Raw genomic sequence first — 268,938 nt, 5'->3', positions numbered from 1 at the left:
TAAAGAGGATGTGAAAGGGGATGGTAGCATATTTTTAAGTATCTTTTTGTGTGAAAATTCTTGCTGCAGGGAAAAATCACAGTTGTTCCTGAAAAAAGGTATTCACATACAAGGTTATTTAAGAATAGGCTGCTGCTGTGTAAATCCCTATGAAGACTTGCCATTTAGTCAATACTTGAACCATTGTTGTGCACATCAAACCTAAGCCAGTTGCTGCATTATCAGCATCTTGAGCAATTAAGTAATCACTTTGTCACTGCTTGAGCTCAAGAAACTCTCCATAAAAATGATTGTCATTATATTATAGGTAAGCCACCTTTTAATTCTTATTCATGAAAAGGAAAACTACATAAGTATAAAATTGCACTAGAACAAGTGCATGTTATTCCAGCATGGTGCATCTCTTTGGGTTGCACCGATATAACAAAATTAACACAATTAAATCAATTCATGGGAATTTGACTTGTTGGGTTTTTTGACATGGTATAAGGAGGCCCAAATCCTGCCTGGGTTTCTATGTGATGCTGCACTGCAAAAACCAACCAAACAAAAAAAACCCAAACCAAAACCAACCAACCAAAATAAAACAAAACAAAACACACACATAAAAAACCAAAAAAAACCACAAAAAACCCCACACCAACACCAAAAAACATAAACCAAAACAAACAACAACAAAAAACAAAACAAAACAAAACAAAACAAAACCACAAAAAAAACCCCCACAAAAAACCAAAAAAAGCCCCCCTGAGCTAGTGAAAAGTGAAAGCTGCTTTCAGACCCTATAATAAAGACAGTAAGATTGGTGATAGTGAGAACTGCCTCTCCAGCCGGTGTTTGCTCAGCCTCAGGGGCAGCCCAAGCTATCAAAAAACTATCAGTGGCTCCTGACAATCCATGCTTCTCTTACTAGTGTGTGGAGGTAGGAGAGTGAAATTCTGATTTAGAAAGGGCTGGGACAGAGAGGGACCACATCTAGAGATTTGTATTATTTTCTAATATCAGACAGCCTAAAAACCATTTTAAAGAGTTTGCATTTCCTTGCATGTACAAGCCTGACCTAAACATATTGTATACCTTTTAGGAAACTATGGCACTTATGAGAGTTGGTTTATCACAATATCCTTCAGGTTTCACACAGCTAGAATGGCCCTGACATCAGTAGGGATATACTGTCATGAATCTCGAGTAACATGGTGGTGACTAAGCCCAGGAGTCTTTCTGGGGCTATAATTTGCCGATTTGTGCAAATTTGGCTCCAAACACATAAGACAGAGGATTGTGCACAGAACTCTTGCAGGTTATAGCACAGCAGCAGTAGCTGTGTGTGTAAGATCAAGAAAAATTTGACCATAGTGGGTTATTTTTTATATTTGTCCCCTATGAACTGAAATGAAATTATCAAACCGCTTACTTTCAGATGCTTGGCAATTATCAAATAATTATTTCAATAACTTCTTACTTATCATTCACTCTCATGGTTTGGGCACAGCCTTTATCCTTTCAGATTTTGTAGTAAATTTAAAAGTTGTTCTATAGTTTCTTTAACTCCTCTGCTTTATCAAAGAAAACTCTCAAAGTATAAGTTTCCCTTCTTTTTCTATTCAGACTCTCTCTGAGGTAATCCGAGGTGTGAAGGATCATTGGCAGGACTAAAAGAACATTTTCGACACTCATTAAATATTTCTGTTCCTTTTACTGAGATTTCCAGGCATGGTGGCACATGGTGGCAATTATTCTCTTCTTTAAGACTGAAGAGAATAATTAATTTCAGATGGATCAGATTGTTAGGAAACAATACCAATACTTAATTCTATTATACGTCTCACAGGAGTGGTGTGCTTAAAACTGCTTTTGAATGCTAAATTGAGGGTATACCAGCTGATTGCTTCAGACACTGGAAAGGTGTTCACACCCTGCATCTGGACTTGAGGAACCTGTGGAAGTTTCCAGCCTAACAAATGGTGAAAGATTGTCTCCTACAGGCCAAATGGTTCAAAATGGTAAAGCCAGAGTTTTTCTTTGAACCATCTATAAAGGAAGCAGAGGGAGACAAGGCTCACTAGCATCTGTGAATTTGGATCTCCAGGGTCAAAGGAACTGGAGAGAAGCTGCCCTTGGCAACTACATAAATCTGAGGCTAAATCTTTCCCTGTCTGCTCCCATCAAGGTGAATTGAGGTAGATGTCCAGCACATCCTCTGCCAAGGAGGGACTTGTTTGGGCAAAGCCAGAGCCCCCTGAGGGGGAAAAGGTATGTATTGCTGAGGCTCCTTTAAACAGAAACAATCTCTGTCTTCAGCTGCCAGTTCTTGCTGACATCAGCATAAGATCTGGCTGGTTACAGGGTTGAACACATACATACCTCATTTAGCAAGCCAAGCTCCCTTGGGGCTATAGGAGAGAAAACAAGTATCTCACTTTCAATGCTATTTGTTCATGTCTGCTCCCTGATTTCATTTTGTGCCTTTATCCCATCTAATTTACTCCCTCATTTCTTCTCTGCTCTTTGTCATCTTCCTGGTTGTTTCTTTTCCTTCACCTCTCTATGTGTTCCTTCTTTCTCCCTCCTGTTTTCTTTTCCTCCTTGTCTTTATGTCTGAGATTTGTCTTTCTACCTGGTCTTCCATACTGCTAATTCTGCCTGCTCCATCCCCCAACTTCCTTTTCTGTCATGCCTCACTCTTTTCTTGCTTGATTTTCACTTTCACTGATGCTCTCTCTTGTAGTTGTTTTCAAGTGTTAAAATCTGACAAGAGGTTGAGTTTCCTGTTTTTGTGTCATGCACGTGGCAGGCTTCCAGTGGAATTAGTGCCAGAGGAAGAACAGCAGAGATTTCACACTTTACAACAAGATTTAAAGCATTTGGAATCTGATTAGGGAATATGGCTGAAAGTCACATAGCTTCCTGCTCCTGCATAGCATTTTTTTAAGGCTGTCAGAGTGAAAAATGAAATACTGGAATTAAAGCCCCTAAGCAAGTTCCATGCTTAGTTCAGTGCTCCAACATCATGTCAAGTCAGCACACCTACTGCAGTGGCTGGATTCCATAAACTGCCTTCGGATCAAAACTGCTGTTCAATTTTTCTCACTGTAAATCTCTTTTATGAATTCCTTCAGATTTACTCTGAGATCAGAATTTGACTTACAGGCATTATCTTTGACTAACGATGGGGAAAGGGTGAATGTGTCTTCATTGTGGGATCAGTAGGAAAAATGATATTGAAGATGTACTGATTTTTTCAGATGTAATAGAAGTAGTGAAGGAGAAAACCAACCTTCTATCAGAAAAGAACACACAGAGATGATAAGTCCATGAGAAGAATGCCTTTTCTGTCTGTAGTAAAAAACATATTTCACTGCTTATAGTTATATATACAAAGACATGGGTACTTAAATATTCAAAACAATTTCAAATTTTTCTTAAAAGGCATTCCATATCAGCTCACTATGTTTTCATTATGAAATATTCTGAGGTAAGAGATCTCTAAGAGAAACCTCAGGAGTCCCTTTTTTTCCCAGTTTCCACATTATTCTAGGTAAGGAAGAGAATGATAAATTTAATGAAGGTGCAGCATGCAGGAGTGCTGGTAAGAGATCTCACCTTTTTTTTGGCTTAGAATTATTGGCATCGTTTCGGTTTGGCAAAAGATTATACCCTTCATGACATAAGCCATGTCAGTATCCTCTGCCTCCAGCTCCAGTGTTACATTTTCCATTTTTCCTTTGTTTTTTTTTTCCCCTGCTCATTTTCATTAAATTGAATACAAAATATAAAATCCAAACAACAAAAATGAAAAAATAAATCACAGGGATCAGATTCAGCTACTAGAACACATTTCTGTGTGGGCTCAGAATCAAGGCCAGCTGAGGAAGCTTTTTCCTTGAGGAGAAGACAATTTCCTTGCCACCGTGTTAAGGTTATTGCAACACCAGCACCCTAAATAACCATGCACTGCCCCTTACCACCCATTTGTCTCTCTTCCCACCCTTCTGCTTGGTCTTATATTGCTGCCAAGTACAGGGCTGGTCTGTGTAGACTCAATATTGGGTAAATGTGTTTTACTAAGCTTATTTTTCAAAATAAATTTTAAATATTAATTTCAAAATTAATACATAAATGAGAGAGAGAAAGAATAATGAAGTTCTTTAATTAATGTGGAGTGTACCCTCAGGCTTTGCCTGTAGGTTCAGAGCACTGTCTGTAGCGAGCCCATGCACTGACAGGTGGTCTAGGTCTAGGAGAAGTAGAAATCTCCCAGAGGAACCTGTCAGTCAACATGGATTGTCATTGATTCCTCCTGTTAGGTAATTGCTGAAGTAGAAGACAGGATTCAAGAAAAACTGTTCAAATAAAAGACTATCGAACCTTACAGTGCTGCTATTTTTAAGATGATTTAAATGCAAAAAACAGTGCTGTGGAAAAAAACCACTGCAATGATCATCCCAGATCACCATCACTGGAAGCTGAACACTGAGGTCAGATGACATCTCTACAAACCAGCTTCTCCTCAGAGCTTGTCTGGGACTGTCTAGCCTGCAAATGACCATAAGGCTGCAGGGCTAATGGTGCAAAGGCTTTTGCATCACACCAGTAATGCAAAAGCTCCACTCCCAAGCTAAACTGCTGCTTTCTGGCTGCTGAAAACAAAACAAAAAACAAAAACAAAAAAACCCCACAAAAACCAAACCAAAACAAAAAGGCAATGTAGTTATGCAAAAGAGAATTTGAAAAATCTCAAATTTTTCACAGCCAGGAGAACCAACCATGTCCTGGGGGGCATCAGGCAAAGCATCACCAGCCAGTCGAGGGAGGGGATTGTCCTGCTCTGCTCTGCACTGGTGCAGCCTCACTTTGAATATGGTGTGCAGTTTCGGGCACTGCAATATAAGAAAGAGATTAAGCTCTTAGAGAGCATCCATAGCAGGGCAACAAAGATGGTGAAGGGCCTTGAGGGGAAGCCATATGAGGAGGGGCTGAGATCACTCAGTGTGTTCAGCCTAAAGAAGAGGAAACTGAGGGGAGACCTCATTGCAGTCTTCCTTGTGAGGGGAAGTGGAGGGGCAAGTTCCAATCTCTTCACTCTTGTGACCAGTGACAGGACCTGAGTAAATGGCATGAAGCTGAGTCACAGGAGGTTTAGGTTAGATATCAGGAAAAGGTTTTTAACCCAATGGGTGGTTGAGCACTGGAACAAGCTCCCCAGGGAAGTGGTCACAGCACCAAACCTCTCTGAATTCAAGAAGTATTTGGACAACAGTCTCAGGTACAGGGTGTGATTCTTGCAGTGTCCTGTGCAGGGCCAGGAGTTGGACTCAATGATCCTGATGGGTCCATTCCAACTCAACATATTCTATGGTTCGATGATTCTATGATTAATTCTGCATTGGAGATATCGTCATCTGTAGCTGTTACATACATTTGACTAACCCTCAGAATGCTCTTTTACAGTTCTGTAAAGAAATCTTCAAAGAAACCCCAGGATCAAGGCAGTGTAAGCACAAGCTTTAAGTCAGCTTTGCGTGACAGCTTCTGATTTATGCTTTCAAACATACCAACCAGATCTCTGTCTCAGTTTGTTCGTTACCACTTGCAAAACACATAAGGACATGCAGTGCCTTAATGTACCTCTCCCAGAATAAAATCTTTATACATATTCTATTAAATTAGATAGTTCAGGAAAGAATTGCCCTTTCCTGAAGACTGGGGTTATGAAAAGACTATTTAGAAGCTTCTATATTTAATTAATTGAAAATTATGTAACATTCCAGAGAATTTTAATGTCCAAATTTTTTCTCGCTAAGTCCATTTAACTTCTACCATTTTCATATAAATATTCATAAATATTGCTAAGAATGAAGAGTTGAATGTATTTTTTATTATATCAGTCGAATATACAATAAAGGCATTTCCCTTATCCTTGAGAAAGCACTTAAGTAGATAAAGAAAATAATAATGTGAGTTGCTAGCTTATATGTTAACAACAGAATATTTGTTAGCTGCACATGTAAGAAAACTTTAAACAAATTTGGTAGTTCTAGCTGTAGTTCAATTCTTTGAAAGAAAAAAAATGATTGGATTTTTTTGTTGGAGAAAAGCTATTTCACAGTTAAGAAGAGAGAGATATCTGAAACTCTTTAGTCATGTCTCTCATTAATGTGCAGTAAAACATACTAGATACTCTGCTTCGGTTATTATAGCTTTATGCAAGTTGTCTGAACCGTACACTTAACTCTGGATAAGACTCTGTCCCTGTGTAACTAGAAGATAACAAACTACTGCAGACACAGGAAAGAAGCAGCTCAACAAGAAAGTGTCAGGAAAAGACGGATTGACTTTGTCTGCATTTGGTAACCTCAGGACATCAAATACAAGAGAAAGTCGTGGAGCTTCAAAGTCTAAAAGGTGCACACAACCTAAGAGCTGTGTTCTGTCTTCTTAGGAGTCTGCCTGGGACACTAGCCAGAACAACACTGCAACAGCACCTGACAGGTAAAATCAAAGCATGAGTCATAATGTCTCTGGTCTGCCAAACTGAGCTTTATTCAAGTTGCACCTTTAAGATAAATTACAATTTATAATTTGATGGCATGTTCTGAAGCTAACTATCCTTAATTTCAAAGTGTTGTAGGCAGGTTGTGTACTGGCACTGAGGTACAAACATGGGTTTGTGTGATGAAAATTGAATGAAGGGAGTTCAAAATCCTAATGGTTTGTGTAAATTTAAATGAAGTACCAGCTGGACATTTGCCAGGATAAGATATCATTCTGATAGACCAGAACACTCAAGCATATTGAGTGAACTCTTTGTATTAGTCTAAAAGAATAAAGGGCACTGTAACACTCAAGGCAGAGAAAATGTGGAATGTTTCAAAAGCAAGCATTCAAAATTGCATTGATAATAAATTATTTAAATGGAGTTTGGAATATGGAATTCTTGATATTTGGAAGCATTTCTTGGATATGAGGAAGGAGGCAGGCCGACTAGACATGGAAGAAAGCCCTTTATAGGGCAGAAAGATATTATTTTCATTAATGCTAGCATTATTGATAGGCTAATCTTCTAGAACAAATCACCCTAAGATATAATCTTCGAAGCTATAGAACTGGTTGAGTACCACAGTATCATCCTTACGATTTTCATTTTAGACACTGTAGCAATCAAAGGGTAATATAGCTTCAAGGAGTAATATGACAGTTTAAAGTTCAATTTAGCATGCTTGTAACAGGCCAAGCACTGGGATTTTTCAGTTGGTTTGACTGGGTTGAGGAATGGACATACAGAAATCTTCAATCATCAGATTGTCTTGATATGCATGACTGAATATAGGTTTAACTAAACTAAACACTTCATAATTGCCAACAAATTGCCTGCTTTATTAAGACTAGTAAAAAAGACTAATGCAATCCAAGAGTTTTTTGTCTCTGTACCTAGATTTGTATTTCTTAATGAGTTTTGTAATCCACAGATCAAGGGATAGTATAGAAACAAAACAGACCTCAGTTTATAATTCAAAACATTCTTGCATTTGAAATATCTACTCAGAAAAATAAAACATCTAACAGACTTCAGTGCAAGAATACATATTTACTTTTAGTCTCTTTGGTAGAGCCCATTAAGGACCTGACTTTCAGTTCATCAGTTGCAGATATGACCAAATCTGTGAAAAAGGGAAGCCTGATTTTGATGAGAGTAGCCATCACTAGATGCAGCTGACATCTTTTCTGGGATTATTTTCAGTTAAATTAGTGATAAACATTCTTGATATCGACTCCAATTCAACACTGATTTTTGTGTGAGAATTTCTTCAAAAAGTTTTTACATGTGCATATTTAACCAGAAAGCCTGTGAAGAAACCCAATGAGAAGACATAAGAAAGGTAGCATAAAGCTCTCCAAAACATAAAGATATCTATATGAGAAATCTTGGCTCAGCTGAAAACCATCTGAAATTTTGAGCCAGATTCATTAGTAGGCACTGGTTGCTTTGTGCTGCTACACATCAATGTAAAGCAAGTGAAATACAGCCATAAGTTAGGTCAGATCTACTGATTAGCCACTTTGCATTGCTGAGTGAACACCAGCCAAAGAGACTGATCATTAACTGACTAGCAGTCAGGCACTGACATACTTTACAAGAGTGGTATTGAGGACCAGGGGATAATTCTGTGCACTGTCAGGGAGAGCTATTAACAAATGAGGCCATCCCCGACTGCTTTTGCCCAACTGAGCTGAATCATGAAAATCAGTGAGTGAGGAAGGATGACGCTTGGCTTTGTTATCTCCAGATATAGATACATCTCTCTATACATGTATCTATATATCAAGATAAAGATCTCCCCCTGCTTATCACCTACAGCAGTTTCTATAGCAGTTGTTAAAAACATACTATCAATTTACCTCTTCATGTGAAGCTTTAGGAGACTTAGCACTAAGGAAAGTTTGAATGCTCCTGTGTTCTCACATTATTGAGCAAAACAACGTCCAAAAGTTGCATCCTCTGTGCACACCAGAAAGGATGTAGCGACCCAGACAGAGCTCCCACAAAAATATGCAGCCATGCAGGTCTCAGGCTGCAGATGTCTTCTACCTAAACTTGTAGTAAAGTCTTTGACACTGTTTCCCACAGCATTCTCCTGGAGAAACTGGCTTCCCATGGTGTGGACAGGTGATAAATAAACAGCTGGATGGCCACATCTAGGGAGTGGTGGTAAATGGAGTTACATCCAGTTGGCAGCTGGATCCAGTCACTAGTGGTGTTCCCAAGGCTTAGTATTAGGGCCTGTCCTGTTTAATATCTTCATTGATGATCTGTATGAGGGCATCAAGTGCGCTCTCAGTTTGCAGGCGACACCAAGCTGGGTGTGGGAGTGTTGATCCGCTGGAGGGTAGGAAGGCTCTGCAGGGGGACCTGCATTGATGGGCTGAGGACAAATGTATGAGGTTCAACAAGGGAAAGTGCAGGGTCCTGCACTTGGGTCACACCAACTCCAGCCAGTGCTACAGGCTGGGGAAAGAGTAGCTGGAAAGATTCTCAGTGGAAAAGGACCTGGGGGTGCTGGTCAACAGCCAGCTGAACACAAGCCAGCAGTATGCCCAGGTGGCCAAGTATCCCAAATAGTGTGGCCAGCAGGCCCAGGGCAGTGACTGTCCCCCTGTACTTGGCCCTGTTGAGGCCACACCTCCAATCCTGTGTTCAGTTTTGGGCCCCTCACTACAAGAAGGACTTTGGAGTGTGTCCAAAGAAGGGCAGCAAAGTTGGTGAAGGGTCTGGATCTCAGGTCTTCTGAGGAACAGCTGAGAGGGCTATGGTTATTCAGCCTGAAGAAAAGGGGAGACCTTATCACTCTCTACGACTACTTGAAAGGAGGTTATAGGAGGTGGAGGTCAGTCTCTTCTTCCAGGTAAGAGGCAATAGGACAAGAGGAAATTACCTCAAGTTGCAGCAGGGAAGGTCTAGATTACATATTAGGAAAAATTTCTTCATGGAGATGGTTGCCAAGCATTGGAAGAGGTTGCCCAGGGAAGTAGTAGAACCACCATCCCTGGAAGAGTTCAAAAAACACATGTGGATGCGGCTTTTGAAGACACGGTTTAGTGGTGAACTTGTTGTGGTGCTCGGGTGACAGTTGGACTTGATGATCTTGGTGGTCTTTCCCAACCTTATTGATTCTCTGATTCTATGATTCAGAGATGTCAGATAAAGACTGTCAAATGGCAAATTTCTAAAGTGACTGGTTTAGGTTTTTATGTTTTAAGTTAAAAATTAGTTAAAACATTTTATCTGTAAATTGTCACAAAAACTGCTGTATCTAAAGCACAGGTGATGCATCCTACAATCCATAGAAAAGGATCTTCAACTTTGATATGTACAAAGCAAAAAGCTGAGTATTGAATCCTTCTCTTAGATCTCTATATGAAGACACCAGAAACACACCAGTTCTCTATGTTCCTTACAGTACATTGAAGGTCTGGAACTGGGAGAAAAAAAAATTCACCTGTGGTGATGATTTTAGAGATTATATAAGCTTTCTCTTATGTTCAGAAGGTGTAAAAAAGATTGTCAAAGTAGGCACAGTCAGGATGATGTCTAGCAGCATGCTGCCACTTCAGTGTGAGGTCCTCAGTAAAGTGCTCGGAAGAATTATTTCTAGCCAGTTGAATCATAGTGTCTTAGATGTGCTGATCAATGGTGTTGCTACACGAAAACTCTGAGTTCAGAAGCAACCTTAAAATGTCTGTTTCCAGTGCTAACAACGATAGGAAGTATTGTAAAACTAATGTTACCCACAGAAAGATAACAGCAGGAACATCAGTGATCATTGAGCATGTCACAGCTGTACCTGGACAGTGGGAAAGTCAGGGAACTAAAAGCAAGAGACAGTAAATCCAGAAGGTGGTCTAGGTGAAACTTTTTCTTTACTGTGTGCTGTTATGTTTCATTTTTAGTTCTCAAGGAAGAGGTTTCAGAGAACCATAAAGCCTACAGCTCCAGGGACATTGGGCCTGGAAAAGACATGCTAAGGACAGCACAACCTTACACCAATATTCCTTCCTCCACATCACTCTTATCTGGGGTGCCATGGAACTTGGAACCTTGAGCCAAAGCTCCAAGGCGACAATTAGGTTGAGGGTTGGGGTTCAGAGAACCACCAAGCATACATCTCGACAGACACTGGGACTTGAAAAGGGATACCACAGTGAGTGCAAAACTGCACCTATGCTGCTCCTTCCACATTTTTTCAATCTGGGCACTCATAGTACCTCGTACATCAGCCTCAACCCCAGGCTGCCACTAGGGTCAAGGGGTAGGGTTTGAGTTCAGGGAACCACAATGTGTACAGCTCTATGGACACTGGGGCTGGAAAAGGCATGGCAAGGGGAGCACAGCAATGCACCAACACTGTCTCTCCACAACTTTCTTATCTGGGCCACATATGGTGCTGGGCACCTTAGTCTCAACCCCAAGTCTCCATTAGGTTTAGGGTTATGGTTAGGGTTCAGAGAACCACAAACCTCCAGGGACAGTGGGAATGGGAAAGGCATGCCAAAGAGAGCACAGGACTGCACCAACATTGCTTATTTCACATCTTTGTAATCTTGGCCACTTGTAGTGCTGGAGACCTCAGTTTCAGACTTCCTATGCCAATTATGGATTACATGAATCTTCCCTAATTCAAGGTATTTTAGGTACAAAGGACATCAGTTTAGTTTTTTATTTGCTTGGAAAAACTATGAGCTTCTAAATTCCTTTAGTAGATACATTTAAAACAAACAAACAAACAAACAAACAAAAGAATGTTATTCAAAAGGTAACAACTGTATCTTTTTTCCTGTTGCATATGAAATACGTTGTACAGGCAAATGTGACTTCACAGTCATTCTTTGTATTTGAAATCCAATAGAGGTGGAAAGAGTCAGAGCAGTTGTAAAAACTAGTAGTACACTAGGTTGTTTGGGGTTTTTTGTAGGCTGTTCTCGCAATACATAAATTTCCAGAATCATGGCAATATTCTCCTTTACTCGAGTCAGGCTTGCCGCTCAACTAGAGCTGATCACTGGAGCTTAGTCTGCTATACTCCTTCAGTGAGATAGATGAGAACTCTTCTTTTGGTAGTTGAGAAATTTACTGCCTGAATTGATTGACAGACTTTATTTCAAGATAGCATTTGTGTGTTTACACTGAAATAAACAGTGGACACAAGTTCACTCTTGTTTAAACTCTCTTAGAGGTAGTTTACATGTGTTCCCTGGACTAAGATTTTGAGTTCTTGTCTGCCTGCCTCTGTAAATCTTCTGTGACTCTGCTTAAATCCAAGCATTCCCTCTAGATTTTGAAGTTTAAATGGATGTAGACTTGTCAGTTTTATCTTGGGGTTTATTTGTTTTTGTTTTCCCCTTTCTTTTCCACCTGAAATAAAGTAAGCAGATGGAATCTCAAGTCTTTTGAGAATAAGCATGGGAAAGAAGTTTTCCAGTGGTGTGCAAAACTAAGCTAGAGGACAGTCTGTAATTTATTGGTGCACTGCTGAGTCTGAAGTAATGGTGTGACTTCTGAGCAGCCTGAGGAGGCTGGGGGAAAGCACACATTAACATGGAAATGTTACTGGAAAACAGGGCAATGTCAAACTGGTCAGTTCCCACAAAAATTGCTGATGTGGAAATTTTAGAAAAATTGTTATTTTTCTGGGTTATGTTAAACTAAATATGGATAAAGTTGTATCAAAAATAAATAAATTTACAGCTTTTCTGTTTAGAAACCTGCGTTAATGGATATAAAAACATGTATTAAGAATGATTTGTTTATTGGCAGTCAAAGTATTCTGACATAATTATAACACTCCATGGTCTTTCTTAATGGATTGTGTTAATTTTGGAGTCTATCTAGGTTTGCAGAAATTACTTACTGTGTTACTAGTGCCAGCTGTGAGATAAGGCCCTAACAACTTCTTAAAAATACTGTTATTCATTTACACTGACCTCATGTATAGCTAATCATTGCACGGTTTTGCATTTGTTTCTGAAAGCTAAAAAACCCCCAGCACTTCACTTTACTATTGTAAATATTTAGTGAAGCGAAGTACAAAATATTCTCTGTCTTTGGGCTTGTTCCGTGTCAGATAAAATAATATCTTTTAAATAATCATTCTTTCCTGTTACATTTGTTTGAGGAAGAAGTTATGGTAGGGTGTCTTTTACTGGCTCTGCAGCTTTACGGGGTATTTCCCACAGAATCTTTTTTACGCGTAAAATAACCTGGGAAAAAATTTTAATGCAAGCACTTCTGAAGAGCAAAAGGTGACTGATCTTGCAGCTTCACAATCACTTTATACAAGCTAATTGCAGGCTGTCCCCCAAGGAAGTTTTCCTCTTCCCTGACTATTGGTGTGTTCCTGTCTCCCCCCTGCATTGGCTGCCTTAAGGAAAGGGTAGGGCATGTGAGCGGGATCAGCTTGCCAGGCTGACTGTAACCGCTCTACTGTGTTTTCCAGAGTTCATTTTCTCTGCTCTAATCTGTGAGCTAGTCCGGCTCAGCCCACAGCTGTTTGACTGGAAGCAGTGGGAGCTTGCAAGGACAGTCAAGGAGGAGAGAGCCTGGACCATTCTTTCTAGGTTGCAGAGAATCAGGCTTCATTGCACACATCACAAGTCAGCAACAAAAATAGGTAACCTCAGCAATAGGACAGCATTGGAGATTGCACTGAAAAATCTATCAAAAATCCCAAATTGTTCTAACATCAAAAAGGATATGAATCTGACCTATGATCAAAAGACAGAAAAGCCTCCATACAGGCAACTTACTGGGAAGCAAAAAGCTCTTTGTAGCTTATCACTTATTTAATAGCAGTGGCACTTCACAGAGATGGGACTTGATTCTTGGCACTCACAGTGTAAGCCCTCACTCTGTACATTGCAAGACAGAGGCACCGAGACCAGCCTACATTGTGGGGTTGCAGACCTGAGGGATCAGATACTGTATTAAATAATTAAACATGATAGTGGGAGAACTGACCCAAGCACTGACTAGACACATCTACATTAACTTACAAGAATAAAACTGTACTATCTCACAGTCTGCTGATGCTAGAAGCTAAGGCCCTACTTTCCCACAGTTTATCCTGGCCATGTGCCCCCACTTTTTCCAATTTTTTTGCATTTACTACTGTAGATGGGTGAGCCAGGTCAGCTCACTAAGTAGTTTTCTGCCAGCTCAGCCAGCAGATCCCAAAAACGGTGGGGCCATATGAGAGGTTTGAAGAAACCAAAAAGTCTGGCAGAGTGGAAATTATCCTTCTGTGGGCAGCCAAGCATCCAATTGTCTCAGCTGTAACGGGAATCGTCCCAAAAGCTCTCTAAAGTGCTAATGATTTGCATTCAGTTTATAGCACCAGTGACAGCTATAATCAGCTACAGCTGGTTATTTTTTATTTAAAAAAAATCACAGAATAATTCAGGTTGGAAGGATCTCAGGAGGTCTCTGGTCCAGTCCCCTGCTCAAAGCAAGGTCAACTTTGAAGTCAGACTGGTTTGCTCAGGTTTTTGTCCATTCTTGCCTTCAAAAATCATTCTCTTTATTTGAGAAGTTGCACAATTTATATAAAGTTTGTTATATTTTCCAGCTAAATGCCTTTCCTCTGTCACAAGAACATCTAACATAACTGTAGCAGAGAACAAAATGACCACTGTCCTCTTAGGGCTGCTCAGGAGTAGGCAGAAAAGCACTCTGCAAATGTCCCTGTGCAAACAGCGCACTAGCACACTTGTACCCTTCCCTGTCAGGAGGCATCAGTTCTTGGGTATCATTTCTTAGAGTCTGCTGAGAGACTTATGAACTCTCATCCTGGGAACCTTTACTTTCCCCTAATCAGTCCAAATGAGGCAGGTGAGTGAAGCCTCCTGCTCACCCTGTCTAACCAGGAGTAGTTTCAGTCTGACCTTGGAGGTGGACAGGCTCAGCTAGTGGGTACCAGGGAACAGGGGAAGGGATAGGTAACTACGAACGGCAGGGAGAACATCTCTTCATCCCAGCACAGCTGGATCTGGAAAAGGGCATCTGTCCATAACCTGGGATGCACATACACAATTGTATCTTCTTCTTTAAAATTATTTTTTCTGTAAAAAGAGCCAAGGAAGCTACTTGCAAAGAAAGTTATTTGGGTAACAAAGTCAGCTACCCAAAAGTTATAAGATGCCAGGTGACTGCACAACCTTGATGCAGTACCTTGTGCAAAGTGTATTATGCAGTATCAGCACGTATTGTTCCTCCATGGGATCTGTATCTGGTTCACTGCAGAATACATATGAAGAAGGACTAATAAGGGGATTTTAAACTTGCTACTTTCTAACATTCAAAAGCTTCACCTATATTCTAATTAATATTCCTGTAATGCAGAGGGTTACATGCAGTATGCATGATGCGTGGACACACCTGTATATGCTTTGGAGAAAGTTCTTACCTGAAAGAAAAGTAAAAATATCTTGAAAAAGATAGAAAACATTATTAATGATGAGATTTGATTTTATTTCCCTCTATAATTCATGTTAACTTTGGATTTACAAGGTCACGTTAAACAATTTATATAGGAAATAGCAAATCAATTTATCATAGCAAATATAAAATGAACATGATCAAGCTTGGATGTGACTGCATGAACCGTCACATGAGGAGAAAATCTTGGCAGCTGCCTCAAAATAACCATTATTTGTCTCAAAGGCAAACAGACGAGAATGGCCTAAGGCCACTAAGAGCCAGACTCTCTGCATTTCAGAAGGCGCAACACTGAGAAAGCTGAGACGAGGCAGAAAGCTGAGAGTAGAGCTCACATACAGGGGCACCTTTTGGTACTAATCCTGCCTTTTTTCCAACTCTTCATTCCTTCAGCTTTTTTTTTTTTTTTTTTTTTAATTTTAGTTTGTATATTTTTCCTTCTTCCAGAGTCTGAAGTAAATTCCGTAAGGCAACATATGCATAATATCAGCTGCATTAAAAATTTTAGTTTTTAGGAATCAGAGCTATTTTTAGGTAAAATTTCTTATCCTCCTGTGATTCTTGTGAAAATACAATAAATATGTAGAAAGGACTTAAAGGTGGGAAATCTCTGCCACATACTGAGTTCAGCAACCCTGTTGTCTAGCCTTCTGTCCCTTTACTGCTTTATGTTGCCTTTGTGTATGAGACACAGGGACATGATATATTGGCTTTTATTTGGTCCCCTAATTCCTGCTAAAGAGATGAGGAAATTATAACCACTTGGTAGCAACAGATATTGGATGAAGAAGTACAGCAGGAAGGTAAACAGGAGGTTTCCCATTGATTCAGTGTGATCAAGATAACACTACTGTTTTTTAAAAATACATAATTCATTTCTAAATGTCTATACAATTAAAGGGCCAAAAGATGTCTGCATTTAATCAGAAAAACACACACAAAAAAAGAAACTGTAAAATATGAGAAACCTTCTGTCTTTAAAGACACTATTTTAATTCAGATCAAGTGTTTGTCAATTAAGGGCATTAACTGGGGACACACTCATCCTTACTGGCATATGCATTCATCCATGGACATAGCCTGCAGGGGTGGTGATCAATTATTCAGTAAGACATTTTATGCTGCCTCCACCTTTCATAGCACATCATCCACTGGATTGTGATCAGTGGCAAATATTTGAACAGGAGCAAATGAGAAAACAATTAATATTTCTTGGTTGAAGCTAAGTGAGATTTTAATTTCCTCAGTAAAAACTCTCCTCAGTCACCAGGTAATGGAAGACACATGAGTCTAGTTCCTTCTGTTCTTTGAAAAGAGCTGAGATGGTAGTTTCCCATTTTCCAAATATCCCATATGCTTTAGCATTCAAACCTCTCAGAATTCTGCCTCTTCCATCGCATTTATTGTCACCTCCTTCTCCCCCACATCTTTGCTGGTGGTCCAGCAGCATACTGATAGAGAACAGTGTGCTTTTCCAGTTTTGAAGCTGCCTAAGACTGCAGTCAGAAATGCTGCTCTGGCTAAAACTGATGTAAGTAATAAGATCACTGCCCCATACACTCTCCAGTTTCTTCCCCATCCTCCCCATCTACCTAGAGCTCAGTTTTCTTGGGTCACCCCAAAGCAAACTACCGCACGAAAAACCCCTGTCTATTTTCTGTTGGAACAGGGGATCTCATTCGTCCTGAAGTCACAAAATTCTTTGACGTGATGCAAATAAGAGAACAGGGACACACGTGGGAGTGGGGACCTGAAGACAGAAAGGCTGCCATCTTTGGTGGCAGCCCACAGTTATACCAGATTAAGTGTAGTGTGAACCACTCTTGCAGAGGAATGTGTTGACCACAATTTCTCTACTGAGGGAAAATATAATATTATAAAGTAACATTAACTGCTTCCCACTCTTTTTGAGTTCTTTAGTTTTCCTTTAATCACTCAGTTGGAGACAGTTTATGCAGTTCGGAAATGAGATACATGTGAAAACTCCTTCAAATTAAATGGTTTGTTTTCTGTTTTTTTTTTTTTTTCTTAAACTATTACAAACACATTTTTGATGAAAACATGGAGGACTCTTTCTGCACTCATTCTCTCAGTAAGTTATTTATACTTCACACCCTTGCCTTTTAGCACTAGGTAGGCTCTACAATATATTTTTCGTGTAGCAAATAGTCTTTTCCCCCCCTCTTAACAGGAAAAACATACCAGAGATCATTATAAAACAATCAAGATTATTAATCCTACTCTTCTCCTGAGGGAGCTGTCTTGTGTTTCTATTGTTCCAGGGCATTCATCTCTCAGAAGTGCATATTTAGTATTTCTCCCCCCCCCGTATTTCTTGTTGTCATGGGTAATATCAAATATGGAGTAGAATACATGGATGAAACTGCAGAATCTTTTAATCTCTCTCACTGTCTCCTAGGGGGTTAGGGATAAAAGCAACATTACTTGGGAGGCAGCATTTCAGTGGATCTTTTGGGGGCAATTATTGTATCTGCATTGTTAGGTGCATTTGCTTAGCATCTGGAAAAGGCCTGACGGATTTAAAACTGAGTTCAACATTTGGAAAAGAGAATGTATTCTACTGTGAAAGTAAAAGGAACTATTACTCTGTAAGAAATAAACTGTGCAGTTCTTACTTTTAAGTTAATAATAAGGTCTAGACCTAAATAAATAAACTGTGTTCTCAGTGGAATTAAACACATAACTAAAGAAGTCACCAAATTTCTGGTATCACTTAAGTCAAATATAAATGACCATTGAAAACTGGAAAAGAACAGGCAGATAGGCTGGTTCTGTGTCCATCCATTGTCAAAACACTTTCTGACCATAAAAACCAGCTCTGGGTTTGTGTGAAATGTGTGAATATGTCTGCCATTACTTTAAAAATTGTATCTATGCCTGTTCAGTGGGAAAGGTCTTGAGAGAGGGAGCAAGCAAAAACTACATGGGATGGGACATGGTCTTGATAAAAACTTCTGAGGTGGGATGGGTCAGAGAAGGGAGTACCTCTAGTGTAGAAAGGTCAGCGTGAGGGATAATTGAGAAGACTTGACAACCTTGCTGGAAAACCTTGCTGCTTGGCAGTGTGCCCAGAAAAGAAGAGTTACCATGAAAAAGAGGCAACACACCTGCAAAGGGGATTGTCCCTCTCATTTTGTGCCTGTTAGCATGGAGCCTTCTCAAGAGTACCTACCCATTTACTGTCCCCTCCAAAACTGCACTCACAATACTCTGATCAGTGTAGATGAATGCCCACCCCCAAAGGAGGGGAAGTGGCTCCTACAGAAGGGAGGCTCGGAGCTGAGCTACCAGATCCCTGCTGTACTTGGGAACTATATCCCTACTCCCACACTAACCACAGCCAAATTCATTCTGGTACAAACAAGACATCCTCTGGCACTGGACTATACATTAGTATTCTTAGACTCTTTATAGGCCCTCTTCAGAGCCTTGATTAGGGTGCTCCACTACTCCAAGTCCTTTTGATGCCTCTCCGTAAACCATGCACAAGGCACTGGCATGATACTTCTTATCCCTGGCCATTTGGCAGTGAAGGACTGCTGCACAGCATCTCCTCTCCAGAGCCTCAGCAGGTCTCTTCCCAGATCCAGTTCAAATGACAGCTGTGAAGACTGAAAACAAATGGCACTTCTGTGTCACCCACTTCGGTGTGGTGACACCACATATCACCCGGGGACACACAGCTGATAGTGTCATTGCCAGCTACTATGGCAACAGAAACTCATGGTACAAGGTAAAGGCTGTAGAGATCCACATGCAGTACCTGCAGGAAGAGCAGGGTTGAGAATGGGTGCTTTGAGAAATCAGCTTTGCTCTTGGCCAGAACAGTTATAAGTGGGCAAAGAACTGACCAAGAAAAGGTGAGGAGAGATATGGCAGGTTCAGTAAAATCCTGGAGAGAAAATATTTGATATGTCATGACACCAACCAACAACCCCTTTTCGGAGCACTTCACCTTTTGAAGTAACTTTATAGCCTATCAGTATTATGTAGTATGTAGCTGCAATATTTTGGTGGGGTGCAAGGCATTCAAAAGCCAGGCCCAGTGCTTTGCCAGGCCATGACCCACAGCCCTTCAGCCCCCAGCACCATCACATCTGCCAGTGCAGTGCAGGAGCCAGGGATGGTAGACAGACCCACATCTTTGCCCCACTGCTCCATAACCCACTGTTTGATTTTCTTTGATTTTCTTTCCTGTATCTCCTACAATAAGTTGTAAAGCACTGTGGTGAAAGGGGACTATTAATTAAATAAAAGGCTGATGAACAGCCTGCTTTTAAGCAAGAAACTGTGTGTCATTGAGCTTCTTGTTTGTGTCAGGGAAGAGAGGAATGAAGGAGAGGTGGTAATGACAGGGCCTGCCTCCAGGGAGGGAGCTGGAGACAGCATTGAGTGGGGTGGAGAGCTCAGACTGAGGCAAAGGGAGAAAAGGAATATAGTACAGTAAAATGAACACGATGGAATAAATAAAGGACAAGCAAAAGAAGAATTTATTAGAACTGAAACAAAGCAGAACCACTGAAACTTTCAAAGCTATAAAAATGAGGAAACAAGAAAAAGTATGGAAACATTCTCATCAAAATTTATAAAATAGGCACAAGCTGGCACACTCGGAGAGAGAAAAAAAATGACAGGGAGGCTTCGATCTTGTCTGTCTCTTTAATCTAGCCAGCAGTGTGCCCACCTTCCCATGCATCATGACTATAATTATAAGCTGTAATCTATCAAAGCAGGACCTGGAAATTTTCATCGTATTGCTCTGTAAACATACGTGGAAGGCTGCAAAACTCTTAAGCGTTGACTCTTCTCATCTAACCACATTGTTCTTTAGGACCATGATTCTGTACATAATGAGAATGATAGGGTTTCCAGTGAGTAAGGCTTGATAGTATCACACGATTAGATAAGAAATGTAATGAACATGTCCAACACCTCAACCAAGTTTACTGTCTCTTGGTGTCTAATGGAAATTGCTTGTAGTTGCCTCCACTTTAAATGATGATATCACACAAGGCTCTCTTTCCAATTAATAAAAAGTCTTGAAATGTAAGAACATACTTAAAGAGCCCTTTTTTTCAGTTTTGTCACTTATTTGTGCTCAAGAGTCTGTTTCTCATTCTTTCTTTCTCCCACATGTTGATAAACTCCATGCTGACAAAATGAAGGGGTTGAACACAAACAAGGCCTGAAAGCGTGGATTTCAGCTTTGACATTTACTACATTGCAATGGATGTCTCCTCCAACCACTCCAGCAGAGCACATGTGTTCTGCTGTAAAGGTGTATAAACCCAGGTAAAGATAGGATTGCCCTCAATCTAAAATACTGAAGTATTTTATAAACGTGGTATTTGACCTTGTTAGTGATGGTAGGTTATTGATACTTAGCGGGGCATCACAGCTAGAGGCATAATGGAACTTGTTGGGTGTTGTGGGAAATACAGCCTATGGCCTCAGGCTTCCACATAGCCTTGAAAGACAGAGAACAGTTATTAGCTTTGAAGATTTTGTAACTTGCCTCCAAGGAAAACAGTCTTGTTTTGCTAGACAGGAGCTTTGAAGATTTGAAAAAAACCCCAAACAATCCCCCAAAAAACACAACACTCAAAGCAAACAGACCCCTCCCCAAATCAAAGCAACACACCCCACCCACTTTTAAAGGCTCCCTTTCTGAAACATTAATGTGCTCATGAACCAAACATTAGCAGACCTACCATTCTCTGGAAGAGAGATACAGAATCTACTGAAAATTTAGATCAGACAGGAAAAAAATGGTCAGGTATGTGAAACCAGATTTAGGGGTTTCAGTCTCATTTTTGTCCAGAAAACCTTTAATAAAATATTCTGCCTAAGTTAGCAATCATCTTGCCATTGTCTCCATAGGAAAAAGACACAAAGACAAGCCTTGAGCACAGATCAGTTCAGCTGGTGCAATAAGCAGAGGGCAGCAGCCCATGCCAGCATGGAAAAACCATGGGGAGAAGCAAGGGCTGAGCAGAAGGTGCTTGCAGAGGTCATCAGAGGTAACCGATTAGCTCAGAAGCAACCAGGAAAGGAAGAGCTATTCTTATGTCCATTCAATATTCAGTAGTATCAGATGAAAAGCCAAGACAGCTGGTGTCCTATGTGATGCTCATTATTCACAAGTTTTCACAAGCATATTTTCCATTCCACATCCAAGGTTTAAAGAGAGTAAAAAACAGTATCTTCGTCACAGATCTCTGCAGAACCCCTCTCAGTTCTCATCTCATCACTTTGTCTGTGAAATGCTGAGAGCAGTGTTCCCACAAAATTTTCACTCAGGTTACAGTAGTAGCATTTTTACCATGTTGTTACTATGTCACAATAGCACAAATCTTAATGAAGTCAAGATAAATGACATCTACCACCTCTCTCATACGTGTAATATCTACACCCTTGTACAGAAAGACATCAGAATGATTAGAGTCTATACCGATTTTTTTACATCTCATTTCTTTGCTTGATAATTTTGTTCCAGGACTTTTTTTTATTTTAACCATGGCTCCAAAAATTCCTCAGCTCCCACTTTTTAAAACCAGAATCCAAGTGTACACTTATAAATGCAAATTGCCAAAGGTAACTCCTAATATTGCCTAGGGTCTTTACATATTCTGGAAGGCCCAACCTCTTTAACAACCTCTAATCAACTGAAGCATTCCCTGCTCCTTTCTGTCCCAACTGTAGCTTGCACTCTGATAGATTGTTGCTAGCATTACAGTTGACTTCCCTAGTGAGGGCTGATCCCACCAAGGATGAAACACTCCTGCCTTTCCAGCTGCTACACTGAAGATTCCTCCTGGTGAAGGGTGGATCAATTTGCGCCCCTGTTTTATCCTTCCTTTGAACATATTCCTTGTTTTTTGATATTTGTATGGCACACACCACTGTTTCTCATTTGATTGGCTGATCTTTTGATTTGACTCTGTATCCTTGTGCTAGTTACACTTAGCAAACTCCTCTAGAGTTGTTTGTTTTTTTTTAAACCACTGTTGAAGATTTCATGGTTTACTTAAGTTGGGCTCTTATCTCACTTGTATTTTATTTCACTTCAAAGTATTTTGCAGTAGTGCCTTTACTACAGCTTTTTTAAGGAATTGCCTTTTTGCTTTTGCCTACTTCCCATGAGCTCCAAGTTCTCACCTCTCATTGCTTCAGTTCTGTTGTAACTCTATTTGAAAATTAATGGAATTAATGATGATTTTATGAAGTGAAACTTGACCCACTTTCTCTGGATGAGTTGGGAAACCAGTGAGTGAATGACCAGTTGTGTGGCATTTCTTCTTAGCAAGGTGGCTTCTTTACTTCATTGACTTTCCTGTTTCTTAACAAACTATTCATGCCACGTGAATGATAGGCATCTGCTAAGGCTCCTTCCACTCTCTCAGTTCCCTCTTGTGATTGAAATTTCAGTTGAAATGCAGTTTCCCTAAGCCAGTATTCAGCTGTAGTGGTGCTAGTATGAAACATGAACATTGGGAAACAGCCTGACTACGGATCTATAGAAATATAAATCAAAATATGGTTGGCTTGTTCTTATTAAAAGCGACAATCAGCTTATTTTTGTTTCTAAGTCAATAGCAGTACAAAAAAGGAAGTGCATAACCTTAAGACAGTATCTTTGAAATCATGTACAAATATCACAGAGATTCTCCACCATGGTATTTTCTATTTTAGAAAGAAAGATATGATTCTAAAGCAGGTATTTTCTGCCAGATATCAGCAAATTTCCACAGTGAACTCTGAAATCCTTAAAAAGGAGGGGAAAAAAAGAAAGAAAAAATATAATGGAACAGCTAATAAGATAGCAACATAAAAAATGCTGCCTATCACAATACTATGGCACAAAATACATATTTTTAAACCAGTTATCAATGAATAATGCTCTCATCACTCAGACTGGAGGCATGTATGAAACTCATACTTGAATATTCTCCAAAGGGATATCTCTAGACATTTGAAATATAGTTTGTTGGCCTCTCTCATCAGCTGAAGCCTAAGCATGATACATCTGTCAATGAACATGGCAGCAAACATTAGCCTGTGTACTTCATTGCTGTTTTTGCTATAATTCATTTAATGACGATCATATATATTTTAATAATCTCAGTGAACTAAATTTAACTTATTCATATTATGTGAAGGAACTGCAACAAATACGAGAAAAAATAGAGATGGCAGAGGAAAGTTTCCAGTCAGCAAATTTTGAAATTAATTTCTTGTGCCTTATTTATAATTAATACAAGTAATTTTAGAACAAAACATAAGACAAACTTATTATTAGTTGTTCACTTCGGCTCGCTACGGTTGTTTTTAAAGATTTTACATTTTTTTGGTTAATTAAAAATAGATGGGCTAAGAAAGAAGATAACTGAACCACTCACATCATTAGCAATTTACTGAAGAAAAAAGAACCTGAATGAGTAAAGTCTCCCTCAGCTGGAAACCTAGGCCTTTATTTAAATATTACATTTAGTCAATGATAATAAAATTGGAAAAGTAATTGGACAAAATAACTCAATGAATGGCATAGCTGGAAAGCAATGTTGTTTTTTTTTAAAAAATCTTGTAGGTAAAGTACAGTTACAATGAGACATCCTGAAGCTGTTCTGTAGATTGGATATCAACACATAAGAAACCCAGAACAGAAATCTCTCCATCTGAGAGTCAAGAATCTAGGGAGGAAAACATCATAAGCAGAAGAACAAACAGCATGTTATGAATAAGGAAAAAACCCTCAGCATAAATCGTATCAAAGGAGAAATGAATAGAGACAAGATGACTTTGTCATCCAGACAGTCGGAAGAATTGGAGAAAGTTCTGAACAATGACAATCCCATGGGGGAAGGAGGGACAGGAGAGAAGGGAAGTGAGTTTAAGACACACTAGCTTTCAGAAGCATCATTAGCTCTTACAAGTTAGTTATTGGCTCTTGAACAATAACTGCTGATGCAAAGGTGGACTGGGAAGTAATTAGTGGCTTTAGTTTTCAAAAAAAGCTGAGCCGCATCCACCTTTGCCATATTGCTGTGAAGTCTAGCACCTGAGAAAATCAGATAACTAAGTTCAGTGTGAAAAACAAGCCTTCACTGCAACATGCAATATCACTCAATTCCTAAAAGAGCCTTCTTTAAATAGAAGGGAATTAATGCTACAGGTGATAGTGTGTGTTGATTTTTAGTCAACCTATTTTGCTCCCTTTTGTCCTTTATTCTGATGCTGAACTGTGCATTACCAATATTCTCAGTCTCACCTGCTATTTGCCTTATTTGTTTTTTCTCACTTCTGAAACTCTTCTTCCTCTCCTACCAAGAATACATCCTGTTAATTTCCACAAAGCTACTGTGCTGTCTGCATTCAAGCCTCTCATATCAGAATCTATTTCAATATAACACCTACATAAAAATAGTTTACAATAAATAGTTCTTCTATCAGAGAGGTGTCATTGTGCCCCAGGAGAAGCCAGTTAAAGGATGAAGATAACTTAACATGAAAAAGTAGCAACTCTCATTTGAATTAATATAATCCAAGTTATACTTCTATGTGACTGAAATAAAGTCTTTGCAGTTAGACCTATTATACCTATGTAATCCAGACAGCCCCATGAATTTTATCTACATAAACTCTGATCTAAAGTACAGTTAAAAGGAGAATCTGTAGAAAGAAACCTGAAAATGTTTAGTGTAAGTCATGTACACTTATTCTGGATGCACATTTGGCTTATTCATTCTTTGCCCTGCCTGCCTCCTTCCCTCCTTCTCTGGCTCCCAGCCACTGGAAGCAGTGAAATTGCATCCAGAGGATGCTGTTACAATAATTACTCCTTGCCCTTTCTTTAAAGCAGCAGAGTAATGTGTGTATGCTGCTCCTACCACATTCAAATCAAGGGAGTTAAGTAACTTCCTGTCAACCAGTTTGCCATTTCAAAGGTGTGCAATACAGCAAAAAATCTACCATCCTAGAACAAATAACATAAGAGTGAAAAAAGGTGAAACTTTTGCAAGGGCTACTTTGTCCTGAACTCAAGTACTTTGTTATGGGCTTGACCTAAATTGTGCAGCAAATGAAGAGAGGATTCTGGACATTCTCCAGCAGCTTCAGCTAAATTAAATATGAACATGAATAAGGCCCTGGGGCCCTGCATTCTCTAGGATGCCACAAGCATGGGACTCACAGAGAATCCACCCTTGCTGCAGAACTGTGTTACAGATTTTAATTAATTGAGTTTCCTCCGTTAAGCTTTTCCTATGAAAGCCTCCCACAGTAAAAACACTCCTTAAATTGTTATGCTGCAGTAATGAAAATAAATCTAGCTGATGAATTTTCAAAAACTTTCTTTGAAAGAACATAATATCAAAAACTACAATCACTCATTCCAGATACATGGTTCATGAACTCAAAACCATCACATCCAAGTACTGCATGTTCTCATCTTTCCTAACTGCCATATGCTGCTCAGCCATTTAATTTTATATGCACTCTCACGGCTCCAGGCTTCATGGGCAGATGGTTGTTTGCCACCTAATCAAATTCATACATCAAAGACATCCCAAGTAAGGTTCTTTGTAGAACTGTATCCTCCTTTAATTTGTCTCATTTTCTTGAGCATTTGAACATCAGTACAAATTTGTACTATCAAAAGGTTCATAATTTTCTGATATAAGACACTCATTCTTCAATTAAGCAAACATAGTACAATCAGTTCCTGTCCCACTCTAAAAATACAGTTCAGTGCCTTAGAACTTCACAGCATAGCCACAGAGTCCTTAATATCCCTTTTGGTTCTATTTTAGGTCTCTCCTTCTTCCGTAGCCACATCTGTTCTTTGAGCAGAACATACCTACATGCTCTGCCTCCATATACACAGTTAAAATAATGCATCTTTACTCTTGCAACCAAGCGACATGTTTTGCTGTACTGCACTGAGCTTGCTGCAGCATCTAAATTTGGATGCCTTCTAATCTCTTTGACTGCACATTGGTAAAACTGAATTTTCATGGATTAGCTCATCTCGATGTAGGCTTGTGGCTGTTGCATTTGATGAACTTAAAACCTCAGAGTTGCTTTTGATTCTCTGGAGTATCCTGTTCATCAGACAGAAAACTTCTCATATTAGTAACTGTGGTATTTCTTCAAGCCACTGTGACCTACATTGCCTCAGTGGGTTGGTTAAATGTTTCACACTCTTTTATCACATTCTGCTGCCACAAGTTCTGTAACTCTCTGCCTGCTGTATTACTTATCACATCCATTAAATACATGCACAAACACACTCCTTGTCTGTCTGAATGCACAGCAGGGTCATGGTTAGCCTGACAGTGATGGAGGGTTGCTTCTCAAACCTGTACAGTTCTTCGACTGAAAAAATATTGCTTTCTTTTACATGGAGAGTCTCAGCTTATTCCTTCTAGGATATGTTTTACAGATACCAGGATAGATATGAAAAACAAGGTCATGTATGTTAAAAGTGACTAAACCCTCCATTTTACACCTTTTTCTCTAAAGAAGGAACAGTGTAGTAATTTTTAATGTTACCTTCAACAGCTACAGAAAAAAAACCTCAGCCTCTTAAGACTCGTAAGATAAACAAAGCTGCTGAGTAAAGGACATCTAAAAATGGGTTTGTAATTTATACTAAAAAGAAGCACTATCCAATATTGCTATTTTAAGATAGCACATTTGGAAGAATATTATTTGAAATATTTTCATAGAAGAGCAATGATGGAATAGTGACAGAATATATAATTGTATTGACACTGCAGATGCAAAATAGAATAGAAACGCTTATAGTAGCACTTCATAAATGCCATTTTAAAATATCACATTTTACATCTAGCTTTTCTAAGCAATTTAATATTTTTTGCCTCAGAAGACTACAGCTAGACAGCCTGCACAGCTCACCTTCCCATGCTACAGTAAGTCATCTCTGCAGATTAAAGGGCTATCCCAGAGAACACAGTGACCCAGAAGCCAAAGTGTTTACAATTTGTTCCAGACATCATATATTTAGCTACACACAGTTCTTTGTATTTACAGTCCCTTCTATTGCTCTGTTGAGAGTAGTAACCTGAATATGCCGAGAACATAGTGGGAGCCTGTTAAACATGGACTAAAATTACTCCTGTGTCTCATAGCTGCAATGGTTTTACCAAGTGCTGCACAGGCACAGTGTGAGTAATACCATTTATATTCAGTTAAGTGAATCGTCCTTATCTCACTTCCATAGCCCCCTCTTCCACAAGGACAGATAAAAGGCATCTCCTAGTAGCTTTTGAGACACTACTCTGTTAGCCATTTCAACAGACAAGAGGTCCTATGACCCCTAACACATTCTGACAATTTTCAAGCTGTCTGGAAACTACGAAAGATAAAATCTAATAAGTGGATGTTTGCAGAAAGATCCAAGTTTTTGACATTATTAAAAAAAAAAATCTGCTACTTATCAGAGTCATATTATCTATACTCTAAAACTAGCAGTTAGCTTGCTAACCTAAGTTCTCAAAGTACTAAAAATAACCCCAAACCAACACACCTCCTGCACACGGCCCCCTCAGAAGACAATCCTGTGGTTTTTCTAACAGCAACAATAAAGTGTTCTACAAGGTGATTTTTATTCTTCTCTCTTTTGATAACAAGACTAGAGTCTCACCTTGTCTGGCCCAGAGCCATACAACCACCAAAGCTGTTTTCTCTTTCTGGAGTTGGTGCTTTATGATACCATGCTGACAAAAGCACCACTCTGTTGCTGAAGCTTTGCAAAATAATTGCACCCTATTGGCCTGACCTAAATCAGGAGCCTAGTTAACACTCTCCCTTGCTCCTCAGCACTGATGGGACTCTGATGGCAACCTGAAGCCGGGCTGCTTAGAGTATGTGATGGTGGACATAAATAGGAGCAAACCTCTCCAGGTTCAAAGATCAGAAAGAGACTTCATTGACAAGTTCTGGCCTTTTTTTTCAGGATGAGGCAGCTGCATCAGGGGCTGCTGCCAGAAACAATTTTGGATTTAAGTAAGCAGAACAGGTACTCACATTATCTAACTACTCTAACTGTCTAACTAATGCTAGTGCTCTGAATTTCTCACCTAGAAATGCTTTGTTATCGTGCCAACAAAGAATAGAAATTTAAAATTATTCAGAAGATCAAGTGCAAAAATCTGACTCCTCCCAAGTCCCTCTAGGTCATGATTTAGGCATTAGGTGTATTCTTCTTTACCCTGACTCTAAGGCAAAAACTATAAGCGCTGCTAAACAATAGAAGTTCAGAGTTAAGAAAACTGTTACAGCAAGATGACTTAAGGGAAGGAATTCCAGATGCCAATTATGCACAGAAGCAGGCTCATTTTTACTTTTTCTCTTCCAATGTCACCTACCTCAACTGTTTATGCTTGGTACAAAAGAGCATAGAGGAACAACACTGGGTCAGTTGTAAAAGTCTGGACTGAGCTACTGCTTCATGCTGACAAGAGCAAATCCTACTGGGAAAGCAGTGAGGCAGAAGCAGCAGACTAGAAAAATATATCAACATGCTTCAGCTACTGCAACTCTTGAAAAAGTACTTTATTAGGTCAGAACAAGGGTCAGTTTTGAGTTTTATGCTTTCTGACAAGACACCAGTAGCAAATATGAAACAATAAAGTGTGTAAGAACAATACATTCCGAGACTGTTAATATCTCTGTATATTTTAACTGTTAGAGGTAGCCAGCAACTGAGGATATTTCTGAGTGAAGACTTTATTTAAACTAACATTTGAAAATCTGTTTCACATATAAGCCTAATCCTTTTGACTGCATGACCCTGAAGTCTCCTAGCAGTGAGTTCCACTACTACATTACATAGTGTAATGAAATACAAGTTTGAAACTTGCTGCCTAATCACTTCATTGAAATCTTAACTCTTACAGGCTGTCAAATATTCCCAAACCAAAGTCATGGACAATGTCAAACTGGTCCTCTGTCACATTTTAGTTTTCTATCTTTTTCAAAAAACAGCATTGAATATGGTACTTGAAAAGAAGACAAACCTCAATTTTAAGTAGTGGTCTAATATTTTTGTTTGTTTTGCTTTCTTTTTTTTGACTGTCACTGCATCCTAACCTAGCATTTGCAGAGAAGCATGCTGGCAGCAAGACTTTCTTCCTTAGCAGAGTTTAGAACTCCTCAGGCTTTATTATTACATACACAATGTAGACTGATTTGCATTTACTATCACTAAGTTACGCCTGGCACTTTAGCACTCTGCTATTCAGTATCAAGAGATCTTCCCAAAATTCAGTAAAGGAAGCTTCAGATTTAATATATAGTACTTTCAGCAAAAAGTCAGTCTTAAAAACATTCCTTTGATTACTGAGTCCAAGACCTTCCTATGTTTAGAACTCAATATTCTTCCTTATTCTGATGGCTTGAGTAGCTTGCAGAGAAAAAACTTTTATTACCTTATTCTTGTTTCTGAATTCTTGTGTTTATGGAGCAACACAAGCACAAGAATGACCTTCGGAATGAGACTATACACTAGCTTTGATGGGGGGGTAGTGTGTGTTTCTTTGTTTGCATCTTATGTATTTGAATGTAAATTGGTATTAAAAATAGAGAATGGAATATTTGGAAGAAAATTAAGTCCTGATGGTTAAACAGTAAGAACTGTAAGAACAGTAAGAAATCAAGTGTCTGTGGTTTTGGGAATGATCACTGATACAGGAGAACATGACTAGAACCCTAAAGATGTAACGATGGAGACTCTATTTAAAAGGACTTGACAGCTTTATTTGCAAAATAGGTGCCGACACACTTTGCTTAGAGACCATGATGGTTCCAAGTATACATGAAAGCTCATTTTTAAGCATGTAGGAAACTTTGTGCCTTTTAGATTTTGCCAACAGGTTCAGATGGCTGTGAACATAGAACTGTGACCCAGGTTAGATACAAGTATATTCAAAACGCCATGGATAATCATAATTACCATGTTAGGCACCCAAACTGCAGTCAGGAAAAACAGTGCTGGTGCGACAGTAATTTCTCATCTACTGTATGAGAAGTTAAAAGACTAGTACAATGCTTAAAGCTGAAATTCAACCCTATGAAGAGGAACTAGTGCAAGATTCACATTCCACTAAAGTACTGCTAAAGCCTCCTGCTTCCAAGCAGGCAATAAACAGATCAATACATAAAGAATCAGTGGTGCTAACAGTCGTCCTAAGAGGAATCCCCTTGGGAAAAAAGCTGTGGGAAATTCTCTTAGGAAAGATTTCACTCCCAGGGTTTGGGTCTAGATACTAACTGTAAGTAGTATTCTCATAGATACTTTTTCTGGATTTAAGTGTAGGAACACACCATTTCCTTAAGAAGCTGCCTTGAAAGGTGAAGTTTTGAGAACAGGTATAAAAAGACAGGAGGGTGAGAGGACAGAATAAAAATACAACGTGATTTTCAGTGTCTCCAACACCAAAACAAATCTATATTACAGATCACTTTGTAGCAATTTACAAAAGGTACATTACATATATTATATATACATATAGAATAGTATTATTTCAATCGCTAAGTTCTTCCTCATCACTGAAATAAGCACTTTTCTTAATCCGTGGACGTTTTGAATCATCTGAAATTGAAGATTCCCCTGCAGTCTGTGTCCATCGCTGTTGTTCTTCCTCAATTTTGGCTTGCTACAATGAAAGAAGGAAAAGTATTAGCTAGGACTAAGAACAACTAAGATGCATTACAAATAATAATGCTAATTATTCATATGCATTGAATCATTAAATAAGTTAGAGAATTGCAAGGGTTTATCTCCATTTCCAGTAAACTGTGCGATAAATGCACTAGGAAACATTCCTGAAAGTATTTCTCACACACAAGCAGTCTTCTACACCATTGCAGGTCACATGGACTATCCTGTATTTTCAAAAAGTGGAATTTTGCCCATGGCAAAAAAACTATAGAGCAGCTAAGACCTGAAGCAAAGAATGCCTCACATTTTAAACTGACATTATTGAATCAACTTTATTCCACTAACAAGTCTTCTAACAGTTGTCTTTTGCAATCATTCATTCACATAATGAATGCCTTTGGGGATTATTATTGAAGGTTATTCAGCTAAAGATTTAAATAGAAGCTTCCTATTTTTACCAGATAAAATTTTTGGATGGTGAGAGATATGGGAATGTTTCTTGGCTTCATAGGTTTTATTTTCAATTGTGGAGTTTTTGGGGAAAGGGGGAATAATTGTGCATATTTGAATTATTTTTTTGGACTATATAATGTAAAAATTCTGCGCTCATTACAGTGAGATTCAGAACAAAGTTGTGCTAATAACTCTTGAGGGTCTTTTTGGGGACAGGCACACAGCGGACAGGGAGCAAAGAAATTTGAATAACAGGTCAGGCTTGCTCTGTGTAGTAAAGCAGAAGTGTGTAAACAAGTAATAAAGGCAGTAATACAGATGTCAGACAATCTATCTACATAACAAAATATGCACTCAGTATGTTTTGAGAGCTGAGTCTACTAGAGATTGCGATGGACTGTACCAGGCAAAGGAAGTACCCCAGAAATACATGTTTGTTCAAGGATAGTCCAGTGAGGGTAGAGGATGTGTCCAGTCATTCGTACATAACTGTGTTTCCCCATCTGCTCAGTTAACAAAGTAAAGAGGGATTTGTAAACAAAAATCTAGCAGGGCACTGCAGCAGAGATGACAAAAAACTAAGCAGCAAAGGAGCTTGAAGGAAATAAAAAGCTGCAACACATAATACAAAATAAATACACATAAACCAGCAATAATGAAAGTGCAAAAACCCCAAACAAAATCCCACTGAACATGACTGCAATGTGAAGATGTAACTACAGTTACCAACTGCTGCTGCCAAACAAGAGCCCCCAAGTGCTACAGAGCGGACAGACCTATGCATGTATCTCAGAGCTTTTGAAGAGCATCTGAAGAAGGAAGTAGACTTGCATTTAAAAAATAATGATAAATACGCAATGCTTCAATTTTGTACCTGAAAAGCTATGGCTTGGCTGAGGCTATCCAGAGCAGGGTCTTCTCCTTCCTCTTCGCTTTCTCCTTCCTCCTCACTTTATTGTGCAGAGAGAAAAACAATAAAAGTTCTTTAATTTAAGTGTTTAGTATGAAAAAACTTCCTAAAAGAAGTAGGAACATGTAAGTAAATATACATACATTTCTTCTGGCTCAACTATTTTCTTTTTCTTCTTCTTTTCTTTTTTCTTCGGTGGCTCCCGCTCTCCTAGCATATTCTTAGGACAAGCATAACTTAAGTGTCCTGCTTCCTTGGAGAAAAAGAAATATTGCTTAACACAAACCATTACAAACAACTATATGTTAAAACATATCATGAGGGAAGTTAATGTAAGACAGTTCATGGAGAAAAAAATGGAAGCAATTAGTAAGATAAATGGAATGCTGAATTAGCACACAGAAGACAAACTCCCCTCTATAAACTTGCCATGGAAATTAAGAGATTGGTGGTGATATGCACGTTTAACTGCATACTAAGAGAACAAGCCATGAACACAAAAGATTTCTTTGGCTGCTGCAATAGCTGAATATACTACATACGGTTTATATTCAAGATAGAAATCTCAGAATTAACAAGTTAAGACACAGAAGTGAGACAACATTTTTGCTGTTATGAATATAAATCAAGTTTGTATTGGACATTAAATACCATCTGAATCTCAATGTCCTACATCATTACATTCAGGAAAAGTCAGAAATTGCATGTTAAGCATCTGTAACACGCACGTATTTTTCCCCCACCCCCAGAATCTCGAATAAAAGACAGAAGGGGTACTATCATTCCTGAAAATGATACAACGTGCTATGCAAGTTGATAATATCAACCAAAAAAAAATTTAACAGCAAAGGCAGGATTAGCAAACTGAAGACACCAGTTAAGATTCTGTGCTCGTTTTGGCTGGGATAGTTGATGTTCTTCACAGTAGCTGGTATGGGGCTAGCTATAGTTTTGGATTTGTCCTGGAAACAGTGTTGATTACACGGGAATGTTTTAGCTATTGCTGAGCAGAGTTTACACAGAGTCAAGGCCCCTTCTGCCACTCATCCCCCTCACCATTGGGTGGGCTGGGGGTGCACAGAACCAGGACGACTGACCTAAAATGACCCAAGGCATACTTCTAGACCAGATGATGTCATGCTCAGCCATAACACTAGTGGGAAGTTTGGCAGGGGTGCTGTTGCTCAAGGATTGCCTAGGCATTGATTGGTTGGTGGTGATCAACTGTTTTCATTTGCATCACTTGCCTTTCTTGGGTTTTATTTCTCTTTGTTATTTTCATTTTCATTACCATTTACTACTATTACCACTATTTTATATTATTTCAATTATTAAGCTGTTCTTATCCCACAACTTTTCTCCATTTCTCTACATTTTTGGTTTTACTCACCCCACATTCGTAACACTTAGACTTATCAAAGTAGTTACGCCTGCGAATGAATTCTGCTGCTCTTCCATTATCAATGGCAATACTTGCTTTTATTACTCTTCCAAACAACTGAAGAAAATTGGAAAGAAAAGGTAAATGTTTTGGGACTGCAAACCCAACCCTCCTGCCATAATGACTTTCCACAATTTACCTGTTTGTTATTAAGTGCCCGAGAACAGTTTTGTGCAGATTCTTTATCCAAAAACAAAATAAAGGCAACTCCTTTGCTCTTTCTGGTGTCTTTGTCTTTCATAATAGTAACTCTGGAAACATATAAGTGCATTATTGATACACTAAAATGACTTCAGAGACATTTTTTCCTTAAAGATCTCAGCAGGATCTTAGCTTTGTTATACAGCAAAAAGGTTAAAGTATATCTAACAATAAAAATGCTCAATAAAGAGAAATTCAAAGGAACAGCTAACCTGGCCATGTGATTACAGGTAGAGTGGAGATGATTTTAAAAAAGAATGTGGGGTATTTCTGGGGACAGTGTCACTCTTAATTCCCTTGGATGACCTGAACAGAGAACACGCTCTTTAGATCTGCAGGCAACCTAACTGGAGGGAACTACACATGCTGGAGGTGAAAGAAAAATTCAGGAGTAATCTAATCACTGCTATTATTGCTGAAAAACACAGTGCATTGAACTGCATCCAAACTGAGAAATCTATGTTTGTGTAGAACTAATCAGCTAAACAGGTTCACAGTAGGAAATGCTAAGTATGTGTAGTATTGTTCTACAAATATCTCCAGCTGAAATCCAAGGATTATGGATACATGTGTTATTTCACATGACATATGAAGTTAAATCTTCAGTCTAACATTGATATCAACAGCTTCAATAGCACATTGAGAAATTCAAGAAGGATCTAGACGCAGTAAAAAAGAAAAAGAACAAATTACAAGATAGGGCAGGGGGGTGGGAACCTACACAACTTCAACTCTTATTGATTTCAAATGCATCCTTATATCTAATTTTAGGTAAAATACTAAGCAGTCACAATAACAAGTCCGTCTAGAATCACAAGTAGAGAACTGTACATTGCAATTGTGAGAACTGTGATATCTGATTGACATAAGTAAAAGCTCTCACTTCTACACTTATCCATTGTGCCCCACACATGTTCAAGGGAAGGAGAACAATACTTACTAGAAGAATACTACTTCAACTATTTCAGAGAAAAGACTGATGGTATGTAATGACATTCTACTTGCTCTTAGGAAATAGTTAGCAAAACCTGTCCCTAGCACAAATATTCTTGTATTATGTATGTAACTGCAAGAACTTCCAGTTGTTAAATTAAATTTATACTTTATTAAAATGAACAGAACTTCAATACAGTTCCACATTCATGCTTTAATTATAAAAAGCTCAAGACTTTCAGGTGAAGGAAAGACATCAAATATTTAAAATGAGAGGTACAAAAATAGAAGGCCATATCAGGTCACTTACTTGACAACTTTCCCATACTTTGAAAATATCTGAAATATAAAACAAAATAAAAAGATTTAGCAAGAGACAACTGCATTTCATTAGTAATAAATTTATCACAACAAACTGATATATATCAGTATTGATTTTACAGTCAAAATCGTTATCAGCAAATTAAATCAAAACAATGCAGCTCTTAAAACTTACCCTGTACAGATCATTGTTTGTCAAAGCAAAGGGTAAATTGGACACATACACTGTGCTTTTGCTTGGTGCCAACCCACCACTCATTTTTCTGGTAACAGGAGAAAGAGAGAAGAGTTAAACTGTATTCAACAGAGAAATCAATTAAAAAAACAGTTGCAAGACTTTCAGTTGTATTTCAAACCCAGCCCAGACAGCCATGATGAAGTTGCAGAAAAACATAGCTCTTATTTCCCTTTATCTCCCTTACATCATTTTACATGGAAATTAGTGTTTGCCTTCATGGGCTACAGAAGACATACATTCCTTCCTCTTCTCCTGGATCCAAACATATTTTTCTTGTATGTGAGCCATATGTGTGTGAAATTATTGACCTTTGTTGAAGTACATGCATGATCTGATTCTTTATACAAGTATCAGTTCAGCTGCATTCAACATAAAACACAATCAGTTAAGTGAAAAAAAGCTTCCCTAAAGCAGAGCCCTAATTATTGGAGAGAGAAAGAGAGATAAATTTTAAAGTCAATGTAGTAAGATGCTAGAGCAGCATGCATTTCCTCTTGTAGCTATTGCTCAGGTTTCTACACTGCTCTAGAACTCCAAGTGTATTCCAGAGCTGACCATAAGACAGCATTCTCCCCTAGAAGCACTTCCCTTCCTCCTCCTAATTAAGCAGATCTATCCCGGTAAGAAACAGGGCAATTTCAAAGCCATTTTCACTTCCAATCTTTTCTATGGTCTTGAAACTAAGTACGTCTGGAAACAATGAATCAACTAAAAAATACTGTTATAACCACATACATATCTTATAACACTAGGTGAAGAGTAACTGAACTAACTAGAGAAAGAACAGCCAATGTTTTTCTTCCCATTTGGACATTTCCCAAAATTTTAAGTGATGTAAAGTCTGTGTAAAACATTCTCTTTGATCCATTCTGTAGCCATGGCTCAGACCAAGAGCTAAGTGAGTAAAATTTAAGATCAAAACACAGCCCTTTTGAAAGATCACATCAAATAGTACAGCAAATCCACTACCTACACAGTCCAATTGCTACCTCCTTGTCCACTTTCCTACAGCCTTATTACTGCTTCTTGGCACTTCTAGCCAATTTCTAACTGAGGATTAAGCCATTTCTTCAGCAAGACCAACTCATTTTTAAAATGCAGACAAAAGCTGATCAAGGGATAAAAAAACCTGAAGTATTAAAAGCAACATCTGCCATAGCACATAGTTTCTTATGGGACTTTTTGGGTAGCTAGTCTGAAGAGATTGCTTGGCCAAGTGCCAACAAAGTTAACTAACATCATATTATAATCTGGCTGATGTTTTCAGGCATTTCATGATTCAGCCATCTGAAGATGTGATATTCCCAACAGGCACTGATTATCCAAGTGTTTTGCTTCTTTTTCCTGACATGCTTATTGTATCACAATTCATTTGAGTGGCAGTTTCCAAGTGATTGAATTTTGAGGTTCTCTGTGTTCAGAGGTAGTTTTTTTGGCATGAGCAAAAACAGAAGCATAAAGGTTAAGCAAATGAAAACAGAATAAATTGTCAATAAAGGCCATACATTGCATCTGGTGTTATGCAGGCTGGATTCATTATCCCAAATTCCTTTCTGCTTGGCATTAGTATCCTTGACAAGCCTAACCAAACTGACTTGGCAACATTCCACATGAATAGATGGCCTGAAGTGGAGTTATCCAGATGTACAGTGGATAGAAGGACTTGGTAAGATTGACCTTAATGATGCACTATAGTACATCGCCAGTGCTAATATATTGCAACAGTGGAGGAGAAAACAGCAGAGGTGAACCTCAAGTGTCTGAAGACAGCAATTTCACTCTGCCTAAATGACAAGAGAAGCTGGAGCACCCTGTAACAGGAGATCAAGCGGCCCTCATTGTAACGGGCAGGCGCTGAGGAGAACGGCATCGCTGGAGAGCTGTCAGCTTGCACATTCCACAGCACCACAGTGCAAAGCTCCAAAGAGGAGGTGATACATCATGCAGAGATTACTACGGGCCTAATACCTCAGTTGTTAGGAAATTATTAATGAAGGCAGCCTACAGAACCACCATTTTCAGCTGCACACTACTTTTTCCAGAAGCAAGCTGGAAGAGTTGCACCTTGGAGTGCTGGCTGCCAGACAGCTGAGGTTGAACTTTGTTTCTAGTCCCCTGAACAAATTTAAGTGTAACAGTTTTGCTGCTCCAACTGCCCAAATATTTTTAGCAATTTGTATTGTTTGGGACTGTTGTGCAAGGATTTCTTATTTTTAATGTCTGACTCACTGGACAGGCACAACTTTAATACAAGACAGAGTACTATAACTGTAGGGCTATCATCATTTACTATCTGATGATTTTTAGTGGGAGTAGTAAAAAAATGCCAGTTCCAGCTTTAAGGCAGATCTCTAGATGAGACATGTCCTCTGGAGGCTCACCATTACAAGGCTGAGAGGCCTTCTATTTCAGGAAGTTTCTGACTTCATAGAACTGTCCAATAAAAATTTAACACTTTCATCACATTCTTTCTCCTTGATCACTAGTCACTCTGCTCAGCTGGCAAAAAAAAAAGTAAATATCCCCTTTCCTCAAGAAAAAAAAACCCAAACAAAGCAACCAAAAAACAACATTTGAGCTTTCTATTTCCTGCAGGAGACTCACCTTAGAGTCATGTACAGCCTGACTTCTATATCCTGCTAGAGCTCTCCGACAAATCAAAACATTTCTGTTTTATCCTGGCTGCTTTTATGGGGTTTCCCTGATCTTCAAGGTATTACCTGATTACTTAACTTTAGAGCATCAGCTGAAAGCGAGTACATTATCCCCATGGGACTGAGCAAAATTCCCCTTAATGTAACAGCCTCTGTGTAATATTAATGTCACCTTCATAATTTTTACATATTAACTTTGAGGATAGAGTTGTCTCTCATTACAATGACTTCTTGAATTCAATCTTTTTTGACTTTTCTAACAACTTGAACTAAAAGAAGCCATTCTTTGACAAGAACCATCTGTCAGTAATGATAAAGTCTCCTGAAAAAATAGATCAGGTACATGAATATGTTTTGTTTGAATCCAATATGCTTAATGCAGCATCTGTCACTAGTGCTGGGGACATCACAAGAAAAGACAAAGATTAATTTCAGTAATTGGCTTTTCTACTCTGTCCCAGAACACATAAGGACACCAGTAAAACTGTTCAGATGCCTCTGAAGCACCAAGTGGAGTCTAAATTTACTCATACTTCCATGACTTAACATCAGTGTTTCCACTTAAGCACAAATTTGTGTGTTTAAGTGCAGAGCAGTAAGGTCAGATTTATAATTTAATCAATTAAAGTAGCATAAATGATTTGTGAACAAGTTTCTCAAGGCTTGCTCACTCAGGCCAACTAATTTGAGCTCTTCTATCTTGATCCTTAAAACACAGTATTTTATTCCTGATTTAATAGTATCAACAGAGTTTAGACCCAAATCAACAAACCATTAGTTTCAGAGGAACTTGGCTCAGGCTTATAATCAAATGTCTGCGGTAAAGGAGGAAACCAAACTCATGTTCTCCTTGGTTCCTGTCAAGGGTACAACCACTTGCTGCAATTCTGTCCTACAGAAGGGGCATGGAATAAGCTGTCAAAGCATAATCTGTTTTATCTCACAGTCACCGAAATAGTACAAAGCAAATATTAAACAGGATCAGAGTTTGGTAAACAACGTTAATGCTATCAGCAAAGAAAGAAAGTCTGCCCAAGCCAAAGAGGAACATAAAAAGGATCCGTTTGAATTGAACCACTCTTACGCACTAATCTAGCTACAAAAACTTAGGGACATTAAGTAAGTGAGCACCAGACCACCAGCAGGGACTACCTTAAGTGCTTTCTTAACAGTCTTTTTAAAGCGATTTCCGGCATAGCCAAGATGGGAGAAGAGCTGTTTGGTTCTGGTCTCGCCCAGAACCTCACCCAGGAGGGGCAGATCTGGGTAGCTTAGTTGGTGACGGCCCTTCCTCCTCAAACCCCAGCCGAGAGACCTGAGTCCGTTTCAGAGCTCGGTACGGCAAACGTCCATTAAGGCAACAGAGCCACAGACTGCTCAGGAACCTCCACACGCTGTACTAAAGCTTTTGGCCGTAGCATCACCCCGCGGTTCCCTTACCACAGCACGGTCCCGACCAGCTGCTTATTTCGTCCCTTCCTACGCCGCAAAAGCCCGAAGAGAGGGAGCTGTAAACAAGCGCTCCCACACGCACAGTGTCCCCGTCCCGGAGGGCTCAGCCCGCGAGGGAGCCCATCCTGCGACGCGGCACCGGAGGACGCGCAGGTCCCTGCGGGATCGGTCCAGACTCTCGGCTCGCCGCCTGCTCGCTGCTTCCCGCTCCCACCGCTCCCACCGCCCCGATCCCGTCGCGCTTCCGCTGACGCCCGTGCCCGGCGCGGCTGCGGCCAATGGGCGGCGGCCCCGGGAGGGCGGGAGTTCCGCTGACGCGCCGGCAGCGCCGGAAGCGGCGGCGGAGGTGTGGTGCTGTCCGGGTGGTGCGGGGCCGTCCGGGAGGTGCGAAGCTGTCTCGGGGTTTCGGGGCCGTCCTGGACGTGCGGGGCCATCCCAGGGCCGCCGCGCCGCGGGAGCTGGACGCGGGTGAGTGGCGGGGGGCGGAGCGGGGCCGGCTGTCCGGCCGGGCGCCGCGGGGCGAGCAGGGTACTGCGCGCTGCCGCAGCCGATGGCGCGGCCCCGCCGGTGCGCGCTCTGTCCTTGCGGGGTGCCCCGGGGCCGCCTGCCCCTTTTCAAGGGTAGATTGTAAATTCTTTGACTGGGGTATCTGGGACTTCAGGGGAACCAAAACTGTCAGAAATACACAAAAAGACGTGGAAACTCACGCAATCAGTGCAAGCAGTGAGGACGGTTTGTTGCAGTGATTTGCCCTGGGTGAAATACGCAGGATTGGTTGGTACTTTCAGGAGTAATTGTTGAGAGCATTGCAGTTTTGACCTGTTATGACAGCAGTATGGAGAGCTGACATATTTTATTGTCCAAGTGTGCCGCAAGACAAAGCCGCGGAGGAGGCGGAGGTCCATGCGCTGATTTGCATTGACGGTGCCGGCGCAGCAGCCCCTCGCAGCCTGGTGGAATATTCTTTTTGTGGCATTGGCACTGGTGAAGGACAGGTTGGTATCTGCAGGTGGTCAGGCAAAGAGAAGCGCTAATACATCATTCATTGTATTAATATAACCCCCAACGCATTGCCTCCATTTGTCTTGCTCTCAGGGATGTATTGGAACGATGTGGTAAGAAAACCGAATTGATGGGATTGTAAATTCTCATTGGAATGCTGCTGCTCTGAATAATTTTATTCAGCTTATGCATGTCTGGCTATTTTTTCTTTTGAGATGCAAGTTAATTTGACTTTGGAAGAAAGCTGCTTTCCTCAGGTTATTTGGTATCTAGGTGAATATGTCTAGACTTGTTGCAATCATACTTCTTTTTGCTTTTGAAAATCTTACAGCCTAATATTTGTAATTAGGGAGAGATGGACTGTCTTTGAATCTCTGTTTTTTCTTAAAGCCCCCCTCACATTATTTTATTTCCTGATGTGTTGGATTTTTCCCTCTACTCTTACACTTCTGCTTTTTCATCCTACGAGTAGGACTGTGTCTATTCAGTGTTTTCTGCCTGTCCCAGATATGAGGGGAGGTTGAGAAAGTTGGGGGTTTTTTTCCCTCTCAAACTCAGTTTTATCCATCTTATCAATTGTCTAGGTAAGAGATGCTAGGATATCTTTGAAGCATTATCAAATATGGAGTCTAATTGTTGGAAGAAAAAGCAGTGTTTTCTCTCTGTCTTTATGTCCTCACTGCAGGAATCATTGCAAAGTTAATAGTGATATTTCTAATAAGTTACATCTGTCACAGATCTTACTTTCACAAAAGCATCTGAGCTTTTTTTGGAGAGCTTTCCAAAGCAGAGGAGAGACAGAACTGGCCCACATTTGTCAATCTGCTGTTTGTCAAAGTAATATTATGAACCCGGATATATCCCTTAGCATGGGAGACACTGCAGCTGCCTGTCTCTGCATTTACAGCACAGCATTGGTTTTATGCTTTGTTCACATATGGCAAGATATAGCCATCTGGACTGGAGAGCTGTATGTTTTGGAAACAAAAATGTAGATTCTACAGAAGTCTTCTCCTACTTGTTCACCTTACTAGCATTTTGAGCAATGTACTTGATGGTTGATTCTGTCTGATTAACTCCTTCATTTAATTCCTCTAAATGAGAATGAGATTTTCTTTTCCACTTCCATAGTTGCTTGTTTTCTGGTGTATATTTTTTTATGTCCATCTACTGACTTTTGTGATAGTGTATCTCTACCTTCTTTCCAGCTTGTGTTTTGCTTTGTCAAAATACTGATGATAATTCTTGTTAGTTTCAGTGAGGTCCAACAGTGATAAAAAAGGGAGTGTTTTTATCAGCCTGGCTGCTTGATAATATAATGGAGCTTGTACATGAGTGGTGGTGGTGGTGCCTGCTGCCAGTGATGTGTGTTGGGATGTTGGAGGTCGTTTGACTGACAGAGTAGCATGATGTGTAAGTTTGCACTCATCTTCAGTGGCACTTATCTGAAATGTGTTGCTTTTTGAATGGTGTGTTCAGTTAACAGTTCCATAACTTCTGCAGGCACCAGGGCAGGGACACTACTGTATTTATCAAAATGGAAAAAAAAAAAAGCCCACTTGAAAACCTTATTTGAATCCAGCTTCTGGTATTTGCTGTTGGTCTAAAAAACTGAGGCTTACTGTCAAGTACCTATATCTCTGCACATGTGAGAGGTGGGTGAGCTGTGGACAAGCAGGGGTGGGAGTGGGTGCTGTTGGGTGGCTCAGGTGCTCCCCAGCTGTGGGCAGGTCTGGCAGAAGGAATGATCCACCCTGGGGCAAGGGTTGGGCATGAGGGGCCAGCAGTGAAGTGTATTGAGGAAGACCACGTGATGCTTCATGTCTTGCTTCATCCAATTCTCTCCCTCCTGGTACTTAAAAACACAGGGGTATTCAGGTACTGGGCACAAAGAAAAGAGGACTGTGGGGACAGTGTGAGAGCAAATGAAACACCCTCTCTGTAATGTGGGAAGGAGGGCATGAAGTTGGTCAAAGAACTGTTCATGTACATGTAACCCCTGGTGGGAATTTTTAAGGCTTTAGCAAAAGTCCCTGGAGTAGAGAATAAAGAAAAGTTGAGACAGTTACTATGAAAGTGCCAGGACAGTACTTCTGATGATACACCTGACCATCCAATACAGCAATATGAAAAGTGGTTTCAGAATTAGTAACTCTTCTGTCCCTTAGAGGGCAGGGCCAGCGGATCCTCTAGCTTTTGCCCTTACTAAAACCAGGATCAGCTGGTTGGCTTAGTCAGCTTTTGATTTGTAATCTGTGGCTACATCAGACTAGTCCTGTGTCTTGGTTATCAAACAAACTTAAGGTCAAGTCTCTTATAAAATAGAACAATATTTTAAGAAGATACTCTGGTTCATTTGAACCAGTGGTAGGGTAAAAATCTCTGAACATGAATGCATCTTACAGTTGAGGAAAGAGCTACTTTGTCGGGATTTACAGTGTATTTTTAAAGGAAAGCCTTTGTTAAATCGTAACCTCTCATCACGTGCAACTGAGTTTTATTTTTCTTTACTTAATGATGTGGAAAGACAGTTAAATAAATATTCATTAAGTGAATATGTTAAATATTTTTCTGAGTGCTTTTAAGAAAACAGTTACAGTAGTTTCCAAAAGCTTTTGCTAATGAATGGAAGAAAAACTGGGAGTTGAGATAGTGAGTAAAAGATGACAAAAGGGAAAGAAAATTCTGGAATTTATTAGGAAGGTGTTTTTTCTGTAATAATTTGTCACAGGAAGTTTTTTGATACTGTTTATTTAGCTGAGTAATTCATATTCTTTCTTAATTGAGTGTGGTAAGTAACTGCTGATTCAGACAGATCACGGGGGACAGGTGGGTAAAACATTTAGATTTTAGCTGTCTGGTTTACTTAAAAGAAAAAATGTACTTATGATGAATATATATGCATTTTTTGCTAATTTCAGTTTCTTTTTTTGTAGGAAAGTGAATGGATCTTCAGGAGCAGAGTTGCTAAAACTGACGGAAAAGTGAGTATGTGAGTGTTCGTTGTTTGATGCAATGGTACATATCTTAGTACTACCTCTGTTTACAGTTATTAATCCCTTTGTCATGTTGATTCTTAACATCTGTATTAATCAATATTTCTGTATAGCCTCATAAGTCTATTTCCAATAAAATGTTTTTACTTTGTGCAAGTAGGTAATATTATGTATTTCTTCTTCTGAATATGACCTGCTGTTACTTTTCCTTAATGACTGTTTTCAATAGCAGAGCTACCATTGTGAGGGGAAGCTTTGAAAAATATAATTCTAGCAGTTGTTTGAAGTCCTCAAGTCTGTACTGCCCAACATAGCATGACTAGAATCTCTTAGGGTGATGGTTTATTGCTACCTGCCTTTAATTACTAATTTTGACTTTGAAAGTCACGCTTCTTTGGAAAGAGGAATTTTTGTGTTCTGCTGGCTTCCAATTTAAAACAGGAAGTATCTGCATATGAAGAATGTGTTTTATTCATGTAATCAAAGTGCAGAACTTTTTAGTAAATGAATGATGTGCTGTGTTTTAACTGCTTGATAGTTGAGTTAATGAAATAATTAAAAGTTATTATATTATATTAAAAATTAGAAATGATTTAATAAATAGTTTAAATATTTTTAGAGGTCCAGTATTTTTAGCAGAGCAGTATCAAAATTGCTATATGTGTATGCATTTATATGTACAGCTAGTATTTGCAATATGCATATATTTCAATAGAGCTGTTTATAGTATCTGTAAGTCCTGTAATTTTGCTGATTATGCTACACTAATTTCCAGGTGTTCAGTTGTTCTTGCACATACTGTGAGTTATTTTTGCTTAAAGTACATTAATTACTTTCTATAGTAGTTTCTAGTATAACTAGAAGTACTTATTTTAAAGGGCTGACAATAGGAAGTATATGTACAGAGGTTGTGCATAATGCATTATATTGAGAGAGGTCCGTGAACCTTTATTTCTATGCTCACTATCCTTTTGTCTATTCATAACTAATTGGTTTTCACTAACTGTATTTTTATTGTCTTTAGTGGCATATCGAAGAGATGAAATGTGGTCTGAAGGGCGATATGACTATGAAAGAGTTCCAAGAGAACGTCTCCCTCCAAGGATTCACCGTGATGTAAGTGTATAGTAAGTTTCTATAGCATTATAGTGTTACACTTTATACAATGGCTTGTACCATAAGGGCTGGATTTATGTTCCTAATATACTCCAAGTTCTTTTCTTTTCTCAGTCTTTGAAGCCAACAAGCTAGCAAATGCATTTGCATAGAAGTCATAGGATGCCTACAAAATTAAGTCTTGGGTACTTTTTTTCTTATTTTCAAGTCTATTGGAACTGTTTCAGAATATTTGTATTTTGATAAATTGAATTTTTTTGGTGTAATTCTTTGCGTTATTAAACATAGGGTTTTAATAACTTCTAAAGAACAAAAGGCCATACTGTGTTATATTTTTCCAGTCTTTTCTTTCCATGTTAATAGTATGGACGATAACTCTCAGGCACATAGTGTGACTCTTGGGGATGATCCTGTGCAGGGCTAAGAGTTGGACTTGATGATCCTTGTGGATCCCTTCCAACTCAGCCTATTCTGTGATCTGTGATTCTTTTAAGTAATTTGAGGTCATAACTACTTTCAAAATTGTTCTTGTCACCGATACAGTTTTTTATTATGATGCTTAAAGTATTGGAGGAAATGTTTATAACAAATGTTAAAAATACATCTTTACTAAAGAAATTGTGCTTTGAAGTCTTGTAAGGGAAATGCTTTTCAAGAAGTGTCAATGGAAATCTACTTTGTAGGCGTGGAGTCTTTCGTGGTATGTTACATATGTATGTTGTGCTTGTAAAAGCAAACACAGAAGCTGTGCTTGCTCTGCTGTAGAATAACTTCAGAATGCTTTCAGAACATTTCTGTGCCAAAGAGTTGGGTAATTTTTTTTCTTTGTCTGAAGTCTCTAACAAAGATATAAAACAGGCTGTAGCTTTGTCTTTTGAGGTATTACACCATAAATAGAACTTTAAGAATACTGTTTGATATTTATATTTTGCATCCTGTGCAATGTGCTTTAGGCAAAATAAAATTTCAGATACCAGTGCCTGTTATCTGACTTTCCTTTTAATTATCTTAAATGGTGAAATAACAGCATAGCTGAGTTAGCATACCTTCTGGGTCCCATTTGTTACATTTTCAGCTCATCATTTTGGAAGCATACCAATGTCAGTAACTTGGTAACCAGTTATAAAGGCTTCTCTATTGAGTAATGTATTAGACTTTGGCTGCTCTGTGACATTTTTAACTCTCTTTACAGGGAACAACAAAATTTCTGTGTTTTCAGCAACCTGGAAATCAGATTCATTTGGACAGGGTATTTAGCTACCTCCTCCTCCAAAATACTTATCAACAGTAGGACAGGAGGAAAGGCAGAATGTATTTTCACAGATTTTTTTTTTAATAGTTTGACTTGACTAACATGTTGCTGATTTAATTTTACCATTGCATCAATGACATTTCTAAATCCTTGTAGTTTTTCAGGCTGTTCAGAGAACAAATCAGGACATATACATTATGAAAATTTACTTTACAGTTTAAAAGATGTGATGCATTCAGTTTGATGCAAGAATTAACTAGATACTTCAAAGCTAGCTTTATATTACATGTGTTTGGAACTGGGGATGAAGGGATTAGCAGAATACACTCATCACAATTAATACTGTCCATCTCTACCAAAACAACACCCCAGTAGCTGGGCAAACCAAAATGCGGTGTCTCTCTGCCATACTGAAAGATGAAGTTCCTTCTCATAGAGCTCTGCAGATTCAAGACCATTAGAAGGCAGTTTCTGTCCTTGTAAGCCTGTGCCATTGTATCTGTGTCCATGTGTAGAAGTCTGACTTAATTTTGACTAGGCAAGTGAAATGGCATTCATTTATTCAAGCTATGAATGTGCTTAGTGCTTGCTGATAGGTTAGTACATTGGAACTGAGATGTGCCAGTGATACAGAATGAAGTATCTTTTGTTTGAGAGAGCAAGAGCTGTGTCCTAATCTAAACTGGGTGCTAATTATATATTAAGTATAGATTGTAGTAGAAACACATGCTTTCAGATCCTGGTAAAGAACATAAAGTTGCATGCACTTGGCACAGTAACTAGTATCCGTAACTAGATACACCTTGAGCTTTCATGTGACTGTCCTTATGTGTGTCAATATAGTTATGTGATGGGGTCTTCTGGGTGAGGTTAAAGCATACAGCTGTTTTATTTCAGCTGCAGAGCACATCTTTGTAAGACACTAAACTAAAAAAAAGAATTACATGTGGAGTATGTTCAATGAGGTAAGGGTAAATCAAGCATTGTGGCTGTGTATGACTGTGTGTGAAGTATCCACTTTGCATCAGTATGGCTATAGCCTGGCTTGGGATTGCCCTCTAATCCATTTGTTGGGTGGCCTGTGAAATCAGAACTAAGTTGTTTTGCATGACAATATTTAACAGTTTATGAGTGTAATTTTTCCGTATTTTTCTACAAAAACTATTGGTGCATTAAGTTGTGACTTCTGCTTACTATTAAAACAATAGTTTGAATATCTTTTTCCCCCTCCAAATTGCTCATGCTAACTAAACTCTCTGCATATGTAGCTTTTGGTTTAAGGCCCAAAGAAAAAATATTTTGCTAAAGGAAGAAGACTTAAAATACAAAATCTTTCATTCATGTTTTCATTTGCTTTTTATTTGCAGTTGACTTAGGTAAAACTTGGTTCCAGAAAATTGAATGTGTTTTTTTTACAGCTGGACAATTTTTGCTTAATAAACATAGGATTTCTTTCATTGGCAATGGCATATGACTTATTTATTTGAAGGAAATACAGTAAATTAATTTTGTGTTCTTGCAAAAAGCTGTCTGAAACTTGCATTAAAATTAAAAATGAGTGTTAAAACTCTCTGTCACTTGAATCCTCAGATCACCTACTGCATTGTATTGAGTGGGTGCTTATCTATTAACATTATGAAGCAAGGACTGTCTTAATTATAACCTCTGCTGTGTGGGGGATGTTGTGGACATTAAGTAAATTGTTTTCAAATGTGGTCTTTATTTTACAGGCATTACAGGTGTAACTTGCTCTGTTGGTTTCCAAAGTTAATATAAAAGTCTTTGAGAAATACATGTAGCTAATGCTTAAAAAAACCGTGTAGCTGATGGTTAGAAAGTAGCTAATGCTGTTGAAAATTTTCTCTCTATAATTAAACTTGTAATGCTTAAGGATTGAATCTGAGTGGTGTCCAATTAGATTTAATAAGTTATTCCACCATCAGACTGGCATGATTTTTAATATTTCTTGTTTTCCTGTACAATTTCTTCTTTTAAGATTATTTAAGTCCCATATTTAGAAATAATTTTAGTTTTGTTTATTCACTGCAGATTTTCGTCTTTTAAAAGCAATGTGATTTTGTTTGTTTTGTGGTTTAGGGGGATTACCATAGAATAGTAAACGTTGTGCCCAAGAAACCACCACTGCTTGAGAGACCTGGGGATGGAAATTACAGTCGGTATGATGATTACAGTCATGCTGAGTACAGAGACTATGAAGAGGGTCGTAGTTTTGCCCATGACCGAAGAAGTGGCCCTCCACACCGAGGTGTACGTAAGGTGATTCTTCTCGCATGTTTATGATATTTATTTTTTCATTAATGCTTGAATACTAAACAATTAACATACTATTTCAGACAGAGCACTGGTGTTACTGCTGTTATCACAAACTGAAATAGAATTAATAGAAAAGAAATCCAGGTTTTGGATGTGAAAGCCCAGAATCTGAACTGGGAAAACAAAAATGGCCAGAAACCCTCTCTGTAATGCAGTGCAAAGTTACCTGGATGAATGGAAGAATGATTGCAGAATCTTTCTATTTAACAAGTCTTTGCACATGCAAGTTGTTGAATGTTATCTACGTATCCTTCTAGTTCTCACAGTTGTTCACTAAGTTAAACACTGTTGTGATGATGAATGCATTTTTTTTTTCAAATAGCTGCATGTAAGCACAAAATTTATGGTCCCTTGTAAAGGTTATTACTGTTGCCTCCTGTGATCCAGCTGTTTGGAATTCTGTAACTTCAAGCTATTGATGGTAATTTGTATTTCAAAGAGGAATTTTTTTTTAAGTCAAAGCATCTGTATTTTTTTAGAAACTTTTGTAGTTTTTGTGTTTTGTACAGCATTGCAAAGTTGCTCTCTTCAGTACTGATAGAGAAAGAAAATGGCGTACAGTGAATAAATTAAGAGGATACTTGGTGTGAGAGATTAAAGCTTTTTTTTTTTAGCTCATTAAATGCTTTGATTTTGCAGTAAGTAACTAGTTGGCAACTAGCTGTACCTGACATCTGATGTTGAGATACATGTCACACAGTTGTTTTGCATGTCTGTTTTGCAGGATGAATCAGGATACAGATGGGCGAGGGATGATCATCCTACAAGTCGGCAACCTGAATACAGGTACTTTATAAGACTATAGTAGTGCCATGCATAAGCTGGAAATATTTAGGGTATTTTACTTTGTTATCCAAACAGTTGGTAGAGCAGAGCAGTGCAATGACAGGGAAAGAACATCTGCTGAAGTAAAAGACAATAGTGGACAGTGGTTTTTAGTTGTATTGTTTGAAATAGAAATAAAATGAATGGTATGGCGTGAAAGTCTCTACTTTAATATGTGTTTAATAAGGATAGGAGGCATAATGATAACATGTTTAGGATGGTAACCTAGGCCTGTAAATAACTTAGTGCGTCTCCCTGGTCAGTCACAGTTTTTAGATGACTTCAGAGAATTCTTTGGTCTGTTATTTGATTCTGTGATTGCAGTATCTTCAGGCCACAATACAGTGGAATGATGTTTGATATGGGATTATTTCAGTTAGCAAATAAAGTGCACAGGTAGCATTACACAAAACTTATGGAAAAGGATGAAACCCACCTTAAATATTCCGACAAGAATTGATTGTTAGTATATCTGAAATATTAACAATCTAATCTAAGAATGTTATCTCATGGCTGTGCTTTTATATGCCACATTCTGCATTTCCACTTCTCAAGATGTCTATTATACCAGGCCTGTATTTGTATATACTGCATCATGGTGTTAGTCATAAATATCATAGAATAACTCCTTTTTACTGCTGTGTATTAAAAACTGTGGTTGTACCATACAAAATTCAACTAAAGTAAACCAGGTTAGCTATAGACACCTGGTCAGTTAGAAAAATTGCTATTAAACCTGCAGCAAGTTAAAAAAACCACTTCAGGGAGGTCAGGAAAAGCTCAGACAGAGCAAACCTGACAAACTTGCTCAAGGCCTTAGTCTTGAATATGAATATGAATATGAAGCTGTTAGTAGCAATATCAATACAGGGCTACACAGTTGCAGTAGATACATCTGTTCCTTTGAATGTGATTATTATTTAGATGTAATATAACTGAGTTATTCTATAACCTCACCATGAAAGAAATCCATATACCATAAGGGTCTGTGTGTACTATACTTCTTTCAAAATTGCATTCCTGTGACTGAAAGAAATAGTAAAGGTTTTTGAAAAGTAGTGGTTAATAGAAACTTATGTAAAAATTCTTCCATTTTTTCCTCTCAATTTAGGAGAATCAGAGTTGTTTAAAGCTGAGGAAGTTAAAAGGCTGAGAAGAGTGACTTACTGTCAGGCAGTTTATTGTACACAGAACAAGAGTGGCACCCAGTGGTCAAAAAGATTGTCTTAAATGCATCCTGATTTCTTCCTTTTAAAATGTGAGGATAAAATGTCAGCTCATTTTGTTGGAGTCTTTAAAAGCATGTTGTGTGGTAGGTGATAGTCCCATGTGAGTCTTCATTTTATACTTTAGACTATGTAACTTACACAACTGCAGTAATGATATGGAAGAACTTCATAAAGATCCATGGTTCAATTGAGGGTATGAGAATATATTTGCAATTAAATGAAACCCTGCTGATTTATTGTATAAATATAGTAAATAACCGTGAAAGTAAAATCTTGTGATCAGTCTGCTGAAGACTTGTAATGTTACATATTTGTAATACACTTAATTATGATTTCTTGCATATGGCTCACTATTGAGCTATGTAGTGGATCTCAACAGAGGAAATCAAAATACAGTACTTGGTATATGTTGTCTCCTGTGGTGAAAACGCTAATTACTTTCCATTTGCTCTATAAAACATGATATTAAAAAGTTAGTATATGCAAAAATGCTTTCTCTTTGGGTATGCTGAAAGTTATTTTGGGTAAGTTCTTCTGAAGTACATATAAATATTTCTTTTTCTTTGAGGTAGTAGAAGGAGATTTAAGATTATTCTAAGAAGGATTTTTTTTCTTAAATTACGTGAAACATGGCCAAAACATAGTACAAAATTAGAAGCTAAAGACACTCAGGAGACTTCTATAGTTAATGGGTTTTCATAGGCAGTGCAGTGACTATAAATTCTAAAAATAATAGCACTTCTATTGACCCAAATAATCAGTTTTATTGAGTATTTTTAAAAACTCATTCTGTAGCTAAAAATGTGCCATAAGAAATTGTTGCAAATATCATGTTAGCATTTCCTTTTAAGCATTCATCATTCAGATTTTCCTGCTTTGGGTTTTGATATAACTGTCGAAAAGTACTTTCTATCTCCTACTATTTCCATTTTTGTTCCCCCTATCTTGATTCGGAGTGCTAAAAAACGTTCCATGAGATTCTCCTGAAGTAAAATACTGCTTATCTGCAATATCAAAAATCTTTAAATGATGCAGAATTTTGGGGAGTGAAAATATCACCCTGGGATGGGGCAACTCCAGGTGTACGTACAGACTGGGGAATAAGATGCTGGAAAGCAGTGCCATGGAAAGGGACCTGGGGGTCCTGGTCAATGGCAAGTTGAACATGAGTCAGCAGTGCCCTGGCAGCCAGGAGGGCCAACCGTGTCCTGGGGGACATCAGGCAAAGCGTTGCCAGCCAGTCGAGGGAGCGGATTGTCCCGCTCTGCTCTGCGCTGGTGTGGCCTCACCTTAAATATGGTGTGCAGTTTTGGGCACTGCAATATAAGAAAGATATAAAGTTGTTAGAGAGTGTCGCAAGTTGGGGAACGAAGATGGTGAAAGGCCTTGGGGGAAGTTGTAGGAGGAGCAGCTCAGGTCACTTGTGTTCAGCCTGGAGAAGAGGAGACTGAGGGGAGATCTCATTGCAGTCTACAACTTCCTTGTGAGGGAAGAGGAGGGGCAGGCACTGATCTCTTCTGTGTGGTGACCAGTGACAGGACCCGAGGGAAGAGCCTGAAATTGTTTCAGGATAGGTTTAGGTTAGGTATTAGGAAAAGGTTCTTCACCCAGAGTGTGGTTGGGTACTGGAACAGGCTCCCCAAAGAAGCAGTCACAGCACCAAGCCTGACAGAGTTCAAAAAGCGTTTGGACAATGTGTTCAGGCCCATGGTGTGATTCTTGGGACTGTCCTGTGCAGGGCCACAAATTGGACTTCAATGATCCTTGTGAGTCCCTTCCAACTCAGGATATTCTATGAGTCTGTCGTTTTCTGAAACTTTGCTATGTTGAAGAAACCAGCTGTCAGGTTTTTTGTAGTGTTATTTTTGGTTGCTGTTTTGGTTGCTGTTGTTTCTTTTGTGGTGGCTTTTTTTTGAGCTTCTTGCCTTTTTGCTAAAAATAGGAAGTGCTTGCTTACTTAGCAGTTGCAGAGCTGAGGCTTCAGCTGTGATGTGTCTACTGACCAGCAACATTTATCCGTGAGTGACAAGAGGATTGCTGAGGTTCTACCACTTGGCTTAGCGGTCTTTTTTTTCTTGCCTTCATCCTTCTTATGGAGTTATGCTCCACTTTCCAAGCAGCTTTCATTTACATAGTAGACATTATCATGTCTACCACGGAGTGGAGCATTACAAGTCCTTTTGCTATTCTCTGGATCTCACGGTTCTTGAGAGTTGTTAGCCCTGTTTTATACTATGCTTAGTGAACAGCTGTCATACTGACTATGACTTCTTTATGGCAATATCATATTTTATATGTAAAAAATAAAGTAATTCCGAGGATATGTGGGGCATAGATTTCAAAATGAGTTCCTAGCTCTTTTTCTCCTGTTGTCACCTAATGAATTCTTGCTGGATTTCTGAACTCTAGGAACTGATGTGAATTTTGTAACCTTACAGTTTTAGCTTGGTTTGAAGTGGTTCTTGGTTCAAGTGTAGTTGGCATATACAAAGAATCCTACATCAAAGCACAATCTCTTAGTTTAGAGAAAATTTTCTGCACATGTTATGACAGTTTTACTCTCTTGGTCACTGATGCTGGTGACCAAGATGCTGAGAATGGTGAAACTTAGCAATTGAGAGGGGTAGAGATCAATTAAGATATACTTGTTTGTATATTTATCTTCTACTGATGTTGATCACTTCTGGAGCTGTGTTACTGTCTTACTCATTTATTCAAAGCACTCATGCATGTCAAATTTTTTTAAAAGTTGCAGGGAATTATGCTGTTATATGTTGGAGGACTCTAGTTCTCTCTGGGCCTCATAGCAATGAATTTTGCATATACGTTCATTTCTGTGAGGTCAGATGAACTTTTCAGTGTGAAATGCTTTAGAAGATTGCTAGCTGCTGTTCACTTTAGTCATGCCAAAATATAATCCTTTTGAGTGCACAGAGCATTACTTCATTCTTTTTTTTTCCCAACCAAACTAAGTTCATAAGATGTGAAATATGCGAAACTTGGCAACTTAAGATGTGTAAGACTCATCTTCAAAGAGAAATTACAAAATGACGCACTTGTAAATCCCAGCTACACATGCATTAAATTTGATCCTTAGAATGATCCGAGGCCCAGATTTTTGTTAAATAAGGATTGCCGTATTTGCAGACTAAGTACTCTGTGTCAGTAGTAATACTGTTTATATGAAATAGACTCCTGAGAAGTGGCTTACTTAGGACATTTTTAATATCTCCTCTCCAGTTGTTATGAATAATTTTTTCATTGTTAATGAAGGAAACTTGCTGCTACTATGCGTGTTGTTTTGTTTATTGGTTGTTGGTTGGGTTTTTCTCCTATATTCACTGTGAAATTAGAAAGTAGTCTTAGTCTAGTCTTCAATACTAATCCATTTGTCTATATAAACCAAATCTGCTTATCTGTGGAGTGCACAGGAAATATTGTGTAAGAAATGGAAATACTAAAGTAATTTTGGTGCTAGAAATGAGAGAAAACTGTCTGGCAAAATATTGAAACTTAATTTTAAACAATTAATGATCTGTGAACAACTGAAATTCGTCAGTCAGTTCGATATTTTGTTTTAGAAATCTTATAAATCAATGGCACATTGCCTTTCTTCTGGCAATTTTACATGTTTTTCTGAACATTTAAACTTGCAATTACCTCTATAGGTTGGTACAGCATAATATATCTTGATTTTTATAGATGCATACACCTTCACAGTGAGGCTGCGTTTACTGAAGAGCATGTAAAAAATTGGTTACAAAGTGGGGGATAGAAGCCCAGCAATCCTGGCTTTCTGATCTCTGCCTGAACTACCCTTCCATTTAGTGATTAACTCTTTGCAGGATTATGTGATGACAGGATGTTATAGAGGAGTGGTCTGAAAATTGTACATTGAGAAGAAAATTCTTATTTGGCAAGAATAGTTATTTTAAATGAAAACCATTGATGAGAGAGTCTCCACGTGGAGGTTAAGGGTCACTGACTCTTCTCTTAATAAACCAGCATTGCATATTGAGGGTTCAGATGTGTCATAGGCCAAGGCAGTTATCTTTACATTAACACCATGCAATCACCTTTGAATTACAAGGGGTAGGTTGTTCTTGTTGTTTTTTGTTCTCCTCCCTTGTATGTATTCTTTAATTAATGAAATTGTGAACCTTTTTAAATATTATACTCATTTAAAACAGTGTATTATATTGTGGGAGGTCTTTAGGCTTTGGATTTAAACTTTCTCGTAATGTAAACTGATCTTTGTCTTGCTTATAAAAGATAAACTTAGCCAAAGGGATTTATGAGTTGATGCTATAAATGTACATAAGTCTGCTATTCTGTTGCAATATTTGACAGGTCTTAAGGGACACCATACAAGAACTTCATTCTTTATTAAAAACCATATGTGGAGGGAAATAAATATGGCAGTCACCCAAAGAAAATGGTCTTGCTTTTGACAAACTGATAAGCAGAGTTATAATCATATTCATTAGCACATGCCTTTTTCTTTCAATAAATAAGTAAAATCCCTGCCAGAACATTGAACCTCTCAGGTATTCACACGACCCACTGAGAGTAGCTTGTTTATTCATATACAAAATTACGGTTTCCTTATAATAGATCATTGTGGTAGATTCGTTATACCTGTCTACAACTCCAGGCAAGGACTTGTCTGTTGAAATCTTTAGTTCAGAAAACTCATTGTGTTAGGCTGCTAGCTAAATTAGTTTACCTTGGCTTATGATATTTTGGAGGGTGGAGGGGGGAAGTTAGCACTTTTTGGAACAAGATAATAGGTAATATGTAACTTAAAAGTTGATTCTGGTTTACACTAAATATTTAATGACTTCATATTACAGTTTGTGTCTTATGCAGTGGTCTTATTGATTCAGTAGTTGCTATGTTTTCTTTAAGAGCTGTTCTCTGCTACACTGCCTCTTTAATTGTCCCAAAGCACAACAGAGCTAATTTGTTTGCACATTGAGATTATGTTTTATAATTTGACTGGTAGAGAGGATTTCAACTGTGGAATTTTTTTACTCCCACCCTACAATGTAAAAATATGGAGAGGAGGTAAAAATTGCTCTTATTTTCAACCTTGGTTTTTTTTTTAATGTTTTAGCTGATTGTGTGCTTATTTTGTGAGGTGAATGTTGCTTTCACTGGCAGCTAGTTTTAGTTGCTGAGTGAATGCTTTTAATTTTTAAATATTTTGTCTAACAATTGATTGTGATGTTTATTGAAGGCCTGTTTTATTTCTGTGAAATTTATCCATCCAATTCTAAAAAAAAATGTCTGCTTTCAAAAATTGCTTACTGATAATTTTGTTCCTTTCAGAAGGCTTTGCAGAATTCTTTTAATTGGTTATGCAATTTCCATCTCAGGTTGAGAGAAAGGAGTTTAAAGTAATAATATAAGGTGTATTGATAATTTAATTTGTTTTTCTCATAGTCATTTCTTATCATGAGCTTGTAAGGGCAGTGCCAGTATTTTTAGCATTCAACCAGAACCCTAGAACTTCCCAAACAAATCTGAGCTGTGATTTTTTTTTTCCCCACTCCTAGCTGGTGGGAGACTCCTTTGGCTGTTGTTGGTTACAGAGAATTCTGACTGTTTATTTCATTTCTGAATGATGTCAGGGAAGCTTTATTTTTCTACTCAAAATATTTCTGTATTTCTCATGTATTGAAATTATCAAAGTAGCAGAACTTCCCACTACCTGATTTTTTTTTTCCCTGCTGAGCTTGTAAATATACAGCCTCATGTAGTAGAGCTTACCTGTTATATGAAATGTGGAACGGTTCAAAATCTTGGGTTTAACTCCTCTAGAAGCTGTAAGAGAAAACGGGGTAAGCTTCTTTTTGAAAAGTGTAATTATAATAGGTATTTTCAGTCTGATTCTGTGTGCATGGCATTTCTTATACTTTGGTCCTTTGAAATGTTTTAGTTATATGTAAATGTGATCTCTATATGTTGTGACTCCAAAGGATTGAGAAAAGATATAGACAGATAGTTATAAACTTCTCAAAAAAATTTTTATATTCTTAAAAGTTTTTGTTGAACAAGAAATGACTAGGTAGTAAATTGACTTGTATTTGACAACAATTACAGCAAGCATACCAAACTTGGTAAAAAAAATCCCAAAAACAGAAGTTCTCCTCCTGTCACTTCTAAGCTGCTATCTGGTTTGACTTGCTTTTGATCCAGGGCTGTGTTATGTTTTAAGGATCTGTTGCTTTTTGTGTGTACAACTGTTTCCCACTGCAGTTTTGTAAGGTTTTAAATTGTCATATGGAATTGCTACCATCATATTTTTAACAGTGGTTATTACATGAGAACTTTTACTACAGATTTTAATATGTTATGATATACCTGTAAGGAAAAATTCAGTAGTCTGTGCAAACTCGGTTTTGTTTTGTAACAACATTGATTTGTTGTTTAAAACTAAGTCACATTTTGGGAAAATTAGTATTTTCTTCTTATCAATGTTGTTTACATAATGCTAATAAACTGTAAGGAGATGCTCTCTTTACCATGTATGATAGGGTAACATGCCTAAAGATAAGATTATGTACATTTACACTGTAAGATCTTGGCTAACCCTTCACTTAAAGGAAACCTTTAAAAAGCAAGCTCGTCTGGTCCAGTCTTACAGCTAGCACTATAAATTGTATCAAACTAGCAAGTTAATGATGTATTGGGAAATAATGAGGCAAACTCCCATGGGTAGCACTTGATTATTCTGGAAAGTTTTCCTAACAACTTTGTGGAAAAACAGCTAGGTACTGAGAGACAGTGGGGAGGGAAAGAGAAGGGAGTCTCCCTTCGAGTCCAAACAGCTTCTATTCAGATGGCATCTAACTAAATCATCTCAGTGATAGCCAATGAATTGGATTGATTAATGTGGTTGTGGCTTTCTCAGGTTGAGGAGTATTGCCTCCAAGGACTGACATAATTTCCCTTAGGAGGCAAATTTTCCATTTATTGGGTTCCAAGGACTTGTTTGTTTTATAATGAGTATACTAAAAATTTCGGGGAATTTAATTCCTGTTGAGAAAGGGTGGGAATATTAGGATACAGGAGAGCAGAGGAAAAAGTTTAGTGTTACTGACAGTATAGACATCCTTTTGCTAAGCATTTTGCTGCAAAGAGAAGATTTTTGATTTTTTGACTTTTGACTACTGTGTTTTAGGATGTTATGAACTACACTGAGGAAAAGTTCATCAATAAGGGAATTCTATGATCTCATGCCATTGGTATTATTTTTGAAAGATGACGCTGTTTTTGCATGGTAACAAATTATTCTCAGTTTTAGTCTTGACATTAGTTCAACCTTAAAGGTTCTTTCTCTTGTATATGAAGGTTTGTAGTACTTGTTTATGAGTTGATAATAAATGCTTTTGTCTAAGTGAAACTGAATATTGATGCCATTACACGCAACAGGGTTTTGTCAGCCAGCTGTGGGAATGTCTTCCTGTTCTGAAATATGACGTTTAATAGTTGCATATGTTAAATTAAGTCCTACCTTACCTAGACTAGTATGTCTAATTATTTTTGGAAATTATGTTTGAGAGCATGATTATAAAATTCAGAATTAAATGGAAAAGGTGAATCGATGTGTTGACTTATGGAATCATAGAATGGTTTGATTTAGAAGGTACCTTTAAACGTCATCTAACCCAACCCCCCTGCAATAAGGAGAGGCATCTTTAATTAGATCAGGTTGCTCAGAGCCCCATCCAGCCTGGCCTTGAATGTTCAGTGAGTTGGTCCTGAGTGCTAAACGTCATAATGAATTAAATAATTGTCTACCAGTTCGGTCTTCTGAAAGAAAATATGGAGTGGGAATATGGGTCCAAGGAAGATGGCAAAGTTCAGGATCTTAGCAGCACCAGTTTCCATCAGTATGATTTGTCATGGAGCTACACTCTGAAGTTAACTGTTATTAAATCATTGAAATAACTGGAGGCATACAAGAGTTGCAAAAGGATTTTTAATAAGGAATTTACCCAAGCAGCATTAAATATGTTCAAGTAAGTGCTGTTTGTAATATATAGGAAATGGCCTACAAAAAGAGGCAAGTTAGTGTTTATTACAGAGACTGTAAACTGTAATCAAAGTGAAGGGAAAAAGCGAACTGGAAAACAAAAACGATAAAGCTACATGGCTGAATAATTTATAAGAGGAAATGTCTGTCGTAACTTGAGGCTTTCTGATTTTGAACAAGCTATATACTTGACAGGAAGGAATGAGATCACATAAAGAAAAACGCCATTATGTATAATGAACTTTTTTGTCAGGTATGTATAATGTCTTTTATATTGAGAAATCCAAAAGCAGAGGTAGTTTGCTAACTTTTTCTTAAATTTTCTATGCAGAAGTCCATACCACTCATACAACACTTTGGGGCATAAGCAGGTGAAACCTATTTGACCTAATTGCTTCAAATCTCACTTCAATTTAAGAATAAAAAGATAGAGTTTTGTGAAGCATTTTTGTGTTATAAAGAAAAATGGAGTGTTTTTCTGATTTATAGATCTCATTAAGGGATTTGAAGATAGAGAAGTAAATATAATAAGGGTATTGTGTATCAGTATTACTGACAAAAGGTATTACTGCTTACAAACCTGTTCCACAACTTGTTCTTTCCTTTTGCAACATTTTATTGATAGTCTTAGAAAGTCAACCCCAAGAGTTAATCACATCAGTATATACTACTGCAGTGCTTGTTGCTTTCTTTTACGCATCAATAAACTAATAGCATTCTGCGGCACACCGATGAAAAGCTTGAGAGCTCCTTCAGCAGATATTTCAAGGTTTCTGTGTTCTTTTATTTAAGGATTTTAAGGATAGCTTTTGGGGCAAAGAGTAATAGCTTGCTGAACATAACCTTCACTTATGTCCCTAAAACAAAGTGCAAAAATATCTCTTTCTTTCTAGCGCTTAGTTTGTATACAAGACAAATGCTTACCTACGTTGAATCACTTGCAAGTACTGATACTGACTGTGAAGTAAAAAACAAAGTTAAAAACCCCAAAGAAAACACCTTTTGAGCGGTACCAATGTCTTTGGTACCTCAGGGAAATATTTTAAAGTTCTTTTCCATGTGCTTGTGGCAGGATGACCGCAAATGTACAAAGACCTACTCAGAAAGATCTGTCCCATTAGAACTTTGTCTAGAAGCAGTAATGATGACCAGTTTTTCTGATATAAGGGGAAAAATGTATTTGAAGGTATACCATGTTGTGCTTCCTTCTTCTTTCCGATTTTAAGCTTATATTGAGATAGAAGATTTCAATTATTTCCATTTTGAATTGAGTCTGTTTAGGAATTGATTCAGTTGCTACTACATAAAATGAAAGAGGTTTATTCCTTGAGCTTGTTGTCTTAACTGCTTGACTCTTCTGGCATGATATGCTACTCAAAGTGCAGTTGTAAATGTTGTAGCTTGTTTATAGAAATTGTAAGTTGGTCCATCACTTAAAACTAATGCTGCCTCTGGAACTTCAGACCTATGATTTATTTTCTATTGTAGAGAAATTGCAGGGAACTTACTAAGCCCATGTTTTTGAAAAGAGAAACTAAGATCACGTGCATTTGAATGCAATTCTTTTGTCTAATTGGATCTTGATTTGTCTAATGAACGTATTTTGTCTTTATTCTGCAAACAGTTGTATAAGACTGTTTGCCCTTAATTCTTTGGTACTTAAATCTGTTGTTTTCTGGACTCTTTGTTACTTGTTTCTCTGTCCTTATCTGTACACTTGAGCATAATTTTTCTGTGTCAGATAATAGAAAGAGAGTTTTGGTTTAAAAATGCTTTTATTGTGTGGACTTATCTTCCAGCAAGTCTAATAGTACATTATAGATGACAGTAGAAACAAGGTACTCTTTACTAAGGATAAAGAGGAATGTAGTGGGATTTCCAGTGCAGTTGAAGTGCACAGCTTTACTATTTAATTAAAGGACAAAGAGGCATTTCTCTCTAATGTTGATATAATATTCAAGTTGTCTTAGTTTTTATTCTCTGATCTGTCATGACATCCTGAGGTGGTGGGAGATGAGTAGCTTTCATATTGAGTGAGGTGGACAAGTGGCATCAGTGTGGAGTTTTGGTGTTTGGATATGATAACTTCAGTAGTATTGCATGCATTATAAAAATTGTGAAACATTTAAATATTTTTGATTTTTTTTGGTACATTTTATACGTGTAGTTACCCTTCCCTGCATGAGACTTAGCAGTGTTTCAGAATGCCTATTTCCTCTTGCCTTCATGCAAAAAGCTGTTAATAAGATTACATTGACTAGTCCTAATTACCTTAGTTTCATTTAAAGCAAATGCAAATATCACAAGTGCTGCAGTTACTTGCTTAGTAATAAAACGTTGAAAAACAGTTGTCATAAGAAATCTTGTCATCATTTCACATGTTCAAATGAAAGCCATTGGAACCAAGTGCAATTACTTATGTCTATGATGGTGTAATTCTGTATTATTTTAGATTATGATAAATCTGCATAAAAATCTTTGGACAACAACATGACATTATAAAAAGTCTCCAAAACAGAACCTGAGTAGGTTGTTGGTTTGTTGCACAACCACGTACTTCAGAAAGAAATAGAATGACTTCTGGGAGAGAGGATGGTGGCTGGAATCTTCCACCACCTACATTTACGCTGAAGATGTTAAAAGTGGAAGTGTTCTCGACTCTTCTTTTAGAGATTAGGGGTGTAGTATATTTTATTAAATGTTTTCTATGTCATCTGAATCATGTTCTCATGAGCTCTGTTAGCCCTTGCAGTGTCCTGACAAGGCAAGAGGATTTTTTATTTTAGTTGCACTTTTCCTCCCTCCCCTTCCCCCTTGCCTGTGTATTATGAGACAGAAAGAATTCAGTTCAAATCTTGTCTGTTTTACCTCTTTGCACTGAACTCCGGTGTTGTAGAAGCTATCTATAATTTTCTCAATTTATTTAAAAAATTGTGTGGGTTATTTTTAGGCAAGGTTAGTAATTAAGCCCAAGCCTATAAATGGAATATTTATCCCCTTTGACAATTGCAATAATTATTCTCAGATGGAAGGATCACAAAAACTTCTCTGACTTTTTTATCTAGGTCATAAACAGCACTCACCTATAAATTATTGGAAGAACCTCAGTTTTTGTTCTACAGCAATGTGCTGTTTTATTGCCAGTCTCCTCATTTCAGTGTCAAACTTGAGAGTTATGTCCTTTATGGATGGACCACATCATAGATTAATGTTTTATCTGAAAAGATGAACGTCTGTATTGGGACATAGAAGCTCCAGAGACAAGGTATTGCCCACAATTGCCCAGGAGCACGAATTCAATGAGAGTGCACTAAGATTCTTCTTACAACAAAGCTTGTTCCTGTATTGCATATGATGTGCTATCATGTACCTAAGTACACCTCCATTCCTGGGCATTTCACCTCTAGCAAGTGATTTAATTTTACCTTTATGTACTCTTAAAATATAAAACTGACACACCAGTTGTTTTTTTTCATGTAGTTTAAGCTGTACCACTCCCTGTTGTAAACTACATGACTTCCTGTAGCCCTCAGTTTTCCACAACACTGCTGCTGAATGGTTTGCAGGGAGGAATGAGACCAGAAGTGCTCTTTGTGGTAGTGATAGCTTAGAGAAGCTGGTGTTTCTGATCCTTTGGCATCTGAAAACCTTCCCTGTGTTGTATTCTTTTGGTCTTCTGCTATGCAGAAAGCCATACCTTTGTCTATTATGTAATTGTGTTTTATCTTTGAGGAAGCTGGAGCTGATGGTTAACTGGAATAGCTCTCAGACTTGTGCTCTTCCCTCAGCAGCCCTTGGTGAATGGTATATCAGAGTATGGCTGTTTACTTGTAAAATTTTAGGAGCTCATCCAAGAATGTCAGCTTTAGTGAGAATTTATTGGTCAGGTTTCATCGAGGTTAATGATACTACTTTCTGTTGCAACGCTGCTGAGAACAAAATTGTGCTTTCAGGACTAAGTTTGAAATAAGAATGCAAAATAAAAAGATTTCAGGGGTGCTATATAAAAGGGATTAATCCTGTATTTGTTATTAAGGGTAGTAGCTCTATTTTAAATTTACAGCTGAGCACAAAATCTTGCATCTCTATTAAATATTGCCCCTGCTCAATAAACCTTTTGAGTATGTGTTGGAATCTGAAGCATGTGCTTAACTGCTTTGCTTGAATTGGGGCCTTCATTACCAAATTGCAGGTGTATGTTAGCTTAAGTATTTAAGGAAAAAAATAAAAGCAAAACAATACTTACTTTGTTCTATTCAGTGTTGTTTGTTACGTTAATGGAAAACATCAGAAATGCTGTGCTGTTGCTATGCTGTCCAAAACAGATTTAATATAGTTAATGATTTGAATGTTCTGTATGAGATATGGTCCACTTAAGAATTAACGTGGAGTGATGAAATGGAAATTCAAAAATTGAAAGTGAGATTCTATTTTAGGGTGCATAATATTATTGTAGAATGAGGCTTTCAAATGTGTGCCTGTTTAAAAGTATGCTTCAGTGATATTTTTAAAATTCTTATGTGGATATTAGAGCATTTCTTTTATGTGTGCAATAGCTGGGGCTCTGTAAACATTTCCATAATAACCTTCTCTGTATACATAAAGAGAGGTTCAGAAGGAAATGGAAGAAAAAGTGGGCTGTACCGAACTCATTCTTGATAAATATTTGATTAATATGTTCTTTAATAAATAAATAAATAACCCTCAGCTAGAAAAAATAGTTCAGTACTGAGCTAATCTCATTTTCTTCAAGTGTGAACTTCTGCTTCAAGTGTATTGCTACATAAAATGTTCATACATACAATGTAGATAAAGCATTAGTTCCCTATTTTTGGATACATCTCATAGCTGTAGCTACATTGTGCTAAATAACACCACCAGATTTTTGGTCATCTTTGTGAGACATTCACTTGTTTAAAATATTGGACTATGATGAGACATAGGGGAGAAGAATAGTGAAGTATGATGCATTCTGATTTACTAGAAATGCTATGAAGTCTTTCTTTTCACTTTTAGCAATGCTGTGAAGAAGCTGGGAAGTACTTCCTTCTCTCAGCAATACATCTTCCGACCAAGGCGAATGTGACAAGTTTTGTATTAGTTGGCTTGTGTGTTTGTTAGCTCTGAGATTCTTTAGGACAAGTTCAAAAGGATACTGAGTTTGTTGTTTTGTTTGGGTTTTTTTGCCTGTACACGTACATATATATTAATATAATTTACAGGTAACCAACACATTTATGGTATGGTCTGGAGTAACAATATCTAAATTGAATAGAAAGTTGTCATGGTTACTAGATTATGGTTTAATATCAGTTGAGTCTGGGACATTTTACAGTAAAGTTCAAAATTAATATTGTATTCTGTGAAAAACATTTTTAGGAGGTATAAGTCTTCATATTTTCATTCAAGATTTAATCTTGAGTGGATACATAGGCTGAGAATAGATATTCTGCAGATTTCTTTTTGTCTTTGCTTGATATAAGCTGAAATCCCTCAGTGATATTTCCCATAGCAATATGTGTGAAGTCAAATGAGGGATATAGTCCCTTGAAAATAAGAAAAAAACAAAGCTGAAAAATACCAAATAGTGTGAGCAATATTTGCATATGCATTTTTAGCAATTGTAAATGAAGGCTTAATTTCCAGGGGAAGTAGACTGAATCTGAAAAAAAAATTGCGAGAGCTCCCATTTCTTGAATGTCTTTTTCTTATATTTTAGCTGTATTATCAAGAAATAGAAAGGAATTAGCTTCTAGCAATGAAGTAGTTCAATGAAATCTGAAAAAATTACAACCTTTTATTTTTCCACTTGTTTTTCACTCATTGCCTAGTACTCTAAACAATGCTTAAGATTTTAGACAGCTAATCTATTTGTATTTACAAGGCATAAAATGTTACCACTGTATTGTTTAGTGCTGTTCCAGAAACACTGGAAGGATAACCAAGTAACTTTAATTTTTGTGTTGTCTTCCAAGGGACGTCAGAGATGGCTTCAGAAGAAAAAGCTTCTATCCTTCTCATTATGTGAGAGATCGATCCCCTCATAAGAGGGACTCTCCTTTCTTCAGGGAATCACCAGGGAGCCGAAGGGATTCTCCGCACAGCAGATCTGGCTCTAGTGTCAGCAGCAGGAGCTACTCTCCTGAAAGAAGCAAAGCTTATCCTTTCCACCAGCATAGCAGAAGTATGTCATCTTTACATAAAAGAAATATTTCTTCTCAGCAAGGTAATGCTGGATCATTGATGAGCACTGGTTAGTGAGGTGAAACTGCAACTCACTTCTTTACATACTGTCTTTTACAATGAGAAAATTAGACATTTTGTACCATCTATATGTTGTCTACTCTGGTTGTTTCATTGTACTTTCTGTTCCCTTATGTATTTCATGTGGGAGATTGTAGATGTTATTTTGGTAGTGGCTCTAGACTGACTGTAGGAGTTTCAGCTGCACAGCTTTTTCTAGTACTTTATGTTCCTTTTAGTATCAACTCCTTCTGTTACTTCTTTATGTGCTTCATTGGATTCCCTTACAAGAACCTTTGCTGTCATCTATAGCAGATCAGGACATTTCTTCCTGCAGCCAGGGGAAAAGAGGGATTAAAAAATTGGAGAAATTAAAGTACATACTTGTTGCATTTTCTCCAGATGTTCTTAGAACTGTATTATTAGGCTTTTGAAACTGATTGTTTTTTAGCAATTTCATCTTGTTGTCAGATCCTCTCAAATCTTGCTTTCCTCAAAGAAATCTGAAACATATCTCAGTTGAGTCTATACTCTGTGTGTTCTGCCTTTTAAAAACTTGACTGTTAATGTTTTCCAGAAGTCTAATGAATCATCTGTTCTGGAAATATTCGAGGTTTTCCTATTTAAATTATTTGGAAAAAAAAAGAAAAGATAAAATTGCTTTTTTTAGTATACTACGGTTGTAGCCACTGCTGTTTGTACTGCTTATGTAAATTAATCCGATTTGATTTCCCTTTCTGCAAATGCTTTCTAGTGAACTATACAAACCTACTGTTCATTTTGGCAGCTTTTATAATATAATTAGATTTTTTTTATTCACTGATAGACGTGTTGTGTTTCCAGAGTGACACATTGAACCATTATGTAGCATTTCTTGCCAAAAAAGATCTTCGTAGTTTAAATATTGAGGAATTATTTTACTCCTTGTAGAATACAGATGATCTTTCTATTTGGTCATTGCAATTCTTTTAACATTTTGTAGCAATACTCAGTGAACATGAATTTCTCTAAGTGTAGGAGAGGAAAAGGAAAATATATTTTTCTACATTATAGAAGTGTTGTAGGTGTGCAGCTCATACTTACTAGGAAAACAATGTTGTGAGAAAGCCACATAAAATTTTGGCATGTTTCAGGGTATTCCTAAAATTTTGAGCTGACTTCAATCATTTAAGTACAGATATATAGAATATTGTCAGAATTACTCAGACAGTAGTGGAAGTAGTGAAGTAGAAGCAGACATCTTCACAAACCAGAAAAGATGCTGGTGTAGGATCTTACATCTAGGTCTGTAGTTTTTGCTATTTTTTTCAAATTGCATGGTTAAACATCTCTCCCAATCACCTTTAAATCAGTTCTAAGGATCCAGATGGCTTGTACAGAGGACTATTTCTTTATAACTGCTCGTTCCTGGAAAACAGTACTACTAAATTGTTCCTCTAGATGACTGAACTAAAATGGCTTATTCACAAAATATAAATGGCTTAAATAATACTTTTAGAATAATTTTTGAATATGATTTGCCTTAGGTAAGCTCATGTATTACATATTTAAAAGGAACATAAAGTGGGGCATATATATATCAACACTACATTTTAGTTGGTACTTAAATGGATTTACAACATGCAAAGTATATACTATTTCACGTGGGACTTCCAATATGGCACCTTTTTAGAATATCATGACACTGTTTAAAATCATGCTATCTGAATTGGTTAGGCCTCATGACTTCCACTGAAGAAGGAATGTCCCATGCTCTACAGCTCTTCATACATTAGGTTAAAAACAGGACTTAAATGAAGAAAACTGGGGGGATGTGAATAAACTTGGTAAAGGGAGGGAAGGGGCTAATGGAAAGGACAGGCATTCATCTGTAATGGGAGAGCATGGAGAGAAGCAGGGTGGTATTCCTTCAGTGTGTGGAGGAGATGCAAGAAGGCAAATATGGTGCATGGAAAGTGTCATGTTTAGTCTTACAAGTAGGGCTTTTGGGTTCAAAATAACCACACATATTCAGAAAAAATGGCCTAATAATGTCTCCAAATTAAATGGTGGTTTTTCTCTCTGTTTGAATAATTTACTGCCACTTGTATCAGCTCATTTTCATCTGTTTAGGTGCAAACATATAATCCATTCAACTGAGATAATCTTTAAAGAATCAGGTCTGATAGAGGAAGTATGTGGGAGGTAGAGTTAGAATAGTCTGTAAATTTAAAAGGAGGTGGCCCAGCCATGGAGCTGAAAAGCAGGTATCACAGGAGCAAAACTTCAGGGTGGCAAGGGAGATGTTCTGTGCTTTGAAGAGTATGACAGATTAAAGACATGACTATTTCTATTTTCTTCGTTTTGGTTTTGACATATACTTTGTATTTATAGGAGCTTTTTATTTTTCATAATTTTTCTATTTATGATTTATTTTTAAAAAGCTTTTTTCTGTTAAAGATCAATTTCTTTTGTTTTATGTCTACTAGAAATTCTTAAGTAAAGTTGATTGCTGTGTTTTTAAAGTATGCTCTCCATTTAGCATCCTCTTCAAACTGAGGTTTAAAGTGCAATTTAGAACATTTGCTTTTGTCAAAGTAACTTTCCCACCTATTTTCATTAGCATTTTTGAAAGACCCATCAGTAGCTGCAAGATTTTTGCATGGATTAGTAGGCCTTCAACATTACAGCAGTAACTTGCTTGCCTCCAACAGTGATCTTTGCTTTGTATTAAGTCTACACTATACATATGGTATGAAAATGTGGCAAAAGACTTGAAGACCAGCTTTTCAAATACCTCTTAAGCATTTCCTATTGTTAAAGATATGCATTTTGTATAGACTTTTCCTTACATTTTTGTGTAGGTTTTTTAAAATACATATGCACTATTACGTTATGGCATTGAGTAAAAAAAAGGAAAATAGCTCAGCTCATAGGAGTGAGATATCACGTCTGCTCTTTATTGCTTTGACTCATTAAATTAAAGCCGTATTTAAAACCATAATGAACAATCATGTTTATAGCTCTACTAAAATAATTTTGTAAGTATTTGATAGGCATTTTAAGTCATCTCTTTATTAATTGTATTGATAAAAATTTAGTGGAAGCCAAGGTAAGTTTGTATTTTATTTGTGAACAGTCAACTGTTTCCCAGTGAGAGTGAATAGTCTAGTTAATTTAGGCCTACTGACAACATGTTTGCTTTTTGTATTTACCTTTTGCAGATCCCTTAGATGTAATCTGTGGACCACAGCTTGAAAACTAGTAGTTTACACTGCAACCATTTCTGCTGCTGTGGGCTGCCTGAAACTGGTCTGTGGCAAGACCATGCACAGACTGTGATTAGCACAGTGAATTTGATTTGACATTTTGCCAATTGTAACTCTTATAAGAAAAACACTGATCATAAAAAGAACATCTAGCCTGTGGCTGATACAATACAGGAGTGTTTCCCATGGCAGGGCTTTTCAACATACTGTGGCCTGCTAAACCAGTTCCTACACTGCCTGGTTTCCTGGAATGATTGACTGTGTTTAATATTTCACCTCTTTATATTATTACATGAATATTAAAAAGTGAAACTACATCATCTTGCTGAATCACATTGATATGCCCTTTCATTTAATGATGGAGAAAAGGATAGTGGTTTTTCCTAAATGTGTGAAATGACACAGCTCTATCTCTTCTCTCCTTGTGAAGAGAAGAAAGTCTTATCAATATTTATCAGATGATGAAGCATGTAGATTTCACAGAATCATTGAATCACTAAGGTTGGAAAAGACCTACAAGATCATTGAGCCCAACCTTTGACCAAACACCACCTTGTCAACTAAACCATAGCACTAAGTGCTATGTCCAGTTGTTTCTTGAACACTTCCAGAGATATTGAGTCCACCACCTGGGCATTCTGTTAAAATGCTTGACCACCCTTTCAGTAAAAATATTCTTCCTTATCTCCAACCTGAACCTCCCCCCGTGCAGCTTGAGGCCATTTCCTCTTATCCTGTTGGTTATTTGCCTGGGAGAAGAGGCCAATTCCTATCTTGCTACAACCTCCTGTCATCAGGTAGTTTTAGAGAGTGATAAGGTTCATGTCTGACTTGAGCAAATTTCACTGCAATTTTTGTAAGCCAGTAAGCATATTTGAAATGTATATCTTTAATTTCACAGTCATTAATTTTTTCCTTAATTGTAGGTAAAGAGAGGACACTGAGAACATCGAGAGATGCATCACCTTCAGGGTCCACAGCAGTACCCTCATCAAAGGTGAATTTTTGAGTGTTTCTCACCATGTTTTTAGATTGCTTATTGTTGGATTTTTTCCTCAGTTAGAAGGAGATGCTGTGTGCAATTGTTATGAAAGGGAGCATCTTGAATTGCTCTACAATCCACCAGAGGATAGACTTCCCTTATGTGGTAGGAAGGTGCTGATAATGCTGTGTATCTGATGATGGCACTGACAGACCTTTTTATTTGGTATTCACTGTTGCATTTTAGGAAAAAGGGAGTTTTGTATGAATTTAAAGTTGCCATTTTTCAAAGTTCAGGTTGTGCCAGAAAAGGAATGGCAAGGAATAAAAAAATGGTCAGGTGGTTTTTAGGAGCAACAGATCAGTTGGACAAGCCTGTATTTGCACTGAACTTCATCCTTTAGTGATTCCTAGGCTGTGACTGGATTTGGAAATAGTGTGTAAAGTGTCTGACTGACTGAGAAGTTAATGTAAATAGCAGAGAAACAGGGTGCTCGAGGATGTGGCAAGAATGATGGCATTTAATTGGGAAGGGAGCTGCATTGCAAGATAGTTTGGTAAGTGTCACCTTATGTTTTTACTAATGCCGTTTTATTTACCATCAGATCTTGTGGACTGAGCACCAACTACATAATCTTGCTAATTAGTTAAATGGACAGGCTAATAAATAGTGATGAACAATCAACATTCAATATTGTTCTGGCTTTCCTGTGGCAGCAAAATCATTTTCACATCACAGACTGTTTCCCTGCAAATTATATTTGAGGTTAAAATTAACACTTCCACAGGAGTATTTTCTGTAAATTGTTGAGGAATACTTTAATGAGAAGTAAAGAAACAATGCATGATATTGTTTGAAATTAATAAGGTCCTATTAAAAAGTAACACTTGCCCTAAGTAACATGGTGTACTAGCTCAGTTCTTGAGGTCTTTTTAATAAAAGCAGTGGAGTGCTTAAACAAAAAAAGTACTTTTTTTTGAGAGAAGGGGACACTGAAGAAAATAATTAGACTGGGAAAAAAACAGGCTTTGGTTGTGCTATGTTATTCTAAGTACTTATCCCTTATGCAGCTCTTTTAGAACTGCTGTGCTAGCTAAATGCCAATGTCCTTAAGGGCGGAGGCAAGTGATATATTTTCAGTGATGTAAATAAGGAAAGTAAGATAAAAGCTATTATGCATAAGTTACACTGATTTAGATCATAAAATAAACTTCATAATTAGTTCACCTACTTTGCTTACAGACTCAGCATACTGCAGCTTAATATCAAATCCTTGCTTAATACAAAACTTTGAGAACAAGGAGGAATTGCAAAATCTCTTGCTCCTGTTCTAATATGTAGTGTGAGCTTGAAACATGAAGTATTCTGTAAATGTTCTGCTTTCGTCTTCAGTCAGATCTGATCTATGCTGCATTGGTTTTTTTGCTAGCAGTTTGCAAGTATATGCTCATCTGGTATAGGTTACACAAAATGAAACTTTGATGAAAGTCAATTCCGCAGACAACAGAAATATTTATTGGGTATGCATCAGCTGCAGAAGTGGAAGTACTTCCATGGCTGTTTATTGCTTTTCTCTTGAAGTCTCCAAATCTGCTTGTAATGTACTGTCCTATGTTAGTGGAGTCTGTTTGGGATCAGCCTCTTGGCTGGATTACATAAGTGCTTCACTGACATAGAAGTAGTGACAGAAAAAGTGTTGGCAAAAACACAAACATCTCTAGAGCCAGAGTCTTACAATCTATTAAGGCTTGAGAAATTACTTATATACTTTATATTAGAGATTAAAGGAGATGATTTTCAATGCTCTAAATTATAATTTAGCTTTGAAATACTTACAAAGGTGTATGTTTCTCCAATAATACTTCTTTTCACTGTAGTATCTATTTGCAAATCTGAAAAGGTATTCTTATCTATCTTATAATTAATCTTTTACATAATCATGATTGTGAATTAATACGTGTTGATGTTATCAGATCTTAGCCACTTGTTTAATTGACTACGGCATGAAATCTTTTGTGTTTTTCTTTAATAGCTGCGTGGACCATAAGCTTCAGAGGCTGTGTCCAACGTAGTTAGAGCAAAAGACAGATATAGGAGACAGGGAAATCTTCTCAGCAGGTTTTTACTGTTGTGTGTTATCTATGAGGTAAAAAGAAAACCCAAACAAACCCACTCCAAAAAAAGAGACTTCTGTTTTGAGGCAGGGAATGTGGGGAGGGGGAGCAGTTTGGGTTTTTTACAAGATATACTAGGTTGTTCATTTCTTGCATGTTTGCAGCCTGCAATGCAGCAGACATTTTCAACTGAGAAGTATGTCCTGTTCTTTCCCTTCAGTTGTACCTGGGGCAATACCATTACTTTATTACATAAAATTCACTCGGGATTTAATACATATTTATCGACATTCAACCTATAGAATTAAATTTAGTGAGATTAAATCCAACAGGTTTTTGTCTGTATTCCACTAGATATTAGAGTGATTAGATTCTTTTTATGGCTTGTGGAAATATAGTAGGTCGTGTGAGATTTTATTTATCTTCATTTCATGCAAAGCTGATTGTTGGTTATGAAGATACTGGTCTTTTTGTTAGTAATGGACAGAGCTATATTTGAGAAAAGGGAGAGATTAATAATAGAACCACAGGGCAAGATTTTTTGGCAGCTAGGGAAAAGTTGGGGTAAAAATAATAGACATACTATGGGAAATAGGAACATTGGGGGGAAAAAAACTTGGCAGCAGATAGTTTTTGGTTAGACTAGTGTAAGAATAATTGTATAGTTTGAAAAGGTGAGCTGGCCAGCTGTTCTATGTTTGTGTCCTATTCCTTGCTTTTAAGAGCCCTGTTCATACCCCTGCATATTGAACTTCCTGACTTTGCTGGTTGTAATTCTGTAATTTGCAGTTATAGAAAGCAGAGATTCCTGGTGGAACATTGTGTTACACTTCTCTTCTGGATGCAGATAAAGGTGTCTTTATGACACTGAATTCTGGAAGAGTTCTGTGAATTGTGTGGTTATGCCATACTAAAGCACAAAGACATGTTTGGATAATAGTTTACTTGAGGTAAACACAAAACATCTGAAGACAAAGCAGTCTTGATACAGGTCACAGTATTTGCTTCCACTGGCCATTTATGTAACCTAGAATGAACTAATGATAAGAGGGGGCGTTGTTTTTTTCATTTGGATTTTTGTTTGTGTGGGGTTTTTTGTGTACCTGTTTGCTGAGATGAAACAGGTATTGAGTAGATATTGTTACAGCCTTTTCAGGAGTATCTTTTTTCTTTAGATATCCATCTTAGTGTTGCAATTTTTAAAGCTAGAGTGGTATAGATTCTTGGGTGGATGCTTCTATACATACACTTAATTCAAATTAAGTACCCACGATAGTGGTAACAAGATCTATAAAGCTAGCTATTCCTAAACTAGTATTTGTCATTGTCTGTTTGCTGCTCTGATAGTAAAATAGTATTCTTAGAGAGAAATCCATTTTTAAATATTATTTATACAAGAATTTCCGTATGAAAAGGTAGAATTAAAGGCCATAAAGCCATGACTGACTCTGTTATAAATGATCAGCTTTACCCTCAGTAAAAAATAATTGCTTTTAATGGAACCAGACTGATCACTTAAAGTATGTATAAAATACTTTTTGTCCCTACTTTGCTTAGGTTGTATACCCTACCTAGTATTTAATAGTTTAATTTAAATTTGTTACAACCTTTTATGCCTGAAAATCACATTGAATTATTACATCACTCCACACTTGTCTGACTTCCTTTAGCTTCCAGCTGGTCTCAGATAATTGTTCTGTTGTCTCTGACCTGTGAATTTACTAAAACTGATTCTGAAAGTGTGGTGGTTTCTTAGCAGTCTACTGAACTTCATTGATTTATTTTTTTTCTCCTCTTCCTTTATTGCTTTATTATCTGCTCTTTCCCCACCTGCTTTTCTTTAAAGAAATCTGTCAGCAAAATGAAATAATTTCAACTTTCTTATTTCCTATTTTAAAATGTTTTAGGGATCCGAATAACTCCTTAATTTAATTTTGAAGATGTTTTGCTGTAAATGTATTTCATGTTAAATCTTGACTATAATATGTTTGTACAGGTCTTGGAGAAGAGCAACAGACTATCAGAAAAGGAACTTGCAGAAGCTGCAAGCAAGTGGGCAGCTGAAAAGTCAGAGAAGGCTGAGGAAAGCAATTTACCTGAAATAACAGAGTATGATGTAAGATATGATTATTAATCCACTTGTTTTAAAATGTTACAATGATAGACTCTTGTTTTTCTGTACTCTTCTGAAAAGCACATTTTTTAACTTACTCCTGAATTTTTCTGCTTGTGCTGTGAAATATTTGTTGAAAGGGAGTGAGAGGGAGACTAAAGTCTTGGGATTTATTTATTTATTTTGAAAAAATAGACAAAGCCAGAGTACATTTTGTTAGTGTAATTTGAATTCATGTTGACCTACAACTGACACAATAAGGCTCCAGCTGTCCTGGGGATTCTCCAAGGAACTCTTGTAGCAGTGTAGCTCTGTATGCCTACTGAACTCCTTAAAATTACCAAGGGACTTCCGAGTCAAAACATGAGTGTACGTGTAAAATATAAGACTTAGAAGAGAAACTCTGGTTTATTGAGTTCAGTTTCATGCCATGTCAGCCTACCATGTCATGTATTCTTTTTCAGAAAGTAGTCCTCCTCTATATTAAAAACTAAGTTTTCACCTTGATACTGCAGTGGGTAGATGCGTTGTTTTCCCCTGGAACCCTTATTCATTAATAATCAATATTAATTATTTACTAGTTTATTCCCATCTGTTCTTGCCCCTCCTTGTCTTCTACCAGTGGCTATACTGAAGTGTGATTATAGCCCTTCTCAGTCATTGTTTTGTTATGCTGCTTTTGGGTAGGATGTACTTTTTTGATTCGGTTATGTTAGTAGAAGATGTATCATTTAAAACAACCCAAAAGTCATGTAATGTTAAATTATCTGTTTTAATTCTGTGGTAATTTGCTCTTTGACTTTCACTTGGCTTCAACTTTAGAGACACTCTTTAAAAAACAAAATAGGACCTACTTTACAAAGTCATGTGTCTTAAACTTTACAATTAATGGGTTTGATATATATTTTTTTATTTATTTGTAAATAATTTGAGGGAAAATGAAAGCATCTTGGGAAGCATCACATTTCCTCTTCTGTTTCACGCTTGTGGAATGTAAGGCTGTGTTAGAGAAATAAACTCACTGGATCCATATTTATCTGAACTTTTAAGTCTTTTCTGTTGATGTAATGGGTGAATGCATGAACAATTCCTCAGTACTGGCCAGGAAGATCTAGTTGGATAAACAAACTGAAAAAAGTAATTGGGAAAAAAAAAAAAAAGGGAGGAAGTGTTAGAGTAAGGAAAAAGCAAGAACTGATCCAGGGATGAATGCCATATGGAGGAGAACATACAGATAGACATTTCTGAGAGGTTCAGGAGAGTAACAGTGAAGTATCACTCCTGTTCTTGATGAGGGGAAGGTAATGCAAGGGAGGAAAGAAGAATGGGCCATATGGAGAAGAGTTGTTTAAAGCTTCCTCTGTGCCTCAGAGAAAATTGCAGTGGCAAAAAGATTAAAAATAAAGAATCAAATGAAGCAATTGCAGCTGATTATGGCACAGTCTAAGATGATTTATTGACTAAGAAAGTGGGCTATAGGAATGCTAATGAAGGAGGTGTGGCATCTCATTCTGAGTTCTAGAAGAAAGGATACCTCTCACCTTGATTAGTAGGCTGTCATGTATGAATTGCAAGAGTTTTTGACTTCATGCAGTTTATTTTACATAGTGCTTAACAGTTGAGCTTTGTGTTGCACTGAACTTTTTAGTAGCCTTTACTCACTCTTAGGCATTTCGATAGTTACTGTGGTGACAAGATTTGGATGCAGTCTTAATGGTTTTTGTTGCTACTAAGGTTTGAGCAGGTGCTCACAGGACCACTTAAGCTTTTGTCTTTTTTTTTTCTATCTAATGCTTTTCTCTTTCATGTTGGTTAAGTCTTAAGATTCTTCACCTTATTTTTGAATAAAAGAAAGTAGTTTTATTCATCTTCTTCAATTCTCAAATCCTATTTTTTAAAAAATATTTTACTACTCTACAAATCTGTTCCATAATATCAGATTTAAATAATGCTGTAAAAGCAAATTACTGCATCTTCTATACAAACTCCTTGGAGTTGGACTTCTGTTTTCTTTAGTATAGGGATACTGTCTTAATTTCTGTTTTAGAGGGAAGTTTATACAATTTCAGTACTTCAGTGTAATTTTTCATGTTGTTAGAAATCCTCTAATCACACGTTTGGTTTTACTATATGGTAGGTATCACTTTTCCTTTAATATTAGACCTTTGGTCCTGAATGCTACAAGAGTTCTTTCTGACAGCATTTTTATTTTGTTGATGCCTATTTACCTTTGATTTTGTTACTTTTATCCTTTCCCAGAAAATTAATCACACTTTCATTGTGGATTTTTCTTGCTAGCTGGTGTTACAAAAATTACATATAAAAATCTTTTCTCAGTGGATGGGCAGGTAAAGATTATCTGAAATCATTGCCTTTACACTGTTAAGACTGAGCCACAGAGGTTTTTATGATGTCATGTTTTCTACCTGTTTAAAATCCCTATTTCTGTATCTGTTAAGATTGTAGCAATAATACTTCACTAACAGTCTTGATGAGCAAACTCCATATCGGCTTGATGACTGCATTTGGGATTTTATTTTTTTTCCTCACACTGAGGTTTTTATTTTGCTCTCAAAACTGAATCTATTGTTTGTGGTTTTTTTAGGCTGGATCTTCAGCTCCATTATATGTCGAACAAACAGGGGAAACAGAGGCAAATATAACAGATAGTACGGAATTATATGAGGATGGCCAGTTTCTTGGTCGCTCAAAAGCAATTGCAACTAAGACAAAGGAGATTGAACAGGTGAGTCCTTTTGGCATTTTGTCACTAATACAGTAATGGCTTGCTCTGCTAGAATTATCCTGATTTATTTTTTCCTCCTTCTTGGAGTATAATATGAATGTAATCTGATTTCTGGAGATGATGTGATGATAACATCTCTGACTATTTCATTCTGAAGAACCATGACATTTATCTGCACGTGGAAATTAGTGGTAGTTTTCTGTAATTTACATACAGCAACTGCTGTTTTTCAAGCTAAGATAATGACTGCTTCTTTGAATAATTGTTTTAAAATCAAATATAATACAAATAATTTCAAATGTAATTAAAAAGTAAGGCTTTATGTGAGATCAAATAATCAAAAATCAATTTTGCAGTGTAATTTCCTTCACTGAAATGTATGCAGTTTGGGATTGAACACCAGAAGCTGCCTGTTATTGTTTTGTGTGTTTGTATTTGTTTAGCTGGGTTTATTTTTGTTGTTGTGATTGGGGAGTACTGTTGGGCTTTTGTGTTTGTTTTGGTTTTTTTTAAATCAGCTTTGAATCTCAGTGCCTTTGTCATTCTCTGAGTATTAAGAACCATCAAATTTTGACTACAGACAGATGAGAGAGGGTTACTGTATTCAAAATCTATTTTTTTTTCTCTTTTGTGTTGAGTACTGGGGATTGATTTAATACAAAACAAGATTTCTATTACTCTTGTAACAGAGTTTTGAGGTAGTTCAATGAAAGCTTATTCATGTATTATTCTTTATTATGTCACCTCAAAGTAAGAAAATTATCTACAATGACCTTCAATTTCATTTGTCATAAACAAATGAAAGTGGTTTGTCTCTGTTTTTTCTTATTTTAAATGCAGAGTTGGGAGATTTTTCTGAGTTGATCTTTCTAATGTATATGCAACTATGTCCAACTCTGTAAATTGCATTTAAAGTTTATCATTTGGGTGAGAGAAAGAGGTGACTTTCTTCAAACTTGCTGTAATTTACAATGTTTTCAGTGTATACGTGGGATGGGTAAAATAGAAATACAAATCAGTTTCCCCCCTCATGTTTGTCTCATAATAACATCTTCAAGAAAATAGGTTTCATGTCTTGTTTGAGATAAGCTTATTCTAGGTCTTCATTTTTCATCTTAATTCTAGTGGCCTTTGTTCTGTTGCCTGTGAGCCCACTTCCTGTGCTGTAACACTGTTCCTTTTTATTGACACTTGAAAACTAGCTTTCTACTCAATTGGTTTTGCATTTGGGTTTTTTTTCCCCTTTTAATAGTAATTTTTTATAGTCATGTTCCTGGTGATCATGGCTTTCCACATGTGCTGGGCCTGGCTGGGATGGAGTTAACCAGAGTATGCTGTCAATGCCGTTGGTTTATCCGTGTGCATCAGATCATAGGCTCGTACATGGCCGAAATCAACTACTACCAAATGCATAAACTTATGGCTATTTAAAAATGACAAACTGAAAAAAATACAAAGACTAGGAGCAGATTTTTTAAAAAATAGCAGTTGTGATTATTTAGGCTGATACTGGTGAATCTATGGATTGGTTTAATTCCCCTAGGTCCTAAAGACAGGGTTATAGATGAAAATCTGGACACGAAACTCTAAGGTTGTTTTCAGTATGATCTAATGCTATTGCGCTTGGTAGAGTTTGCACTTAATTCTAAGGAAATCTAGTTTATGATCCATGAAATGGAATATTTTTAGGAACTTGGCTCAGATAAGCCTGAGGAATAATTAAAGATTTGGATTTTGCAGAACCAGTTTCTCCTGTTGTTGATTTGAATATTGAAGCTGTCAGCTTCCGCAGAATTTAAATAAGATTTTAGAATGATGCTAGAAGTACCTTCAATACATCTTAACTGAAGGAGATGCTTATTTTCTTATAAAATGAGGTACTGTGAATTTGTTAAGAGTTAGACAGGATATTTATTTAATCATTGAAACTCAAGACTGGAGAATTACCTGTATATTTTTCAAATAAATATTTAAAAGTAGATTCTGCTTCAGCAATTAAATTTTCTGGATTTTTTTATTGTTGTAATAGACCTAATGATTTTCATAATCATCATTAATAGCATAATGAATCATAATGAAATACTGTGAAGCTTCCTACTGTATACTGAAGCACTTTCTGTACAAACTTATACGCTATTCTGTTGACTTTGAGTTCTTAGCATCCAAAAGTAAATTTAATTTAGTTCTGTGTGGCTTGAGTTCTCTTCCTTTGACAAGTAATGAGAGAGGGAGCAAAGACTGGAATGCAAGGTAAATTTGCAGTGCTGTTGTGAACTACTTACTAAAGGTTCTTTGGATGAATTTCTCAGTATAATTTATACTGATTTTACTACTTTTTAACTGAAAGTATGTTTCTGTTTTTCACACAGTAAAATTAGTCCTTATCATACAAATTTAATACTATTGCTAGTCATGCTGTATTGTTTATACAGATGTAACATTTAAATCTTTAAAGTGAACTGTAAGCTATAATACACTTTAGAAAGAGTGACCTGATAATAAAATATATAATATATTTATAAGAAAGCTTTTTCATTATTTGTTTCTGATTACTTGTCTTGAAGACTCAAGTAATAGCAGAAAAAAATTTTGCTCCATGGACTTCTTTTCAGTTAAATTTCATTCAGGTGTTTAAAAGTTTCTGAATAACTAGTTTTAGTTATTATTTCTGGAATGTAATTTTTTGGAAGGATTACTAAAATAAATTATTTATTGCAAAGACTTATGCTGCACAAGTGGTGAAGCTGTAATCCCTCTGCAAAGCAAGATTTCCAAACAGTTGTTTTTCAGTATACACTGGACAGCTATTAGGGTATTTAAAATAAGTAATGAGGTCAGACAGGGCTTGTACCACTGGGTATGTGTCAAAGAATTGGTGAGGGTCCAGCTAGTGTTTGAGGAAATGAGGCTTGATTAGAAGGCTTGACCCATTGGATCTCTTCTACTTCTGTCTCCCAAGTTGTTCTGCTTTCTCTTGGAGCACCAGATCTAGTGATGTTTGCTTTTCCATTCATATTTATTCTTAACCTGATTGCCAGGTATTTTTGCTGTTCCAAACTCCTGATAAAGCCCTCTTTGCTTTGTCCTCTCCACCTGTCTCCAAAGCTCCAACCAGGAAAAAGAGCAAAATTTTCCAAATATATACGTTTACTTCATAGTACTGTTGTTCATAGTACTTTTACTACATGGTACTGTTTCAGGCAAATGCAGAGGCAGAAAACTGTGCTGACAGAACATGCAGTGTCGCAATGAGCAAATTCATTGCTGTACAGCAGAGAAACAGGCAGCCTGATGCCCTGGGGCGTGGTGGTGGCAGCTTGTGATATAGTCTGTTATTTCTCTTAATAAAAGCAAACAAAAAAAAAATCCCTTGAGCAATTGAATGAAATATTCATACAGGTGTTCTGTTTAAATAAGTGCTTCTCCGTATCTTGTGTATCGCTCATATCACTCTTTTGCAAAGTTCCCTTTGTCTTTCCTCTAAGCTACAATAACAGAACCTCCAGATTCAGAATTTTAAAGGAAATGTGATTGTAAATGATCACTCGACTCATCAAGAAAATATTTGTATATTATTTATGTGACGGGGGACTTATTGCAAGCATTCATGTAAAATCATACCATTTAAAAAAAAATGAAGTTTTGTGTGCTGATGATAACAGGGGAAGAAGTGTCAGACCAAGTACTAGTTGCTGTTAGCTATATAGTGACTATCTTTTAAGAGTCTGCAGTTGCTTTGCAAATATTGACTGAAGCTGACATAAAGAGAGGAGACTAGAAGTTTCATGGATAAAGGCTTGGAAAAATCCAGACACTGTTTTAACAGAGCCAAGAATTATCTATGTCATTCTCAAACTAGAAAAACTCCGAAGTTTATATTTGATTTGAAATGTGCCACTATTACTTGAAAAGGAAGAGCATGGCTGAAGAGATGTACAGGTGCTTGAAAACGTTTCTGAACTGGGACTGCAGATCCTGGGCATTTCTGACCTCATCTTTGAAAGAACAGGCATAGTGACTATTGTGGAAACATCCAGCTTGGAAGGGTTCTCACCTGAGCCAGTCTCCTCTTGAAACAGGGCCTTAGATCAGATTGTTCAGGGCTTTGTCAAATTGAGTCCCACGTATTTCCAATGAAGAAGACTCTGCTGTTTCTCTGGACAGCCTGTTTCAGTGTTTCACTGCTCTGTCTCTTGAGCTCAGCTGCCATCACAGTCCAGAACATGCTTTCTTTCCAACAAGGACACAGTTTCTGCTCACTGCTTCTCTTGACAGCTTCCTGTCCCCATTCTTGAACTGCAGAATCCCAGCTCGTTGCTGTGTTCCCCTGTTTTTAGGACTTGCTGTACTGGGAGTGGGCTCAGCTGTTCTCAGGGAAGGGTTGATTTCCTAGAATCCTCTGGCTCTGCCACTTTGTGGTTGAAAGAACACAATTTTTCCTGTCATTTTTGCACAGCAGGTACTGGGAAAACTGTTCCCTTCCATCCAAGTGCATAGTCTTTTCAATCTTTGTGCCTCTTTGCACTGAATGAAAATTCTGCAGCATTAACATGTGTCTCATATTTTAATATATTCCATTAAGTAGAGTCTAGGTCTATGATGTGTTCTTTAATGTTTGGTTTGTAATAGGAGGCTTTGGAGAGTTTTTTAAAAATAAAATAGGGAAGTAATTAACTTTCTCAGTTGAGGTGTTTTTTGACTGTTTGGGTTTTTTTGAAGCTAGGTGTTTCCTTAGACCTTTGAACATGGCCTTCCCTCTTTGCTCTACGTTTATAATTTTGAAATAAGGTGTTACATGTTGTCTGAGTATTTGTCTGAGCATAGTGAGGTAGAACCCCTTAAAGAGATGCTTAAAAGATTGGTCTGAGTACTTGAAAACAGTGTAGCAGAAAAGCTTTCATTGTCATGTCAAGATCAATGAATGCCTATAGTTTGCTAATGTAACCATTTCATGCACTTTTAAAATACTTTTACATTTAATAACATGCAGTATGCATTAAAGTGTTGTTTTGGAGTTGTTTAGTTTCTGTTTTTATATAGTTAAGGATCAGCTTATGCTTTCAGTATGTAATGTGCTGAAGTGTGGTATTTTTTTGGAAGTGATGACAAATACCTCCCTGGTGTTAAACTCACAATTGGAGCTATTCAGCATCAGTGTTACACAAAAGGCTATCTCTTTGTTCTTCCTTTATGAGCAGGAGTAGCAGGGATTCTTAAAATGTCTTATCTTGTCTAGACATCAAGTCTGCAATACTGTGTTAATTAGTCCATTATTATGTGTCCAGTTTCTTACACATTGTGTATGCGAATGACATCGGTTACCTTTGGAAAAGTATTATTTTCTGAAGACAGATATTACCAAATGACAATTTTACCAAGTACCTTCCTTGATTTTGGCAAAAATCAAACCTCTTAGTCTCTGAATGAGATTTGACACTCAGAGCTTCAATTTGGCTGTTATCACAGAGTTCTGGCATCTAACAAGGAAGCACAGGAATTAATACATTCATGAATGCTTTTTTCTGTTAAGGGAATTACTGTCAGACTGTATGCTTCCAGTTCACCAATGTCTTTAAATATGCAGCAGAATAATATTTTAAAATGTTCAAAACATTTGGATTAATTGCTTCTTTACTTGAATTTCTAAATGAATATTGCTCGTTAACAGCCTTCTTGCTGGAAGATGGTGAAAATAAGAGGTTTTTCTAAAGCTTGCATTTGAAACTTCATAGCTACAATGCATAGAAAGAAGGAAAAGTAGGTGTGTGACTGGGTCCACAGGCTGCCCATATTCTGTTTCCAGATCTGCTAACTCCTTTTTTTTTAAATAAATTGCTTAAATCTCTGGCCTAGAAGTTACAGTTAAGTAAGAAAAACAGGTTTTAGCAATTATAGTGTGTGTAGTTTCAGAAGAACTGTTTCTTGTTCTCCTTCTCTGTCATATTTCTTGTTCTGGTAAATCCTATATAGCAATAGCTGAATTGTCTTTGTGTGTATTTAACACAATTAATGGGACTGTTCTCTTGGGGTGCTGCTCTGAGCGAAGACTGACCTGTCACAAAGCAATACTTCACGTTGCAAGGACTTAGTTAAAAAAGCTTTGGTTCTAATGTCAGAACATAAAAACATTATTACAGTAATTTCTTTTGTAATAAAATAGTTACAATTTCTGTAATGTATGGGAGTATACTGTATGCCTTCCTCTCTGCCCCCAACCCCCCCAGTGTCCATTGCTAGTTTTGTTTTGCTTCAAACAGTGTAAAGGTGAAAGAGGGTGTAAATATGAAGTAGCGCCTGCATCTTGGCTAGGAATAAGTTAATGGTAAATATATCAGAGAAGTTTTGTAAGGCTTGGATATGATAGATTAAGCACCTAAGTTTTAGCAGTTGTAGTAAAATAAATAAATTACTAATTGGAGTAATTGGAGTCCAGGAAAAAATTAAAGAGGCTTTTGAAGCTGGCCTTGGGTGCACCTTTTCTTTTGACTTTAGCTGAGCCAGGGAGACAGGTTACTGTTTCCTCAGATTAGCTTGTTGGTCTGCTTGTGCTGCTGCTCATTTCAGGCAAAATTATCTAGGTTAGAAAAAAATCCCCTAATTAAAATATAAGTTAAGAACTAGGTGAGTTAAGTGAAGCTGAAAGAACTGGAACAGTGGCTAAAAAACACATTAAAGGATTATTTCTGATTGTGGATGAGGTCAGGCATGCTTTGTTTCTGACAGGAATAAACCAGACAAGAGTAACAGGCGAAATGAGAGTAAAAGATGGGGAGGCTGTAGATTTTCATTCCCTCCTAGCTTTTCTGTTGTCCTTCAAACCTTGTGTACTTAATACACAGTGGCAAGGCCTTAATGATGGAATCATCATCATCAGTCTAATTTGGTTGGTAGCATAGTATGTATCATGCCTCCTCTGAGCTTATGTTTATTTTATTTAAATGTAAGTTGTAATTAAGAGAGTTAATTTATTTTTTCATAATCAAGAAAACATTTGTCTCAGGTTCTGGTATTTTGCCTTAGGCTTCTCAGAAAAATTGATGACAATCCCTTTACTTAATTATGTCATCTCCCTATGATCTTGTTTCATCCTTTTGTGGTTTATTAGTTTCCTTGTATCAGTATCCCTCTCTTTATATATAAAAGGCAAATAATTTATTTCTTTTTACACATTCTTAGACACTTTTTCTTCGGTAATAATTCTGACTTGCTGATTTTTCTACAACCTTTTACTATTTACTCTAGACTTCCTTTTTATCATTGCAAAATCAAATCGGTTACATTGCTGAGTTTATTTGATCTCTGTAGTTCACACTTGCCTTAATTCTTTTTTTTTTGTGTTGGGATCTTTCAGTGTTATAAATATGAGCTGTTTGTTAGCAATTTGTGTTTTCATGTTTATGAAACTGCAAGATGAAGCACATAAAAGGTTTTGGTCACTATCTTCATAGTATCTTTTATTCTTCTTACAAATATTTTTATTTAAAGCAGAATACTTGTAAAAGGATGTGAAAATTTTAGCTACTTTCCTTTTCTTGTGTTTGGGTCACAATAATTTAGAAGTTGTAGTCCTTCACTTTACGGTTTTTCAGCTGTGTTCTATTCCTTTTCCATGGACATTAATGGGTTATTTGGTATGCACTGCTGTGTTCTTAATTACAAACTGCTGCATATGCAAAATCAGTGCAACTCATTCATTTTACTTCAGCACCTGAAGGTATGGTTTAATAAGGAAATATATTACCACATTTCAGCTTTTTGCCAGCAGCTTTTTTCATTGGAAAACTGATAGAAAGTGTTATTTAATATGCAACACTCTCAGGGAAATACTTTTAAGAGAACTTAGTACCAGAAATGTATGCATTTATGCAGTAACAGTAGAGTATTTCTTAGAGAGGTTGGAATTAGATATAATTCACCTTTAGCTTTCTATCACTAACTATCTATTGAAGATCTTATGTTTTTTAGTGTAAACAGTTTTAGGCCTGTGCTGATCACATTATTTTGGAGTTGGTGAATGCTGAACCCATTGACAGATGTAGAGTTTTTGATGTAGAGGCACTTCATTATGTGATCATGCAGTACTGCAGATTGCAAGATCTCACAACTGTTTGCTTACACACAGTCGTAAGGGGGATTGTTTACAGGTGTTACAATGTGGTGGCAAATCTCTGTAAGACTTAAATGAGAGAGGGTTAGTAGTTAGGTACTTGATAAAATTGCTGAACTAGGTTGAAACCAAAGAAAATTTGAAAGAAGGTTGTTCAAATCTGAAAGACAAGATCCACTTCTTGGTCAGGTAAAGTGAAAGTTTAAGGAGATATGTATTAAATAGCATTTTTTCAATCAACAGCTAGCAGTGATTGCTTGATTTAAGATTTCTGGTTCTGTCGTGAGAAACCAGAAGAACATAAAGACAGGATGAAAGAAGACTTGGAAACTATAATACTGAGTAGGCTGGAAAGAAAAAAGATTAGTTTTAGGAGATGATGAGTGCAAAAAGGTGTTAGAAAGAGAAGAAACTCACTAAAAATGTGTGGGCCTTGTTATATAATTAGGAACTAATTATGAGAAATTGCTTACTGAGAAAACTGTCAGAAGTTGAGATGCTTGGAAGGATAAGCTGAACTGACATTGGCGAACCTCCTGAGAATGCTGAAGGATGAAACCAGAAATGATGAATAGTCTGAGCCTTGATAAAGGCAGTAATTTCTGTAGGAGTGAGTGTTGGTTTTGTGGTGTATTGCGTTTTTTGTTGGGAGGGGTTGGGTTTTTTTTGTTTGGGGTTTTGTTGGGTTTTTGGGGGTTTTGGTGGTGTCGGTGGAGTTTTGTTGTTGTTGCTTTTGATAACTTGGATTTAATTCAGAGGATAGAGAAAGCCTCCTCTTCAATTTTGTCTCCAGTTTATTCTTTCTTTAGCAGAAGGGCATTGGTGGACTTAAGAAGTAGGTTAGCAGTGGTGTTTGATTTTATTTTTGGACTGTTTTAAGGATTAAAGATCAAATTCTCTTTTAGTTGACTCAAGGCACTGATGATCAAAGTTTTAAGTATTTTTTGTTCTTATAACATAATGTCTCTTCAGCATTGTTACTAGGGAAACCTGCTGCTTCCTGGATTGAAACAGAATGAGAATAGGATCACTCCCATAAACCTAGTAATTAGATCCAGAGATCTAAATTCCCTTAGAAATAGCCTAAGCTCAAAGAACTACTGTCTAATGTCTGTACCTCCCCCCTCCCCACTCACATCATCTCTATCAGTATTCCCAATACAGTCTGAGCATTGATCTTCTGAAAGACTTAGAGAGGAAACAAGAGTCCAAGTGGTGCTTAAAATAAGATGTCTGTAGAGCAAACGGAGGACAGTGTCATAAAGGAAAGGTTTCGTAAAACCATGTGATGACAGGAATGCGGTAATTGAGCAAACATGCAAAAAGCACTGTAAGTGGTAAATGAAATGTGGTGACAGGAAGGACTTGATTTCTGGCATGGAAACTGGTTTCCATTTCTCCTGCACTGACAAGAGCTTTCAGGCCTCAGGAGGTTGAAGTAGACAGCAGCAGAGTAGTGTCACTCTACCTGTAAGGAGGGAAAATTTGCAGAAGTGTGAATCTACAGTTTTATGGATTTTTGTGTCTTTTACAGACTGTGGTGCTTATCTTTATATAACAGAAACTTGGTTTGTAGATGAGAGTTTTACTGGTGAATATAGTTTAATCCTGTGATCCATTTGTAATCTGATTTATATACAACACTAATGCATGTGTAAATATAGGATCATCTGTGACCAAAGACACTTGGGTGACAGGTTGTATTTGTCACCTGATTCTTAAATTTATATGTTATATCTCACTGCCTGATGTCTTCTTTCTTTTGGCAGTTGTTTCACTGAGCAGGTTAAACTCAGTATGTTCTAAAGATGGATAGACTACACCCTTTTGCAATAACTTGTTCTTTTCTGTGAATATTAGTGGATTATTTAAAAGTAGCTACAATTTACAGAAGACTGTTACATAGTTTTTTGTTCAAATTATTTTGAGTACATTTAATATTTATTTAGGTTTTTATCTTAAAACCTTGGCATACAAAGTATTAATTTTCTCTGACCTTGAAATAAATACAGGGTAATCTTATAGTTTCAAAAGGCATCAGAATTGGGAACTTTACTAAATAATATGGGGAAAAAAATCTATTGTAGCATAAGTTGTTTATGCATGGGCTTCTTCTGTAAGTTAAGATTGTGAAAACATTAGATTTTTATCTTGGGGTATAAATGACTAATGCACATCATCATTTATTGCTGACCCGCAAGGATCACTTTTCCTGTTTTGTTTGACTCTTGTTTGCATTGATGTTGCAACTTTTGAGTCCTCAATGATTGTCTGGACGTACATTAGTATGGATATCACAAGGGCACGCTTCACAAAACATGGCAGAAAAACAAGGGCCGAGACTCCACACAGGAGAAAGGTTACAGTGTGCCAGTTTTCCTTGCTACTTTGACTTGCAAAGGCTAAGAGAGTCAGCCTGACTTGAAATAAACCCAGAAGGTGAATACTGACCAATCGAGTGGGTCATGTTGTTCATGGTTCTTTAGCTTTTCATGCTTCTTTAGAAGGATTGTTCATACATGAATTTTTTAAACTACTGAACTTCAAGTATTGCTCTCAATGACACTAATGACCTTTGATACATGTTTTTGATACTGTTTCTCCAGTGTTTAATTCGCTTGGTAGCAGTCTTTCCCCTTCTCCTGACTGCAGATACTTAAATACTTATTTCATTACAACATGAAATGTTGTACTTATGTGGGTTCTGTGTCTGCTTACTTGGCCATAATTATACCTCACAAGCAGTTCACCACCTCAGTATAGTAGATAATTTATATATCAACTTTTTTGGTCACGTGCTACCTAAAAAAAAAATCTCCACATAAGCATCTTTAAACAGAAAATCATAAGTAGGTTAGGATATGCTAACACAAGCTTCAGCTGGAAATTTTCCCCTTTTATTATGTTTCTTTTTAAAACTTGGCTTTCTGGAGAAACTAGCTTATGCAGTTGCAGAGTATCTATGCTCTGTATCTTTCGACTCTATTGTCAGATTTCAACTAAATTCAATTTAGGCATAAACCAAAATGATTAATTGTTACAAGCTTTATGAAAATAGGCAGTGACAGAAACTGCATGCATTCCAGTGGAGACCATGTTATGATTGCATCTCATTAGACACCCGAAAGTCTCCTTAAGCAAGTGCTGCTGTTTAAAAACAAACAAACAAAAAAACAACCAAAACCCAACTTTTACCACTGCAGACTTCAGCTGCACATTACAAAGAGTTTGGTGCTACCATAGCTTAAGAAATTATGTCCCTCTACTGTTCCCTGTGCTGGCACAGTAGTCTTTGTGGGCCTGACCATGAATCAGGTCAAGAAAAAGAATGAGAAGTTTATAGATACTCCTTTACCCAGTTCTCTTATTCACAGTGTAGCTCCTTAAATGTGCCTGCTGCTACAAGGGAGTACCCTCGCTGTGTTGTATGTCGAGCCGCTACCATCTCTGAACATTCACTATCTTGAAGGTACTGTTCAGACACACTTAGACACTGCTTAGTTATTTAATCATCAGGCAGAAATCTATAGAAAGCTGTAGTCTTTGGTGGTATTTGCAGAGTAGCTGTTTATTTTTTCAGGGAAGATAAAACTTTGAAAAATATTTCTGTTCAATTTCTACCTAAAGCTGCCATAACGAGAACTCACTTCAAGACATCTCACTATCTTCTAACTTTGATAGCATTGGTTCTGCGGATTTTCGAGAATTAACTCACTTGGAAGTACTAGTGCATCACTAGACACCCTCATAACAGCCTCTTCCACGTGGCCTGTTGGAGCCAAACTTCAATTTAGTTGTGAACCAAACTGGTACCTGTTGGCTCCAGCCTTTAAGTTTTTGAGTAGATTTTGAGCAGAAAGAGCAGTCACAATAAACCAGTATTTTTGGTAGTCAGATAGCTTGGTTGTGTAAACTAAATGATCTTTTTTAATTCAAACTCTAATCGCTCGCAGTTCTTTAAAGTATTTTCACTTTAGGAAAATGAATACCAAGAGATTTTTGTTTTATTTATTGTCTCTCAGCTAATGCAATGAAGAACTGTAAGTGTGCAATTATAGAGAAGTGTTCCCACACCAAGGCACAGCTTGCTGTAAAGTAAAGCTGGAAGCTCTTTTGCATGTTTCTGTTACGTGCCCCTGAACAGGGTAGTTGTGACAAGGACTCTGTTACAGTTTAAGATAAGGATGTCTCTGTTCGTTTGGGGGGACCTGGGAGCTAGACGCAGCCTCCTTGAAACGTGTGATTAGATGACTTCTGTTGGGGGTGCAGTCTCGCCTGTAGCTCTCCCAGCAAAGGGGATGGAGACTGCACCTTCACCAGTTCTTGGCAGTGACACTGGTGGGCCCCTCCACACCCAACAAAAAAATTTTGTTTTTTCACACAACTGAAGGCAAGTGTCAAGTTAGGAATCTTCCTGTCCAAGTTCTTTTATATGCCAAGAGGTGGACCATAACATAAGGAAGAGAGGAGGACTGGATATGTCCTTGGGAAGGCAGGGACAAAAGGATACAAGAGTTTCTGTGGAAGAGGCAGTGTAGAACTATGTCTAACTGAGGAATGAAGTGACCTCTGAATTGGAAGGTGGAGGAAATCTGGAAGGGATGAAAGGATTTGTGGTGACAGGAGAGGTAGGGTTAGTAACAGTGTGGGAAGCAATGAACCAGGGTGGGACTGGACTTGCAGTTGAAAAAAAAAAAAATATTTGTGCCAAGATCAGGAACTGCAGCCAAGAGGGTGGGGAAAAGAATGAGATGGGGAACATGGGTGGAGATGGGAATTAATTCTTAAGATGGGAATTAGCTCTAAAGCTCATGGGCAAATGCAGTGGAGTTTACTCCCTGGCTGGAGGGTGGAGACGCCACATCATGCAAGAAAACTTGCTGCTATTTCTGGTGCCAGAAACAAGTGGGGAGCAGTCAGGTGCTTCCAGCATGGTGTCTTCCCTTCTGGATGCCCTTGAGGTGTCTGCAGGAAGCTACAATTGTAAGGCAGGAAATGCAACGTTCCTTCATCGAGTACCTGAAATTGCCTACTAAAAAATTTGATGAACATGTCAGTCAGTGCTTTTGGTTCAGTTTACTGTATTTGTCATCAACTAGAAAAAAAAATTTCTTAATGTAAAAATGAGTTTTTAATGAAGTTATTAATCTTTTTACCCTAGTGTAGGTCTAACCATAACTCAAAAATGCCCTTATTTTTTTTTTTAATGCTTTTCATAGTTTTTGTCAAATTTACTCATAAGCATAACTACAGCTCACTGTACAATTTTCCTTTTTCTTATGTTGATATGGAAGGAGGTTTTCTTGCAACTATGTTTTTGCTAAAATCAGAAGCAGAGATAAGCAAGTAATTATATGGTCTCTCATGACCCAGATAAGTCACCAAGAAAACTGTGGTTTAGGAGTGTTCCTATTTTAAGCAGGATGGGCTTTTTGCTACTGAGAAAAGCATGTATCATTATAATGAGTTGGCTCTGGAGCCTTTTAATGTGTGTAGGTGTTACTTGTGTCACAGTAAGCAACCAACAGTGATCCCAAAGAAAAGTATCCCATCTACTGTTAAGGTTGTATTAAGTATTCTTGAAAAAACATATGTGCATATTGCTGAAGAGTTATATTAAGATATGCAGAGGTCTCTTAGGGATAAAGTGCTGAGCTTGTTTTTGTCTGTTGTGGATCAACTAAGATTTTAAAAGAGGCAAGGTCACTTAGCATGTTACCTAAGTATGAATACTTCCTTAAAGCTGCTGTATTATATATTATATTTAAGCTCTGAAAAAACATGTGTGCATATGTATATAATATATACAGTGGACAGTGTTTTCATGGATGTTTCCATGTAACTAAGGAACATACCTTTTGTTTATGTTTTCCTGTTTGGCAGAAATGCATGAAATATAAATGCATATATCACAAAGTAATATAAAGATGCTCAGATAATTCAATTGACGTGAAATGCTTTTCAATGAATTTTTGATTTTTCAGAGTGTTAGGTTGTATGAGAGCTTCAGTGAAGACTTGCCAAGGGAATGGGAAGGACTCGGATAAAATTGTGGCAGAAGTGCAGGTTGTCAGAGATAGTAGAGGTTCCTTTGTCACATATGTATTTGCCAACTGCAGGGTCTTGGGCAGGAAGAGTGATTTGGCTTTGTCCACAGTGTAGTTTGCTGAGTGGTGGAGGACTAAGGAGAACAAAGAGAAGATGTGAACAAATGAAAAAGAGATTATTATTAAGTTGAGGTAATATGAAGTGAGTCAATGGATTATGTTACAACTAAGCAATAATTTTAGGATCGGATTTTGGTGCATTGCAGCCAACAAACGGGAAGTGTTAGTTGTGTTCTCTTCATTAAGAGTGTGTGCTACTGACTTACCCTAGAGAAGGCAACTTTTAATTTTTTTAAAACAGTTAGTGTTATTATTCTACACAGTCCATGGTACTCTTAAATAAATATATAAATAAATGAAAAAATCCTTTGTTTACTATATAAATGAATTCTTTGTGGATGCTGATCCTTGAAATAGAAAAATCCCTTACCTGCTGATTTGAAAGTAGGAAGTTTGCAATATTTATACCTTTATGAGATTTTAAAGAACAGAAAACCCATTTAAATTAAAATTAAATTTTCAATTTAAATAAGAAAATGTCATTCATTTTCATTGTGGTTTTTTATTTAATTTGGCTTGCTCTGTTCTAAATAATTAAATATTTTTTCCTGATTTAGTTTTGATTCTAGACAGTGTAGTTCAGCCAGATCTTTATAAGCACAAACTGGTTTTAGTGTTGAGGGTTTGTTTGGTTTTTTCCCCCAAAAAGTTCTGTAAGGCTGCATGAAGGGAGGAATGCCTTATTTTTCAGGACATGTTTGTGCAAATAACCCATCTACTCTGTATCTTTGAGAGCACATGGTAATCTTGTATGAAGTAAGGTTAAAAGGTAAATGGTATGGTATTGTTTCTTTTGGCTGTTGCATTAAAGTGCTTGACCTTTGGCAGCCTGTTTTTATCTTAGGCAGTAAACTGTTTAGTTCTGCTTATCAAAAGAGACTTCACTGCTCTCTTTCCATGCTGTTCTTATCCAAAACACACTGTATCAATCCAGCATCAGTAGACTTTATGAGCAGCAGCTATTATTCTGCCTAGAGATGCAGCATAAAAAGTTTATTTATGTTGTAACAGTACATTCTATTCAATAAATACTTTAATTTATATTTTTGTGGTTTCCAGCTTCATTATAGCTCAGATCTTCTTTTGTATTGCCTCCTTATTACCGTACTCTTTCCCTGGATTTTGGCTGTTTGATGTGAAATTACTTGGTTTGGTGTTTGCTGTAAAGTGAGTTATTTTAGACTATTCAAACTATATAATTTGTATCTCTAAAGGTAAGATTAAAACGGAAGAGTATGTTTGCAGGTATTAGCAGATTTTCTAGTTATTTGATGATGTCTTCAAATCATTGACAAGGTGGTGGTAATTTGAAATTTTATGAAGTGTTTAGTTAAAGGGTCAACTCCCCCATAGCTTCAGTTGTCTGTGTGATTTGCCAAAGTGAAGTTCTATATGTTGGAATTTTGGCCAGAGGCAGAATTTGCTGTATCTCTGAATTGAATCTCAGAATTGGTCAATTCTGCTGATGATATTCATCAAATCTTTAACCTGCAGGAAGTGGACAGTTTCAGGGCAGCCACTGATTTGTTCTAGCTATATTTTTTTTTTTCATTGACTTGTTAATTCACATGATGCTTTACTGTTGTTACTAGTAAACAAATACTGGCACCATAATGAGCCTCCCTGTTTTACAGTTAAATATTTCATATCCAAGAGGACTGAATCCAGACTGCTAGTATCCTTGTATAAGAAATAGTGTGGCCGGCAGGCCCAGGGCACTGGTGAGACCGCACCTCAAATCCTGTGTTCAGTTCTGGGTCTCTCACTGCAAGAAAGACATTGAGGTGCTATAGTGTGTCCAGTGAAAGGCAATGGAACTGGGGGAGGGTCTGGAGCACAAGTCCTATGAGGAGCGGCTGAGGGAGCTGGGGATGTTTAGCCTGGAGAAAAGGAGGCTCAGGGGGACTTCATCACTCTCTACAACTATCTGACAGGAAGTTGTAGCAAGGTGGGGGTGTCAACCTTTTCTTCCAGGTAACAAGTGACAGGACAAGAGGCAGTGGCCTCAAGTTGCACCAGGGGAGGTTTGGATTTGCTATTAGGAAAAGTTTCTTCACTGAAACAGTTGTCAAACATTGGAACAGACTGCCCAGCGTAGTGGTGGAGTCACTATCTATGATGGTATTCAAAAGATGTGTAGATGTGGCACTTAGGGACATGGTTTAGTGGTGGACTTGGCAGTGTTATGTTTACAGTTGGACTCAGTCTTAGAGGTATTAGAGATCAACCTTAATGATTCTGTGATTTTGAGTACTAGAAATATCTCTAGAAATATTGATTTAGTGGATTTGTTGCATCATGCTGTTACCACAATTTATAGGTGTCACAGATCACAGAAAGCTGCTGTAAGCTATCTGAAGAATACGGACCTAAAGCTCTGTAAAACTGTCTTAGGAAAAAACCCAACACAGAACAGTATTTGATGATCCTGGTTTTCTTCTTATGGTCATAAAACTTCTTATAAGGACTGACTGAAGCCAGGCTTGAAAAGAATCAAAGCTTTTCAGTGGATGCCAGAATCTGGAGACAAGCAAACACTTCAAAAAGTCCTGAGTGTGTTCACATATCTTGCCAAGTTTGTTCCCAATATATCCTCTGTCAGTTCACCCCATCAGACAACTTCTGGAAAATGTACAGTGACACTGGATTGAACAGGGCAGACATTCCTTTAATGAGTTTGATAGGTAACAGTTCTTGTGCTGAAATGCTGCAGTGTTGCTTAACTATCTCAATAAGAAGGCTTGTAAATAGAATGCAGAAAGCTAGTGTTCTGAGATGATGTTTTTAAATACAAATAGGCTTGTTTTTCACATGGAAAAATAATTCACAATGAAAAAAACCAGTGGTTCCCGAGCTCTTTTGAACCAACTAATCTCTGTGATTCTTCAGTGTTACTTATGAACTGTAACCCAAACTTATCAAATAATTAATTCTAAGTACTGTGGGATACAGTCAGTGGTATATCCACTCAGTAAATGCAGAACTCGTACTACGTTCCCTTGGAACCACAGTTGGTAATCGCTGCCCTAAGACATATGATTTACTAACCATAAAAGACAGTCTCTACTCATTGTGGCTTTCTCTTCGGGGAGAGACATGCTTTCTGTTTTTACCAATTTTTGGATTGAATTCCTGCTTCTAAATTGAAGTGGAAATAGCTAGAATTGTGGGAACAGATTCAAAAGGAGAGATGATTTGGGTGTTGAATACTAAAAACACAGAAGGAATGCATATATTTGCAATAAGAAATGAGGCTTCATCATAAAGCTTTTCTGACCTGCTCCCACCCCAGCCATTGTTCTAACTGTATGTTCTGTTTCTGTGTATGTTTTATATTTGACCGAAGATACTACTAAGATATGCAAACATTTAAACACAGATCCTGTATGCTTTGTCTTCCTGGGTTATGTGGAAGTTCTGTGAGTAGTTCCAGATGAGCTCAAGGAGACTGTAAACATTACTGTAAAGCTATAGATAAATGTCCTCTTTAGATGTCACTCACAGATGCTTGTCACCTTCTCACCCAGGATAGGTGATTCCTCTCCACACCCCAACCAATGTGCTATCATGTGACCTAATGAGGCTGGTTTTGCCTAAAAATTCATTTTAGTCCTGTATCCTACTGGCTCACACAAACAAGTGGGGTGATGGTTTCTGGCATAGGAATACTGATAACTGGGAAGGGGGAAGAATCTTTTCAGCTGCCATGGCTGCATGTGGAAAAAGATATCCGTCCACAAGCTAAGGAAAGATTACAGAAGTCTTCAAAAACATGGTCTTAATTGTCATTTTCCTTTATTTGATTTTAGATTTGAAATGAGTACTTAAAGTAAATGACGAGAGAGCCTGTTTCAAGGGTAGAGACAGCACAATGACTTGGACATGAAAAAAATTTGATCCATTATTGAGGCACTAATAAAATCGATTTGTGAGGCTAATATAATGTGTGAAGTAATTCTAAACTTTCAGAAGCAGTAAGGTTTAACATAAACTAAGCAATAAAATGTGGGTAATCGAAGTAATTGTTTTTCTTCTTGCAGCTGTTGCTTTTCCTTTCTGAAAAGCTGTCCATTACATACAGTAGTTTACTTATTTTGTGTAGTGTTTTCTTTATGCTGCATACATGATGAAAAAACCTACCCTTTGGCATGCAATTTCAAACCTGTTTTAGCATTTTTTTAACCATTAAAGAAGAAAAAAAAATAAGTTGCTCTTTTTATAGTGATGGTGAGGAAGTCTTCTAATATGAGGACTAGTTCTTAAACTCATGGATCCACCAGCTTTGAAGTTATATTAGCAATGCTGCTGTCAGTTAATTGTGCAACTAACTACTTGGAGTTGCTTTTAATTGGAAAAAGGGGTTTTTTGGTTGTTTTTTTTTCTATTGCTGCTTATTTTCATTTTGCAGTTGGAGAAAATACAGGTGATCCACACCTCAGGATAAAATTCTGTCTTGCTCATTAATGAAAATGAGCCCTCATAACACAGTATTGAGTCTGAGAATATTTGTAGCTGAGAATATTTGTTGAAATTGAAAGTGTGACAACTTTTGTTGAGGGAAAACTAAATCACCACAAGTCGCTTTTTGATAAAATCAAGTGCATCATTGTTGATCTTGACCGCAACACAACTGATCGGTGTGGATTTTGAACTACTGTACATTTCATACAAAATATTTGCGTGTTTTTATGACAAGAAAGACTGGTTTGTCATTTTATTGTTGCTGTTAATATGCAGCTCATTCTGATGAAGCTTAAATGAATACTGTGTTCCTTTATGGTCAGCGGACATAACTGAAAGCTATTAAAGCATTTTTAACAAGAGAATTAATGTAGAGTCTTCTGCAGATAAACTTCACCCTTCCTGTTTTGGATGGAGCAATAAGTTTACCATGGAGCAGATTTAGGAAATAGCTTTCCATCAATTCAGTATTTTATAAATAAAAAGTTGCAGGGCGAGGTCCTTCCTTTGGCATAAAGCTGATTATTTCCTGTTTAATCCAGAACTGGTGCATTTCAAGTAATGGGAGTTTTTTAGCATCAGTCAGAGGAGAGTATTAGGAATTTGTTTTCATTCATGTTCCTATGAAAACACAGTTTCTAGACTTGAAGATCATTATAGAACAAAGAGAAATAATTAGATACATAAATAGTTGCTCTTTCAGACAATTTTTGGACTTGGCTGCTCAGTTGTTTGTATCTAGGCATTCTTAAACATATAGCTGGGTATTCTTATACATAAGCTGAAAAGATGTCATTGATATATCTTCAAGAGATTATCAGTACTCCTAGTGAGGCTTAGAAACTGATGAAGTGTAATTGCTATGGATTATTTGAATTCAGATTTATGATCTGCTTACAGAAGGCACACACTTTGTATAGCAAGAATATGTAAGAGGCAGAATTTAAACTCGTACTGCTGCTTTACCTAAGGAACACACAAGTTAATATATGAAGTAACACTACCCTCATCCAGTACATCTGTTATAAAGAAGCCTATGAAATCTAGGCCACACACAAACTGGTCTCCAAGGGCCTTTAGTTGGTGTTAGAATGCTGTTATTATGTGGTCTGATTGGTTTAGCAAAGAATTATCTCCAGTAAAACCATGTAACATAATAGTCCTTGCTCTCCCACATGGGAGCTACTTCTGCTTGACTGAGCAAGACATTTCTTGAAGGAGTAATAATACAGTTGCTCTTGCCAAAATGTAACATTAAATGAAGTGTATCATCATGTACATTTCTTTTGTGTACCAGTTCTTGTTCATTTAAACATTTGTGTCAAGTCCTCCACCATAGCATTAAAAATATTAAAGTAAATCCATGGATTTCCTAGCAATATATTTAAAATAATTTTTTGCTTCTTATTGAAAACTTATGTGTATTAACTTTAAAGCAGTGGGGAATTAGTTGCAAAATATAAGTTTTCATAAATGAAAACTCTGTTGCTGAGTTGTCCAGATACAAATTTAATCACCAGGCAGTACAAGTCACAGCAGTTTAATATTAATCTTGCATTGTGCTAATTGCTTTGAATGTGATGCTTTCCCTGTTCCCTTTGACTTTAAAGATTGCTGAGACAGTTCAATAGTTTATATGAACAGCTTTCTAAGTAGTACCAACTTGGTTGTTTTTTGCTATGATTGTTCTGAACTATACAGCCTTGCTCTGCAGATCCGTCCTTGTGTAACTGGAGCTGTAAACATGTACTGCACTTGTTGAGGACTTACCTTTTTATTGCTTTTTATTTTTATTACTATTTTTTACTATTTTATCTTATTACTATTTATTACTATTCTCCTATTATTTAATAATAGGAGACCCTCTTATTCTTTGTGTCTCCTCAACAGTGTCATACAAAAGCTGCACGTTCCATCTTTAGGTTGTTTTATAAGCATTGAGCAAATGCAAAAAAAACAGGTCATTTTTTGTTTGGATGGTGAAAAGAAGAAGGGAGTTGAGGATAGGTGGTGCTTCTCTGCAGGGATGATTGGAGGTGTGATTGCTCTCGAGGGGCAGAGAAGAGCAGAAGCCATGGGCTTCTCCTGAGCAGCAATGGGCTCCATCCCATTCAAAGCCCATGGCTTCACCAGAATAGCAGAGGTGTCATTGGGGGCATGGTATGAAGCAAAGGAGTATCCAAATGATGTCTTGACCTTAAACTGGAGGTAATCGATTCATGCAGGTAAATAATTTGGCCTGCATGTTTTCTTCCCAGTGTAGTACAGAGCATGGAAAAGACCAAGATTGTGTCTCAGGACCCAAGCCAACTCTTCAGGGTGTTCAGCCTTAAAATGTATGTGTAAACTCAGCAGAGAGTTTGTTACTGTAGACATAGACACCCGCCCATCAGTTTTACAGAGCTCTTTTCATCTCCTTTCTAGAATTCTACTTTTAAATGAAGGGGAAGCCTTGTAGTGGCATTGTTTTACACTGCATTTCCTCTATCAAATTAATTTAGTCAAAGGAAAAAGGAAAATCGCAGACAGGAGATGCTGTGACCTAGAAGCAAGGTGCTGTAGACCAACTGAACAGAAACACTGTGGCCCCAGCTCCTGGCGAGTCCAGGGCCAGCCTCAACTGCCTCTCTCAAGGGCCTCCTCCCAGGCACTGTGGCTCCCAGCACCAGTCCCTGCTGTGCTGTGCTCCCCTGTTGCCCCCACAGATTGCCAGTCCTGGTCCTTGAGGGCGAAGCAGAGTCCAGATCCGAAATCATGCTGCTTTTAAAGTGAGGGCTGTGTCGACATCTATTCCACATGAGGGGCTTCCAGTCAAGTATTTAGATGCCAAAAATATTGGACTTACGTTCTGAAAGCTGATTAAACCTATTAAACCAGCCATTTTAAACGTTCAGTGGAAGGGCAGGCAGAATTGCATTTAAGTGCAAATAACTTAAATATTTTGCATAACTTCAGTAAGTAGCAGATTCACATGCAATTGTTCATTATTACATAGTAGATTAACTTATTTCTCCCAATTTGCATTTCAATGAATATCTAGTTGATCTATAAACACATTGATTAATGGGTGCAGAAAATATTACATGGATTCAGGAAAAAATTGTTAGTGTGTTTTTAAAAAAGGAATAGAATAGACTTGTTGATATTTTATAACTAAAAATTGTACACCTCTGTTGTAACCAAGCATTAAATTTTTTGTATGTTAATTTAGCTTTTTGTAACCATAAAAAATAGTTTATCTTGGTTGAAAATGAATTCTAAATGTCTTGATCATGAGAATTGTCTGCAAGTGGTTTAATGACAGTTCTGAGCATTCTTTGCACTGTGGAGCTATAAATTTATATATTGTACTCATAAATATAACAGTACAATTACACTGCCACTGCAGCAATGAAAATTTCTCTGTACTCTTTCAGTAGAGGATTAGCTTATTGTACTTTAGGAGACTAAATTTCGGGTAAGTTAATGAAGTCTAATTTGCAGAGTTGAAAAAAATCCAAGATAGCATGTAAATAAATTAAAAAGAAGATATTTGGGGAGAGGTAATAATTTCTTTTAAAATATGTCTTTGGCAAAGAAAAAACTGATACTAGTGGTTCAGAAGTCATTCAATGTATACTACTTTCCCAGTTTACTAGAGCTTACATGCACAATTAAAATGCAAATTTGACTGCACATGCAATCAGTTGAGAGTTAAGTCTACATTACATTTTCTGTACTGCTTTTAGTTAGGAGTAGAAGAAAAATTTCGTCTTACGGTCTCACCCATGGTGGGAAAACCTGGCATAGATGTGGCTGGGTTAACAGAAGAGTGCTTTGTCAGACTTATTTTAGGTCTGCTGATGAGGTGAAATAAGAAACTGATTTATACCACCAGAGGGCTATACCAACCCAGCTATCGTGGTTTAGGTGGGGGAACAAAAGCTGTTACCTCTCCCTGGTGTAGGGGGGCCCTGGGGCATCACTGAAGCAAGGAAAATTTCCGGTAGTTTGCTCTTTCGTTATTGAGGTGTCTGGAGGGGATGTGCTATGGCTTTCAAATTTGTGCTGTACTTGTGCTCTGCAAGTTCATGCCGTGCCTTTGTGAGAAATCAAACAATTACCAGCAAGCATGTTGCTTCTCTCCTCCTTGCATGGGGTATTTGATACTTGTGGGAAATGTGCCCTTGGTAACTGAAGAGCTTCTGTCTTCTGAAAGATAATGTATTAAATGAGTACTTGCATGAATCACAGATGTCAGATTGTGATCGCTGGGCATGTTGGGTCTTCTCAAAGGTGAGTTAGTATCTAAGGGTTGCAGGCTGTTTAACGTGGTTTCTGAGCCACAACCTTAGCTCCTTCCCCTCTGTGAACTGAGCCTTGAGGGTCTTCAGCCTTTTGGATGGGGAGCTAAGAACAGGCATCTCTGAAGAAGAGCACTGACTCAAAAGCACTGAGGCTGTATACATATGGTATAGAGCTGCTCAGAGGGCCTAGACGCATGTTGTGTTGCTTTGAAGAAGGAGCCCTGGTGGAGGCAAGAGAGTGTTGGATGAATCTGTAAATGTATTGAATGATAAAAATACTGAAAAAAATGCAGGAAAAGTTGCAATGAAAAAGAGCAAGGGGTTGAAAATTACAGATTAAATTGTGGGCACAGATTTCACTTGCTAAATCATCACACCCACCTAATGGATGTGGCCTTTGTCGTGTCTGGTGGTCCTGCTTGTGTTTGTGAGCAGAAGAGATTATCCTTTGGCACTGAAGTGAGTTTGACCATCTCCTGCATATAGCTGCTTAATCCTTGCATATGCAAGTCTCTTGATGATTCCTATTCAAGAGGCTTTTACATGTGCCTAAAGCCAAGAGCATACAAAAAAGGTGCCACAGTGCCATATTCATTCAAAGCCATAGCTGGAGAAGAAAGTTAATGTTTTAACGCTTGTATATAAAATAAAGCACATCCATTAGATCAGTTCTCCCACAAATGAGAAGTGAAGATTCAGTTGAGTCCTTTCTGAGGCAGTAGAAATTTGCATCTTTCGTTTTCTACTCAGTTCTGCTTTCTATGAGCTGTGGACAAGGGAGATACAGAGGCTAACTTTTGTGGTGGGACCAGTCTTCCTGGAGATCATTCCAGTGAACAGGGAACTTCTGCCTTGTTTCCCTATTCTTCAAATCTGTTTAGAACAGATGCTGTGGTTTTAGCTATTCTGAGTCACTTTGAGAAGTTAAGAAGTCTTTCTTTGCACAGACTGTAGAGCTAAGCTGGGGGAAACTTGGTGCATGGGTTGAAATATTGTTCTCATGCCCTTTGAATATCATGTCTACTCTTGCTGTTGAAATGAAGCTGATTTTTGGTCAGGTATGCAAGACCTTGAGATCAATATTACTCTTATGACTCTTCTGCAGCCTGTAATCATTTGCAGGGGAGAACATCTGAAGTTCTAGTTTTCATTCTCATTACTGTCCAACAGCTCTGTTGAACAAAATGCGTGTGCCACTCTGGAACAGTTTTGGAGGAAAACATGGGGCTGTGCTAGGCAGAGAAAAAAAATCATGTGGACTTTGTCAGTGAGTAGTAGGCATGTCGTCAAGGTATTCCCTAGCTAGGTATAATTTCACTCATCAGCAAAGCCATTCAATATGTTTTTCTTTGGTTTAAGCCAAGACCATTTTTAGATTATCACTGAAGATGGGATATAGCAGTCAAAGACATGAGCAGTCCCCATGTGCTTGCTTCTGCCCCTCTGTCTTCCTGTTCAGAGAAGAGCTGAGCTGAAAGAAGTCTGTGGTGTCCATCATTCCCTTCATGTCAGTGACACTGACACTGATGATGGCATTTTGAGGTTAACTGTGAAAACATAGCACAGACGTAGGTCAGGGAGTTTTCACGTTTCATTCTACCTGGGGAATTCTAGGGCTTGATCACCTCACACCTGGGGGACTAACATTTCCTTTTCTTGAACTGTATCTGGAAATAAATGTCTTTTAGCTATATTTAAACAGTTCTAAGTGCAAATTTTGATTTAGTTTTCTGAAATAAATGAGGAGTGTTCACTAACATGTTGCAGGTGCATCACACCTTTAGATTTGCATCAAGTGCTTATATGGAGACCAGCACAGCAAATGGTTGATCTCAGCCAGAGCTTCTAAGCTGTTATCATGTAACAATAAAAAGAGCTAAAATTCCATGAGAATAATATAAAAGTATGCATATTTGTGATCCTCTGACTTCACAGATGTCAGATGTGTTGATTTTGGAAAACTCTTCAAAAAGAACTTCAATTCAGCTTAAATACTTCTGGTTCATAGGAAAATCAAGACCATGTATGTATATATAAAATAAATATATTTATGTATTGTGGAACAGAACAGCTGTTTATACTTCTCTTTCATCTGCTTACTGAAGTTGTACATGCTCTTTCCATTATGCTGGTGCTGTAGCTTAGGTCAGAGAATAAATGTATGCTCAGTAAATGATCACCCTATGGCTCTAGCTGTTGTCCGGATTATCTGACATATGCTAGACAGAATAATCATGTCATTGGTATCATTCCCTTTCTTGGTTTTCATTTTAAAAACATTATTTCTTCTTTCCCCACACATGATATAATTTTCAGCTTTTAGTTCCAGATGTTTACAGATGAGCTTTCCATGGTCTGAGATCAAAATCAGTATCAGCTGGAATTTTAAAGATAGGGTTATTTTTGTACCTTGTTGGATCACAAGTTCTTTCAGTATTTTTCTCCAACAGAGAGCTTCTTTTGCTTGTTTAGAGTCTCTTCTGCAGTTTTCTTTCTTTCTTAAGCATCACATTCTCGGCTCGTTCACCAGAAATAGCCTCCTTGTATTCTGTGTAAAGATGGATTTTAATGTCATGCCACTGTCCTCTTTTTTTTTAAGAGCTTTGAGTGCTTTCACACATTTTTCAAATAGTTGATTGTACCATTAAGTTGTAATTAACATCTTCTGTATTGATATTTTTGTAATTGATAATCTCTGTTTCTTTCTGTAAGACATAGTAACTTCTCTCTGAAGGTTGGTAGTTGTGCACTGACTTCAGATATAAACTGGTTTGTGAAGTTATTTTCACTTTAAGACCATGGCTCACAGTTCTTTCAGTTGTGCTGATGCATCTGTTTTTAGAATTGAATCATTGAATCACACTAATTGAGGGAAAGTAATTTTAAAAGGGATAATCTCAGTGATGCAATTTATGTTGCAGCTATACAAATAAGTTTATCAGCACAATTGGGAAGGAGGCAGATTGCACCAGGAGGATCAGAATTAGTAGCTGGGGCAGAAAGCTTCTTGAGGGAAAATTGCTCAATTATTGTTAGAGGAGCCGAGCTGTTTCCTTTGTTTTCTGTTGTTAGAACTGCCTTCCGGCTCCACCGTCGCCCTCTTCCCCTAATTTAGGTCAATTCTATTTTTTTTAAGTCTTTTGTCATAAAGTATTGAAAATGTTCATCTCTTGTGTGAAGGTGTTTAGTTTCCAGATTGTTGTGACAGCAAAGTGACTTCTGACTCCAGATGCAGTGACAATGGTTCTCTTGATTCTTCTCCAAATCTTCTTTTGTGAAAATTTGAAAGAAAAATATGCTTAGATTGAGCTAATATTTATATGCTAAAGGTCAGAGAATTTCATCTGGGTTAGTTCTTTGTGGTGTGTGAGAGAAATAGCAGATAGTACTATTTGCCATTCATTTGAAGACCAATTAAAAGTAGAGCATTTCCTTCAGTTGTAGCTTTGGGTGCCTTCCTGTGCAGAAGATTGGGCAATGCATCTGTGTTGTCTGTTAGTGCCAGGGTCCTCTGAAGACTCAGAGTTACTAGGTTTGTTTACTTGTGGAAGATCGTTCACACATCCTTGGTCTGACCGCTTTGAAGGTGGTAAAATAGGACAAATAGACGTGCAATAAGAAAAAAAAATCTATTTCCCCCAAAGCATAATGTCTGTGGGGAGAAAAAACATTTCAGAAATCATCCTGTGAAGGTGTTAGCAAGCATGCTGCAAGTACTTGAAAGGCCTGAGTTACCCAAAGCGAAATCCCATCTGTCTGTCACATGACTAATCAGAGACAGCAATTCTTTCTGAGCTCTTTCTTTGGAAAGAGTCAGAGAAAAAAGTTACCCAAAAGTTACCACAAAGCCTTCTCTGAAAAAAATGCCATGTGCACAACATTTCCACACTGAAGATGTTCAGCTCCAGTTTGGTTTGGGCTGCACTCTTCTTTTTAATTTTTTAATCACCATTGAAAATCAGTTTCTTCTGAAAGGTTTTCTTTCATTTGTCAACAGTGTTTGAGTCCTGTTTTAGACTGTTTTTATAGAATATGCTTTCAAACATTTGAGAACTGTCTTTATGAAAGGTATCATGTTAATCATTGTTTTTCTGAGAATAGTTTAGTTTGTGTGAAGAATGTTGGGCTTTTTTACTGCTCCTCTGACACGAATATGCTTGAGGTGACCTCAAACTGGTTCTTATGAATATAATAGTGTGGTGAGTTTTGGTTGGGGGTGAGGTGGGTGTTTTCTTTGTTTTTTAAGTTTGTTTTTAGTAGTGGGGAATTGCTTATATACAGTTGTATCATTGGCGTCCACAATATAGGTAAATGTGGGAGGAAAGGGTCACACATCTCTGTGAAAAACAAGTTCTAAGACAAGTCTAGAATACTAAGAGATCATACTTTGAAGAGTATCAACATTTTAGCTTATTTTCCTCAAAAAAAATATATGGAGATAGAAAACTTACTATCTTCATTCAAAAAAACCAGTGCATTTTCTAAATGGAAATTGGCCAAAGAAGTGTGAAAATGTACTGCACCTGGCAGTTGGAAGACTTCGACAAATTTCTTTTTCTCTGGGTGTTTAGATTAATAAACGTAGCTGGAATCTGGAAAAAACAAATTTGAAATGCCACTGACTTGCTTTGAAAACCACCTAAGAGCATAGCCAGATGCTTGTTAGAAAAACAGTTGCAGTGATAATGAGAAGTTCCTTCACCTCAAATGTGGTGCATAACTGACTTGAAAACTCCTCATTCCCCGCAGGATGAGGTCAGATGGGTTCAGGTAAAGCACTGTCAGGATTTATCTATTCCCTAGTCATTGAATCACCAGTGCACCCAAAGTCATATTTATCACAGACTTTTACAATAAGCAGATATCCAACAAACAAACAGAATTTGGTGGAATTATTTAAACACACCTTGTATTTAAAGTATTAAGAAATATTACAAACTAAGTTATTGATGCTTCGTATAAAGATTAGATTGCTAGACATGCCACAGTTTAATTTTAAATATATCAAAATGAAAATCTGGTTTAGCATTTGCACTTTGCTCTACCATTTTTTATTAAATATTTCTACAAGAGGAACTTAATCTCTCCTTTGAAGGCATTTCATCTAGTAAAAGTTATTTCTGGTATCCAGATAGTTCTGAGCTAGTTACATTTGTATTAGTACAGGTCAGAAGAGAGGTAAATGCCAATAAGCTTTACAGTTGAAACTCACTCTAAATCCAATGTTCCTTGTTTGGTTTGGATCTAATTCAATGAAGGCTGTTGGTATGCTAAGGTGAAGAGTCTTACATTTAATGTAAAATGTGTTGTTTCTAGGTCTACAGACAAGACTGTGAAACCTTTGGCATGGTAGTGAAGATGCTGATTGATAAAGATCCATCATTAGAGAAGTCCATTCAGTTTGCCCTGAGGCAGAATTTGCATGAAATAGGTGAGCGATGCATTGAAGAACTCAAACATTTCATTGCTCAGTACGATGCTGCCAATCAAGATCTATCAGAATCCTTCAAAGAGGGCTCATACTAAGGTCAAAAATATGCTTTTAGATCCTCTTCATTGTGTATGCCATAGCATATAAATCTGCTTTTTGCAGGGAAAGATGAGATCTTTTTGGAGATATGAACCCAAGCCTGTGCTCCTTCGAGGTAGCTCAGGTTCCCTTGTTCACTGTGGTCTCTGCAATTGTATTGTTCCTACCTGTCCTTGTTGACATATATTCCTTTTAAAGAACGTTCTTTTGAAAAATGTTGTAAAGCAATAAACTATTTTTGAAACCTTTACACTGTTGGCTTGTAAAAAATGTTCAGTCTGATGTATGCACTCTTATGTTTTGATGCTTATAAGTGTAACTTCAAACATTGTATTTTTTATTAAAATAATAAGACAGCTCTCATTTGTCAACATATGCAGAAATATGTCTGGTTTTCATATGTACTATAGGAAAGGAAGACTTGCAAAATTGGTCTCAATTATGATTTAAATAATCTGTTTTGGTTTAATTTAAAAATTCAGATTAATTCTGTAAAATTACACAAGAGATTAACTCTAGTCTCTGACTGCTAGAGCAACTCTAACTGCTTGATATAAGAAGTGCTGTATTTTTTTATAATTGTGCATTCTGCAAATGCCTTTTAAATTTTGGTGTTTTCCCTATCAGGACTCATTACTAGTAAGCAGTATTATGTAGGATGGATTCTAATTTTTTTTACTGTTTGTATTTGCTGTGTTTTTGACTACATCATACAGAATGTAACTGCAGGCAGCCACTGAGCAGGGAAAGTTCCCTTTTCCTACTCTGTTCCTCTCCCCCCTTACACCTTCTCACCACTTTTCACCCATCAGTTTTAACAATAACGAGGCTGTGTGTAATCTTTATTTCCGACTTCAAGGAGGAGCAGAAGTTGGGGTGGCAAAGATGGGAAAGGAAAGCAAGCAGTACCATCTCTTTAGTAACCCCAGGTAGCTTTGGATTAGGTGTAAAACAAAGTTGTAGTAACCCCAGGTAGCTTTGGATTAGGTGTAAAACACAGTTGATCCCTCAAGCCCCAAATTGACTATCATTTCAAACCTAGGTGATTCTGGGACCACTTTTTATGTGATAGAGCAACTTGTATTTTGGGAACAGTGATTGAGGAAAGTCAAGAGACTGCCAGTGAAAAATATTCAGGACTTGTTTGTGGAATCCTGACTATTGAATACATTAAGATACTGTTTTTTATGAACATTTTAGAAAAGGGATAATTTGAGTCATAATCACAAAGAGGTAAGTATAAGCATGATTGTTTTCTCTACATTTGCATTTAGGAACATGTGAGACTCTAAAAGGACTAATGACCAAACTCACCATTTCCAGATTTCATCAGAATGGGGTGCAGAAACGTAAATGAAATAGCATTGATTTTGCACGTACAGGGTACTGAATGTGTCACAGCATCTTGCACATGCAAATCTCCCTATGGTGTATTAAGTATTCGTTGCATCAGATTCCTGAGGTGCCTGGTTAGTTCTCATGTCAGTAGGGTGCAGTTTTGCAGTTGGCTTTTGTTGGTTTCTAAGAGTTCACATTGCTCAGAGGAGATGACCTGCAAGTACTCTTGTTGGCACCTGGGACTGTGTGAGTTGCACAGTAGTGGGAATCAGCTCATGGGCCTTACAGGATGCTAATTTGGTGAGGGAGAGAGGGGAAGAGAGGCAACCTGTTGTGACACAGTAGTGAGACCTGACACACCCCTTCTGGCAATCTGTTTTAGCAAGATCAGTTGTGAACCACAGGCAAAGTTTTCTCTGATGCAGAAGCATAACTACAGCACTTCACTACTTGTCTACAAGACAGAGAACCTTTGGGGTGTTACATCAGAGTTTCTGCTTTGGGTTAGAAATGCTAATGGAAAAATACTGAAATTGTGTGTAATATATTTTTGATTAAAAATCTCCATTGTTACTGTACAGTTTGTTAGGAGTTTCCTTTGTTAGAAGCCTTATTAAATTTACCATGATAAAAGTATCTGAATTTTCAAGTGCTTTTCTATTAAGTAAGACCTAAGCTTACGGTGATAGAATATCTCAAGTTGGAAAGGAACAGTAAAGATCATTGAGTACAACTCTCTGCTACTCGCAGAACTACCTAAAACTGAACCACATGACTAGGAGCATCATCCAAGCTCTGGCAGCTTGAGGCCATGACCACTTCCCTGGGGAGTCTGTGGCAGTGACTGACCACCCTCTCACTGAAGAACCTTTTCCTCATTTACAACCTGAACTTCCCCTGATGCAGCTTCATTCCATTTCCTTGTGTCCTGTTACTGGTCACCAGAGAGAAGAGATCAGCACTTCCTCCTCTACTACCCATCTTGAAGTTGTAGACTGTAATGAAGTCTCCCCCTCAATCTTCTCCAGACTCCTCCTCTAATAGCCTAATCTCTTTCCTATATTGTGGTGCCTAAAACTGCACACAATATTCAAGGTGAGGCCACACAAGTGCAGAGCAGAGCGGGACAATCCCCTCCCTCAACCAGCTGGTGATGCTTTGCCTGATGCCCCCAGGACATGGTTGGCCCTCCTGGCTGCCAGGGCACTGCTGACTCAGATTCAACTTGCCTTTGACCAGGACCTCCATGGCCCTTTCTGCAGGGCTGCTCTCCAGCTTCTCATTCTCTAATTTGTATGTATAATCAGAACTACCCTTGTCCCAGGTGGAGAATCTGGCACTTGCTCTTGTTAAACGTCATGCAGCTGGTGATTGCCCAGTTTGCTAGTTTATCCAGATCTCTGTGCAGGGCCTCTCTACCCTTGAGGGAGTCCACAGCTTCTCTCAATTTAGTATTGTTAGCAAACTTACTTAATGTACATTTGACTCCTCTCTTTACCATTTACAAAAACATTAAAGAGCACTGGCCCTTTTACTATAATTCTTTGAGCCTGACCTGTTGGCCAGTATTCTTGAGTATTTTATATTAGCTAACAGGTCAGTAAGATCTTTCAAAAGTTTCTTATATTGTCCTTTGCTTAATCTGACTATTTTGAAAAAATTGATTAAATTTTACTCATGAACTAAGGAGTCTTTAATTTTTTTAAGTGCTATTTCTGTGAAAGGTTTCATTTGCATTCATAAGTGATAGGTTACTGATTTTCCATTTAATACTTGACATTGTGTTGAATGTTCACATTTAACCTTTTGGGATATATGCTTCCTGTTGATGTAAGTAAAATATACTATGCCAGTTCCTTAACTTAAGGAAGAAGGATGGCTTTTAGTCTTGCTTCCTTTAGAACAAGCATGTAGTTCGGATTTATTTCAGATCAATATAAAAAAAAATTGTCTCTGGTCTAGAGAACAGCCTCAGTGGGGCTCCTGGAAAGTGGTAGGAAGAGCACTGGTGAAAGGAAACATGTTGTGATGGAGGAGTTTGATTTCTTTGTTGCTGTAAGAGCTACTGAAAATGGAAGTTACTCCTTGCACTTGATAATGTGCAGATCTCATAAAAGACTAAGAAAGGAGGTGGAAATTGAAGGAGTATGGAAATTCAGTGCTATCTGCCGAGGCTGGAATGGTTCTAAATGGTTCTGTAACCTCACTTGAGTGAGTTGACAGCTCTGAATGACAATGTAAGCAGTAAGGGTGAAAATCAGCAACAAACCCACTATGGATATGAAAGTATTAGCTGGTGTAGTGGTGCCGTGCTTTGGGTTTCTGACGGAAGCTGTTGATAACAGAGGGATGTTTTAGCTACTGCTGCGCAGAGCTTACACAGAGTTAAGGCCTTTTCTGCCTCTCACCCCACCCCACCGGTGAGGAGGCTGGGGGTGCACAAGAAGTGGGAATGAACACAGCTGACCTCAAGTGACCACAAGGATATTCCAGACCATACGGCATCATGCTCAACGTATGAAGCTGGGGGTGGGGGTGAAGAGTTTGCCAGGGCTGCTGCTGTTCAGGGACAGACTGGGTATTATGTGGCTAGTGGTGAGCTACTGGGGTTTTTTGGTATCACTTCAGGGTGTTGGTTGGTTTTTTTGTGTTTGTTTTTTGCCTATTAAACTGTCTTTTAACTCAGCCCATGAGTTTTCTTTTATTCTTCTCTCCCCCATCCCACTAGGGATAGTGAGTGAGCAGCTGTGTGACATGGATGCCTATGAGGCACTTGGAATATAGGTCTAATAACACAACCCACATTTTAGAGCTTTGGTGACTGTATCTGAGTCTTGTGCTGGTTGCAGACACTACATCTCTATTTAAGGTGGAAGAATCAATATTTCTCATAGGAAGTAGTCAAAAATAATAAAGAAGAAATTCTTTATGTCAAGCTGAGAAAACTAAATAAAGTTGTATAGTCATCTTAAATTTTTTTCTTGAAGAAAGTATTAAGAAGCAACTAGCAATCTATGGAAAACTTTTATCATCTAATATTCCATTCCATTTGGGAGAGTACATATGCTCCATCTCAGGAGGTGATGTAAGATCAGAAGAAATACCGGTGGAGACATTTCTCCATGAGACAGTTACTTGGTCCAACAAAGGACACAGCAGTAGTGGTTATACCATTTTGGTTTTGAGGACCCTGGTTTCCCATTTTTGGAAATGCAGGCAAGAAGGGAAGGTCCTAATCATTGTTGGAGCATCTTGGGGAAGGTATTAAGAAGTCAACATCTCTCCTCATGGCCTGTAACTCCTGGCAGTCTGGTGGCTGTAAAGCATGTGGTGCCTGAGCCAGGGCAGAGCCTGCCAGCTGGAACCATCCCACAAGGTGCCCGTCGGCCCATGCGACGGAACAGCGTATTGCTTTGATCAGCTTTCACATCCACAAGACTTGTTTGTACTAGAAAAGTGACTTACACAGTGAGTACCACTTCTGGGAGTAAAGGATCTGTTACTCATTTTGCCCTGAAAAATACAAGCAAGTAACTGCTAGTCCGATTTAGCCTTCGCAATAGCTTCTTTTTCTTTGCTGCCCATGTATCCATTCCTTACTTTTAGCTGCTTTTATTTACAACTTCTGTATCCTCAAGAAGGGCAAAAATTTGTGGCAGTTTGAGCCACATTAGAAATCTAAAATCGAATTTTTAGGCTTCCCCCACCCCTTCTCAACAATTTATCCTAACACCAGAGGGAAACTTTCAGGCCAGAGGCTTCTGTAGGGGAAGGGGGAAGTTTGATTTGACAGGTTTTTCTGGTAAGAAGCATCTACTATTTCATTCATTTCCTTTCTTCATGTGGTCAGAAAGCCAATTAGCATTTACTATCTTAATTAGTGGATGTCACTGTTAACAAATTTCTGCCCTTTATATAAAACAGTGGAAGAATTTTATTATAACTTAAAGTAGCTCCTGCTCCACATCTCAGTTCAAGGGAACTTTTGAGATCACCTACAAGGTTATAGTTTTTGCCAGCTTGCCTTCTCTAACCACCCAGTATCTCTCTTCCTTTATGTAGGTGAACTTCAGAAATTATTTTTGGGAAAGGAGGGGGAACCATAATAATAAAATCCACATCCACAGGAGTTGCATACTGGTTGTACTGATATATTCCAGGCTTGTGTGGTTTTTACATTTATATAGTTTACATTTTGCTTGACCCATAAATAACACTTGCAAGATTAAGAGGGCCATAGAGAGTATTTACATAGCCCCACCATGCATACAGAGCTTTTAATACCTAGTAGACAAAATTAAGCTGTTTTACACTGAACATTTTTCAATATTTTTCAGCTTAAACCCCCTGACTAAAATACAAGCAATATTTCATCCATAATGCTGCTGTTAAACCCTTAACAAATCTAGTTTGATCTTGTAACAAACTTCTTCAAATTCAGGGATATAAAAATATTCAGATTTTAAAATTTTAACTGTACAATATGTACATTAGTATTTGCACTGTTAAATTATGAATACATTTAAGCCTATGAAATACTACATTATAAATATCAATGTTTTTGACTTAGAATTGCAGCTAATACATTTTAAAACCTGGATAATGCATGTGAAAAGACACAATTCTGGAGCCTAATCCTTTAAGCCCTTATGAAAATATTTGTTACGTAAGTAGATTCATTGACTTAAATGGGGTTACATGCCTGAGCAAAGGACTCCAGCAGTTTTACCTCTCTCACTGCTGAGGGGTGGGGGGCACGACAGAAGAAACATCACCACTCATTGGCAGCTAAGTCCAGTTCCAGCAGCTGAATTAATACCTTCCTTTAAGCAGGCACAAAAAAACCCCAAAATCCAAAACAACCACCTTACACTTTCTCAAAAAATTGTGGAGGAAAACCCATGACAGTTAAGTGTATAAACCATTTACTGTTGCTCTAGGATACATCAAGGCTTCAAGCATTTCAGCTCCCACATTCTGATTTTTACCTCTTTAAGGAGCATTTTCCCAAATTAAAAACAAAAATAAAATTCCAGTTTTTGTGCGGAAACTTGAAAGAGGAAGAGTGAGCTTTATCTGTGAAGAAAAGACACAGCATAGAGCCTTCTTTTTCTTGGCAGCAAGAGGAAAAAGTCAAAGATCACCTATGTGGATATAGCTACAGCACAGGACTGACATTTTTATTTACTTATCTTTGTTGAATCCTCTCTCAGGTAATTCAGTGTAGGTGAATAGCGAGCATAAAATAAAATGTCTACAAAAAGTCTCTATCAAGAACTGCAGTAACAGTATTTTGACAGCTGAAACACAGTATGTAAACCTAGCAGTATCTGAGCAGATCATTTGGTGTGGGGACATTTCTGAATGTTACTTGTACAATGTAAACTCTGGCAGGGTTATCATTTACAATGGCAAAGCATTAAGAACTTTAGCAACTTGCCTAAGTACAATTATTAATATAAAAAGATGTGGTTCATACTGTAGCTACAGAGTTGACTGGTCTTCCCAATTAAGAAATATTAAGAATTAATTAAGAAATAATGCAATTTTTTCCTTTGTGTCCCCTCTTCTTCTTTGATTTGGTTGTCCTTTGTCCAAACTGAGAAGTAGATAACGCAGTAGTTGGACCAGAAAGATCATCTGTATAGTATGGATATCTCAGTGACCGTGGTTGTGGAATTGGCTGTCCTAGAAAATATCCTTCCTCTTCAGAATCGGATGATGAGGATGAAGTTGAACACCAGGAGTCATCTTCATCACCATACAGTCCAAAAAACTTATCAACCACCTGATTCCTCAGTGCATAGTCAGACCTAGTATGGGCATATTGTCCATACAGCTCTGCATTTTGAATAAATGCCCGAAGCTCACGTGAGCTCCTGTTCTGAATAAATTTTTCATGATCCTGAGGGGAGTAATAACGAAATCTCTCTCTCGGAGAGCTTCTTCTTTCTGTGGCCAAGTTAAGTGCATTATCTGAACGAGACTTCCTACTTCTTCTGCGATGGTGAGAAGGCCGATTTCCACGTTCTTCAAAATGGTAAACACGCCTACGAGTCCTTTCACTCATCGGAGGCTGACGTATTTCAAGATTCTCATAACTTCCGTTATCAATGACATCATCTGAAAACTTCACTTGCTGTGGTCTAGACTGGGATTTAGATCTTCTCAGTACAGGCATATGGACTGGCTTTTCCTCTGGCAAGACTTTTTCCTGACACAACTCTGAGCTCAGACTCTTCAAGGACTCTGTGCTCCGGTGGAGCATTGAAGAATTTAGAGTTCCCATGTTGCTCATCTTCTCACAGTCCTCCACATCCAGCTCTTGGAAAGTTTGCAAAGAGTAGAGAGATGGCCGTGGTTTGCCTTCTCCGTCCATTGAAGCCCCTGTGGGGAAAAAGGAGGAAAAGGAAATGAGAGAAGCATGATGGAGACAAGTATTATAACAAAATATAAAATGTTTCTTGTCAGCAAAGCAGACCTTTTGGAACTATTCAGAACTAAAGGACTAGCTTCACAGAAGATTAAACTTTGTTTTGACTTAAAACATTTAAGTATTAGCTCTGATTACCAAAGAATTACTTCATGAGGACATCAAGAGCAGAAATTCTATTAGTTTAAAATTTTGAAACATGAATACAGCTAGGCCTTTAAGAAAAAAGGATTATTTAAAATTATTCTGCAGTCTATGCTTGCCATTTTTAGGGCTAAAATAATTCATGTTTCTGGTACTGCCAAATTCATGTTCCAGCTGTTGCTACAGGAAAGCCAAGCTTTACTGCCTTGCAAAAAAGGATCCTTACCCTCCAAAAAACATCAACAATAAGCTGGCCTGGTGTACTCCACATTTGTGTCTACTGACCCTTCATTCCCACAGCAGTGTCCTGTGCCCTGTGATGGTCCCAGGTGCAACACCTCTAGTTCATTCTCCTCCTGTGCTCCCTGAAACAACCTCCCCTCCTCAGTTCCTTCATTACTGCTTGGCAAATGCAGCCAGCCTGTGGTTGGGCCTGAGCTACACGAGTAGTTGCAGTAATTCAGGTTACAGGAGGAAAAGAATGGAGAAGATGATTGAACAACTTTTAAAATGGGCCTCTAACTCCCAGGTTTGGGGGTTTTGTAGGGAAATAGGAAAGGAAGGTTAACATGCACTTTATCCCTTTGGGTAACTTTTGACAATCACGTTTGACAAGGAGATTCACAAAAGCGGATTACCAGTTTCCTTTTAGTCAATGGAGAAAGATAATCTCATAAACCTAATTTCCTAAGGCTAAGAAATTTACCATCCTTTCAGACTTCCTACATATTTTTACAAGCAAATCAGGAAATTATCTAAAGTGTTTTGCAGATTATCTTTAATGTTATCCTAATATATAATGCAACTTCTTGTACTTAAGGTATGGCAAAAATAAATTGTCATTTGCTTAAAGTGGTGATTCATATATAACAAATGCACAATTTAAGACCATTCTTACTCTGACAAAGAAAAGAGAATTCAGAAGGAAAGGAGAAGAGTCTAATAGAATTTAAGTAGCAGAAACATATCTCACTAAAGATTATGTGCTTGATTAAAGCTGTTGCCTACTTTACATGCATCTCCTACTACTAAAGCTTTTTAGAAATCACAGAAATGAAAAATCTTTGTTGAAAATACTCCAACACTCATACTTTGGTTGACCTCTCCATCAAAACCATTCATTTATTTCCCCATTACCTGTTATGTTAGACAAAGCCAAGGAATCCATTGAGTCTCGAACACTTTGTTCTTGCTGTTTAAAGTCAGACAAACATTCGAGTGAACCTCCATACCACGGTGTTTGGTCGTGTTTGTATCCTGATGCCCCATGTTCCATGTCTAGCTCCTGGATTTTCCTGCTGCTGGCAGGGCCTGGGTGGCTGCCATACGCAGAGTCTCCCAAACCATCTTGTGACTGGGCCCAGTACATGTCTGATTGATACTTCTTACTTGCTAGGCTTGGATTATTTTTTTTCAAGTCCAACTTGCTCTTGACCATGCTATCAGAAATCCAGTGTTCACTTGATCTAATGTCTACTTCAGCGGGCTGCTGGAAAAGGCTTTTATCGCCAAACTTCAGAAGAAGTTGAGTCATGTAATCTTCATGTTCTGCCCATTCTTCAGGGTCTTCAGGCATTTCTTGCTCTACTCTTCCTTTCCAGAAATCTTCATTAACGAAGCTTGCCTCTTCCCTTGAAAGGCTTAAATCATCCAACTTACGAGAGAGAGTATCATCAGCATTGTCTGAAAGGCCAGGAAATTTGTAATTGACGGCTGGTGACAGGAGGAGAGACTGACGGCACTGGTCAGCTGACCGGCTGCTTTTTCCCATGCGGACACTCCTCCTGGAATCTCTGGATCGAGCTGACTGAAATGCAGAATCAGAAGAGTCGGAGGCATGGACATCCTCTCCCAAGCTGCAGGTTTTTGAACAATAAATCTGCCCTTGCTTTGGAAGGAAAGGGCAGCCAAGCAAAGAGGTCTTGCACTGAGCACAAGAAAAGCAAGCTTCTGTGGCGTGCCAGTGCTGTCCATCATAGGTCATCTGAGCATGGTCAACACCTAGAAAGGGAGAAAAAGCAGTGCTTTGGGTTTCTCTAAAAAATTACTTGCAGAATTCATGCTTCTGGAACGTGAAATCAGTTCATAAATTGGCTTTCCCTTAATTTGTAACTTTAATGCTTAAAAAGGACTTACCAATATGTTCCCCACAGGTCTCACAGTATTCTGCATAGAGAGATTCAAAACAGTTACAGCAGAACGGTCGCCCATCCTTCATGATGTATCTCTGTCCACCCAGGATTGTTTCACACTCAAGGCAACAGAAGTGCTTCATGTGCCAGTGGCGACCTTCAGCTTCTGTACACTCATCAGCAAAAATTATCTGTTCAGAAATAAAATGTATACTTTTAGTTAAGTGGCCAAAACCTGACCTTTGGAGTTAGAGCATGTAAAATATCCTAGCTCTGCAGTTCATACACTAAGTTTATTTTTATTTAGCTGCCTTTTGCATACAAAGATAGAAACAACGACCTCCCACAGCAAAGGAACCTAAGAATTCAACCATTAAAGAGGCCTCTATAAGGATGATATTTTTGAATATTTGTACAGATACTTTTTCTTATTCGATCTACAAGGTTCAACTCTAAACACAAACAGATTTGTGCCTTCTAAAGACCATCATATTGCTTGTAATATTGCCAATTTGACAAGAAATTCAATACCCCTCAGCCTCCAGACACATCTATGCAGCAGAGTCCTGACTTCTTAAGCGACTGCATTTGAAGTTAGGAATTTCCCAACTGCAGTTTCTTAACTGAACAACAGGAGTGTAGATTGGCTGTAAAATGTGAATTATTTACCTCATCACAGGCTGAACATCGAGGTTTGAGAAGTTCAGCATGGTGTCTGCCACAGTGAATTTTTCCATCTTGGTAGAAGTAGATAAGGTCAACAAGCAGCTCATTGCATGTGAAGCACACAAAACACGAGGGATGCCAGCACACACCAGGCCCGGCTCTCGAGGCAAAAACTGCAACTTCACCGCCATTTATTTTTGTACCACACTAGGAACAAACACAGAAAGTGAACACAGTTCCCATCCCAAACTACTAGCTTCTTGTGTTTAAACTAAGTTAAAACACCAAACCCAGTATGAGATTTTATTCCAAAATTCTGACAAGAGGAAAAAAATGTTATCAATTTTGGTCTAGACAAACTGTGTCTCAATGAACCTTTTGTGAATATAAGTTTATTTTATATAAAATAACATTTTAAAGCATATGTCTGTTTTTCATTTGTCATTACTTTAGTATGAGTCAGCATTAGGGTTTTTTTTTGAGTAGGAAATACATCAAAGACTCAGTTAATTCCCAGTGTGTTTTGCTTAAGCAAGCACTACCTTCTTTCTTCTTCCATGCAGCTTCCAAAAATCCTTTTTTTTTGGTTTTATTGTTGTCTTCAGACATAGACAGAGATAAGCTTAAATTTTAATACTGAGATACTGTAGTTTTAGATTATTCAGCCTGGTAGTCAGCTTGTGGCATTAGGAGTATTACCTGTTCACAAACTGCATGCATCACTGCTCTTGAGAGTAGTTTAATAGTGCCTCTGCCAAGTGCCTCCTTTTTGCGCTGAGAACTGAATATCTGCAGTTCCTTCTTTTCTTCTTCACTTAAAGACTGGCAGTATCTCACCTTCCAGTGAAAACACAAGAGAACTTATTTTATACACTGAGCCTTTAAAGTAACACATTAATAAGTAAGTGCATATATGCAAGGAATTCATCAGGCCTGCTGCCACTCATCATTAAACTTTTCTAACTTGCCTTCTCTGCCATCTTAATATTTAGGTAATATGGCATAACACAAAAGGAGTATGGAGAGAGATTTTACATTAGAGGAAAAAAACCCCACCATGCTAAACTAAGGAGTTGTTTAGGAAAGAAAAAAGATTTTTAAAAGCCAACCCAAAATCTGCTGCTATCCTAAAACAATGGAATGAAACCAAATCAGCCGTAACATTGTCTTTTAGATTTATGGTTAAGTGCCCACAACTAAGTATTGCAGTAGACACAAGATCTTAAGTATTGACATCCACGCCCCTTTCCTTACAAAGAGCTTGTTTGTTATTTCCACTTCTACTCCAAATTAGCTGCATAACTGAGATGCAAACCTTTTACTATCACAAAGCATCCTTTTTGTGCGCTACAATGCAATTTCAGGAATTTGTAGGTTCCTGGTAATTGGTGGGTGGCTGCAAACACTATAAAACCAACTTGTGTTAAGTTTATTGCAGTGACACCAACCTCCCTAACAAGCAGAAGCAGTGTCCTTCCAGACAGCTCTTATCTGCACACAGGCCAAGCGGACAGCTGAACAATGGACTCAGTGTACACACCATGCTGCTTTATAGCTCAGATGCCACTGCAGGCCACGGTTTAGGCTTGTAATAAATACACAGGCAGGTAATTCTCCATGTAAAAGCTGGCAAGGAGACCCCAAGCCCTGATGGTTCATCCTAAATTCTGTATTTACCTCATTATCATGGGGTGGCAGCTGATAGAGAAGTTGTTTAATCCGGTGTTTCTCTCCAGGACTGTTAACGTAAGGGACCTTCTCCTCTGGCAAGCAGGCGAAATACAGCTGGACCTGACCAGGAGAAAGACAGAGCTCAGTCCAAGGGAGATGCATCACCCAAGAACTGCCAGCATCTTTTAGCTACTGTTTTATCTCAGTTCTCATTTATGAAGGAAGGAGGTCACGCTACATTAGACCTAAGACACGGTTTTTGCTGAAAATACGAGACCCAAATAAACCAGCTCAGCAAACCTGAATTGTCTCTGATAAAACTAGCACCCAGCTGCTGAATTGCTTTTCTGGAATGCAATTTGCAGTGACAATTAGGGGGGTATCATAAATTATGCACATTTAATGTTCTCATTATTCCCACCCCCTTTAGGGCTGGTCAACAACTCTGTGGAAATTCCAAGTTTCCCTCTGTAATTTACCACACAAGGCATGAAGCTTTCCAGAAAACAGCCACTATATAAACAAATTTAATTTGCTCTCTGCATTTTACACATTGTTGAGACAAAAGCTGTTTTGTAGTCTCCTGCTGACCAGGTTCACCCAAAGCATCGGCTTTCATTGCTTCCATGTGGGCTTTGGTAAGAAGGTGGAAACATCCTTCCCTTGGGAGGAGGCTGGATCCAGCCACATTTCAATCAGGTGCAAGTTAACCATGGAATTTTCATGGGATGAATGTTTTTGTATCAATCTTCACTCTTTTTTTTTTTTTCAGAAGAATATTATGACAGGAAAGCTGTAATGAACACTATGACAAAGCCCAATGGCAAAAAATATTTTTGTGGAACAGCTACAGATTTATTGTTTTTCCTATGCAGCTTCCAGCTTGTCATGAGACCTGGAGCTGTAAGTTTTGCTATTGGGAAAAATATTACTTGCCATCCAGATTTAGATAATGCTCAGGTCAACAGCTTATTACTGTTCAAGATAGGTGAAAAAGAAGCAGTAATCTGTCACTTAAGCCAGGAAGCAATCAAAATTATTAGAGACAGGCTGTACAAAACATGACTTAGTCTTCATTTAACCAAAACTTAAAACAACTGAAGTTTACTGTAAGCCCACTTGCTACTAACTGCATTTCAAAAAGCTCTGGAAAAAGATAACATGCAGCAAGAAGTGAAGCTTTAAAGATACTTTCTGCCCTTTTCTCAAGTTTATTGCACTGTTCTCAAAGTAAGTAATTTGTCTTGGAAAAAAAAAATCTTTGGGGAGTTTGAGCTAGCTGAGATTATGAGGATATTTTAGGGCATTTAATTGTTCTGGCAGAATGTTAGCTTGCTGTTTGCCTTAAGGTCTGATTCATCAGGATTCTTATAGATGCTTAAATAAGTGATAAAAAGAGTTGCCCTAAAAATAGCCCATTATTTGCCATTCCTGCTGACTTGTTACTTTACTCAGTATTAAGAAAATCTCTGCATTGCAAAAAGGAGACATCTTCTGCACTTTTTTTAACTATGAACTGTATAAGCTTACCAGGATTGCTCTGCCTCCTTTAGCAGATGTTGCAAAGCCACCCTGGCCATTTAATACTAAAGTCTGAGTTCTGGATATTAGCAAGCACACAGCTTAAGCACAGTTACAATATCATCAAGTAAATGAAAACCACGAGAGGCTCATTTTGATCTCCCACAGAAACTTGCTCATAAATAATTTCACTTTTATTTCCATTACTGTGATGTTATACAAAAAAAAGGGTAATGAGGAGAGGGGAAGGAACAGCCCAGCCAACCCATGAATGTCGGCTCCAGACATCATGCAAGATTAATCCTAGCAGGGACAAATGACAGCCATACAACTATTTAAACAAGTGTAAAATATGTTATTATTTGTCACAGTGATAGAACACTTGCATTTACGTGCGCTGTAGTATCATCCATGTTCTAGATGTCAAATGCCTAATTTGCCAAGTGCAATGAAGTACTTGGCCAAAGAGCACAATGCCATGAGGTATGCCATAAGCTTTAATTTAACCTAATAACTACTTTCAAAGAAAAAGCACATTTCTGTGCTACTTTTAGACTTGACAATACATATCTCTGCAGCACATACTTAGTGAAAAACCTTGACTGGGAACTGTTCTTTGGAACATAAAACTCCTCAGGGTTGAGGATTTTAAGCTCCCTACACACAGCCTCATTGGAACAGGAAACAAACAAAAAAAAGAAGTGAAAAGTTCTATATGAATTAAAGTTTTATACATTATAAGAATTTCATTGCACTTGTAGAGGCAGCACATCACTCCCTCAGACAGTCCTTATGAGGCTTATTTTTAAAATGCAGAAGTATAGTTGGTACCTGCTCTGGTCTGAGGCCTGGGGGAACCCAAGCATATTCCTCCAAGGCACAGCCAGAGTCATCATCAGAGGTTGAGCTTCGCTGACACCCAAAAACGAGGTTATTGGCTTTGGGCTCCATCTCCAGTGGCATGAGTGTGAAGCGTTAAATATTTCAGCTGCAGCTCATCAAGAAATTGATCTAGAGAAAGAGATTAATAGACCTTTAATAAATTTGAACATGCAACAACTAATTATCAGTGTAAATGATCTTAAAACAGTTCAGTATTCCTTTTGTTGTCCAGAATGATAAATTATTGAAGCTTCATTACAACTTGCTATAAGCAATTCAAAAGTTCTTGAAAGTTATAAAAATAAAACTACTCAAGAAAAAAACAAAACAAACCCTAGACACACACTACCACAATTGGCAACCACAATGTATTTCAATATTAACACTTGTCACCTTTTACAGTTCTGCTTGTTTCACATCACAGGTTGTACATAGGTATATCTAGCAAAGACTCACTGAGCAGATATTAACAACATGAACGACACAAGCTCTTCCTGAAGCCATTACTACCACTAATCTAGTAAAACAAAAGACATGACAACCACATGTTAATAACTAAAGAAATTACTGGGAAAAGACAGTTGTGCAAGTAGCATCCTGTTGTTCACAAGGTAGGCACAGAGCAGCAAGCATCTGCTGGATTCCTCTGAGAACTTTGTTTTAGCTGTATGGGAGCGGAAGGGCGTTGGTCCTGCTAAATATCTGAAATTCAATTATGCCAGATTAGTCTCTGTAAAATACATCATGATTGTTCTGTCAATTTAAAACCCTACAGGGTGATGCTTCTGTTGATTCATGAAGCCTGCAAAGATTAATATCACTGGGATCATTTTGAGTAACAACTGGCAAAGAAGGCTCTCACCAAGATCCATAGCAGTCTGCAGTAAAAAGCTTAAGATAAATATCTTACATTAGAATGTCTAGCAGTTCTTAGGAAATTCAGATGAGGAATTTCAATGAATATATATATGTACATAAAAATACAGATAACCAAACCCACAGAGGATGTGTCCTAACATGGCAGACATCCTGACCACTCAGGGTAGGAACAAGCTTGCTGTAACAGTACCACATTACACATGACCTATGTCTTCCCCATTTTAGGACATTCTTTCACCTATTTATCTAAACAGAGATCCAATTTTGTGAGTGCTAGATCTGAGCAGCAGAAAATTCTAATCTCCTTGCCATATAACCTTGCTGGTGCGTCTAATGTGGAGAGCAATCTAAAAACTTCTGGTGAGTCCCACGTTATTACATATCCAGTATATCACCACCATATTAGAGAAAGTAAGTTGCTGATAGATCACAGATGGAAGATTTAAGGCTGTGTACCCAACTATTTTGCTGGTTACTCAACAGGAGTTTCTCCTTCAAGCATCAGGCACTGGTTAGTGCCAAGTTCTGATGATTCAGCACATAAACTAAACCTGTTCCATAAAAAGTGCCCACATGCATCCAGAGCAACAAACTCACAGAAATTACAATGCCCAGTAGTATACGGTCTTATCTACTCCTATTTTCTATACATCTATACATTCCCACACCCAATACTGGGCTAGTGCTCATAGAAATTAAGTTATTTAACTTTACTCCAAAACCTTCTGGTTCAAAAACATAGGCATTATTTTTGGTGTATGGCTGAGATGCCAACACACTTCATAGCTGCACTGTAATAAGAGATTAATTTAATATTTGATGGGGCAAGCAAACCTGCCAACTTCCCTTCTGAGAACAGGCTATTTCTGGAAAGCTGGTGAGCTGTCAGGCACATGCCTGAAATCTTACTCAAGTTGAACAACTGAAGGTTAGCAAAACAGCTTCTGAGTTTAACATTGCCATGTCACCATCTTTCTCAAGGAAGGTGAGTATAACCAAACTCAATCCCATGTATTTCAAATAGAAAACAGACTTCCTGGTACTTACTATATCCCTTGTCAGAAACAAATGACAAGACAAGAGACTGTTTCCCTTTTCAACTTACTAGTGGAAGTAAAGTTAAGCATCAGGTATGTTTTTGTTATTGCTTGCATAAAACTGGGGTTTGAGGGATGGGGATGCTCAGATTGGCAGCTTGTGTCCTGCATCATCTATATCCAAATAACTCTTAAGTAAAAAGTCACTATGAGGATCATTGAGAAGCCCAATTCCTTCCAATATTATCTCAGCAGCAGATGAACTGTTTTACCATTTCCCCTTAGAAAGAGGCAGATATCTAATTTACAATACTGTGTCACTCACTGACATCTAAGCTGGTATTTCCAATTCTTATGGCATCGCAACGCAAGAACTTGTGGTGGTCAAACAGTCAGTTTTCAAGAACTGACTCCTGCCCAATAACCCAGGAATAAAAGGAGTCAGTAGGTGAAATGTCTTTGCCAATATTTCATTAGGCAGCCTGACCTCAATCGCACACCACACAAAACAGATTTGAAACATAATTTAGGCAAAGAGACCGGTTAAGCTCTGGCAGTGCCTCGGCACTTGAGCAGAGTGTACCCCTGCCTCATTCACACAATGCCAAACGCTCACAAGCCCACCAGTAACTGAGTAATCGCTTCATATTAATTGTGCAAAACCCTTTCTCTGCAAGATCAGAGATTAACTTCTCTGACTTACTTCTCTTGAAAGGCAAGGAAACAATCCAAAATCTGAATGCATGGTGATGTGTTAACTTTACTGAGTATTTTGAATACTAAGGCTAAATACTACTTCCACACTGCAAAAAGCAGGGCTGGGAAACATCAGGATTTCAACTAGCAAAGGTATGTAAGTGTAGGAGTGCTGCCTAATTCCTAAGGAAGATAAGGCACTGGTAAGAGACCAGACTGCTTTTCTGCAGAAACTGGTCCTGCCTGGGCGTCCTCTGACCAATCCGTTTAAGAGAGCTTGCATACCAACAAGAGGAAACCACAGACCCACAGGTCCAGTTTCCAGTCATACAGGACAGTTGAAAGTTTGGCTGATAGAGAATAAAGGAAAAATACTCCTTAACTCCAACTCTAAAATGCAACTTTATTGTCAGGGTTCTCCTCCCCAGATAAGGCAACTGGAAATGGTCAAAGCAACGCTCACAAATCTTCAGTGAACTGAGATTACTCAAAACGACATCATTCACTTTCAAAGAAAAATGCTCCCATAGAGCAAACGCAAAGCTGGCTATAAAATGACTGACAGTACATCACGTATCAATATGGCCATGTCACAAATACCGTGGTGTTGCTGAGAGCAAGGTTTCTAATCCAGCCTAGTTAAAGCGCAGGCTATCTGCAGAACTATTTTAGCAATTGCTTGTTTAGGAGTTCTTCTTCCTCTCCTGCTCAAGTGTGATTTGGTTTGCATTTTAAAACTACAGGGTTTTTCCTCCCTGCCTTCCAACCACACTCATCCTTCAAAGTGATCTGTTTAAAATGATTACATCCTAAGGAGGATTCAAATGAATATAAACAACAGCTGAAAAAATAAGTGCTTTCCAAGGGATGAGTAGAAAGGTGTATTTTCTACTCCTGCCATGACACCTACAGAACACAACAAGGATGTTTTGTTTTGCTTTGCTTTCTTGAAGTCTGTGGAACATTTTGAGGTTTCAGCTCTGTTCAAATACTACCTCTTAAAAAAGGCTTTATAGTCTACAAGGAGGTATTCACTGGCACGTTGACAACTATGAATAACATAATTGAACTACACAGCTAAATTCGATTTAAAAAGAAAAGCAATTAATGTGTTTTTTCCACTGATGAATTAAAACAACCATAATATGAGAAATTCCTTAGAAGCAAAGACAAACTACACTCCTAATTACAAACCTATGGGTACAAAAATATTGGGATATCAAACTTAGAACAAAGTTGTTGCTGAAACCCATTTGAAGGTTATCCCTGTGCTAGGATTTCCAGCTCACTGATTATGTTCCCCACTGACCAGATAGAAAGGTCATGATTTGTGAGCACAGTTAGACAAACATCTCCTTGCCCATCCCCTGCTGTTTTACTCTGTCCTGCAGGGTAAATTGTTTTAACAACTTTTTTTGTTAGAAGGCTTGTTAACAAGGCTGTAGGGGATACAAGATGCATATCACATGCATCCATTCACAATGAAGGCTCAACGAGTTAAGATTAGCGTGGCCAGCTCATTCACCTGCTTATTTAATCCCTGGTGCAAGATAACTACATTAGAAGAGGAAGGGCGTAATACAGCAGCAATAAACAACCATAAAGTAACCTATTAATAATTCAAAGACTATTTCCAATATGTATTACGCACATCATCAGGAAGTCCCATTCCCTAACTACAGAACAAGTAACATATTTACAGTGACCTCTATAGCTCTGTGCTTGGAAAATCTGGATCCAATTGATGATCAGAATCTGTATCAGTACCAGCAACTTCTTCATCTGTTGACTCCTTTGAGTAAGGAACTACCCAGAGCAGTGGGGGAAAGAACGGAGCCTGTCTACTTATCCATTCAACGGACCTCTAGATGGACCCTAAAAGTAAGAACTTTTTTTCCCTTTCGTTAGCCAGCGAACAAGGACCGACAGATGAGTTAACTGCTTTCCTCCTCTAGCATTCCAGCGCAAAGATTACTTTTCCAACTGAAAATCAGACTATCCTTCTCAGGGTATTTTCTTTTGACGAGCCACACTGCAAAGACAGGCTACCTCCATTAACAAAAGGAGGAAGCCCCATGACAAAGCATCGCCCCACGCCAACACATCTGATTTGGCCGTGTTATCCTTGGCACTTTCCAGCGCTGATGGAAACTCAAGCGCACACTGCAGTAAGGCAAGACCCAAACTTCCAGCCGAGGAAGCCGTATTCTCACGGATGCTTCCCCCCTCTCTCCTTAGGAGGGTGTACAGATTTAGAAAGAAAGAAATCTTGCCTTTTACAGTCTCCCATTGATTTTTTTAAATTCTATTTTAAACAGCAGCCAGACTTTACTCCAATGTACACATATACTCAGGTTTCACCCCGTCACCTGTTGGCTCTCGAACAACACCCTTCTTTGTTAGGGCTCACAGCCCTCATTTGAGACAAGTTTCCAGTGAAAACACTTGAAGAAAGTGTTCAATAAGTCACAAGGCTGGAATTGTAAAGAATAGAAAAATAAAAAAATTCTGCGCCTAGCCTTGTGTATCGACAGCCCCGCCGCGAGCGCTTATCCCGGAGGAGCCGGGACGGTGCCGTTCTCAGTAGGCAGAGCTCCCTGAAGGACAGGTGGGGTTCTATCTATCCTGACCAAGTTCCAAAGACGTTACGGTGGGGCAGAGGCGCCTCCAGCCCCTCGGCTCCCCACGCTCTGCAGCCGGATGGGCGACGGCACCGGCATCCACTGGCACCCACCCACTCACCCTGCCCCTCCGGCCGAGCTGCCTCCAGGGAGAGCGGATACAAGTAACCGCAAATTACCTCTGTACGGCACCAAAACAGCGGCCAGGCTGCCGCGGAGCCGGGGCAGGCGGCGCAGGAGAGGCGATGCCGGCTGCAGACCCGACCCGCGCCCCGTCGCGGCAGTTTCACACCGGGACCCGGGGCTGCACAGACCCGCGCACCCGGCCAGGCGCCGGCAGCTCCTCCGGCTCCCTCCCGTGCCCGGCAGGTCCCGAGGAGGGGCCAGCGCCAGGCACGACTCTTCCGAGGGCAGGGGCGGCGGGGAGCTCCTCCAGCTTTGCCCCTGCCGGGAGGCGCCACCACTTCCCTTCCCCGTCCCGCCTGGTGGGAGCGCAGCGGGAGAGATACCTGCACCGCCCTCCGTCCCCCTCCCCCGGGGCGGCAAGCCAGGGAGGAAGCAGCCTCCCGAGCGCTCCTCCCCAGACTCGCCCCGGAGCGGCAGCACCTCCCGCCTCCCCCCGGGGGGCTCTCCCGACCCCGCCGTACCCCAGCGCCGGGCCCTCTCACCGCTCCTCGTCGGGAATCTCTCCCACCAACGATCTTCGTTCAAAGTGCTGCCCGAGGCGGGGGAGGGAGCGAGGGAAGGGGGAGCGGCTCCTGCCACCGGTCCCGAGGCAGGAAGGGTCGTCGGCCCCGCCGCCTGCCCACCCGAGGGACCGAGCGCCTGCAGAAGCAATAAATTCTGCGCTCAGGACACGATGGACAGCGCTTTTGTTCGTGTTTACGCCTGAAATAGATTTCCCACCCCACCCTGGCCACGCTCCGGCCGCCCCGGGCTGACCCTGCCCGGCCCAGCCACTGCCGCCCCGCGCACTGGGACGGGAAGGGCTCGGGTCAGGACGGGAAATCATTTGTTCTAGATCGCTGTGCACGAATAATAAAAATAATAAACCCAGTTTGAAGCCGACGACCACAGCGAGCAGCCGTTCATCGCTGTCTCTTCTGGCACATCTTAAGTAGGGAAAGAGGTGTCCGAGCCCCAGCACATGTACAGAGAAGTAGCACCGGGACTACCGGTGCATATCCTAAGCGGCTGCCAGCCGCCGCTTTTACCACTTCCCCCACCCCCGTAGGCATAAAAAGCACCGAGAGGTAGCTGTTTCGGCTTCAAAGGCAGGCGGCCACCTTCCCCCCGGCACCGCCAATGTAACCGTGAACACTGCGGTCAAATTTCCTCTTCCCTCCCGCTCTTTTGTCTCCCTGGGGAAGTCATTATCAAAGGGAATTTATTCGCGCTGCATCTCGGGGTCAAAGCGGCAACACACACCCCCCACACCCACCCCCGCTTCCGCTGCGAGGGGCAGCGGTGACCTAGCCCCGTGTCGTGTCGTGTCCCGTCTCGACCCGAGGTCCCGCGGCCGGGGGCGGCTTCATCTGCCAGGACCCGCCGCGCGGGACTGAGACGGGGCACTTCACAGACACTTATCGCTTCCCCCAGGAACCGAATTTGCATGGATTCAAATTCTCTCCTCTAAATTTGAATGGCTTTGTCCGCGGGGCGCTGAGGGAAGCCAGCCCTGATGGGTACAGGCACGGCGGCTGCCGCGGGCTGAGGCGCTCAGAGCAGCGTCCCTGTCCCCAGCCCTATCCCCGCCGCCCCACGGGCTCCCCTAACCCTCGGCCAGGCACACGCGAGTTCTCACGGAGAAGCCCACACCCCCTCCTCCCGTGGGCTGATTCCCCACGGCCAGAAGCAGGCAGACAGACCGGCCGGCCGATGGATCAGGACCAACGCCGGGCTATCTGATCTCACGTGGCACAGCCCATCCCGGGCTCACGACGCTACAAGCACCCGATCCCGACCCGATCCCCACCACCGACCGACTAGATGTGCCCAGAGACCATTACACCTGTAACCGTGGGTGAATTCAGGAGGCCCCGCGCGGATCCAACCTCAGGGAATCAAAGCCACACTCCTTGGCTTCTGCGACTGAAAAAAACCTGCTGAAACTCCAGCAAACTAACCAGCTCCCATCCTTCCACACCCCATTTTGCTTCCATAAGCAGTTTCGCTGGTTGTACTACCTCCATTCTGAAGCGGCTAAGTAATTTTGAGGTCAAAATTGGCATATCACCTGGACAAACTTTACGAGACCCAGACTGTTCCTGTTCTGTTTGTTGGACTGAGCAGACCCCATGTGGCGGCCAGTTGAAAATCTGCCAACTCCGTTCATCATTAATCAAAAATGGAAATGTCAGGAATAATGTTTATTCTTTCCCACTACGTGACTGAATAAATACCAACAATTTGCATATATCACCTACTCCTTTTCCAGAGGTGCTTGACCTTTTCTTAGCACCTCCCCACACCAGGGGCTCAACACCTCTGCACGGCACATTGCAAAAATGAGAATCACCTTTGGAAACTTCTGCACCACAACCAACACAATGGCTGCAGATAAGTTTGTGAAGTTTCCTGACCACGAGCCTACTGAAGCCAACAAAGAGATGTTCACTTACACTCCTGGTCAGTCAAACTGTCCCCCATTTTACTAAAGCTTTCCCTGACACTGAAGTGTCGGAGGATATACAGAGATAGTTGGCTGCATGGCTCTTTTTTCCCTGGATTTTTCTGGCTGGAGCACAGAAACTACTATATTGTTCTGGACAGTGCACTTATAGGGTATCAGACCAAAACCAACCATTGTGATCTTCTAGTCTGAACTAATGTGCTCATAAGATTTTCCTACCATTACTGGCTGCATGAACAAAACATCTGATCTTGATTCAAAAGTACCAGCAATGAATAACCCACTACAACTCCTGTTAAATCCACTACAGTCCTTGTTAAATTATTTCAAGTAGTCAATTATTTTACACTACTTTTTTCTTTTCTTTTTTTTTTTTAAATCTCAAATTGCTGTGTTTCAGTGTTCAAACACTTGATTTTATGGTACCCTTGAACGTTAGGCTAAAGAACCAGCTATCATAACTCCCCTTAGGCATTTGCAAATTGTGAAATTCATTCCTGAACCACCTCCTTTGATTCAGGCTGCTTCCACAAGAACAAATGTGTTGCTATGATTTTTTTCTCTATTTTTACACAACAAATACTACAGCATACATACTTGTTATGTGAAGCATAAACTATGCTACAAAAGTTGCCTAAAAAAAAAAAAAAGACACTGAAAAGACAGGCACAAAACAACTCACCCTTTACAGCACCTACCACATTCTTGACTCTGTTTGGGTAGAGTTGATCCTTCAAACAACCAAATGCTTCAAGGGACCTGTAATGGATATGGAACCTTTTGCCCTAAGGTATTAGCACAAATTTAGTCTGGGTAACAACTTTCTTTTACTACTGACCAGGCCAAGGGTGTTCTCTGGCCTGTAAGAAATTTGCTGAGTTGTCAGTGTAGTTTCCCAGTTCCAAGTTATCCACATCAGGGACCATCCCCTGACATAACCTGGTAATTGCTACCTTTGTTGGCAATCACAGAAGAGAGACCAAGGAGCAGAAAACTAATTAACCGCTTGTGCTTCAGAGGCAGCTTCTCCAGGTAGGACAGTGGCTTAACACCCACCTCTCAAGCCCGATTAGTTCTGTGGATAAACAGAAGAGTTCACCCTCTGCATCATCACCCTGTAATGATCACCACCTCCATCCCAAGAATTTTAATTACGCATCATCTCCCCCGTTCATTTAAAATAAAAAGTTGTGAGTCAGCTATGAAAGGTAAAAGCATGCAGTAAGGTGGATGGAAGCTAGAACAAAAAAAAATCTCAGTAATAATTCTTTCAGAGAAGTCAGTGAGAAAACTCTTCAAAATAAACCAGCGTTTGTGTTTTGAAATAGAACAAACCACGAAAGGTTTTCCATATACTTGACAGCACAGGAGGAGTCCATGGAGCCACAATTACAACCCAAGGGGTGGTTATGCACAAATGAAAGCCAATCTCTGATGCAGGCAGGCAGATATGCCTTTCAGGAACTTTAGAGACAATGACTTGACCATGTATGGTCCTGCCTGTAGGTTACAGCACAGGTTGCTCTAGGACGCATTTACAGCACCAAAGTCCTTTCCACCTTCAGTGGTCCCCGGTGTATGCTCCAACGGAGTGAAGAGACCAGAATAAGGGAAGCAGTTTCACCATGATCTGAGATGATCTACTGCAAAACCCAATCCAGTGAAAAATGTTGGTTTAATTTCCTTGACCTGCCAGTGTTAGCACAAGGAAAAAGCATGATGGACTCCTGTGAGGCTGGACTGCTGTGGAGCTGCAGGCTCAGTTCCCGGCCTTGCTTCCTCTGTCTTCTGGGAAAACTGGCTGTTTATACACACTTGCTTACGTGGTATATAAACAGCCTGACCTCCAAGACTACTTTACATTTACTATGTTTGTCTTGGTGTGTTCAGAAACCCCTGTGGACATCCACTTGCATTTTCTAGATACTTGGAATGTCTTGTCAAACCCAGCCTTAGGTTTCCTCTCACAGGTTAAGGATATGAGCGGGTGATAGTATGCCTTCATAGGTGGGAACAGTTTGCACTATTTTATCACTATATACAATCACTAGGAGACACCTGACACACTGGATGTCCTTGAAGCAAAGCTCAAGCCTTGAAGGACCCAAATGGGCCACCAGCCCCTGTCTGAGCTGCTTCACGCCTATAGCCATAGGTGAAACCTCTCCCTGTTCAACACTGCTTCCTCCTGCCCACCCAAATGGGAGAGTGCCAACAGTGGATCACCATGTGCTGCTGGGAGCAGAGGCAAACCAGTGCTGTTACCAACATATTGAGGCCTCTCGACTGTGCTGCTGACTGGTGTCTTTCTGTATTTTCTTTCTTGAGGCTGCAGAGAAAGGGCATGAAGGCAGCATCTTATGAGTTTGGATGGCTCCAAAGTCTGAACCTTTGCCAATTTTTAAATAATGTTTAAAAATAACATTTAAATAACACTTAAAATCCAGAGAAAACCAGCTCTGTAGTAGTAAAACACAAGAGATGATTTGCAATAGAGGAGAGATACAGGAATTAAAAGGAAGAATGCATGTTAAATGCAACAAGTTAAAAAAAAACAAGAGTAAGATTACTTTTGCCCAGCAAGGGTCTGTGATCCAATGAGGGTGCTTAGTTTCCACTCTCCTCTTTGCTGCATTCCCTGTGATCCAAAAGCTTGCCTTTTGCCTGCCTCAGTGTCGATGCAGAGGGGACACTGCCACAAACGACTTTAGAAAGTAAGGCAATACAGCCAGTGGAAATAATAACATCAGATAACAAAATGAGACAATCAAGTAGCACTAGGCAAATAAATAATAATAATACAAAAACTCGCTTTTATTTTCACCAACCAATAGTACATAGATCCGCTGAGGCATCAAGCAATCAAGCATCAAGGAGAGAACCAGTGCTTACACCAGCTACAGATGGACTGAGAACTGGCTGGCATCAGCTACTGTGTTGGGAATGCTTGACTAAGAGAGGTTTATTTTATTTCCTTTCCTTAATGCTCTCAGAGTTGAAGACCAACACACCTTCTAAAACCACAATCCTACTTCGCTTCAGCAGCAAAGAATTAAAATTTCATTAAAATGCCCTTCCTTGTCAGATCGGGCTAGGACTTGCTCCTGAACCAACAGGTCTCTTGCTGTATCTGGAAACTCTTAAACCCCACAGGCTCATCTGAAGACAGTAATCTTGATTTTATCGTAATTGGCTCTGCGCAGCCCACAGTCACACAGGGCAGAGGTAACTGCCCCACAACACCACCACAACCACCAGCTGGTGGGCATGAGTGGGGCTTCCCTGCCCATGCTGACACCCACGGTTCATCAGTGCCCTGTTCCCAGGCTGGACAAGGCACAACAAAGTGCGTTGCAACAACATGTGCCTGCAACATTTTGCCAGTAGCAGAGACTGAGGCAGGGTGGAATTGCTGCCTGGGGTTTTAATAACACCGCAGCACAAACACCATTATGCAACGGGGAAGGTGTTGCAGAGCCAGGGCTAATGCACTGTTTGCTTATTGAGGCAATTTCAGTCAAGTATTGTGCCAAAGCCTGTGTGGATGGTGCATGATGACACTCTTATTCACGTCAAGTTCTGCTCCCAGGCCTTCTTCTGAAGAACTCACAATTTATCTAAATTGGTTTGGAAATTGATTTAGATTAAAAAGGGAAATGGTGTGAACTCTGTGGATCTTCTACTGTGGTCAACATTCATACACAGACACAAAGGGACATTGACCCTAGGAGTGGGGCATCCATGTAAAGAAAATAATAACAACAACAAAGTAATATTATAAACTAATAACTCAAACAAATATTTGACTAGTATTTAAAACCAAATTTCAAACCCTTTGTGAGTATGGTTTTGTTGCACAAGTGATGCTCCAGTTACACTCAGTCTTCCCTGTCACTGGCAATACTTTTCAAAAACCTGAACTCAGGAAAAAACCCAAGTGACTGAGTTTAAGTGAAGGCAGTTTGACATGGAGGATTACAACTTCTCCTGCAGCATTATATCCAGGAAAAACAGAACTCAGTTTTAAGCCAAAGATGAGAAATGCAAAGGTTTGTGGTAACCTCCTCTTGCTTAAAATCTGCAGGAGGGAAATCCAGCAGCCAGTGAAACAGGTACCCTGCACAGTTCTGTGTGACCATTTTCCTCAAGCTACATGCACAGCACACTACAAATACAGGGGAGAGAACAATGCTTAGATTAACTATTAGTTTATTTTACCAAATTAATCTCACAGGTCAACCTCAGGGCAGAAAGTGATGCAAGAAGGATGCACAAATGTCAGGTGAATAACAAGATGCATTACACCTTTATTAGCTTTCCTTAGCACAGCGCTGCAAGAGACACCACCTGATATCAGCTGTCAAGGCTGAAGGCCATGAAGCTCTACCAAAAGGCATCACCAAAACATGGTAAGTATTTTAGTATTTTGCATAGAAAGATCAATGGCTAAATAATTATCTGAGCCAGGTGAGCCTAGGAACAGTGCTCTCACTTCTTGCTCAGCAAACAAAAAACCCTGTCTCAAAGCTGAGCGGGTTTCTACTTCACCAGAGGTTCACTGCTCATCTATCCAGCCAGCTCATGCTCTCTGCCACTACTGTTACTGTAGCTTTCTTGATTTGTATAAGGTTTCTTTTTCTTCATGCTTTAGAAAGCTTGTCATGGGTTAGTCAGCATCCGAATGACACACTGACTCCAAACACTCAACACACGGTTTTGCAATGTGTTCCCATACTTTGTTGCTGCCCTAAAACAAAAATGATACTCAAATCTCCTCCTCCCCCTTCTTATTCTTTCCAACTCTGAAACAAAATTCAAAAATAGAAAGAAAAAAAAAAGAAAGAGGAATAAGAAAAAGTCCTCCACCTAACTGAAGTTCCTTCAGTGAGAGCCATGAAAGTTTCCCCCTCACTCCCGTGTCTTTCTTAAATGCACTGTAAACTTCCATATGCTGGCATATGTGTCTTGTTTCCCAATGGAAGTACTGTTAATGTAACCCATTACTCCAAAATGGGCACCAAACCAGCCCACGTTTACATGCCTGGGCAAATAAAAATCAGTGTTAAGGGGGTTTTGCCCTTAGTACAAACTTCACCTCACCAACATTACTCTACATATGACCAATAAGATATGGGGTAAACATGCATGGCTGAAGTTTGCTGTTTCTTTTCCTAGGAGGGGGATGATTCAGCACATTTTCTGGAAAACCCAAAGAGGCTTTCTGCTTAACAGAGTGAGGAATGCTGATCTGGAGGTTACTTCCTCCCCCCTCCCCACCCCCACCTTTTGCTTCTTAATTTTTTTATTTTTGGGGGAGTTGGTTCGTTTGGTTGGTTTGGGGTTTGTTTATTTGTTTTTGTGGTTTTTTTTTCCTCTAAGCATGATTAGTTTTTCTCTGCTGGTTTAGCTCACAGAACTGGTTTATTGCAGGATGAGTTGAGCACAACTGTCAATATTAGGAATGGGATGGGAGGAAAGCTGAGAGGCATGGTCCCACTCCTAGTAAGAAGCTATCTATCATAACTACACTGACACATGAAAACCACATCAAAAGGCAGTCAGGAAGATGGCTTCAACAGCACTTCTCTGAGTTGCATGCCAAGTACTCTTGGGATTACAGACACTGAAGTACGAACTGAGGAGAAAGATTAGGCAAGAAGTGCTAGATCAATAAAACCCTCAGACCTAGTAGAGTCACCATCCACAGGCATTTGAAAGGATAAGGGATTGGCTGGATGGTGGCACTCAAAGACCTGCAGTCAATGTCCTGATATGCCCCTGGAAGTGTTCAAGGCCAGGTCGGATGGGGCTTTGAGCAACCAGTTCCAGTGGAAAGTGTCCCTGCCCATAGCAGGGGGGCTCGAACTAGATGATCTTTAAGGTTCCTTCCAACCCAAACCATTCTCTGATTCAGTGGTGATACTATGAAAGAGTATTCCCTTCACTACAGAACTAAGCATCTAGTGGTTGGACATATAAAAGTGCTCCTTTCCTTCTCTTCATCTCCACTGCACTTGAACTGAAAGGCCAAGTGGGCAGGCAGTGTCTGTTCAAGATGCGAGTTATGTCTGTTTGTTCAGGAGCATAATATTGAGGATCTTAGTTAAACAAATATTCAAATAGAAATCCAGTTAATTATGTTTCTTAGCTAGCAGTCATTATCCTTTCCACACCAATTGGTAAGATAATTAATTGTAACTACAATAGGGAAAATCAGTTTAAATCCCCTACATATCAAGCTTCATCTCAACATCAACATGACATTACTACAGAAAATTCTGGAGTCTCCAATACATATGTATATTCTTAACTGTATTTATAGAAATGTTTGCAGATTCTTAAGAATATATAAGGATAATTTAGGAGGAAAATATTTTTGATTATTGATAGTACTGCAAATCCATATGTATGAAGCAAACAGTACAAATGAGATTGTTTTAAGAACACTCAACTGGTACCCTTGACATGAGTGACCTTTGTAGAAGCATCCATTGATCCTGAAGTCCTCATGGTAGTGTCAGCTGCTGAAACAGCAGCTGCTTGACAATACTTGACACCTGATACTCAGCTGGCAGCCTCTGAGCTTTAAGCTACACCCACCTGGGCTTGCCAGCACATCCCAGCTTTTCTTAGCAGCTTGCTCAGGAGGCTGGATTCCTTGAAGTAGTAATGCCTAGCTTTGAAAGAGTACCAGAATTTAATGGAAGTGAACAAGTGCTAATGCAAGCTATGGCCATAGACAACATATGCTTCTAGAATAGACAACTTCCACCCCCATTTTCTTAGAATATATTTACATTCAGCCACCATGAAGTGAACCATTTTACCATTGCTACGACTTCCAACGTCAGAGGCTGAGCTAATCTACTCAAGTGTCAAGCCACTTGTACAAAGATAGGTCAAGACTAATTTCTAGAATTCTGCAGTTTCTAAGGAAAAAAGTTCAATCACTTTCAGCATAAGACAGCAGAAAAACATTCAAAGCTTTCCAATACATGATGTTTCATTATCTTTTAAACAGTTTTGAAAGCATATACTTGAGATAGCAACGTGAACTCAAGGCAAAACCTAAATTTTGACAAACCAGGTTTTGTTAAGTAAAACCTGTGAATATCAGAGCTGCTCAATGTGACTTTAGATATGTCTTGACAGGTGATTTGTCAAGACAGCATTTTTAGAGGCCTGAAAAATGGCAAGTCACATACAGAGTCTATAAAAAAGTCCTGAGAATACTCATGTATGCTTAGTATTAGTTCCAATTTTCAATTATTTAGTCCCTTTAAACTTGCGTATTTTCCTGACTTGCTTTCTTGTCTACAACAAATATTGCTAGGACAAGATTAACTCTCAGATAATCAGTAAGCAGGGGAAAGAGTAAATGTTTCATAACAGCCATATACACCTGACTCTCCAGTTTAATGTAATATTTGAATTTTTCTGTTACACACGCATCCCTCCCTCCTCAGTCATCATCTACTTTCTCTTCACTGGTACTCTTTCACAATACTCCTTTTCTGATAGGCAGAAATAATGAGTCAGTGATAATTATGTTGTTTTTGTAAATGCAATTGATTAACAGCTGGTCTGGACTTTCCTTCCACATGATAACAAGAACTCAAGTCTTTTGAAGGTACTCTGAACCTTCCACTGTCCAAGTTTTAAAGCAAGAACCACTTTTTCCAACAAGAGCAAGGTGGGGATTTGGGCAAGAACCACTTTTTAGGTTTAGATGATTTGCTTTCATCAGCAAATATCCCACACACATCTCCAGACCGCTGTGTAAGCTCCATGCAGAAAGAGGACCTTAAGAGATTACTAATGGGCACATCAAAGAAGAGAAAAAAAGATAAAAGGTTCGAAAACATCATCTAGTTAAATTAGCTACAATTTCATTAGGAAATGGATGAATTAAGAATGGAGAATCCTGACCTTGTTTTGAGCACTGCTACTGCTTTCTCAACCAACTTGATGCCATTATGGCAAGTTAGATTAGAACGTTCTTTCTCAATCAATTCTTGGTGTACATGTCAGATAATACCTAAAATTTTGCAAGACTTAGTTACCATGCAAAGATCCAGAAAGGGGCCCGCTCAGCTTCAGTAAAACCCGCTCTCACAGAATTTTATGTAGCTAGTTTGCACAACATTAAACTACAGAAAATAAGGAATGCTTGTATAAACCCAGACTGGCTCTGTGTTGGGACAACAGAGCTTCAAGTGTTACTCAGCTTCCAATTCTAAGTTAGATAAAGGCTGGATATACTTCTTCCCTACTCATCACAGTAGTGGGAAGACCACTTTTGGAGAAATCTGCATAGTCAAAACTAGCATGTAGAGTAGGGTGAGAAGCATGCACTTGGCACTGCATAGCAAACCCAAGTAGATGATGACTTGTTAAAATTTCAGGTTGATCAACTTCTGCTTGATACCATTGTACTATGTCACTGTGGCTGATTGATTCTTCAAGACATGAATGATCAAATGGCATCAGCTGTGCCATTGGGACAACACACCTGCGAGGGGAACAACAGACTTCAGGAAGGAGGAAGAGGAAGAAAGCCAGGGGAAATGGAAGAGGGCAGTTTGTACTCTACAGCTTAGATGCTAGAGTAAGACCTTTGTACCTAATTATGACTTTATTACTCAGCTGCCATAACTGCAATGGACAGGTTGCCTCTCGATTTCTCTAATCTACAGAAGACAGTGGAGCTAATGGAAAAAGGTCAAAAAATTGAAGCAATAAACTGATCCTCTCAGCAGTGGATTTACAATAGAGATCCGTTACCACACAGTGAAAATGACTGAGGTAAGTTTAAGAGATGCAATTATCCGTAGCTTTTCCCCATTAAGCCTTGTAACTCTCTCAATGAGAATTTAAGAGCATACATATTTCAACTTCTGTGTGAAGTTAATAACTTCGCAAGAGACGAACAGTGGAACAAGCCATTCACATTTTGTGCTATCAACAAAGAAATGCTGGAGAGCAAGTTTTTGGATCCAGCTATTACCTCTAATTACACCTATCTGTATGAATAAATGAGAACTAGTTTGCATTTTTTCCCTGATCATTAGCCTCATTTACAGAAGTGTTACGAGGCCAGTTCTTTATCCATTAACGTGAATTAAGTGATACCCTGCTGGGTGCAGGACTGTTCAGACATGCTGACTGCGGAGCAGCTGCTCTCCTCCTTTGGTATTGAATGTTGATTAGCATCATAGCACATGACACACTGCAGGGCATATTGTGTGTCACACTACGGCACATAACACTGAATGAGAACCCAAAGCAAATCCCATCCTTTAGAAAGCCAGTCTCTGCTCTGAATACCCAGACAATAATTAAGTACATGGTCTGTCTTGAGAAAGACTGAATCCTTCGAACAGTGGGCTTTTTTGGGGGACAATGCTGACTGCCTGAGGCAGAGCTGTACATTTTCTTAGTTATCCTAAGCAGTAGCAAGCATACCCCCTGCCAAATAATATCTTGTCACATTTCCCAGGAAGATACTTGTGTATTACCCTTCAATTTTGATCTATGAGACCAAATGAAGCCTCTGTATCATTAGACCCATGCAGAACATCTAAAGAAAGATACTGCAGCTATGAAAACAAGTGCCCCATACAAACTAAACTCTCCAAATATGGATCAAGGTATAGTATCACCTTCCTGTGACTACTAACACATCACCAGCATTCTTTGTCAGCTTTCGTCATCTGAAACATGGGCTGATACCACCTTTTTCTTGCAAAGATTTATTACTTATTTGAACGCTACTTTGACAATAGTGTAAAATAGTGCATCACTGTATTATCAACATTTTGCTACTTTGATGCTATTAAAGGGAGGTAAAGGAAAGCTTTTCACAACAGTAGAGAAATTAATGTCACACTGTTCAAATTTATGGAGAAAGTCTAGTTATTTTACAAGAAAACATGCCTCATGAAATACTGACAACACTAAGGTTGGTTTGTTCTGAATGACTAGAACTTGATTAGTAAACTGTTTCATCATGCACATCTTTTCTCTTGAAGACTAATGCAGCAACAGAATCCACTTTTCCGGCTAACTAACATGTTTTGCTCTGCATGGTGCTCTCTTGCTCTTGGGCACTGATGTAAGCAAAACAGGAGAATCCCTCTGGGAAGTGCACACCAAGTTCAGTCACTGGAGTTTATCTAATTACTGTCATAGCTGTACATCTGTTTCAAAGAGCAGAGCTAGAACCCTCATGTGAGAGGTGTTAGAAGAAACCAGACATTATTAATCAGAATTATGAAGAAGCATAAAACAACCCACTGCTTGTTCTGTGCTGTTCACAATACAGCGATTTTGTAGCAGAACATCATAGCATTAACAACAAAGGGTTAAAAAAATTTTACATGTACAACTTTGTCCATAGAAAAAGATAAGAAGGGACAGATCACCTCTCTACTTTAAAAGAAATAGGAAAAAAAAAATTACAGAAGGTCTCCAAATTGCATGTTCTCCTCTTTTTTTTCCTCCCACAACTCAAGGGCACAAAGACATTTTTCAGATCTGGTGGAGACATGTCATTTCAGAGGCTGGGTTTTGTATTAAGAAGGGTCTTATATGTTAAACTGAGAATAGACTTAGGTTATGCCAGAGATCTTTATAAACTAGTTCCTGTTTTTGATGGCCTCAGCCTCCGTTCCCATGAGCTCAATGAGACTCTCTGCTAGAATGCTTCAGTAAAGAGTTAGAGATCATGATACCTCTGCAACAGTATTGTGAGGCAGCAGTGCCAAACTTTTTTCTGGACAGATCACTCATCTCAGTTTGGTCTCAGAAAGAGTACTCATCATAGCACCTCCTCAACCCAGCTCTTCTTTTTACACCTTAAATTAACTTCTCATGTACTGCCTATGCAGAATAATAATCTAACCGCATATATCTCTTGTAGCTGCAGAGGGGTGTTCTGGGGCCTCCCAGCCCACTGTCCCCTTGGAAACAGGCAGTCATCAAAAAGGAAGCCCCCAGAGCAGACTGGGTGAGCAGGTCACACTGAGCACTTCTGCCAGAAGACAGTGCTGAGAACCTCCAGCCCCCAGCCCAGGAGGCACTGGAGAGCATTCACATCAGAGCATGGGTTGGGAGGACCAGCCATGACACATGAGCCACGAGCTTTCACTGCAGTTGCAGCCTGCTCAGTTCCAAATACCCACAGTGCCCCAAATACTGGCACTTAGAGCACCTTGACCCTCCTTTAACGGAAAGGACACTCCAACCATCTCTGCACTGATAAGTTAAACAGGAACAGGGCATAAGTGCAAGCACCAGCCTGCAGCCACTCACATCCTTTCACTGGTGGTACAGTCCATGGCGTGGTTTTGAGTAATCAGCACTACTGGACACAGTGAGTGGGATACAAGAAAGGCCATGAACCGTTCCTACCAGGTGGGCCAGGAAAGGATTGGGCTTGAGTATTTCCATCCTCCCTCCACAGTCCTCCAGTACTAGCTCAAAGAGTCTTTGAATATTCAGTCATGCTTTCAGGTAGTACCCCAACATATGCAACACATATGTTGCAACACAGACTCTCAGCACCATGATGAATATTTCAAGCATGTTGAACGTAAAAAAAGAAAATCCACCAAAGATTAATGTCTCTGAGAAGGGCATGTATGTGTTGCAGTGTACAGTGCAGGGCAACTATGCCCAAAGGCAATGGATTTGGGCAGTCCGGTCTCAGAGTCAGGGCACCAGTTACTGTTAATGAAACACTGCCCAGATAGATATAGTCTTGGGCTTCTGAGAAGTCTCCCACTGACTTTAATAAAATAAACATGGTTAAAATGGGAAATAGCAGAAATGGGAAATAGCTGCCTTCCCTGAATTTTTGGGTTTTCATAACTTTCCTTAGAAAAACAGAATCATTTAGATTGGAAAATACCTTTAAAATTATCAACTCTAACTGTTAATTTAACACTGCCAAGCCCATCACTAAACCATGTCCCCAAGTGCCACATCTACATGTCTTTTAAACACCTCCTTATTAAAAAAAAATTTGGAACTAGGATTTACTCCAGCCTGAGTGCTGGATGTAGTTACAAACTTCAATGCAAAACATTTATGTTATAAAATACTTTCAGAAACTCTTTTATCATTTGGAAACTTTTTGATAGCATCCAATTTTTAATAAAAATAACTTTTAGTTTTATACGTATTTGAGAAGCAAATGCAGAGAGATCATTTTTACCAGACTGAAAACAAAATAGAGAAATTTGAAACTTTTTGAGTTTGGATGATTTTTTAATACATCTTATAAGTGAACTCTAGTTTAGAGTAAATGCAAAGAAGCAAAGGGACTATCAATGCCATTCACACAGACATTAATTTCAGAAGATACTGCTGTTTTCAATCATGTTTAACACTGTTAATTTTTTCTCATTATCAGCAAAACAAAATAAGTACATGCTGAGGATAAGGAAACAGCTTTGTTTACCTACAAAATCATGTGCGTACCAGAACTAAAGCATGTATTTGCCATATGTCAGCCCCTGCCACCCTTCTTTAAATTACAAATTCATTAATATAGCACAGCAGTGCTATATCGTTAGCAAGGAATAAAGCACACTTTAAAGAGCAATGAAACTATTTAGAGAGAAAGCTTTTCCACTGCAGCAGTGTCTCAGGGAGACCAAAGGGGAAACCTGACACGAAGGAATGTCAGCCTGAACTTGATTAATTTGTACTCAGAGGAACATATCCCGTCCCCCACTGCAAAGGCAGCAGCTTCCCACATCATTTTGCTGTACTCTCCTTTACAGCTTTCTTCTGATCTGCAGGTTGTCCACCAGACAAATTTGTTCAAATCAACATATTTAATAGGGCCATCTCTTCTTTGTTATTGTCTCAGACTTCACTAATCAAACCATCTGTATTGGATGTGTAGCCTGCCAGAGACGGCTGCTTTGCCAAACAGATTGCACTGGCTGAATATACAAGGTCCTGGTTCAAAACATGCAAATCCAACTCAAACACTCCCATAGGCGACAGCAGCCCTTCCACAAGACCCACACTGTGCTTTCCTGGGATGGTCATACTGGAAATATCAACACTATCCAGGACAGGGACACAACAAGGCTCAAACCCAGGTCAAGTCTGAATTTTTGTTTCCTTCTCTTTTCTTTCTTGATACTGAGATTTGAAGTCTAATGGTTCAATTTTAGGGCTCAGAAAGAAAAGCCTTGAAAAGCTTGATCCCTGCTTTAAATGAAAGCAGATTCTCACCCACACAGAAGAAGTCTGGTGCTTAACAGTCCTTTGCTTGCAAACATTGTTATGTTGTTGAGACAAATGTTATCTTTTTAGAGACAAATGTATCTATGAAGTTTAATGTAGAAGAGAGCATTTATTTCTATAGTGAAATGAAAACAGAAGTTTGTTAAATAAACTTCCTGGTTTATTGGTTTGGTTTGGGTTTTTTGTGGGTTTTTTGTTTGTTTGTTTGTTTTGTTTTAGAAAAAAGGGAACAGTGAAAAAAACTTTATATCTACAAAGAGCTAAGAGTATCCTCAAATCTCCTTTCCTTTGGGAGTTAGGATGCTCAGAAAGTTTGGCTCTTAAATCAACATACGTTTATTATTTAAGTTATACTGTCATTGCTTTCTTTCCGTTCTGTGAGCTCGAGACATGGTTATCCCCTTCAAGCCTGGAAGCAGCATCTTTAGATTGTGACTATTACATTGCCCACACGCCTACTAGGCTAGAGAGAAAACACTTTTGCAACTTAGAAAGCCTGACAACTCTAAACGTGCTACAATAAAAAGCAAGACCTGATAAAAATTCCATTACTTGCTTATCTGCAGAGATTCTTCCCAGTTCAAAGGGTCAATTTCCCAGCAGGGCACCAGTGCTTATCAGCTAGCTCTGCTGAGCCTTTCAGTTGCAAAGAGAAGTGTTTCCTCCAACTGGCATGACAATGGCACTATTAAACAGGCACTTCAAAGATACAGATGTTGTAAATGCTTTGGTTTTGCCAAGTTCTCTATGCCATCCAACAGACTTTTTCATGCAGAGGTATTTATCTTCACTAGACAAATGAAAAGTAGATAATAAAAAAAGTCGTGTGAAATGCAGCAAATCCATCACGTGCCTCTACTTCCAAAGCAGGTCCCCTTGTTTTCCTAGGTTCAGACAAGCCCATACCTGGCCAAGAGAGAAACAAGGTTACTACAGTATCAGGTTTGACAAACCTGCTGTAGCAGGAAGCCAGGCCCAGTAGGACTTGCTCTTATCCCACAAACCTGTAACCCTCCTTTGGACAGAAGAAAACACACAGACAGTAGTACTACTGAGGAAAACTTACAGGAGTGGACATTTGGAAGAGCAGATCTATTGATTAGCTGCTTGTCTGACACACCAGCCTGGATTAATTTTAAGCTGGCTGCATAGGCAGGAACTCCCTTGGAGCTGGCACTCCCTTGGATGATCAAAGAGACAAGGGGTTTGTTTGTTAGTTTGCTATATGGAATCAAGGTGAGGAGACTGGGCACAGTCAGCATGGACCGATGGGCCATTCTCCAGTTATTACAGGATCATATGATATAGATCATGCATGTTAGGGTGCAGACGTGGTCATCCCACATCTGCCAGTTTGCATTAGCGCTGGATGCATGTACCTTTATCTAGATCTAAGATGACTTGCCTCAGATCTTTCCCACTATTTGATCTGTGACCTCCCTTCACACATAAACCATATGTTTTAAGTAAAGATCTCCTAAACTGAGCATAACAAGTTTGCATGTCATTCATCTTTTAAAATTCCTTTTCACTGAGCTCTCTCCCCAGTTTCTTTGGAGCAACAGCCCAGAGTCCCAGCCTTGTTTTTTTGGGCCAACCATCTGCTTGGATAGAGCAGCATCCTTTGGAAAGAGCACTGTAATGTCTTTGGAACGTCTGCAGTGTGGTTCCTTCGATCTGTTAGCTTGGGACACCGGTAACAAGATGTGCCAGAAAGGATTATAACAGCAAGAAGCTTCATTTTCACATGAATGAGGACATGACAGGAAGCTTTTCAAACCAAAACGTTTCCTGTCTGATCAACAAGCCACAGTTTACACATAGGAGTAAACATGTGACCCACAGCAAACCAAGGTCATCTACTCTAAAACATGTCTGTTGAAAGCACAAACAGACCACAATTAAATTAAGTTTTAATTCTAGAAATTAGTTTAAACTCAGATAGGGGTTACATTCAATCTTCACTGAAGGAATTATCCTTTTTCTAGTTACTCTAGTTCCCTTCAGATGGGAAAGAGAAACTTTCACTTGGACCTCCCATGATCAATTTCTGCAAGCACGACTACAAAGAGCACAGGCTGCAAAGGAAAGCTATTATATTGTAACATCCCAGCAAGTTACACTGTACCAGCAGAGCCCCACATACTTCCCACCTGTCTCAGCAGCAAAGCTGCAAGAGCAGTTCACTCCAATGCGTGACACCTCGCAGTGCACATCCATAACACAGCACACATTGTAGTTTTAATAAAACTGACCAAGGCAAAATAAAACCCTAATCTCCACTGGTGACAGGCTGATGTGTGATAACACTCAAGTTATAAGCAGTTTTGTCTTAGGGCTGTATTCCATCTCAGCTAACACACATTTTATATGCCCTCGCTTTCCATGCCCGGGGCAGTAAAGCAGTACAGCTTGTGATTGTGACTTGCACACATGTAGTCTCTCTCTTCCTCTCTTTTGTCCTCTCCCTCCCACCTCCCTTCTACTGCGTTATCTTTCAATTAGTCACAGGAGTACAGCAAAACACACAGTTTTCTGATGTCTTGGGTGATCTTTCATCATTTATACGTTTAGTACCTGCCTTGTCTCTAGGAGGAGCAATCTTTTCAGAAAGAACCTGCTTTTCAGAGAAGACTAAATTGGAGGAATTAAGTAGGAGATGTTTTAAATAGCAAATCCTAATAAAAACATTGTTTGTTTCTATCAAATACATTCAGGAAGGATTCTCTCAAAGCTTAAAAGCAAGCAGTTGTGCCTGAGACTTCCAGGTGACTACTGCTATGCTTACACAACCAGCACGTACACCATGTACAGCCTACCCTTCCTTGGAGCTGCCCAGTTTCTTTAGACCTCAAAACTTGAGCATCAGAGGCAACTGTGGAGATAAGTCTTTGTGCCTCTGTAAACATGTTGCTTTAGGTGTATACACTTGAAATAGAAAGCATTTCAATATCAAGTCATGTACCTTGACCCCATGAGCCATACTTGCACGACATTACTCTGACAGAGGATGCTCTAAACGTGTGCCCAAGGAAGGGTTTTATTACTCCTGTGGTTGCCAGGGACTATCTAGCCATTTCTCTCCATTAGCATTTAGATGCAGCATATTAATTTTTCCCTTTAGAAGAAATTTGAAGCCAGTATTACTGAAAATTTATCCATGATCTTCAGGTATCTAACAATATTTAGCAGGCTTTACAGGAAGGAAAGAGTTAGAGTTAAGACTTCAAGTTTAGCAAGTACTATATGCATGCCAGAGGCATGAGTTTCTACCTATATTACACACATATGTTTAAAACAAGTAATTTACAGTGGATTTAATCATACTATTCTGCACTGCTTTTCACAAATTTTGAAGTAGAAAACTATGGAACAGCATATGTAAATTTTAACTCAAGGAGAACAGTTAATTTAATTCCACTCTTCCAATGCATAAATAAGCAGGGACCTGACTGCCCAAACAGCTCTACCATGAAAAGCTTAGTTAAGACCTCACCAGTTCATATCTAGATGCTTTCCTAGAGAACACTGCTTCAGCTGCTATGCAGCCTGTCATTTTGTACATTACTTGAGGAAAAAGAAACAAAATGCTGAAATAAGGATTTGCAATGTTCTGGTTATTCTGAAGCATCTCTTCACTGGACCAAGATACAGGAATAAGCATTTATTAAAAATACCACATGCTTAACTTTATAGCATAAGGTACAAGCAAGCCAGGACAACCCTGGGAGCCAAACAAAGCAAGATTCAATACAGTAATGTTTATCAGGAACTGATGGATTAGGTTTTTTAAAATAGTTATGACTGATCTAGAAGAGCTGATCTCTTCATTAATGCTATTATCTTGAGTCACTCCATCATCACCCATTTGGGTTTGCTTATGTTGCTTATCACATTCCAAGCACGGCTCCCTGAGAAAAGTTGCTCTGGAGAGTTCATTTCACGGTGCTAGTAAGAAAAAGGTTTTACGTTCTCCTTTGTAGTTAAAGGATCACAGTTGCCCACTTGTTTCCTGAGAGAATGCTTCAAAGTGGAAGACCAGGCTAGTCCATCCAAAAGTTTGGAGGGTTCAAGGCTTAGATATGACTTCAAATGGAGTCAGTGAAGAGAATACAGCATTGGGCAGCATGCCCTTCGCCATATGGCTGCTGGGCTCCTTGCCAGTCACAGCTCAAGAGCCAGTACTTGAAATGGTAAGATAAAGAATTACAACCATCTCGGACTGAACCCTTGAGTGCACACATCTGCAAAGATGTGCGTGCCTACACCAAGAAACAGATCAGAAACAGAGACTCATGAGCTAGTAGCGATGCAGGCTCATAAAGCCACATGATGCAGTGCAGCTGGATATTCAGCTTGGGCCAGCAGCAATATAGCTGCATTTACATAGCTCTTGTGCTGCTAAAATTGGATGTCTATATTGCATTCCCCCACAGCTTCTGCTTCCAAGGAAGTAGAGCCAATCTAGGAGTGCTCAGAACACACATCTGGGGTCTAGAAATATTCCAAGTGAAAGCTGACAGGATGAATCACCATCTTCCTGCCAGTGAAAGGAGGAAGAGATTTAACAACCAACCTCCTTCCCCATCCCCAGGCCCCATCCTAACAAGCAGCTGTGATACCCAGAAGCAGAAGAGGTGATTCAGGTGAACAGGAGAGCTAACACCAACAGTCTGGATCTGGAAACAGATGCTCATCGAAGCAAAAAAGATATCAAAGAAAAAAAATGTTCAAAGTGCAAAGCTGTTTAAATGTAGGTTTTAAATAGGACTTCAGTACTTGACAGAACTCAGGAAAGATTGCTGCTTTCAGTTAAACCTCTGAATATCAGTGAGACTACAACAGCTTAGGTAGAAACAGCACTGATCCACTGAATAGCCTAAAAATTACACTGAAACTTTATTTTAACAATGTCCAATGGGATAAATAAACAGCACAGTCAGCACTGGCAATGTTGGGAAACAGCCAACACCAATGCAGCAGATTGAGCCGGGACTCAGAGGAGGAAGAGCTCCTCAGGGAGGCCCATAGCCCTTGGCCAAAACACAAGGCACTGCTGTGCAGAGCACAGAAGGGAAGTGAAAGGTAACAGAAGACAACTGCCATTAAGCCACATAAATCACTGGAACTGCTTATAGGGAGGGAAAAATACTGGGATGAGAGTTCTGGCCATGCACTGGAGGCTGTTTGAGATTGGACTCTGATCTACCAGACTCCAGCAGTGCCAGGAGATCCCAGGGAAGGGAAAAGTGACAGCAGTAGCAGGCGCAGTAACAGCATCTGCACTTCCAGAGGCTGCCCTTGCAGTGGAGAAACTGCTGGTGCAGAGAGACCTTCCATCAAAAGGCACAGCTTTCAGAAGAGCAAGCCAGACAGCCATGGTATACCATGGTTAGAGAAGATAAGCTGCTCAGTGGAGAATGTACTCTGCTTTACATGAAGCCCAGCACCTGGGCTTCACTCCTGTGCCCAGGAATTACAGATGCCCAGCACTACCACTGGATTTTGCATCAGATTTCTTTCTGTTTAAGATCTTAATGGTGCTTCAGGTCCCAACTGTTTTGTGATGGCAAAAGTATCCCTGGCAGTCTGCTTGGCAAAAGGAAGACCTGCCCCATCATCTGTCTTACTATCTGAAGTGACACATAACAGGCCTTGGGATTTCTCTCCCCAAGGCCATCTCACTTTTTACAACTTCCTTGCAGTACTGATCCAGACACACTGCCTCTCTCCCAACAGTCTGGTTGCTATTCTCAGGACAGGACTCTGAAGTGCAGGGAGGGAAAGATGTTGAACCAAGGCAACAGGGAAGCAGAGCACACAGACTGTAAGCTACAATGCAGACACGCTTGGCTGCAGGTTTTTGCTCTACACACATACAAGATACACGTTTCATGTGTGTATATGTATGTATACACACACGCATAGGTAAGACTATAAGCAAGCGAGATTATTCCAGAGCATTTAAGGACACAACACTAGACAGGTTGAGACAAGTAAATAATAGTGCAATTTAAAAGAGCACACTGACAGCTAAAAGATGCAAAGTAGTTTATTCTAAGAAGTAGCTCCATCTATTTTATGGTGGAATAATTCATTTTGTATTCAGTAAAATCTGTTTCCAGAGTAACTAACGCAAACTGACTTCAGAAGTTTCTTAATTATTTGTGCGGGAACAAGTGGCATTTAACCTGAAATAAGTTAACTTGAAATCCTCAAGCTTAACAAGCCTGAAATTGCTAGGTTTTTTTTTTCCTCTTCATCTCATTCTATGGTTAGAGCTGGAATAGCTATAGTTATAGTTTGTGTAAAGCCATGACCGCTTTTCTAAAAGTGCTACTTTTCTAGTAGCCAGGTGACACACGTGTTCCACCTGCCTGATTTGCTACACTCTGCAGCCCTGAGCCAGACGTGGACTGCCGAAGGAGAAAGAAATCCACTAGGACCAAGAACCACCCACAGAACGTACATTTCACAAGGCTTCACCAACAGAGAAGAAATACATTAATCTCTCTCATTGCCTGTCCCAAAACAGGCTCACACGTGTTCTGGTGAGTGGCATGAAAATCTGGTTAGTTTGCACCACAACTCTTCCAGTCACTGGAAGGCCTGAATGCAAGCACATATCTGTGACCACATTTTCCTTCACTAGGGCAAACAAATCATGGATATCCCTCTCCCCAGCAAGACAGAGATTTTTTGAGCCAATCTTTGGAGCTTTGTCTGAGCTGCATTTCCAGTGCATAGTGTTAAGCACATACGAGTTAAATTGTCAAGAAAGACTGCCTCCCCCACCTTTCAAAAAAACCCCCCAAGAAATTCTGCATCTCAACCACATCCTTATTAAAAAAATTAATAAGTACATAGTCAGAAGGGTGTGTGCAAACCACTAAACCAAAATTCCTAAACTCTAATCCTTTCCAACAATAAAACTTTCTGCTTCTGCTAAACCACTTGGTCCATCTGTTTCATTTTCTTTACTGTAAAAAGGAGAACTTGGCTTCCTTCACTTCACAAAAGCAGTCTGTGGACTCAACCTTTATAGTGTCCTTTTCTGAGTAAGTTTTTCTTACTTTCAAATCATTTTCACACCAAAGCTTCAGGTCTTGTCTAACAGAAAGCTCAGGTGATCGTACAAGCACTGGTTCTTGTGCCACTGTCATACACACAGGATTATCTGCTTTTTGTTGCTGCTGTTGACAAAACAGCTGGAAAAATAGAGGTTTTGGTTTGGATTTTCTTGAGGGTTGAGGGATAGAGAAAAGAGCATCTTCCCATATAAAATGCCCCTTTCTTGAAAAGTATAAAATCTGAAGAACCAGAAAAGCATTTCAGCCAATCTGCTTCCAGGTTTCAACATTTAATTTGAAAGATCAACATCTTTCCTAAGAATCCAGGACTTGGAGAAAATCTAAGTATGTATTTACTCTAATGTCTTCTTATCATGAAGAAAAATCTCGGTGTTAAATGGAGTATTTCTTTTTATTAGTCACTAAAGAACTAATTAAGACCTTCTAATACTTCACTGATGTGAATTTTGAAGAAATTCCAGTTGTTGTCCTGTACCTTGCAAACCTTCGAAAACATGCTTTGGAGAACCTGACCACCACTCCATCAAGATCTAGGTAACTAATCCAACACCCTTTGTACCTAAGACAAGAAAAAATTATTTAAAGAATATATACCACTTAACTGCAACCATTTCCAGGCCTTTTATTTCAAGGTATGAAGTGGCTTGAGAGCACCTTGAAAAATGTCTTCTGGAGGCTACCTTTAGAGGAATTGCTCTTGTGGGTGGATATATGTAAATAAGAGTTTCTGCTCCTTAGGGTTTCATATGGAAACATTTACTAAGTTATACCAGCATAAATGGCTGTAAAATCTCAGAACAAACCTTCTCCTTCAATATTAGATGCTTCACCTCAGATTTTATTTGTAATTAAAATGTTCCACAGGAAATAATAACCATAGCCTTAATTAGGTAATTAAACCTGTTCTTGGAGACTTATGTAATGCAAAAGAACAATCATACAGATGGAAAAGTTTAAACCTACTAATTACATGCATGCACAAGTTACAAGAAAAAGCTTCTTTCTTAAATCGCTTATTTTAACTTCGGTAAAATTACATGTTTAGCAACCAGCTGTTGTGTGCATGTTTAGTTAAGAGCTTTCTAATGTGAACTTCTATTTCACAGTACTCCACCAAAAGTCACCCATTAATTCTCATAGATTTAGAAGACTCAGACGAAGTAAAGCTAAAGTCTGATTTCTAGATTCTCTGTTATTGTAAAGGAAATGTTCCCCACCTGCCTGTCCCACCCTTCTCTTAGATGAGCAGTAATAAGGATGTCTCAGCTGCTCTTTAGGCAGTTGTTAAGCCATCCTGCTTTAGAGCCATGAAAAGTACAAGGATTAATGAGGGTGGGGGAAAAAATCAAGTACATTAAACTTTTCTTAGTGGGTATTTATACAGTTGTAAATGAGCTCGGAAAATTTAAGACAAAGATGTCCCTTGTACTGATGAGCCTCACAGATATTAAAGAGATTTTCAAATGGGTGCTTTTCATTCTCTTTTACAACTTTTTGCTGAAAACATGTACAGCCCAAGTTGGGATCTGCATCTCAAAATTAACTTTTCTTTGATCAGTCTATGATTTCATGAACATCTGAAAAAGGATAATTGCAGTTATACCTATTTGTATACAAATGCATTTCCCTAAAGCATTTAGATTGGTTTACACCAGTGCTTTAAGTAAACAGCCAGTGGTATTTTATAGCAAGTCAGCCAGTTTTCAAAACTTTTTTAAATGGTCTTGTCTTGCCTTGCAGAACTTGGACCACAGAAAGGAAGAAACCACTGGTCTTGCACACAGCTCCCTCTACTGATTAGATCTTTATACCTTGTCACACTGCAAAATATTTATAGAAGATCCTTGAGCCATATAGATTTTATAACTTGTCAGAAATACTTGACTGTTATAATATAAAGATTTAAGTGTCAGGTAAAAAAAAAAAAAAAAAAAGAAAGAACTACATCCAAACAAGTCAGCTTTGGGTGCCCAAAAGCTACTCAGTTCCACAAAAGCACTGGGAAAAAACCCAACCAACTAAATTCACATTTCTCCCAAAACAAAACCAACGACAGTGCAAACTCACAGAGAAGTCCAGCTTTTCAGAAGCCAGGACAATAATAATGTCAAATTTACTAATATTTACTAGCCAGGGTTTTTCAGAAGTGTTGAATTAATTCAAGATTCTTACCTCAAGATCAGACAGGCATCTTAGTATCAAGAAAAATGCAAATTAACTTGTCTATAAAGGAAGTAGAAAATAAAAATCCTCAAAACATTCCATAATCAACTTCCTTAAGTTCTAAATTGAGTCCTATCTCCAGAAAACAGATGCTACCTGTCACATCGTCAACATTATTCTAACTTTAAAAAGCTTATATTTTCCTTTTTTCAGTAGAAATTTTCCTGAGTTTAAATGTCTAGGTTTTTATTTTCAGACTGAAGGCTGATCTCTCAGCATTAAATGCTGATGAAAATTTCACCAAATATTATGAACTAAACCAACATTTATGGGCCATTTTAAGGCAATCTTACAACAATACTTTTACATGTGGCATTTTTGTGCCTGGAATATCCTGACAAAGACTTCACTTGAAGCCTTCAGGGCTGGAAATTGCAGTTTCCTCCTTTTTCAGTAATGTTTGCTTATGTAGAGTCTTAACAACATTTGTCACCATGAAGTGTACAATTAGACTGAAATCTTCTACTTAAAGAGGCCAATGTTTGGTGAATACTCTATAGATCTATCAATGTGGGTCTAAATTTAGCAAGTCATCTGCAATGCAACAGAGAAGACAACACAAGAACAACAAGAAGTTTTATACTATCCAAGTGCCTGATTTTAATTTGATTTTATAAAAAAGCAGCAGTTAATCTACCGCTTATCAGAAAAACATGACTGTTTTCTTTGACCTAAGAAGCTATGATGGTAGACAAGATATTCAGTAATCATTTCATTTGATTTAATCATCAAGGATTCACTTGTGCATATTTAGATGACACAAGAGTATGAATTGCAAGAACTGTGATCACCACCTGCATTAATAGGTGAAAAATACAATTCACAGTCAGACTGTAACTGTTATTTCATCTGAGTCCTTTAACTATAAAATCTATGTACACATAACACTTTCTTCACATGATAGTTCACTCTGTGCAGCACATAAGACTCTCAACATGTGCTCTCCTCACTTTTTGCAGAATATTAAGCTGACGGGTCAATTGCTCTTAATGGGTTTTCTCAAGTATTTGTCTTGGTGCTTCAACTTAGTAAAATAGTCTGCATTTATTTCTACTCTTGGGTCCCCTAGTCTTGTAGTAGACCACTAAGTACCAAGCAGTGGATCAGTAGCCCTCCTTTCTCTGATCCCGTGTCAGTCACAGGAAGAAATATCAGTGGCTTAACAGCATGAGGCCACTCAGCATGTACCATTGTTATTTTATTTTAAGATCAGTGGAAGTAGATACTAGGTGTAACAACACTTGTAGAGAAATAAAAAAACATGCTTTGCAGCTGCTTATGCTTCAGCTCCAAAGGCTGTGTTTTCAGCAGCGAGACAACTCTTTGAGAGCTTGCCAGGCTTTTTTAGCCAGGTTCTGGTTATTGTAAGGTCTTTACCTTGACCTTCTACAAACAGATCTCCAATTACAGGCAATCATGTCCATATGCATCCCTTTTTCTTACTGTAATTCTGTTAAGAACTCCTTCCCATTCAAGCTTCTCCCTACAGGTATCCCAAAATTCATGAAACAGATGCATAAAACACCAAATTTAGATCTCCCAAAGAATACCAATTATCTCTAGTTTCAGAAATCTTGATGTCCTTTGGGAATGGCTAGACAGAGCCATCTCCTGGTTAGACAGGAAACAGAACTTCTGTAAATACACACCTCAACATCTGTGACCAAGTTATTCCTCCACTGCAAGAGAAACCCTGTGTGCGGATGCAAGAGTTGGTTTCAAAGGACTGTCTTCATATATGCATACTACAGTTCCTCAAAACAACCAATCAGTAACTACATGGATGATGGAGAATAACCCATCCTGTTGGCTGCTAGGTTTTTGGAGAGTATAGATGTGAAGTTAAAAGCAACTCTGGAGCGAAAACCCCAAGCCCCAAATCTCTCCTGCTGGCTTAAAAAATACTGACACAACAGTAAAGCTCTATTCACTTGTCTGCAGTAGAAGTCCCAGAAGAACATCCAGGAGACAAATTGCATACAAACTTGGTCGGTTTGTGTGCAAAGGCATCCCACCCTAAAAGCCTATCTGATTTCCTTAGGCATAACTAAACTCAGTACCTTGACTTTTCATGATCAATTGGTAAAAACAAGTAATAGTTATGTTTTGGGGATCTTTTTCAGGATATGCTATTAAGTTAACATGATCCAAGCTATAACATATTTTAATTACACACTGTCTCAACAGAAACTGAGATTAAAAGGCCAAAAAATAACTTAATTGGGTGTTGACAAGTTTAACCCTATTTAAGTTTCTAAGTATCTCATGTCGTGGATTTGCTTTTAAAAAAATCATAGAACATCCTGTTGGTAATGACCCACAAGAATCATCAAGTCCAACTCAAAGTAATAGTATTCTTAGACAGCATTCAGTCATTTGCTTCAGTAGATTTCAAAGCTGTAATTAGTGCTTCTCAGACAGAATTCACTATGAGAACTCTTTTTAAAACCACTTATCTGCACAACAAACTACAACCCATATGTGAGAGTTATTTTCCTGTTTTTACCAACTAAGAAGAAAGATGTCAGCACGGCAAACAACCTTTCTTCAGTACTTAAGTGTATCTCTAGATTCCTTGTTAAATCAACACTCAGGACAGCTAACAGATGTGAAAGGTTACAGATAAATGGGTGGATTTTGTTCAATTAACTGTCTTTGTTAGTTTTCCTCCCTCCTAAAAAAAGGTATTTCCATCTCTTCTGAATGGTTGCAAACACTGACTTGCCTGTAAACATACAGAGTACAAACACTACACACACTTTAGAGGAGGTAGGGAAAGATGCCACAATCATTAGGCTGAAGCCTAGCACCATCATGAAATATAGTGGAATAAAGAACTTGCCATGACAGTGAGAGCAATCTGTCATCAGTATCTTCTCCAGATTATGGGTGCAAGCAGTAAGTAACTGCAGCCCCTCGAATCAAAATTTATTTTATATTGCATTATGTAAGCCTGTACCTCAGAGAAATGAGAGCCTTTTAGATCCTGGTTTTAATTACAGCTGAGCAACTATCCTGTTCCCTTCTTAGAGGCAGATGAAGCTCAGAAGTCTCTTAAAATACACTTCTCAGCAACCACCACAACGATCTACTGTCCATATGATCACTTTCAAAAGATCTGTGTTTTAACCCTTGAAATGAAAATTCAGCTTTCTCTGTGAAATTCTTATGAGTCAACCTTGATACATAAGCTCTTTAAGAAAAGTAACACAGACATTATTCATAGCCAGTCCCTGCTTACTATCTACAGACCAGATTGGAAACAAGGTTGGCTAAAGAGAAAGGAAAAAAGAGCCAGACAATCTGTTTTCTCAGAGCTCTAGCCATTCCTGGATGCAGAAAGTGGGAAAGACTCCGACAGCCAGGACCCACACTTCAGCACAATAGCTGCTCAAAGTCAAGAATACAGCAAGATAATGCATTATTAGCCAAGCACTGTAGAAACCTCAGCAACTAGAATCTGAGTTTGCTTTTTACTGCAGCTGGAGAATCTGACAACTTTATTTTCCAGTCCTTGCCTGCTCTCTTTTTTCTAATAATTTTTTTAAAAAATATCCAGTCTTTCTGCACAGTGTAACAGTAGAAGATATCACGTAGCAGTCCAATGGGCTATGTGAAGGTGCATGGCCTGTTTTGCATATTTTTAGCTGCATTAATAAATCTGATGCCTTTTTTTTTCTTCTTAAGATCTGTATTTACAAGAATACACAGGAAAATTTAAACACAGTAAGAACAGCACAGATTGCTGGCAATAAAGAGTTTCAACATCAGTTCATCACATAACTATAGGTATCACCTCAAATGAACTTATTTCTATACATTATATTCTTGGCTTCTTTGCTAAAGCATGGTGTGGCCTACTTATTACACAGCTGCAATCGGGATCTCCCTTCCCTAGGAGCAGGATATAATGAAGTAACAATTTTGGCAACTACTTCACAGCCACAACTTGCCTAAATCAAGCTTAATCACTCTTTAGTTCAAACATTTATGAAGTTTATCATAACCAGTTTTTGAGACTCACAATAATGTACTTCAATCAAGAAATCTTTGGACAGCCTGGTTTCATCCCCTTCCTCCTTCAAACCTAGTTTAAAGCCCTCTCAGTCAGCCCTGCCAACTCATGGGCTACAATCCCTTTGCCCTTGCTAGACAGATGAAGCCCATCTGACTCTAGCAGGCCTGGTGCTGTAAAAATTGCCGTATGATCAAATAAACCAAAATTCCACTGATGGCACCAGTCCTTAAGCCACTTATTGGTAACATTGGTTTTCCTGTTCCTTCCATCATTAATCCCTGCTACTGAAGGAATTGAACAGAGTACCACTTGCTCTCCTGTCCCATCAACAATCGACCCAGAGCCTTGAAGTCCTTTTTAATTACACTGGTACCCCTCTTGTCAACCTCACCACTGCCAACCTGGACAACCAGCAGTTGGTAATAATCAGAGGGCTGAATTAGTTCTGAGAGTCTCCTGGTAATATCCCTTACTCAGGCCCCAGGGAGGCAGCAAAGTTTCCTGTGGCATGGATCTGGGCAGCAGACAGGGCACTCAGTTCCTCTCAGAAGGGAGTCACCTACTACAACTACCCTTGTTTTCTTCTTAATACCTGAGGTCATAATCTGTCTGACAGACAGAGTGCAACTGGGGCACCCTCCAGATTTTTTTCTCTAGTGTCATCTGCCTACCATCTAGATCCAGGGTCTCACACCTATTCCATAAGGGCACCTGGGAAGGTGATGGGGCTTGGGAGGGGACTCTTCTACCTCCCTGAGCAGGGACTCACTTCCATTCCCCCCCATCCACTAGATTCTTCTCCTTTTGCCTGATGGCAAGAGGGGCAGGGCATCTCTGACACCTGCTGAGTTTCTCTCAGGCTTGGAAGGGTGAAACTCCACCAGTCTATTTTTCTTTGCTTTCCCTAATACTCCTTAGCCTTTTCACTTTTTCCTTAAGCTCTGCCACTAGACAGAGCAGATCATTCACCTGTTCACACCGCTCACAGGTGTCTTTTGCACTATCCTGCAGTACTAACACTAGACTCAGACACAGCTGCATCCTTCTTGGGTGTGTTCTGTCTGGGTCACCACACTCCATCACTGGCAGCAGCAGCAGCGATGGCTTTTGATCATTTGTAAACCATTGCTGGATCTAGTCAAGTTGGAGAGGAAAAAGAAAACCAACAAAAAACCCCAAAACAAAACCCACCATACCCACACCTAACACACAACCAGAGACAGGAAGGTGGCTGTGTCCTTCCTGCACGAACTGCCGCACCACACTCCCCTTTACCCTCTCCGTGTCATGCACGTTTCCCGGAGCCCTTTAAATCTCCCGCAGATGGTCCTGGCAACGCCCCTTGCTCGCCTAATTGGCTGCCAAGACCTGCCAGGTCCGGGCGGGGCTGCTGCTCAAGTGTCCTTGGGCTCGGGAACCTTCCTGCGCTGCTTGAATCTACAGCTCTAACCCCGGGCTTACCTTGGCTGCCGCTACCACCTCTGCTGCTGCTGCCGTCGACCTGACTGTCAGAGCACCATCTTTTAAATAACCTTTAATATCGTGTAGAATTTCCCTTCCTCAAGGAACTAATCTCTGACAACGCCAAAACCCAGTACTTAGTAAAGCTTAATGAGGAAGCAACAGACAATTTGGCACAGCACTTCTCTACAAGCCCTTAGATGTGGGACTTCTGAAGTCCTCATTAAGAGCACGGTGGTGAACAGTATGAATGCATTAAACAGATTTTTTTTGTTCTTGTTTTTCTGCTTTTGTATACCTGACGTATACAAGCAACTGTTTATAAACACCAGACCTGACAATGCAGATCAAACAATCAAACTCAGAACAGAAAACACAGGAGATATTTACAAAATTATATAGCACGATTACAGTGAAGAGAGTTAGCATTCAAGATCTAGCAAGTTCCAGAAATTTTGAGAGGTTGACACTTACTGTAAAGCATTCTTAAATCTCTTACCACTGCTGTCCTTATCTGCAACAAGATCATTATGGCACAAGTGAGACGCACAAAACCCTTTGTTGGAAAAATGTGAACTCAGGTTTTGGAGTCTTTTCCTGGCATTTAAAACCAAAACTAAACCACACCAAACCAAATCAAACAAAGCAAAACAACCCCACATCAAAACATCAACCAAAAAACCACAAACCAAAATAAGTTATAGTACCCTAGAAAAAGACCCAGAAGATTGGGTGGTAAACTAAAAACCAAACACGTAGTTACATACAAATGTTTGTTTGTTTGTTTTTATTTGGAATTAATTCCATCTCACAGCCTATCACACAACAACAAAAAAAAGGCACTAGGGACAAACCTTCTCATATTTTATCTACAGGAAAAATGTTTTTTAAAAGTCTGTCATATATGAAACCTGAGCTTTTGTAATTACTTCCCCCATCCTAGATCTAGGGATACACTTTTTTTCCCCAGAGCATGTACTCTTTACCTACCATTTGGATTTAGACTGAAACCTCGTCAACCCACCCTACACTCCATCACCTCTGCTAGGGAGGGACAACAAGTTTTGGCAAAGAAGCCAGGGGTGACAGCCATGCTGATGAAGAAATGGCAGGCAAAGGGTTCCAATCCCTAATAATCTTTGCACCACCGAGAGCAGTAATCACAGGCAATAGCATTCCCAACTATTTTAGTGGGTGCCACCATTTCTGTGGAACATTTCACTATTAGTGAAGTCATAAAAGTGAGCCATGTAAATAGACCCGAAGGAGAGAAGCAGGTGTAACTGAAGAACAGGACAAAGCAAGATGCACAAGAACTGCATAACTGGGGACTTTAAAGACACAAATGAAACCCATTTACATTTGGGATACTGCATGGACTCTGTATTCTTCCTCCATGCAGACAACAGGCACTGTGCCAGCACTGGCACTCAGCTGATTGCATGGTGGGACTGCAGATGAATTTAAACAAGCAAAAAGCTAACTCTGCCAAAAGAAAAAAAGAAATGAAATTTCCTGTTGATCTGATTTTTTTAAACCAGTTCACCATGAGCTTAGACAAGCAGGAATGCCACTACAAGGGGAGAGGCAGATCACAGCAGCATTTATCTAAACAGTGCTCTAAGCCAGTGGCTCTAAGCCACAGGCCCTGTGACCACTTTCCCCTTTGCTATTCTCAAACTATTATTGCTGTATCCACGTTGAGTGATTCCACTTTCACATTCAGAGTGGTACCCTGAACCTCTCTGTTCTTTTGCATTTGCACATTGGGGTAGGTGAGGAAGAACATGATAGATTTACTGTGGGTAGGAGTTAGCTGTTTGTATTAGTAATAAGTAAGGAGGCTTAAAGTATAACACATGAACTTCTATGGCTGAAGTATCTGAATACTTACTCTATACAAACAGAATTAAAAAGTTTTACTTACCTGTATAGAACACTTTAAACTGATGAAACAGTAATAGACTCTGACATGCTAGACAGTAACACAAAAAACCAAACCAAACCAAGGCAACACAAAAACCTCAAACCCAATCAAAAAAAGCATCAGTGCAGAACAGTGGAATTCCTTGGAAAGACATGCTTTCTCTGCATGGCCAACTTACCCACCAGTGCACCAGCACTCACTGGCAATAGATAGGCCTGTTATGCTCACCTAAGCAGTTCCCTAACCATCTTCAGATGCCCGTAAAAGCAATAGGAATCAAATGACAGTCTCCACGATAATCCCCACTCAAATCCAATTTCTACTAAATTGCTGTAGCTATATTTGGACATCCAAAACTTTGTTCTTTAAAGCATAACTATGACTTAATCAAACTTCCCCTTTAAAACCAAATTACCTGGAAGGAATCCACACTCATAAAAATTTTGTCTGAAAGGTACAAACATGCAACTTCAGCTACTTGCAAGGGAGCATAATAAAAATATGTTGAATATGAAAACCAAACCAAACTCAGAGGTTCAAGCTGAGCTGCGAGATTGCTACTCATCCAGAATGACCAGTTTCTCAACCTTATTTCATACCATGTAGATTTAAAAGATGACAATCTTTATTGCCTTTTATTTATGTATTCCTCTGGAAGTATTCTACTCGGTACTCACAAGCAGTTGTTTCTGAAGAATTCCTGATCTTGCAAACATTTTGAGAACAAATCCCTGACCATTCATGGGTTGTGAATGATTGGGTCTGCTGTCCTACCTAATGACCAAGTCACTTTAGCGTGACAAAACTCAATTGTCCATCACTTACAATTGTCCATCTCTAAACCGCAACATGAAGCCTGTATTTCATGAATACAGCCTCTAAATTAATATTTTAGAAGCTACTTTCAAAAGAAAAGCAACTTAGAGCCTACTTAAATCTTAATCCCCTTCTAACAGCACTGGAAGATATCATTACTCAAGTGCCACTTAGTCAACCATGCAGCCAGCTACTTTAGCAACCAGGCATCCATGAACGAAGGAAGTCAGACAAACAGGTCAACAAATTCATGATGCCATACTGCACCCACAAAGAGTAACTGTACACACAAGGAAAGAAACTGGGATTTTTCTATTATCCCCATTCTTCCAGTGGGAACACATGATTTACTAAAGGCCTTCTAATTTATGAAGACACAATTCATAGAAACACTGGCTTATTTATTAAGACACCTGCTGCATGCTCCACAAATCGAAACGCTGCATTGATACAGCATAGTCTGAATTCAGTTGATCCTGTTCTGAGAGGAGGTTAGACCAACTGTGCTCCAGAGATTGTTTCCAAGCTCACAAACTAGGTCCATCAAATGGATTCAGTCCTACCCCCCAAAAAAAATAAAAAAAGACAGCTAGTGGCACCAGAGCTACAGGTTTTACAGAAAGGGACAGGAGATATTTTAGGTTTTAATTTTAAAAATGGTTTTATGATGCAAAAAGGTGACGTGTGAAGACAGCAATCAGTAGTAGTCATGGATGTAATGTCAGCCCTTCAGCGAACTTAGTTGAACTTCCAGAACAAACAAAATCACCCTGTTCTTGTTTTCCAATGCATTTTGTATTATTTCAAGAAATGTCTTCAATATTTAGTTCAAGCTTCAGTGAGGGGCAAGAGATGTCTACATTTAAAAGATACTTTTTAAGATTGAAGCAACACTGACAGCTTTATTTACTTCACTAGGCTTTCCTTGAGCTAACAATCCTGCCAAATCTTAGCTTGCTCTAGTCACAGAACAAACATTGAACTATGGAATATCAACTTCAAACTGTTGTGGGTGATGTCAATGTTTTGTATTCCTGTACGAGTCTTTGCATGCCAGAGTACAGACAGCATGCTATTGACAAGCTGAAAGTGTTACCTACTCAATAGAAGCTTCCTAAAACTAATGCTAGAAGACTGAATTAAAAATCCCACAGGACCACAGCCTGTCATCCCCTAAAGGCCTGTGTCATGATCCTAGATATAATAAGAATGTGATAAGAAAGGAATTTTAAAAACACTAAAGATCACGTACAGGAAGCAGCTTCAGGGTTATGCCTTATCAACCCAATCTACTTCTAGCTTTGTAATTAATAAGAAATGGTCAGTCAGACAAAACATTCAGTTAGTACTTGCAGTAAGACTTACACATTCCAAGTTCCATGTAAAAGTATTTCCACTTTTAAATGCAAAGCATATTGGTTAAGAAACCTTAATCATTACAAGAAAAAAAATTTTTAAAAAGTAAGGGCCAGTTCCATTTCTCCTTGTTCTAAAGGTCTTTATTGACAGATAAATAATCATTGAAGGGTAAATTTCCAGCTATTTGTTATTCACACTTTTCTGTGTATGATATGGATAACTTTGAACCTTGAAGTCAATTTCTTGCACAGGTTGCTGAAGACCAAGATGATTACAGGCATCACACACTGAATCCTGAAGTGCTTCAACTGCGGCTGATATTCAAAGGACTGGAATGCAGATGCAACTACGCTGTTTCTATTACCTTATCACACTTGAAAAAGTTGCTTTTTGTAAACTTATCATTCAGGCTGTGCATTATCTGATGCAAAATGGAAGCTAATGCAACAACATTGAAAAATTTGGGGCTTGATTTCCTTTTTAAAAGTAGTACTGCAGCACTGAGCACTTTTATATAGCAATTTTCATGCCTCATGACTGCACAATAAAACTAGCACCAGGGCTGAGCAACGCTTCACTCAAAGAAAGCTGTTGTTTAGGAGACCTTCCACTCTCTGGAAGCACATAGGAGTCAACCATTTTTACTTTTCAGTTGGCTAAGAAGGAGTTCCCAAACTGTGCTCATTTGTACATATTCCACACCAGTAAGTCCTGTGATCCAGAAAAGTACTTTTAAGAGTCTCTCATTAGATGTTGATTTTCAATTCATTTTAACACCTTATATAAGAGGTTCTGCACCACAGGTCTAACTCCCTGTCATCCAATGGCCAAGCTACATAATAGTAGGCAATGTACTTAAAATGTATGAGTTCTTGCTTCCATGTCCCGGTATTGTGCTTTTGACCAGTCAAGAGGCAACTAATAATGTACTCGGTTCAAACGCAGAAGAGGATGAGGACAGCAATAAAAGAAACCTCACAGAAGGTGCAGGAACCACTTCATTTTTTTGCAGTATGAGAAAATGGAACATCATGTTCCCATCAGCAGATTATTGCTATAACAAACTAAAAAGCAGGTGTGAACATTAGATAGGGACTACTAGATATATGCCATTAAAAACTGACATTTTTGTGCGATTATAGCTTCATAGGGGAGAGAAGACAGTAGCATCACATAGAAACAGCTGTATTTAGAATCTGCATATAAATGAATAAATCAGCAACAAACAGCTGCAAGGAAGGGACACAGAAGAGAAAGACAGAAGGATGACAGAAAAATTCCTTGAGGAGGTTAAACTGCTGCCACACACAAATACACTATTAAACCCAAGTGCTCGTGTACCATGTGGGAGAATGATAATTGTTTACAGGTATCAGAGCTGAAGGTCTTGGATGAATACCAGGATGCACTGTTGAGAAAGTCCATTGTACAATTAAGAAGGGAGAGGAGTTGCTGAACAAGGCACTTCCATTTAAGCCCATCCTGCTAGATCCTTACCCAGTTATTTACCACTAAGGGTTTCCTTTCCCAAGATTGAAATCAAGGAACATCACCTCTCCCCCCCAAAAAACCACAAACAAACAAACAAAACAAAACAAAAAAGCCCTCCTGAAAGAATGTTTTCTTTCTCCTATAGGAAGAAGGGTACAAAAGGAGACAAGTCTTATTTGGTGTAGGACTAATCAGTATTTGTAAAATAATAAAAAAAAAAAGAAAGCCTTCCGGTCTATTTGAGAATGGTTACAACACTTGCCACTCAGGTGATTCATTATTAGCACCTCTGTCTCACAGCCCTATCAGAAAGTCTATAAAACTGCTAACATTTTTCATGTTAACAGGATAATGCTTACAAGGATTTAACTAAAAGCTCTCAAACCACACGCCTAAAATTCTGAGAAATCACCATCTTATTTTTAAACAATATTTTGGTCAAGTTGGCCAGATGCCCAAGTTCTGCAGGGCCAGTAATTCCTCCCCATTTCTTTTCTGCAGAAAATTTTCTGAATACTGAGTATTCCGTTCATTTTGTTAGACTAGTTTAATGCATGTGAGGAGCTCACCATGCAGCTCAGGGTGCAGCGCTTGAAGGCTTTGATCTACAAATCTGGCTGCAGGCTGCTCAGGCTGTCACCCTTTTCTGTTTGCCAGGTGAGTCACATTTCTCCCTATTTGACAGTCACTCTGTATCCATCAAAAGATATGGACACTGCTGTTTGAAGGCACAATCTGCCTGAAATCTCAGTAACCTCCTGAGGTTCCCCTTCTCCTTCCAAGGCCATTAGAGGGAAGCAGTGGCAGTCACAGCTTGCATCCCAAGCAGAATTACTCTGCGGGCCTGAATTTAGCACCCGCCTATCCTTCCTTGAAAAGGAGAACCAACAGTTACTGATCCTAGATGGCCTCCTTGCAATTATTAACAAAACACGTTTCTCCTTCAGTCTCAGGCAGGACTATCTTGCTCCTGTATCTTCAGGACAAGCTCAGTTCTGGGCAAAAGCTCCCTAGGAATGAGGGTGATAAGGAAGCGCTCCTTTGGCTATTCAGCAGAGCCCACTTCTTCCTCACTCTGCTGCCTCTGGGCCTGGTTAAACTAGTTTGGGCAGCTTACCAGGACCTTAGAGAACCACATCAAAGTGCATAGACTTCTTGTGTTGTCTTCCGTGTTTGTGGAGTGGCTGTGAGAAGGCTCCTGCCTCCGCCTACATACTCAGACCACTTGTACCCTCACAGAGCTGCCACCACAACAGGCAACACACACACTTGCCTGTCCAGAGGGTCTTCTGGGGTGGGGAAATGCTTAGTCTCCAACATGGAATGCCACAGCCTGCCAGGCTCCTGCCATACCCTCTGGCCAGCTGGGGCAACCAGAGGCCAAGGGCTACATTCTACTTCACTTCTCCAGCTCTACCTGCAAAGGCATGTCCATCCTCTCCTGACAGAAAAAGTGAAGCATGATGTCACTCCAAAAGATGAACACCTACACAGATCTTTGAATAGATGGACTGGGACCTTTAAGCTTGTTCCCTTTTCCTTTGGGTTTCAATATAATTTGGAACAGTGGTAAATTAACAGAGACCAAGCATGCAGAGGAACAGAAAAAATAGCCAGTCCTCTGTTGGGTTTTTTTGTTTGGTTTTGGTTTGGTGGTTTTTTTTTTTTTTTTTTTTTTTTGCATTGCAGGTTTTCATCTGTCCCTCAAATCCATCTAATTTCATTCATTTAAAGCAGGATGATGGCAAATTGAGGGAAATGAAAAAAAGCACACTTTGCTTTTGCTCTTAGTGCCACTGCAAACCCGTCCCTGAAATAATTTTAGCCTTGAAAACACAGCCAGGCAGAAGTGTTCCGAGTGCCACACGCGCACTGCGAGAAGCACGAGCGCTGTCCTTCCCTCCGTTTCACGTCACCTCTCCCGTGGCTGATCCCGATCCCGGCCTCGGCAGCAGCAGGAGCCGGCGCGCGCTCAGCGCACGGGCGCCACCTGGCGGTGGCGGAGCAGCGGCCGCCGGCGCCGTGAGCGGGGAGGCGGCGGCAGGGCCGGGACCGCCCGCCCAGGCTGAGGCGACGGGCGGAACGAGCTCTATCGAGTGGCGGTCGGCTGGGGTCAGCACTGGGGCCGGCGCTGCTTAAGATCTTTGTCGGCGACACGGACAGTGCCATCGAGAGTGCACCCTCAGCAAGGTCGCCGACGCCAAGCTGTGTGGTGTGGCTGACACGCTGGAGGGAAGGGATGCCATCCAGAGGCATCTGGACAGGCTTGAGAGGTGGGTCTGTGCGAACCTCATGAAGTTCAACAAGGCCAAGTGCCAGGTTCTGCACCGGGATCAGGGTAATCCCAAGCACAGGTACAGACTCGGAGGAGAATGGATTGAGAGCAGTCCTGAGGAGAAGGACTTGGGGGTGTTGGTGGACGAGAAGCTCAACGTAACCCGTCAAGGTGCACTTGCAACCCAGAAAGCCAAATGTGTCCCAGGCTGCAGGGAAAGCAGCAGGGCAAGAGAGGTGATTCTGCCCTTCTGGTCTCATTAGACCCAGCCAGAATACTGCATCCAGGTCTGGGGCCTGTAACACAACAAGCACATGAACATGGTGGATGGAGCAAGTCCAGAGGAGAGCTGGGAAGAAGATGAGAAGGCTGGAGCACCTCTTTTATGAAGGCAGGCTGAGAGAGCTGGGGTTGTTCAGCCTGGAGAAGAGAAAGCTCCAAGTAGACTTTTAGAGCAGCCTTCCAGCACCTACAAAAAGCTAGAGGGGGACTTACCTCAAGGGCATGTAGTGATAGGACAAAGGGTATTGGCTATGAACTGAAACAAGGTACATTTAGATTAGATATTAGGAAGAAATCCTTTATTGTGAAGGTGGTAAGGCACCAGAACAGGCTGCCCAGAGAAGCTGTGGATTCCTCATCCATGGAAGTGCTCAAGGCCAGGTTGGATGGGGCTTTGAGCAACCTGGTCCAGAGGAAGGTGTCCATACTTACACCAGGGTGGTTGGAACTAGATGATCTTTAAGGTCCCTTCCAACCCAAATAATTTATGACAATTCATCAACCTTTTGTTTGGCTATACATTAAGCCACCATCACGAGTCACACTGACTCCATGGTTGCGGTTCCATTGCACCTTTCCTCAGTGAAGAGATTAGTATATTGCCATTTTCCACCAGGATTGCAAGGCCTGCACTGGACAGTAGCAGCCAGAGCCCTAACACCACAGGCTGTGAGCTTTCCATACCCCACCACTTAGCTACTACATTTGTCATCTTTGAGTCTGTGCCTGTGTTTACCTGATCAGATTTGGCTGTTAACCCTCCTTGTTGCAAGACCCTACCCTTCAGCCCTTCCCTGAAGTCACCAGCTGCAAAAAAGCTGAGCCAGGCCCTATCACAGTAGTCTGGTTTACTTTGCAAACCCAGAAGTGTAGTTGGAGCTCAAGTCACATATTTCAGTATTTTAGTGGAAGTGTCAAGGACTATCACTGATTCTGCATATTTTTCATCTATGCAGCTTCAAGGTGACTATTCTCAAGCATTTCTTCTGTAGATAGCTGTCACAGCACAGACTTGATAAGCATCTACACCTCAGGCCAGTATGCTCTGCCCTCCATGCTGCTAGTGACCTTACAGTGTTGGCCTAACAGCTACAGAAACGCTTCAGCTTTAGAGGAGAGGATCCCAGGCTTCCTTACAGAAGTGTGCTTGGCGTGCATCTATTGTGGCACAGGCGCAGCCTGTGCACACATGATCGGGTGTCTTCCAAAATGTTTTTCTTAAAGGGTCAAATTCATAGCTATAGCAAACTATGTGCATACTTTGGTCAGAAATTTAGGCATAAATGTTTTGCAGTGTGTCCTGATATTTATTTTATTCCATATGGTATCACAGAGCAAGCTAATTTGTAAGTGAGGGCTGGAACTGTTCCATGGAAAAGAAAACTGAGGCTACCAGAATGCTGTTAGACACCAACATTACAAAATTGTCTCTAAATAGTAATTCTGGAAGGACGCCAAGAAATATATATTTTCTATACACCCTTCCATAGCATACCAATTTTTAATCATTTTTACCTTCCTTAAACAGGACAGTCAGATAAAACCTTAGAGCCTGCTGGTGTTATGTAAAACATGGCTTTACTTTCCCACCACACACACTTTTGTCCTTCACACATGCATCTTTTAAAAGAGTTTTAAACACTTTCTTACAGTGTATGCCGTGACACAGACCTGTAGCTGAATAGAAGGATTATTCAGGAGTAATCTATTCATACTTCTGATCCCATACGTTTTTGCTTTGTGCCACAAAAGACATGAGTGCCAAGCATCTGTCTGAGGTCTCTTGTCAGAAAGCATCTATGCAAAAAAAGGTAGCTTTTAAAGACAGCTGAAATAGGTACATAGTGAACTGTTCAGTAGTCAGAGCTTTCAGGATGCCTACATACAAATCAAGACGGAAAGCAAATGGCTCTGGAATTATTTACCAGAAGGACTGCTTTCTGAAATTTACATTGGCCTTATTGCTACTTCCAAAACAGATTTGTGTTTTGCAGAAGCATGGCACCATCAGCTCTGTATTTTGTGGTGACAACTCCCCAAAATTAACTATAAACAAGCTCAAGCTCTGGATCTCCAAACCCATCTCCATTTTCTGAGATCAAGTCTTACATCATGAAATTTCACAAACAGGTAGAAAGTTACTTAAGTTTGTTCAGAGCCTTTAAGTCACCAACCTTATTACACGCTATTATCTTTGATTTGTTCTTAACCACTACAACTAATAAAGAGCCAGAAGCATGCTCTTCTATTCCCATATCTTTTTCATAGGAGGCTCCTTCATCTATGAAAATTATAAGGTGCTTCATATTGCTTGGCAAAGATTTCAGTCTTTCTTCAGGCTTGCTGTATGTACCAATTTGCATTAGAGACTAATTTTCTCATAGATTCTGATACTCTATCCACAGAACCTTTTGTTTCTCTTGTACCCAAAAATGACTTGCACACCAGACCTCACGTTTTAAAAATACTACCAAAAGTAGTTTCTGTTCCAGACACGTATCGCAGCCTCCACAATAATAACTCTCAGAAGAGCATAAAAGTGCTCCAAAAATTATATGACAGAATGAGTCTCAAAGCCATGAGATGAAAAATGAGTAAAGCCTGCCACCAGAAAGACTATCTTCACATCTCTGCACTTGGAAGGCAGTCAGTTCCCCACTCCACAACAAGGACTGCTCTGCCTGAACAAAGCTGAGAAGTGTCCAGCTTCCAGGTGGGAAAAGCTTATTTGACCAACAAGCATATGTATCCCTATCATACACCCTTCTCTGCCCCCACCACTCCTCACATCAGTTGTAGGCAAGCACTGCTGCACACGACCACAGCAGTTCACAGCAGCAGCGAACACCACATCTTAGTTTAGTCTCCCCCATGCTACCTGTCAGACAACTATACTTCAGAAAAGCCATGGTTAAAGCTACAGTGAATTGACTATGATAAACCATTTTCCCCATGGTAAGTAATGCAAAACCTAGCAGGGACGAGGAAGGATTTGCTCTTGGAATTCACAGCTGTAGTCAAGAAGTCAGAAGCCAGTTGTGCATCACCTCTGTGGCTGGGAAGCCACACTGAACATTGAGATCTGCATTACTACAACCCAGTGCAGCACAGCAAGCTTCTGTGGCATCTTCTGTCCCTGATACAAAAGGCCACCACGTAGTAGCTAAGCAACCTCTTGATTTTTGAGGAACTAGTGGATTAAAATGGAAGGGGAAAGCTCAAGGACCCAACAGCTAAACACCACAGGATTTTCACTCTCATCATAATAAAATTAGAGATAAAATTTAAATTATATATTAAGCCTACCACAGTATTCAAGTTCAAAGAGACTCCCTTGTGGACACCTGTGATTTGCTACTCTAGCAGAAAACAAAAATTCAAATGCACCAATAGATTTACTGCAAGTTAGAATACATTACAGGAGGCAACTATTTCATGGGAGGTTTTTAAACTACAGAAAGAGGCAGTCAAAGCAATGTTTCAGTTAGGTAGAGAACGTTGCATTAATTTCAAAAACTAAATAGTGGTAAAGTTGGAAGTCTGTGGCACTGGTTAATGAATGAGGTGACTGTTCTCAAAGATATCCACACATGTACAGATCATAGCTAGCATGAACAGCTTTTACAGCACTGCTGTATAATCTCATTCTGTTATTTGACTACTGATGGTAATTAAGGACCATAAGCCATTGCCAAAAAATAAACAAATGTGTACAACCTCCAAAACTTGGGCAGTGGCAAAAACTGTCTGCAGATATTCTGGGTTTATTACAAAGTACTTCACTTTTCAGAGAAAATTTGAAGTTGTAGCAAGTTCTTAAGCATGTACAAAACATAAGAACAGAGCTGAACACTTTACAAGCACAGAAAAACAACAATAACCAAGAAAGTTTTGTTTATGTAGAATTAATATCTTGAACCTGGATAATGAGGAACGAGATTCACAGATTAGAACCACTAAAGCACTAGAAAACCACAAAGAAAGTTTAGGTTGTAGCGATAGAGCCAATCCAGCTTTCTTTCCTTCGGGAGCTGCACAGGAATACAGCTATAACTCAGACTTTTCATAGGATCTGACTCTAGTAAGTTAAGTACTTTACCATACATATTACTTATTAACTACCAAAACTGACGTAGCAGTACCAAGATATTAAGTCAAAGACATGTGCATCATGATTAGGGGTACTAGCTGTGATGTATTATATATGAAAATGATACATTATGTATGAAAAGAAACAAGCATAGCAATTGATTTCTACAAACTAAAGTCACAGTGGCACATTGAACAATTTTAGGTTAACCAGACTGACTTAAAAATAGAAACCAGAGGCTAGGCTCTTCTCTCACCCCATTTTACATGTCTTTACTTCCATTGATTTCAAGTGGAGTTCTTCACAATTTATGCCATTGTGAGAGGAGAATCAAGCCTTGTGTGTTTGAAAGGAAACAGCAGACATGTTTCCCACCAGAGTGCAGGGGGAGATTTAAAAAAAAACCACAAGTATATGAACTGTGAAACCGATAGAGTACACAAGCAAAGGCAAGCAAAGAGGCTCTAGCTGGGGATGGGGGTGAAGAGAACTTGCAGCTTACCCAGGGTTTGCCTTTTTTTTTTTTTTAAAGACTTGGAACTGGTGTTAGGAAGTCAGAAGCTCAGGCACTGGCTTCTAAAATAAAAGTTTAGAAATAAATATTGGTTTTTTTATTTTTTTCAGACAGACTTCATTGACTTATATTTTCCTACAGTTATTCTACAAAATGAGGAGCAGGCCATTTTCTTTCTGAAGGACACAAAGACTTTCCACTCCCAGCAACTGGGAAGTAAGAGCAGAGATCTGAACTATTTTCATCACTAGATATGGTACCTAACCATCATTCATGCTCAAGTCCAAGCAGATGATCTTCCAAAACCCTTCAGGATCATCTGAACAACTAATATTACAGTGGTTAGAAAAAGCAACACTTGAAACTGGAACTCCAGTCAGACAAAGTACTAGACGTGACATAAGTGACAAAATCACTTCATAAGTTGGAGCTACAGCAGAACAGAAGCTACAGTTTTATGTCTATTGTTGGGGGTTTTTTTGGTTTTTTTTTTGGTAGCAGCAAGTGGTTAGGAAGCTCCTTTTTCACCACACCCCAGTGTGCATGAACACAGTCATTGTACTGTTCAGATTGATCTGGGAAGCTCACTTAAATTAAAAAGAAAACCCCCAAATATTTCCAAAGTATCTCTACATCCCCACTTAAACTGTGCCTGCAAAACTATGCAACAGTATAAGGTAAATAGCTCGAGTACTTTACAGGGGGAATAGAGTCTTAATTCATTGTTTTATCAGGTTTTATTTACAACAGTAATGCAAGATTGAAGTAATTCATACTTATTCAGCATCCAACTCTGGCAGAATATTACTGTAACTGCCTGTTTGGAAGTGTTTTACCCCCTGCTCTCACTCATACGCATGACCAGTGTCACAGCCCACATACTGGTTTTTAAGTCTCCCCCTGCACTCCAGCAGGACAACGTGCCATCAGTTTCCTTTTAAAAGCAAGTCTAGATTATCTTCTCCCAATTGCATTAGATATCAGCTGATTTAATACACAACAAAGCAGGATGAAGGTAAATGCACAGAACTGCACGAAGGAGGATGACTTTCACCTGCAGAAAAAACGTTGCATAATTCAAGATGTACCTCCTGATTTTCATGAGACCAGTTCTTTCAAAGCATGTCTCCTTCCAGAGGCCATGGGAGTATGGAAAGAGATGCAAGAACAAGCATATGCCCTGGAATATCCAACTTTGAGCGTTTTGTAGTTAGCATTTAGATGTTGAACACTGACTTAGGCATCAAATTAAAAAAAAAAAAAAAGGAGGCTGGTATCACTTCAATTCCTAAAATAAGGTCGCCAAGTACACCACTGTGAAAAAGCCCTCATCATATCAGTAGCTCCTTACAGCATCAGCTCCAGGCTAATAAGACATCCACTAATAAGTTTAAAAATGTTTATGAATAGTCACAGTACAAGACAGACAGAGAGACACTAAAAAATTAACCTTCCAAAATTACAGCCTAAAAGGTGGCAGATTGAGAACTAGACAATAGAGCTCCAAGTGTCAGGGGACATCTTGCAAAGACATGAGAAAAGCAATAAATCCACAGCAATGAAACAGATGCCCCCTTGTCACTGTGGTCACTTCAGTTCAATCAAATACCTGCATTGCTCAGTTTCAGTATATTAACAGCTACTCTAAAACCATACAAGTTGTTCTTGCATGAAATCAACAGTTTTATATAACTGAAAAACTATATATTGAGAACAAAATGGGCTAATAGCCTGGACCACTGTACTACAGCTTCACACCACCCAAAATCCCCTCCAAAGACTGTCCAAGCAGAGGGGTTGTATGAAAGGTTTGCGTTAAGCTTGACATTTATTGGATTCGCAAACAGCTAAAGAAGCCACTGAGCTCACCAACCTACTAGGCAGCATCTGTTGCTGAGAGCGCTTCCACAGCTTTTTGGCAGCTCATAGTTGAGCACAACAGCAGTACATCCTCTTACCACGTGGATGTTGTCTCCAGCTTTACCCTGGTAACACAGCTCCCTTCCCCAGAGCCTCCTAAGGGGATGCCAATGCCCTGTAGAGGGGGACACGCACTCTGGGATCTGGCTGTGAAGAGCTGCTGCAGCACAACTACTTGCTTTTTTAGGCAGTCACATTTCTCCTGAATGGCAGGGGTACCTTCCAGCAGATACCTGCTGCAATCCAAACCTATACTGAGCTGCTGATAGGACAGAACAAAGCTGCACCCTGGGTAAACAACATCCTTTAGAGGCTGGAAGTTACAGAGTTTTTTGGTACCTCAGAACAGATGAGAGCCTGGTCTGCTCTCTACGTGTTTGGCAGCACTCTAAGACATTTGCTGGCTATCGGCCTGCCAAGCTGTTTAGGCTTATAAGTTTCTTTGCACTCGCTTTATGCTATTAATTTTATTAAATATAAACATATCCCTTGTATATATTTTTCTCATATTCCATAGGCACAGAATGAACCCATTTCAGTCCCAGGATGAATAAGAACTCAATATTTATCATACAGATCCACCATGCTTTGCAAACAAGACTGGAAGAAAAAAAAGCCCTTTCATGAGTTATCCATATGATCTTTCTGATGAGCAAAGCATGAGAAAACAGTTCAAAGCTCTCAGAAAGCCGTATGTATACTTTTACAGAAGACATTTACAATTCACTACTGAGGTTCTAGAGCCAGCATAACTCATTTAGCAGTCTGTATATAGAGATGCAAATATGCTAGGTTCAGACATTTCTTCAGCACCTTCATAAAATTCATTTCAAAGTACATAAATATTCATACTTTGAATAGTCATCTCAGCATGTGAAGCTTTTATTTTTATATGAAAATACCAATTCATACAAAGAGTCTGAAATAAAGTAAAAGCGTATTAGTTCTAAAGTATGCACACAAACACATGCAATGTCTTTACGTAAACACTTTTGAACTTCTGGGTGATTAACACTTGATTACAAAAAGAGATCCTTAAAAAACATCTTCACTAATCACACAGTAATTTTTAACATACTTGAAAACAAGTCAGGTTTTACTGCTCTTAGACAACTTGATCCACACCTGAAAGTGCAAGGTGGCTTTCAATTTGTGCCATGGTTATTGTGTGTCTGTGTTGCCACAGAAATGGGCCATGGGTGAGGGCAGTGTCCAACCAGCCCATGTGCTGGACAGGTTGAGCAAGAGTGTCTGGGCTGAGCCTCTTGCTGAGCTAGCACTACTCTGTCACAGGAGCACCCTGTTAATGAAGAGATTAGGGGAGGGCAAAATGGGGAAAGCTAAACAATTACAGTGCCTGTGTCAGGGAGCTCCAGCAGGGAGCATAGGAATACAGAAGGGATGTGTGTTTTGAGAAATGGTGCAGCAGTGTCTGTCTAGAAGTGTTTAAGGTTCCAGATGCAAGTCTCTCATGTCAGTCCTTTTAAGACTGGTGAGAGAAGATGCAGGTTTCCTACAGAACAAGAGGATGCAAGAGTCCTACCACACAGCACAATCCAAGGTCTATGTTGTTATATTCATAACTGCATCCACGTTGCTATTTTCTTTTTAAAACACTCAAATATTCAGAAATGAAGATGTTTGGACAATGAAGGCTCTCTCACAGAAAATTTAAGGGACTAATATCACTCTGCTTAAAAACAAAAAAACCAAACTAATTTTACTATAAGCATCACAATATTGACATGCAGATTTTTAATCACACTGGTTGCAATTAAACAAATCAGTGATCAAATCCACAGAGAAGTCAGTTTTCATATACACCACATTAAGACAGACATTAGACAGGATTTGGCATGCTGCCGACAGAGAAGCCTAGTTCTGGAATCATGTAGTATTAAAACTGGGATTACTAGAAAGCAACAAGCTCCAAAAGGGGGTTAAAAAAACATCACAGGAACCAAATTTTACTTTATATAAAAGCAAGCAATTATATTTCAATATTTGGATGGCAGTTGAAAATGCTTTTTTGGCACGCAACTGCTCTACAAAGCTGATATTGTATGTAACTGGAACCATTTAAGAAAAAAAAAAAAAGAATTGTTACTAAAGTCAAAGACAGTAATTGCAAGCTGTGGGATCCGTGCTTAGACAAAAGGGGGACAACTGAATAAAACTGTTATAGATACAAACTTACAAGCACACTCCACAATACTCTTACATCTTAAGGAGGGGAGAGAGGGGAGGAAAAGGAAGGAGAGAAGTACAGAAGGCAGAACAGCAAGAGCTATCAGGTGCTATAAATTCTTGTTTCAAACACAGACCTGAGACAGGAGTACATGACTTTGGTGCAGAACAACTGAAATAACACAGTTCCAGCTTTTGTTGACGCGTAATCCGCTGGAAATGAAAGGCCTGCCTGAGAGACTGTCTACCCCAGGTTTACTAGCTAGCAAAACACTGAGCTTGATAGGTTCAAAATAATCTTGAAAAGCAACTCGTCAAGCTTATGGCTATATTGAAGAACTTTTAAGGAGTCAGCCTTCCAGGCAGAGTTCCAAGAAAAGGTACACTTGCAAAAAGCTGTCACTTACAGATATTTTAAAAACACTGAAAATATTTGTATTGGCTCATACCTCTTGTATATGAGCACTTCACTCATTTTGTAAATTTAGAAAAACCTCCTTGCACAAAAACATGCTTGAGAAGTAATGTTAGTTTGCGCTGAAAAGTCGTTCGCTCATTTAGTTTTGCTAAAAAAAGTGTAACGTACATATTACAAACAAGTAAAATACAAAGAGGAAGAGTTATAGCAGACCACCTATGAAATTTTCTTCAGTAGCTGGAACTATCTTTTGTCAATGAACCAGCAGCCAAAGAGCTGTTTCTGAAAAAAGCATGTATTTTGGCAAACTGATCTGATAGTCTATCTGGGAATTTCTGCCAGAAGTGCCATGACTTCAGTATGCTATTACTTGCAAAACATGTTTCTTCGGCCATAAGGTGGGAGGGGAAAAAGATGAGTGATTGCTGTGCTGTATCCTTCCAAGCTGGTTCTTCCCATTATACAACTCCTAATCCAAACAATTTAAGCACTCAAGTAAAAGTTACTCATTTCTGTAAACATTTCCAGGAGCAGGACCTAAGCATGCATGGCTTACACCAAGCATATACTAATGGCTAGAGCTAACCTCAAGTTTACCTCTGTTAAAACAGCATAAGTCAAAACCAGAGCTGGCCAAACTCAAGCTTAAGTCCTAATACAAGCTGATAAAGTGAATATTGATATGAGCCACTTGGTGACTATTCATCCATCTCAATCAAGCATTCTTAATGCAATATTGGATCATACAACAGTTTTCCCAAAAGCACGAATGATGCTTCGCAATTATTAGAAAGAGTAATGTTTCAGAGCATGGTCTTAAACCACAGCAGGGATCTCTTTACTTTAGGGTAAGGTAGTGGTAGAAAACAGAAACACAACCCAGCCTGTTTGTTTGTTTTAAATGGACTTCATCACTGCACATCCAATTAACACTGGAATGCACAAGATATAGCACCGAAGCAAATAGAAGCCTTAAATTTAAGAGCAACTCTCAGTCTGCTCTGTTAGAAGCTGTGTATCACAGTCATTGACAACATATTTATCAATAGGTTAATATGACAAAGCAAAAGGACTTTTAGGCTATGATACAAAGGCTTGCAGCATTAGAAAGGGTCAAAGCAATCTGCAAAAACATAATGCAAAACCATGCCATTTAAATTACTCTGCAAAATGTAGACGTTCATTAGCATAGAAAAGTTTCACAGGAAAACAATGGCAAAGTAAAAGTCATCGTATTTTCATATGCTAATTAATTAAATATTCCAAATGCATTTAATCTCTTATTATAACCATAGGGGGAGACAGACCAAACTCTTGAAGTTCTGAAAAGCCAGGTCATTAGCGTGCCAAGTCATTCCTCAGATCTTCTCCTTATATACAAATATACATTCCCAACTTACAACATATGTAAGTAAAACTCTGCATCCCCCTTCTATACCCTCCATTTCTTCTTCTTTGGAAGGCACTTGCTATCTCTTACTTCTGTATTCTAAAAGTCTTATTAAATGCTAGGAAAAACTCATTGACTAGGGAACAAAACCTAAAAGTGCAGAAGCCATTTTGCCAAAAGCCTGAGTTAAACACCCCAGTCCCCCTAAGAAGTAGAACAATTGAGTTGAAAATTAGATTTATAACATTCTTGCACATACACATGAAAATCCACACATAGTTTGTAGTCTTTAAGTTCAAATGACATTTCTAGCCATTTCTTGTCTTATGAAACAAGAAAGGGATTCTGATGTTTACATAAGGTTCTTCTTGCTTAATAAATCTTAAATTGAAACAGATTTTTTTTAAACAATTACCTTCTTCAGAGTTATCATACTACAGGATATTAGGAAAAACCAGACTCTCCTGTTGCTTTTACCCACATCTGACTCCAATCTTAATAGTTTAGCTATTAACCCTGTAAGATCCACACACATGCACACCCCTTGCCCAGTTATGTTAAAATTGTTGTATTACTGATCTGGGCTTACTCATTACAAAACCTTTTGTTATACAGAGAGCAGCTCCGTGGACCTTGATTTACAGGACACAGTTTACAGTGCTGTTGGCAGAACTGCACCAGCCCGGCTCATCCGGGGCTCTGCAGGGAGAAATGAGAGAATCTGTCACTGCATCAGAGTAATTGCTCTCTCCTTCTCCCTTTTCGCTCTCTGTCCAAGCCCACTCTGACCTACTCACATCCTGGGATGAAAACCTGGCCACTGTGATATACCTGTGTTGTAAAGGAGTAGTACAAATCACGTAATTCCTCCTAGAAATAATAACAATAACTAGAGCTAAAGGGGGAAAACCCCTTCCTGCTCGAAAACCTCAGTACTCACTCTGAGTGTCGCGCAAAACATGCAGTTTAAGGACCTCAGTTACCAGCTAAACAACGATCACAGGGAACTTCGCTGCAATAACGCTAGTCATACATTTCTGCCACTTTTTAGGTTTTAGCATGTAGGGAATGCGCATTGTTAACCTTTAAGTCCGCCGTATAAACGTTTCTCAGCGCGCTTGTAAAATACCCCCCGCTGCGTTTCCTCGCTCTCCAGCTGATGGCATTCGGAAACACTGGCGGGTGCTCTCTTTTGCCTTTCTTGGCCACCCCGCTGGGGGACAGTCAGAGATTCCTGCCCAAGGCCAGACCCAGCAGCCCCGGGCTCGGACCGTAGCGAAGGCTCCCGGACTCAACCCAGCCGGGTCGGTTGATAAATGGTGGCTGCTGGAGTTTGAAATCCCGCGGTGGGCATAAATATTCTGGGAGAAGGGGCTCGGGGAGGGTCCATCGCCCTTTCAGAGCTCTCTTCACCGAGGAAGGAAAAAACCCACATACTTCGACGAGGTCTGTGCTGCAGAGGCGGGGAGGTGCAGGGGACGAGGTACCCCCAGTAACAGCGAACAGTGCGGAAGATGCTCCCGGGATGGCAGACCGAGATTTCCCCCCCGGCCAGGGTCCCCGCTCGGGGCAGGACCCAGAGGTGGACACTTCGCTCAGGATAAGGGAGGAGGCGGAGGCTGCCTTGCAGGAGCCAGTTGTCACCCACTGACAGGCAACAGCTGAGCTCCCGCATCTGAACCTTCGCTCAGCCCGGCGGCCCCGGCGCGCCCCTCCGCCGGGCGCACCGAGCCGGCACCGCGACACCTTCCCTCGGGAGTCGCCGCGGGGCTCGGCGGAACTCCCCGCGCCCCCCCTCCTCCCCCGCTCTGCCAAGCCCGCAGCCCCGTCCGACAACTCCGCGCAGGACAGCGCCGGCTCCGAGGTCGGGCGGCTCCTCGCGGTCACGCCCTGTAGATCCAAGCCCCGCGCAGGGCGCAGGACCCCCACCGCACCGCGGGAAGCGCCCCGCCACCAGGGGCACAGTGCTGCCCGCGGACGGAGCCCCGTCAAACCCGCCGGGCGTCCCGCCGCAGGCTGCCCGTCACTCCTCACCCCGGGGAGCCGCCACTTACCCTCCCCGCAGCGCGGCCGGACCACGGCGACGTACTCTCTAGCGGAGAGCGGCGGTGGGGTCCGTCACATAGACGGCGAGGGAAGCGGGTACGCGGCTCTGCCGCACGGAGTCAGCGCCGGCGGGGGACGCGCATCTCCGGCCGCGCCGCGAAGGGACCGCCCGCTGCCGCCTCCGCCGCGACTGCCCAGCCCGCCCCCGCTCCCCGCCCTAATGGGGCTCGGCCGCCCCGCGCCCGGCCCGCGACGGCCGCGCTCCGCCGCGTTCATTGGCTGTCGCCCGCCGCGCCCACCAATCGCCGCCGGGCCAGGCCGGGCGCCGGCTCGCGGGGCTCGGGGGGCAGGGCTTGGGGCTCGGGGCGGAGCGAGGGGCGGGGCCCGAGCAGACCCCGCCCCAGGGCCCAGCGGCGGGCGGAGGAGGCACTGCCGTGTGGGGCTGGGGGGACTCGGGAAAACTTGGGGGAACCCCTTGTCCCCCCCGTTTGGGATGGCTGGGGAGCAGGCGGAGGACGGGCAGCCTCCTTGCTCCGTTTCCCCCGGTCAGACAGAACTCTGGAGACGCCAGTTTCCACCGAGGGAGCAGGAGAGGGAAAGTTAATGGAAAATTTTTCCCGTTGATCTGTGCAGAGGTGGGCGATGGAGCCCATTCCGGTGGAATTCGCGGCCCATGGTGCTGTCGGTGGGCTGTGCATCCCCACCGATGGCAGCCTGGGCACTGCTGGATAGAAGGGTGTTTGAGTCCGGCAGCCGCCAGGCTTAGGGAAGCTCCCGGAGGGGGCTGGCAGGGGTGGACACTTCCTAAAGCAAAGCAGCCCTGGCGTTAACATCGAGAGGGTCGCAAAACGAAGGTGGCAGGCATTAAAGGGACGCTGAAGCAGCGAGGCACACGTTTAAATCCCTTTGCTATGCTGTTACCGGCACTTTCGGTGTCTGTTTCAGCGGCCGGAGTCTGCAGCCCTTGTTTCAGCGTCTTGCACCTAACTCACTTTAAGCAACGTGGATTGAGCTCCTGGTTCTCTAGTGGTCTCGCAGTGTTTAAAACCCCTGTGGAAACATCAAAGAATGAGTAACAATGAAGGCGTTTAACTCAACGTTATATTTTTTCTGTAGATGCAAATTGGAAGATGAGATAATTTTGCCAGAGTGACTTCTAAGCAGTCACAAACTCTCCCCACTTGGTGAAACAAATATGTTTGAAACCTCAAAAGTTGTTTTATATAAAGCTGAAATCTGGGCTGTTATGTGGCAGTGTCTTCATTTTCTAAGAAAGGAATTACATGAGGAAATGGAAATGACTATTTTCCCATCTTGTTTTGAAACGTATTTGGTTTTCCTGTGTTAGCTGAGTAAGTTTGTTATCTGTATTCCAATCTGGTCAAAATCATCTTTCTGCATATGAAAAAATAAAAATGTAACTCACAGGAAACAACTTCAGACTACAACCCAAGGCTACAACTTTGCTACAGCAAGAGTGTTAAACTTCTTATCACCTTAAAAGTTTCAACTGCAATTCAAGCCCTGGGTGCTCTGCTCTGCCATTTCCTTGCAGCCTGGATGTAGTATCACCATCATGATGCTGAGCAATTCCTTTTAAATCCTAACCAAGTCTGAAAATAAACACTTCCAGATTGCATCTACGTGGAAGTTTTCAGAGAGAAAGGATAGACACTTGTACAGGCAGGTGAAACCTCAGGAGAGTCAGCTTCTATCACCCTTTCCATCAGAATTAGTTTGGATTTCATCTGTAATTTAAGAAAAAACACAGAGGATGAAGGAAGAGTGTGGAAAAAAAAGAAACGTATTGTAAAATATATAATATAATAAAAATAAATTATATCATAATATTGTAAAAATTAATTATAAAGGGAATGCAAAGAAAAGGTGGCAAAGATGGCAAAAGGGCCATCTCTCCCCTTAGAGTTGTTTGTTCCTTGTCCTGTGTTTTTCCCTGCCACCTACTCAAGTATTTCTGTAACACTTATCACAAAGATCTAAATATGTTTAGGCTCTGCTGGCCGGATTACATGATTTCTGCCATTTACTTCTTCCCACTTCAGGTTCCAAAGGCATAGGAAATAAGATGCTTGGCTGTTCAATAACCTTGTCAAAGGTGTTTGAAGTCATATATTAGCAGATCTGAATCTGGAATGAAAGAATTTATGGCCAATGCACTCTTTTAAGTTGTATATCTGTTTATCTGATCCTCACTTACAAATGCCTCTAATTAAGCTATAAACTCTGAGTTTCTACTTAACCATATGGGTAGCCTGGGAAGTTTGCTACAGTAATGTAATTTACCCATTCTACAGCCATGTCTGCAATGCAAATCCAGCAGAGCTGCTTTAATAGTGCTATAACCTGCCCTGTTTTTCACAACATGGACAGAAATAAAGCCTGTCCAAGTTACCAACTGTAGTCCTGAGGAAAGAGCACAGACAGTTTTCTCTTTGTATATACAGGACTTTGTTTGATGTCCAAGAGAAAACACAGCTACTGCAAGCCTCAGGAAATAAGATAAAAAAAATACAACCTGCAAATGCAATTGCTGAGGAAAGGAATATAATCTTTTCCATCAATTTTTTTGCACTTTGTATAGGAACTACTTAGCTGTCCTGTGATTTTGTTGCATACTGATAAGCAAGTTTAAAAGGGGCTTGAGTCACAGCTTTGTTACTGTAACATACTAAAAGCCCCAAATTCCATGAGACTAATGCCCCTTTTATGAAAAATGTTTTCTAAAATATGTTCTATATTTAGGATTTTTCTCCAGAAATAATGCTGACAGTTATCATTAATTTCATGTGAGGAATGCAATTTTTGGCCCATGTTGCAGGAGGTTAAAATTTAAAAATGTGAAATATGAAAAGTTTTCGTATGATTTTGAAGTAGGAGGAAAGCATCCACACAGATTCATACAGATACCCTGGAAGGAAATGCCTAGAGCAATCCACCAGACTTTCTTTTCCAATCCTATCTCTTCCAGTGAATATTTTAAATTTTTCTTATTATCTTTAAAATGTCACATGTTTTCATATTGAAATCATACCTACAGAGTTACAACTGTAACTGCAGGTAAGTGAACAAAAGTAGCTCCTTAGTTTGGTAGCATAAATGTAGTCTACCGGTGATGTAGCTTTGAGGCTAGCCTGGCTTGGAAGTGGTGGCTGAACCAGGTTGGAAGGGCCCTCAGAGGTTCTTTCCAACCCTGATCCTGTCATCTAGAGCTTTTGGATTCAGCCAGTACAGAAGATACAGGTCAGACTATGTTGTCTAGTTACTAAAACAGTGTAAGTACGGGGAATAGAAATAGGCCGTCCCTGGAGATGGAGAGTTTGAGTGAAGCATAGCAATATGTTCTTTATCAGTTGTATAGATTTGGCTTAAAAACCCCCCAGTCTTAATAATGAGTTTTCAAAATGTCAGTGGTTAAGAGAGTTGTTTTCCCCACAACCTTGGCAGGTGTACTGCTTTCCTCTTCTGTATCCACATGAGATTCAACAATCTACATCAGACATACTCTGAGTGCTGGATGGTTTTGCAGGGTAGTTGGAAACCTGATCACTGGTCAGTCAAAGCAGGGACAGACTGAGTACTATGACTCCCATCAGGGCATCCAGGTTTGATTTCTTTTCCCAAGTAAACCTGAGTGTAGCATGTATGGAGAGAGGGAATTGCATCCGGCTACAGAGTCAGGACAAAGCTGGAGTGCATGCTTGTATTTTGGAGAGGGGATGGCTTCTCAGGCTTTCCTGTTCAAGTATTCTTCCAGTTTACGGTATCTTCTTTTCTGATTTATTTTTGCAATGGTCCTTCATTTTTGTGTAAGATCTCTCCTGCTGATTTTGCCTGTTTTGTTTGGTTTGGCCTTATCCTATGGCTCCATAACTTTTTCAGCTGTATAGTTGCTCCTAATCTCTGTTTAGAAGTCAGCTGAATCCTTGCATGGCCAGCTAAAAAAATATTTCTTATGGATTTCTTTCCCAGGCACCTTCACTGGTTGTTTAACTTTCTAAGTCCTATCCATCTCTGCCAAAATGTTATCCTTATATGAAGGCTTCCTGCTCTGCCTTTGATCAGAGTGCTCCATTGGTTCTTCTAGCCTAGTTATCTTCTATGGGCTAGGATAAAATGGGTAACTTCACTGAGATGAAAAAAATCAACATTTAGTTTACAATCCATTTAAGTAATCCTAGTCCTGGTTCCAAGATCTGCTGCAGTGCCTTGTGCTCCCTTCTGCCAGAGCTGGAGTCAGTCCTGTGAGCTGTAGTGACGTTTGTAGCAGCTCTTGGAAAACATCCCAACATTTCTGTAACTATTCCAGCCATGGATGATTGTATTCTGCCTTCTGAGTGGTCTCAGATGAAACTGGTTGTATTCAAGAAACAACGGAAAAACTCCCTGCATTTCTCTAGTTCCAGATGAATCCTCAGAAACTCAGTGGTTCTTCACATGTTTCCTAGTTCTAGCAATCTCCTGTATGCCTATGAGACTACAATGGATTTTTCACTGCGTTGTCCCCAGGAGTGTGGCCATTTCATTGCCTGGAGGTGTTTCTGTTTGAACAGGAGACACTGAGATTGAACAACCTTCTGTTGTCCCCGTTTTGAGAGATGAAACAGCTTTGAGAGCATATGTCTGATCCCACATCCACTAAGACACTTGATGATTAGCCCTTTCGTAAGATCAACCCAGATTTGTAACTACTACACAGAAGAAAAAACCAGCCTTGATAGAAGGCAATAAATATTATTTTGTACAAATATCTATAATGACTTTAAGTATATTTTGTTCTTATTAGATTCAGTTTACTTAAAAATTACACTTTGGGAAGTCAGGGTGTTAGAAGTTAAGGATAATATGCCACACCATTTGTCCTTTTCCTTCTCTATGATGGCACAAGTGCAAATCACAACCCTAACTTTATTAACTTTTGTTTCACTGTGTTACAGTTTTAACATTATTTAAATATAGTTCATTATTTAACTATGCAGAAGATCTTAATCTTTTACTTAAATGTAAATTGCAAAGTACAATTGCCAAACAAATTGATTGAATACCATTGATTTTTCATCAAATAATTGTGGCAAATCATGTAATCAATTATTCATCATCCTCAGAGAAGAATAGGAGACATGAAGAATAAGATGTAATTAAGATAAAACACTATTGGATTCTGTACTGATAATTTCCTTTGAAATTACAATTCTTGCAATTAAATCAAAATGAAATTAAAATGTGAGTTACCTGATTGAGACGTTGAGGAATGATTGTACAAAAGTGTTATCTGAAAGAGCTTATTCATGTATGGGGACACAGATGACATCTGTAGCCTGAAATATTTTCTATTTTTTCCCATGTATTACTTCTGTCTAATGCAAGGATGCTGTTATTATTATAGATTTTAGTCTCCTCCATTATTGTGTGACCGATGCACCGGTTACAAAAATTAAAGCACATTCTTAAAAACAAATTAAACATTTAACTCCTCTACTAAATTTACCTTTAGCATTTTACTTGTGTTTTTTCATACTAAATGCCAAAAATGAACATGGATAAATTTACATTGCTATAAGAATTTGGGTTTGGAAGTCTTATGGATTTTTGAATTTGCTAATTGATTTGTTATTTTCATGAATGCAGGACCTGACTTGCTGGATATTTAAATCAATGGAAAGTATCATTTTGTCTTCAGTCATGTTGCATACCTAGAAAAAGATTCTCTAAGAAACAATAAAAACATCAACATTAGTCTTACTCATAAACACTGTTAATGAAATAATTTCTTAGTCAGTTGGACTCAGGTAAAAGTGAAGCCTGATCTTGACAGCAGTCCCCAGCATATGTAAGTGCTTTTTTCAAGTATTCAACATTTTTTTACTATCATGCTAAAAGTTAAAAGAATTAAATCTTCTTTCAGCTGAAGAAGTAAACTGGAAGGTCACTAATCTAGCAAATTATGTTTCTTTTTCAAATTAAAAAAGAAATTTTTCAGAAGGATTGATAAAGTTAGGGTTTTTTTAACTGTTCTTTAGAAGTAATCATTATTCAAGCTATGTAGCTGCATGCAGCTATTAGTTGCAAATAATAACCTCACATGATATTGTTTTGGTGCTTATAGGGTGAGTGCAGTAATACACAGATCACAAATATTTGGTAGATTTGAAATTCATGTACTGGGAATATGCTTTCAGTTATGATTAGGACTATGATTTAGATATGAGTTGTTTAACAGTTTTTAATGTCTTTTTGCCTCAACAGCATGCATTGTAACAACCAGTTCAGAAGCCATAAATGCAAAGTTTGCAGATAACATACATGCACATGGATAAATGCACATTGCCTAAATAGCCATTGGTTTGAAAAATGAAAAGGATAAACAAAATTCAATCAAATTTAAATAGCATTTTAGCTAGACCTCTGCAGTGGGGCAGAAATGGTAATGTCATCAGAACTATTTCTTTTCTCTCTCCTCTCTGCTAGACAAATTGCATTTTATTGTGTCTTTATATTAAGTATCAACAAATTGGTTATTTTCAACATTTGTTAAAAGTAACTTCAAAAAATAAATGTGAAAAAACGGACCCCAAACAAAAAAAAAATCCTCAGATTTACAGTACTGAAAGAATGCAATAAATCTTTATGTGTTTTAAAGGCATACCTTGTTTTCAGAATTTGATGTTCATTATTCAAAGTATCGGTATTGCCATGTGTTAGGCAGAATTACACTGTTTCTATTATCGTATTGGCTGAACACACTATGCTGGTAGTGTCTATATTGACAAATTTAAGATTCTGCTTCCTTAAGCAGTTTGAAATTACTTTGAAATGCATTTTCAGAAAACATTTGAGTTCTGAAACTTGGTAACATGGGAGTTCATGGAAACATAAAAGTTGCAAGTAAATAAATCAAAGGATGCTCTTTGGAGATGGTTAAGAGCCAGAAATCCAACAGAAGGGAAAGGGGATAATGAGTGGGAAGCATTTCTGAAAATCAGGAATGTTTACAGAATTTGAATGCTTGTTCTTTTTTTTCCCCACAGTTTTTGCCAGATTCAAATATCAAGTCTCTTCAGTAGTGATGCTACCCGAACAGTTGATAATTAAGCACTCATCTGTGTTTCAGGTTTCTTCTCTTCTATGCAGTGTCACATCACAATTTGCTATAGCCCTGACATCTCCCTTTAGTGCTAAGTCTCTCTCTAGATCTAGTCAGAGGGGAGTGTTGCCGAATTTTTGTACTTTTCATTCTCCACCCTGTAAGGTTTATTGTATATTAGTTGTTTCTCTGAGGTGTCAACACTTAAGTAAGCTGAGGTACTGGATATAAAAAGGCATGCTTATTCATTTGGACCTGTGATTTTCTCAGACTCTGCCTATCTATCTGTCAAGGTTGACATGAAAATATGTCAAGCCACCTGATTTATCGGTTAAATATGCCTTATATTTTTTTTGCTTGCATTTTATGTAGTTAAACACGATATAATGGAAACTCCAGAAAGTCAAAACAAAGGAGTCAGCAAAACAGGATTTGTCAAACTCACACTGTATTACTCAGTCAGCTTATGCTAATTGAGAAGAAAAAAAAGTCTCAGGACTCATTTTAATGTTCAGATTGTGAAATCATAGAATGGTTTTGGTTGGAAGGGACACCGAAGGTATCTAGCTCCACCCCCCCTCCCATGGGCAGGTACACCTCCCAGTATACCAGGTTGCTCAATGCCCCATCCAATCCGGCCTTGAACACTTACAGGGATGGAGCATCCACAACTTCTCTGGGCAACTTGTGCCAGTGCCTCACTATGGTCATTGTAGAGAAGTTCTTCCATATATCTACCTAAATTTTTCCTCTTTCAGTTTGAACCCAAACAATTGTTTCAAGATTCTCTGTAGTACAGAATGATTTTATGCTGTACATTGTTTAATTGCATCAAAGGAAAGCACCTGACCCAATGTGCTTAAAATTGGGTACAAAAAATACAGATTCACAACCTTTTGTAAAAATCTTTCAGCAATTTCCTTGATAGTTAGAAAACAGTATTTTCTTGTGTTGTGTTAGCAGGGATCACTTTCATTCTTCTCATTGTACTAATTTAAGAAATTTGGTCACCCACAAAGGTATCTTACAAAGTCTCTATCCTTTGATCCAGTGGCAAAAATCTATCTTGAATTGCAATCAGTGGGAAATTTGTCAGGATTTGTCAGTACTTGTCAAATCTATGTCAAACCATGGCAAAATCTCACTGACCTCTAGCTCATGATTTATCAAATGCAGCTAACACACACGCAAAATGAAAACAGATTTTAAAAGGGGAAAAAGAGAGAAGAAATGTCATTCATTAAGTGAAAGCATTTTCTTTTCTAATATATATAATTTTGAAGTTAAGACTTGGTCAAAGACACTGCAGACAATAGCAAGACAGTGAGGAGAGCAGTCTCTTTTGAAAATTTGCACTTGCATTGTTACTTCCTAAAACGTGGTCCTGTCTTGGAAAATCAAGGGAGTGCGTGCCAATTGGAAGAAGTTCAGGCTCAGGTTCACATAGCTGATGGTGGAGAGCATGATTCCCATCTTTTGTACATCAATCTGGTCACCAGAACACTAACCTGAGGCTTCACTACCTTGTTACTCTTCCATTCACAGCTTAAGGGTTAAAATTAATATCTCCTACCTTGCAGAGGAATGACTTGAAAACCATACGGGAGAAACAAGACACAGGGGTCCTGGATGGTGATACAGATACGACAGCAACAGTGAAGAGCTTTTCCCTCCCTTATTCCCTTGTTGGGGGCCAGGGCACTCGTTTCTGTTCCAGGAAGAGAGCATTCAAAAATGAGGGGTGCAGCGCTGTGTCTACAAAAGATGGTTTTTATCAGTCTGACTCCTATAAGCAAAATTTATGAGCTCTCTGGAGCCTGATTTATTGTTCACAGAAATGGAATGCAAAAGAAACATGTTCCTTTTTTTTTTTTTTTTTTTTTTAACAAACAAAAGTGAAATACAAGGTGCAGGGTAATATGTGAGTATGCACAAAGTGTATATGAAGTTGTGAGTATGTTTGTTGCATTTGTTGGACTTGGAAATCCTGGAACAACCAGTTTCTCTCTCCTTGATTCACAAAAATATCGAGAGAACAAACTCACTGTTGACTTCTGCTGAGGTCAGTGAGAAGTGGCTGTCTTACTTTGAAAGCAGAATTTTACCTGGAAAACAGAATCTAGTAAAGCCTATGCTCTCTCCTCACTGCTTGAAATTTTCTGACATTGCTTTTTTTACATGCCTCCCCTCCCAATTCAAATGGAAAAAGCTGACCTTGTACCTTTGAGATGCTGAGTTACTATCAGTGTGCAAAATTATACTTCTTTGATGCAGCAGGCTAGCAGAAGGTATAGTGGAGGGTGAGACGGTGTGTTAGTAAATACATTCAAGGTGGGAAGGGTCAAACAATGAAATAAATCTTGACACAATTATCAAAATCATTCCCTTTGTGGATATTGTTGGAGGTATTGCATTTCACTTGATTCCTTTGACTGATTCCCTGTTATACATCAATGTGGTGGAGAGCTCTGCTTTCCATGACTCTTCCTCTGAATCTGTAAGATGCTTGCAAGTCTTCATGTCCCACATGCAAGATCCAAGTCACCACAAGAAGGGTCCTTTAAAAAGGAGTTCCAGAGATGAAAAGATGTAAATAAGTACAATTTCTTTGACAAGTACGATCGTAATGAAAGATTATGATTAGCAGCCAGTAACAATTACTGGCTGCTAATCCAGTCCCAAGAGATTGAAGAAAGTATATAAAGAATAACTTCCAACATAAAAAGAATAACCAGAGCCTATTGAGTTTTTCATCACCATCCTATCTTGTCCTATTGCTATGGGATTCATCAGTAGCAAACTTCTTAACTGTTATTTGTATTTCATAGAAAACCTGTTTCACCACTTTCTCTCCCTGCCATTTTTCAGGTAGATGCCTCTAGGTTGCTAGGTTTCCTAACTCTGTTGAGTGTTTCAACCTGATTTCATGTATGATTTCCATATTCTTTGCTCTAAATCTTATGGGAACCTCCCCTGCCTACATATTTTTCATAACTTCCCTGATACTACAGAATAGGGATTTGGGATGCAGCAACGCTCTTCCCCAGCTCTTTGCTCTTCAGTCTTACTTGGTAGGCTGGACCTAGTTTTAAAGATACTATTGTGTGGAAGTATTCATTGTGTTTCATCACACTGACTAGGTAGAATTTATACTCATAAACAGATAACCATTCTTCTTCTTTCTTACCTATGAAATGCTGTAGTTTCAGAAAACCAACAGATGACCATAAAATAAACATGAAGAATCAGGGTGCATTGGAAAATGTGAAAAGTCTATCCTACATTAAGTTCAAATCCAAAGCCCACATTCATAACAGTCCAATAAAGCTAACACGATCCCAGATATAGAGGCAAAAACTGGAATACCTTTATTGAACATGTGAACCACTATTTAAGGGTCTCCGGGGCTTGACATGCTAAAAAGGAGGCAGGGTTATGCCAAATAGGGGATTCCACAATCTATTAGCATTTCCAGTAGCAGGGGTGATATAAGGGAAAAAAGGGATTTAAATTTGTGGGATCCAGTATTTACATTTGGGGGAAAAAGGATTTGATATTTCCAGTAAGCAAGATTATACTGGGGAAGGGTGATCAGCTCTTCCCCAGGAAGAGAGAAGACAATGGGATATCTGATAGCATCATGCAAAGTCTCTCTACATCCTACTGGGGGAGGCAGGTCAATGGATCTTGTCTGATCTTTTAGACAGTGGGTTTTTCCCCAGCCCCTATGGCTCAAGGTTTCCTGTTTTATCCTAACAGTTCCTTTTCTGTTGGTATCTGAATTTTGGACTGCAACACACATTCACCTCAAAACTGAATTTCCATGGTGTACATGACTTTCACATGGACCCTCAGGTTTGTCTTAACTCATAACACCCGTGTCATCCTGTACAGCTTTCATTCAAGGAATTTGATGCATGCTCTATGCCTAAATCAATTAGGATTTCCTCATTTTCTCACTGGTGCTGGGGTAACTCCAATAGCTGGTTTAACAAAGTATTATAACAATGTTTTAAACTAAGAACTATAAAAATCTGCCTCAGAAACCAAGGCTAAACTTGAAGCTTGCCTCTTGGGTGACTGAGTGATTAAACAATTTTCCTACTTGAGTGTTGAACTGTGAGTGTAACTGATAGCTGCATGTTTATGTACAGCTTGGTCACTAAACGTAATGAGAAACAGTGATAAATGGGATATTTGATAAAAGGGAGTACCAGGGAATTTCTAGTTGAAGAAATAAAAGAAGTCACTGGAAAGCAGCTCTAGACACAACATCTCATCTCTCTTGCTAGTGTGGTTGAATATGACCAGTCTGAGTGGGGCTGTATGGGAAAGGTGGGAAGAAATAGTGCTGTCTCATTTTAGGACTTAGTATTATGAGCATGTGCAACAAACACTGAGGTCCCAGTGGGGTAGCAGGTTGCAGTCCTCAGTAGCTGCCTCTGCTTTGTCCCCAGCAGCCCCAGGAAAGACAGCAGGGCTGCTAGGGGCAGCCCACAGATCTCTTTCCCATTTGTGCATGAGCAGGCAACATTTCCTGTAGGAATGTGGGAGAGGGAGGACCCAAAATCAACCGCACAGGAGAGAAGAAGAAGGTATCATGAAAAGACCCAACAGTTCAGAAGGACTGTGGGCTTGCTGCCCACTCCCTCCTCTCCTCATCTTGCTGTGTCAGCAGAGGGCACTTCCCTTTTCAGTCATCCTCAAGGAGGATGGGAAAGGGCTGAACCCTCCCTAGACTGACCTATGGGATGTGGAGCCTCCAGTGCTGCAAAAGGAGCAGGGGTGATGCTAGGTCAAGAAACAGATGTGAGTTTGGGGGCTGAACTGACCTATAGCTGGAGAGCGTGTTCTTATTTTTGGTTTCTGGGTTGAGCTGCTTGCAAAGTTATATTATAGATGTGGAGATGAACATCCCTGAATTTGCATGGAACTGAGGGAGACGTAATGCCCAAACAAAGCCACAGTGAGCTGACTGCAGGTCAGGCTCCCAAGTGGGACTCTTGTAAAGAAATTCCAAAAGTACTTCTCAATATTCTCAATATTTTGGATCTGGCAGTACTGTAAATACTGTATGGATATCTGGGAAGGAGAGATATGATCTAAAAATATGATCTCAACTTTCTAATGCAAAATGAAATAGTCAGAAAAAAGCATCTAAGTATTTGGGAGCTCATCACACACTGGCCTAGGGTAGGAGTCATGACTTTTAAGTGCTTGAGGTTGACAGGAGTAGGCAAATAGTGATCCAGGGTGTAATGTGACAGGCAAACGCCCCTTTGAGATCACTCATATATGTCCTGGGGAAAGGAGCACATGCTATAGTGTTTGGAGAGTGAGTGAGAACATCCATTAATTGTGCTTTCCTTCAGGTTCCTGTAGGAATAGGTTTGGGGTTTTTTTCCACAGCTGGTTTCTATAGACAGACCAGGCATTTTAAAATCTCTAAACAATCACAATGCAGCTGTAGTTCTGGGAGATATCACTGAACACACTTTTGTTCCTTGGTATTTAAGTTAGACTTGAAACATTATTTCCTTGCATTGCAAAACCCCCCACATTTAAATCCTTGCATATAAGATGTATCTTACACAGCCTTTGAAATCACAGGGTTTGGGAGAGGAAACTTAGTTGGAAGACATTCAGCTGAGAAATGTCTACAATAAATTCTATTCTCATTTTTTTCTCAATTTCTCCCTCTCTTCTAACACACAGCTTTGATAAGAAGGGATAGGAGATATAATTACCCATTTTCTCTCCCTCTTCCTACATTTATAAAAGCAGTACATTTTGGAAAGCCTGCAGTGTGGGAAAATAATAAAACTTTACAATTGCTTAGCCAGAAAAAGACAATATTAAAAATCTCTGAATGCTCAGATGAATTCTCAGCCTGATCTAAAACAGAACAGGGGAAAAAAGATCACCAGGTTTCATAAATTGTAGGTGCAGCTTTGACAGGAAAAGTAGTACAGGGGCCAGATCATGTGCTTTGCATCACAGAATTGGCAGTTTCTGGCCGTGGTATGGGCATATCTGTTCCTAGAGAGAAAGGGGCGTGTCTGGGGTACTCTTCATAGAATCATAGAATGGTTTGGGTTGGAAAGGACCTTAAAGATCACCTAGTTCCAACGTCCTCTGCTATTTTGCTCTATTGTGATTAGGGACACCTTCCACTAGAGTAGGTTGCTCAAAGCCCCATCCAACATGGTCTTGAATACTCTCCTGGGGAGCTGATCCTCTTTCTGCCGTTCTGATCTCCTGTGGCTTAAATAAACCTGGAAGAACATTTTTGCAATTAAAAACTATGCTGTTAAAAATCCAGAAGCATTCCCCTTCTGGTTTCTGACCAGCTTGAGGTGTTACTAGCCAAGGTAAGGCTCAGTCTGCTGGTGTGTGGTCTGCGAATGCAGCCAAGGGGCTGGTCTGGCGTGTCTGACTCTGCTCCGAGTTACACCAGTGTATGTGGAGCAGGAGCAGGACCAAATCCACTAGCAGAGCTGTAGTAAAGGCAGGGGAGACTGATCTGTGCCAGAGCTTTAAACAGCAAGAGGTTAGAGCAATGTGGAGAAATAGCTGCCTCCAACAGCTTGTCCTCACCTGTAATAATGACTGTGAGTAGGTGTAGCTCCCTGGGCAGAGCTGCCCTGAGCCCTGGCTCCTGCACCATGGGACACAGCTGTCTTTGTTGGTGTGTCATGGTGTTGCAGTTACAAGAGCATCATCTGTTAAAAGGAGTTATTTCCTCTCTGTCCTCAGTTAATGTGTCTTGGAATTGGATCAGTTCAGAAAAGAACTTGATTGATGAGGGACTTGCATCTTTATGACCCAAAACCAAACTAGGATTTGGTCTTTGGTCAAATGCTGTATTTGTTGTGAGAGACTTGTAGTTCTCAGGCTTGACCTATCTCTATGCCCCTCAGCTAACACACAGCAGTTCTAAAGCATATTACTTTATCAACAAGTTCACAATCCCAAGCAACATGAAAATAAGAGCTGTATGTTGTAGTAAAATACCATTATGATTTTTTTTTTTTAATAGGCTCCAGGTCTTTTGTGCTCAATGTCCAAGGAAGATATATGGTACTAGTAGATGCAAAGTATAAACTCTAACAGATTCATATTAGCTAGAAAGTAGGCAAAAAAAAAAAAAAAAAAAAAAGGCAGTACAGAATGTCCATTGAGCACAATGGAAAATCCTCACAATAAATCAATTCCCAGATTTCTTCCTTACTGCTGTTAAGAATAAGTGGTCTAAAAGACCAAACTCCCTAAAACCCAGTTGGGAAAAAGCCTATTAAATTAGGGTGGGGAGAACTGAAATCAATCTCCTCAATTAATCCTCTATTTGGACTTTTTTAAAGCTTTAGCACATGTTATTTTTCTTTAAAGGGGGATTTAGTACTTGAGCAAATGTTCCCACATATCAGCCAAATGTAAAGTCACTAACTTACTTTTTCCATAACCTTTCCTGATTAATGAGAAAAAATATTTTTGTTTTGGATAAAGGTCTATAACTTCCTGATCATTTTCATGCTTGAACCTGATCTCTGGTAAACTAATATAAATCAGGAACAACTTGGTTGAAACCAGTGAAGTAAGATTAGTATGGGAGAAGAGCTGTACTCAGTCTTGTAAATAATCTCTCTCTTAAATTTCTTCAAAAATATGCAAGCCAACAGCATGAATCAAGTGTAATTAAGAGCAGAATTTAGACTGAAAGGTTGCATATAAGATTACACGCATTGCTGTGGCAGCAGACTGATGTCACACACAGAGGAGTTTTTACTTTCTTCCTTGCACCGAGGGGAAGATCCTTGAGTTGTGAAAAAGAAAGCAATTATTCAGGAGCAAACATTGAAACCAGTGATGGAAAGGCATGGAGAACACACAGTAAATTTCAGTTTATTTTGCTGGTGATTTTTGAACCTTTGTTCCAATATTAAACTCTTTCTTCAAGAAAAATAAAATGAAGAACAAAGCTGCAGCAAAGAAAGTACATTAACTTTTGCAATGGTTTCATGTGTTTTCTTGCTACTTAAATGTAATGTTTATCTAATAAACAGTATTTCAGTGTTAAACAGTAACTCTCTGTCCCATTTTGAAAGTCAGAGCGTCCTTCAGGAGTTGCTACGATGCCTTTGAAAGCAGTTTTTCTATAATCAAAAGACATACTATGTCGCTGGAACAGGGTCTCAAGGAAGGCTGCTCACCACTTTCTGCCTCTGGGTAATTTGGCCTCAAACACAACCCCATGCCAATCTTTCTTGCTTGCTCGCTTTCTCCCTGGTTTGGAGGAAACTAAGCAGTACCTTGGAAAGAAAGTTTATCAAGATAATGCCACAGTCCAAAGTCAAGCCATTAGCTACTGTATGAATAGGTTTTTTAAAAAAAGAAATGTTTTTCTGTTGCTTTTTCTGTGGAGATAAAAATAGAAATGATTTTTCAGACTTTCAAATCTTGACTACTGAAGGACTGTGCAATATTTTTTTTATTTCATTAGGGCTACTTGCTTGCTTAGAACTCTCTGTGTTTAAGTGCGTAGTTGAATTAATGCTGTACATGGTACCAATCACCCAATCTCACAGAAAACAATCCTGAATTCGAATGAAATGACTATTCTACAACTGTGAAATTTAAAAACAAGCTACTCTTCTAATTCTTAAACAGAGGAAATTAAATTCATACTTTCTAGTACACTTAATCCTGAGCTGTTTGACATATCTGAACATTAGCCATTTGCACCGGGGCATAAAGTGAGTATGGCTTTCAGAAATGCACTATTCCTGTAGACTGTTGATCCAAATTGACTGTCAAAAGTTCTCTGAAGAATTTCAGCAGCTGACCTGCTTTATCATGACCACCAGCTGCTAAAAGCTGTAGATGGTGATGAGAGCTTAGGTGAGAGAAAAGAATTTGGAGAGAAGTTAAAAGACAGGAGTGCAGAGAAACTTCTGTGAGCCCTTCAGGTCTTTGGCCCTTGTGTTTACTCATTAAAGAGAAACTGTGGTTGAATGATACTTACTGAATTAGACCCTTAGGGCTGAGTCATTCAGAGAGATCAGGGAAATTATAAGATATGATATTTATTTCAAGCAGATAAAATAAACGATTATACACTTCATGCCTTGTGTCAAACTGTTCATCATCCAAAAACTATAAGGATAAAGCTGTTTAAACTGTGGTGACTCAGACTGGGATTTATCTCATAGGAGTTTAGTATAGATAACCATGTTTAAGGCAGCCAACAAACTCCCTATGTAACTACTGAAAAGAAAGAAATAGAGTAAAATTTATTTGGCCTTCCTTAGCTGTCTTACCCATTTCTTTCTGTTAGCAGTAGAAGGAACATTGATAACTAAATCGAATACAGTCAGATATGTTTCATTAGGTGAGCTTTGTTCTCTTCAGTTTTAACTGTGGTTTAGGCAAGAGTTAACTTTTCTAGATTCCTCAGAAGATTTAGATTTGAGGTTCTCAAATCCCTGTAGTTTGTAAGACCTGTACAAAAGGTCACCTTCACTGCTCACAACATGATTTTTATTGCTAGAAAAAGGTAATCACTTAGGGTAACAAAAGAATACAAAAAAAAAATAAAATAAATCCAGCTATTCCCTTCTTGCACTGCCTCACTCTTTTCCCAAGCTGCATTTTTTTTCTGTCTTGAACAAGACAAAAAAGAGTATGAGAGTGAATTAAGACAATGAACAAGCACTTTGCTGAGCAAGTTGGAGACACAGCTGAAAGTTAATACCTATTTTCTATCACCCCTGTTTCTCTTACTCCTTCATGTCCAGTCCAAGCAAAGGGAAAGCAATTATCTTATTATGGCAATCCTGAAACAAGTCTCCTGATATAATATGATTGCAGCACTGCTCTTTTGCATCATAGAATTCCTATAGAAAGGTGGACAAAATGGGTAAATACTTTCTGGCAGCACTGATGGTGTACTTTTATCTATTATATGAAATCGAAAAGTCCTAGAGATATAGGTGGCCTGAGCTTTATTTTTGTTTTCATGTGGCACAGAGGAGGTGACAGAGCATGGGAATGGGACAGAGGAATTCCTGAAATCTGAACTCCAGTTGGATGCTGAGTCTGTGGCCTTGGGCTAGTCTGGCATTTCAGTACTTCAGTGACTGACACCCCATAAATACACAAATAACAGATAGGAACAACTTAGGTCTGGATTTCATCCTGGCCTCAGAAGGCATGAACTCAGGAGCTGCAGACAGCAGTCTTCTGACAATCTGCCTTATGAGCTGTAAGCCACAGTACTGAGTACTGCAGTCACTTTCCATCTTATTTCTAAAATACTTACAAAGCAAGGCTTAGACACAGTACATCATCCCCCGTCCATATTTTCTCATCAATAAAATGGGGCTAGCAAGACTATTTTTCTTTTACCTGTGCTTATTTACAAGAGTGTCAAGATTTAAATCAATGACAGAATAACAATAAGCCACTATCTTTTTAAAAGTCCTCTGAAGACAGAAGTGTCAGTGTGCCCAGGACCATGACAAAGCACCACATGCCAGATTGTGAAGCTCTTCCATTGGTGAACAGATACTCACACAAGGGGTTACACTGAAGTCAGCATAGGTTCACACAGCTTTTGGCTACTGTGAATAAGGGACCACAGTCTGGTCCTCATTACTACTGAAGTTAGATGAACATTAGCAATAAAATATGGCTAATCAGAACCAAAGAACCGTGAGATTTTTTTCTTTAAAAAAGAAAATAACTATTTAATGACAGACAAAATTTTGAAAGAAATGAATGAGTGATGTAGGAAAAAAAGTGATAACTTAAGATATCTAACAAATCACTGTATAATTATATAGGACGCTAATAATACATAAACTCTGACGTTCTGTTGGAATTAATTGATGTAAAGCATCAGTGTGGATTTTCCCTCCCTCTCTTGCTGGTGTTTGTAATTTAGATGAATGAAAGGAGCCTGATTACTAATTAGGTAGAGTTCAATAGGTTACATTTTCTGAGAGAGTTGTGCCTCTACAAATTCTTTGTGGCCAGTTCCTCTTATCCCAGCTCTGACAAAATTCCCAACAAAACTCAGCACTAACATACTTCAGGATTAGGTCTTGTCTTAGTTACCTGTCTCTGCCTTTGGGGTCACTCAAGGTTGCCTGTAGCTCCAAATGAATGAATTACTTTTAAATCAGAAGTATGTTTCTTTGAAGCTGCAATGAGAAAGGGGATATATGGTGAATTACAATACACTACACATAGCATAAAATCACCCAGCACATACTAAAAGAGCTGTCTCTAAGCTGCAAAGCTCAGCCTGAGACTTAAAGCTTACCCAATCCAGGTAACATCAGAGCTGAAAGGGCTGATTTGGTGTTGTATTGCTGTGGAGTGTGGTGCAGGAGGCTCAGCCTGGAAGAAAGTCAGGAACAGCTAACCTGAACTCCTCTTTCCTTTAGCAAATCCCTGGTACACAAGGGAGGCCCAGGTGGTGACATCCTTGGATTTTCTCGTGGAGGTCTCCAGGGCAGCACAGGGCAGTGGAATGCAGCGCAAGCAAGGGGCTGCCCACTCTGGCTGAATCTCGCCCTGTTCCATGTGAGCCAAAGTCTTATCTACACTGCAGATGTGTTGATTAATCCCCATGCTTCCTGCTCCACAGGAAAAAACAAACAAGATGTAATACCATTTTTCTTTCTAGGCTCCTCTCAAGTGTATGACTGTGTCTATTTTGTGGTATGTATTAAAGAGCAAGCCTGGTTGGTGTTTGCAGATCCATGTCCATAGTGCTTATTTGCCCTTAATCTTAGAGTTGCATTAGAAGGTCACTGTGACTTTATCTCACATAGCAAAATAAAGCAATACCATCGTGGACTTAGGTCCACTCCAGGTTGCTTTTAAGAATCAATTCTAGCCAAACAGATCTCTGGAGCTTATAGATGTAAGTAGTTTTCGTCTATAAGAAGTAAAGACCAGAGGCCAAGAAGCTCTGATCCCTTGAGAAGTGAAGGCAGGACATTTTTTCGCTGAAAGGAGAGCTGCTGGTTTGCCATGTTTGATTTGCAGTCTCCTGCTGAGGCAATAAATGTTCACAATTGCTGGCATTATTATGTGCTGCTGCAACTTGAAGTTTCCACTGTTTCAGTAGCCATGCAAGGCGTCTGAAAAGGCTAACAAAAAAAGAGCTTTGTTTCCAGCCAGGAAAAGGATAAATAGTAGAAAGAATTAAAATCTGCTAACCTACTCTCAAGTTTTCCAGAAACTGCTGAGGTAAAATACAGTGGCAAAATACACACTGACTTCTAGCTCTGGTTGTGAGCAGGAGCTGAACCTGAGCACAGACCAGCATGTTGCACTGTGATGTGCATGGAGGTCCTACTTCAGCTGCCCAGAGGCAGGAGGGGCTTTCTGGTGCTCATGCATCTCTGACTGAGTGACACTGCATCTGCTTCTTCAGGCATCAGGGGAAGCTAATGAGTCTTTACACAGGTCAGTGACTGTTATTAAATGAATTTTGCCCCTCACGGTTCTGGAAATGTATGGATACTAATCGCCTAAATATTTTCTAATACATGCTGAAGTAGAGGTTGTAGTCTGTCAGATATTCTGCTCTAAGCATTCCGCATCCCATCAGCAATTTGTTTACTTTGCAGCTCTGGCTTCGTGTAATTAAGGGGGAAAAGGACTGTTAGTACAAATAGGTCTTATAGGAAAAGAAGGAAGGTCTGTCATTGTTCCAAGTATGCACACCTGAATAATCCATATTGTCCATGATTCACCTTCAGGTGTGAATGCTGCTAGCTAGAGATCATTATTTGAATTTATACATACTTATCATGAATGTGGATCTAGTGTATGTGGGAATGACAGGGGCTATTGTAATCAAAAGCTTGTGTCGTACTTGTTGCAGTGCCTTCTAGTTCACCTGGAGTCTGCTGTGACCTTTGTGTAATATCCTGAGTCATTGAAACAGAAGCAGCTTTGGGTATAGATTCACGCTGTGTGGCCAAGGGCCTCTTCTGACTCCCAAGGTTACTAGAAGGAATAATACATCAGATAACCTGCACATCACTTGCCTAGCACTTGAGTAATACTTCCCTTCTGTTTTAAGTGTAGAGGAACTGCAAAGCTTAGCATAAAGAGAGAAATGCAGTTATAGCACACATGACTAACATTAGAAAATTATTCTTTCCCTCACTGAAAATTATTAAAAAATTTCAGGCCCTCAAGACAAGTATTTTGATGTAGTTTGGAAAATAACCGAAAAGCTGCTGTGAGTGCTCGGCAACACACCAAGAGTTCATAAGTTAATAAGACTCAAGAAAGCATTCCTGTAAGCAGCATTTCTGCTTTGGGCCTTGAATTAAGTATAAATTTTCTATAATGAAGAGAAATGCATACCTGGGATTTAAAGAAAATGCAAAGAAGGTTATGGGAATAGGGCATAGCAGGAAAAATTTCCCTATTATACCTTGTGCTTTGCTGCATACTAAAAGCATCAACAATACCATAAAAGATGCTGAATTTGTCTTTCAGGAGCTGTGGAAGGTGTTTCATCAGGAGTTGTGATTTATGGCTATTCTGGTGAATAGTATGGACCATGGCCTGAGGGCATTGATAGTGAGCAACCCTGAGGACAAACAACACATCACAGCTCTAGCCATAGCGTTTTCCCCCTCAAAACAGGGTGGTTTTCTCCCCATTGCCAATTAGTAGCAATCCTCCCTAAGAACTCTTGCCCAGGTGAGAAGATTATAAGCTGTAATTGGCAGAGATCACAGGGAGCTTGCTAATGACTAAACAAGAGCACACAGCTATGCACAGGCATTTCAGCCTGGTCCTGTTGAAGTTACTAGCATATATCAGTAAAAACTGAGACCATATAACGAGTCTCAAATTTGAGAGATTTGCTGAAGTTTTTCATGGAAAGCTGTTGCATAACATACTCAAAAGAATTTCTCAAGGAAGAACGGAGTTCAATGATTTCATCTTTTTGGGGTTTGTTTTTCCTTTTTTTTTTGTTTTTATTTTGGGATATTGGATGACTGTTATTGTACTACTGAGTCACTCACACTGTTTAGTGTGGACAACCTCATAACATCCTGTGCAATAAGGGAAACTACTTTATGAACACAGAATTGGGTGCAGAGCAGGAATTTGTGGTTAGATTGTCAGAGAAGAATATCTGAAGCATCCTCTTTTGAAATTGGGTCACTTTTCCTTGCATTGGTTCATCCTTTTCAGTTATAGGGAAGATAAGAATCTGTTAACTCCATGGAAATCTTGCCAGCGTTTCTAAAGATACGCACAGCATACTTCAATATGTTCCCGATGATTTAGTCTCTGCCTCAGCCAGACAAGCTTGTCCTATATTTTCAACTACTTTGCATGACAACTGTATTTGCAATGAAATATTTTGACCTGAATTGCCACTAAATCTATATATTTCAAAATAATATCTTGTGGCCTTTCCTCTCAATGAGTCAGTAGGTAATCATATCAAAGTGTGGAGATAAAAGGATTGCTACTGGCACAACAAGAGACCTATGTCGGAGCATTGTGGGTACAACGTAACATTGATATTGAAAGTGGGTTTAGGTCCAGCCTCAAATACTCTAGACATCCATTTGCTCTTTCAGAATCAAGACTTTTAAGAAAATTGGTCTGTCTGAGAAAATGCTTGTGAATACATATGTCACTGGGTATTGTTTAAAAATTTGGGTCTTACCCCTAAAATATGGCAGTGAATGATCCATATGTGTGTAAATCACTCCTAGATCTACATAGTTTTGGGGTAGAACATTGCTATGATCTTGCAAGCTGCTTTATTAGTTTTTAATTAAGTTATCTTCTCAGCTACCTAATCAAAGTAATCATGGGTATTTCTAACCATAAAACAGAAGAGGGGCTGGTGGAGGTTCACATTTATTTGACAGACCTAGTTTTTTTTGCTTTTTAGATGACAAATTAGTCTGACTTTTGCAGTGCTTTGGCGACTAGTGATCCAAATATAGTTTCTTGAATTCACAGCACCTTGTTTGCCTTAATATTCTTCTTTGTTTGAATCCTTGAAGACATCTGTACATAATCTTTTCTACAGGTGTTCAGCTGTCGTCTCATCTGTAGAAAGTCCAAAGGAGGATTGGTAGAGCTGGTCTACATCTTATCCATTTACAGTGTGCTAGAGAACATCTCTAAGATGTTCACTGACTGATTTCTACAGCTGATATTTGAACTAGTGTAAATGAGCTTTCAAAGGCATCTGCAATGCTTTAAGAGTCCAGAATTCAGGATGTTATTTTGGCTTTTTATATCACCAGGGGCATCACTAACATGAAAACTAAAAAGTATTCATGTTATGCAGCCACTCAAAAGAAGTGGTGTAAAAAAAACAAGGGTGTGATACACATTTGCTTTTGTTTGATATTGGCCAATATTTTGTTTTGCATCCCCGTCTTCTGACACATATAGCTATTCACAGAGTATGGCAGAACTGACTCCTTCATTAAACTAGTCCTGATGTTTGTACCTGACAAAGCTGGAAACCTCTTCCAAATTATATTGCATCATGTATATTTGAGATTTTTTTCCTTCACAGTGTCTCAATATTATTTGTATAGTTCAATTTCTGAATTGCAGAAGCAAGTAGAAGCTTGGTCTCCACATGTGTCTTAGTGTCTGGTGTCTGCAACCCCAATAAGTGAGTAAAGCAAAGAGGGTTCTCTAGGGAATTGGTTGTGGAGGTTTATGATTATTTTCATACTTTTAATATGAAAAAGTCTTGGTTATTAAAGAGACAAAATTTTATTTGAGTACTTCTAAAACTAAGAATCCTGCTTGGTTTAAACCCATCAGAGATGAACCCTGTCTAACTGGTCCTTCAGATAGTATGAGATCCTTTAGGTAAAGTTTTTGTTATCAAACATTTGATTCCAGTAGAGAAATTTTAAAGCTCATCTGAAAATCTATGTGGATGTGCTCACAAAAAAAAAAAAATTTCCATGAAAATATGGATATATGAAATCTGTTGCTTAGATATATTTATTTATGTTGATTCAAGATTTGCTAGGAATGGAAATGAAATATTTAAAAAATGGTAACTAAATCAAAAGCTACTAACATCTCATCAGAAGTATGAATTTTGTCTGATCACACAACAATTATAATGCCTGTAAAGTGTTTTCTTCAGTGGTTTTACTCCTTGGGATCAAGGAAACTTTTAGCCTGTGGTCTGTTGCATGCCAAGGACAGTCAAAAATGGTTGTCTTGCCTGTTTCAAAATAAGCGTGTGAAATCTATGTCTCACATAATCTATGACTTGAACAAAACAGTGGAGAAAATATACTTAAATCGAAGTGCTCAGCTGTTGTTATGGTGATACATTAAACTAGCCAATTCTGATGTGGATCCAGAAACAAGATAAGGAGGGTGTGCTCCCATTTTGGAGCACTTCAAATCAAACTTCCTGTGAGCTGTAGTGGAGAAATATTTTTACAATGAGGACAGGAATTCTCATAGTAAAATAAAATACAAAATCTGTATTGATGTCACTCATAGGATAGGAAATGCCAAATTTAAGATGCTAGTGCAACCTTAGTCCCCTTCCTTTGGTGTGCTCTTTGTAGGTTTTCTTTTACAGGATCACACACTTCATTTAGCAGTTAAGCAAAAATTGCTGAAAGAGTGATTGCTGTGCTCCAAGGAAATGTGTCTCTTCCAGTACAGCAAGGATAGTGCTGGTTGGTACGAAACGCTGCCTAAACAATATAGATAGAGCAATTTCCCTCACACTTTTTTTGGGAAGTTTCTCTACAGCAGAGCTTCTGAGTGCATAGAGGCACCAGTGACCATAAGGGGGGTGTGTGTGTGTGTGTGTGTGTAGGCACGTATACATAAATGCCTATTTTTACTAGTGATTTTTCAGTGTAAGGTGCCTAAAGGTAGTGTTGCAAACTGGTGTTTTTTATGAGACAGTACTGAGAGTATCAGATGTATGCCTACGTGTGAGCATGTATTACATGGCTTTCTGGGAACCAAGCTTGTCACCATCAGCAGCAGCTCCTGGACTAAACTGTCTCTGAAACTGCACCCAGCTTTTGCCTTGGGGACCATAGTTGTTTTTTACTTGAAAAGTAAACCAACATATGAGCACCATGTATAATCACGAGTGTAAGCGATTCTAGGAATCTTCTTCAATCCTGTGAGACCGATGCTTATTTCTCATTTCTGGTAGTCAATCTGAATGACTGCCCCCGGTGAGTTGGACATATCTCCTTTGACTGGAAAAATCTCTTGTTGTTGTTAAGAAAATGGTAAAATAACTGAGGAATATTCACACCAGAAACTGTAAGCTGCTCAAGAGCAGCAAGAATCCTGTAAGTCGCTCCATGTGTTATGCTATAAACCTTGGGACAACATTAGTGTCTGATTCCAAAGTGTTACTTTACTAAGCATCATCCCTGTGAACTTGTCACAGCAATAAGATGGTAGTGACTTGGGAGGTAGTGGCAGTGGAGTGTCTGCTGCCATTATTTGTGCTGTAACGCCTGCATGGATGAGTAGGGGATTTAAATACTTTTATATGGCATAGTGATGGTAAAAACATTTCCAATTTGCAGCATGGACATGAGTTAAAAAGTGCTAAATTATGAAGTGGAATGGAAAGGGAATCCTTGCAGCTCTGAAGTACAGCACAGTCTATATGGGGAGAAAATGTATTAGCACCTCAGATCCTAGTGATGTCAGTTCTGGTAATGCAAACCATGCATGACTTTGGTTTTGCAATTCTGGCAGCAGGTATTGTTTAGATCCTAGAATATACTGGGAATAATTTCTGTCTAAAATACAATATTGGGGGGCAAAAAGTGGGTGGTTGCACTGCATGTCTGAAAGCTGGACAGCTGGCAAAGAAGGAAGGGGATTGAATAAGCAGGCATCCCTGCAGCCCTATCCTTGACATTGATGAATCCAGGAAGGGCCCAGAACTTGTGTTGTGGTTTGATTACGTTCCAGCCCAAACATATGTGATTTCCTCAGTTAGCCTCATCAAATCCTCTCCTTCGAGGTCATATTAAAACACATGAGAACGTGTGCCCATGACTGAGCAGGAGTCAGTGCTCTTCTCTGTGCATACAGGGCAGGAGAGAAAGAGGAAGAAGAAGCAAAGAATCTGACTGTTGCTATCTGACACCAAAGGAAAGGGACAGGACATGGAGAGGGTCATGGTCAGGCAAAGGACTCAGCCCAAGTTCCAGCATCTGGCAGAGAGCCCAAGTTTCAGATTTGTGAGAAACTGTCTGGGGGAGAGAAATATCTTTACACTAGATGTGAAACAGGAGGGCTGGAGGGAGGGTTGGAGAGAAGCCCAAGAATGAGCACAGCCTGCTGCAGTCATCGGCTCTGGTTGGGGCCTCCCTTTTTCCACTTGCATGAAACTATTTCTATTGTCATTAAGTCTTACAAAGTTGCTGTGTATCTGGATGTGCACATCTGTGTGTGCATGTGTCTGCAAAAGTGACATGTTTAGCCTCATATCTGACAATGTGCCTTTGGCAGATTAAATGTAAAAATTTACTTGCTCTGTGCCTTTTCTTCTTTTTTTTTTTTTTTTTTTTAAAGAGTAAAACAAAACCAGATTGATCTTTTACACTTAAAGCCCTAAGAAAATCATAAAAGTGAATTATGGGGTGAGAATTACTCTTTAAAGAAAAGCTTTACACTAGAGTAAACTTGGAACATTTATACATAAAATATTACATATAGTATTTATGTGTATAAAATCTGCTGAACTGGCCAATTTCTGACCATTATATAAACTTAAAGCATTTGAGAAAGCAGACTTTCTTTCACAAAAAACAATTTGTTCTAGCTTCTATTATAAAATAATAATCCCTTGGTATTAACACTTGGTGGTATTGTCATAAGATGTCTCCTTTGTGTGCTGTTTGGTTGAATAATTTGTCTTTTGTAGATTGGGCATAAAGTACATTGGTCTAGCAAGCTAAAAGTGTGATGCAAATGAGGAGAAGGAAAAAGATAAGGCTGGGAAGGGAGTACATACTCCAGACAAAGGACACAGACAATTTTGAGGTGCAGAACTCGTTTCTAAACCGCTCCATGTTTAAAGTTAGCTTTGAGAGGTAGTCTGGATCGGGGCAGCTGTACAGACAGTGAGTTCCAAAATTTAGTCTTCTTGATATAAGGTGAAGCCCAGTGTTTAGAGCCAGCCTTTGAGATACCTTAAGGAAGGAACTGGACCAGGGTCCCGGGGAAGGCAACCAGCAGCACAACAAATCTGGTGACCAGAGAAGCACTGGTAAAACTCCCACAGGAGAGGCCCCCAGGGCTGCCACCTCTGCCCCTGCTCGCCCCTGCACTCAGTGCCTTGATGTTGGGAGCACTGAATGCACTCATCAGCCTAGGGATGACACCCAAGGGATGTCCCCAGGGGGAGCTGTGAGCAGCAGCCAGGCACCTCCCTGTCCAACAGACAAGTACAACATCCTGGAGCAGAGAGACCTCCTTGGAGACAGTGGATTGACTTTCCAAAGTAACTGGGCTCATACAAGCACTGGACACACATTAAGCAAATGGACCTAGAAGGAAAAATGTCCTCTACTGTCCTTACAAGGAAAAAATGACAGAGAGTGAAAGAAAACAGTCACTAATGTTCTCACCTAATCATGCCTGGATGTGCTCAGATGCTATAATGACACGGTCTTACAAAAGTCAGTGTCATGTAGAATAGCCTGCAAAAGTGTTTATGTGAGACAAGTAGGCATTTCTTAGCCTATCTGTAGAAATGTCAGCTATTTTTGCAGACTGTCTGATATGCTACTCCACAGCAATCTATGTGAGATCTCTTGCTGCAAATATCCTGTTTGAAAGTTATGACTTTTTCTTGCAGAAATTATTACCAAATTATCTAAAAAGTCGATGAAAACCAGAAACTATTCATGGAATTTTAAGCTGTAAAACTGTTAATTCTTTCCTTAGTCGAAGTTGGAACAGAAGCATTTCAGTGCCCTTAGAGAAATTCAGCATATATGATCTTCTCTAATTGCCTGCCAGGGAAAAGCTGTGATTATGGAGCAATCACTGATCTGATCCCAGAGTAACTTTTCCTAAGTCAAAATACTCTGTTTTCTTCTAATTTCTCAAGTATTGTGTTGTTTTAAAGAATTTCAAAATGTCCTTTTCACAACAAGCATCAGCACTGGACTAACAGAATCAAGGTTTATATCCTGGAATGATAGGAAGAAAATAGATGAAACATTTAATTGAATTGCAGATGTTTTGTCTAGCAGAGAAAAATACTGGGAGAGTAATTGAGTAGGTTATCATCTACACTAAGCAGACATTTTTAAAACAGAATACACACAGAATACAAACATCTGTGTTGAATGTTTGTTTCCAGTGATATCAAGGAATACATGTTTTTCTTAGATTTTAGAACTTAGTGGTATCAGCAAAAATAAAATAAAATGTCTAATTATATTGCTGAAGTCAGCAGAGGAAGAAAGCAGAAGAACCTTATTCTTCTTCTTGAGAGACATCTATAATAAATCATTAGTAGTATATTAAAAAATAGATTATAGCTATGGGACTAAGTATTTTTCCTATTCAACAAAGGAATAAAAAAAGGAAGAAATTGATTTATGAACAGTATCAATTCAATTGTGTGCTTAATTAATCAAAATATAAAAACATCAAAATGGTCTATATGGTGTTGTTCAGTCCCTTAAACTTCATGGAATTTTGAACATTTGTTGGACAGAAAAAGAGAAGGTAATTTTTCTGAGAATATTTGTAGTATAGAAACTATAAAATATATTTTCTAGTTTTCTAACACAAGCAGTTATTCTGAACACTGAGAAGCGATGGTTGTGTGGAGTTAAAAATATATTATCAAATTTTAACTTCTCAGGTAAGAAGAAATATAGAGTTACAGATGTTATATTAAACCATTCATCTTGTCATTCATTTACATTTCAGCTTGCAACACAGAAGTCTGAATAGCTAAGAAGATTTTAATTAAATCAAAGGACAAAGCATGACAATTTAATGACCTGATATAAAACCTCATATGTTTCCACTGGCCCCAGGAGTCTTCTTAAAAAGAAAACAGTGTGAATTAGATTTTCTGATCTATGTGGGCTTGGACAGCCTGTTCCCAAGAGACAAGACTAGGAATTGGGCTTTATTTCCTATTGGTGATTGAACCCCACCCAAATTACATCAATTCTGGATCAAACAGATACTGTAATTATATTAATTAGGCAAACATTCCAAATTAATTTTGAAAGTTATCTTCCTTGATCGACTGTGGTAGAGCCTTGTTCAGGCACAGTCACATTTTCCGTTTATAGATTTTGAGATAAAATCAATGTGGCAAGTCTTGGTCTTCTCTGATTTTTAAAACAAAACAAATGATTATTCGTCCCCTCTTTTCTGTTCAGCAAAATGATCTCTGTGATTTAATTCTAGCTTGGGCTGATAGCACACCAATCTTCTTGACAGACTAAGAAGGAAATAGTGTTTGGATCACAGCTATGGCTTGGCAGGAGCTATTGATGTAGTGCCTGCACTTAGTGAGATGGCTCAGGAAATTCCACAGCTGATACTCAAAACTGTAGTTCAGGCAGGGATTTCCAATCCCTGATAAGTGTGAAGTTCACAAGAAGTCAGCCACCCTACATTTTCTGCATCTGGTGGCCGTGTCAAGGCTTTCATGACATATGCTGTTGTTCAGAGCTCCACTTAAATCCAGACATCATTATGACAGTCTGAGATGGCGAACTGGTGGATGGTTTGCCTGCCTTTCTCTTATTGAAATCGAGGTTGAGACCCCTTACTAAACATGGTGTAATAACTGAACTGGTGTAGAAAATGTAGCCCAAATACTATAATATATGGTTAAGTGTTGAAATGACTGATCAGGTAATATGAATGGGATTCAGAAATTGTTCCATAACATTTATTCATTTGCTCTTCTCTTCAAAAAGACAGGGTTAGAAAACACAGATAGTTGGGCAACTCTTCAAGAAATGTTTTATTTAGTTAAAAAAAATGATTTACAAGTGTGGACCTTGAAAAGTTTTAATATATTTGAAATACGCCTGGAACTACTACAATTGAAAGCAATGATTGATTACCCTCTAAATGTTGGCTTAAACTAATTAGCTGAGGTTTCATCAAGAGAATGTAGGTTAGGTTGTAGTAAAACATTTTCAATGGTCAGCATACCCTAATAATAAAGGAACAGCTATCTGAGTAAGTTTTAGACTCTCTTCTAATAGAAAACTTTAAAAACAGGTTTCACAAATTTTTCTCAGATGTGTTCTACATGTATGTGTTCTTCAGCACAGGAGAAAGTTTGATTCAGACCTTACTTTCCTAAGACTCCAAGATTCTAAAGGAAATGGCCAACATTATCCAGGAGTCTATACTGGATGGACATAAACATACTTCCTATTATTTGAATTTGTTTATATTTTATGAGTTTATCTTGTACATAAAGACAAGAGTTCATATCCAATGATGTTGATTTGAAGAACATTGCTTTTTTTCTATGATTTTATTGGCTTATTTAGACTCTCCCATGAATTACTCTATTATTTTATTGGGTTATTCAGACTCCAACAATGAATCATTTTCTCAGCTTAAATAAGTCAATCCCATCTGGAGCTGGTCAGAATATTTTCAGTGAAATGAAATATGTCACTTCATCAAAGCCAAAATGTTGTATCAACATATCAGTTTTGACAAATATTTCTTGAGAAAGTTTTTGCCTGGGGTTCCCTTGTCACTTACAGCTAGAGGAGAAAGAACATGAGCTGAAAAGATCAGGTTTTATATTCAGAAATAGACTTTTCATAACAATTTCCATTTGCAAAAATGTTTGAGGGGTTTATTTTCATTCCTCTGAAAAGTGAAAACTAATTCTGAAACCTCGAAATTTATAGCAAAATGGAATCCGTGTCCTCTGAACAGCTTTAATCACATCTGAGCATACAAAATGCTGATTCAGTAGCTCATATTTAGAGGATTTAGGTATACCAGAAGGCAGAAAATCAGGAAACCATAAGAAATGTGGTTGTATAATGACAGTTGACTTCTTTTCCCTTGGAATACTATTCATTTGCCAAACAGCATCACTGAATTTGACTCCTGTCATAAAGATGTCCACAAAACACACGTGATAGTACGTTCTATATCTTTCACACCAAGGTTTAGTGAAGTGCATAGCAAATCATTCCTAAACTATGCAGTGTACAGACCGGATCCTGTGTTTAGGGGAATGCTAGAAATATGTTTTAAGTCATTACAATTTGTGGGCATATCAGTTATTTTGTCATGGTTAAAACACTTTTACTGCCCCAAGGCAAAAACCCCAAATTGCTTGTATCAGCTGAAACAGGAGGTTCCAGTACACCAATGAGACTCATTAGCTGCTCGACTGCACCCTGAAAGAAATGGGCACTGTACATGACTGCAGAAAAGAAGAAGGTACAGCTGTGGCAAAAACTGCCCTTACCTTCCCTGGCTGACATTTTATAGACGTATTTCTGTAACCCCTTTTAAGCTATTAGAAAATGATGCTGCAGTATATGTATTTTATGAAGTTATGAAAGAGGCAACACCTGTGGCTGAAACACATATAGTGATATTTTCAAAATGGAGACAAAATATTGTACTAAAAAGAGATGCTGAAGCTGTATGAAGATAAGCTCATAAAAATAAGAAATGGGTTTAAAAAGCATTTCTGAACAGAACCTTAAAAAAGATAATTTTCTTCAAGAGCAAAGGAGCCACGTTAGTGGAGGAGGCTGATGTCTGTCTTCCATTCCTCACACAAAATTTTCACAGTAGCATTTTTAGTCACATGTGTACAGCAGTGTAGATGTACTCCTGACATGTACAGACTGGTGTTACCAGCGGTAGGAACAACTCCAGAGAAGGCAGTGCTATGGCTGAGACCCACCTTAGTGAGGAGGAGCCTCACCAAAATAGCACAACCACTGCACCTGCCCCGTCTTCTTCTCCATGGGTGGGTTATACATAAAACTGCTGAAAGGCAGCAGAACCAGCATGTGAGAAGAGGCTGTTAAGGAAAAAAATAGTCAAGAGAGATTGATTTCAGGAAAGGGAGTGCTAATGCTGTACAAAGCCAGATGTGTGACCACATATACACATATGAAATTTTTCCTCTTATTCTCTAAGAGTGGAATAATCCAGTGTATCTGTAGAGCTCTTATTGCAATGCAGGCAGTAATTTTTCTGTAGGGAATTGGTTTAATCAGTTTACAGAAATATTAAAGCATAAAATGCGGTTTTTCAGTAATCATTTTATTATGAGACATATTACAGGAGGAATTCTCTTCAAAGAAGGAAAAAATACACAACTCTGATTTTTGTCCCCTTACAGATCATCTTTTACTCAGACGGTCCAGAATATTTTTCTTGAGCTGTTTTTATAGCAGAATTTCAGATTTAAGGAGTCTGGAAGACTCCATTTTATCAGTGTGGCTAACAATACTGTGCTGTGATAAGACTTGAAAGTGAAAGCTAAACAACAGAAAGGAGGTGGGATTAAGGATTTTCTTTCAGTTGGTACATGAATTAGTTTCAGTGGATTTATGGCTGTTTGCAATTATGGAGCCAACTGCACTGATGCCTGTATCTCTGGTTTAGTAGTACCTATTGCCAAAGCACACCACTGAGAGCTCTGGTAAGACTTCAGAGGCCCTTAAAAGAAAGTGTGCACACTGTTGGCAGCACCAGCCTAAAAGTCAGAGATAAACTGAGAATAGAAACCAATGTACAGCTTTACTTTCTGGCTCTCTAGAAACTGAAAACTTTATACTGTATTTTTGGCCTATCTTCTTAATATATAGAAATAAAACCACAGCTGTTATTTTGTCTGAGACATATAGACTTACTGCTGAGCAGGAGGATAATTCTTACTTCTTACACATGCCACTGCATTTGTTCTGATTGCTTCTTTTTAAGTAAGTTGCTAAAAATACACTTATTTTCTGATAGAGAAGCGACAATGAACAATGTTCATGAAACATTCCCAAAGAGGAAAAGAGGTAAAATCTTGATGCAACTGGCAGGATATATAAGATAAAGTGTTTTTGAAAAGGAATAATTAGGGAAAAGATCTTATTTGATAGAATAATTAAATAAAAACCTCTAATACAGCCGATAGTCAATGATTCAGTGAAAAAGGAAACCTGAATTTTAAATATTAAGGATAACATCTATCTTTGCCTAGATCTGGACATTATTGGCACTCTTCATAAATCATCCTCTTTTTAATTTAATATGAGCATCTGTAAGGTCCAGAGATAAATTAATTGCTGCCAGATTTAAATAATATGCTTGGTTTCAGGCATTTCCTGGAGATTAATGACAGGTTAGGGGGAGCTGAGGGCCTAAAGTTCAGCCAGAAACCATTAACCTCAGGTTATCATTAACCTCAGGAAACACTGTATGTCTCAGCTGTGTCTGCTCCTACAGAATGGAAATGAAAAGCGTAATGTCATGTATTTCTTGCAGGAGTTAATCCCATTCCGGTTGGTACATACAGAGAATTTTAACAGCCCATGTTCTAACTCGTTAGATGGCATGAATCGAATATGTGCATCCACTCGGCTTATCATGGCTCATCCAAAAGGAAGCATTTAATGCTCTAAATGATATATTGTGTGGATGTCTTTTGTTTGGGAGCCAAAAGATAAAACCGTAGAAGCCCATGGAAACCAGGTAGTATGTTAGCACGGAGTGGGCTGGCACTTTGAGGTCAACATTTGGCTTGCAAATGCACTTTGGCTGGATGTGAGGAGCACATCTGGTCTCTTCATTGCTGTCCTCAGCTGTTGCACAGCAGTGTTTGGGTGCAGGGAAGAGGGCCTCATGTTTCTTAATTTAAGCAGTACAAAATTGTGTCTGGAGGAAAATTTCAGAGTTCCCAATTCAACTTATTAAAAGCCGAATTTTGACCTACTTTCAGATTGCAGAGACCTCAGGAGACATAGTATCTGGATACAGAAAATAAGAACAGTATTTCCAGGAAAGTTTTTATACATTTTTCAGCCTGAAGGTTTCCAAGCATTTTACAAGCATTTATTAATTAACACCCACAACATTCCTGTGAGATATGTGTTATCCCTGCTCTGTGCTAGTAATGACATCAGAGATGACACCAGTGAAAATCTGGGGAGAGAGAAAAAAGATGGCACCACATAGGGACAAGGCTCTGAGAATTCCCACTTCTCCCTCATCTCTCCTGTGAACATGAGGTGTATTATGGATTCTGTATATATAGACAGGGGAACTGGGAGTTGAGGCTAATGCTGTGTGTATCACTATGAGTTATCGTTCTTATTAAAAAGAGAGCAAGTTAGTCTAAGCTAATTTCAACACACCAGAGAGAAAAGACAAATTTCTAGAGAGCCAGAAATGGTTGTTTTCAGGCATTGGTCCCATGAGGACTCAGGTTATAGGCAGGCTCTGGGTGATTGTAGTAGCCACTCGTGTGCAGTGTGGTTTGGATGCATCTTTCTAAACACCTAATTCCCTCAGTTGTTAACCATGTACAAATGGGTGTCTAGGTCGAGTTATACATTTAGGCTTCCTCTGTAGTTAACACAAAGTCTTTCACAGTTTTAACATAAGCGTCTAAAATATTTTCCTCCTTTAGAAGTGCCCTGCTTTTCACACCAATTTTACTGTGCGACTCTGAAAGACCATTTTTTCAATAGCTCAAGTTGGAGTGAATGTGAGAGCAGGACAAGGCCTGGATATTCCCAGTGAGGGGATGGAAAAATGTCCTACTGGCTATCAACTGTGTGAGGACTGTTGGTTTGGGGACTGGACAAATAATCTGTATTTACACACAAGCACATAGACACCAGGTTGCCTTAGGTAGCAAAAAGGCCGCAAGCTCCAATTGGCTTCATGGAGGGAGATGATGGATGAGTGCAGAGAGATACATCGGGAACAACACTTGCAACACATATTAATCTTACTGAAACTTGGTATGCTGACAGCACTGCTCTTTGTTTTCTGGTCTGTTCAACTGGGTTTAGTTCAATGATCATTTTTTGTGATAGTCTTTACATTGAGAAATCTGTAGTATTGTATAGCTAGACAGTTTTGTGTCTGCTTTTAATTATTATACAACTTCTCTAAACACTGCTAAAATATGTATTAATATATAAATTAATATATGCTCTTTGTCTTCAGATCTTCTTATTAGCATATTTTATATGCTTCTGCTGCCAGGCTTCTTCAATTCTGCTTATGTCAAAGCCCACTCCTTTTGACCTGTGACAATCCTCAGATAACTGTATGGCACTTTTTTATGGATTTCAAATGTATAAGAGAAATGATACAGATGCCTTGAAAGCACAGCAGGTCAAAATTTTGGCCAAACGGCAGCAGTACGACTGGAAAAAAGGGCTCCCTGGAAGCTCATTGCAGAAGAATTTTCTACAGAAAACAACTCCGAATATAGAGCACACAACATGTTTCCAGAAGATGGCAGAAAAAAAGGATTAAACTTTACTAAATCTCTCTCCTGCTTTTATTCCACAGTTGGCTGCAAAGAAACAGAATTACGCCAGCTGTACAATGCAGCCTAATTCCACACAAATACAATAGCATCAGGCTATGGAGAATTTGAGTCTGACTTCCTTGTGGGCCAGTGGGATAAGATATCTCTGGTTTACTAAAGCTTGTGAATCGTAGACCCTAGAGTTTTGATGTTAGTAAATCTTGCTCTCCCTGAGCTTTACTGAATTGAAGAACGCCTGACCTTTAGTGCTATTAGAACTCCTCACTTCTGCAGTTCATCCTGTTTTACACACCACTCATGCAAGTCTTACAGAGGCAGGTGTTACTAATCCAAGACAAATGTCTTCTCCTGAATTTCCCAGAGTAGGTAATGCAGTGTTGGTCTCTGAAGGTTGTGAGGCTTCTTCCCAGATTTGGAATCCAGACAAAAGCTCTACTGTGTAAGCAAGATGGGGAGAGTAAGCAAGGAGACACAAGAGATCATGAAAGCAGTGATGGTTAACTTTTTAATGGTCTTTGGCCACTTTGTTTTCCCAACAGGAAGAACAATAGCTGTGCAAGGATACATACCATCCTTCAGATGGAGTCACCAACCCAGCCTGGTCCTACATTTCTCCCTCTTAATTCCTCCTCTTACAGAGGAATGCTCTGATATGCTTGACCTTCCAAAACCCCATGCTCTCCTGGACCACATCAAATAGCAGAGGGTCATGTCTGTGTGGACGGTGTTGTCATGGAAAGAGTTGGAGGTCCTTCATTCCCAGAGCTACAGGAAAATAAATTCTTTTTTTAGCAAATGGAGAGCAAAGCTACATCTGAAGTAATATTTCTATAGAAAATATAAACCTGTCATTGAAGAGAGACACTTCCAAATCCAGCATCATATTTCTAATCCAAAAGTGGTTAAAATATTGTACTTATTTTTGGAGATGATGCTTTAGGACTAATTTTATAATTTCTTTCATATTTAATTCTTTTTGCTTAAAATGTGCAATTTATGTCTACATTGTATACATGCATATATGTTACATACATGCAATATGCATTCACTCTAAAAAGATATTTCTAGATCATTTTCAATTCCTATGATAGAAGTGGCATGTAAACATACAGCTAAATTAGCATATTAGTGAATTTTGAAGATACTGATTCTCAAAAATTGAAAATACATTGTCACTCATTGCTACCCAGGTCAAACAAGTCACAAAAAACACCAAATACAGTTTAAAAAATGATCTAGATATAAGTAGTCTAGTACTTGAGGTTCATGCATTCTTATTTCAATTGTCTAGAACTAAAAGCAAAAGGATACTCTATATAATTAAAAATAAATGGAGGTTATAATTGCTTAAAAGACTATATCATAAAATTTTCATGACTGATGTGCTGCAAAATAAAAGAGGGATTTGCTACACAGAATGTAATGTTGTTTTGCTTGTAGATACAGCTTGCATTCAGGCATGTCAAGAAACAAGATCATTTAATGCTTTATTCATTCTATTTAACAGAATATATCCATGGCCCATCATCCACATATTCACCTGCTGTCAGCTGCTGTTGAGCTCTGTAATGAACAGCTGTGGAAAGGGCAAAAAATGTACAACAACCTCTGGCTATTTGCATTTAAGATATTTAGTTCTGTGTGAGAAGAATGGCGTGTAATCAACTAGACACACGGGTAAAAATAGCAGACTCCAATTTTGCCTACCATTTTTCTCTTCCCTTAGAGATGGTTACAAAATTATTTGCATTTGACTTTCAGAAAAACATGCAAATTTTATAGGGCAAAGGCTTAGATTCTGTCTGCCCTGTTTCTGAGGAGTAACCGGAGAAGGAAAGCCCTTTTCTGTGTGCACCATGGAAACAGGGCCTGGCCTGTACTATCAGTAGATAAAGTCTTATTAACAGGTCAGTGATAGCGAGTGATGCCCACACAGCAGAGGCAACACCTTGATAAAGAAGCAGATTGAAATAGTAGCGTAGTAACCATTGGAGTGGTACTGTGTTGTAATGGTCTCTCTTGAAGGAGGTGGGGCACCTATTAAAATCTGCAGGAAGTGTTGTGCAGTGACTCTCAGAGCATCCCTGCTTGAAATGAGATTGCAGCTCTCCTACCTCTGTGGTGCATTCAGAGTCATGCACAGCATGAGAGTCCTGCATTTGGTCCCTGTGTCCCCTTCCCATGCGCTGATGATTATACCCTGCTCACTTTTGAAGGATGGTGCCAATCTCAAGTATCTATTTTGTATGTATGACCTCCTGAGCCAGGCACAGCAGTCACCAGTGGTGACATGGGTACTCATGTCCTCCTCCTCATTGCCCCATGCTCAAAGGACATACACAGTTCCAAAGTAAAGTTTAGCATCTAGACATCCTCCTCCTGTCACATGGGCTGACAGACCAGACATATCCTTCACCATGTGAGAGGACAAGGTGCTGCCTGGTATGTTAGAAAAAGATCTATAGGAGGTTGTGCAACATGGGAGGATAATCAGGAGGAAGAACTGAGGATACTCTGCTTGATACTTTGGCCAATTACAGAGCCTGAGAATAGCTCAGTTTGTCTGGATAAGAGAAGAAAAGCACAGGCTAGACATTAACTATCTTATAAGCAGGAAATGACCACAATTAAATCAAAAGACCTTTTTTAGTGTGAGTAAGGTAACATGAGAGGATCTGGATATAGAAGTGACTCACTCAGAAGCCCCATCAGATCAAAGAATTTAAACTTCAGATATACTGTAAGATAAACCTCAGAATATTTCTGGCTACGAAGATGGAAAAGCTGGAGAAATGGTAAAAGCTGTTAAAATGTTAGTTTCTATAAACAGTTTGATATCCAAGTTAGCAAAAAGTGCCTGCCAGCTTTGTTCCCAAACACAACTGCAACCCAGAGCAGAGATGGGATTTACGGGGTTTTGCACCACTCTTCTGCTCCCAGCATAGCCCCCAGGACCCAGGCCCATATTCGCAGCCCTGGGCTCAGAGACAGAAGGACATGAAGCCTGAATAGTGTTCAGTGACATGAACATTTGCAAACTAAAGCAGAAACAACCTGGCCTCAAATTTGTCTCTCAGACTGAGAAACCCTTAAAAGCAAAGAAAGCAATTCACATGGAAACTGGGACCATATTCCAACCTCAACGGTTCGTTTGGTTGCTTTTCCTTTTATGAGTACAAAGGTCAAGAAATCAGCCTGGATTCCAGCTGCTGCTCAAAATGTCCATGTCCTATTGCTTCAGCTCAGACAATTAATATTGCTTAAATGTCCCTTTCTGAGGGTGCAGTTGGTTTCTTGTCTGGGTTAGAAACTGGACATGAGCTCGGTGTCTCATCTCCATCAAAGCCATTCTACTGTCCGTCACCCTTATGTTCAGTGCCTATAGAATTATCAATCAGCTGCTAATGGAAAAACAGCCATGCAGTCTGGCCTGCTCCATGCACAGTTCTCCCCTTGCATACCCCATCACACCCGCCTTTTGTTTAAACATTTGTAGACTAAAACATCCTGTTGAGCCCTGTTCTGTGGGAGAACATATTTGTGAGACAAAGTAATGCTGTGGTCTACCAGGAGGTCTGTGACTTTCTCAGTGAATTATTCACTACTTTGCTGTGGTCTACATGCCAGGTCACTCGTGTTCACAGCAGAGAATGAAGCATTATTCATTATCAAACCTTTGGTTTTCTCTTCTGGGAGGTTGTTCCCCCCACCCCTGCTGCCCTTTCAGGTTTTAACAAGACATTGCATTCTTTCAGACTTCCCCTGGGCAGCAGTTTTTTGCACTTGCAGAGGTACGACAATAATAGATAGAAAGCCAGAGCAGTTGTAAATTGTAGCAGTTAATGTCAAATTGATGGGGCAGTGATCAAATGAAGTTCGTAACCACAGAACTCAACCTGGGGGTGGAATGCTGTTTCAAAGATTGCTAATGATAGGGGTATAAAATCATAAAATAGAAAGCTTTTTCCACTGTGAAAAGTTGGAAGAATTTATTTGGCTGACCAAAGTTATTACCAATGTTAGGGTCAGACTTTTATAAGACATTTAGCACAATTGCTAATCAATGAGGAAACTGATCAGTCTGTTTTGAACTGCAGGAACAACACCTGCATTGTGTTTCTATTCTTGGACACCCCTAGTGCACCTTTAATGATCTTTAGGTCCTCTAGTATGGTGCTGTTTAATTAGAAACTGCTGATACAAAAGGAGAGCAACGGCTGGCTAAAATGAGCGGTTTTGGGGATTTCAGATCTGCCTTTTAACCACCAGCATTCAAGAAACCAAAACAGTGGGCAGTGTCACAATGTTAGCACGAGGGCAAACGTTTATAGCTCATCAAAGCTGGACAGTATACAGCTGTATCCCAGCTGTGCTCTCCAACCACAGTGCTAGAATGTCTCAGAGAGGAAAAAACAGGTTAGATCCATAAAAATATCATAAGATAAATAGGTGTGGAAATATTGTGCAGTTTATGTATGGAAGTGAAAGATAAACAATGCAAAGGAGACATGCTTTTATAGATGGATCCTTCTGTATTTTCTTATTTATTTATTATTTTTTGTGACTTCTGTTTCAGTTATTGAGAGTAATCTGTCATATGATTTATCATGCTCTCCTTAATCATTTGTGCTCAGCTTAGTCAAGACAGAGCAAAGCCAGAAAAAATGTTTAGCTTGGAACTGGCCTCTTTTCCCCTCATGGAAGAATATGTGAAAAGGGAGAAATCAACTTGTAAAAGCTACAATTGGTTAGAGAGAGGTTAACAACTTCAGATTCACGCAAAGCCTCTAAGCTAGACGAGCCTTGGCTTACTTGTAAGAGGCACCAGCCTTGGTCATTCAGATGTGTCACCCGAGTCCCTGTAAGCCCACACCTCACAAAAACATGGCTGGTCTCCTTGCACAGTCACCCTGTTTGGCAAAGATGCAACCTCAAAGAAATTTCTGGTATAATTCATTACATTCAGTCATCCAATTTCTGACGTGATGGAGGACCATGTCAAACAGTAATTTTTTTTTTCACTTCTAATCTTCCTCCTCCTTCCCCGTTTCCTACTCAGAGGCTCTTCACAGCTGGGTATCTGAAGCTGGAAGACACATAGTGTCTAGAAGTTGATAAGGTTCTGCTTCACCCTTCAGTCCCCTGATTGCTTTCTTCCCTGCTCCCAAAGACTTGAGAACATCAAAAATTCATCTTTTGCAGTTTGTAGCCCTCTGAATTGGATGACAATCATCTCACCAAATACACCCTTCAGTGTTGAGATTCAGGTCTTTAAAGGTTCTCAGGTCTTTAAAGCCTTTTAGGCAACTTCAGATGCTGCAGACATACTACTTGTGGGCTTTGGATTGCCTAAACAGTACTCCTGATAGCCTGCCAGCTCCAGAAGGTTCCTGTGCAAATTTCATAGATGTTTGTTGTTTTAAGTCAGATCTTCATATAAGGGAAGAAAAACCACAACTCCACTTTTCTCCATTAGTATGTACTATTAGACATCTGGTTTCTGTGTTGAGAGTATAATACAGATGTTCTGCTGTGTAGGTCTACTTGACTGATGCGTTGCTAGCAACCATTGACATTACCTGTTAAAAAATAGATCATTGTGAGTCAGCAAATAATCTGGGGCCAGATGAAAGCAGCTGGGTGGGAGTGAGCTCTGTGACACCATTTGAAACAATACCATCAGTGCTAAAGTAGTTGTTTGCCAGTTGGCCAATTTAGTACTGTGAATGCATTGTGGAAATGGACTTGGGAGAACCAGTATGTGGAGAGACATAGAGATCTGTAACCTGGTTGTGACTTTTGGGAATAGAGGGCAGCAGATTCATTTGGTGCAAAACCTGGAGAATATTGTCCTTCTGATAAGTAATTTATACTTTGGCAAAGAATGCTTGAGATCTACAGCATCAGTGACAACAACAAGCTGCGTGCTGCCTGTTGCATCTTTCCATAACAACTGCTGCTGCTGCTACTGTTTTCACAATAGTGACCTCTGAAATAGATTAATATGTTGTTGTAAGTAGTAGCATTATGCTTGTAATTAATATTCCACTTTTAATATTGCCTTGAGATGAATGAAGCTGTTGTTTTCATGGTGTTTGCAACATCAGAGAACTTATATTGGCTACCTGACATTTTCCTTTAATGTTAATTATGCTAATGATTTTAATATGCTCAAAATGAAAGCTTAGATTTATGGAGCAAGAATAAGGTGCTGATTTAGAATGGAGGACAATTATGTCAAAGCATATAAAGTGATAGTGTGGTATTACAACCCTGATGAAAATCTTAAGAAGCAAAGCAATTTCAAACAGAACATGCAGCCCCTGGCTTACTGCAAAGTAAGATACTGGATATAGAATTTCCAATTTTCGTATGTTTGTTTTTCAAGCCAGGTCTTCAAGTTACAGTGTCTGCAGCTGACCTGTTTTTTCTTAAATGCTGTGCTTTGTGAATAATTTGGTAAGAATTTTATCAAGTAATCCGTCCCATGCTTTGTGAGCACAGAAATCTGGAGTCTTGCAATCTATGAGTGAAAAACATTTCCTAGAGAACATTCTTCTTATTTCTAGTTACCTGGTGACAGGACCAGAGGCAATGGGCACAAACTGAAACACAGGAGGTTTCCTGTGAACATCAGAAAACATCTTTTCACAGTGAGAGCAACTGAGTATGGGCACAGATTGCCCAGGAAGGTTGTGGAGTCTCCATCCTTGGATGTGTTCCTGAGCAACCTGCTCTAGATGCTCCTGTCTGTGCATGTGGGGTTGGACCAGATGACCCCCAGAGGTCCCTTCCAGCCCCAACCATTCCATGATTGTTTTCCTTTAGGTTGGTTTTCAAGACCCCTTATTACAGCAGTGTGTATGCCAAAGTGTTAACTGATGGAAGGTGCTCACTGATATTATTAGGATATCTTGTTTCTCTTCTTAAAAGAGCATGGGTGGAGTTGGAGTAAGCCAAACCGTCCTGTCATACGACCTTCCTTTTCCCCTGACCTCTTTTCCTTTCAAGCCCTCTTTCTTTGCTTGCCCCAACTTGTCAGATTTTATTTTGAGATCCTAAAATATTCTGGGAAGGACCTATTTCTCAGATCATGTTTGAACAGCAGGTAGAACTGGACACCTCCAGTCTGACCAGCTACTGCCAGAACAGACAGTGATGTTACTAAATGCCACCCTGCTGGGCATACACTTGAAACCAAACATCTTTGCTAATTAAATGCAGATCTTAACAATTTTCTCTTTTCCCTTAAAAAAAATTGCTAAAAAGAATTAACCCAGTCTTTTTGCAAAGGCATGTGACTCAGCTGCATTAAATTAGGGTCAGGTTTGTGCCTCCTAGTCATATTACATCAGGAATCACAGGGACAAACCCTGTTTTTCTCAGGGCTTAGAGGCTGTTAGAGCACTCATGGAGTTTAGCATGAGTAATGAAAGTAAGCATGTTAAAAAGTTCCCTCATGTTGTTACTTGGAAGTTCGTTAAGATATACCTTGTTTACTTGCTGCAGCCTGCACACCAAGTTCAGCTCTCTGCAGGAGTCTGAAGCCATTTAGTGTGCAGAAGCTGTGAACTGAAATGACAAACAAAACACTTCTGTTTCATGGTTTTATGAAAAGCAAGGTACTTAAACAGTGACTGAGAGCCTGCTCATCCCTTCCAGATTTTTCCCCAGGCAGATACAAGTGTGGAACAGAAAAGCAGAAAAGCAGATCTGATGATCTTTACTTATTGGCAGGCAGGGAAACGCTGTGTGCTTCCTATTCATCTCTTTAGGCTTGTTAACCACTGGTTAACAAGCAGGCCAGAACTCATTTGCATTCTTGTGTTGCTCAGTGACCCTCAAATGATGTCAGGTAAGAACACTGATTTTTAATTCAAATTTCAGTTTTCAAGTACATTTCACAGTTAATACATGGTGAGAAATTCTGACCAGCTACATTGTTTTGTTAAGCAGTATGGCTTTAGCTGTCTTCGTAATCACCTCTGAAGCAAAAAGTCACAGCTTCACTCCTGAAAATGTGACTGCACAGAACAATGAATATGTGAACGGCTGATCTGCCATACACACCACAAGTTCCCCATTTGGAGGAAGCATCGAGTGAGAACAGGAAAACATTTTGCGTTTAAAGATTTAAAAGCCTACAATAGTATTGTGATATAGTACATAGCTAATTGCTGTCCAGTATACAATAAATTGCTGGTTAATGTGTTGCCGTGTTATTGTTTTACTCATTCTGTTTTTTTAGGTCCTTATGAGCCCATCACAATAGCCACCCATTAGACCCATTAGTGACTTTATCATTAGTCCAAGGTCCTCAAGATCTAGGAAAGCACTACCCACCTTGTTATACCAAGGGGCGTGAGGTGTCAGTGCCAAGATCTCCAGCTGGTATAACTGGTCACAGAAGCAGAGAAACCTTTCACAGAGCTCCAAGAATTTGCACTTGCACATCCAGGGGGCAAACAACTCACCTGATATTGCACAGAAATTCTGTGGCCCAGTTGGGAACCAAATTCACCTCTTCAAATTGTAGGCTCAGGTTCAGTCTCCTCACCTGCCTGCAGTGACTATAAATACTATTAAATATTTATTTTGCCCATTCACAAGCCATTGCACTCTCAGTAAGGATGGTTGGCTGCACACACCAGCTCTAGCTGGCCCTTCAGGAGCAGGCACAGTGAATGAGGATGTTTCCTGCTCAATAACCGTTCTTCCATCTTTTTTGACTGTTGCGGTTGACTGCTTCCCCAGACAAGGCTTTTCAACATTTTCATTGAATCAAAAAGAGCAGTGCTGGACTGCTTGCAACATTTAACTCACCTTGAATAGCTTGGTTTCACTTTGGGACATCGTAAAAATAGCCCAAGGACCACATTCACAAGAGGAATGAGGTAATTTGGAGAAGCTGGTAGTAAAGCTGTTCCTCCTGTGCCCTAGATCTCAGTGCTGGACATTCACATCATAGGTGAGAAACCTTTGGTCCCATTCCCTTTTTGCCTGGTCCACAGCAAGAATTTCAACCCCAGGCTGACCCACTCAGAAGGTACTGCAAATGTTAAGCTGCAGCGTGTGCTGAGGCAAGGGTCTCATGGCTCTTCTGTTATGGCTGGACGACTTAACAATGAAAACTTACCTATTGGTTAAAAAATAAAATACATCTCTCTAAGATGATAATTAGGTCATCTGATAAGAGAAACTTCAGTGAATGTTTATTTATGAATATGAGTGGAAGCATGTCAACAAGAGAGAATAGATGAGCTACACTGCCCACTGCCCAGACCCCAGTCCCAAGTTACATTTCTGATCTGATGTTTGTACCTATTGGGCAATACAGCTTAGGAGTGAGAGTGGGGAAAAGGACCGTTGGCTCCTCTCTGAAATTTATACTCTGGGAATGCAAATCAGAATTTGCAAATAAATTTTTTGTATCCAAACCCACATTTTTTGGACAGACTCACTATTCAGCAACAAAAGCCATTATCCACTTATAGTTGCTTTTAAAGTAGGAGGTTGACAGAAAGCAGTAATGTCCACCAGAATGTAACACCATGAGCTAGCTCTTGCTCAGTGTTCAGTCAGGCAAAAAAATTTAAGAAAACATCACCCAAACTTGCAAGATATGGGTGACTGGGAAGGTAATTGTCAAATGTTGAAGGCTATATTTTCCATTTCATCCCCCTCACCTGCCCTTCCTGCCAGGGGACTCAGAAAAATGAGGTTTCTAGATCATAATCTAAAGAGAATTCCTTATAAACCCCTTGGATAGGTTTCAGTTTTTAACATTGTACTGAACCAACTGTTATTCTTCTGAACAAAGAAGCAAAAAAAAAAATAAAATCAAAAGCTTTCAACTAGGTCATGCTAGTATTATCATGAGTGAGTGTGAGTGGTATCATTTCACACATACTGCATCTCTCAATTAAGGAAAATGCCAGACTTCTGTTAGCAAGACAGCTGGTGGTACTCAGAGACTAAATATAGTACTGTCATCACCTAGGAGCTCAGCCAGGACATTTTAGTGTTTGGGACAACTGATATTTTGGTTTAGCCAAAACAATTTCTATTATATGCTATTATTTTGAATAACCAGTGGATAAAATCAGCGAATGAATGCATTTTAAATATATTTTAGCCATTGTATTTATCAAGTTGATTTTCAACTAATATTCAACTGATCTTTAAAGAAATTCCTCATATTGTATACATTTGAGATAGAAAAGAACAGCTAAGAAAATACAGTTGGCATTTAGCTGATTCTCTGATTGTCTGTACATTAGATAGACTAAACTCCTTTAGATGGTCTTTTTATTGCATGTACAGTCCCTTGATCAGTGGGGCTTGGATCCTCCGGTGAGTGATTACTAGGGATGATTCCATTGTTCAGGAGAGGCAGAGGCACAAATAAATATCTATAGCTCATCTTAAGTGAAGGTTAGTCCAGTTCACCCCATATTTGATGAAACACTTTACTCTGTAATTACAGCTGAATTAGGTCCTAAATTCTGGCAGTTCTCAGAGAATTTACCTTCCTTAAAAAAATCTTCCAGACCGAGGGAAAAAGTCTTCTGGGTTCACACCTCTCCACGAATATCCCAGGCATGTTTTATTTTTGTGTTAACATTTTTTGTATCTCCTGTGGAACAAGTCAAAAAAAGATACACAATTACATATTGCTAAGGATGAATGGGAATGGCTTTCTGCACATAATGCTATTGTAACTTTAAGGTCCAAAAGCATGAGCCTGCCAGGTTTACAAGGAAGAGATGTGCTCATGTGTAGCTGAGGCACAGAAATGAAGTGTCTGCTTCTTTTCTGTTTCCAAAAAATACTGAGTTTAGGTCTGGTTTAGCTGTGACTGAGTAGGTATTTCAAAATGTTTATTAACAGTTTTATTGCTTTATTTCTATTGCCAGCTCTGAACAATAGGGGCCAGGAATACCAGCTTTGTTTGTACTTACATTAATACATGGTTGCCTGTGGACATACATGCAGAGGTATCCTCTCCAGCCAGTGGATTAGAGGATGAGTCGTTAGTCCCGCTACATGTTGAACGTGAGCTGGAAAATGGCAATGCTACTGAGTTTTCTCAAAATTAACTCCCATGTGAAAACCTCACTGATTACCTCTGTGCTACCATTACCAACAGTTTCTTGAGCATCTATCCTCTTTTAGTACCTTTCTTAGCCAGAGTAAGGAAGAGTGTTTTAATACTGAGTTGAATTTTTTTGGGGGGTTTGGGGTGATAATGACCTCTTTTCATCTGAGATAGAATTAATTCTCTTCTTAGTAGCTGGTACAGCTTTGTTTTGGATTCAGTATGAGAATAATGTTGATATGACAGGGATGTTTTAGTTGTTGCTAAGTAGTGCTTAACCTAAGTCAAGGACTTTACAATTTCCTCTGCTCGGCCAGGGAGGACTTGTATAAGAACCTGGGCAGAAGCATGGCCAGGACAGCTGACGTGATCTGGCCAAAGGGATATTCCATACCATTGAATGTCATGTCCAGTATATAAACTGGGGAGAGCTGGCTGGAAGGGGCCAATCATTACTTGGTGGCAGACTGGACATCAGTCAACAAGTGATGAGCAACTGGATTGTGAATCACTTGTTTTTCTTGGGGTTTAGCCGTCTCTCCCCCTATTATTATTATTATTGCTATTTTTAGTATTATTAATTTTACTTTGTTTCAATTATTAGACTGTTCCTATCTCAATTAATGGGTTTTATTTTACCCCCTCTGATTTTCCTCCCCATCCCACCTGAAAGAGGGGAGGGCTGAGCAAGCAGATGCTCTGAATTTAGTTGCCATCTGGGGTCAAACCATAACAGATAAAAGACAATGTAATTGAAGCTAGAGAGGGAGAGAAAAGCTTTAATGCATTTTATTCATAAGGACAAACTTTTTATCCATGCAGTCAAGTCAAACTGGGCAGCAGCAGTGCAAATTTCTATCTTGATCTCTTTACCAATTTTCTCTCCAGTCTCCCCGCAGCCTTGACCCTGACAGGACCATTTTTCTTTGGACCCACACCTGGGTGAAGATTCACTGTGGCAGGACCACCGGCAGGCATGCTAGAGCTCATGTCTTGTTTCAGTCACTCCTTACTTCAGATGTTAACTAAGAGCTAGTCCATATCTAGCCACAGACCACAGCAAACAGAGGTGTGCATATGCTTTGTTCTGTCACTGCAGCTCGCCATGTTGTTTGCATCAAGCCACGAGGGCTCAGGTGAACAAGGAATAAGCTCATGTTTTCCTGAAGGTGGCAAGAGCTACTGCTGGCAGCTATCAGCACAGGTCCCATTCTTTGGGGCCTGGAGGAAACCACAGCTGTATCAAGCAATGCAAGGGAAACAAAATTCTTCTCCTTGTTGATCTCTATCAAGAGTTGTTCTCTAATCTGACTCATCTCAAGGACATGTAGTGATAGAGCAAGGGGGAATGGCTTTAACCTGGAAGAGGCTAAATTTAGATTACAAACTGGGAAAAAATAATTTACTCAGAGGGTAGTGAGGTAATGGAACAGGCTGCCCAGAGAAGTTGTGGATGCCCCAACCCTGGAAATGTTCAAGACTAGGTTGAGCGGGGCTTCAAGCAACTCCACTAGTGAAACATGTCCCTGCCCAAGGCAGGGGGGTTGGAACTCAGTGATCTTTAAGGTCCCTTCCAACCTAAACCATTCTATTATTCTGTGATTCTTTGAACACTGGAAAATTAATAATAGCCTGGAGGAAAATGTGTTTTCTGCTACCCTGGTACTGTTGTGCTCATGCGAGTGTGGAGTGTGCTGGTGGGAGTGCTGGAGTGCTGAACTGTACATGCAGCTCCTGACACCTGGGAAGCACACCAAAGAGAAAACCAAAGACCTTGGCTTCTTCTTTCCTCTCTTGCCATGACAGCTGAAGAAGATGCTAGAAAACTTGATATCAGTGGTAAACAAGTTTTGCTTTTGAATTATTCACTTGCTTGAATAGTTTTCAGACAGACATCTGTAGCTGGGACAATTAGATATATGCTTCTACAGAAAAGTGTTTTTTTCCCCACTCATTCATTCTTTGTTCAATGAACAGTTTTCTATTTATTATTGCTTTAATAGCTTCCTGTTTGTAGCAAAAACACAGTACTTTTTGTGAATGATGTAATAACTATGATCATAACCAAAAATATATCCTTTGAGCGATGCTACTAGCCTTTTCACTTTGGTTTTAACCTTACTAGAACCAATAATTTTACACCTTTAGTCAGTAAATTGTGATAGCCTTTCTCTTTTACTAGGTGCTTTTTCATTTCTTCTATGCTAAATTTGTTATTTTAACAAACTTTTTTTGAACACCATGGAAAGATATAATTGGGAAGCATTAATTTGTACTTGAAAGGTGTATTTAAATTTTTTTCTTTGAAATGAACACACACTGTGACCTAGTTTTTGTAAACAGAGAAAAAAATAAATGCCAGATCTGGAAAAGTGGATTTAGCTAGATAGTATTCTACCTTTTTAATTATTTTTCAAATGTAAGAGATGATTTCACCTATTTACATATTGCTAGAGGCTAAGGGGGAAAAAAAATCCATTCATCCTGAGTTGAGTTCAGAGTCTACTTGGTAAAAATGAATCCACACATATTAATATACAGGCCTTCTCAAAGTCTCAGCAGCATCAGGAATACATCTGAAAGAGGAGCTGGTCTGGTTTGTCAGTCTGGCAAGTACCAATGGAAAAGTCCATCATCTACCAACAATCACATGCTTGAACAGTCAGTCCTACAGCTATGAAAGGTCTGCAGAGAAGTTCCACTCCCAGGAGCTGAACCCCTTTTAGCACCTGAGGCCATGTTGGCTCTACTAGGAAGAAAGGCAGACACAGGAATGCAGAGGTGAAATATCCTGCAAAGGTGATTTTCCTGCATAATATTAAATTTGCTCAACATAAAACTTTACAAGCGTATCCTGGACCACTCAAAAGTTGTAGTGATTAATCCAGAGATGTCCCCTGTCCTTTACATGGTTACTTTTAAATGTTCATTCACTCATTGCGATATACTTTAGATTGCTAAACGTAGCCAAATGGAGCATGTTTGTAAAATACATGTATTGTCTAAAGTATACATGCAATTTAAAAGCTTGCTTCTCTTGTTACAGTACAGCTCCAGACATAAACTCCTTTTTTCAGGAATTTGACGGTTAGATGAAGAAATCTCTCCAAAGCTGAAAACAAAGAATGATTAATTAAAAAACCTGAGACTTAAATACAGACTTGTTTGTAGTCTACCAGACTGTAAAACACTTACCTTAGTGAGTATACGAAGGGCCATATCTTTGTAACTGATTTTTTGTCAGATAATTGATTAATACTTGTAGAAATGGCCTCTTTGAATACCAGAGACAGCACCTCATCAAATGGATATAATTTATTTCACAGAAAGGGGGAAAGATGTGGTGCATTTTCCAAGAAAAATTCCAAAGGTTATGTGAATATGTTCACCTAGCAGCTACACCGACATGAATCGACATATAAACCCACATGTGTAAGACAGCTATGAGTAGTAAAAGTAACAACTCTGAGCTATTAAGACGTCTAAGTGTGTCTTTACATAAAAGCCTTAAAGGGCTGCACAGGGAGTCATTATAGTGTATTATGTCAGGACCTTACTTACTCAACATGTAGAAGTTGACACTGACACCATCAGCTGTGATATAAAATGCTTGGAGGCTCATTTCACCGGACAGGAGTTTCCAAAGAGTTCGGCACCCACCAGTTCCCACGTAGGCAGCTAAATGAGGTGATGAAACTTTAAATGCTCTCAGCTTTCGTGGGAGCTGAAGTCTTGTGAAAAATCCAGCTTTCCCTGGAGTAGCCGCACGGTCTCCTTTGAGCTCCGGGAGGGTTGATGAGGGGGACCAAGTCAGGCAGTGGTGACCTGTGAAGGTGGCTGCTCAGGAGAGGCTCTTCTGAGCCACCAGGGAATGTCTAAAACATGCTGAAGGAACATTCCTGCTCCATCTGCAACATCCATACTATAGCTCGGAGATAAGGAGCTTAATAAAAAAAATCTTAAGGATTGTCTATTCTGGAAATGTGCTCTCTCAGATCATAAGATAACAGTACATTAACTGTGTGAACATGGTATCTGCCACAGCAGACTCTTACTCTGAATTTTCTTATTCAAACATGCTATTCCAGTGCACATGAAAGCCAGCATAATTCACAGAATGCCTTTATACTCTAGTAATTTTATTTTAAAAATATGCAAAACAAAACAATGTTAGATTACATTCTGAAACTGAAACCAATAAAAGGAACATTAAGTTCATGAGGCTAGACTGAGCCTAGCTATTTTCGGCACCACTGGCAGGCTGGAGTGGAGCTGAAGCACCTGGTTGCCAGGAGCCGCTCAGAAAGCCTGTCCCCCCACCTCTGCTAGCTGGCCCCTCACTCTGGACCTGCATGTCCCTGTAGGGGCACAAATATCCCTGTCACTGCAGGAGATTAACTTTGTTCGTGATGTTGGAGGGGGAGTCCACAGAAGGAAAAGCCATCAAGGGCTATCAGACACAAAGACAGCAGCAATTACATTGCAAGGTGGGGCAGGTACCTGGGAATCGTGGCTGTACTGCTTACCCTCTTCTCCAAATCCTCCTCAGGGATCAAGTGATGGTTACTGCCTTACTGCTGGAGGCCGGACAGCAGGTTGGACAGGCCAACTGTCTCTCTACGAGTGTACAGTCTGGTTTCTCACATCATGACCCAGATAGGTGAGTGGAGAGGGTCCCTAAATGTCAAGTAACTCTCTGGAGAGGCCAGTTTGCCAGGCCTGCCCAAAGCCTCGGGGAACTCAGTGTTTCTCACTGCTTGTACTTTTTGGTGTCATGGTACTTCCATGCTCAGCAGTGCAGGAGGCTTTCCAAAGATGAAGGTGTGACTTTTCCCCTCTACCCCCAGGTGACCCTCACAGAGGTCAGCAGAGTCTCCTGGTCAGCAGTCACTTCAAATGTTATTTCAGAGTTCATTAAGCTCATATTTCCTCCTGGTCAAGTACTTCATCTATTCACTTGTTTTCCCATCATAAGCCATAGTGACAAAAGTTCCTCCTGTGCTGTACCTGTCTAGAGTAAACTCCAAATTTTAGATCCCAAGTGGGAAAAAAATAAACTATGTTGAGTCTTGATTGCATAAGCTGCAGAGGAAACATCACTATGCCTGGCATTTCTGTTGGCTGCATCTAGGTAGTTCTGTGCACAGCAAAGGAACATTACACTGCTCTTTGGTACCCATGTGTAATGAAGTCCCAGTGACATCTTTAATTTGAGGACTTTATGGCATCTGTATCCTGTACTTTGCAACTTCAATGGTCTTTTTCTACAATTTCAGGGGCATATGTAGTAGAATGATATTGTGTCAAACTGATCTAAATAATAGATGGTCTGATACTTCTTTCTCCTGTTAAATTGGAGATAAAGTTGAGATAGTTTTTCAGTATGATACATTAGGATATTATTTTGTGACAGTATATTGCAGAGATTATTCTATAGTCCTTCCAAAAAACCATAGAAAGGTTTGACCCCCTACAAATTAACTGTAAGTTACACAGAGAGAAATGGATCTTCTGTAGGCAAAATAGAGAGAAACACAGGAATGATGACTTGGAAAAGGAGTAATCAAAAAAGATTAAGTATTTTATTCCTTCTCAAGCTCTTTCATCTTAACTGACATTCTAAGAAACAGGCAATCTGAACACTATGATTTATTACCTTAAAAGTTTTAGGACTTGCCTTTTTATTTTAAGCTTTGTCAGATTTTAAACTTCCATGAGATTCTGCTGTAAGTCCTTTGAGAATTAATAAGCGAAAGGTTGCAGTTGTATAGAGAGACACATTTTTCATGCTTCCCTCCCTTCCAGTGACTTGTTTTCCATGCATGTTCAGCCTCTGCAGAATGAAAGCAGAAAAAATTGCAGCCAGCAATGTCAGTTCATGTTATTATTCTATATTCAGAAATGCCTTAGCCAGCATGTATGTGAAGCTTTGTAGAGCGTAATAAAAAACCCTAAAACGATTGGATCCCTTATTTTACTTGGTTATTTTCCCAAGTTCAGGCAAAAGGGTGAGATTCATCTGACTTATGCTGAACTACATAAAACTTAAGTTTCTCATTAAGCTATTGTCCTAAGTTGTCCCCACAGACCCATCTCCCCACAGATGGAGATAAAAAGCCCAGATGGTGATTTTTCCCCTTCTGGGGCTACCAGGCTGACTTGATTTGTGGAAGGGCCACCTCTGCTCTGCATGCAGAGGACCATCTAGCTGACCAGCCTAACTTTTGGATGGCTAAATTTTGGTCTGATTCATTCTCCTGTAAGTCTAGCTTTCCATTTAGGAAAGCTCAGGGAGTAGAGTACCTGAAAAGCATCCCCTCCCTGCTATGGCTGCTATGGTTTTTCCTGGTCATGGTGACCGCCATGGTATTCATGTTTATTTACATAGAAATATATATATATACATAAGATCTCATCAAATACAGAAAATAATCAAGCAAAAAAAATCCACTAACAAATAGCGAATAAAAAAATCATGAAAGAATTGAGCTGGTCATTGCTCTGTGATTCACTAAGTCACTATACAAATGAGTTGAAAAAATTTTCTGCTATGAATAAATCCCCAAAGTCTCATGAATTTTAGTATGAATGTTTCTGAATGCCTTAAAATTCAGATGGGAAGTGAATTAATAATTCTTCCTTATTTTCTTGTTGACAAAGTCTTCCTTCTCATCCAATCAAGGTGGGGGCTACACAGTGGGTTACTAGATGTGCTCAGTGAATGTTGAGCAGCACCCATCAGCTGAGTTTGTCACAGAAAATATTTGCTGTATCCTTGAGTATGCAGAATGCATTAGAATGAAATCAGAATTTATTTGCAAGTGATTCACTGACTACAGAAATACCTGCATTTATGAGTGGTTTAACAGTCTCCACGCACATGCATGGTTTATACTGGGAACATCTGTCACTTAATTACAGAGAGGAAATATGAATTAACTCTGTAGATTTGATCAAGCCATGTGTGTTTTGGAAAGGTATTAGTACACACGACAGTACATTGTTCGAGCATGTAACTTATCTGAGGAATGTGGACAAACTCTGACATTTTTACTATTTCTAAGATGACCAAATTCTGCAGTCCTCAAAAATGCACACTCTGTATTAAAACTCAAGAAAACTTCATGTATGTTTTTGTTGGGATGGGATGGGGTGAGAACAGACCCATATGTGTACTTTTGTGTTTATGCATGTTAATTTATATATATGCATATTTATCTTTATTGCATTGTATAGTATAAATTCCAGTACAGTACAGTATGTTTATTATTTTATGATAATCTATCTTTCCTGACTGCACAGCATTGTTCTTCTGTGCTTGAGACTGCATTGAATGACACACATTTGCTGGAAGAGAAATCTGGTGTTTGCATAGTCTGAATGCATCTTGAGAAGATTCTGTCCTACTTACGTGGTAATCTGAAATGAAATGTGGACAAACGACTGTCCCAAAACAAGCCAGGTAAGAAAGAGTGGAAGAAATGGCTTCATTCTCTTCCTCTCTTGCACAATATTTACTCACCATTTGGAAGCTGTGAAGTATTCTGACTACACATTTTTTTACATGATATCTTCAGTTCTTTTTCTAGTTAGTATAATGATATGATTAATGCTGATATTGATAAATTTGTATAAACCAAAACTTGCTCTGATAATGCAGGACTCCTACCTGGTGATCCGATTCCTGCTGACTACTCCTTGTCTGTGCATGAATGCCAGCTTGTGCAAGCACCTTCCATGTGCAGTCCAGCATTTATAGGTCAGGGCTGACCTTTGAACAGTTTGGGAAGGCACCTACTATATGATGGCATGATCAGGACCCAGACCACAACTGAGCTGCTGTGAGATAAGCATTAGTTCTGCAGTTGGACTGTATTTATGTGGCTGGTTTGTGATGGAAATTACTGGTTACAACAAAGGGTCCTGTAGCCACTTGGGAGCACATTCATGGGGTTAATATACAGTTTAGTTTCCTTATTTCTGTGTATATCCAGCCTCTCAAGGTCACTTTTCTGAGGTGGATTATTTGAAGGACATTATATGACCACAGCATGTGGATGTTCCAAATAATGGAACAATGAACATCCTGGGAACAGTTATATGGAGGGCCAAAACCCCCATTGGCTCAGCTCCATGGAGTCATTAGCATTGCACCAGCAGGGGAGCTGACCCCAGCCCTCGTTTAGTGATTTGGCCACCTCACCATGAGGACATTCCAGCACTTCCAGGGACATGAATTTGGAACAAAGAGTTATTTGAACGGCATGAGGCTGACAATTGTTTGGTTTTTAGAGTTACCATGCAATGTTAAAATAGTATCTTGCCTTAATGTGAAATCTTGATGTGGTGTTATCTAATGATCTATTAATCTGGGAAAAAATGTAAACCAAAAGATAATAAACATAAACAGTGATTAAACTGCAAGCATTCCTCGGAGTAAATGACAATATAATTAAACTTTAACTCAACAATGCAGATTTTTTTAATGCATAATTGAAATTGTGTAAGATACTTTGGAAATATGTTTAACATTAACTTAAAGCAAGTAATTTTAGGAACCAGGTTCTGATCTTTCTCTTATTGACATCAGTTGTGTAGCTTCCACAGGCTTTGTCTATACTACAGCATCTTTGTCATGTGCTTCAGAGACCCATTCCTGGAAAGTCACCCTCTGTGTCCTGGCTCCATGTTAGAAGGACATGGGCCTGCACGCCATGCCTCTCCAAAGCTGAGGTTCCTTCACATGACACTGAAGGATACAGGGAGCACAAGGAGCTGAAGGGTGATGGGCTGGGAAAGCCAGGAAGGAGCACTTGGGGACTGCCCAGCACACCTTACCAAAGCTGGTGTCCCCTTCTGGGAACATGAATGACCATACTGTGTTCAACCAGAGGCCCATGTAGCCTTCTTGTCTGTGTCTGATCTCAGCTGAAAGCATATACTTGGAAAGAGTATAACAAAAGGACCAGCATGTAGTATTTCTCCCTCAGAACATCCTCCTATGTGTTGGCAGCCATCAGGTTTGGGACTTTGGATCCTCTACTTTCAACTAGTACATCAGTATTCCTCCCTGCTGGTCAGGATGTGTGCCTTGGAACCAGAATTCTGGCAGTTTTTGCTAGGAAGACCCTAAGCTTTTTCTTCATGTCTTCTGCTAATGAACAGAAACTCTCAAATTTAATGACGTTGGATGACAGTTTAAAGCTTCCTTTTCTTTGCTCCCTCCAGAAAGCTTTCTAGATATTTTAGTCAAAGGAAATATTTTTATAGCCCAAACTTTATCTGCTCATGCTGTCAGCTCAAGGCCACTAGCATCGCAGGAGCTGTGGTCCCATGCCAATCTCAGGGCAGTGGAGATCAGACAGGAGGCTCATCCCATGGGCACAGCTGCACACCTGAGACCCGGCTAGGAAGATATCTCTGGCTGATTTGTCTGTCTTGCCCTAGCCCCAGATGATGCCTGAGCCCTTATGAAGTACACAGTTTTAGGACAAATGAAGGTACCTGGCAGACCTGCTGCGACTATTCTGCAGGTAGGCTTGTGCTTGGCTTTTTAATTGAGAGTAAAATAAAGTAGAATACACATTGCTAGTAAGTGAAGCCAGACAGGGAAAACAGGAGACAGGCACTCACTGAAGAATTCTAAGGATTAACTATCTTAACCACAACAACTGAGATCAACAGCCAACTAAACAGCATCAGTTCCAGTGTATTGCATGTCTGTATCCACATAAATAATAAACAAATTTAGAAATATGCATAAATATATAAATTAAAAAAGCTCTTTGCTATGCTCTTGAATGAAACTCTATGGGAAAACTGGGAATTTGGGATTTAGTGGGGGTTATAGGGTGGCCAAACTGTGGTTCCCAGAGCATTTGCCGACAGCTTCTGGAGAGCTGGTTGGTCATGTGCTAATGGCTCTTCTTCATGTTTCCAGCCACAAAAGTACAGCCACAAGAATCAAGAGCTATATTAAAACATTCTTAGCGTAGTGGTTCCCCATGTTCTTCCCATTGTGAGGAGAGGCAATTTCTACAAGGACTTTGTGACTGAGAATAGCATCCAGGAGTTTTCAGCCCATTAGCCAAGCTGGGTATAAAGTTGTGGACCAAACTGAGAAAAATCTGGAAATTTGCTTAATGCTGGTAGTAGTCATATGACTGACACTTAGGCAGTAGTGGTTTCCCAGAAGTAGGAGCTGGTGAATTTGTGAAGATGGCTCTTTCTGAACTGGTCTAAGACATTTTCTCTGGGATAAAAAAAGGATGTACAAACGGCACTGGAATAGGCTCCCCAGAGAAGTGCTCACAGCACCAAGCCTGATAGTGTTCACCAGGATGGAGTTCAAGAAGCATTTGAACAATGCTCTCAAGCACATACTGTGACATGAAGATGGTCCCGTGCAGGGTTAAGAGCTGGACTCAACGACCCTTATGGATCCATTCCAACTCAGCATATTCTCTGATTCTCTGGTTTTTATTGAGATTCTTCTCCTTTCTATGCAAACCTGATTTAAATAGTACTAGACTCATTATAGCATGTGCACAGGAACAGACCACAGATTAAAATAAGCAAGAAAACAAAAGCAAATATATATGCTTCTTCCTACCATCTCTCTCCACAAGGGTGATTTTATGCCTGTTCCAATTCACACAGTTGGACTTTGGTAGGGCACTTAATCTGGAGCTCAAAACCCAGAATTTGTCCACAAATGGTTTAAACCTTTTGATAGCTGATACCCAATGTGACCAGTCAGCATACACAGAAAACAGCTGGCAACAAGTGGCAACTAGCTGTACTTGTTTCACTCCCTTCCTATTGGCTTGAGAAACACCTTGTTTTTGGAAATTATATAACTGTAAAAAAGAACAATTGACAGTTGACCAGGGGACAAGAACAATCCAGCTTTTTCTGTTAATGTTTTCCAAAATGAAAGCCAGGTCAAACTCTCTTTAAAAACTCTCTTTTAAAATTAACTGCTTAACTGTGTTCTAGCTAATGTATGCATATAAAGGACTAGATCTTGTTGAGAAAATGGATCTTGAGAAAACTTTAAAGAGACACCTATTCTTGAAGAGAAGTTGCAGTAGCACAGTGGCCACCTTGGACATTGTGGTCAGCTGAGAAGCTGCTGCTTATGCATCTGTGCGGCCCTTAGCGCTGCAAAATGTCTTGTTCTGTATTTAGTTCAGGAAGGAGACAACAGGGAATTGTCTGCTGCGTATGAAGTACTGACTGCACCAGGCAAGGTAATTAGAACACTTCATGAGAAGGCAGCAAGAAGTTAAAAGCTGAGAAGAGGATATGCTTTTTCACATGAGAGGGAATGAATTTGTGAACACAGCTGTATCACACTCTTAGTACTCAGGTGCTAAAAGGATAGAAATGGGACTAAAGGAATTTAATAGTGGGGAAATTTGAAGAGAAACTTAAAATACTTGCCTTTCAGAGAAAAAAACCAGAAATATCTTGGTGAAATAGAAAAGGTTCTCGCACTTTTCTCTCTCATTTGTTTGGTATTTCCCCTCTTCAGAGACTGGATCTCAGATTAGCAGGATTGCCAGTCAGTGCCCGGGTGGCATGTCGTGTTTTCCCATGGTGATATCTGCTAAAATTCAGAGTAAGTTTATGCCATTGTTGTGGGTTGACCCTGGCCGGATTCCAAACACCATTTAACCAAACCAAGTATGGGGCAAAAAAAAAAAGGTGCATCAGTTTTATTGAATTCTTACAGACACTATGAGATTGGACAAACACATATGAACCACATTGCTGTAGCCACAGTTTGAGCTGTGGATGGTTTTATCTTTCCATTTATAGGAAAGGTCAAGAAAAGTTTGAGTCACCTTTTCACATGCCTAAGAGACAGCTTTTCTTCTACTTCCCAGCCACAACATTTGTCTGGATGTCCCAGTGAAGAGGCTGCTGAAAGGAAGCTCTCCCTGTCAGTGCATCATGTCTGGGCCCTGGAGCCCATATTTGTAACCTGGGCACGGTGCAAAGTATTTCCCTTGGCCTTGGTGTGGGGGAAGGGGGAGGGTGCAGGAGAATAGGATGCTTGTAATCGAGGTTTGGGGCCAGACTGGTTTCCCTACATGGGCACAGATGATGGATGGAAGTGGGCTTACATGATGCATTTTTATTTTTGGAAGTTCATCAAGAACTATCCAGAGGATGGGATAAAATTCCCTGTTAAACAGGGAATGCACCAAGATAAATAAAGTAGTATTTCTATCTTCAATATCAGCACCAGAATACTGTGAAGCAACCATCATTTCACACTCCTGCTGGACATTTCTGGGCTTTTTAAGCACATTTGCCCCATTTGGAGCAGCATATCTCTGTGCTGCTGCTTTAGAAAAGAAGTAGAATGATGGGACGCATCCTGGTCCAACTGAGTCATTGCAATGGCAGAAACACAACTATTCAAAAAAAAAGGACTAAACAGTTCAGCTGATCTCTTCCATTTGTATTAGGTTTAGATACTAGTTGTTATGGTAGTAGAGGAAACTAAGTCAAATTATGTCCTTTTTAAATCTGCAGAATTTTTTTGTATTTCAGCAACACAGAGAGTGTTTATAGTTAGTGCCATGCATGTATTGGGTGTATTTTATTTTGTAGCTGAGTAGCATGCTGCTTAAGCTTTGTTTTGGATTGGTTGAAAATTTCACTGGACATTTCATTTTTAATTTATTTCTCCCTTTAAAATGGCCAAATTTTAAAATTTAAAATATTTCTTTAAAATGTAAGGTATTTTAGCCATTGCCATTTTGACTCATTCAAAACATCCATGAAATAATATCTGACTTTATAAAAGCTGCCAAAATCTGAACTTTTTCAGTGGTTGTTCTAGCTACTCAAAGAATTTAAAGAATTAATTCAGCTGCCTGCATTTTTAAGCATGGTTTATTTCTTCAGTCTTTGTTAGAATGCTCTTCCCACAAAGTTCATTCTAAGTTGTTGGAAAGATATTCTCATCTTTGGGGATCTGCAGGAGTCAGTCCAACATGTATATCTTTATGATTTTTTTTATTGCTAATATCTTGTAGTCATTCACCCTTTGCTGCCTCTCACTTTATATAATGGGTATTAGACTCTCACTGAGAAATGACCTCTTTGAAACAACACACAGAAAGTAAGGAAGGGGGGCCAACAACAGAATGCTTGAAGACAACAGTGGTGAGGATGCTGAAAAACACATCAACAAGATAGGAAACAAGGGGATTTGGAGGTCAGCGGAGAGGGAGTGAATAGGAAATGGAGGGAGGAACTGAGTGTCAGAAGCAGCTGATAGATTCATTGTCTGGCATTTTCTTAGGGTAATACCTCCTCCATTGTTATCAACAGCTGAGGCTGCATTGCCTTGCGTCTTAAACCTCCTATCTGTGTACCTGACAAACCCTGCCTGGTGACTCTCATATACATTCCTTCTGCTCAGTTTAAACAGGCAGAAATCCTCATTACTCTATAATATGGATGTAAAAACATCCAGGGATGAAAGGAGGAGAAACACTTGCTTTACTAAGTGCCATCTAGAAAATTCAAGTATTTTCTGAAATCAGACCTGTTTATAACAAGCACTGGCCACCTGAACTTTAATTTTCCTTCTTTAATATATAATTATGTCAAAAAGATTATGAATCTTTCTGAAAAAAGGGAACGGCTGAAAATATATCCATAGGCTACTTCACTGAAAATCTTAAAGGGTTTTCACATTTTAGAGAAATTAGGTTTATTTTAAAACCAGACTTGAAAGACTGTATTTTATTAGGAAACTAACAATGAACAAAGAGCTGAATAAATAAAGCAAAGGAATGTTTTAGAACATATTAAGTGATTAATTTGCTAAAACTGGTCTTCTGGTAGTGAGTAGAAAATGAAAAATAAGTTTTCAATTTTGCAGCGTAAACACAGTTTATTCACATTTGTGCACACAGACAATGCATAAAATAGGCAACAACATTTATTTGAGACTGTATTTGTTAAATTAATTTTTCATAAACTGCTTGGATTGCATCTCATTAAACAGTCTTCCTCACTGTTCACTGTGGGATACACAAGCCATAACATTTTTTTGCAGCTGGTCAAAGGGAGATTTTACAGGGTAATGCAATATTTGTGAATCACGTGCAAAGATCAGATGTAAAACTGCATGTGCTGAAATAAAAGGAGCAATAAATAAACTTTAGAGCAACTGATACCATATTTACAAATATAGTCTTAATACTGATTTCCCTCAATACCCTTCACAAAGTTGTACTGAAGGCCATGCCTAGCCTGGGATGGGCACACTCGAACCTTTCTTTTGCCTCAAACTGATGGTGGCCTTTAGCTTAATTCATAGTCTTTAAATAACCTTCGTAGCCCATTTACACATCCCTCTGATTCTAACAGGACATGGTTTGAGGAGCCTCTTGTCTCTCTCTGTGTGCTGCCCGTGGTTCCCACTCCTCTAGTGTCTCCCACCATTTTCTCTCGGGGTAGATGTCCTCATGCTGTCTCTGCCTCCAGCGCTGATGTTAACCAATATATAAATGTATAAAAGATGACCCAAACATATAATCCTGTGAAAACGTTCCCAGGTTAACTTGGCAAAATGTATTTTGCATAAATACATGTTGATTAGCATTCTTTTATTACCTTTTAAAATTTGTTATTAGTAGAAACCAACAGCAGGTATTCCACTGCTTTGATAGCAGGCTGCTGGGAATGTGATTGCTCAAGAATGTCTGCTTACACTTCTAACATACTGTCACAAACTGAGCTTTCTTTTAATCCTCTGCAGTTACTGGGTGTTCCAAAACTCACTAGAAATTATGATGAATACTAAAGACATCCTTGTCTGGCCCTTTTAAAATCCATACATCTGAATTATCTGATTTTGTTGTTAGCAAATCTTCATTTGGAATCTGTTGTTTAGCATCCTCTTTAGAAATGGGTATAATGGTATGCAAAATATTTTATCATACATATAAATCTGTCTTTTTCCCCAACCACAAGGCCAGAAATATTTAAGTACTTCTGCCCTCTTGTACTAAAACCATTGCTGGGATTTCTTTTATTTTAGTTAGGCTTAAATTTTATTTGTCCATAATCTTTTTTTTCCTAAAGGTATTATCATGTCCTTTTTCCTGCCTTGTTCACTTCCCACTGTACCATGATATTTGATGCTGTCAACTTTCTTGCTTTTCTATTTGTTTTCATAATTGTTATTACATTTTTCTTTTAAGTTATTATTATTTTAAAAAAACCAAAACAATGTAGAACGTTGTCTCTCAGATTTTTGGTACCCAAGAGAGTATTCTTTAATTCTCAATTAGCATGTGTATTTTTTATCTCTAAAAGAAAATGTGGGCTTGATGACAGAAGTACTGTTTTAAGACTAATAGCCATGTGATCAGACTAGAGAATCAGAAAAGCACTCTCTGGCCTTGTAAGCAGTAGGAAAATTCGGGAGTACAGCACTTGGATCATGAATATAGAGTTGCATATTTGTTTCCTGAACTTGCATGGATAACATTCCTCTACAGCTGTTCCAGTAAAGCAGGCTGAGCCCTGTCCAGAAACTTGCATGCCTGCTCTGCTTTGAAGTGTAGCTTGTCAGTAAAGGCTTTCTGTTATCTCTTCCATAGACCTGTGCAAAGTGCTTGAGTGCATTTTGTCCTTATTTTATTCCTTTTTCTTTTGTAATTAAGCATTTTTAATATCCTTACCCTGAAAACAGGATTTGTTATCTTTCAAGAAGGAACAACATTGATCTTGGGAGGCTGGATGACTATGGAATCAGTTTTCTCATCTATGCCCCAGTAACACACAGCTGAAGAGAAAACCATGATGTCAAAGAAAAATGGCAATTGCCAAGTCCAGAACAAATGACTCATCTCCTGGTATCATGCAAGGTTATTTCATAGGTCTTCATGTCATAGATTGCTGTGGATGATAATGTTACAGACCTCTTCAAAAAAGGATTTGATACATTCATGGAATAGAAGTGTAATGAAAGATATTAGATGGAAAGAAACCATCTGTGATTCACAGAGACTGAACACTGAGAATATCACAGAGAAAGCATCACTTTCTGCTTGCCCTATGTGTATACTGTTTCCTGGGCATCCACTGCTGAGCACTTTTGGAGGCTCATGCTGGAGTAGATGGACTTTTGGTCTGATCCACACAGCTGCCTTCTGCAATTACTCCTATTTGAGTCAACAGAAGTAGTAGAGTAATTTGGACTGTCAGTGAGGCTTGACCAGCATGGGCTTTTGTTGAAGTATTTATAATTCTGATAAACCAAGACTGAAATGAAAGAATAAAGGAAACACAATAACTCTTCCCCTGGTTCTTCTTACTGTGGTTTCATTCCTTTGTTTCTTGATGTGGATTCCAGAAAATTAATTGAGCATTAAGACCTAGAGAGCAGTACTTTTGGGGCTGATTATTGCATGCCTCAGCTGCTGTAATAAGGTATGAGTTAATGACTTTAACCACCTGAAAAGTGCAACAATTTCCCCGTAAATTCAGTGCCTGGAGTTACTCATTGCCTGATCATTTAGTCTCTAGCTCAGGATAAAGTAGGAATTGCAAAAGCAGAAACTTACTGCTACTGCATATAAGAAGTGTTAGATAAAAATAAGTTCAAAAATAAATCCAGATTCTTGTACTTCCTGGATATTATTTGCTGTGTGTGACATACCTGGCAGTGATCAGCACATTTTGTTCATGTCTGAAGTTTGGAAGCTGTTTCATAACTAAAGGGAAACCTGTGACCAATCTATAAAGTCAGCTAGGCCTGTATCTGGCAGCACCACATGTTGTAATATTGGTGTTAGATCAGGCTTGGCTGGTATAGAGCATGCTATTGAGTTGAATTTTGAGCATGCTGTCTGTGTGCTTCTTGGAGGTCAGTCAGTGCTATCAGTAACTTTTCCTCTCAGCTCTATTTGCAGGAAATGAGCAAAAATCCTATCTGCTTTGAGTGCTTTTCTGCTTTCAACAAGACAGAAAAAAGGGTAAACTGAAATTCAGTGCCACTCAGGTCACTGGAATTCTGTATGCCCTACATAAGAGGACTATGTGTTTTTTCTCATACAGATAGCTGCATCTGTAAAATGTTGAGTGACTGTCCAGTGAAAATTCCAAGGTTGTACAGGAACATTCCAGCAACATGAGGAACTGAAAGGCTTACTTTTGGTTTCAACCTCTTCAAGACAAAGACCATCCTTTCTCCTGTATTTTCACAATGCTTCGGGCGATTGTTTCTGCTATTCATTGGAAATTGTGCCTGCTGGTAATACTGCCTGTGTTTATTAATAGCAATAACAACAAAAGGTGGAAGCTAATGGAGGCAAAGGATGGTGACTTGCAGTAATTCATGTTCTTTTCCCAGCTTTGTCACACACTTGATATGTAACCTTGAAGAATTTATTTAATCTCTTTCTGGTTTAATATTCCTCCAGAGACAGAGGATAACAGTGCTTAGCAAGGGTGCCAGGAGGCCTAATTCAGAAGCAAAGCCTGCCAGTCTCCATAGAGGGTCCGTGTTCTCTACATGGCACAGATGATTGTCCTTGTGGCAAACAATCTGCAGAGAATGTAAACAGGTCATCGAAAGAAGAACTCTCATGGGTTCTCATGAAAAATGTCAGACTGACCCTTTCCGCCACCTTCCTATTGCTTGGAGACAAATAAGGTAAAATGAAGGAATTTCTGTCTGAAGCAACACCAGAACAGGAAATATTCCCTTTAAGTAAGCAAAAACTTGAAGCAGAGTGGAAGAAAGAGTCAGCCCTGAGGACACTGGCTATTGCAATTGCTAAGAACCAAAATATTCTCTGCTGTACACAAGCGTTCCTCTGCCATCGTAATGCCTCTCTCAGCCTTCTCTCAGGGCTGAAAAGAGAGCAACCATTGGTCTTGGCCCAGGCATCCCCAACTACGCCACACCTCTCCCCTGCTAGCGAGCTGCAAAGGTAACTCTTTCTGCAGCAGCGGGGCCAGAGAGTCAAACTGATGAGTTCTGGAAGGCAGCGCAGCCACCAAGCTCTGTTATCTCCCAAGGCATGCCTATGAAGGGAGCTGCCTGAGGATGTGATTTACAGTGTGAGGCTGTTCCGTGAGTGGCGTGGCAGTGGCGAGAAGCACCACCTCCTCTAGGAAGGGGTGACCGGAGCTGGGGTCCTGACAGTGAGAGATTAAACCAATAACAGACTTGGATGTGATACAACCCAAACCTCCTTCTTCCCGTTACAAATCTGCAGCTCCGAGGATCTTATTTTAAAGTACCTCTGGGAGATACCGCCCTTCCTTTCTCTGGGCTTATCCTTGCTGCAGAGCTTGGCTGTGCTGTGCCATGTGGAGCTGCCTGAACTTTCTGGCATGCAGAGCTACGCCTTTCCCAATGAACTCCTAAATCATGTCACCACTGTAAATTTTCTTTTATGGCTTTTAAAAAATTTTATTGCAGCAGCCCTATCCTTTCAGTCAGAGGTTCTTGCTCAAAGAGAGCACTCTGCAAACCCTCAGGGCGTCACAGTTCTTCCTCTGAAGAGCACAGACTCTGGAGTCTAAGTTTCATTTATGGGCAGTCCTTTCTGAGTACATCTAGGGAAGATCTACCAGAAATGCACATATGAACATGTACCCATATGAGTAAAAAAAAGTCACTAGATTAAGAGAGTATTATACACCATTCAAATGCTTCACTCGTTTCCTCAGATTAGTTTTAACACTGAGATATTAAACCTTTATTTCAACCAACTTGTGATTAAATGCAAACTCCAACACTTGGAGTATTTTGTGGTTTTGAGACCTTTCTTGTCTAATTTAAGTTTTTTGGATCAATGTCTGGAGTATATCTATTCAGAGATCTGGGACAGCAGCAATGTACGTAGTATATTGGGCAAGTCAGGAAAGATACAAAACACAAATGGCAACAGTTAGCCACTTGTACGTGGTAGAAAACTCTGCATTTTGTTTAGCTTTTTCATGGTGTCCCACATCAAAAACACTGCTGAATGGGAATGGCTTGTTAAATGTCACAAAAGAGTTTCAGCATTTTATAACATTTAGCATGGGTTTCAGAGGAGTGAAACACATGCCACAGAAGGCGTTTTCAGCTGTGGCATGTCACCACTGGATGCATTGGCATTTCATTTCACTGACATGCATGCTATGTGCTGTTGAAATGCTACAAATTTCACTGGGTTTTTTTTTTTTTTGGCACATAATCCCTTGGTGACAGTAAACATGGTATATGAGGGAATCCAGATCAGAAGTTATTTGTGCATTGCTTTGCATCACCCCAAACTTGCTGGATTTCCTTTGCAAATTGCAAGAAGGGAAAAAGTCCCTATTTAAAAATTTACTTCTAACTGGTACATTTTTCAGTAATGACAAACAAGGATGAAATTTCAGTTTTGTAATTTTAGGCAATGAGTGCATTTAATCACTACATTTGTAGGAATAAATACCAGACTAAGAATGTGATCATTTAGACAAGAGAATCAAGAGAAATGTGCTGATTTGTTATCTGCTGGAGTAACATTTCAGCTATTTGGGGTAAAAATAGTCCAAAATGAACTGAACAAGAAAAGCCTGAGACTTTTTATGAACAGGATGGCTATTTCAAGAAACCATGCTCTATCCTAGATAAGCTCTGCTATATTTTCTTGCTTTTACATTTCTCACATTTATCTCAAAATTTATTTAGAAAAGTTGCATTAAAGGTTTCTGTTTCTCATTAGTAAAAAGTAAATAAAATAAATTAGAAGTTTAAGAGAAGGTGAAAGCTGTGTGTCTATTGAAGGTTGTCTGAGTTACTGGATCACAGAGCTAGAAATTGTCCTACAAAAGACTACCTGACCTGAAACTGAGTAAAGCAGAAAGTTCCACCTTTATTGAGTCTTCAAATAGAGAACTACTTAAACCCTAAAATCTTTCTGCTTCTGGACTGCAAATATCCTTACTGTCTGGAAAATGAAGAGAGCATTACAATGAGAGCTAAGTAAAAGCTCATAGAAGTGGGTTTTTTTGTTTGTTTGGTTGGTTTTTTGTTTTTGACTTTTAATGAAAGAAAAAAGAAATCCTCATTCAGTCTTATGCAAACCAGAATTTCAGAATTATTGTGTGAACTTTGAAATTAATACCCTTTCCTTTTTTCCAAAAGCTCTGTTCGGGCTCCTCCAGTGATGGTGTTAAACAGATGTTTTCTCTGATCAGCAAATAGTCTTTGGTAAAGAAGAAAGTTCCTTTGCTTTGGAACAAGACATTTCCAACCTATTTCAAGGTCTGAAATGTCTTCAAACTCCTGACTGCTATGTCAAATCTAAGTATGTTCTCCCGAATCTTCTTTTGGAAGGTTTAATCATTACCTAGCTGAGTTCCAGGATTAAGTATGTGGGGTTGGAAAATTCATTTGATACCTTGAACCTGGGGAGTTTCATTACCTGACTATCACTGTGGTAGAAAACACTGCACAAATTCTAAAATTTAATTTCATGCTCCATTCGTTTCTGTATCACTGCTTGTTCTGTGACACCCAGACCTGAAAGTCTGTCTGCCCTTCCCTTCATATAAACATGTGGAAAGACAGTAACATTTGGATAGACATTTTAATCCCAACTTTACAGCATCTGCTGAAAAACTCAGAACTAATTGTAGCCTTGCCCATCTCAATTATCAAGAAAGCAGTAGGTAGCAGAGGGTGTTTAGAGCACTCTCCCAGGGAGTGAAAGATGTCCAAATGAATAAGAAAGCTATCCCTCCTCAACCATAGCACAGCAGAAGGCAACAAATGTAGCCAAGGTTATACTAATCAATATACATTTAATTATTATTTAATTATTGAACCTTCCCATCTGATGCCGACCAATCAGTTTCCAGATTCTTGTCAAAAGCTAGATGGGTAAGTTTCCCTCTTGATGGATGGATTATGCTTAAAACAAGCAGTGATTCAGATAAAGGGACATACATCATTTTTAATTGATGAAGGCTAGCCCCCAAACACAATTATTTGAAGCTTAGTGCCAACTGATGAGTCTGCAGTGCAACACTATTGTAGCACTTTGGCTTAAAGTTAGCGCTTCTAAACTACCACTTAATTGTTTCAGTTCATATAATTTGCATCTATGAATAAACACGCATTTTCCTTGGGGCTTTTCTAACCCTTTCTTGTTGTGGTGAACAAAGTCCAACTTCTTTTCAATTTTGATTTGGACTAAAGTGTTTTGACTGAAGCACTGCTGGTTTTCTAAATTCTAATAAGAATTTCTTAGGGTAGCATCACTGTCACTACATGGACGCTGCTGAAATCTGTGACTAAAAGTGCAAATGGAAAATATTAGTCAATGTGCTGTTTTTCTTAAAGTCCCTGCTGCTTCTACAAGTTCTTAGTTTAAATACCATTAGCTTTATTTGAAAACAGTTTTGTCCAAAAATATAGTGTACAACAACATACAATAATCTTTGCCAGTGAAATGCCTTTACCACAATTTTTTATTAACTTTAATTAACTAACATGAATTCAACAAATTTCAAATTACCCAACAGTTGTTTAATATTTTTTCCACTTTTCAAGTACTTTTTTCTAGCCCTCTTTGAAAATTCTGTACCTGAAAAATAAATTATAAATCCAGAATAGTAAGACTAATTTTAAAGATAAAAGCTGTCAGGGACTGAGTATGAAAATAGACTTGCTTTGCCCTAAATTGAATGTTGACAAGAGAAGGTGCACACTAACCAGCTAAGCTTGCAAGTTTCAACTTGTGCATTTTAGGGTTTTTTTCCTGGATTTTGCAGATTTTGCTATTAAAAGTAAATGAAGAAAGCTTCATTTTGAAAATCTAGTTGTGTAGGCAAAAGTTGGTGATGATTTGGGTCATGCTACTTCCAAGAACATCCAAATTATGCACTGGTGTCTTATAAACATCAACAGAGCCATCTGCAATCTATGGTTGAGGTCAAGAACTCGAAAGCCGAAGGGAGCCTCCTCATAAGCAGCAAGTGAGAAACTGAGCTTCAATGAACTGGTCTTTTAACTCAATCATTTAACATTATAAATAGAATCTGAGGGGGGCAAAAAAAAGTAAAGGTGTGTAAATTCTTGTATACTTAGCAATGAACAGACTTAAATGATGTTAGGCACATCTCTACCTAGTTTGAGACCTGAAACTTGGCTTGTGTATCAGAAAAACACAACAAATATGGGTGAGTTAATCAATTAATTTTTCATATGTCAGATGTTGGAGATAACCTGTTGAATTAGTCTTATTCCTTTACTGAAATGGTATGGATTTGTAATAAAAATATTTGTCAATAAGAAGAACCATATGAATTAAAACCCTACATATTGTTTGAGATATTTCTGAGTAAGACTGTGGATTTGAAACCAGCATTTTTTTTTTTAATAAGACATGGTAAAAAGGGAAGTACAGACACAGGAAAAGGTGATTTTACATGGATTGGAGATAATTTTGAAGATCATAAAAGCAGATGTTCAGTCTTGACAGGGTAGGATATCCTAAAAGTAAAATGACTGGTTTAAATTACAAATGCATACTGTGTCAGCTAAAATTAGACCACAAGAAATCACAGCTGAAGAAGGATAGCCAACTGCGCCCCAGTCCATCTGCCAACCTTCACTATTTTCTTTCAGGGATAAAACAAAATATACATAAGATAAGATAAGTTATTCAAGATAAGGAATGACACAGTTCTTTTCCTAATCAGTCATGGCCAACACCACTTCACTGTGACTGTCATGGTGTGTAATATATCCCTCTTTCCATCACATCCCCAAGTCATAGATGTGGGGCCCCTCTTGCCAGGAGAAATGTGGTTTGTTCCATGGGGACCAGCACCACAAGGTATTTATTTGCTGTCCTATATGTGGCTGATGAGATGGTTGCAGCTGTTGTATAATTGTGTTATCTAATACAGGTAAATAAGAGCGTCATCTGGACCCTTGTCCATCCCAAGAGTTTGGGACTTTTAGTTTATCTTTTCTTTGGGATCTATTTGGGCTTTTTTGATTGCTTGTTTTTATTTTTGTTTGGTTTGTTGGTTTGGTTGGGTTTGGTTTTTGTTTGTTTGTTGGTTGGTTTTTCTCTTTTTGTTTGTTTTGTTTGGGTTTTTTTTTAATGCGTGTGTGGAAAATATCTTGGTCACTTTATTTATAATAAATATTTTCTCAAATGGTTTGTCCTACAAAGACTACTTAGTCTTACTCTGAGGCATGGATGACTATATATTTCAGGAATTACACTGAAAATGTATGTGCTTTATGTCAAAGGAAAACTGTTTTTGTGTTTAACTTTACAAGGACAATGTTTGCACAGCAGACATTAGTGTGATTTACCAAGGGTGTGCAAACCCTGCACTCACAGCGGATGCATTGCCCAGGCCATTCAGGAGTTGCGTTGAATCAGCCCTTGCCTTTGCTTCTTTAAGCAGATATGACTTGTGGGCATACAACTTGTGGGTTTTGCAATGCATATTTGGTTTTCCATCTCAGAGTGAGAGGAAAGGCAGTTCTACTGCTTGGGATGGGCCCACCACAACCAGTTTCAGAGATTTTCATAATCATTATCAAGGAAGCTCAGAGAGTACTCAGGGGTCCTAATGACCATGTAAAGAAAAACACAAAATCCTGAAATAAAAGTGCTCTGAAAGTATTTGAGAAGAGAAAGATTTATGTTACAGCTGGATAACAGGGAACAGTGTTGAAAGGCAAATAAAAAACAGGAGTGACATCAGCATGGGAAAGGCTCAAATTAAAAAGTAGAGAAATGACTGTAAGAAACATATATATCTATGCATAATTTAGAGTGAGAAAGTGGAAGAGTCAGCAAGTCATAAAAAATTGAATTTTCCATAAATTAATGTGTCTTGATGATACTTATTCCTAGAATATTATTAAACATTATGCATTAAAATACACTTTCATGTATACGCAGGTATGAATATGGAGTGTACGAAAGAATGCAAGAGGGTGCTGCTATAAATATTTGAAAATACTGCTGTTCTGCATCTGTGTTCCTCAGTTAGACTGGTGCAAGAGTCCTAGGGGATCCTTCAGGTTCCTGACATTCCTATAACCATATCAATGGCAATGGTGGTGTAGCAGGCAGCAGTGCACTGCCCATTGGGCAAGTGCATCTACAGGAGTGTGCAGCTGGCATCCTTCCACATCCCCCAACGAAGACAGGGTACTAGCACTCACAGCTCATCAGCAAAATGTGCCTGACCCCTAAAACACTGGAGAACAAACCTCGAGCAGCTGTACAAACAAAGAGCTGACAACCAGTTTCTAAAATGGGTGCTGAACTTGGTCGACCTGACCACACAAGCAGGACTACTGAATTCAACATTGACAGTACGGGCAGAAGGAGCTATTGTCACCCTGGCAAATCTGGCTGAAAATGCCCACTAGTTAGATTTATAGATACAATTCAAATGTGCTTTTTAGACTCTTTCTCAGTTAACCTCCAAATACAAAGAATTAAAGAAACATTTTCAACTATCCTTTTAAGGATGATTTGATATGAAGGATCAAGTGCATGTCCAGTCTTTGAGAAAAGAGAGGATGTTTTCAAAGAGAGCTTTGACTGAGATAGATAGGGCCTTTCAGTACATTTGAAAACAAATTAAACCAGGTTTTTACCAACAGGGAGAAGCCAGCCACAGAACTGGTGCAGACAGAAGGTTCTGCACTGCCAAGGGACTTCAGGATGCCACCTCCAGCCTTGATACAGGCAGATATGTGATTACAGGTGATACTGTTTACTGTAAACCATCATGTGGTTGTCTCAGGGAGCTGCTGTCTGCTAAACTGTCTACAAGAGCTAATGTATTCTTTAAAGGTTTTGTATCCAGGTTGCACAAGACATTTTTGTGAAAATCATAAACATCTGTGGACCATACCTGGAGTAACATAAAGGTAGCCACTGCTTGATGGAGAGAGACAACTAGGCTGCAGGAGCAGGTTTGAGTACTCTGCATGCCTGCCAAGATTTCAAAGGGAAAACAGGCAGGCTTTTCAAACTTCTGCCAGCTCCTGATGTATCAGGTCCCTCTATTTATTTTTCCTTTATTATATCTTCAGTAACTTTAATAAACCTATTCTTATCATTGACAGCTTGAAGGAATCTGGATATTAGTGGAAATACAAAGGGAAAGACAACACTAAGTAGGCCTCTCCCTTGTTTCAGTGCTGTGTCTCAAATAGATCTATGCAATCTGTGATCTTTAAAAAAATTACCTGGTGTTCCATTACTTGCTCTTTGCAAACCTGTTTTTGTGCTCCTGTAATCCCAGATCCCACCCAAATGCTGCCAGACTCATGACAGGGTGTAACAGTAGCTGAAATGCTGAAAAAGATTGATGTTAAACTTCCATTGATTACTGTAAGGTAATATGTTAAAAATTATTGATATTAGTTCAAATGGGAATTAAGCAGGGAAGAAAATCCCGGGGATGGAGGCAGAAGGAGGGGAAGGTGAATTTGTGACTATATGCATGCATGTGCACGGGGTGGTGTGATACATAAATCTATTCATTTCAAAGCAACTAAACTGCTGTTAGTGCTCGTGCTTCTCTGCTGTTTTGAATGAACATGTCATAAACCAACACTAGAATAGCTTTTTTGTGCCATATCTCCATCGAAACTAATGTCACAGAGGAGATATAGATTTTTCTAGTTAAAGAAAATAACATTTTTTCTAACTAATTTAATCATAAATGTGCAATGCAAGAGGTCCAGTTCATCAAGGGTACCTTTGTGGTTATGGACCCACAGAGTTCTTCACAGCTTCCCTGCCCAAGGCTCCTGCTGTACTATGAAAGTACAGTTCCCAAACCCAAATATTCCTGTGTTGCAAAGATGTGTTCTTGGTATGTGCATGGGAATTTAGCAATAGCCACAGATATCTGCAGAAATTTGAGACAGTGAAATGTCTGTGCAGAATCTCATAATTGTTTATGTTTTACATTGTTTGGCACAATGTTCGTGGCGACACTAAGAGAGAGTAATTGGTAATAAAAGACCTCTCTCTTCTGGCATACATTTTAGCACAATTTTCACCTGAGTTTCGCCAGTAAGACACATCTTACTGGCTGGTGACCCAGATGAACCAGTCTTCCCATTCCTGACCACACACAGTCCAACTCCCAGCACTATATTGCATTGCTCAAGTTAGTTTGGAGACAGAAATTCATCTTCAACCATTTACATATTTAATTGCCTGGAAATGGGGCATATGGTTGCCTCAGGGCTCCCCAGGGCACTGTTTCCAGCCTAATGATGGAAGGACAGAGGTCCTGCATTGCCTGAAGCCTCCTGGCAGTGGTGACAGCAGGGATGGCTATCCCCTCTGGTCTCCCGATGCTCAACCCAGGTGACCCAGACTTCAGAAAAGAGAGCTGGGGACTGGCTTTATGAGGGGCAAAGCTGGTGCTCTTTGGCAATGTGGGTTGGAACCAAGTGAATTTTCATGTAATCATAAAATGATTTGGGTTGGAAGGGACATCTAGTTCAATCCTCCTGCAACAAACAGGGACATCTTGAACAAGATCATGTTGCTCAGAGCCATATTCAATCTGACCTTCAATGTTTCCAAGAATGGGGCAACCACCACCTCTCTGGGAAATCTGAGGCAGTGTTTTGCCACACTTATAAAAAATTTCTTCCTTGTGTCTAGTCTGGATCTACTCTGTTTTAGTTTAAAACCATTATGTAATGTCCTATCAGAACATGACCTACTAAAAAGTTTCTTCCTGTCTTTTTTATAGGTCCCTTTTCGGTACTGAAAGGCTGCTCTAAGGTCTCCCCAGAGCCTTTTCTTCTCAAGGTTGAACAACCCCAACTCTCTCAGCCTGTCTTAACAGAAGAGGTGTCCCATGCCTCTAATCACCTTTGTGGCCCTCCTCTGCTCTCCCCATGAGAAAGAGCCCTTAGGTTCTGTCCCACATTCCTCCTCCTGAGAGGGGTGTGTGTGGGACCATGGTCTCCTCTGCCAGGAGACATGGCCTCTCAGCAGGGCAGGGTGCCACAGGTCTGTTGGTGGCATCTTGGCTTGTGTGAGGGCAGCGGTGCATGAGGTGGGAGTGGGACCAACTTTGGCTGAGGCGGGATACTGTGAGTGTGTCAGTGTGCACTCATGCTGGATGCCTGGGCTCTCCCTGCCTTCCCAAAGCCTGAATTCAGCAGCATTTAAGGTCTCCCCCTGCACTTACAAATAGGCTGTCACTGACTGGTGCAGGGAATATATTTTTAGCATGTTGGAGGCAGTCTCCTAGCTACAGCTTGAAGAGCTCAGCTGGGCAGGGGCTGGCAGTCCTCAGCCTGCACAAAAGCAAACACCGCTGAAGAATCTGGGTGTTCAGACCAAATACTGCTCCAGGCTTGCTGCCGTGTTCTACCCCTCCTACCCCTTAGCCTGGCTTTTAGGGTTTGGTAGAAACATTGCCCAGGTATTCCTGTGGGTTCTTGGAGCGTGACTGGTGACCAGAGTCACCTGTCTAAGCTAGAAAGGGTCTTTTGTTCAAGTATGGAGATGTAAACTCCCAGCTGCCAGGATAAAAGACTGAATATTGTTTATGTTGCATGTAATAATCTATCTCACATCTACCAGAGTCTGGCTTTATGTAAAGATGTGAAAGAGCATTCATTAATTCCTTTGTAAGTCTATTAAGAAGTTATTTTAATTTTAGGCATGAATTCAGGATTTCCACTCTTTTTGAAGTTGCTTGTCTTCCTTAAATTGCTATCTGTCTCATAACTGTTTATGAATAATAAAATGTCTTTAAAGAGTCTCTTTTGTTTTGGAAAAACTTTGGAGATAGTTTGTCTGGCATCTCCTGGATGTTTCACAGACACTACACGGTTGTTGTTGGGCTGTTACTAGGATGATTGGAACTCAGGCAGGGTTACCTAAGTTTCCAACTTTCTTCGTACTATTAAAACAGGCAAAACAAAACAAAGTGAAACAAAACAGAAAAAACCCCCTCAAACCCCAAAACAAACCCAAAAATTAATTCAGAAAGCTTGCAAAGCTATATTATGCGATAAATATCATTATGTGCTCTTCTTTCTGGTTTTGGTGGAAATTACCTGTTATAACTTATGCTCAAAAAAGGTACTTTTTCATATGCACTGAAGCAATTCCCAAATTTGCTGGGAACTACTCTAAAGAACACAGTAAGGTCACAGTGCTCAGGCCTTTCTAATACCATAACTAATGCTGCAATCTCGTATTCCCCTTTTCCTTGAGTGAGCCTGGCTCTAAGTTTCGTGTCTTCTATGGAGTCAGCTGAAGTAGGAAGTAATTTCCCTTGTGACCATGGAGAATTTCAAATCAATTTTGAGATAAACAAAAGTCTTCTGTGACATTCAAATGTCTCTATCTTTCTCTAGGCAACAATGATGGACAAAGGTACCATAGCTGCTACAAATTAATTATCAGCCATGCCAGGTCTTTCCAAATTGCAATATGTGCACTAGAGTGAAGTAGCATATTGCTGGAGTGTCCTGTCCAGCTGAGAGCTGCTGCCATTGCCAGTGGTGGCAAGTAACCAAGATACACTTGGGAACATTTGAAGCAAGCAATGAATCATGGCTTGTCATATCTAATTATATGTCACTGGATAATGTAATATTGGTGTTGGAGTGCATGTTGGCTAGTAAACCTTTGTAGGAATGGATGGGCTGTAACAAGACTATCAGGGCCAAAAGACCCACTTCTTCCCTTGTTGAAGTTTTCAGGTTAAGGCTGGGGGTGCCCCTGGGGAGCAGACTGTTCTCGCCAGCACACAAGTCATTACTGAATAGAAGGAGAAGCAAGAATTTTTATGGCCTGCACTATGAAGGAAGTATGACTAGAAGATCTAATAGTACTTTTTTGGGTTTCAAATTCATGAAAACATATGTAGTGTCTTAAGATCCTCCCTGCTATCAACACAGCCTTTCCCCCTTTATTCAAATGGCAGCAATCAGTTGCTACCTGCTGGCTGTAATGCATTGTTTACTTGTCTCTAGAGGTATGCAAGTGATTCCTTATTGTGCTTTGTTAATTTTTCTTTCCTTTTCATACTGTCACATACTTTCTTTCCTGAATTGTTACCTTTATAGCTTTACTAAGTGCTACTTCTTCTGGGAAATAATTCTGTGTTTGGGGCTCAGCCATTCAAGGTGTTGAGAACTCTAGACCTCCTCCAAGAAAGCTCTTAAGAGAATGGTCAGCTTTAGGCATATGAGTAGTCTGAGAAGCACTGTGGTATTTAAATGGAGCCTCCAGAGCATACTAGTCACTTTGCCAGAAATCAATTGATTTAAACACATATAATGTCATTATTTTGAAACTTGCATATTGAAGGTTCCCTTAAAGCATCCCTGAAGTATTAGGGTAGCCATCGAGGAGTTGTTATTAACACCCTATTAACTAGCTGTGACTCTGAAGAGGTCTAGAGAAAACAGAAAAAGAGAGAGGGAAAAAAGGTCTTGTTAAATAATTCTGCATTCATATTTTTCAGAAAGAAAAATTAAAACTTCAGACCCTGGGTGTTTTTCTCCTTTTAGACATCTACAGAAATCCATATTCAAGCTAAAAGATAAAAAGATACAACAAGATATAAAAAGAAGAGGAGAATAAAGAATGTTTGAATAGAAACATCAGAGCCTGGACTGATGTATTTGAGCAAGAGCTGATGTTAGGAATTTCCATGTAGAATAAGCAAAATAAAATGTCATCTCATGGTTTAAATAGTGCCAGATGATTCAATATGCTTTTCACAGCATTCTTTCACCATGTGATATTCTCTTATGTTTGTTGAAGTCAGGAAATGAGAAACTGCTTGAAAGAGAAAGGTTAGGCCTCATGTCACTGTATAATATATGCCCACAAGCCTATTATATTAACAGAACTGCTTAAGATAGTTTGGAATGGAAGATGGAGTCAATTTCTACCACAGTATATTCTCACTGTGATCTGCTGACAGAAATCAGTGTATCGTGCACTTGTTAAGTTAAGGTTCATGAGGAAAGGTTCATTAAGGCCAATGAGGAAACTGTATTTCTTTCTTGAGAAAGGTGACATGTGGACAAAAGTTTTTAGCTAGAATCAGAATGAAAAACCAAACTCTTACAGATGTTCATTCCAGCAATCTATTAAACAAGACATGTTGATTTGAGTAAATTAAAATATTGCACATCAATATTTATAGATTTTCGTTTGGATTCTGACTCTCATTTACAGTTTCTACTACAAGTACTTTGAAGTTCTGAAAGATTATTTGAACCAAAGGTTCAAATTCTCATATTAAAATTTTAATTCTCATATTAAAAATGTTGAACTTGGCCATTTTGATAATTTTTTAATAGACTTTTGAGTAATTTGAGAAAAAATACTATTTGCAACAGATGTTTTTCTTTTCAAAGCACAGATATTTCCTAAAGGGAAAATACTTTGTCCAAAAAACTCTCAACCACCCATAACAACGAATTAAGCAATACATGTTTTAATTACCTTGCTGTTTACTTTCTCTGTAGTTTCCCAGACTTGAAGAAAACTATTAAAGCCAGGGTAGAGGGGATTGTCTGTTTTGTGCACACTCATAAAACTCAAATAATGTGGTCTGGTGCGATGTCAGCCTAGTTCAGATGTTCTCCTGCCTGCTATGTTAGAGGCTTTTTTCATGACCAGAGGCACATACAAAGCATTAACAAATCAGTGTCAAGCAAAGCCTGCATTGTATGTGGAAGGAGCTCAGAGGGGAAGATTGTTCACTAGTTACATTTCTTCAATTCCCATGGCTGACTGTCACTTTATATGGGAAAATCCAATGAAATTTGGCCATTCTGATTCTAGTTGGTACAAAAAAGTCATTGTATCTTTTTCATAATTCTTGTGATGTTTTCAGTTGTATCTGGGTTAACAACAATTCTGATCCCCACCCCTAAATTAGAAAGGGTTGAGAGATGCTGCATCTTTCTTACCCCTTTGGCTTTAAGATATAATTCAAGAACTAAATGTTTAATATTCATTTTACAGGAATAACTTTAAATGCACATGAATGGTCTCTACTGTTAGTGAACATAAGGTGGAAAATAACGATGAATTATAAGATAAAGGTTCAATAGGATTTTAAAATCAGCAGAGTCTGGCCTAACACACAAAATCCTTTTGAGGCAATTAATTTTTTAACAAATCCTGCCAGTATGTTCATTCTTTAACCTTGCTGGTGCATTGGTGTTGCTATAGCTGCCAAGGCAGAGGCTGGCCTGTGGCTGCTCTTCCTGTGCCTGGCAGCCCCTGCTGCCCAGCTTGGGCCTGTGCACCCCACACTGGCAGGCATCCCTGCCGTCTCCCAACAGTCTGCCTGAGGAGAGGGCTTAGGTCTTCCCCTTGGTGGGAGGTCAAGTCTCCTTATCCTTCTGAAAAGCTCCCTGTGCCACTTCCAGACCCTGTAGGGTAGCTAGGTTCTGCCTCTGGGATTTCACTGCTCTGAGTGTGCTACAGGATGGTCTGCTGAAACCTGCTGACTGCAGTCTGGTAAATAACTTTAAGAAAGACCTGTCACTCAGTGTGTGCTTTACCTAGCAAAGTGTGTCTCCTTTCCCTGAATATAACCCATAAGCATTAGTACATGTCAAGGAAGCAAATCAAGGCTGGAAATGGGTATTTTACCAGTTTGGAGTCATCCACATTTATTTTTTTTACCTCTTCTCTATTGCATTATTCACATCTATGTAAATATTCTATTCTGTATTACTGGATTTATCACATCTCTTCTGCAATTTGGCAAGAATGTGTGCTTACACTTTCCATACAGATATGAAAAACTCTTTTGTTATGCTAAAAGGACAAGATAGCTCAGCTGCTTTCAATGTGAAGGCTCATCTGTAACTCAAGAAGACCAACAAGACATGTTTCTAAAAGTATTTCACTTCAGCACATTCCATTTCATTTCTCAGAGGGAGCTGGAAATGTGCAGTTACAGTCCTGAAACTCTCCCTTTACAGAATCTTTTCTGCCAGTTGGAACAGGACACGTGGCCTTCTTGTTAGTCTCGGACTCTCCTGCAGGACTAGGACTTCTTCAGGTTTAATGCAGCCTTCCCGCATTTAAATGTTTCAGAGGTGAGAAAGTAGAGAAGGAACTGTTGCAGAATGTAATCACCTCTGTAACCTTCACTTCAAATACTGGAGAAGACAGTAAAGTCCACATTTTTTCTATGCTGATGATTGTAAATAATTCACTAAAAATCTTGTAAATAATCATAACCCACTGCATTTTCCAGACATGACAGAAGAAGGAATGAACTTTCAAAGGCATGACGTATGAGATTATTTCCATGATCTTTTGACCATAAAAGAAGAATGCATATGTAAAACTGTTGAATCCAATCTGTCCTCTGTTGGCTGCCCACTGATTTATGCAGGCACACAAATTACTCAGCATCAGAGGTCTGTGTATTGTATGGCCTCAAGTCAGCAAGACAAACAAGTACATGCCTAATTTTAAGCAGATGAGTTGTTCTAAGAGAAAGGGCTTTCATGAAAAATTAGAATTAAACATTTTCTACAAAGAACTGCAACATGTACATTGCTTCCAGATGAGCCTCCTTACAGAATCCAAACATCCTGACATTTGAATATGCTGATGTACCATACTCCATCCAAACCAGAGCAAACACAGTTGGTTTTTCAACAGAAATACAGAATACCTAAAGCATGGTAGAACCATTGTCTCAGGATGTAAGAAGCTGGACTTTCTTACAGGCTTCTGGAGTGTCTGTTCTGGAGGGCAGCAAAGCACTTCTGGGATCAGAATTTATTCAGTTTTTCAAAGCGGTTGACTTCTTCAGCCTGTGCTTCAAAAAAAATACCTTTTGAGTATTTCTGTCAAAATCTTGTATTAAAATTTTATTTCTTCTGTCAAAGGTAATAATTCATATGGTAGCAAGCTTGCTACATGCCTTATAAATGACATTGTGAAAATACATAGACAACATCCTACTTTCCTCAAATCAGGCACACTAAGGACAACAGCTGCTGCCTTTCTATCTTCCGTAGCAGGTGTTTGACCACCTACAAGCAGGATGTTTTCTCCTTGTACAAAAATCATTCAGGTTTACTCATTGATGCCAAAGAATCAAGGCAACGCAGTAGTCCAAAAATTAAAATGCTGACAGTCTTCCTTTTGTTGCATAACTTGGTCCAACGCCATGGAAAAATACATCAAAATAATAAAAATGGAATAAAGAGTTTTGTCCTTGTACATGCTGTTGAGGCTTTATGAAACCATCTTTCTTGTTCTGAGGTTTGTTTATTTAATGGCACCCTGGAAAAGTCTATATGGTGAATAATTAACCTGGAAAATCTTGGGAGCCTGGGATCTCTGAAGAAATGTAAATGCCTCTGAGCTTCCTCATGGTTTAATGGATTCTAAGGAAATTGTTGGAGTCAGTCCACTGACTGAACAGTACTGGCCCAAACCCTCACTTTTGGTAGCATAAAGATATTATTTAGAAACCCGTCCCTGCTCCCCCCCAAAAAAACCCCAAACCCAAACAACTAAAAAACAAAACAAACAAAAAACCCAAACACACCCTTGTCCCAAAAAAAAACACCACAAAAAAACCCTCCAGAAACAACAACAACAGCAGCAACAAAGGGAGAGAGTGTTTTTACTGAAAGTGGTTGAAAACTTAAGACAAGAAAATGGTAAATTACATCTCCTGCCTCAGTAAATGGGAGAATCCGATAGAAAGAACTTCAAGAGAGCAGCAGGAAAGGATAGAGGCAGAGTCCAACAGCTCAAGCAAGGGAATATAAAACATTTTTTAGGCTAGCCTCAGGTGGGAACTGAAACTTGTTCCTCCATGGCACAGACTGACTGGAGCTTAGAAAGAGGAGTGACAGAGCTGCATTTGTGTATTTTCTAGCTGGGGAGGAAAGATATTCACAAAAGACCCTTAGTTTTTTATTTTGGGAACTGAAAGAAGACCAAAATAGTTTAGTGCAGACAGTACCAGTGTTTGGTGAAATGACTGTAAACCTTTCAGAATATATGGAGGAAATTAGCAGGAAATTAAAAAACCTCCTCCAATTCTATTTTTACGTTTCATGTCATTGTATTGTATTATCCAGTTTTAGTACAAAGAAATCGTGGCTTAAGTACTGAAAAAGGTGGTTCTTGAAATATTAAGGAAAAAAGGTTTCTCAAAAGCAGTAAATCTGAAAGAACATTTCCTACAGGTGCAGGTGCTCAGAGCAACTTTTTGCTTCACATAATTAAATCTATAAAGATCTCGGACACTTCATTTTTAAAATATCTTTTTTCATCCAGTGATGAAAGCCAAAGTTCTGATTTAATGCAAGGCTGATCCAGTGTTCCTTAAAAACAAGGGAGTGCTCTTCATCGTTAGAAGTCTCGGTCTGATCTATTTTTTCTGTATTTGCATTAGTGCTTTTAAAGTTGTGCCACTGTCCTAGCAACAGTGCAACTGAAAATAAAAGAAAGATAGGAATTTACATGTACTGAGCAAAAAAGTTCAGTTGCCTAAGGTAATCTCCTCACCCCAGGCAAAGAGGAGGCCCAGTGAACTGGTCTGACATGCAGCTTCTGTGACTCAACACTGGCTGCAGCCGAAATAAACACAGTTTGTCTAGAAGATGAGTCAGAGGAAAATGGCAGCTGAGAAGACTTTTCTCAGTGATAAGACTTGCATCTGCTCAATGTGACACTTTTCTCCTGACTGCTATTTTGAATGGCCATCTGGTGCAAGTTTGTTCCAGCCATGTAAATGTTCTGAGCACTTTCTCCATCTACCTCCTGTACTTTGGAGAGCCAGGCTCCATGGGTTAGTGTAGATATGATCTGGGAAGCAAGCCTAACCATATTGCAGTTGAACATCACTGCATCTCCAAAGCAGCCAAGAGAACTGGCTGAAGAAGCAGTTTCCAAGACACCAGATGTTCTTGCAAATCAGTCATGCAAAGCTTGTTGTTTTCTTTTTGAGAGTTTGTTTCCATCCTGAGGAGCTAGATAGGCACAGAGAGAGGGATGGCCAAAGTAACTTGCAACTCTGCTCTATGAGAAGTGCATGTACTGTGTTTTGCTATTTAAAACTGTGATGCCTCTCATTCGTGATAAACATGAAAGCCACCTTGTGATATTTGTGTCCCCTTCCCTCCTGGAGCCCTTGCAGGAAAGATGTGCCAAAAGTTTTAAGTCTTGTAATGTGACTTTCTAGTGATATGTTTTTATCTTCAGAGCAGGAGATTCCCAGTTTCAAAGCTACCCTTGTATCATGATTCCTTCCTAGTCTCTCCTCTCCTTTTTTAGTTCACCATTTCTTTCGTTTATCTCTCTTCTGTTTCCAGCCTATAACCCCTGTTTGTTGTATTTTCTTTAAATAGTAACTTGGAGAACTACAACACAGTATAATTCATAATTCCCCTATCCTTAAGGATCTTTGTGGATGTGTAATAGGCTTGTAAATCTTTCTAGCTATTTTTTAAAAAATCCAACCTCATCAAGCTAGGGAGTAGCTGCTACTGATGTATAATCTGTTCTTCATCTTCTTCCTAGTACTGCACCCAAATTCTTTGGCAGCTTGCAGAAACTTAGTGCTTGTTTTGGAATGTCTTTGATCATTGAGTTGGGGCCAGGACATTACATTCACAGCTAAGCTGTACCTTCTGCATTTGTCTTTTCTGCATCCACAGTGATGATTTCCATCAGTCTTTAAGTACAGCTTGGTTGTGTTGCCCTGAAGCTGTTGATCAGAGAGCCTCTGTTCTCTAATATCTGGCAGCGCCCATAGATGGTAATCACCACTGATGGGGACAAGCGGAGGAATAGTCCATTTTCTATTAAATGAAAATACTTCTTAGTATTGCACAATAGATTGCAATCCATGATTTCAGAGCCTATTTGTACAACATCCTCTTGGAGTAATAGCCTCAGCTGTGCACTCCTACTTGGTTGGTTTGTATGGGATCAGAAATGCAGCAGCTTAAACTATAGGCTGAATGGAGAATAAGCAGTTAAATACCTGGTTTATCATTACCAATTCCTCTGCCAGCATTGAACAGGTTTAATTCTGTATTGCTCAAAAAAATTACATATGCATAAAATGAATGTCTGTAGTTTGGGAATCGATTCCCTTGAGTTTTCAAAAATTTTCTTAATCAGATACACATTTCTTACATTATTCTAATTTTTTTTAACCCCATTAAAATGAGGTTAAAGCTGACTTATCTCAAATTTTATTAATGTCTAAGAAAATAAAAAGTCTTACAGTTTTTATAGTCAAGAAGGGCTTACTATTTTTTAAAAGTGTTACGCTTCAGCTTTCTTTAAGCAGTTTATTCACTCTAAAATTAATACAGACGTTCTGTGTCTTTATGATAATAATTTCATTTTCCCACTCAGCTATAGGAAAAAATATTTTTATTTTCTGCTGTAGCACCCTTTTTTCCCCTTCCCTTTTGTAGCATTTCCAAATAAATATAGCAGAGCAATCAGTGGATCTTTAGAAAATACACAAAGGACTAAAACAAACACATCAATGAACTGCAGGCCTTTTGGTCTATTTCCTGCTCGACATGATATATTTAGCACTCATCAAGCTTTCAGAAGTTAATTGGAAGTCTTAAGTGTTTCCTTTATTTTGGGTTTCATTCTCCTGATGCAATGAGAAACTAACAACACTGAGAAACAGAAACTCTACTTGGCTTAGCACAGTGTCATATACAAATGCATGGGTTTGAGTAGGTGAACCCTCAGCCTCAATGTATTTAAAATAGGTTTTCTTTAATACAGTTGCAGAGTAAAAACTGAACAGTACAAGATGCAGCAGTTCTGTGAGTGGAAGACTATTGGCTCCCTGTTCGGCTATTGGTGGCATTCAGACCTAGAGCTAATGGTATTGGATTCTTAAAGGTAACTGATATAAGGCTCTATAAGGGCTGGGCATTGAAAGAGAGTTATCAGATCCCATTAGCCAAGTACACAACACTGGAGCCTGCAGAAGCTCAGGGGTCTTCAGCAGGACTCGAAGTTTGTGGGTGCTGTGCTCCTATGCTCTTACTAACAACATTCTCCAGTTCATGCTCTCTCCCTTGTTCCCTCCACCACTTCCCCTTTCCTTCCAGCCCTCCTTGCAAGCTATTCTGATAAGAAGCAGCTTCTTCCTTCTATTTCAGAGAGCTGGAAGCCATCAGGAAAGGTAGTGGGGGTGGAGAGATTTCTTGCATGTGGTTTTAGTCACTGGGTTGTGCATCCTTGAGTGCCTGCAGGAGTAATTGCAGGGAAAGAAATTCTTGTGCCTTTCCACCCCATGATGGAGCACACTAAACAGGTTCCTGGGGAAAGGCAGACATCAGTTATTAGAGGCAAACTGATAATTTTCATAATTTTATTTTTGAACCAAATTTCTCAAGGAATGACTAAAGGCAGAGTCTTAATGCTAGTCTTATACACACAGCCCTGACATACTTCAGATCCCCAACCCAAAACAGTAAGACATTGGAACTTCTCTGATAAATAATGTTATTTTTAACATGGGTAAAATAAGATTCTCTCCTTAATGTCATTCTGAAAAATGGGTGAACCCTTTCAATTGAAAATTCAGCCTATGGCAGATGTTTTTAGGCTCTATTCTAACAATTACAGCTGAGCAAAGTGATAAGGCATCCTAAAATTTTAACAGTTGGACATTTTTAATTTTAGGCATTTTTACCTGAATTCCTTGTAGCTACATCTTCTGCTCTTAGTTTTACAATAACAATCATCCTGTCAAGAACCCTTGATATGAAGAAGGAAAAAAGGTGCTCGTACAATAAATACAATAGTATTTGCCCAATAAGTGGCACAGTTACCCACCTAACAGTATTTTCACCTTTTCTCCCAGTTGGTCTACCCCTGAAGGTTAATTCAGAGTGCCTACTTAAAGTATCATTCAGCAGTTGAGTTACAACTGATTGCCAAGCTGCTTCTTGATGCTCTATAGCTGTGGGTTAACCCCTCCCAGCCAGACCCAGTGTATCTGTAAATGGGAACTGCTTGAAGAAGCTTAGAAAATTTTACTCAATATTTTACTTAGATTGCTGAGAGTTTAAAACTGCATAATCTTGCAGAGGATCCCTCACTTTATTCTTGGAAGACAACACAGGAAAGACTAGAATTGGATGTCATGTGAAGATTACAAATTACATTGGTCTTAAATATTTGCCATGTAACAAAGGTGAGCTTAGTTGTTAGCTAACAAGACACCAGCATGGTTGAAAGCTAAAAGCAGGAACAAGCTGTAAGCATGTGAATTTTTCAAGAATGGTAACCAGTTTGTCTCTCCCAAAGCAGATGGATGAGAGGTTTACTTCATCAGAGAGCACCAATGGAGAAAGCAATGCCAAAACCAGTTCAGCTTTACTATAAAACCTTTCCAGAAAGGTACAAAAGTACTTGTGACTTATCTATGTGTAGTTTCTAGTTACTAAAGGTGCTTAGTTAAACTTCTATTTTTGCACAATTTTACTTAACAGAGTTCAAGAACAGCAGAGTGGTTTTTCCCCCCGGTGAATTCCTGCATTGATATTATTTTCACACTTTGTCATTTTGAACAAGTAGTGCACAGCAACTACCACTTGCCTTAAATTTTATCAGCTGTGGGAGACTTTGACAACATGAACAGAGACACTGTGTGACACATTCTGGAAATTTATAGATTACTGTGCAAAGCTGTCTGTATTTTGAAGGATTATTTTGGTAGAAGGAAAATGTGCCTTCCCCTATCCTTCTATTACCTCTATTTCCTCCCCACTGTCCTGATATCTCCATTTCTATTGCTGCTAGTCAGAATTGATCCTCTCACGCTAAAATGAGTAGTGGGACAGTGTTTTGCTAACTATAGTCATTACCTTAGAACTGCAAAAGTGCTTTGGAGAGAATCATTGAGAACAAACCTGTCAGCCAAAAGAAACAGAACTACTGAGGTCAATATTCAAGACCCAGACAACCTCTACTGGTGACTTTTTAAAGGCAGGTATTCTTCTCAAGTCTTGTCATTTTATCTGTAAGAGACTGGATTGACAGTGAAATGGTAAAAATGAGGGGTTTCAGATCCTTCTATGCTGTTCAAGTCCAATATGACAGCATCAGCATAAAATTCAGTATCCTTAGTGGCAATGTGTAAAAAGTACAATTTTAGCTTCAAGAGAACAACATATCTAACCAATGGATGACAGATAAGTTTTTGGCATGAATGTATGCTCCAGTTAATAAGACTGAAATGGCCCAATATCTTGAAATCCTAAAAATGTATCTCCCATTTCATGGACTGCATGCAGGCAAAGAGGCTTGCCCCAGCCAACTGGTGTTTTGATGACCCCAAAATCTTCAGAAAGAGAGACCAGTTTAGGAACATTTATTATGGCCCAATTTTACTGAAGCAGCAACTTTTCAGGTCAGTGTCTTCAAGGAGCTCTTGGTAATGTGTGATGTGGGTTGCACTGGCTACCAACAGGAAAGAAGGTGGCCATAACAGTTTTAATTACAAAACTTTTCAAAATTGTGCTAAGTTTTTTGTATTGTATTTTGTTCAGTGCCCCCATAATATATTTCTTGTCATGTCACAGTTCAGACTTAGTAAGTCTCAATAATATGCTGATCCTCATACTTACTCAACATGATACCAAATCTTATCATAAAGACATATGTCCTTTTGACAGTAAACCTCCAAACAGAAGCGACATGATTCTTCATGAAAGTCACACCAAATTAGGGAAGAAAAACAAGAAAGCAGACCTACCAGGTCTTAGTAATGAAAACAGGGTAGGTAGAAAGGGGACCATGATGTTAAGATGTGCCCATCAGATATTCAATAATCCAGGGATAAAAAAAAATCCCTTTGCAAAAAGAACCTTTAGACAATTTTATAGATGTGGAGTATAATTTCCTAAATGTGTATCCATTTTTCTGACTTCTAATCTTTGGAGGAAGAGTACAGGAAATTTTTGTTTTACCTGATCACATGTCAGAACGTAACCTTCAAAGATGAGATTGAGAGTTGGTCAACTACAGTGTAATATACAGCACAAGTAATCAATTTGTTTTGAGAACATAATGTTCTTTGCATTTTAAAAACACAGATTTTCCATGCAGTTGTTTCTGAAATATAAAAAATACAAGCACTGGTTTTACAATATCAAGAAAAAGCAATAATGATGCATATTCATGTCATTTTGCAAGTTTATCTGTATCTTCTCCGGTATGGTTGCTGACTGTGTATTGTCATGCCAAAATACTGGAATATACTCAGGGCCTCGTGGCAATAAGTTTAACATGTTATGTCTTGTTCTTCAATTTTATATGTAAACAAATGTAGTACTTTGATTTGGCACAAAAATTCCTCATCAACAGTTTCCTTTTTATTTCTTTTAATTATTTGCTGGTGGGGATTACATTTTCCATAAACTTCTACTGTGTTTGAAGACGAGAATTACGCTGATTCATAGACTACAATTGTTACAGTACACTGTGAGGCTGATGCATTGCAAGAAATACAGTTGCTAGATAGTTGTCACTGTATCATTTTATTAGTGAGTATTATCTGCTTTGCTCACATATAATATATGTGGTTAGAAAAATGTAAACTTTGTGCCAAGAACAGATACGTGAACCGTATTAACAACTAAGCTGAGAGCTTAATAACTATCTTGAAAGTTTAAAATGATGTTTAAGTAGCTTTTACCCATATAATAAAAAATAAATTCTTCAGCTGTTTAGATGAGAATGTCAGCAAGTATCCACAAATCCCAGTCATTAATATAAAAAATATAAAACCTCCCTAAAGTGGTTAAACAATTGTATAGCATGCAACAACTGCTGAAGTAAGCAGCTCAAAAGCAAGGAGCAGTGAAAAGCAGAAGTCCTGTGTAACACAGCACACAGATTATTGAACATGAGTGATATGCAAGGGCAAAACATTTTTCTTCTGACCGCAAAATAATACAATACATACTTAACAAGAACAAGTGAATGAGATCAAAGTGCTTTTTGTTAACATTTCTGGCAGATTCAGCATTTGGCAGCCATTGTGTCAGTGTTAAAACTAATCTGTAAGAACAAGAAGGGATCACATTCGTTTGGAGAGACCTCCCAACCCGAGAGCTGTTCAGGCTCCACCTTGCACTAACAGGATGCTGCTCGGGTGGGCCTGGCTTGGTTCCAGTTTGCTACATGAACCTCTGTCAGTTCAAACCAGGGCTGCCTGTAAAGTTAATACAGTTATTTACACTGAATGAGCAAGTATAAGCAGCACCACAAAGCAAAGCGTTACCTTCTAAACATACCCTCAGAGAGCAGTGGAGAGACGTGGTGGGAAGGAAAGCAGTGGGACAGTTCCAAAGACCTCCACCCCTGGTTTGCTCCAGAGGGGAGACCAAAGTAGATTTCCCTGCACGTGACACCTCTCAGCTTCTGCAGAAAGCATGGCTGAGATCAGACTTTATTTGTCCTATAGATAACAGGCATGTCTGCTTCTAGGTCTGTAACATCAGGACAAAGGTGCCTGAGAGCTTTGCTGAGTCCTTGGCTGCTTTCTGCTGCTGTCACTGTGGCCCCTTCCCACAAGCAGCATGGTGGGAGGTTTGGTTTTACGGAACTGAGTGATGGATTTAAAAATATCCTCACTGCAAAAACATATTTCCTGCCCAGCTATCTGCATGATTCTTGTACTGCACCTGCCTTGGCCCTTTTTCAGGTCTTTCCACCAGACCCCTCAGGCTCCCAATGCCTCAGGTTCAGGGTCTGCAGATGTTGCCCTCTATGAGTCACCTCTAGACATGCACTTTCACCTGGAGTGTCACAGGACTCAGACCTTTTCCTGATGGGCTAAATCACTCTGTCCTGAAATCTTATATTTGAAATACAATAACCTATGGTGGCCAAGAGCTCTGAAGTGGCCCCACCAAGATGGCCAATAACACCTGGTGGAGGTCTCACATGTTGGCCCTGGCTTGCTCTTATTCCTGGCCTGCAGTGCCTCACTGGCTCTGGCTTTTCCATCATCCAGGTTCACTTAGCTGAACTTCCCTTTGCTTAGGTGGAGAAACATCTTTGCTGAGCTGGAATAAGGTCATCTCATCCAGCATGAGAAAGTCAGAGCCATACTTAACAGGGCAATCAGCCACTATGCTTGCATAGCACTGGTCCCAGTCTTAGCTGGTGCTTTCCCCTATTTGTTCCTATGTTGCCCTCAACCTTCATATACACATATGTCATACAGATATAGCTTCTACCACCATGAACATAACCTCCTCCTAACCCATCATGCGTGCTTCACTTCAATGTCAGTTGAAACCAAAGTTTTTTTTCACCTCCTAAGTCAGAGAGATCCCTGCATTGTGAGCAGGAAGATGGAGTCATGCTGGAAGAGACGGCTTAAAAGTCAGGAAGAAAAGCTCCTGTCCCTCTTCAAATGAAGGGAACAGAGACTCCTTTCATTTCCCTATACTCAGAGTCACAGCACCTGTGGGTGAATCCAGACTGTCCATGACATGACTGCATGCCAGAGCCAAGAGGATGGTGAATGTGATCCAGTATAAACAGGGAAGAGGGAAAGGAGGGTGACAGCTTTCAAAAAGGTGCTGCAAATGCCAGCGTTCAGAAGTAGGAGGAGGAGCGAGGCAGTCAATGTGGCATGCAGCCGAGCACTGCTTGGTCCCTGAAGCCAGACTGCTCTATGGCCATGCCAGGAAGGATGAAATCTGAACATTGTGAGAATTGGTGCAGGCTGCTGCAAGCAGCCAGTGGCTGTTTGCAGCCCCTTTGGATCTTGTGCTACATAGGCATATCTCATCCATTTTCCATATACCAGTAAGGTGCCCTCAAGCCGGCCTCCTGGTGATCCAAGAGCAGGAAACAAGGACCACTTTATGGCCAAGCACAGACCTGCTGAGACTAGAGACCTCACAGCAATCGTGGCTACCTCTCCTCATTCCCATAGCTAAAACCTCTTTAAATAGCTGTACACACTTGTTCCCAGCACCAAAATGAGTTCTCAGCTTTTTTTTTCAGCTTTTTTTTTTTTCTTTTTTCCCCTTACAGGTTTCCTTCACTCATGAAGTTAAGTTTCTGCCAATATTTCTGAGGGAAGCACTACAGTAGCTCCTTTAAGCTTAGGATGCCAGTGGCCACCGAGGAAAGGACCCCTCAAGGTACAGTGGGGAAATAAAGGAAATATTAGCCTTCAGGCATAGCTGTTGTGGACTGTGGACTTTGACTGTCAGCAGAGACAGTTGCAGAAAGTGAGACTGGAACCAAGAGAGGTTACAGCAACCATTTGTTACTTTCATGGAAAGTATCAATTTCACTACACAGCAAGCCAAAAGCAGAGATTTTGAATCACAGATTCACAGAATGTCCTGAATTGGAAGAGACCCACAAGGATCATTGAAGACCAACCCCTGGCCCTGTACAGGACAGTCCCAAGAGTCACACCATGTGCCTCAGAGCATTTTCCAAATGCTTCTTAAACTCCAGTAGACTTGGTGCTGGAGCTTCCCTGGGGAGCCTGTTCCAGTGCCCAACCACCCTCTAGATGAAGAACGTTTTCCTAATATCTAACCTAAACATGCCCTGACACAGCTTCATGCCATTCCCTTGGACCTGTCACTGATCACAACAGAGGAGAGATCAGTGCCTGCCCCACCCCTTCCCCTCATGAGGCAGTTGTATAGACTGCAATGAGGTGTCTCCTCAGTCTCCTCTTCTCCAGACTGAAAAAGCCAAGTGACCTCATGTGACTTCCCCTCTAGGTCATTCACCATCTTTGTAGCCCTCCTTTGGGCACTGTCTAATAGCTTAATATCCTTCTTATATTGCAGTGCCCCAAACTGCACACAATATTCAAGGTGAGGCTGCCCCAGCACAGAGCAGAGCAGGACAATCCCCTCCCTCCCCCTGCTGGTGATGCTTTGCCTGATGCCCCTCAGGACACAGTTGACCCTCCTGGTTGCCAGGGTACTGTTGACTCATATTCAACTTGCCACTGATGAGGACTCCCAGGTCTCTTTCCACGGTGCTGCTCTCCAGTGTTTTTTTCCCCAGCCTGTATGTACATCCAGAGTTGCCCCTTCCCAAGTGCAGAATCTGGCACTTGCCCTTGTTAAATTTCATACAGTTGGTACGAAGGCTGCCCTTGAGGGAGTCTAGAACTCCTTACAATCTAGTATAATTGGTAAACTTACTTGGTATACCTTTGAGTCCTGCATCCAAGTTGTTTAGGACGATGCTGAAGAAAACTGGCCCTAAAATAGAGCCCTGCATAATAGAGCCCGATAGTTACTATCAACTGTATGCTGGACAGTTTGTCCAGAAGAATACCTTGAGAGATAATATCAAAAGCTTTACTGAAATCCAAAAGGATTACCTCAATTGACTTCCCTTGGTCAACTAGGTGGGTAACCTAGTTGCCATAAAATGAAACTAAGTTTGTCATACAGGACTTTCCCCTCATGAACCTGTGCTGGCTGTGACCAGTGGAGAAAACTCTGCTAGTTGTCCCTCCAGGTTTGCTTCTTCCAAGTCTCACAGGGAAGTGAGAGAGCCACAACAGAGAGTGGTGGCAGTAGCAGCTTCAGCGAGGCTCCATTTCCTGTTCTTCTTCCATCTGCTCCCCCTTGCTGTTGGAAGTGCTGTGCAGGACATGTACTGGATGAGAAGGTCCTGGTGTGGCAGTCAGATTGCAGCATGTCAGTCCAGGGTCTCCTCAAGAATGGCTGAATGCCTACTCCTCTGCTCTCCATAAAAGCTCAGGTGATAGCAGAGGAGATCCTGGCCATGGCTGAGATAGCTAGCGAGGATTCCTCACCTGCAGGAGGCCAGGGGATAAACAGCCCTAAACATCAAGAGAAGAACAACGAATTCATGATGTCTACACAGTTTGCCTGCTGGACTGTTTCTATGACTTTTACCAGGCAAGAACTCTGGAAAGTTGAGGCAGATCAGCCAGAAATCTCAGCGGTAAAGCATTCAGGATGAACCACAGAGGCCTTCAGCACAATAGAAGTAGAAAAACATGCCCCTTGTTGACAAAAAGTAGGCTGAATTGAAACATTGGTCCATAGATACTGTAATAGAAATTGCAAGGAAAAGTACTCTGACCCTTTTCCTGTGTGTCACAAATGAAATAAAATGGGGCAAAAACCTTACAAGTCTCAAATCTCAACTCTTTTTCCATGTAATGACACTCTCGTGTCAGCCTTGGCAACTGAAAAATATACAGCAGGAATATAGCCTTTCATTTCCCGCTGTTAGCCTTCATGGCTGTCACTCCCAAATCTGGAGCATGGTCCTCTGCACCTGTTTTGTTCCTTTTATAGCTGCAACACTGAAAAGGAGCCAGCCCCTTTGGAGAGATAACTCACAGTTATCACTATAAAAAAAAGGAAAAAAAAGGTGAAAATGAGTCCTTGTTGCTAAGCATCATCATGCAAACCTTCTGAGAGTAACTCTGGGTACATGTAGTCTCAAATGGTCAGCTGAGATATTCCCACCAGGGTTAGTTGTTACACATGGAGAGGATGAATAATTTGCTTTTAAAAATGTCAGAGTCCCTGGTGATTAACAGATGTGATCTGTTGCAGTGCTTTGTTACCAAAGGAGTTTGGGACAGTTGGAGCTTAAATTCAGTGATGTTTCAGAGGCATAAATATGTGAAATGTCATAGAGATGATTCAGTGTTTTCAACAATGTGCTGAACCTACTGATGGCTTTCCCTTTTTCTGCTCCACAGAGAAGGTACATAATATGGACAGATGGCTAAGGGGAAGATCACTAAGTGAGTCCTCTTAACACATGGAAGAACTAATGACCTGCCTCTTGATTAGTGTGGGACCACTACTGAGGTTTACAGAATGGAACATCTGCTTAGGCCACGGCCAGTTAAAGTGTCTTTACCATAAAGGGCAAAAATGCCCTGTTTTCAAAGATAAGATCTGTGTCCTTTGTGATTATTTTCCAGGTGTGTGAACACCCAATTCAGAAGCACCAAGTCCTGGTAAACCAGTCTCCTGTTGGGGTAACATGGAATCCAAATTAGGCTACAATACTTACTGCCCAGCTGGTGAGTTATGGCTACAGCGCTCTGTTTGAGACATTACTGAGACCCATGAGTTCATAATCAGGGTTCTTCAAGGAGGGTGACACTGGGGTTTCATTCAGATAAATGCATTTAGCCCTCAAGCAGGGAGGTTGTCCACAATAAAACATCAGAAGATAATTTTAATGTTAGGTGATGCTGGATAAAATCAAACATAATCCAAGTTCTGATTAGACCCCAAATCATAGGCTATGAGTCTGAACCAAAGGATTCTTCAGCTGAAAAGCAACAGCCTTGAAAGACTTCAAGCAGCATGCAAGATATTTTTTATGGTCCTCTGTGCTTTGACCTTTTGATGTATATAGAAGAGCTACAATATTACATGGAAGTTTGATAGTCTTGACTGTTTTTCTGGCCTGACTGAAAGGATTGAAATGCTTGAATTTTGAAGGACTAGTTTCTCTAAGATTTTGTAGTTGATTTCATAATAAAGATGAGGTTCAGGCAAGCCTCCACACTTGTATCTCCTTTGCCAAATAGATTGCTGGAACCTCTGACCTATTCCCACAGTTTCCAACTGAAACTGATCTTTTTGCGTATTTTCTCTTCATCTGGCTCTACTCTTTGACCCCCGTTATACACACACCTTAGCTTAAGTATACTGAGAACTTCTCTCATTTTTTCCGCTAGAGAAACAGTTTCTGGTCATTTCAGCAAAATGTCCTGTTGCTGAAAATCACTATTAGAAGTTTCCTCTCATTACCTCAGCTGGTATCAGAAATAATTGAACAATTAGCCTACAGGGTAGATGTTCTGTCTTATTCAATCCCTTGTTGTGGTCAATATTCTTACAAAAAATGTCTCCTTGAATAAGACTGTAAATGATTTTTTTCTGGTTAACATTAGTTTTCTCATTTTCATTGTTAATTGAAGGATGGAAAGGTGAGTCATAGAGATCTGCTGCTGATGGGCAACAGCTCATTTTTCTGAGTTAGCTGGGGCAATAGAATTTGATTTTTTACTGGGTGACACAGTGGTGCTTCTGTGAAGTATGAGGAGAAAACTGTTGGCTGAGTGATAAGCATCTTAAGAGAAGTATAGAGAAAATAATTTTGATTGAGGAAGTTTGAAATGTTATAGGAGTAAAAGGCATTAAAATCCTCTCTGTAACTCACAATTTCAAGCATTTCATGCAGTTAACAGTGGCGTGACAGGTGAGTAGAGCTAAGTAGACAGAGACAGTGTTCAGGAGAGAATTAAAAATAACAAAACAGTTCAACTTGTGGACTCCATTTTATTTACCCACATCGGAACTCAGAATTTTTCTGGAAAAAAAAACAAAGAAGAAATTTGGCAAATCACATTATGAACAGGAAGCATTATGTGAAATGAAAAGAAATTTTGAAACTGGTTTAGCTACTAATAATCCATATCAAGTACAGTGAAAACAAAAAACATAGAAGAGAAAGAATTCACATAACTGGTATTCACCTCATTTGCAGTCTTGCCTTAAAAGGGAAATTATTAATAGTACTTCTACCATCCCAGAAGGC

At 39.3% G+C, this 268,938-nt stretch overlaps 3 protein-coding genes across 7 annotated transcripts; 1 reads left to right on the top strand and 2 right to left on the bottom strand.

The window, feature by feature from the left end:
- Positions 1-29,766: 29,766 nt before the first annotated feature.
- On the bottom strand, positions 29,767-39,525 carry ZCRB1 (zinc finger CCHC-type and RNA binding motif containing 1). Its single transcript, XM_051795591.1, has 8 exons — positions 39,284-39,525; positions 35,127-35,214; positions 34,941-34,969; positions 33,636-33,747; positions 33,446-33,553; positions 32,199-32,308; positions 32,020-32,095; positions 29,767-30,687 (listed from the first exon to the last, which is right to left on the bottom strand). The coding sequence occupies exons 2-8, from the start codon at positions 35,208-35,210 to the stop codon at positions 30,556-30,558; spliced, it is 651 nt and encodes a 216-aa protein (XP_051651551.1). The 5' UTR covers positions 35,211-35,214; positions 39,284-39,525; the 3' UTR covers positions 29,767-30,555.
- Positions 39,526-39,622: 97 nt separating this feature from the next.
- Positions 39,623-108,110, top strand: PPHLN1 (periphilin 1). Of its 4 annotated transcripts, XM_051795562.1 has the most exons (12): positions 39,624-39,763; positions 40,084-40,290; positions 43,234-43,281; positions 44,318-44,409; positions 47,759-47,938; positions 48,720-48,781; positions 64,066-64,316; positions 68,508-68,578; positions 72,674-72,793; positions 75,396-75,536; positions 103,874-103,988; positions 104,151-108,110. In XM_051795562.1, coding segments are annotated over exons 3-12 (1,062 nt in total). In that variant the 5' UTR covers positions 39,624-39,763; positions 40,084-40,290; positions 43,234-43,280; the 3' UTR covers positions 104,180-108,110. The 4 variants fall into 4 exon arrangements, with proteins under 4 accessions (XP_051651521.1, XP_051651522.1, XP_051651520.1 ...); XM_051795561.1 differs by having other exon boundaries at positions 39,623-39,763; positions 47,759-47,929; positions 64,066-64,274; positions 103,874-108,110; XM_051795560.1 differs by having other exon boundaries at positions 64,066-64,274; positions 103,874-108,110.
- A 1,453-nt stretch (positions 108,111-109,563) lies between these two features.
- On the bottom strand, positions 109,564-175,816 carry PRICKLE1 (prickle planar cell polarity protein 1). Of its 2 annotated transcripts, none has more exons than XM_051795437.1 (8): positions 175,519-175,816; positions 118,824-119,003; positions 116,478-116,591; positions 115,500-115,637; positions 114,804-115,007; positions 114,139-114,325; positions 113,140-114,003; positions 109,564-111,812 (listed from the first exon to the last, which is right to left on the bottom strand). In XM_051795437.1, exons 2-8 carry the CDS (start codon positions 118,953-118,955, stop codon positions 110,956-110,958), a joined length of 2,496 nt encoding a protein of 831 aa, XP_051651397.1. In that variant the 5' UTR covers positions 118,956-119,003; positions 175,519-175,816; the 3' UTR covers positions 109,564-110,955. The 2 variants fall into 2 exon arrangements, with proteins under 2 accessions (XP_051651397.1, XP_051651398.1); XM_051795438.1 differs by lacking the exon at positions 175,519-175,816 and adding an exon at positions 124,755-125,383.
- Positions 175,817-268,938: the final 93,122 nt, after the last annotated feature.

This window comes from Manacus candei, unplaced genomic scaffold (assembly GCF_025592945.1).
Source record: "Manacus candei isolate 608988 ecotype Guabito, Panama unplaced genomic scaffold, ASM2559294v1 h1tg000043l, whole genome shotgun sequence".
NCBI classification, from domain to species: Eukaryota; Metazoa; Chordata; class Aves; order Passeriformes; family Pipridae; genus Manacus; species Manacus candei.
Note: the sequence above shows the minus strand (reverse complement) of the source record. Positions and strands in the feature narration are given on the sequence as shown.

Coding starts and splice junctions, on each gene's coding strand:
- ZCRB1 (XM_051795591.1), bottom strand. CDS start 35,210: ATGAGTGGTGGGTTGGCACCAAGCAAAAGCACAGTGTATGTGTCCAAT. Junction 34,970..35,126: donor CAAACAATGATCTGTACAGG/GTAAGTTTTAAG, acceptor TTTATATTTCAG/ATATTTTCAAAGTATGGGAA. Junction 33,748..34,940: donor AAGTATGGGAAAGTTGTCAA/GTAAGTGACCTG, acceptor ATATGTTTCCAG/AGTTACTATTATGAAAGACA.
- PPHLN1 (XM_051795559.1), top strand. Junction 44,410..47,758: donor CTCCAAGGATTCACCGTGAT/GTAAGTGTATAG, acceptor TTTGTGGTTTAG/GGGGATTACCATAGAATAGT. Junction 47,939..48,719: donor CACACCGAGGTGTACGTAAG/GTGATTCTTCTC, acceptor TCTGTTTTGCAG/GATGAATCAGGATACAGATG.
- PRICKLE1 (XM_051795437.1), bottom strand. CDS start 118,955: ATGCCACTGGAGATGGAGCCCAAAGCCAATAACCTCGTTTTTGGGTGT. Junction 116,592..118,823: donor CAGGCCTCAGACCAGAGCAG/GTACCAACTATA, acceptor TCTCCTGGTCAG/GTCCAGCTGTATTTCGCCTG. Junction 114,326..114,803: donor GATGTTCAGCCTGTGATGAG/GTAAATAATTCA, acceptor ATTTCTGAACAG/ATAATTTTTGCTGATGAGTG.